The following is a 242,009-nucleotide window of genomic DNA, read 5'->3' on the forward strand; positions in this document are numbered from 1 at the left end:
TTGGTGCTGCTGGGATCAGGACTTTGCAAACCACTTTTCTGTTTGCCAGCTGGCTCCAAGCTAGACTCTGCCAAGAGAGGTTGGTAGAGGGAGACTGCGAGGCTGGAGAAGAAAGAAGGAATTTTTTTCTGCTTCCTGTCAGTCTCACCCTAGTAATTCTTCTTCACCAGGCAGCAGCAATTAGTTTAGTCCCAGTACCAGCACTTGGTTCCAGTTGGCAGTTTTTCCAACACTTATAGGGGTAGCCTGATCATCATGCCTCCTTCAAGACACCAGTAGCAGCCAGTCCATCCCCACCATGTCCAGAGGTCCAGGTCCCAGCCCCACAGGGCCTTTCCTCTGAGCTCAGAGACACTAACACTCCAAGGTCTGAGCTTTAGCTCTGCAAGGTTCTTCTTCCAAACTTATAAGTGTTTTTGCTTTGTTTAAATATTGGTAAACATGTAACATGAAACTTACCACCTTCACCATTTTTAGTGTGCAGTTCAGTGGTGTTAAGTACACCCACATTATTGTGCAGCCAATACCCAGAACTCATTTCATCTTGCAAAACTGAAACTCTATACCCATCAAGTAATGACTCCCCATTTCCTCTTCCCCCCCGTATTAATCCATTTTTGCACTGCTGTAAAGAACTGCTTGAGACTGGGTAATTTATAAATAAAAGAGGTTTAATTTACCTACAGTTCTGCATGGCGGAGGAGGCTTCAGGAAACTTACAATCGTGGTGGAGGAGGAAGGAGGCACATCTTACATGGCAGCAGGCGAGAAAAGAGCAGGGGAAACTGCCACTTATAAAACCATCAGATCTTGTGATAACTCACTCACTATCACAAGAACAGCATGGGGGAGACTGCCTTCATAATCCAATCACCTCCCACCAGGTCCCTCCTCCACACGTGGGGATTACAGTTAGAAATGAGATTTGGGTGGGGACACAGAGCCAAACCATATCACTCCCACAGGCCCCTGGCAACCACCATTTCTGTTTTCTGTTTCTGTGATTTTGACTACTCTAAGTACCTCACATAAGTTGAGTCATACAATATTTGTCTATTTGTCCCTGGCTTATTTCATTTAGCATAATATCCTCAAGCTTCATCCACATTATAGCATGTGTCAGAATTTACTCTCTTTTTGGAGTTGAACAATATTTCATTGTAGGTAATTAAAACGTTTATCCATGCATTCACTGATGGACACTTGGGTTACTTCCATCTTTTGGCTCTTGCAAATAGTGCCTCTATGAACATGGGTGACATAGTTTGGCTCTGTGTCCCCACCCAAATCTCATGTTGAATTGCAATTTTCGCTTGTCAGGAGAGGGGCCTGGTGGGAGGTGATTGGATCATGGGTGTGGATTTCCCCCTTGCTGTTCTCATCATAGTGAGTGTGTTCTCACAAAATCAAAAAATTTTAAAACACAAAATAGTTTAAAAGTATGGCACTTCCCCCTTCTCTCTCTCTCTCCTACCACCATGTGAAGACCTGTCTTGGTTCCATTCTGCCTTCTGCCATGATTGCAAGTTTCCTGAGGCCTCCCCAGCCATGAGGAACTGTGAGTCAATTAAACCTCTTTTCTTCATAAATTACCCAGTCTCAGGTAGTTCTTCATAGCAGTGTGAGAATACAATATGTGTACAAATATCTCTGAGTCTCTGCTTACAGTTCTTTGGAATATATATCTAGCAGTGGAATTGCTATATCCTAGGTAATTCTATTATATATTTTTTGAGAAACTGCCATACTGCTCCATACTTCCAAGTTTTAATAAGTCCATATTCTTCTATTAGTTTCCTAAGCTCTAGGGAACAAAGCTTCTCCCTGAAGCTGCTTCCTTTCTGATACCTTAGTTATTTTTAGTTCTTTAATACCTATTTAATAGTTAGTTGTATTAAGTTGCTGCTCTTAAAATAACAGTTGTGGTTAGTCTTTGCTGGAGATTAATTTCGTGGGAGGTAAACTTTACAAATTAATATTTAGTTATAAAGTATTCAGATTGCATTATGACTGGATTTGAGGAACAATTAATAGTATTCTGATTGGATTCAGATAGCTGTGTCCACTATTATGTGACAAATCAAGGACAGGCCCTTCAGCACATCCTCCGAGGGCTTCTCATGCACTGGGCCACTCCCACTTGGCCCCAGATCAGCTTTCCAGCCATGTTCTTCATTCACCCTACCTTCCGCTCCAATGAGACCTCTTCCCATTCTCCCCACAAAGTCTTCAGCCTGCTCACCCTATTTCCTCCTCTTACATAGGAACAGCAGAACAGATGACTGGGTGCACCTGTTAGGTGCTGGACACTGCGGTAAGTGCTCTCATGCATGTCATTTCATTTTTTACTCAGAGCAACCTTGTGTCTTAGTATGTTCGGTCTATTATAACAAATACCATAAACTAGGTGGCTTATAAACAGAAATTTATTTCTTGCAGTTCCAGAGACTAGAAGTCCAAGATCAAGGTGCCAGTAGATTTGGTGTCTGGTGAGGATCTGCTTTCTGGTTCATAGTACAGAACCTCCTGACTGTGTCATGATGAAAGGGGCAAGGAAGCTTCCTTGGGCCTCTATTGTAAGGGCATTAATCCCATTCATGAGGGCTCTGCCCCAGTGACTCATCACCTCCCCAAAAGCTCCACCTCCTAATATTATCACCTTGGGGATTGGGATTTCAACATACAAATTTATCAGGGGACAGAAACATTCAGATGATAGCACCTTGTGTCATCATTTTCCTAATTTTAGTCATAAGAGAATTAAAACTCAGAGAGGTTAAGTGACTTTCCTATAGTCACACAGCTTATTAGTTTGACAGCCAAGATTCCAGCAGCCTTAATATCTTTTTCCAGTGCTATCTATTTGTCAAAACCCTATCTACTTTTCAACACTCTGGGAACATTCCACCTGCTCCATTAAGCCTTTGCCAGTCCTTCTATGTGGAATAAAATCTTCATTTTTCCGTTCACCAATAGCACTGTGTCTGAACCATTTTTAGAGGTGTTACAACATCATCTTACTTAGATGGAGTTTGTTTACTATATTTTTGTCTCCTTGAGGGCAGGCATCATGCCTTCTTCATCTTCACACTCCCACCACTGGCACTGAGCAGAGTGCCTTGTATATTATAGTACCCAATAAATGTTGATGAGCTTGAACCTCTAGGGATTACTTAGGGAGATTTGCACCACCAGGATTCATCTCTTTGGAAAATGGCTAGTTGGTTACCCTGTGACCCAGTGTTTGACTCTTCGGGTTTTATAGGAGTCCGTATCAGTACAGTCAGACATTCCTTTTTCAGTGCTACAAACATATGCTGTTCACAAAGCTCACTGGAGGATCTCACATCTGGAATAACCTCCCTCAGCTGTGGGGCCACACCCGGGGTTTGGCTGCCTTGAAGTGGGAGGCGTAAGGCAAATAATAGTGTTTAAGTCATTTGTTTTGTGTGGTTTCTATGTTTATTGGGATTCACTTGACCAGCCAACGTGGAACATTATATGTATAACATACATTATAATGACTATTGTTTATCTCCTTATGTGCAGCTACGGAGGACTTTGAAGGGATGTGAAAAAAGTGCTTAGATACTGTTTCAGGGGCATCCAGGACAAAGCCATGATTAATATCAAAGCATCATGCCCTCTACAAGGGCGTCCTGATGAGGACGGCAAGCAGAGCACACCTGGCCTCCACACACCAGGCCATGTGCCCATGGGTGGTATCCTTCCGACGGGGTGCCTTTTTCTCATTCATACAGAGGCACTGAAGGGTCTGGTGGAAGGGCCCTATGACCACTCCATCTGATGAAGCTTTCCCCTAATTGCCAATGGTTCCTAAAGTTTAGTCCTTGGTCCACGCGCATCGGAATTCCCTGAGTCACTTACATCAAGAGATCCCTGGACCTTCTTGATGAAAACCTCTTAGGGAGACCAGGAATTTGTATTTTCAGCAAGTCCCCTTGGATGATTCCAATGCATAGTCAGACCTGTGGATGCAGGTGTGTTGGCCATCTCTTACCCAGTTTTTTGTACTGCTATTTGGCCCTTTGTGCATTTTAGACTTGCCTCCCTATTGAGAGCATAACTCCTGGAGGGTGGATATTCCACCATGTAGTACATAGCCACTGAGCACCTCACATGAAACAGGGTGTCAAGGAATGCATAAACTACGAGGGGCCCAATTCCTCAACAACAGGAGTTCATGCAACATGTAGATGTCCATTTGATAAATACTGCTTGAACGCTTACTATGGGCTGGTGCTGTGCCAGGGACTGAGGAGACATAGCTCTACCCACATGGTCTCTACCGTCTGGGCTACAGACAAATAAACGGGCAATTACAATAGATTGTGGCAGCGTAGAAAGGAGAAGGGATGAGTGATGGGAGCCAGGGGAGAAGCAGCTTAGGCTTCGGAGGCCAGAGGTGCTCAGAGAATGCATCATGGGGGACCCTGGGAGTGAAAGGGTAGAAATTGTCATCTGGGCAGAAGAAACATGAGCGACAGCCTAGAGGTCAAAGAGAACTTCATTTGTTAAGGGAGGCTGGAGAGTAGGTTTTAAGGAGGGGATAAGGTTGGAGAGATAAACAGAAGCCAGCTCATGAAGGGCCTTGCATGCCACGGTAGGTAGAGTGGAGGTGGCCTTGGCATTAAGTGCAAATGTCCCTCCAGCATAGCAGACCTTTTATGTAGGAGCAAGTTTGGAACCAATGTCCTACAGCTTGAAGATTCCTGGCTCATCTGCTCAGGGGTAAAGGAAGAACATTGCTTTCCCCAGGAGGACTTCCAGACTGGCAATCGCCTCTCTCTGTTATGTCAGTCATGTTCCTTCCACCCCTCAGTGCTGGTGGGGGGTTAGGGGGCAGAATATTAATGTACAGGCTTGGCTAGGAAACAGTCCCCTGCATAGGGTAAGGAAGATATATTGCAGATTTAAGGGAATTGTTCAGTCTAGGAATTGGAAGAGCTGAGGAATGCAGTCTTGGCCCAGGACCAAGAATACCAGGTGCTGAAACAATAGGGAAAGTTAGATTAGGCTCTGCATGAGAAGACATTACTAAATCAATGTTAAATATTATGGTGATGTGGAAGATTACCTTTATTCTTAGGAGATAGTTGCTGAAGTATTTAGGGGAACATTGTCATGATATCTGCAACTGACACACACATACCCCCCCATATATATACACACATAGACACATATATCTATTAATATATCTATATACATGCACACATATATACATATATATATGAAAGCAAATGTGACAAAATGTTAACAATTGGTTAACTGAAATAGAAGGCACCTCTATAGATGTGTGTGCTAGAATACCTGTATGTGCTATTCTTTCAACTTTTGTGTAGGTTTGATATTTTTGAAAATAAAAAATTGGGGGAAGAAGAGAAGAAAAGACTGTCAAATATCTGGCACAATTCAGTTCTCAGACCTCAAGTTTCCTGTCTGTTTCTCTGAGATGATGGCAGTGCAAGATTTTCAATCCAGTGTATTGACGGCAGGCTTACTTCAGCACTTTGGAGCTTCCAGAGTACATAAGATCTTGAAGATTTTTTTCAAAGTTGCAAAAATCCTATTTCTTTCCTCCCTCAAAATCAAAACACACATGCTAAAAGACTTCAGAAATTGTTTTGCATGCTCTGCAAGATTCTGTTGCTTTTTGTGTTGGCAAAGGATTTACACAAACAACCTAGTCAGCATTCATTTTTAAAATACCACACACAAAATACAAAGAATGTATCATTGTTTACGTTATACCTTTCTTGGGATTTTGGTTTTAAACTACCAATTGAATTCTCATTTTAGGCACTCATGATCTGTGCTGCTTTAAGTAATTCAAGCACAAATGTATCATCTGTTCCCACTATATTCCTCACTCCAGAGATTTATAAAGTGTGTTTTTAGGTGATCGCATACGGACTTAAGAAATATAGCAAGGGGTTCTTTTGAGAGAAGAAGAAAATGACTTATAACTATTGAATGCAATAAATGACATGAGAATAGGTATAATTAGCAAAGGAAAGCTGTATGCTTGAACAGTTTTCTCTGAGCTTCAACAAGTGGCACATGATATGCAATCTTCAGGGAAGTGGTTTTTCAGGAAAACTCAATCTGATCAGAAATCTCTCAGTCCACTTATCTTTTACCATCTATTTGTTCTGTAAGCATGTTTGGCAATATTCCTAAAGAAACAGAGCGTGACCCGTTTTTCTAAGGAGATGTTATCACACATAATTCACTCCCCATATTTCCACTGGATGTAAACCATTGTACATTTCAGTGCAGTGAAATCGATCAGTCAGTGCTCTTCAAACTTTTTAACCTTTACCCAGAGAAAGAAATACATTTCCACAGAGACCCAGTACACACACACATCTATAAAATCAAAACAAAAATTTCATGGAACTACTTTACTACCTGCTTTCTGATACTTTCTTTTTTATTCCACTTCATTTTTTTAAAACAAATGGATGTTTGAGACTTATTTAATCAATTTCAAAACGTTTTGGTTCTGACCTTGAGGTTGAGGAACTCTGAAATAGAGGACTACCTTTTCAGACACATCTTTCCGATGGAGAAATAAAACACAGAAATGGAAAAGAATAGGACAATTGTAGGTTCTTCACTCCACAGAGGTTTGGACAAAGAGCTAATGTCTGATAATTCAACAAAGAAAGTTCTCAGTACTGTGCATTCTGCCTGGCACATGATAGGCACTTAACAAATGCTAATCAGTGTCTGCAGTAATAGCATTTCCTACTTGATGTTCAGAGCACAAATCCTGACAGTCTGCTTTTCTTTTATATCTTGTTTCTTAGCCTCTCCTCTGCATTGTCAGTGTTAGATACTACCATAGGCAGTAGTTTTGTTCTATTTTTTTTTCTTCACACAATCAAAGATCCTAGAACTGAGATTTAAAATATGAAAAAGGATCTGTTGGCTCATCAGCCAAAAGAGAAAGTCTTTCTTTACTTCTCAGAGAGAGGAAGGAATTATGATTCCCAAGTCCAATTTAATTCTCCACAGATACACTGGAAATTAGCGTCTAGCCAATAACACTAAAATTTACTGCCTTGTCTCCCTTCCTTCTGGAGACATATGGGGAATGCTGCCCAAGAACAGCCTTCACTGGATGGGGCATTTGGACACTGAAACCTCCTATTTTTGATACCCTGGAAAGACAGTCATGAGACCTCTAAGAAGGCAAAATGGCATCAAAGACTCATGCCCTATTCTTTCCTGACGCCAACCCTGTGGGTACTTCAGCAACACAATTAGATGGGAAATTGCTAAGCATATTCCAGCAGGACTCCAGATTGCTTAGTCCACCTCCACTAGGTTTCCAAGATTTCACCCGCTCTTCCCTATTCCAACTAACCCCACCACTGCTGAGGGCCCCAAGGAAAACAGGAAACTCTGTGGCTAGAGACTCCTGTCCCACTTTGTTTTGCCAATCCCAGTTCCAGGGAACTGGAAACTCTTACTGCTGGTCTCCACCGTGCTTTGGATAGATAAGATTCCGCTCTCCACTGGGCATTGTCACCGTCTCTGCTCATCACTCCCAGAGCTGTGATCATCAAGTTATCCAAGTCAGACTGAGTTTTGGTTACTTTCTTCAAAAAACCTTGTAGAATCAAATCATTTTTATATGTTGCAGTATTTTGATATATTTCCCCATCATGTTCCTTAGTATTTCTCTCTTGAATGACTCATTATAATTATAAATGTTATATAACAAAAAAATGAAAAACTGTATAATGGTCAAAATCACTGTAACCATCAACGTTCACCTAAGTGATACCTGACACAGAGTAAGCATGTGTGCACACATTCATCTAAGTTAAACATCTGTGGATGCTCCTGTGACTGCTTAAAGGCACTCAAGCTATTCTCTTTCAAAAAAATGAGAAAGTGTTCCCTCTTCCTCAGTTTTTTTGGAAGAATGTGAGAAGGATTGGCATGAATTATTTAAGCGTTTGATAGATTGCCACCATGAAACCATCTGGTCCAAGGCTTTTCCTTGTTGGGAGATTTTCTGATTCAATCTCCTTACTCATTATTGGTCAGTTCAGATTTTCCATTTCTTTATGATTCAGTCTTGGTAGACTGCATATTTTTAGGAATTTGTTCATTTCTTCTAAGTTATCTAATTTGTTGATGTATAATTGTTTATAGTGGTCTCCTATGATCCTTTGTATTTTTGTGGTTTCAGTTATAATGCCTTGTCTTTCATTGATAATTACATTTATTTCAGTATTTTTTTTTCTTGGTTAGTCTAGCTAAAGATTTGTCAATTTTTTTTTCCATCTTTTTAAAAAACCAACTCTTAGTTTCATTGATAATTTGTATTGTCTTTCTATTCTCTATTTTATTTCTTTCTTTTTCTTTTTTTTTTTTTTTTTTGTAGGAGTCTCACTCCATCACCCAGGGTGGAAGTGCAGTGGTATGATCTCGGCTCACTGCAACCTCCGCCTCCTGGGTTCAAGCAATTCTCATGCCTCAGCCTCCCAAGTAGCTGGGACTACAGGTGCATGCCACCACTTCTGGCTAATTTTTGTATTTACAGTAGAGATGGGGTTTCGCCATGTTGGGCATGCTGGTCTTGAATTCCTGACCTCAGGTGATCCGCCTGTCTCGGCCTCCCAAAGTGCTGAGATTACAGATATGAGCCACCGTGCCCGGACTATTTCATTTATTTCCGCTCTAATATTTATTTCCTTCCTTCTGCTGACTTGAGCTTAGTTTGTTTTTCCAGTTCCTTGAGGTGTGAAGTTAGGTTATTTACTTGGTGTCTGTCTTTTTCCTTAATGTAGGCATTTATCACCATAGATTTTCCTCTTAGCACCGCTTTTGCCCCATCCCATAAGTTTTGGTATGTTGTGTTCAATTTTCATTTGTTTCTAGACACTTTTTGAGTTTCTTTTGATTTCTTCTTTGATCCATTGGTTGTTCAGGAGTGTGTTGTTTAATTTTATGTATTTATGAATTTTCTAAAATTCTTCCTATTGTCAATTTTTAGTTTTGTAACATTTTGATCAGAAAAGATACTTGATATGATTTCAATCTTCTTAGATTTAAGACTGGTTTTGTGGCCCAACGTGTGATCTACCCTGGAGTAGGTACTGTGTGCTCCTGAGAAGAATGTGTGTTTGCTTCTGTTGAATGGATTGTTCTGTCTATGTTTGGTAGGTTGATTTGTCTATAGTTTTATTCACATCTGCTATTTCATTACTAATCTTCTCTCTAGATGATCTATCCATTGTTGAATGTGGGTAATTGAAGTCCCTTATTATTATTGCATTGCTATCTGTTTCTCTTTCTAGTTCTGTTAATATTTGCTTTACATATTTAGGTGCTCCAATGTTAGGTGCATATGTATTTACAATTGTTATACCCTCCTGATGAATTGACCTCTTATCATCATATTGTGATCTTCTTTGTCTTTTGTGACAGATTTTGTTTATTTTTTATTTATTTGTTTTTTTCAAGATAACGTCTGGCTCTGTTGCCAAGGCTGGAGTGCAGTGGCATAATCTTGGTTCACTGCAACCTCTGCCTCCTGGGCTTAAGCCATCCTCCCACCTCAGCCTCTCAAGTAGTTGGGACTACAGGCACACACCAACATGCCTGGCTAATTTTTGTATTTTTTGTAGAGATGGAGTTTTGCCATGTTTCTCAGGCTGGTCTTGAACTCATGTGCTCGAGTGAACCGCTCACCTAAGCCTCCCAAAGTGCTAGCATTCAAGGCATGAGCCACAGCACCTGGCCTCTTGTGACAGATTTTGACTAAAAGTCTAGTTTGTTTAATATAAATATAGCTACCCCTGCTCTCTTTTGGTTTCCGTTTGCATGGAGTATCTCTTTCCACCCCTACACTTTCAGTCTGTGTGCCCTTGAGACTAAAATGAATCTCTTGTAGTTAGCATATTATTGGATCTTGTTTATTAATCCATTCGGCCTCTCTGTGTCTTTTGATTAGCAAATGTAATCCATTTATATTTAGAGTAATTATTAATAAGTAAGGACATACTGTTGCCATTTTGTTAATTGTTTTCTGACTGTTTTGGATATGTCAACGAAAGCACTAGCGACAAAAGCAAAAATAAACATATGGGACTATATCAAACTGAAAAGTTACTGAACAGCAAATGAAATAATCAACACAATGAAAATGCAACCTGTGAAATGGGAGAAAACATATGCAAACTATATATCTGATAAAGGGTTAATATCAAAATGTACAACAAACTCCACAGCAAAAAAATAAGTAACCCAATTAAAAAATGGGCAAAAGACCTAAATAGGCATTTTTCCAAAGATGACATACAGATTGCCAACAGATATATAAAGAAGTGCTCAAAATCACTAATCACCAGAGAATTCTAATTAAAACCACAATGAGATATCACCTCACATCTCTTAGGATGGCTATTATCAAAAAGAAAAAAGATAACAAGTGTTGACAAGGGCATGAAGAAAAGGGAACCTTGCATACTGTTGGTGGAAATACCAATTGGTACAACTATTATGGAAAACAGTATGGAGGTTCCTCAAAAAATTAAAAATAGAACTACCATATGATCAAGCAATCCCACTTCTGGGTATATATCCAAATGAAATGAAATCAGTATCTTGAAGAGATATCTATATCCCCATATTCGTTGCAGCATTATTCACGATGGCCAAGATACGGAAACAACCTAAGTGCCCATTGACAGATGAATGAGTAAATAAAATGTGTTAGATACAATGAAAGATTATTCAGCCATAAAAAAGAAAAAAATCTTGTCATTTGTGACAGCATTGATAAACCTAAAGGATATTATTCTAAGTGAAATAAGCTGGACACAGAAAGACAAATACTGTATGACCTCACTTGTATGTGGAATCTCAAAAAGTTGAACTCAGGGGCAGAAAGTAGAATGGTGGTTGCTAGGAGTTCGGAGTGGAAAAAATGGGGAGATGATGGTCAAAGAGTACAAACTTTCAGTTTTAAGATGATAAAGTTCTGGGGATCCAATGTATAGCATAGGTGGTAATAGATGGGTTAATTTGATTGTGCATATCACAATGTATATGCATATGCCTCATCACATTGTACACCTTGAGTATATACAATATTTGTCAATTAAATATTTTAAAATAAAAGAAAAAAGAAAAATCATAATTTATTTTAGAACTATATCTCAGTATTTAAATTAGTATCCTCGTATATTTTTTATCGTTCCTACTAAATAGAAAATCATAGCCTGGCGTGGTGGCTCACACCTGTAATCCCAGCAGTTTGGGAGTCTGAGGTGGGTGGATCACTTGAGGTCAGGAGTTTGAGACCAGCCTGGTCAACATGGTGTAACCCTGTCTCTACTAAAAATACAAAAATTAGCCGGGCGTGGTGGCATGAACCTGTAGTCCCAACTACTCAGGAGGCTGAGGCACAAGAATCGCTTGAACCCGGGAGGAGGAGGTTGCAGTGAGCCAAGATAGCACCACTGCACTCCAGCGTGGGCGACACAGCGAGACTCTGTTAAAAAAAAATCAGTAATCACGTGGTAAATAATAATTATTATTATTATTATAAAAGAACAGGGAAATTCTTTAGTCTCCTTTTGTTTGTTTCCTTTTACTCCTCTCCTCTGCCAAAATTTACAATCTGTTATCTATTCTTTCATGCTTCATTTGTATTCATATAATCACGTATACACTATATATAATAGGCTTTTCTTTTCTAATTCATGTGTATTTTACAAAAATGGGATCGTATTATCTGTATTCCTTTGTGTCTAGTTTTTTTTACTTTTTTTTTTTTTTCTCTTGATACATTATGGAATTTCCCTCAGTGGTATACATCCAACTCATTCTTTTTTTTTTTTGAGACGGGTTTTCCCTGTCACCCAGGCTGGAGTGCAGTGGTGCAATCACGGCTCACTGCAGCCTTGACCTCCTAGGCTCAAGCAATCCTCCTATCTTAGCCTCCTGAGCCACCACACCTGGCTAATTTTTAAATTTTTTTGTAGGTACGGGATCTCCTTATGTGGTCCAGGCTGGTCTCAAACTCCTGGGCTCAAGCAATCCTACTGCCTTGGCCTCCCAAAGTGCTGGGATTACAGGAGTGAGCCATCATGCCTTGCTGCAACTTATTCTTTTCAATAATTAACTTATATTCCATGGCCTAATTGTATCACAGTTTCTTCCACCATATTGAAAGGCATTTACTCAGTTTCTAATTTTTTGCTGCAACAAACAATGCTATGGTAAACATCTTTGCATGTATATTTTTACATATTGGAATTTCACTTATAGCAGATAGATTTCCAGAAGGATTTCTCCATCAGAGTATGTAAATTGTAAAATTTAAAATATATATCTGGATTGCTTTCCATAAAAGCTGTAACAATCCAAATTTCCCCTGGCAATATATGCACAGAATAGGTTTTTTTCACATTTTCATCAATAGTAAGTTTTTATTGTCTGCTAATTTGGTAGATAAGTTGAGACATCTCATTGTTACTTTAATTTGCATTTTCTCCACATTAGAAAATATTTTCATTGGTTTATTGACCATTTGCATTTCTCTTCTATAAATTGACTTTTTATATTTATTTGTCTCTATTTCTGTATTCTGTTGATAGTCAATTTATAGGAGCCTTCTGACTGATATGCATATTCATTTTATGTGTGAGTTATTTTTGTGGCACATACTTTTTATCAATCTTTTTGTCTTGTGATTTTGTTTTTATTTTGCCATATAACATTTTATATTTTATGTTATTGAATATATTTATTTTATATTTTATTGCCTCTAGGCTCTTGTCTTGATTAAAAAGGTTTCTCTCTCCAAACCCTAGCTTACACATATATTCTTTTAAAATTGTTCTATAGTTTTTGTTTACATATAGAGTTTAAGTTTTTCTGGAAATTTATTTTTGTATACGGTGTGAAGCAGGGATCCCAATTTTATTCTTCTCTAGGCCAGCTGTGTCATAATCAATTTAAAATAAACCATTGTTTTCCCATTAACTTGAAATAGCACTTTTGGCATACAGCCATGCATTGCTTAACAATGGGAATACGTTCTGAGAAATGCATCATTAGGTGATTCTGCCTTTGAGTAAACATCATAGAGTGCCCTTACATAAACATGGATGATAGAGCCTACCGCACATCTAGGCTATATGGTATAGCCCATTGCTCCTAGGCTACAAACCTGTACAGCATGTTACTGTACTGATATTGTAGGCAGTTGTAACACTGTGGTAAGTATTTGTGTATATAAACATAGGAAAGGTATGGCAAAAATATAGTATTATAATCTTATGGGACCACTGTCATATATGCAGTCCATTGTTGACCAAAATGTAGTTATATAGTGCCTGACTATATATTCAGTTATCATATATATATACTGACATCTATTTCTGGACATTTTTTTCTCTTCTACTTTTCTTTTTGCCTATTACGATACCAATATCATAAGGTTAATACAAAGGCCAAGAAGGAGACAATGGAAGAATACTTTTTCTATTGTCCATGCCCTAGGTGTGTGGTAGGCTATACAATTTAGGTTTGTGTAAGTACACTCTGTGATGTTTGCACAATGACAAAATCACCTAACGATGCATTTCTCAGAACATATCCTCACTGTTAAGCAACATCTGACTGTATGCCAAAAGTGCTATTTGAAGTCAATGGGAAAACAATGGTTTATTTTATATTGGTTAGGACACAAGTGGCCTGGAGGAAAATAAAGTTAGACCCCTATTTCACACCATATACAAAAATCAATTTCCAAAAAAACTTAAAATCTGTATGTAAACAAAAACTATAGAACAATTTTAAGAGAATACATGTATAAGCTTGGGTTTGAAAAGAACTTTTTAACCAAGATAGACCTAGAGGCAATAATAGATAAAAACTATTCTCTTTGATGTATTGTTGATAGAAGTAAGCTTCTTATATCACATGTGAAGTGGTATAATATCACTTGAATGTAGACTGTGATATGTTAAAGATGCACACTATAAGGCAACCAGTAAATTAACATTAAGAACAAAGAGTTATAGCTAATAGGCCAATAAAGGAGATAAAGTCATACTTAATCCAAAAGAAGGAAGGGTAAGAGGAAAAAGAGAACAAAAAACCCAGATAAAACACATAAAAAAAAACCACAAATAGAACCCCAACCATATTAACAAGTATGTTAAATGTAAATGGTCTATACACCCCAACTGAAAGACAAACATTGTCAGACTGGTTGAAAAGTAAGACCCAGCTATATGTTGTCCACAAGAAACCCACTTTAAATATAGACACATGTAAGCTAAAGGTAAAACAGTGAAAAAAAAAGTCATCTTATGCAAACCCTAATCGAAAGAAAGCTAGAGTGGCTATATTAATACAGACAAAGTAGACATCTGAGTGAGAAATATTACTAGGGATAAAGAGGGTCAATCACAATGATAATGAGCAACTACCATAAAATTTTAGTACTAGATCTTAAAATATGTTTTAATATCTGGAAAGGGAAGTATCTCTCGGTATTCTTCTTTTTCACAATTTTTAAAAAGTCTTTAACGTTTAGTCTTCTATAAAAGCTTTAAGATCATTTTATCTCATTAAAGAATATAATAGTGGCCAGGTGCATTGGTTCTTGCCTGGAATCCTAGCACTTTGGGAGGCTGAGGCAGGAGGATTGCTTGAGGCCAGGAGCTCAAGACTAACCTGGCTAACATAACATGACCCCATCTCTGAAGAAAAAAGAATAGAAAAGTGAATCTTATTGAAATATATTGTATATGCCTATTAATATTTGGAAGATTATATTGTCTTCCTAACTAAAAGCATAGTTTTTTATTGGTTCTTTTTTGATCCAGGATTTATTTAGAAGGACACTTTTTAATTTTCAAGTAAAAAAAATACAATTACCATCCTTTAGTTATTTATATTTAATGTAATTGGTATTTGATTAAAGAATTTTGCCTGAAAAAATATCTACTTTAAAATTTTTATTAACAACCTTTATGGTCAAGGTAATACCAACTTTGGAAAATGCTTCACAAACAATAAAATAGTTCTCCATTTATAGGACATAAAACTTTGGACTTTTGCATTATTCAGTCTTTATATGTCTTATATTTTTTACTACTGTATCTATTGATCTGAAAGACATGAGTTAAAATCTCTCAGAGTAATTGTATATTTTTTATCAAGGTTTCATATTTTAATTACCTTTGGCTTCATATATAATGCAAAGCTGTTTAGTATATACATAATTATTACACATCTTCTTTGTAGATTGTGTCTTTTATTGTTATATAATATTCTCCTTTATCCTGTTTCAAGCTTCTAAACTTACATTCCACCTAGTTGCCATTCCTGATTTCTTTTTGTTTGCATTTGGTCTAGTGTTATTTGTCCATCCTTTTATTGTTAATCTTTGTCACCTTAAGAGTGATATGTTGATATATCTGATATTTATAATCAAATATACTTATTTTTGGTTTTTACTGTATCAAAAAGTTTCTATGTCTCAAATGGATAAAAGTATCCTCTTCATACATAGTAAAATAACCGATGTGCTTCTTTTCATCACTTCCATCTTTATTTTTATTAGGTACTTTGATTTGTGGTTTTTCTTTTCCCTTTTCATTGTTTTTGGTGGTGTAACAAAATTCCTATATAATTCTTGTGGGGTTTTTTTGTTTTTGTTTTGTTTAAGTTTTGGTTTTTTGGGAGACAGGGTCTCACTCTGTCATTCAGGCTGGAGTGTGGTGGCACAATCATGGCTCACCGCAGCCTCAACCTCCTGGGCTCAAGTGATCCTCCCACCTCAGCCTCCCGAGTAGCTGGGACTGTAGGCATGTACTACCACGCCTGGCTAATTTTTGTATTTTTTGTAGAGACTGGGTTTTTCCATGTTGCCCAGGCTGGTCTCAAAATCCTGGGCTCAAGCAATCTGCTCGCCTTGGCCACCCAAAGTACTGGGATTACAGACATGAGCCACCGCACCTAGCCTTTTCACCTTGTTAATTTGAAATTTTTACCATATTTTCCCATTTCTGATAGCTATCTTCTCTTCTCTGACATTTATAATCAAATATATTTCTTGACTATTTCATCAAAAAAGATGCCACCTGCCCCCAGGTGCTCTACTTACCACTGGTGTCCCTCCCTAAGAATATGAAACCCTTAGAATGTTATGTCCATTGTCCATATCTGTTCCCCTGCCCCAAAATAAGATGAGACCCAAGAGTTGGTTTACTTCCCTTCTTTCTCTTTCCTCTATCCCTAGGTTTTGCTGAGATAATCTGGTACTTGTAATTTTAACTTTGTAGTAAATTTTCTCTTGCAGAAAATATTTTCTATTTCAAAAATTCAAATTCTGCCTATATAATCCCACTCTACCATTATCTATTTAAATTTTAGTACATATTGCAAGGCTCATTTCTCATCATTGTTTTCATCTCTTTTCTTCTTCTCTCTTGAAATCTCTGTTTTGATTTTTTTCTTATTTGGCTGGCGTTCTTTCTCAAATATTTTCTTCAGATGAGATACATGAGTGGTTTATTATCTAATAACTTTCATTCCCCTGTCAGGTGGTATCTTTGAAGCAGTAATGATGTTTAAATACTAAATCAGAGACTGGCCAGTCAATAAGAAAGGTGTGCCAGGCATTAACTCCTTAGTTGCTGAATCCTGTAGAACAGGGTAGGAGTAGAAAGGGCTGGTGGGGAGATGATCAGGGACAAAGCTATTTCATAGACAGTGTGAAAATATTTTAATATTTTTTTTTTGAGACAGAATCTCGCTCTGTCGCCCAGGTTGGAGTGTAGTGGCGTGATCTTGGCTCACTGCAACCTCTGCCTCCTGAGTTCAAGCAATTCTTCTGCCTCAGCCTCCCAAGTAGCTGTGACTACAGGTGCAAGCCACCACACCTGGCTAATTTATTTATTTTTAGTAGAGACAGGGTTTCGCCATGTTGGCCAGGCTGGTCTGGAACTCCTGGCCTCAGGTGATCCGCCTGACTCGGCCTCCCAAAGTGCTGGGATTACAGGCGTGAGCCATCACAAATGGTCAATATTTTAATATTTTAACAATAGGTGTGGCAAAACCACTGAGTTCTGGCTATGTAGTAGTCCTAGGTATCAGTTCTCTTTTTTTCCCAGGAAACTGGATGTTATTTTATTATTTTCTAGTTTCTAGTGCAACAGATGAAAATCCAATGACAATCTAATTTCTTTTTATTTGTAAATAATGTTTATATTTGATGTCTTGTAAGTCATTTATTTAACCAGTGTATATCTAGGTACACATCTTTTTTATCATAAATTCTATGTAATACTTATTGAACTCTTGAAATTTGCAGCCTCAAGTGTTTCTTTAGGTCAGGGAAATTTTCCTGTTGTTTAATTATTGTCTTTTTCCCACCCTTTTTGTACTCCTATTTTTATTAATATACTTTATTTTTAGAGCGGTTTTATGTGCACTGCAAAACTGAGTTGTAAGGTACAAAAATTTCCCATAGACCTCCTGCCCCAACAGGTGCACAACCTCCCCCATCGTGCACCCCTACAGAGTGGGGCATTTGTTGTAATCAATGAGACTACATGGTCACATCATTATCACCCAAAGTCCCTATCTTAGGACACACTCTTGGTGTACTTTCTTTGGGTTTGGACAAGTGTGTAGTGACATGTATCTACCATTATAGTATCATACAGGGTAGTTTTCCCATCCTAAAAATGCTATATATTCCCCTATTTATCCATCTTTCCCACTACTATTTTTCACATGTAAGATCTTTTGGATTTGTCATTCCAATCTTTTATTTTTATTATTTTATTTTCTTCTATTTTTTTGAGACAGAATCTTGTTCTGTTGCACAGGCTGGAGTGCAGTGGCACAATCTCAGCTCACGGCAACCTCTGCCTCCTGAGTTCAAGCAATTCTCATAACAGCCTTCCAAGAAGCTGGGATGACAGGTGTGAGCCACCACACTCAACTAATTTGTGTATTTTTAGTAGAGACGGGGTTTTGCCATGTTGGCCAGGCTGGTCTCAAACTTCTGGCCTCAGGCAATCCATCTGTTTTTGTTTTCTGTACCACATTTCCTTCTCTATATTTTTTGCCCTGGGCTTTGAGATACTGCTTCAATTTGAGCTTTTGGGGAACTAATTAGTGTTTCAACAGTGAGTATCTTTTCCCTTCAATTTATCTACTAAATTTTGAATATAAGAGTTCTTCTTTTTAGTTCTAGAAAGTACTTTGCTGTAATTTTTTGTTCAAGTGCTATTTCCTAGAAGTTGCCTGTTCTGTGTATTCTGCTTGTTGTTTCTATCTGGCTGTTAGTCTTCGTGAGTGCAGCGTTATATAACTTTGCCTTCACATGGCTTTATTCACCCTTGGGACCCAGGTCTACTTCCTTAGTGTGCTTTCAGCAGCAGCCATTCGGTGAGCAATAAGGAGACACATACACGGCTGGGTGCGCTGGCTCATGCCTGTAATCACAGCGCTTTAAGAGGCCAAGGCAGGTGGATCACTTGAGGTCAGGAGTTCGAGACCAGCCTGGCCAACATGGTGAAACCCCCATCTTAATATAGAAAAATTAGCCAGGTGTGGTGATGTGTGCCTGTAATCCCAGCTACTCAGAAGGCTGAGGCAGGAGAATCTCTTGAGCCCAGGAGGCGGAGACTGCAATGAGCCCAGATTGCACCACTGCACTCCAGCCTGGGCAACAGAACGAGACTCTGAATTAATTTAAAAAAAGAAAAAAAAAGAAGGAAAGAAAGAAAAGAGAGAGAGAGAAGAAGAAGACACATACAGCTGGCAAGTTGTCAGTTGCTTGTGAAGAAACCCTTTAACTTCCAGTCTCCTCAGCTATAGAGTGTGCTCTGCCAGCCTCAGGAGTAGGAAGGACCCAGCCTGCTTCTCCAGTTCCCTCCATGGTCCCCACCTAGGGGCCAGGGAAACCAGATGATCCTCGATCACTGCCCCCCACCCCGCCCCCCGCCCCCCGCCCCCCGCACAACACTTACACAGGCTGTGGCTCCCCTTCCTCTAAGAAAACCCATAATTCACACACTCTAATCTCTGCCCCAGAGCTTTGCTGTAGATCTTCAACATCTGGTAGGATCCAGAGGGGAATAAAGTTCTTTCAAGACTTTCTATGCCCCTGCTGTGGCAGAGCCCCAGGCCTTGTTCATATCCTCCAAAATGTACTTGCCTGCTGCCCTCTCAGATCATCCACTCAGGACAGGTGGTTGGTAGCTGGAGCGGAGCAGAAGGAGGGTATCAGGGCCTTACATTCAGTCTCCTGCACTCCTGTAAAAAATATTTAAATGCTTGTTTTCTTGGTTGCTGTTTAAAATTATATTATTTTTCAACAATGTAATACATGCAGTTTTTTTAAATAGTAAGAGAACCAAAAAGACATAATCAATTCCTAGCCATATACCCATATGGCAGCCAAAAAGATGTGCTGCTCCTAAATCCTTTTAAGAGAGATGCTGCCACGGGGAATGCAACTAACTGACGGCCTTCAGCTGTGGGTGACTCTAGGCTCTGCCTCGGCTTTCTCTTTTTTTGTTCTTTTCTTTTTTTGAAACAGGGTTTCACTCTTGTCACCTAGGCTGGAGTCAGTGGCATGATCTTGGCTCACTGCAACATGATCTTGGTCAAGAGAACTGTCACTTTTTGCCAAAAAGGGACTCTTTCGTGGGCAATCTTTGTTCTATAGCTTGAACCTCCCAGGTTCAAGGAATTTTCCTGCCTCAGCCTCCTGAGTAGCTGGGACTACAGGCACTGGCCACTACACCCACCACCATGCCCACCACCACAAAAATTGGCTAAATTTTGTGGGTTTTCTTTTTTTTTTTTTTTTTTTTGAGACAGAGGCTTGCTCAGTCTCCCAGGCTGGAGTACAGTGGTATGATCTCGGCTCACTGCAATCTCCACCTCCCAGGTTGAAGTGATTCTCCTGCCTCAGCCTCCTGAGTACCTGGGATTACAGGTGCCCGCTACCAAGCCCAGCTAATTTTTGTATTTTTACTAGAGACAGGGTTTCACCATGTTGGTCAGGCTGGTCTCAAACTCCTGACCTCAGGAGATCCGCCCACCTTGGCCTTCCAAAATGCTGGGATTACCGGCATGAGCCACTGCACCTGGCCCATTTTTTTGTGTTTTTAGTAGAGACAGGGTTTTGCTATGTTGGCCAGGCTGGTTGTGAACTCTTGACCTCAAGCCATCTGTCCACCTTGGCCTCTCAAAGTGCTGGGATTACAGGCGTGAGCCACCGTGCCCAGCCTGCCCCAGCTTTCAAGCTGAGGCTATGAGCTTCCTGGGCAGTCCCCAGCCAAAAACTGGTCAAGAGAACTGTCACTTTTTGCCAAAAAGGGACTCTTCCACGGGCAATCTTTGTTCTAGAGCTTCTCATTGGGCTGGCTAAGACTTTCTTAGAACTGCACTGCAGAAATATCTGAGGCTCTTCCTACTCAATCTCTTTCCTAGCTCCTCTCTTTTCACAAGTGAGACCAGCACCATTGTCTGAAGGTTCTCCCTGCCTTCCCACTCCCTATGCCCCTTATCTTTCACAGATGTTACCCCCAAGAAATCTCTTGGGCTTCTAACTCTGTGTTAGTGTTGGCTTCCTAAGACCAACTGACACCATCCAAGAGAAATTCTTACATATGAACATCACGAAACATGTACAAGAATGGTTTTGGCAATACTGTTCATAAGAGAAAAACCTGGAAGCCACACGACTTCTCCAACTTTCACAGTGACAAAGAGGTACCATGAGTCATTTATTTACTTAATTAAAGACAAAGAATCTTAGAGTTAAAATGGGGCTTTAGTCCAAAGATTTCAAACTGGCAGCCTTTGGGGACAAACCCAGCCTACAGAAGTGTTTTGCTTGGCAGGCACAGTGTTATTCAAAAATTTAATGCAAATGGCTCTAACTAGATTTAGTGTTTCTAGTTTTCCATGGTCTCTCCCACATAATATTTTTACACTGGCCTAATTAACATATTTATGTTACAAACTTGGACCATGTGGACATTTGAACTAACACCCTGTTAGTCCTGGAAATTGAGGCCAAGAGGTGAAGTGACTCACCCAAGTTCATATTCCTTAGTCCATGCATACCTTTCCTGATCTGCATGGCATGAAATCCATGCCACTTGTATAGCTATCATTTTTTTTTAAAGCATATTCAACAGGAGTGATATTCCCCCCAAGGAAGCAAAAATTGGTTCAAAGTTGGGGGCAGGAGTCTTGCTCTTTTCTCGTATAAAGTACAGATATACAAACAGTACATAAATATGTATATAAAGTATATGTACAGTATTAAAATTTCACAGTGGGAGACAATTCAGAAAAGATGTCTGAAAAGGCTCCTTCGGGGACAATGATATATAAAGGTTGAGAAACACTGAACCATACACTCAATAAATGTTTATGAATTTTTTCTTTATGTAGGCACAGCAGAGACAGCATTGCACAAAGCAAAACTGCTCCCTAATCTCAGGTGAGAGAGAGAGACTGAATTCACATGCCTGGGTTTGAATCTTAGATCTGCCACTTGCTGGCTCTATGACATTGGACAGTTTAATTTTTATATTCCTTGGTTGTGTCATATGTAAAATGGTGGTAGAATAGTACTTTTTAAAGACTCGTGTGGATTAAACAATTGACATAAAGTAGTTAACATGATGCCTGGCACATGAAAAATGATCAATGAACATTAGCTACTAAGTAATATATGAATATATAATTTCAAATTGTTGCAACCATGCTGATTATCAATTGCCTCTCATTTCCATATTCACCCTTCCTTGTCTGCTCTATGAAGACGGATCTGGGCCCTTTAATTTTTACCTTTTTGTTAGTTGGCAGTAACCTTTGTCAGTAGAGGGAGCTAGAGAGACATCGAAGAAGGAGGATGTTTTCCTTCCTGATTCTGACATGATCTCTCCAGAGGCTCCTGCAGCATACACGTGGCTTCACTACCACCTTGCTCCTGCAGCACAGGCAGCTTCTCCAGCACCAGGCCTCTGATGTGCACCCAGCAGACAGCAATGTCCCCAACATCCCTTCCCCCAGGTGGTTTTGTAACAGAATGCCTCCACTGAGACACCTCTCCATGAACAGCTTTTCCCAGCACCCTAAGGGGCAATTCTCCAGCAATTTCAGAGAGCAAGTTTCCAGCAAGTTCCACCAACATTAACCATAGTGATTTCTCTGCCACTCAGTGAGCCAGGGCCTTGCCTTCTCCAATAAGGTTTGGATCTAAGCCCTGAATTATGAGGGCTCTTCCTTTATACACTCTATGTCAGTCCAAGGGAAATTAGTGAATGCTGCTTCTATCTGCTATTTTTATATTCTTTAGAGTTCTCTGTACTTCTTACTAGCCAATCCCATGTTATAGTAATAATTCTTTATCGTAAACATTCCCTGTTCAAATTACCATATGGTTTCTCTCTCCTTTTTGGACCCAAGCTAATACAGCAGTCCTGAGGCCAAAGAGTTCAAGAACCACTGCCTTAGAACACTAGTTCTGTGGGATATGAATAGCTGTTAATTGGTGGTCAAAGTTTAAGACACTCTGAGTTAAGCAAAGTGAAATAGGATTCTCTACTGCAGGACATCTCAGAGGTAAAAAACATATTGTAAATCTGCAAGAAGGGATTGTGATATGTAGCATTTCCCAATTTTATTTGACCTGGTGGTGGTGGTGGGGTGTGTGTGTGTGTGTGTGTGTATGTGTGTGTGTGTGTTTTAATGGGGCATTTTGTGGGACTGGTATTCTAAGGATCACACTATAGGAAATGCTGAGTTAGTAGTTGTATCTAATTTGGAAACCACTTATTTGGCTGTTTCTTGGAAGTTGCTCACCTTTTTTAAAATCTACTTTTTTGTCCTTTTATACACTACCTTATTGTTTATTCTCTAATTTATGGCTCCCCAGTCTAAGTTTTTTAATCTTTGTTTCTACAGTGGCAAATGAAAGATTTTCTTTTTCTTTTTCTTTTTTCCCCTACTCTGGGGCACATTTCCAGATGTTCACCACAGGAGTCAGTCTACAGCAGCTTCCAGTGAAATGGAGTGTAATATTTTTGTAGGTTGAGTCCTAGGCAAAGACAAACATTATAACATACTTTTTAAGTGGACTGGGGAGAGTAGTAATGGTCTAACCATTGAAAATGGCTTGCTCCATTAAGTTTCATATACAGATTAGTGCGTTGTTTTTTCCTTTGGAGTAATATGGGCAATTTTAAATTTCTTCCTCCAGAAATATCAACTCAGAACAATGCTTTTTTTCAGCTCTGTTGGAAACTAGGAAAGACTGTATAAAAAACTGCCAACTTCACATAGTAATTAAAGTCAGCTCACTAAATGTCACTACTGGATAACTTCTGAATTGTTATGCCTTCAAAAATATGTGACATAGGAAAATATAGCTACAGATGACACAGAATTGACTTACAGTAGTACATTCAGGGCCATGGAGAAATGTCAAAATTTTCATTTGCTCTTTAGATTAGGTGAAAAATAGACACCACCCACCTTTCACCTCTAATCTTGACCTTATCTTTTTAATTAAATTCATTGTTGTGCCTTCCATACGCATAGGTCCTATGCTAGGTGTTATGGATACTACAAATGTACAGAACAGAATGGCCTTCCAGAGCCTTAGTGGGAGAGAAAGGGGCAGAAAGCAGATACAGACATAGCCACATATGTATTGTCCTCGTATTTGCATTTTAAAGTGGTAAAGGTGTCAGGAGATGTGAGAAGAGGGCAGGGGAAAGGAGAAATGAAAGGCAAGAAGGGGGAATTGAGCAAATCCTACTTCCATTTAGAAACCGGGGAGTAGAAATAAGCTGCCAAAAACCTGGAGCCTGGTTAACCACTTCCTACCCAAGTTCTCCTACCCTCTTTTCATCCCCAACCTAGGTACTGTCTTTCCTCTGGTATTAGAGCTCCTGAGATGAAAGGTACACCACAATGTGGTCGTGCTTTTAACGCCCTTTCGCTTGCTGGGTATAAATGATGTGCCCAAGCTGCTATGATGGCCCTGCTGGAGGAGGCTGTCACACCATCACTTAGATCATTTTGTTTACAAACCAAGGAGGGATCCCAGAGGGTGCTTAACAATCCCATTGTTGTAGGGTTTATTTTTATTTTTATTCTAGAGCCCATTTGGTAGGCATAGAAATTCATTCCTTGTGGTAGGAGATCACACCAGGGGTTCATATAAAACTTACTAGGAGTGCTTTTACAGACACAAATATCCAGGTTCCCATTCCAAGCCTCTTGAAATCAAGATCCCCAAGGGTGTCTCTGTGATATGTGAGTTGGAGGAGATTCTTTTTTTTTTTTAGACAAGGTCTCTTGTTCTCTTGCTCAGGCTGGAATGCTGGAGTGCAGTGGTGCAATCACAGCTCACTGCAGCCTCCACTTCCTGGGATCAAGTGATCCTCCCACCTCAGCCCACGCCCACTTTCAAGTAACTGGGCACTAATTAAAAAACTTTTTTTTTTTTTTTTTGTAGAGACGAGGTCTCACTATGTTGCCCCGGCTGGTTGCAAACTCCTGGGCTCAAGTGATCCTCCCGCCTCAGCCTCCCAAAGTGCTGGGATTACAGGCGTGAGCCACCATATTCAGCTAGAGATTCTTATATGCACCTATGATTAGGAACTGCTGCCACACAGGATCCCAGGTGCTCTATCTTACACTAGGACTTAGAAAGATGCACAGTTTCTGTAAGAGAGCACCCAACAGGTATCAGCAATTTGGGACCATCGTGTATCCTTTCCGCCCCCAAATTTTATAAAGAAATACAGCCAAGTTCAAAGACTATGATAGTGAATACCCTTATATTCATAGCATCTTGATTCTATCATTAATATTTTACTGTCAGTTGAGATCACACCACTGCACTCCAGCCTGGGCAACAGAGCAAGACTCTGTCTCAAAAAAAGATTTTTTTATACTATACTTGCTTTATGATATATCTATCCATCTATTCATCCTCCTATCCATCCATGAATCCATCTTATTTTTGATCCATTTGAAAGTAAATTTCAGACATCAGTATATTTCCTTCTAAATACTTGAGCATACAGATTTTTGTATTATTATTATTATACTTTAAGTTCTAGGGTATATGTTTACAACATGCAGGTTTGTTACATAGGTATACATGTGTCATGTAGGTTTGCTGCACCCATTAACTCGTCATTTACGTTAGGTATTTCTCCTAATTCTATGCCTCCCCCCTGTGATATTCTCTACCCTGTGTCCAAGTATTCTCATTGTTCAATTCCCACCTATGAGTGAGAACATGTGGTGTTTGGTTTTCTGTGCTTGTGATAGTTTGATCAGAATGATGGTTTCCAGCTTCATCCATGTCCCTGCAAAGGACAGTAACTCATCCTTTTTTATGGCTGCATAGTATTCCATGGTGTATATGTGCCACATTTTCTTAATCCATCTATCATTGATGGACATTTGGGTTGGTTCTAAGTCTTTGCTATTGTGAATAGTGCTGCATTAAACATATGTGTGCATGTGTCTTTATAGCAGCATGTTTTATAATCCCTTGGATATATACCCAGTAATGGGATGGCTGGGTCAAATGGTATTTCTAGTTCTAGTTCCTTGAGGAATCGCCACACTGTCTTCCACAATGGTTGAATGAGTTTACACTCCCACCAACAGTGTAAAAGCGTTCCTATTTCTCCACATCCTCTCCAGCACCTGTTGTTTCCTGACTTTTTAATGATCGCCATTCTAACTGGTGTGAGATGGTATCTCATTGTGGTTTTGATTTGCATTTCTCTGATGACCAGTGATGATGAGCATTTTTTCATGTGTCTGTTGGCTGCATAAATGTCTTCTTTTGAGACATGTCCGTTCATATCTTTTGCCCACTTTTTGATGGGGTTGTTTGTTTTTCTTCTTGTAAATTTGTTTGAGTTCTTCGTAGATTCTGGATATTAGCCCTTTGTCAGATGGGTGGATTGCAAAAATTTTCTCCCATTTAGTAGGTTGCCTGTTCACTCTGATGGTAGTTTCTTTTGCTGTGCAGAAGCTCTTTAGTTTAATTAGATCCCATTTGTCTATTTTGACTTTTGTTGCCATTGCTTTTGGTGTTTTAGTCAGGAAGTCCTTGCCCATGCCTATGTCCTGAATGGTATTGCCTAGGTTTTCTTCTAGGGTTTTTATGGTTTTGGGTCTAACATTTAAGTCTTTAATTCATCTTGAATTAATTTTTGTATAAGATGTAAGGAAGGGATCCAGTTTCAGCTTTCTACATATGGCTAGCCAGTTTTCCCAGCACCATTTATTAAATAGGGAATCATTTCCCCATTTCTTGTTTTTGTCAGGTTTGTCAAAGATCAGATGATTGTAGATGTGTGGTGTTATTTCTGAGGCCTGTGGTCTGTTGCATTGGTCTATCTCTCTGTTTTGGTACCAGTACCATGCTGTTTTGGTTACTGTAGCCTTGCAATATAGTTTGAAATCAGGTAGTGTGATGCCTCCAGCTTTGTTCTTTGCTTAGTATTGTCTTGGCAATGCAGGTTTTTTTTTTGGTTCCATATGAACTTTAAAGTAGTTTTTTCCAATTCTGTGAAGAAAGTCATTGGTAGCTTCTTGGGGATGGCATTGAATCTATAAATTACCTGGGGCAGTATGGCCATTTTCACAATATTGATTCTTCCTATTCATGAGCGTGGAATGTTCTTCCATTTGTTTGTGTCCTCTTTTATTTTGTTGAGCAGTGGTTTGTTGTTCTCCTTGAAGAAGTCCTTCACATCCCTTGTAAGTTGGATTCCTAGGTATTTTATTCTCGTTGAAGCAATTGTGAATGGGAGTTCAATCATGATTTGACTCTCTGTTTGTCTGTTATTGGTGTATAGGAATGCTTGTGATTTTTGCACATTGATTTTGTATCCTGAGGCTTTGCTGAAGTTGCTTATCAGCTTAAGGAGATTTTGGGCTGAGATGATGGGGTTTTCTAAATATGCAATCATGTCATCCGCAAACAGAGACAATTTGACTGCCTCTTTTCCTAATTGAATACTCTTTATTTCTTTCTCTTGCCTGATTGCCCTGGCCAGAGCTTCCAATACTATGTTGAATAGCAGTGGTGAGAGAGGGCAACCTTGTCTTGTGCCAGGTTTCAAAGGGAATGCTTCCAGTTTTTGCCCATTCAGTATGATTTTGGCTGTGGGTTTGTCATAGATAGCTCTTATTATTTTGAGATACGTTCCATCAATACCTAGTTTATTGAGAGTTTTTAGCATGAAGTGCTGTTGAATTTTGTCAAAGGCCTTTTCTGCATCTATTGAGATAATCATGTGGTTTTTGTCTTTGCTTCTGTTTATGTGATGTATTAGGTTTATTGATGTGCATATGTTGAACCAGCCTTGCATCCCAGGGATGAAGCCCACTTGATCATGGTGGATAAGCTTTTTGATGTGCTGCTGGATTTGGTTTGCCAGTATTTTATTGAGGATTTTCACATCGATATTCATCAGGGAAATTGGTCTAAAATTCTCTTTTTTTGTTGTGTCTCTGCCAGGCTTTAGTGTCAGGATGACAGCACACAGATTATTAACTGGAGTTTAATACTTCTTACAAATTTCATTTGGGGTAAAATTTGTATTAAACAAAATGCACAAATCTTAAGTATGCACTGTGTGACCCAATGTACAGATCTTTGTAATATAAACTGCTAACAAGATAGAACATTACCGTGACCCCAGAGAGTTCCTTCATGCCACTACCCAATCAATCCCCTCTCCTACTTCCCACAAGAAATCACTGTTTTAATTTTTTTCAATCATAGATTAGTTTTGCCTATTCTAGTTTTTGAGATTTAGTCTTGTTGCATGTATACATATTCGTAGCTCATTCTTTTTTGTTGTTGGGTTGTATTCCATTTTATGAATATACCAGTTTGTCTTCCATTTTAATTATTATAACATCATGTATTCTTGAGTAAATAATCATTAGCATCAGACTGTATTTGTGAGAGATATTGCTACCCTATACTGGGATCTACCTTGCAGAAAACAAATACACAACACACAGTTACTTTCTCTAGGATTTTAAGTCTTAAGATATTAATGGGGCCAGGTGTGGTGGCTCACGCCTGTAATCCCAGCACTTTGATAGGGTGAGGCGGGCAGATCACTTGAGTTCAGGAGCTCCAGACCAGCCTGGCCAACATGGTGAAACCCCATCTCTACTAAAATACACAAATTAGCTGGGCATGGTGGCACGTGCCTATAATCCCAGCTACTCAAGAGGCCGAGGCAGAAGAATTGCTTGAACCCAGGAAGCGGAGGTTGCAGTGAGCTGAGATTGTACCACTGCGCTCCAGCCTGGGTGGCAGAGTGAGACTCCATCTCAATAAATAAATAAATAAATAAATAAATAAATAAATAGGAGTGATTTGTGGAATACGAACTCTAGAGACAACTGAAAGAACAGATGAGATAGAATACTTTTTAAAATTTTTTATTATTACACTTTAAGTTCTAGGGTACATGTGCAGAACGTGCAGGTTTGTTACATATGTATACATGTTCCATGTTGGTGTGCTGTACCCGTTAATTTGTCATTTACATTAGGTATATCTCCTAATGCTATCCCTCCCCCCTCCCCTCACCCCACAACAGGCCCCGGTGTGTGATGTTCCCCACCCTGTGTCCAAGTGTTCTTGTTGTTTAATTCCCACCTATGAGTGAGAACATGTGGTGTTTGGTTTTCTGTCCTTGCGATAGTTTGCTCAGAATGTTGGTTTTGAGCTTCATCCATGTCCCTACAAAGGACATGAACTCATCCTTTTTTATGGCTGCATAGTATTCCATTGTGTATGTGCCACAATTTCTTAATCCAGTCTGAGATAGAATACTTTCAGTAGTGCTTTGAGCTTGTTTTTCAAGTAAACCTCTTCCCGTGCCATGCGTCCTATTGTAATGATTGCTAATGATTCTAACATTGCTGTAACCATATTTTACCATAATTAACATGGTAGATATTTGCCTACCCAATTAGCTGGAGGCTCCTTGATGGCAGAGACTGCCTCCTTGGTATCCCCAGCACACAGCACAGAACCTGGCACATAGTAAGTATTTAGTAAATGTTTCATGAAGTATTGAATGAATGATTAAAAAGCATTCATTGAATGACTTCTTTACTCAAACTTCTGCTTCAGTCCTTCTCTACATAATTTAGGCAATATTTTCTTACACCCGCTTATTTCTGGCTGTGGAATATCAAATGTCTTTCCAGTCATGTGTGCTTTGGTTTCTCACTAGACTAAAAACTAAAGGCAGGGTCAGGGATGTATCTTCTGTATCCCTCAACAGAGAAGTGGTGTGAAGTTAATATCACCTAAATGCTGGTTCTAAAAAAGTTTATATTTAGAATGATAGAACTCCCAGAAGGTGCCAAGACCGTAGAGTCCCAGCCCCTGGTTCTTCAAAAAGACCAGGAACATCGAGAGGACAAAAAATGTCCTATGTATTTGGGTCTTCAGGACCCAGTACATTGCCTGGCAGTAGTTGGCATTCAATAAATATTTAGCAGAAGAAACGAAAGAAGGAGGAAAGGAAGGAAGGAGGGGAGAAGAAGCTGGGAACTGAAGCTTAGAGTCATAAAATGATTTCCCCAAAACTTACATCAGAACCCAGACCTCTTCTTCCTAGTCCAGCTCTGCTTCTCTGGATTGTTTGAATTTTTAGCATTACTAATGTCAAAAATGGCATCTCTTTCCTTTTACTGATGGCAATTTAATCATGAAAGCAGTTGCTTTGCTTCATTGCAGCTGTTGCCTCCACGTACCTGAAATGCCAGTGCTCCAGCTGTCTTGATTGAGAGGCCTAGTTTGCAAGAAAACAAGACAAAATACTTTGCTGCCTTAATTCCAGTGGGAATTTAATTTAATTAGCATCTGATTTACACAATGCACTTCTGACAGCTGTGTTTGTGGAGTCTCTGTGGAAGCAAGAAATTACCATCCATTGAAATCATCATCAAAGCTTATTTATCATCCTGCCATGTCTTTCCAGCCTTCAGCCTTGGGAACTTCTGTGTGTTTATTGCACATTCATGAAGGTTACAGTAAATAATACTCAAGTAAGTGCATCAGGATTTGTGGAGGGTTTGGTGCAGGCTTGTTCCAGAGCCTTAATAGGATGAATCTGAAAATGAGGCTTTGGAGATTTGATCAAAGGACAGGTGTCTTTTAATGTTGAGTTTTTAAGAAACATTAAGGATCTCAAATGAGAGAACACTTAGCACCTGGACTAAAAGGACATTCAACAGTGGCATTTGGGGCTTGTGCAGTTACTGTTTGAACAGAGTAACTATGAACTGTGAACTGGCTCAAGAAGGATGTGAGTGATTTGGGATGGACCTGCGATGGGGCCTCTCCTGAAGGAGAGGACTAGGAACCGGACTAGGGCAACCAAGGGATTGATGGTAAGGTCTTAACCATGTTTATGTTCCCCAGTACCTAGCACATAATAAATAGTTGTTGAATGACTGATTGAATGAATGAGATCAGAGATGATTGAACTGGCTGCAGTTTTTGTGCCTAGTCCAGTCATTCCCTATGCCCCTGTGTTCAATAAATTTATTATCTGAAGAATGATTAGCATGACTTTATAGATCATCATAATACCAGGAGGGGGCATATTAGATGAGATAGGTACTAGCCAAGTACAGAGAGGGGAGAGCTCACATCTAAATAAGGGTGCAAGGGAAGGTTTCAAAGAAGAGGTCGCATTAGAGCTGGGTCTTGAGTGATACAAATGTTTTATTGGAGACAAGTGTTTTAATAAAAGATAAGGGGGAGGAATCTCAAGGACAGAAAATTATGTGAAAAGAGATGAAAAAGCATGAAATAAGATATCTTTAAGGAGCAGGGAGCTTGGCTTATAGAGATAAGAAAGGAAAGTTAGGCCTAGACATTGACTGACTTTGAAGAATTTAAAATTTTATTCTGTGACACTGTAGGACGTTTGAAAATATTTGAGAAGAGGAGTAATCTGATTGGATTCATGGTTTGCAAGAAAAACCTCTGGTGTGAAGGTAAAGAATAGACCGGCAGAGAGAAGGAGACTTTTCCTGTCTTTGCTAGAGAAATTTTCAGTGTTTCCACCAGCAAAACAACAATCAAAACACAGGTCCATCAGTAAAGCCCGGAAACAGGATTAGTAACATAGAAATGAGTTTCAGAGACACCATAAAGGATGAATTGTCAGGATTTAGCAACGGACAGATTGATGGCCAAGAGTCAAAGTGGCCCCTAAAGTACTGAAGTTTCCAGCTTGGCTGACAGCAAGAATAGTGACGCCATTAAAAGAGGAGAAAGTTTAAAGGAGATGCTGGTAAAATAAAAACTATTTTCTACTCTAGCGCGTCATTCATACAACTGGCAAATGTCCACTTTCTTGGCACCATCCCAGCTTTATAGAATAAGAACATTAGAATTAAAAGGCACTTTATAGATTTTCTAGGTTAATGTTTCTCAAAGTAAGTTCCTCAGACTGCTACTTCTGGAAATCCTCCATGCACAAGTGATTTTATGACCAAATACATTGGGAAATATTGTATACTGTGTATTTTTGTTTTGTTTTGTTTTTTGAGACAGGGCTTCCCTTTGCCACCCAGGCTGGAGTGCAGTGGCAGGAACATGGCTCACGGAAGCCTGGAACTCCAGGGCTCAAGTGATTTTCCCACCTCGGCCTCCCAAGTAGCTGCGACTATCTGCCTTTTGGAGCTTAATGAGGCACATTAGTTTATTAATACCCTGAAAAACTCTGTGGCAATGATACTTTTTTGTTTTGTTTAACCAAATTCCTCCAAAAAATTAAGTTTCTCAGATCCTCCTTTTTAATATAAAACTTATTTGGCTGCTGCAGTGGCTCACGCCTGTAATCCCAGCACTTTGGGAGGCCAAGTCAAGTGGATCACTTGAGCCCAGGAGTTCAAGACCAGCCTGGGCAACATGGCAAAATCTTTTCTCAAAAAAAAAATTAGAGGGGCATGGTGGCATGCACCTGTAGTCCCAACTACTTGGGAAGCTGAGGTGGGAGGATGGCTTAAGCCTAGGAGCTTGAGGCTGCAGTGAGCCATTTTTGTGCCACTGCCCTCCAGGCTGGGCAACAAAGCGAGGCCCTGTCTCAAAAAAACAAAACAAAACAAAACAAAAAAATTATTAATATTCAGAAGAACATACTTTAGGTAAAGCTAATTTAGTCCAAACTGCCTCATTTCATAAATTAGAAAACCAAACCCATGGACAGTAAATTTTTCTAACGTCGTGTAACTTTTTAGTAGCAGAGTCAGGACTAGAATCTAATTTTCATGACTCATTATCCAGAGTTCTTCCCACCTCTCTAGGTTTCTAATTGCTATGAAGATGATGATCGGTGTCTCTTTCCTAAACTACTATCAGCTGAAGGGTTTAAGACTCCATTTGGAGACCGGACTTTGCACCCAAGACTGTGTGGTAGATAGAGCTCCCTCTCCCCTCTCCCCTCTCCCCTCTCCCCTCCCCCCCTCCCCTCTCCCCTCTCCCCTCTCCCCTCTCCCCTCTCCCCTCTTTCCACGGTCTCCCTCTGATGCCGAGCCGAAGCTGGACGGTACTGCTGCCATCTCAGCTCACTGCAACCTCCCTGCCCGATTCTCCTGCCTCAGCCTGCCGAGTGCCTGCGATTGCAGGCGCGCGCCACCACGCCTGACTGGTTTTCGTATTTTTTTGGTGGAGACGGGGTTTCGATGCGTCGGCTGGGCTGGTCTCCAGCTCCTAACCGCGAGTGATCCGCCAGCCTCGGCCTCCCGAGGTGCCGGGATTGCAGACGGAGTCTCGTTAACTCAGTGCTCAATGGCGCCCAGGCTGGAGTGCAGTGGCGTGATCTCGGCTCGCTACAACCACCTCCCAGCCGCCTGCCTTGGCCTCCCTAAGTGCCGAGATTGCAGCCTCTGCCTGGCAGCCACCCCGTCTGGGAAGTGAGGAGCGTCTCCGCCTGACCGCCCATCGTCTGGGATGTGAGGAGCCCCTCTGCCTGGCTGCCCAGTCTGGAAAGTGAGGAGCGTCTCTGCCCGGCCGCCATCCCATCTAGGAAGTGAGGAGCGCCTCTTCCCGGCCGCCATCACATCTGGGAAGTGAGGAGCGTCTCTGCCCGGCCGCCCATCGTCTGAGATGTGGGGAGCACCTCTGCCCTGCCGCCCCGTCCGGGATGTGAGGAGCGTCTCTGCCCGGCCGCCCTGTCTGAGAAGTGAGGAGACCCTCTGCCTGGCAACCGCCCCGTCTGAGAAGTGAGGAGCCCCTCCGCCCGGCAGCCACCCCGTCTGAGAAGTGAGGAGCGTCCTCCCTCCTCGTCCGGGAGGGAGGTGGGGGGGTCAGCCCCCCGCCCGGCCAGCCGCCCCATCCGGGAGGTGAGGGGCGCCTCTGCCCGGCCGCCCCTACCGGGAAGTGAGGAGCCCCTCTGCCCGGCCAGCCGCCTCGTCCGGGAGGGAGGTGGGGGGGTCAGCCCCCCGCCTGGCCAGCCGCCCCGTCCGGGAGGTGAGGGGCGCCTCTGCCCGGCCGCCCCTACCGGGAAGTGAGGAGCCCCTCTGCCCGGCCAGCCGCCTCGTCCGGGAGGGAGGTGGGGGGGTCAGCCCCCCGCCTGGCCAGCCGCCCCATCTGGGAGGCGTGGGGTGCCTCTGCCCGGCCGCCCCTACTGGGAAGTGAGGAGCCCCTCTGCCCGGCCAGCCGCCCCGTCCGGGAGGGAGGTGGGGGGGTCAGCCCCCCCCCCGGCCAGCCGCCCCGTCCGGGAGGGAGGTGGGGGGGATCAGCCCCCCACCTGGCCAACCGCCCCGTCCAGGAGGGAGGTGGGGGGATCAGCCCCCCGCCCGGCCAGCCGCCCTGTCCAGGAGGTGGGGGGCGCCTCTGCCCGGCCGCCCCTACTGGGAAGTGAGGAGCCCCTCTGCCCGGCCAGCCGCCCCGTCCGGGAGGGAGGTGGGGGGGTCAGCCCCCCGCCCGGCCAGCCGCCCCGTCCGGGAGGGAGGTGGGGGGGTCAGCCCCCCGCCCGGCTAGCCGCCCCGTCCGGGAGGGAGGTGGGGGGGTCAGGCCCCCGCCCGGCCAGCCGCCCCGTCCGGGAGGGAGGTGGGGGGGGTCAGCCCCCTGCCCGGCCAGCCGCCCCGTCCGGGAGGGAGGTGGGGGGATCAGCCCCCCGCCCGGCCAGCCACCCTGTCCGGGAGGTGAGGGGCACCTCTGCCCGGCCGCCCCTACCGGGAAGTGAGGAGCCCCTCTGCCCGGCCAGCCGCCCTGTCCAGGAGGGAGGTGGGGGGTCAGCCCCCCGCCCGGCCAGCCGCCCCGTCCGGGAGGTGAGGGGCGCTTCTGCCCGGCCGCCCCTACTGAGAAGTGAGGAGCTCCTCTGCCCGGCCACCACCCCATCTGGGAGGTGTACTCAACAGCTCATTGAGAACGGGCCATGAAGACAATGGCGGTTTTGTGGAATAGAAAGGGGGGAAAGGTGGGGAAAAGATTGAGAAATCCGATGGTTGCCGTGTCTGTGTAGAAAGAGGTAGACATGGGAGACTTTTCATTTTGTTCTGTACTAAGAAAAATTCTTCTGCCTTGGGATCCTGTTGATCTGTGACCTTACCCCCAACCCTGTGCTCTCTGAAACATGTGCTGTATCCACTCGGGGTTGAATGGATTAAGGGCGGTGCAAGATGTGCTTTGTTAAACAGATGCTTGAAGGCAGCATGTTCGTTAAGAGTCATCACCACTCCCTAATCTCAAGTACCCAGGGTCACAAACACTGTGGAAGGCCGCAGGGTCCTCTGCCTAGGAAAACCAGAGAACTTTGTTCACTTGTTTATCTGCTGACCTTCCCTCCACTATTGTCCTGTGACCCTGCCAAATCCCCCTCTGTGAGAAACACCCAAGAATGATCAATAAAAAAGAAAAAAAAAAAAAAAAAAAGAAGTTTAATGCTTCCAGATAAACAAAAGGCTTTCAAATAAATTTACATGGATATTAACTGAAAAAAAAAAAAAAAAAAAAAGACTCCATTTGCCCCATCCTGCCCTCTTCCCTCACTTCCACCCCAGACAAGAAGCTCTCTCAAACCCCGAAAGTTGGTGAAGAGCTTATTATATGGTGGAGTATATTATTATATATGTTTCCCACACAATGACATGTTTCTCCATAGATAGGGACTAAATTGAACCATTATAACTGTATAAACATGGGGTGGAGGGAGTGAATATAACATATTTTGTTTTCCATCAAATCACACCTCCTATGGGAATTAATGCAGAGAAGGGCATAGAAATAAGCTTTGGCACATGTTCTCATTGTCCAGTTTTCTATTTCTGGATATTATTGATAGGGGTTGAAGAGACCAAAGGAGATAAGGTAACACTGATGTGCCATTGGTATAGAGCTTTGATTAATGCTTTCACATACAGGATCTCAATTAATTCTCACCTTTTGTAGGGATGCTGGCTTTTATTATCCTCATTTTGAGGACAAGTCTGAAACTTGGCCTGAGTATGGCCCCCCAGCTAATGACTAGAGACCCTGGAGTTAAAATCTAGGTTTCCTGGCTCTTGAATACTCACTTTTCCTTTAATCTCCAAGTTCCCTTCTCAGATTCCAGGCATTCACGTTCTGCGTCTGGTGGGAACTGCTGGGCCTGTCTTTTATCCACTCGCTGTCCCACAGCCAGCTGGATGGAAAGGTTTTAGTTCTCAGTTACGCAGTTCTATGTGATTGCCATTAATCTGTAGAAAGAGTGAACACAGGCCCAGGTACTTCTTCGTAAATATTAAGATGTTAAAAGTCATTTGAAAGGTTTTTGCGCAAGAATGTGAGAGTGTAAGTATGTTTAAATCTGGACTGTGTGAACTAAGATGAAGCAGAGAAGACAGCTGTCCTGCACACCGCATGATGGTAATATTGGCCAACTGGCCCACGTAATAGTTAACTAAATATGGTAGTCGTAACTTACTAAATGCATGTTGGGTAACGGCTTTATCAGTCAGAGTTCTCTAGAGAAACAGAATTAAAGAGATTTATTTCAAGGGATAGGCTTACATCCTTATGGGGGCTGGCAAGTCTGAAATCTGTAGGGCAGGCCAGCAGGCTGGAAACTCATGTAAGACTTGAAGCTGTAGGGGTTCTTTTTGGTTTGTTTTTGTTTTTGTTGAGACAGGGTTTCGTTCTGTCACCCTGGCTGAAATGCAGTGGCACCATCATGGCTCACTGCAGCCTGAATCTCTTGGGCTCCAGTAATCCTCCCGCCTCAGCCTCCCGAGTAGCTGGGACTAACAGATTCATGCCACCATGCCAGGCTAATTTCTGACGGTAGAGATGGGGTCTCTCCGTGTTGTGCAGGCTAGTCTCGAACTCCTGGGCTCAACCAATCCTCCTGCCTTGACTTCCCAAAGTACTGAGATTACAGGCGTGAACTATCATGCCCGGCTGATGCTATAGTCTTGATGCAGAATTTCTTTCTCTTCAGGGTTTTGCTCTTAAAGGCCTTCAACTACCTGGATGGGACCCCACCCATATTATCTAGCATCATCTCCTTTACTTAAAGTCAACTGATTGTAGATGTTAACTATGAAATACCTCTATAGCAACACCTAGCTTAATATTTCATTAAGTAACTGGGTACTAGAGCCTAGCCAAGTTGACATATGAAACTAGCCATCACATCAGCCAATGAGGAAAAGTTGATATTTTGATCAGTTCCTTAAAATTGGCATTAATAATTTTATATACAAAGTTTCAAGAACTACCTTCTTACAATTTGAAGAGAAAGAAGTAGGTTTTCCCACCATCACCACATTCTTGGGAGCTGTCTTGCTCTTGGGGTCATCTTACTCTTGGGGTCATCTTGCTCTGTCACTGAAACAAATTTTTTCCCCAAGACACCAAAGACCATCATAAAATGCTTACCTTAGGACACATTTTCTACAGAAATTCACTCAATTCTGAAGAGAATTTTGTTTCTGCCACTTTGTCCTGATTTATACAGCCAGTCAAGCCTGAGGGCAGGCTTGAAGATGACAGATTAAGTAAATGTTCCAGGAAAATAATATCCACTTCCTTTTGAGTAATTTGTTGGGGGCCCTTCATTTTCTTTTTCCCAGTAAAAATACTTCCCACCCAAATTAAACTCAGATTGATAGAACCATGCCACTCCCCTCTGGTTCCCAACTTAAATGAAAACTTACAGAGAAGATTTTCCCTAAAGAGCTTTCAACACTTTTGCCTAAAAAGCTGACCACTGTGTTTCCTGGCTCTTGGCAAACCTATATAAGGTACCTGAGAATGAAAATGATTCAAGGTGTACTTGGTTTCATTTTGCTGTAGGTAGAGGAAATAATTATATCTTGCATTTGGAAGTGGTGTAATTTGGCAGAGGATAGAAACATTTACAGATAATTGAAGGACCACCTCACCAACAAAGATGAAAAAGACCCAAACAATTCTTGGCAGGACTGTCCAGTCAGGGAAAGACATTTGAATTTTGTATGTATGAAGATAAAGGGGGGTAAGATTGTCTGTGTGCATTTGCTAAAGAGCTTCTTTGATCACTTGAGAGTCCCTGAATTTCCACTCTGAAGGTAAAGGTTTATATGAATCCATCATTAGAAAGAGAAATAATAAAATTAACTTTCATTTACCTGCATTACACACAATGAAGTATGGTCATAATAAATAACTAAAAACATCAAGAACCAGATAATTATTCAAATTTGGTTGATTAATTCAAAGACTTTCTGCTACATAATTTGTTTAATCGGGGATATTTTTGGCCTGGCAGGAGTCTAGGGCTTACATGTTGCTGGAAGGGGAAGTGAGTTACTCCTTTCCCAATATATCATTGAATCTTGGAAGCTGCCAGATAGAGCAGGGCAATATGTTTTCTCCACATTTTGTTTAGCATCCATAAATTTACAAAGGGCAGAAATGCCTCCTGGGAGGAAAAGGACTAGGACTGCAACATCTTCTCTCAGGTTCAAGGAGAGAAAAATGAGTTAAGATGGGCTGGGATGACACTGACCAAGACCAGACGGCATGGAAAGATAATAAAGGCTCAAGAGGAAACCTACTATAAAAGAGGGAGAGTCTGGACCCCTGACAAGTACTATACCAGTGTCCGGATTGTAGGTGAAGAGCATTGGTTCTGATTATAGAGTATGGCCAATGGTGGAACCCCTTCTGGTATGGTTGTCCGCACCCAAATCTCATGTTCAGTTGTAATCCCCAATGTTGGAGATGTGGCCTGGTGGGAGGTGATTGGATCATGCAGGAGGTTTCTGGTGGTTTAGCACCATCCCCTTAGTGCTATTTTTATGACAGAGTTCTTATGGGATCTCGTTGTTTAAAAGTGTGTAGCACCTTCCCCCTCTCTCTTCCTTCTGCTCCTGCCATGTGAAGTGCCAGCTTCCCTTTTGCCTTCCACCATGATTGACGCCAAGCAGATGCTGCCATGCTTTCTGTACAGCCTATGGAACCATGAGCCAATTAAACCTCTTTTCTTTATAAATTAACCAGTCTCAGGTATTTCTTAATAGCAGTGCGAGAATGAACTAATATACCTTCCTACTGAGTCAACTTGACATTATGATTGTGCTTTGAGGAAAATGGTTATGGATATCTGAGTAAAATATTTTATCGCTAAAAAGCTGTGCTTTCTGGGAACCTAAACTTTTTCACTTTGGGATGCTCATGACTAATATTTCATAGAAGTGTTTTTCCTGGTACAATGAAAATCCCTTTGGGTGACTCAGCAGGTGGCAAATATGGGAATTGGCAGTGATGGCAAATAAAACAGCCAGATTCAACTTGCAGGCAATGGTTGCCTAGTTAGGCCCCCACACAGCGCAGTAAGGCTGGAAGCTTATCTGATACAGCTCAGTGAGTTCCATCTAGCCTTGAGGGAGTAAGGTAAAATTCCTGTACTCCTTCTGGGTGCATTATAGTCCTTGGATGAGTTTATCCTCAGAAGTCCTTAGGAATATTTAGGAATAAAAAATGAAGTAGTTATCCATTCCACTATAAGAAATTACCATAACATTTAGTAGCTTAAAACAATAAACATTTATCTCATATTCTCAATGAGTCAGGAATCCAGGAGTGGCTTAGCTGGGAGGTTCTGGCTCGGCATCTCTCATGAGGTTGCACGCAAGCTGTTGCCTGGAGCTGCAATCCTCTGCAGGCTGGAGGAAGGCGGTCTTCCAAGCACACTCACGTGGTTGTAGGCAGGCCTCAAGTTCCTCAAAGGTTGTTCGCTGGAGATGAAAGTTTCTTAGCACAATGAGCTCTCCAAGTCTTAATCAGTTCAGGCTGCCATAACAGAATACTGTAGACTAGGTAGTTTGTAAACAACAGAAATTTATTTGTCACGGCTCTGGAGACTGGAAATCTGAGATGAGGACGTCAGCATCGTCAGGTTCTGGTGAGGGCACACTTCTGGGATGCAGACTGCTGACTTCTCATCGTATCCTCACATGCTGAAAGAGAGCCAGTTAGCTCTCTGGCCATTTTTTTTTTTTTTTTTTTGAGACAGAGTCTTGCTCTGTCGCCCAGGCTGGAGTGCAGTGGTGTGATCTTGGCTTACTGCAAGCTCAGCCTCCTGGGTTCACGCCATTCTCCTGCCTCAGCCTCCCGAGTAGCTGGGACTACAGGCACCCGCCACCATGCCCGGCTAATTTTTTGTATTTTTAGTAGAGACGGGGTTTCACCGTATTAGCCAGGATGGTCTCAATCTCCTGACCTCATGATCTGCCCACCTCGCCCTCCCAAAGTGCTGAGATTACAGGCATGAGCCACCGCACCAGGCCATTCTGAGAGGGTACTAATCTCATTCATGAGGGCTGCACCCTCATGACCTAATTACCTCCCAAAAGCCCCACCTCCAAAATCATCACACTGGGATTAGGGTTTCAACATATGAATTTGTGGGGGAACATATTCAGTCTGCTGCACTGGCTGAGTGTCCTCATAACATGGCAGATGGCTTCCTTTAGAATGAATGATCCAAGAGAAAAGTAGTGAGAAAGATCAAGACAGAAGCCAAAGTATCTTTTATAACAATCTCTGGAATGGCATATCATTAATTCTGCCATATTCTCTTGGTTACATAAATCACCCTGGTGCAGTGTGAGAAGGAACTACACAAGGTATGAATAGCAGGAGGTAGAGATCGTTGAGGACCATCTGAGAGGCTGACCATACAAAGACTGAATGTCCTAATCATTTAGCTGTTGGGAATTCAAGGCTAACAGGAAAGTAGAGATTTCTGTCTTCTTTGTTAATAGTACCTAAAACAAACAAACAAACAAAAAAACTGGCACATAGTAGATGTCCAATTAATATTAAATAAATGAATTAATTTTAATATTAAAGAAACTGTGGACTTATCCTGCAGGAATAGGCTGATAAGATCTGGGTATTTGGTTCCATTTGTCTTCTTTATTATAGTTTGCTCAAGATTCAATTGATTTGCATATGGTCACTGACCATAAGAGAATCTTTTCTTTTAGTGAAAAAGAAAATTAAATTGAGAGTATAACATTTGCTAGATAAAAATCCACTTCTTCAATTCAAATATCACACTTTGTTTTGCCTAGTTCTTTTTTTTTTTTTTTTTTTGAGTTTAGGAGCAGAGGTTTAATGGGCAAAAGAAAGAGAAAGGAGAGCAGCCCTCTTTCTCTTGTGAGAGAGAGGGGTGTCTGAAAGGGAAAAGCCCACCTAGTTCCTTAGAATCATCAATAAGTGGATATTCAAGAAGTGAATAATTTTTTAGAAAATGGAAAAGTCAAAAACAGTCCATTCCTAGGGCTATTCTGAAGCAAAATAGTAAGTAAATCAGGTATAGATTGTTAGTATGATCAGACACCTAAGACTGAAGTAACCGATGCTTAACTGATAGACCTGGTCACTTCTGCAATATGATAAAACCTTCAGATTTACTTCACCTTGAAACTGGACTAACAGAACATGTCAGATGAAGACCTAAGACTGACTCTTCAGTGGGGACAAGCCGTTCAGAATCCATGAAACCGGGATTCTCATTCAATATTATAATAGTCAGGGTTCTCCAGTGAAACAGAACCAATAGCATAGATTTATAGAGACATAGGTAGATAGACAGATAATTGGATAGATAGATACAATGAGATTTATTATGAGGAACTGAATTTATTATGATTATGGTGGTTGAGAAGTCCCACAATCTGCCATTCACCAACTGGAGACCCAGGAAAGCCAGTGATGTAAATCAGTTTGAGTTCAAAGACCTAAGAATGAGAGAAGCCAAGGTAGTAAATCCCAGTCCATGGGCAGGAGAAGATGAAATGAGATGAGATATCCAAGCTCAAGCAATGAGGCAGAAAAAAGGAGCAAATTCTTCCTTCCTTGGACTTTTGTTTCATTCAAGCCCTCAGTGGATTGGATGGTGCTCATCCACATTGGGAAGGCAATCCATTTACTGAGTCCAACAATTCAAATGCTAATGTCATCCAGAAATATCCTCACAGATACACCCAGAAGTAATGTTTAATTTGGGCATCCTGTGGCCCAGTCAAGTTGACACATAGAATTAACCATCATAAATATTAATAATTGTAATTGATACTATGACTTAAGCACCTTATTAGAGCCACAGCTTTACGTGCTTTTCCTCCATTTTAACATGAAACAGTCATGGGATACCTACCTAGCTCACTGCAATTTCCTTTTCCTGAGAACCATCCTAACCCAGAAATAGGTCCCATAACCATGTTGCTACTACAAGGCTCCATCTCCCTGGCCACAATTAATTGAATTAGAGAGTGATACTTGACAGATTCTATCCCCACTATGCTTTGAAATGGGGACGAAAGACTAGTATATCAGTCACTTGAACAGAAGAATTATGAAGAGCTATAGAGTGGGCATCTTCCTCATGGGCAAGAAAGATGAGAGATGGACAGACAGTACCTGTTGGGTGCTTGCTTGTCACACTGTTCAGATCCTATTGAGACTAATCTCCCTTTGGTGTCCATTTGATAACTCAGTGTACTTTCCACAAAATTCTTTTTTGTTGCATAAAGCTGGTTCAAATTATATTTGCTTCCTGTCTCAAACCTGTTTTATAGATGAGAACATTGAGAAGTTGAGTAATTTGCACAGGGCTACTGGGTTACAAAGAGGCAGGAGAGCTGAGATTAAATCAATATCATATTGATCTTTGAGCCTACCATTTATCTCCTATGCCATTAGAAGAAAGTGTTTCCTTTTCTCAGCTATCTTAGGAGGCTCAGACACCCATAAAATTAATTATAGCCATGTGATTTTCTTTGGTGAATGAAACATACACAGAGGTGACATGATTCATTTTTAGTGGAGATATTGATTGCCACTGCTTAACTCTCCATGCTGTTCCTTTTCCAGCAACCCCGAGAGCACATCACAGTATGGAGGAAACATAAGATCAAAGAAGCATGCAACACTGAGCTATCACACGGAGAACACCTGTCTGGGAAGCCACCTAAACTGACAGTGGACTTCTCAAGAGAAAGAAAGAAACTTTCTTGTTTTAGGACACTGAGATTTTGGAGGTGTCTGTGCAGCATAATCTATCCTATCCTACTATATTCAACTCACAACTCCTTATGCTCCAGGCCTACTTCTGTCTTTGATTTCATATTAAATTAATTCCAACTTCCTCTTCTCTTAGAGCTATAATTTCAGTTATATATGGCTGCATAACAAACCACTCCAAAGCTTAAAACAACAATAAATTATTATTTCTCATAATTCTGTATAACAATAACAAGCAAAGTCAAGTCACCCATATTTTACAAAGTAGACTGGAGCTCAGAAATCTAGACATCTCAAATCACACAACTAGTAAATGGGAGAAGTGAAACTGGAACTCATGTCTTACTACTGCAGGCCCTGTGTTTTTCTTTTTTTTTTTTTGGTTTGTTTTTTGCTATTAATGTATCACAGTTACTTTGGCCAGCACACCCTGTGTTATCTAACAATGATTTCCATGTTCGATCTTTCCAGGTTTTGAAAATTTCTTGACAAATAAATAAGAAAATAATCCATTAAAATTTTTTTTTCTAGAGCTTATATTATTTATCAATTGTTTTAATTTGGAGGGATGTACCTAATTCTTAAAGATCTTGATAATGATCTTGTAACACAGTTATTAGCAATGTTTACTTATTGTAAAACAATCCCCAACTAAGCCAGGATGGTTGTTGGAAGTACACACTATATCAAACCCTGAAAGGGGATTTATTTAGACTTTGCGGTGCCCAAATTTTCTTCTGAGGAATAGAGCTTCTTTACTGTACCCTCGTCCCATGACAGAGGATTTCAGCCAAAAACTCCCAGTCCCAAAGTTCCTTAAGGCATTTATGCTACTGTGCAAATGTCAGTACTCATGGGACTTGTATCACAGGGGTGAAGTTGAGGTGGGGTGGCTTGAATATAGAAATTATTCTGAGAAAGTGTCCAAAATTACTCTCATTATTGCTTGTAATTCCTGGATGCTTGAGACTAAGTCACACGGAGATTAGGATCAGATCTGGCTCAGAAGTGCTACCTCTGGTGTTGTTGCCATGGTAATCAATGGCCAAGGAACAGATCCAGGGAAACTGCAGTCTTCGCTGCCATCATGAGCTAGGATCTGCCACCAGACCCTCCCTGGATGAGGTGCTTCACTGAGGAATGGCCTCTGTCGCATCCTGTTGTATGGTTCCATACTCTCGGACCCCAGCCTCCAAGTGACACTTTTCATTAGGAACCTCAGCTGCCTGGGCCTTTGATCCTCTCCTTTCACTTTTGTTGTCACTTTTCTGTTTTGGAGAGAAATAAGGAAATGTTTAACTGTACAAACAAAGACCTCTGAACTCCCCCTCTTGTATATAATGCCCATGTAAGAAGCTTCTACTTTAAGCAATCTGAGCCTTCTCACCCAACTACCTTCTTCTACAACACAGCTCATGACATCCTAACTTCGCAGGAGTGAGGCAAATGTGAAGAAGTGTCCCTGGGTGAACAGAACTAGAAAAATAAGTCAGTCTGACTATGGGAGCTTGGTGAAATTATAGTACATATGACCAGGTGGGAAAAATACTTCTCTATACTGGCCTAAATTTGGAGCAACCAATATTCCCATCTCAGGCCCCTTGTTTCCATCAGAGTGTCACATACCTTGTTTTGTATCCTATAGAACTCGTTTAACACATACTGATATTTGGGTTGAGTAAGACCGAAGAAGACAGCAAATCTTCCACCAAGGAATTCACATGCTAAAAGAAAGAACGAGCACTTGCGTAAACTGAATTACTAACTAAAGCTTCGCATCAGTTGAGATGCCCAGAGTTTAAACTACTCTGATAGTATAGTAATAGTGGTCTATTACTATACTTAACTTCAAGGCCGACAAAACATTTCAATTGCCTTGGCCTCTCAAAAATTCTAGGATTCAAAGGAAATTTGTCAAATCTTCTATCTTTATATGGGATTATATATAAACTATTTTTTCCAGATGTATATATCAGGAGAGATTTTCAATATACTTTAACAACAGGTATAGCATGGGTCCTGAGCAATCAGAACAGGTATTGTTCATTATCCCCATGCATACCGGCTAAACATCTGCTCCAAGTATATTTCAAATTAAACCCAAACTCAATCCAGTGTTACCAAGACCCACATCAGGAATTCTTCCATGCATCCAGACAGACTTCTCAGAAGTTGTTTAAGGCCTTCCTTTTCTGCCTTCAGTAGCAAGGTGGCCTGCAGGCTCAGCAATGGGATTGTTAGAGTCAGGGATAAAGGCATAGCATGAATAATGAGTGGTTTCCTAAAGAAGTCTCCTAGAAAAGTTTTCCTTTACAATTAGAGGATTTCCGACAGCCTTCTCTTACCCCTCAATTATAGGACTTTCTGATTCCTCTGACTCATTCTACCTCTTGGGATATTGCTCATATAGGGCATCAAGATGATGCTGTTTTTAAATATGTTTTATCTTTTCATTAATATGCTATCTCTTTGTCCTGTTTATTTGCTGCACTGCCTAGTACATGTGTAGAAGATAACTTTTTAAAAAAATATTAAAATAAATCTTAGGAAGCTTTCCTGTTTATGACCTACTAGAATTTTAAATTGAAAAAATTAATTACCTGTGTCATCTGAGTTCCAACTCCATTCAAACAAAATCTCTGTGTAGACAGACCACAGCACTGACTGCTAGCATCTTTATGCCTCCACTACAATCTTGAAGCCCCAGTCAGGAGCATTTTACCACTGCAGTTCTGTTTGGCACTCACAAGGAAGCTAGGCTCACCATACATCCTATCCCTGCAATCTTAAATCAAAACCCAACATGCAAATCATTCTTCTTCTCCATACTCTCAATCCCATATTGAGTTTTGCTTCTTTTACCTGACCTAATCTTCTCCAATTCCCTCCCTCTAAAACATATCTTTTCAAACCCTTTTGCCTTAACCGAAGTGTAGAGAGCTTTCTGGAAGACAGCATTTTTTTTTTTCTGTTAACTTATTGTGGTCAGGGTAGGGTTGGTATTCACGGGATTTTCAATGTAACTTCCAAATCACTAACCCTCTGCACTTGTGTAAAAGCACTTATTTCTTGAAGGTTCATACCATCTGCCTAAATCACCCCATCTTTACTTTTTACTGTAATCTAAAGATTCCCTGGTCACTTTCATGGTCCTCAAGCTAGCCTTAGCCAGCCACACTTTCATAGCTCTCTTAAGGGGTCTCCCCCACATGTCAGCATGCCCGAGTCTTCCAGGTCAGAGCCCCTATACACTTTCTACCCTGGCAATTGTGACAACAAATTATAATTACGAGCATGTTTGCTGGTCTATACGACTCACTGAATATTGAGTCCCTTGAAAGCAGAGACTTGTCATTCATCTTTGTGTCCCAGGGTCCAGCACAGTGCTGAGCATATAGTAGACACTTACTAATGTTTTTTAAATGAATGAATGAAGATCAATTTCTAAGAGCTATTAATACAATTTCTATTTTCTCAGACTCTTAAAGTAGTTTGCCTTCCTATCATATTCACAAGATGTGCAAGTTAGAAGGAAATGAGTAATTAGATGTTGTCAACTATGTCTTAAAAAAATTGGTGAAAGTCAAGCAAAATAAGATTTAGTATTTTAGTTGTTATAAGTATTCACTTAGCCCATTCATTATGCCCCCAGGAGGGATCGATAAAGTTCATGTTTATAATAAAGCAGTTATGATGAGGGAAGTTAGAAACTTAGAACTGTGTCATACAACAATCATTGTTTTTTTAACTTGGAAGTTTATTCAGAAGAAGAGTCAACTCAGGGAGGACTGATTATTGCCCTCAAATATTGCCCTCTGTCCTATGAAAGAGGCATCTATAGCAGTTTTGTATGGTTCTAAGAAAGATAAGTAGGAACTTTAGAAGTAGATAAAATTTGGGCCGAGATAAGAATTTCCTGATGAGAGTTGGTAAAAGATGAAGGGTCTGCCTGAGGATGCGAAGTTCTGTGCCTTTGGGAATGAAAGCTTAGCCCAGATCTCACTTATTCAGGATGCGATGGAATGGCTTACACAATTGGAAGTCCCACATACTCTGAGGGCCTATCGATATATATATTTGTTTAGGATAGAAAAAAATAACCTTAGCAGTACTTACTAGAAAATGAGGTGCTTGCTATTCGTCCTGCCCAAAATCGTAGGTAGGGCCCCCAGGAAAGTTTAGACTGAAAAAAGGAGAAATTGAGATAGAGTAGTTAATAAGAGGAATGGTGACTGCAGATTTGTTTTAATGTAGAGATTTCAAAATGCTCTATATAATATGTTCCATTTTCTCTCTCACAGATGAAGAGACCAAGATGATTAAAATTGTAAGTTGCCTATGCATGGATTTAGAAAGCAAAAAAGGAGACCAAGGACTTAGCTTAAAGCTATTCTTTCTATAAACCTTGTCTGGCTCAATCTCGTGTTCATTCACCGCCTCCCCCACCACGTTCCCTAATATTGATATACTAAGCTTACAGGGTCAAGTGTTGAATTTGTGCTCTGCTCCTCTTTTTCCTCTTCCTCCTCCTCCTCTGTGCTATATTCTTCCATGATGTCTCCGTCAACAAAATGGATAATCCTTTTAGGAGTAGTCTTTTTGGAAGGTACACTCTTCTCTAGGTCTAATTGCTGGAAACCGTCAATCTCCATAATGAAACAAAACAACTAGAAAATTAAAAACAGGGCACCTTAGGGCAAGTTACCCAGAGCTGAGAGTTATCTAGTTATTTTCAATGGATAGTAAAGACAGAGAATTCAGAGGTAATCACACCTGTGACCTCATCGATTCTTCAAATCCAAAAAAGGACTGTTCTATTCTGTACCAAAATGGAAGAGATTTGATAAATAGCGAAAACGTGAACTTTCAGTCTTCAAACAAAAGTGTCAACAGGGTTTTCTTACCTTTTGTTAACGTTAAAACACACAATTGCTAGTAGGAAGGGGTCACTATCCTGCAGACGTTTCTCAATTATTTCAATAAATATTGAGAAGCAATGTAGGAAATGGTTAAGAGTACAGACTTCACACAGACAGGAGAAAACATGTGCAAAGTATATATTTGGTAAAGGACTTATTTTCAGAACATGTAAAGAGCGATTACAATTCAATAGGTAAAAGGCAAATAACTCAATTAAAATATGGGCAAAATATTTGAGTAGAGATTTTACCAAAGATATACAGATGACGAATGTCATTAGTCATTTGGGAAATGCAAATTAAAATCATAATGAGATATCATAACATACCCACTGTAATGGCTAATTTTCTTTCTTTTTTTTGAAACAGACTTTTTTGCTCTTGTTGCCCAGGCTGGAGTGCAATGGCGTGATCTCGGCTCACTGCAACCTCTGCCTCCTGGGTTCAAGTGATTCTCTTGCCTCTGCCTCCTGAGTAGCTGGGATTACAGGCACCGCCTGGATAATTTTTTGTATTTTTAGTAGAGACAGGGTTTCACCATGTTGGTCAGGTTGGTCTCAAACTCCTGATGTCGAGTAATCCACCCACCTTGGCCTTCCAAAGTGCTGGGATTATAGGCATGAGCCACTGTGCCCAGCCTAAAATTTTTTGGGGGGGCTGCAGAGACAGAGTCTTGCTCTGTCACCCAGGCTGGAGTGCAGTGGTGCAATCATGGCTCACTGCAGCCCTTACCTCCCAGGCTTAAGCAATCTTCCTGCCTCAACCACCTGAGTAGCTGGCACCACAGGTGCATGCCACCAAGCCTGGCTAATTAAAAAAAATTTTTTTTTATAGAGATGGGGTCTCACTATGTTACCTAGGCTGGTCTCGAACTCCTGAGCTCAAAAGATCCTCCCACCTTGGCCTCCCAAAGTGCTGAGATTACAGATGTGAGCCACTATGCCTGGTCTCTTAAAAGTTAAACATAAAATCTTGTAATTTCACACCTAGATGTTTATCCAAGAGAAATGAAAGCGTATGTCTCCCTAAAGATTTGTATGGGAATATTCGTAGCAGTTTTATTTGTGAACACTCCAAACTGGAGTCAACTCAATGTCCATCCACTGACGATGGATAAACAAAATGTGGTCCATATATTTAATAGAATACTCCTCAGCAATTAAAAGTAATAAACAATGAATATTTGCAACACTGTGACTCTCAAATGTATTATGCTAAGCAAAAGAAGCCAGACACTGCATCGTATATAATTCCATTTATGTAGAAATTTAGAAAAGGCAAAATTATAGTAGAAAACAGATCACTGTTTGCTAGAGGAGAGTGGGTAGGGGTTAAGATTAACTATAAAGTGACAAAGGGAGCTTTTTGGGGTGATGGAAGTGTTCTAATAGATATCATGATCATAATGTCGGTTACTTGACTGTATAATTTGTCAAAATGAATCAAATTCTACACTTAAAATTAGTTCATTTTATTGTATTTAAGGTATATCTTAATAAAGCTGGAAAGCTTTGGAGATAGACTTCCTGGATTTAAAATCCTATTATTTAATATCCCAGTGTCTTGGTTTTCTCATTTATAAAATAATAGTATGAAATGATATAGTGCCAACCTTATAAAATTGTTATGAAGAGTAAATGAGTAAAGACACATAAAGAAGTTAGAACAATTCTTAGCAAATGGTAAGTGTTTAATAAAAGCTGGCTATTATTAAGTACCTATAATTTACTTAGCAGTGTATATGTCAGGCAGTATTCCAATGTTGTAAGGATACGTACACATGTATTTTTGCCTTTTTTTTTTTTTTTTTTTTTGAGACGGAGTTTCACTCTTGTTACCCAGGCTGAAGTGCAACGGCACGATCTCGGCTCACTGCAACCTCTGTCTCCCAGATTCAAGCGATTCTCCTGCCTCAGCCTCCTGAATAGCTGGGACTACAGGCACCCACCACCACCCCCAGCTAACTTTTTGTATTTTTACTAGAGACGGGGTTTCACCATGTTGGCCAGGCTGATCTCGAACTCCTTATCTCAGGTGATCCACCCGCCTCGGCCTCCCAAAGTGCTGGGATTACAGGCGTGAGCCACCATGCCCGGCCTCATATTGTTTTAATTAATATTTAAGATACTTTAAAATTATATCAACAAATATGGCTGAACTGATGTAGAATAATTCTTCCTATTCCAGACACACAGAAATGCTGGATGAAATTAAATGAAAACATTAAATCATAAGTACACTAACGAAGCAGAAAAAAGAGAGAGACCTAGGGATAGAGATGAGAGAGAGAGGGGCAGGGGGTTGAAAGCAAGTCAGCCAGCCTAGATGTCAGAATAAGAGAAAGAACAAAACTATAAGTATGAGCTGAAGCCGAGATGGTTGCTGGGGGGTTCAGAACCAGATATAGGCCTTGGAGCTGGAGTTTTATTACCAACAGAGAGAAGAGAGTCCAAATCTCAGATCCCATGAGTGTGGAGAGCTGAAATGAAGCCACCTGCATAAAACTAAGGTAATAAAATACTATCTTATCTATAAAATATGGACAGGAAAATCTACCCCCAGCTTGCAAAAGTAGCAAAGTAATTTGCTATCTCCTAGCAACAAGGGTAGAAATAGTCACCTAAAAAATATTGGAAACCCCCGCCAGTACCACATGCTGGTGTATGGCCCAAATTCATAGTCCTCATATGCTGTGAAGACCTAAGATGAAGCTGAGTGAAATAAAGGCAGTGTAATCCACTGAACTCTGTCAGACGCCAAGTACAAAGTCACCTTGGAGGAATAATTCAACAAGACAGGGTATACTGAATCTCCACTAAAAATAATTCATGGCCGGGCGTGGTGGCTCACGCCTGTAATCCCAGAACTTTGGGAGGGCAAGGCGGGTGGATCGCATGAGGTCAGGAGTTCCAGACCAGCCTGGCCAACATGGTGAAACCCTGTCTCCACAAAAAAAAAAAAAACACAAAAATTAGCCAGGCATGGTGTCAAGAGCCTATAATTCCAGCTACTTGGGAAGCTGAGGCACTAGAATTGTTTGATCCCAGGAGGTGGAGGTTGCAGTGAGCCGAGATCATGCCATTGCACTCCAGCCTGGGCGGTAGAGTGAGACACTGTCTCAAAAAACAAAAACAAAACCAACAAATGCCTGCTGAGGATGTGCTTATTGTAAAAACTTACAAACTACATGAAGAAATTAGCCATCTGGAGGAAGGTTCAGCTGATGAGAAAACTGGGAGAGTCCTCACCTGAGAATTAGGAATGATAGGACAACAGGAAACATTAAAATTAGTGTGCTTAACATTAGGTTGGTGCAAAAGGAATTCCATTTTTTGCCATTAAAAGTCATGGAAAAACCACAATTACTTTTGCACCAACCTAATATATTCAAAAAGATAAAAGAAGCAAAATACAATATCCCTAAAGAAGACTGACTTGGAAAAGAACAAATTGCAGAAAAAAAAATATCGTCGCATAGTTGTAGGTTGGATATTGATTAAGCATACGAGGAAATCTGAGAAAAGCTCTCACAATATAGTATAATTTTTTTTCTTTTGATGGTTGACAGATTCTTTTATTAACAGTCAAAAACTTCACACAATTGGAAAATAAATGTTTCTTCAATGAATAATCAAACAAAAATTATCCAGGACCTTATAGGTTTTTCAGTATGTACCAGGCTTGATGCACATCTTAGAAGACAGGACATTATCTTGCTGGGATCATTAGGGTATGACTGAAAATGAGAAACAGTAATTTTTAAAACATTTACCTAATAATAGCTTTCCCAAACAGTAGTTCCCCTGAAATTAAAATAGGAAATACAATTTATGTTTATGTGTGGTTTTAGATATGACTCAATGTACATCAATTTTAACTTTATGGTTTGGTATTACTTTTTAAAAGGCGGTCAATAGAAATTCAAATCTCACTTTAAGACCGTGAATTTCAAGTTGCAATGAAGTGTACAATAAAGTTGTAATTTCTCAACATCAAAGTTTAATTATTACGAAATAGTTCAAGCAACAGACAATACAGTATAATTTATGTTGGAGTGTGGGGTGAGAAAAAAAGAGATATATATTTAATATGAAAGAAAAGTTAGGTGATATAAAGGATAGATGAGAAAGTTCAGTACGTCTAATAGTAGTTTCAGAAGTGAATACAGGCCGGGCGCTGTGGCTCACACCTATAATCCTAGCAGTTACAGAGGCTGAGGTGAGAGGCTGACTTGAGGCCATGAGTTTTAAACCAGCCTGGGGAACATTGTGAGACCTTGTCTCTATGAAAGAAGAAAAGAAAGAAAGAAGGAAGGAAGGAAGGAAGGAAGGAAGGAAGGAAAGAAAGAAAGAAAGAAAGAAAGAAAGAAAGAAAGAAAGAAAGAAAGAAAGAAAAGAAAGAAAGAAAGAAAGAGGGAGGGAGGGAAGGAAGGAAAGAGAAAGAAAGAAAGAAAGGAGGGAGGGAGGGAGGGAAGGAAGGAAAGAGAAAGAAAGAAAGGAGGGAGGGAAGGAAGGAAGGAAGAAAGAAAGAAGAAAGGAAGGAAGGAAAAAAGAAAGAAAGAAAAAGAAAGAAAGAAAGGAGGGAGGGAGGGAAGGAAGGAAGGAAAAGAGAGAGTTGAGCAAGGTGGTGCATGCCTGTTGTTCCAGCTACTTGGGAGACTGAGGTGACAGACTTGCTTGAGTCTGGGAGTTTGAGGTGAGGCTGCAATGAGCAGCGATTGTGCCACTGCACTCTAGCCTGGGCGACAGAGAAGATGCCATCTCAAAAAAAAAAAAAATTAGAGAATTCAATATCCAGCTAAACAATAAGTGGGAGTAATGTAATGATATATTCAGACCTACAAAAACTGAGCATTAACCATTCCTGCATCTTTACTGAAAGATTAATAATAGGAAATTCTATGTCAAGAAGAAGAAAACTAAACCCAGAGGTAAGAAAAAGTAAGATGTCCCAGGCATGGTGGCTCATGCCTATAATCCCAGCACTTTGGGAGGGCAAGGCTGGTGGATCACTTGAGGCCAGGAGTTCAATATCATCCTGGCCAACATGGCGAAAACCCGTCTATACTAAAAAAAATACAAAAAAATTAGCCGGACTTGGTGGCATGTGCCTGTAGTCGCAGCTACTCAGAAGTCCGAGGTGGGAAGATCGCTTGAACCCAGGAGGTGGAGGTTGCAGTGAGTTGAGATTGCACCACTGCCCTCCAGCCTGGGTGACAGATTAAGACTGTCTCAAAAAAAAAAAAAAAAAAAAAAAAAGAAAACAAAAAGTAAGATGCAATAAATATAAGTAAAAACATTAGTAAACAGGATAACAAACCCGGGCGCGGTGGCTCACACCTGTAATCCCTGCACTTTGGGAGACTGAGACGGGCAGATCGCGAGATCAGGAGATCAAGACCATCCTGGCTAACACGGTGAAACCCCGTCCTTACTAAATATACAAAAAATTAGCTGGGCATGGTGGTGGGCGCCTGTAGTCCCAGCTACTCGGGAGGCTGAGGCGGGAGAATGGCGTGAACCCGGGAGGCCGAGCTTGCAGTGAGCTGAGATCGTGCCACTGCACTCCAGCCTGGGTGACAGAGTGAGACTCCGTCTCAAGAAACAAAACAAAACAAAAAAAAAACCAAAAACACTATTTTGGTGGGGACAGTATAAAGACAAAACAGTATTAAGTATTAGATAATAACAAAAAATATGAGCTGACAGAATTCTAAGTATTGTTTTGGGATAGGCTGGATAAGATACGTTGTGAAGTATGCATATTAACAATTGAAAGGTAACTAGACAAATAATGGAATTAGAATGTATAGCTTCAAAACCAGCAGAAGAAAATAAAAAAGAAAAGAAACACTGTGAAAGAAGGCAAGAGAGAGGAAACAGTAAGGAAAAATCATGATCAAAAGAAACACTAAACAAAATATTAGCATTAATTCCAAGTTAAGTCAATAATCATAATAAATGCAAATGGACTGTCAGTCATCCATTAAAATGAAGACTAGAAGATCGAATTTAAAAAATATTTTATGGGCAATGCAAACATGATTGAATATACACACATATATATTCATATATGCATATGCTTATATATATAAAAATAAATCACCAAATCTTATTGCTACAATGCTGAGTTTAATGCCTTTGTCAAAGGTCAGAGTTGCAAAAGATCTGCCAAAGGTTACATTTGACATCCACAGCAAGGTGATGTGGTATCTGCCCTGTTTGGGGACCTCTGAATGGTACACATGGTTTCCCCTGACTTAGTAATGGTGTATCACAGAAAAGCCTCAGTAAGAAGTAGGAAGAGGTATTATCATTTAGTTTCTGATGCTAAATAGCAGCAAAAAATACCCATTTTAATTTGGTATGTAAGACCAACAATATGTTAAGCATAATACTCTTGCACAAATAAATACTATCAGTGCCATAGGAAACAAAACACATTCTGCAACAACAAGCAAAATAAAACATTTTCAAAAAGAAACTTACATAATTCCTCTGTATTTTTCTTTCATTAATTAGTGATGTTTGGTGTTGAAAGTAGTACAAATTTTGATGTTAGAAATTGTTCAATAGATGATACATTTAAGAGTTAAGGGTTCTGTAGGCTGAGGCCATACAGTGCACTTGGATATGCTGACGTGGAAGTGTTCTTTTGTGTGTCTTACAGGGTGGAACATGTTTGAGTTGTGGGAAGGTCTATATTTATACATCCAATATTAGCTAAGCCCAGTGGCTCTCAAAATTATTTTGTTATGAGAATCATCTGGGGGTCTTTTAAATAATTTCAAAGACAGGCCACACCTAAGACCACTTAAATCACAATCTCTGTGGGTAGAACTCAGGCACTAGTATATTTTGAAGCTGCCCAGGTCATCCCAATGTTCAGGCAAGTTTGGGGACCAGTGCCCTAAAGAGAGTGAGAAAAGAGGAAACTTTGAAACTGAAACAGAGACTTGTGATTTAGGGATTTGGTGTATTGCAGAAAGCTTAAACATCAGGCTAGTTGTAAGACATCTTGTCTATTTTTTTTCCAAGAGGCTTTCTTGCTTTCTACTTTCTAAACACTTCTTCACACTGCCCCAAGCTAAAAAGCTTAAATATCAAAAGTTTAAAAATAAGGCCTAATAGTCTCATTATAGTCAATTTACTCCTCTTAAGACTGTCCAAATTCATACATTTCCAAACCAAATGAAACATACGCACACTCTCATCCCCTGTACACCTGGCTTGCCTCTATTATCTTACAGACTGATGATATCTGTTGGCTCTCTGAAGAAAATACCAGTCTTCGTTCTTTATGATTATGGTGTTGTGCATTAATAGCCATACACATCTTTAAGTTCAGAGGGCTCTTTGGGAGGTTGGAGGGGAGTGGAGAGAGACCGTGAATGAGCACAAGAGTGAGCACTAGCTAGCTCACAGTTGGTTTACTGAATGTTTTTCTGCCACCTAATGGGCATTTTAGAATATGCTATGCAAAATTCATCTTTGTAATCGGTACATGTCACACAGAGGGGTCTCAATAGTGAACAGTTTGGAATCAACTTATTTACAAAAACCTTGGGAACATTGCCAGCTTCACACCTAGATGTGGGTATTTTGTAAGTGATCTTCTTTTGGCTTTGGTTTAATTTTTTTTTTCTTTTTTTTGAGACACGGTCTTGCTTTTGCCCAGGCTGGAGTGGTGCAGTGGTGCAACCTCGACCTCCCACAGGCATGTGTCACACGCCCAGCCTTTTTTTTTTTTTTTTTTTTTTTTTGCTGTTTTTGTAGAGACGGAGTCTCCCTATATTGCCCAGGCTGGTCTTGAACTTCTGGACTCAAGCGATCCTCCTGCCTCAGCCTCCCAAAGTGCTGGGATTACAGGCATGAGCCACTGCGCCCGGCTCAGTTTAATTCTTGGGAGCACCTCTACCTTTTGTTTCTTAAAAACCCCAAATACAGACTATGAAGGATAGTTCCTAAGTATATAATGTAATTAACAGGCCATATAATCTCTCTGACCTTTTAAATATTGTATTACCCCAGGGCTCAGTGATTGGACCTCTTCTCTTTCCTATCTGCTTTCTTGATGATCTCCTTTGGCCCTGTGGCTTTCAATACTATCCACACACAGATGATTGTAACATTTATATTCTCCAGGTCAGACTTTTTCCCTGAGTCTCACAGATCCAACTACCTGCTTGACATCTCTTCTTTGTTGTCTAATGGACATCTCAATCCTAATTTGTCTAAATCTTTGCTCATGCTTTCAGTGCAACTCTCCCTCCATCCCCCCAACACACACATACTCACACATTTACCTCTACTCTTCTGGCAGCCTTCTCATCTCAATAAATGGCAACTCTGTTCTTCCAGTTGCTCAGGCCAACAACACTAAAGTCATCCTTGGTTCTTCTTTAATCACACCTCACATCAAATCTGCCAGGAAATTGTCTTGGATATTTCTGGAATCATACTTTTCATTACTCCACTGCTACCACCCTGGTCTATCATCTCTCACCCTTGCCGTCGTCTCTCACCTATATTATTGCAGCAGCCTCCTAATTGGCCCCCTCCAGTCTACGCTCGAAAAGGGGCCAGAATTGTTAAATCCGAAGTGAGACCATGTCATGTCTTTGCTTAAAACTCTCCAGTGGGTTCCCGTCTCACCTAGAGTAAAAGCCAAACTCCTCACAATGGCCTACAAGGCTGTATACCTAACCCCTACGAGCTTTCTGACGCCATCTTGTACTACTCTCCCACCACTGACATCACTCTAACCCCACGGACCTTCTTCCTGCAATTCCCTGACCACACAGGTCCGCCCTCTCTCTCTGCAGAGAGCTCTGTGCTGGCTGCTCTGTTAGTCTTTCTTTCCTTAGACTGTTTCCTTGCTCATTTCCAGTCTTTAACTCAAATGGAGACTACACTGAGCTCTGCTTTCAAGGCAACCTCCCATTGCCTTCACCACCACCCTCTGCATCTTACCTCCTGTTTCATTTTTTCTCCTTAGCACTTACCAACACTGAACACTCCATATTCCACCTGTCTCTGTCTTCCCTTTCCTCCCTGTCCCGCCCCTTGGCAGAGGGGGAGGGTTTTACCTGTTATGTTCACTGCTGTATCTTCTGCCCCTACGATGCCTTACACGTAGCTGGAACTCAGTATTTGTTTAACAAATGAATCATACATTTAGTTAAGGTTAATGGGTGGGAGGAGTTATATAACAGATTGGAAAAATAAGAACAGACTTGTAACTGTCTTTATTTCCTGCTTTAGAAATTACTATCTTCATTTAATATTTTTCTGATTACATCTATCTACTAATCATTTCAATTAGCTCCTTCACTGAAACACAGCATTGTAATCTGTACCAAGAAAATAACACACTAGTTCTACATCTTGGCATTTAACTTCAATAAGTAAATATACTATTTTAAGTATGTAACACTTAACCGTTTATTTTCTAGAGCTCTTTCCATTTTCATTTATCTAGAAAATGTTTTCAAATGGACTGTTAAAATTCAGCTAAGAAGTGATGTTGGGTCATTACGCTGGAGCTAATTACGCTGGAGCTAATTAGCGTTGCTTGCCTGGAGCTGCTGGTCCCCCTTCCTGCTTCCACCTTTCCTTTTTTCTGAGGTGGTTGAAAGGTCAAACTCCTGGTGAGAGGAGAGAACCAAAGCCCCACTGCGTGCCTCAGATGCAGAGTTTCACAGCGCGGTATTCACTGGGTATTCACCGACATTTCTCTAGGCCCCTTCACCTGAAGGAACTGGCCTGCTCCAATCAGTGACTTGCAGTGTGTGTGTCAGGGGCAAGGATAGAGTGAGGAAAAATGTGAAATAACAAATCACTGCCGCTCCTTGAGAATTACAGGAGCATCACCTGGCAGGATTTTTGTATCCTTATTTTCAGTATTAAACCACATACATGCACCCCACTGCCTGCATGCCTGTCCATGCCTGTCCCACTGTGGTGTTTCACAACATTTTTTACATCATGGCAGATAGAGAAAATTATTTGTTTGGAATTCTGGAGGCGACCAGCCTGGGAGCTCCAGCCACCTTAAGTGCTGCCCAGCTAGACACCCAGAAGGCTTCGATCAATAGCTTGAGACAAACTACTTGAGAAGCTCTGCATTAGAGAAGCAAATTCAAGTCTTGACATTTTCTCAGGGGAGTGCTCTGAAAGTGACTATATAAGCTTCTACCGACCTCAAGCAAATCACAGGCATTAGATACATTAAATTGCTGAAGTGATAGCTCTGGCTTTTTGGATATGCACAATCAAATATAGTTTTCTGTTTTATAATTTGTCAACTCCCCTTCCAGATTAACTATTTTGATCCCTTTATTACTATAACATTCTTAAATAAAAATTTAAATTTTAAGCAAATTATTCAAATGTCAAATAAAATCTTTAGATACAAACTTATGGAAACCCAAAGTGACATTCCAAGTTTATTTTACACACATTAAGAGATAAGAAACGCAGTATTTTCTAAAGCATGAGTACTCTAATTCTGAAAGAATTCTGAATATGGTATTATTTCTGCATGCATTTATACAACGCTAAAAGTGCTGCCTCAAGTTTGCAAGGAATAGAGTTTTCTACAGATTATTGTACAGCGATAATGATAAACTCTTTAGCTTAGCGTACCATAGTACAAATACTGTATCATGTTGGCTATTACTAAGCACGAGACATAAACAGGCCAATCAAAATCCTTTGAGATTAAGAAGTGATAGGTGCCAATAAACATAAGTGGAAACTGAACAAGTCAAGGAGCGTTGAATATTTAATGAACCCATGAAGCATAAAACAATTGATGCAAATGTTTGTCATTTTATTTTTTTTGAGACAGGGCCTCACTGTGTCGCCTAGGCTGGAGTGCAGTGGCATGACTGTGGTTCACTGCACGTGCCACCATACCCAGCTAATTTTTTATTTTTTACAGAGACAGGGTTTCACCACATTGTCCAGGCTGGTCTCAACTCCTGGGCTCAAGCAATCTTCCTGCCCCAGCCTCCTAAAATGCTAGGATTATAGGCGTAAGCCACCATGCCTGGTTATCTGTCATTTTAAAACATTACTGTGAAGAATAATTTTGCACTGTTTTAACTGCTACTGGCTTAGTAAGTATAAAAATATTTGTCGAAAAACAAAAGATCTCAATGAAATTGTAAGTAAAATTACTTTTATTTTCATAAATAAAAAGACAACCCATTATACACTTTTAGTTGAAGTAACATGTTAGTTGTCACTGCCTAGTATGAAATCCATGTAATAGTTAACAAACAGTTACACCTCTCTATAACCTTCATGCAACTTCTATACATTTGATAATTCCCCAAAATTTCCAACATTTCAAAAAACATTATATATAATGGGATACTTCAGTCACAAAGTGTCACCTTTGCTGAGTCAACAAAATATTTATATGCTCATGTCAAAGATGCCTACTGATGTAAAGTAATACCAGTATTGCTGCATTTTACAGAAGCACTGAGCATATTACATTTTCCATTTCATATATGGTAGTATCATCCCCAAAAATGTCAATGTGAAAATTTAGTAAGTAGATTAATAAGCACAAGTACCTAAAAGAAATAGGTCCCACAGCCACAGAGTAAAGAGCTGGCATCAAGTACTGTTTAAAGTTTTGTCAGTAAGTGGCACACAACAAACAGACAAGTGATTCTGTAATAAAGACAACATAAAATACAGGGAGATTTAATAAGTGTTTTTTCCATAGATATTGAAATAAAATTAAATGTCTGTTTAGTTATTACTCCACTTATTCTGGAAACTGCAGCTTCCAATATCAATATTATACTGCAAGCAGTACTTAGTACTTCTGTATGTTAAGAAAAAAACCTCACTGAATTTATGTACCTTTTTTTAAGGAGTGTAAACTATGATATATGATTTAAGTAATCACTTATTTGAATGCAATATTGATTCAGATAGGCATAATCTATTCATTTTTCATAATGAAATGTATATTCCTATTTCAACACTTTATGCAGATTTTACTTATTTCTTACAGGGCTGCTGTGTGGATTCAATGGCTTATCTATGTAAGTGTCCAGCACAGTATCTGGCACATAGTAAGCTTTTAGTGTATGCTACTTATTTATATTAAGTGAGTCAATCTGTCACTTATAATAGAAAAACTATCTAATGCTTCAGGAGAATAATCAAAAGATAAACCTACAGATGTGTGACTTCTGTTAAAGTATTATGCATCCACTATTTCCCAAATTACTAAACTAATTGTTTAAAATGTTACAATCTATTTTTAAGATCATATTTGTTCTCTATGTTTTTGCTATGGCCTTTGGCCTAAACCAATACAATTCTGACAGGACATTATCAGAAAACCACATAAAAACAATGTACACTGAAATCAGGTAACAAAGGCATCTTACTATAACTTCTTTAATAAAGAAGTAGAGAGTTACCAGTGTAATTCAGGACAACCTACTCATTTAAGTTTAAAGTTTTTTCTTTACATCATGCAATATTTGACTTCAAAAAACATTTTCCATTCTGTCTTCTCTTATATATAAACATTAAGAGCTATTACAAAGTTCTTTCCTCTAAGTAAAAAACCCACTAGAAAAAGATATTTGTAAAAATCATTGCAGGGTTACTGATACTGAATGAAGCACAGGGGTACTGGAACAGGGATAAGTTCTTGGATAAGGTGCCAACATACCTATAAAAACTGATTTTTGAGTAAATTATTGATTCTAACATATGTAATGGATTTGGTGTGATAATTTTCTGATCTTTAACTATAAGTGACTTTTTATTCTCCACCAGAAAAGATAAATGACTGAGAATGTAAGTCTGCGCTCTGATTAACACAATGGAGAAACGGAAAAACTATCTCTGTTAAAAACTGATTCCTGTCATTCTTCTGATATCAAATAAGAGGAAGGAAAATAAACTTTTTGTGTGTAGATAGAAAAACATACCTGAGGCCAGGTGCAGTGGCTCACGCCTGTAATCCCAGCACTTTGGGAGGCCAAGGCGGGCAGATCAGCTGAGGTCAGGAGTTCAAGACCAGCCTGGCCAACATGGTGAAATCACGTCTCTACTAAAAATACAAAAATTATCTGGGTGTAGTGGTGCGTGCCTGTAATCCCAGCTACTCGGGAGGCTGAGGCAGGAGAATCACTTTAATTCAGGAGGTGGAGGGTTGCAGTGAGCCAAGATCATGCCACTGCACTCCAGCCTGGGCAACAGAGGGAGACTCTGCCTCAAAAAAAAAAAAAAAAAAAAAAAAAAAGAAAAAGAAAAAAGAAAAACATACCTGAAACCACATGATTCGGGCCTATACTGACCTGAAACTTATTACTATCCAGAGTTTAACAAAAAGACCCAACCCCCAAATATACCCTTTAGAGGCACAATAAAATCTTTCAAATGTTGTCCTGATTAAAAAGGAGAGTCTGAAAACAAAGCAAGAAACATCTCCGCTGTATTAAAAATTAAGAACAAGTAAGCTGAAGGCAGATAACCCTCTGAATATAATAGTTATTCTACAAGCTTCAGAGAAATCATTTTGAGAAACAAGAACTGATATTCTGTGGTTTATCTTATCTACTGCTAGAGAAATTCTAAGTGCAAATTGTATTTTAGGAGTATTTTAGGAGATGTAGCACCCAGTGTCCTTTTGAGGTTTGATGTCTGGTTCTTTCACAGGTTTCACTTCTTCTTCTGGTTTGGGTTTAGTCTAGGGAGAAAAAAACCACAGTTTAAGTACATAAACTAAGATTGAGAAAACAAACACTAAATCTTTTCCACTTCAGACTTTTAAAAGATGCTATATTAAATTACATAACATGGATACTGACAAAGCTATTTCCAGAAACTACAGACCAATTCATTTTAAGATATAATCAGAAAACAACATTTCAGTAGAGACGAAAACCTAGTTTGGTAGGCAAAAACCAAGCTAATGGTACTCCTACTCCATACTTTTTTCTAAGTGATCTATCTATACATGATAGCTTTAGGAGATATACCTAATGCTAAATGACAAGTTAATGGGTGCAGCACACCAGCATGGCACATGTATACATATGTAACTAACCTGCACATTGTGCACATGTACCCTAAAACTTAAAGTATAATAATTAAAAAAAGAACCCTAAAGCTTAGACATAACTTATGACAGCAATAGGCTATCTCTTAGGGCATTATTTTATAGCTGAACAGCATATAAAGATAGTTATTTTAAGGAATACATTTTAATATGGAAAGGAAATTATATAAACACAACTCAATCTCAAGAAAGGAGCAATGGCTGTAAAATAATTCTTATTCATTTGTCACAGATCCCTAGTCTTTTGGTAGTTAGACCTCAAAATTTCCACTTAATTTACTATTTGATTTAGAACACCAAGATGTACTTAGATACCAATAAATAAAAGCATTCTTATTTTACACCTGGATTCACAGAATACTGAAATTAGGCCAAATCTGCAAATGCTCTGCAATTTGCTAAAACAAAAACAGAGTATTGCTATAGCAGTATAAACATGGATGATCTTTTCTCCCACATTCTTCTTAAAGGAGGCACTGACAAGTTGTAAGGAGGCAAGATAATGTGTTGAAAAGAATGTCATTATGTAGAAAATCAGAAGACATTTAAGGCCTAGAGGTCTTATCTCTGAGAATGTTCTACCACAGATTACATTAAGCACTATATAACTAGCTAACTTAACATTTAGACAAAGATATGTATGTATTTAGAGAAAAATATCAAAATGCTAACTCTGAATTTTCTTTTAAACTTTTGTGAATGAGAGGGAAAAAAAAAATCTCATACACTGTCATCCTTGGGTCTTTTGGTGAGATCAAATGCAGCCAATGTTTCTGGTGTCCACTGAACGCTTGTAGGAGGAAATTCGAAAGGTATAGGCTCTACGAGACCATAATTTGCTTTGAGTTCCAGCTGTGGGGCTTCTGTTGGAATTTTTTGAAAGTAACTGCAAAAAATAATTTAAATAGCAATTCATTCATGTGTTCATTATTTGAGTGCCTAATATGTTCAAGGTCCTGTTTGGGACAATGACAATTTAATGATGGATAAGAGGTTTTTCTGCCTTATGTAGGAAAGTGAAAAAGTCAAGAAACTTTTGTCAATTACAATGCAATGTAATTGGAGCTACCATGGATGTAGAGTGCCATGAGAATGCAGACAAGGGGAATTAACCCAGAATTAAGTTCAGTGACTCTTTCCGAAGGAAGTGATTAAAGGTGAACTAGGCATGCTTAAGGAAGTGAAAAGCTCATTATGACTAGATGAAGAATATAAGGGGAAGAATGTAAGGACATAAAAGGAGGAAGGAGATTGAGTCTACCCACCTACACAGATGGTGATCTACAGTTTGAACAGCAGTGATTTAATAATGGAAAACCTCTTGAAAAAAAAACAAGAAAAACTGGAGAGAAAATTTATTTTCCTTCTTTATAGGTAGCTGAAACCAGAGTGAGACGAATATGCAAAGGAGGTTGAGAAGATGTATTTAAAACATATGGAGGAAGAATGGCAGGGAAACAGAGTTAAGAGAAAATGAGGACACTGTGAGTGTCCTAATGAAGTTAACTCTACGTTAATAACTCATGTTTTAATTTTAAAGTCTGCTTTTATATATTATCATCCTAAGTAGAATAAAAGGCCCTACACAACTGAAATTTATCACGAATTTAAAGAGAAAATTAACGTGAAATATAAATACTATATATATTTGAGACAGTGTCTCACTCTTGCCCAGGCGGGAGTGCAGTGACTTAATCATGGCTCAGTGCAGCCTTGACTTCCCAGCTTCAGATGATTCTCCCACCTCATCCTCCTGAGTAGCTTGGATTTACAGGCGTGTGCCACCATGCCCAGCTAATTTATTTGTATTTTCTGTAGAGACAGGTTTTTGCCATGTTGCCCAGGCTGATCTCAAACTCCTGGGCTTAAGGGATTCACCCTCCTTGACCTCCCAGAGTGCTGGGATTACAGTTGTGAGCCACCACGCCTAGCCCATGAGTGAGTGCTATTCAACATAAAACTTTTGGGAATAGAGACTAACAGAAATGATATTACTAAAATATTAATATTTTAATATAATCATAAATCAACATAATATTATTACTAAAGTAATATTAAGCTGTACTCACATAAATCCATTTTCTCTCTGACATTTTTCTAGGGTGTTCTTCACAAGGTTTCCAAGTTTCCTAAAGAACAGATGTCCTGAAGGTTTGACTGTTGGTCCAGGTCCTTTGGTTTCTCCATATTCTTTACACAGTGCTTCTGCCTTTGCATACACTGCATGTGAAAGAGATATAAAGTCTTTTGATTATAATTAACACTGCCTATTTATCCCTACAAGGCTTTAAACTGGAGGTGATAAGACATTTACTGCTCTTTACCTAATATAATAGCAATACCAATAATAATACTGTAAGTAGAAGGTGTGTATTTTCTACAGGTTCTAGGTTTCTGAAACATTTTTTTCTTTTCTCCAATTATGTCACCCATTCCCATTTCCCTTTCATGAACTCAGACAAAATCTCTTTAAGCACATATTCCCTTTCATGATAAAGTCATTTGTTTTTTAAAGGGGAGTTAATATTCTGGCAGGAAAACTTACATTTTTCTGCTTCTTGGAGAGACCTGATTGCTTCACCGCATTTATCACTAGCCAATAAAGTCTCACCATGGTAACAGTAAGCCTGATGAAATAAACAAATTTTTTATTCATTCTCTCCCTTCAAGATGCTTTCCCCTATTATTGTTTTATGTATCTATCAGATAAATTAGTACCTTCATACACTTAAGTATCAATGCAATCCCTTACATTTTAGCTCTTCCCCAACCTTTGTTCATAGAAAAGGTGGAAATATGTCAAGTCTTGAGCCCAAACAGCCTTCTAACCATGTACTGAGAAAAAGTTATTTGCTGAAATCTGTATTTAAAATTAGGAAATAGTAGATAAAGGAGGAAATTATTGTGCTAATGCATAGGAAGAAGGAGGTATAAGAAATATTATCTACTCAGACCTGAAAAAGGTTTCTGATGATCTCTCATATGATATTCTAATTAACAAAACAATTAAGTTTGGTGGGTATAACAGACTGATACGTAACTTCCAAAATGATGTTTATTGATGGTTCTTCACTAAGCTAGGTGATATATTGTGTGATATGCCTTAATATTAGAATTAGTAAATATGTTTCTCAATGCACAGGATGAAACAATTGAAAGAATTTCATTAAGTATGCTGCAAGTGGGTTTTCAATCAAACAATAATTCTATTGCTATAATCCACTTCTACAATCCTACATCATCTCTTTCCACCCACTTTAGTTCACAATGGTTGCACTGACTCTCAGTGAACATTTACTGAGAGTTAGCTGTCCATTATTTGTAAAATGCTAATGAAAGACTCTGGTGAGATGAGAGACCTGGCACTCCAAGGGCTGGAGAAACAATAATTTACATTGTTTTTAGCGTTGTGAATACTTACATAAGCTGTGTAGAAACACATCTTCAAGTGAAGATATTTTCTCCATTTGGCAGAATATGCAGGCTCCAAACTGGATAAAGTATGATCTAAAGTTACATTTTAAAAAGCAAAATATAATTTCGCCCTGATTCACTAGAAGACTTTTAGTTCATGTGTTCTGATGATAAAAGCAGAAAGAATGCCATTCAAGTCTAAAACTCAAGAATTTAATTTTTTTTTAAAAACACCTTTACTTGATTTTACCAAATCTATACTTTAAGTTACATAAGATTGGTTAAATACTATGGCAGCTCTTTGATTTGATGGTTAATACAACTTTAAGTTAAAGATAATGATAAAAACAGATTGTGACCAAGAACTTCAAAGTGAATACTGTTTATACCGTTATATTAACTAATTTAAAAAACTTATATAATATAGCAAAACAAATAGTAGTCTAGTCACTCAAATCAGAAATAGGATACTCTCCTCTCTACCCCCATCACTGAATTTTATGTGAAACACACACACATTCACTCACATATCCTTCTACCAAACATCTCTCAAATCTATTTTTTCCTATTCGCTACTTTGCTGTATTTGCCAAAGCTTTCATCATTTCCTTCATAAACTTTAAGAATTTCTTAAGTGCTAAGTTAAGTTAGCCTATTACTCCTTCATGTAGCAAGCCTATCTCTAATACTGCAACTATAGGGACCTTTCTTAAATTCAAATCCAATCAAGTCAGGCTTTTAATGTAGATACATTCCCAAGTATCTACAGAATGGCTTACAAACCACTGTTTGATTCCAAGCATGCATACTTTTTCAAACTTTTCTCCTACCACTCATCCTGTGTTTCAGGTCACTGTCTGAAGTTTCCAGAATGTGCTAAGTTCTTTCTTATGTCTGTACTTACTATAGAATTCTACACCCAAACTCTAAAGCTTCCTAGGGAACATAAGACTTTTATTTACACTTCACAATAAGGCTAAAGCATCTTCTTCTAGAGTCCTTCTTTAGCATGCCCAGCTTGTTAAGGTTCCTAATTCGCCACTGTGATGTCTTACTTCAGGATATAATAACGGGGTTACATGTTTGTCTTCTTCCCTAAACTGCAGATCTTTTCTATTTACCTCTCCTTAGCAACAAAAACAGTAACTATCCCATAAATAAAAACACATGCTTGTTTCCTAAATAAGTAAATGAAGAGTAATAGGCTTATCACAGGAGCTGTGTTCTACGCCCAATCTCCCACTTTCTAGCAGTTGAATTATGGGTCATGTTAACTCTCTGGATTTTGGATTCTTGTCTAAAGCATAGTAACTATAAGGTTGTTATAAAGACTAAAAAAAATTTTTAAGCAAAAAAGCTGTATAATTTTATGAGACATCACTGGTTTTCCCCTCCATTAGAAGTTATGCAGCATACTAAACACGAACAGCTCTATTTTAAATGCAATAAATAAAATATTACTCCAGTTTTGCAAATAATGACAGAATCTGAGAACCCTTTTGTTTTGTTCCCTATTCAAGATCAAATAAATCTGAAAATCTAAAGACTAAAAATGTAACGACAGAATTAGAAGCTTACCAGCTTTTTGATAGAAATTGGCTGTTTCATACGCCAGTGCAGCAATTAGTCCAGGAGCATGTTTTAGTTCAATTGCTCGAGCAATTGTTACTGTAACCAAACACAATAAAGTGAATCTATAATTAAGCTCACTTTATTCATCCTAAATTCAATTATAATAGCAAAAGACAGTCTGATAATCTCTCTGGGATTTTAATACAGTTTGTTAAACGTTTTAACGTGCAAAGTTATAGAAAATGCAAACATTAACAAAAAAACACTGAGTTTGTTGGTTCCAATGCCATTTCTTTAAATAAATCATCAGCGAATTACCAGCTAATCATAGAGAATCACTATTACAAAACAGCATGACCTAACAGCAAATTCTTTTTTTCTGAGACAGGGTCTTGCTGTCACCCAGGATGGAGTGCAGTGGCTTGATCATGGCTTACTGCAGCCTCAAACTCTCAGGCTCAAGTGATCCTGCTGCCTCAGTCTCCTGAGTGGCTGAGACTACACATGCATGCCATGGCACCTGGCTAATTTCTTTTTTTTTTTTTGAGATGGAGTTTTACTCTTGTTGACCACGGTAGAGTGCAATGGCATGATCTCGGCTCACCACAACCTCCGCCTCCCAGGTTCAAGCGATTCTCCTGCCTCAGCCTCCCGAGTAGCTGGGATTGCAGGCATACGCCACCATGCCCAGCTAATTTTGTATGTTTTAGTGGAGATGGGGTTTCTCCATGTTGGTCAGGCTGGTCTCGAACTCCCAACCTCAGGTGATCTGCCTGCCTCGGCCACCCAAAGTGCTGAGATTACAGGCGTGAGCCACCACCACACCCAGCCAACTGGCTAATTTTTTAAATAACTTTTTGTAGAGATGGAGGTCTTGCCATACTGCCCAGGCTGGTCTCAAACTCCTGGGCTCAAGCAATTCTCCTGCCTCGGCCTCCCAAATTGCTGGGATTACAGGCATAAGCCACCAGCCCAGCCATTTTCAGAGGAAGACTAGAGTTTGAAATAAAGAAAAACGAAAGCCTACAAAGTTTCTTAATTGTTTCACGTTGAGTGTCATTATTACTTGCCATTGAAAGGTGAAGACATTAAGGTAAGCCAATGAGTGAAAGAGAAAAAAGAATGAGCACAGTAGAGAGAAAAGATGAATTAAAGAATTAATGTTGTACTATCAGAAATAACACAAAATAAAAATCCTCTTAAAAAGAGCCATTAAACTGTAAGGCCTTTCCTGCTAACTAAGAGTGAAGGCAAATGCTAAAGGTAAACTTATTCCTCATTCTAAAATTTCTCAAAATCTAAAGCCTGATTCTGGCTAATTCTGATTTTTATTTTAATTAATTAATGGTTTTGAGACAGGGTCTCACACTGTTGCTCAGGGTGAAGTGCAGTGGCACAGTCTTGCCTTACTACAGGTTTGACCTCCCAGGCTCCAGCGATCCTTCCCATCTCAGCCTTGTGGGAAGCCGGGACTACAGGAATGTGCCACCATGCCCAGCTAATTTTTGTATTTTCTGTAGAGCTGGGGTTTTGCCACGTTGCCCAGGCTGTTCTTGAACTCCTGGGCTCAAGTGAGCTGCCCACCTAGACCTCCCAAAGTGCTGGGACTACATGCATAAGCCACAGTGCCCAACTTCTGATTTTTAAAGAGGAATTAAATGACAATATAGACTTTCATTTAAAAAAATCTTACAATATTTAGGATACCTTCTTGAGCTTCAGCCTGACATTGAATAACATATGCTTCTATGAGTCGTGACTCTAAATCTCTTCCTTTTTCTGCAGGTGTAATGAGTTTTGGGATATGACTTTCCTGAGAACAACAACAAAAAAGACAAAAAACAAAGCAGCCAAATTTTATTTTAATCCAGTTGTTAGAGATGAAGAAAATGAAAGTTATGAGACATTCAACTGGGAGGCTTAGCAGAAATTCAGAGTATAAACAAAAACTATAAAAACTAACAACAGTAAGCTTATAAATAAAAGTTCCTGTATACTAAAACTCAGCTTTTATAAGAACAAGAAATTCAAGAGCAAAATTTAAGTCATGATAGACTGCTGAGATACGCAAGTCACACTATCATCTTGAAAAATGTTAACTGAAATAGTAACCAAAATTCCTTTTGCGGGATAGCCTGAATTGTTCATTCACATTAATAATTAAAGATATAAAGAGGCTGGGTGCAGTGGCTCACACCTGTAATCCCAGCACTTTGGGAGGCCGAGGCAGGTGAATCACGAGGTCAGGAGTTTGAGACCAGCCTGGCCAACATGGTGAAATCCCGTCTCTACTAAAAATACAAAAAATTAGCTGGGCGTGGTGGCAGGCACCTATAATCCCAGCTACTCGGGAGGCTGAGGCAGGAGAATCACTTGAACCGGGAGGCAGAGGTTGCAGTGAGCCAAGATCGCGTCACTGCACTCCAGCCCGGGCGACAGTGCAAGACTCTGTCTCAAAGAAAAAAAACCCCACTACAATTCTACATCTAATTCAGGATCAGAGCTTTCTAATCACTATAAAAGCATCTTATATTTTAATATGAAAAAACTCAACACTGGCCTCTAGGAGGCCTTCAATAAAGTGATTTAATTAGAATGACGTAGGGGGACATTGTTTAAAAGACACAATATTCTTTCTTCTAATTCCCATCACATCTCCTGGCAATTTAATACAATTAGAGTGCACTGATTGTCACTCTAAAGTTTTTAGTGAGATACAGAGCATACACTCAGAAGTTCAGTTTTGCAGAATCAGGACTGCTCCTGGTAACTTCTGTGGAGAGCAATGAGGTAGGTAAGAACCATCAATACTTCTACTTTCTTTTCTCCTGTCTTTTCAAAGACACAGAAAAATAAGCAGAGCACTAAAACTTAAGTTTTCTAATTGTAAAAGTCACTGGTGATTTTAAAACAAAAATGGAGACATTTAATATTTAGTAACTGGCTGCACTCATCAATAACATACTTAACATAAGGAAAACAGAACACATAGTACCTTTTTTAATATAATGAAACAATTCTTTCCCCATATCCTCCCAAAAGAAAAATTATTCAAGAATTAAAGCATTAAGAACAAATAATGGTTTTTGTTTGTTTTACCTTTAAATGTTTAAAAATCCCAGCTGCAATCTTTAGGCTTCGATGAACTTCTTTTGCTTCATCTTCTGTTATACTTAAAGATAGGGGTTACATTAGTTAGAGGATGAATTCCATTTCTGGTATTAAAACACAACAACCAATACATTATTATACATCCAAAGTAGTCATTTATGTTTCTCACGGCTAATTTTCTTCCTTTTAAAAATAAATCTAATTTTGAGGCCAGGCCTGTAATCCTAGCACTTTGGGAGGCCGAGACGGGCAGGTTGCTTGAGGCCAGAAGTTTGAGACCATCCTGGCCAGCATGGCAAAACCCTAATTAGCTGGGTATGGTGGCAGGCACCTGTAATCCCAGCTACTCGGGAGGCTGAGGCACAAAAATCACTTGAACCCAGGAGGTGGCAGTTGCAGCGAGCCGAGATCGTGCCACTGCACTCCAGCCTGGCCTGGCGACAGAGTGGCACTCCATCCCCCCGCCACCAAAAAAATTTAATTTTGACACCTAGAAAAGGAGCAAATGCACATGAAATGTACATTTATAGGAAATTAGTAAAAACTGTAAAGGATTTTGAATGCTAAGCCAATCAGCATCCCACAAAAAGGTCTTGAAAACAAGTATATGACATAAAGGTAACATTAAGATGGCAAAAGCATGTCAATATGTCTCCAAAAAGAAGATACTACAAATGAAAAAAAAGAGACCCTAACTAGGCGTAAAATCTGCAGCCAGGCATGGTGGATCATGCCTGTAATCCCAGTACTTTGGGAAGCCAAGGCAGGAGAATCACCTGAAGCCAGGAGTTCAAGACCAGCCCAGGAAACATAGTGAGAACTCAACTTTACAAAAAACAAAACAAAATAAAATCCAGACAAAGCCTTATTTTTCCTTACAGACATTTGTATATAAACAAGACAAAATATTACACACTTAATGCATATACATGCTTAAGAAACACATAGATACACAATGGTAGCTATAATCATTACTCTGCTTTTATTTTAATCACCTAATTTACTTTAGAGATAATTTTACATCAGCACATACAATTTGACATCATTTTCAAGTGGTTGCATATTATTCCCATGTATGGATGAACCATAAATTGACAGTTTCCTATTGCTGTATCCACTATAGCTATTATAAAAATTGTATCACCTTTTATAATTATTTAATCCTGCAAAACATCTTTTCACATACTGCTAGCCTTCTGTACTTGTTTTCTGTGAATTGCCTGTTCATGTCCTTTGCTTTTCAATTGATTTGACGGTCTTTCCTTTGCTGATTTATAAGAGTATACGTTATAAAAACAAACAATTTATCATATGAATTGCAATGTTTTTGACCAATCTTGTCATTTGTTTTTTAACTTTGTTTATGGTCCTTTGATGTAGTTAAATAGTCATGCTTTTACTTTATGGGTTCTTGATTTGGGGTCTTACTTATAGCAAGACCTTCCATATGACAAGACTATTAAAATTTATTTTACCTCTTAATGCTAGGTGCCATAATTCTGACACTCAAAATACTAACATTACAAGGCAATCCTTCAAACGTCCAAAGTGGTACTTTTTAAAATAGATTTTTAAAATAATGAAGCGCCACATACTTGAAAAATAACACAGATGTACACAATCCTCTCCTATTAACTTACTTTTCTTTTCCAGCCAGTCTTGAAGCATATTTGGTATACCATAAAGCTACATTAAATCCCATGGAAATTATTTCAAAAACAGCATCCTGCTGGGCACTGGAATTATAAACATGATCATTAAGTTCTGTCAATTATCCAGACATCACACCATGAAGCCTACTGGATATCCGACTCAAAATTACAAAGAAGTATATGCTAACTGGTATGTATGAGGAAAATGGTTGTGTTTAATATAGATGGGGAGATAAGATGTACAGGTAATTAACTACAAATGGCTAAGTATAATGGTCCAGAAGGTACTATGTACTTAATAATAAGCATGGGAATAGGAGCTCCCAAAGTTTACTGCACATAGAGCAGCTTTTAAAATACAGATTTCTGGGCCTTAATCCCAGAGTCGGAAAGCCTGGGATGGGGCTTAGAATCGTATTTTTAACAAGTACTCAGTCGATTCTCAAAGGTGTGGCTCTTATACAACATTTTAGAAAAATCAAATTCAGAGGAGAGATTGTTTCAGGCTAGAATAATTAAGAAGGTTTAATGGTATATATAAAATCTGAACTGTCCCTGGAAAGATGACTAGAAGGGAAGCAAAAGGACATCCCAGGTGAGGAAACAATGCCATCAAAGCCCAAGAGGAGTATAAAAAATTTTCTGGTAGAAGTGACCCAGTGAGCTTGACTGGAGCAGAAGGTATGTAAAAAAGAAATCAAGGAAAAGAAGGGCAAAAAGCAAGCTGAAGGCAAACTGTATAAGATTCTGAATGCCTAGCCAATCAGTATTCCAGAAAAAGGTCCTGAACACAAGTATATTTTATACCTTGTTTCCTTCAGATTCTATTATGAAGTATGAAATAAAGATGGCAAAAGCATATCAAGCAAATAAGATATTCATAACAATATATATTCACTATTGTTCTTAGAAGAACCTGAAAAATTTTTACACATGATCTCATTTATCTCAACTGATGAAAAAAGCAGAATATCCTTATTTTACACATGTAATACTAAGACACAGAAAAGCTACCCAAAAAGAAGAAACCAGAATTATCATTCTACTTTTTATTTTTTAGTTACTTGTTGCCCCTGTCTTAAGATAAATGGAGATATGGCAACTTTTTAAATGAAAAAAAAAAAAAAAAAGTGTTATAAAATATGTAGTAATTAAAAAATAATTTCTAAACTGTCTTTAGTATAGATTATAACATCCAAAAATGACAGTTATGAACAAACTTCTCAAAACAGTTTTATCCTCCTGAAAAAAATTTAATACATAGTTTAATAGCTTATTATTTTCTGCACTGAAACTATCAAATGAATTACATCTGGAGATCTAGTGGACATGTCTAATTTATAACTTTTAAATAATATAACAGTTTGGCTAATTTATGTGAAGTCTCATGAATAACTCTTTTCCTTTATAATCCTTCATTTAACATGCCTTGTTTCCAAACACTCCATTTCTATGACACCACATAAAAGTAGTAGTCATAGTAACTATAATGGAAAAAATATTTTTCAGAACAGATAAACTCACAACACGATTTCCACTGAGTAAGCAGCAATCAAGAATAAAGTAACTTAGAAGTCTCACTTGTGCTGAATATTTAGTATTAAAGTCTTCATCACATAATTCTTCACTATCTCATAAAACTGCTGAAAAAAGGTTAAATAGTAGCTCACTTTTGAATTTTTTTATTTTTTTGAGATGGACTCTCGGTGTGTCGCCCAGGCTGGAGTGCAGTGGCTTTATCTCAGCTCACTGCAACCTTGGCTTCCTGGGTTCAAGCAATTCTCCTGTCTCAGCCTCCCAAGTAGCTGGGATTATAGGTACCTTCCACCACACGTAGCTAATTTTTGTATTTTTTAGTAGAGACAGTGTTTTACCACGTTGGCCAGGCTGGTCTCAAACTCCTGAACTCAAGTGATCTGCCTGCCTTGGTCTCCCAAAGTGTTGGGATTACAGGCGTGAGCCACTGCGCCCGGCTTTAGCTCACTATTACACAGAATCAAAATGTTGCATGGTCGGAAAAATGCCAAATTTATGAAATGCACATATTATAGAATCTGTCAAAATAATGACAGAGGTTTGATTCTTTAAAAAAGTCTTTTTAATTAAAAAAATTCCTTAATTTTGGATTAAAAACAAATGGGTCACATTAAAAAACAGAAAACAAGGTCTTAGAAAATCTGAGTATCCCAGAATATTATGAATTCGACATAAAATATTGCCAAGGAAGGAAGAAAGGAAATGAACATTTAATGAATGTCTTATAAGCCTAGTACTGTTGTCAGTCACTTCACAAAAATTTTCTTATTTTGCTTCTCACAAAGTACTGTATCTGTAGCCCCAAGATATAGTTGAAGAAGCAGATGTTCATGCAGTAGAAAACCTGGACTTGCATCTAAATATGTACAAACCCAATGTTCATACTCTTTTCGTTGTAATGTACAGTCTGCTCTGGTCTTTCAGCAACCTCCACTCCTTCCTTTCTGTCTTTATAAAATAGTAATTCTAAAGCAAATTGGGATTAAAATATACGGGCATTTCAACAACAAAATGGTGTTGAAAAACAGTAGGTAAGTAAAAAATTAACACCATTGTGATCTGTTTCCTGTTATAATTAGATCTATTACAAATAGTTTCAAGTGAGTGATAAGAAAGCTCTGAAGAGAAGTTTTTAAAAAGAGTAGAAATAGGGAAGAGAGATAATGAAGAAAATATACTGTGAATCAAGAGTATGGAGTTGGAGAGAAAGAATGAGACAGAGAAAGACTAATGGAAGACATGAAGTATCCATCAGCAAAAGTAAAGTAAGGGAAAAACTTAAATTCTGCTCAGCTTGAATGTAGGCACATACGGAATGTCAGTTTGGGTTCTAAATCCTCAAATCATCCTTTGTGTGTTATTAAAGGTCAAGGCTGTTCAACTGTAGTTAACATCTGTATTGATTAACTCAAAAATAGATTTGGTTGGGAGAAACAAATTATATTTTTATTATGTACTAGGATTGAGGTAAAATGCTTTTAATTAATTTCCTGGTAAGAGAAAACGCTGAGCAGACCTGTATTTTTCTTCTCCAAATACAAAGGCTATGAGTTAACCACTGGCTACATAGTTACAAAAACTGACTCCAATTTAGTATTACTTTAGTGTTGCTTACCTTGGAACCTGTCCTTGCAATGTATCAGTCCACTTGAAATTTTGAATATATCGTAACTTGCTTTCTTGGGTAGATTCATCCAAAGAATTTATGAAACCTATAGAAAAGTACAAGACATTTTAGTTTTAGAAGAATTAGAAGAAATATTGAGTGTTCTGTTTGGAAAAATTTTCAGATTACTTTTCCAGGTGTCTGAATGAAACTTCTTGCTCTTTTCCAAAGAATACAGTCTGGAAGAGTAAACTAATCAAATTTGAAAAGTCAAAGAATTAAATGTAAACTTCTAGACAGTTTTTAAAAAAACCTCAAGTTCATATAAATAACTAACCTTGTAAAAGTGAGAAATATGAATCTGCTGCATTCTTCATCATTTCTGGATTACAGCTCAAATCAGTGAACAGTTCAAGGAGTCGTGCCCTGGATGACCTCAAGTCACTTATAAGAGATAGAAAAAGACAGTAAAGTTAGCTGTACTGCAATCAATCTACATAAAAGTGGCTTCCAGGTTTCAATGTAAAAGCTTTAAAACACACACACATACACACACGCACCAGGTTTCAATGTAAAAGCTTTAAAACACACACACGCATGCACATGCCTACCTCCTCTAAGGGATTACCAAATGAATTTAATCAGGACTAAATCTAGAGAAAAAATTTCTAATAACTGTTTTAAAAGTTGTAGTAAAATAAACTCAGACCAATTAAAGGGGCAAATAATGAATTCAATTACATAATAAAAATATATGTCAAGTTTTAATTAAAAACAATCAAACAAATGCATGCACTTAAGATGTGGGGAAAGAAGAATAAAAAACTAAGCAGTTCACAATAAGTTTCTTGAAAAATGAAAATTTATCTGTGTATCATTTTAATATCTCCTTGAAGTTTCTAAATCTGACATAAAACACAAAAATGTGAAAATATACTGCATAAAAATATTTTAAAAATGAAATTACATTACATATCCTTGACATGTAATTCAACATATACATCAAGAATATGTAAAACGTGGCCATCAGTTGTTTTAAAACCGCTCCCTAATCTACATTCTCCTTTACTTCTCTATAGCAATAAATGTTGTAGATCCACCTTTTCCTTCTTGAAATTATTTTCTCCTTTGATTCCAATAACACTAAATTTTCCAGGTGCTCCCCTTGTCTCTTTTAAGTTCCTTTTATATTTTTTTCTGTGTCTCCTTTTCATTCCCAACTCCAGAAATGTTCAGTCTTTGGCTTTCTGGTTTTCTCTCTTTTGAGATCTCACCTATTAGTATAGCTTCAACTATATCAATTCCTAGATCTCCATCATTAGCTTTCACTTGGTTCTATTCCAGTTCCAAATCGAATCCAGAAGGCAATTAGCTTAGTGAGGCTTCTGAAATTACAATACATGGGTATGACCAAAGACCCCTGAAATATGTGTAAACCATTAAAGAAAGACTAAATTTAAATGGTAAGCACCAAGAGAGTAGAGGCTGTATATCCAGAATTTGGTAGGTGCCTAGGATAAAGCACATATTCAAAATTACTTGTTGAGTGGAAAAAGAATAACTTTTCAAATATTTTCTTTTGAGATTTAGACTATAAGGTAGCAGTGATGTTTAGAAGAGAGCACAGACTTAATCCTGAATGGTATATCCCTTGAGTCTTATTGATTAGTACTAACTCTAAGGAGGCTTATTCCAAGAAAGTATGTATGTATTGCCAATTACAAACAGCTGACTGAAAATGTGACTGGCTATCTTATGAATTAATCATTGTTTGAGATATTTCTCTAGAAGCTGGAAAGTGATTCAATTCCTGGACTAGGCAGAAATTTGAATCCTTAAAGCCTATTCTGCACTCAAATAGTTGGCTAGCTATTTCCATACTGATGCTTGATCATCACCTACAGCTCAACTTGTAAAGTTATATTCATCTTAAATTACAGAATTTGAGAAAAATGTACCTCAGATATATTTAATTTAGGCTGTTCATTTTATAGATTAGGAATTAGGCCCAAAGAAGTTAAGGGACTTGCCCAATGGTACAGATAAAACAGCTAAGTCGGGACTTGCCTCCAGGAGTCTAGATCAGAGCTTGACAAACTACAAACTGTAACCGGTTTTTGTATACCCCGCAGCTTATTTTCATTCAGCCCTCAAACTAAGAATGGTTTTCGTATTTTTAAAAGGGTTGTAAAAATGAACGAAGAATAATATGCAACAGTGACTGTATGTGACCACAAAGCCTAAAATAAATACTATGTAGCTTTTAAAAAGTTTGATGACCATTGGTTTAGATTAATATGCCAATTATCCTATCTTTTGTTGTCATCGCTTCTTCCCATAAAAGCGGCAACTCTTCAGATTTTCCTTTATTGGTACCACCAATGTCTTAATCATCTAGATTCTGTATCTCACATAGACTGAATCCTTTTCAGCCTCCCAAGGCAAATTAGTCAATCAGGTCCATTGACTCCTCCTTCAAAACATCTTTTGCATTTATCTCTTTTGTTTCAGCCAAACTGCTCTACTCACTATCACTAGCACAAAGGTTTTCCTGACAGAAATAACGTTCTCCTTTCCCCTCTGACAATCTAAATCAAGAATACTCAAATTTTTTTTGGAAAGTGCCAAATAATAAACATCTCAGGCTTTTCTGGTAATAAGGTATCCACTGGGACTATTCAATTCTGGTGTTGTAGAGGAAAGCAGCCAGAGGCAGCCATACACAGTATGTCAATAAATGTGGGGCTGGCTGTGTTCCAATAAAACTTTATTTATAAAAACAAGCAATGGTCCAAATCCATAGGACACAGTTCGCCAACCCCTGATCTAAGCCATACAATTCATTCAAGGCCTATCTCAAGTACTTTTTCCTGTGTGAACACTTTGAAGGCCATTTCAGGTCATAGGGATCTCTCCTTACTCTGAAGTCAAGAAGTTTAATATGTGGCCAATTTAAAATGTCCCTATACAGCTGGGCATGGTGGCTCACGCCTGTAATCCCAGCACTTTGGGAGGCCAAGGTAGGCGGATCACTTGAGGTCAGGAGTTTGAGACCTGCCTGGCCAACATGGTGAAAACCCGTCTCTACTAAAAATACAAAAATGACCAGGGCGTGGTGGCAGGTGCCTGTAATCCCAGCTACTCGGGAGGCTGAGGCAAAAGAATTGCTTGAACCCAGGAGGCGGAGGTTGCAGTGAGCCGAGATTAAGCCATTGCACTCCAGCCTGGGCGACAAGAGTGAAACTCCATCTCAAAAAATAAAAATAAAAATAAAAATAAATAAAAAATAAAAATGTCCATACACTACTTTGTAGAGTCCCTTGTACTGTTGTAATATACAGATTAACTGTTTTACTGTGATTGCTTTAGCCTCTCTGGGACTCATTTACTGATCTAAAATTAAGGATCCAGGCGTAGAAGACTGCCAAATTTAAATAATCTATGATTTAACTCTTAAATGTCATTTATAAATTTATAACAAACTTAGAAACAGTGTGTTACATATTTCTGTATTGCCATGGAACCAAAAAAAGTACCCTGCATCTAAGAGTGGTTCAATCAATAAACTTACTTGCATATTTTTGAAGCAGAAGGGCCAGTGACTACACCATAGTAATTAAAAGACACAGGAGCTGTGGCTTTTAATGGGTTCCTATGAAACCAATGGGTCATTTTCTCCAGATGTTTTCTATAGACAGAAAAGTAAAAAATATACAAAAATTAAATATAAAATATTTAATAAACAAGGTAAATAGCATAACAATTTATTTCAATAGTATAAAAATTTAATTCGAAAATTAGCCTGGCTAAATTTTGTTATTTTTTTAGTAGAGACAGGGTTTCACCATGTTGGCCAGGCTGGTCTCAAACTCTTGACCTCAAGTGATCCACCCGCCTTGGCCTCCCAAAGTGTTGGGATTACAGGCGTGAGCCACCGCGCCCGGCCTCAGGTTATGTTTTAATTGTCTATTTATGGTGGTCTATGTTCAGATCAGGCCTATAAAAAAAAGCAGAAGAGCATTTGAAAATCTGCCCACAATAACTTCAATGTTAACATACATATATAGGAGCAGTAATGTTTAAACTCTAATATACATAAAAATCACCTGGGGGTGGGTAGTTTTGTCCAATGCAGGCTCTAATTCAATAGCCTGGGGCAGGACCTAAGATGCTGATGCTGCTGGTCCCCAGACACTTTTGAATAGCAAAGTACTAGATTTTGGTTGGACAACTGCAAGTAAAAAGGGCACAGGACCAGATGAATGTAATTTCCAAAACGGGTTCAAATGGTAACCCTGATTATATCGCTAAGGCTACTTGTAATACGTTTTAAGTTAACTACTGTATTTCCGACATATTGCTGACAACAGTGGATTGGTTATAGCATGTGTTCTACAATAAAATGTACTTTCCAAAAAATACCTAAAGAATATTTTTAAAATAAAAATGTAATACAATACTTGACCAATAAATTCTATTATAAAATGAAAACATTGGGCTGGGCGTGGTGGCTCACGCCTGTAATCTCAGCAGTTTGGAAGGCCGAGGTGGGTGGATCGCTTGAGCTCAGGAATTTGAGACTAGCCTGGGCAACATGGTGAGACCCGGTCTCTACAAAAATTAGCCGGGGATGGTAGCCACGCCTGTGGTTCTAGCTACTGGGAAGACTGAGGAGGGAGGATCCCCTGAGTCCAGGAGACGTAGGCTGCAGTGAGCCCTGATCTCCCCATGGCACTCCAGCCTGGGCGACAGGGCAAGATCCTATCTCAAAAAAGGAAAAAGGAAAAAAAAAAAAAACAAAAAAAAAAACGTTGAAACACCACCTAAGTGAGATGCCAACTTAAAAAAAAAATTAAGTTCCATGCCTTCTACTTAAAAAAAAAACGCGCGGTGGCTCACGCCTGTAATCCCAGCACTTTGGGAGGCCGAGGCGGGCAGATCACAAGGTCAGGAGATCGAGACCATCCTGGCTAACACGGTGACTCTACTAAAAGTACAAAAAAAAAATTAGCCGGGCATGGTGGCGGTCGCCTGTAGTCCCAGCTACTTGGGAGGCTGAGGCAGGAGAACCCAGGAGGCGGAGCTTGCAGTGAGCCGAGATGGCACCACTGCACTCCAGCCTGGGCGACAGAGGGAGACTCCGTCTCAAAAAAAAAAAAAAAAAAAAGCAGCATGTCTTGTCTAAATGTCCTTGGGTAGGTAGTGCAGCAGATAATAAGGAGAAAGCCCAGGCGAAGACCTAAACATGGCAATTAGATTCCAGGAAGTAACTGAGAAGAAATTCTGATAAGGTTCATTTAATTTGAAGGCACTAAAAAATTCTGACAATCGACTTTTCCTATTATTAGAAAATAATGGTGGCTGTACAGTGTATGAAATGCCTACATTAAGTGCTTCCTTTATGCTATTTATTCATGACAAAGCTGGTTTTGAGGAGCACCACATACTTAATGAATAGAGAATACAGTGTGTACCCAACGAAAAACTGAGCAGGTTTATTTAGGACTCAAAACATTTAACGAGTTATTTCAGAAAATATCATCTTCTACACATCTTCCATATAAATTCCGATAGCCTAATACAGCATCTATGTGCCTACAAATAAACTTAGAGCTAATATCACACTCAGCACTCGAGGCTGCGAAATCTTCCACAAATACTTCTTTTAATGCGGCCTCCTACTTCCTGGATGAAAATGTCTGAAGTTTTGCGTATCTTTACTTCAGGAAAGAAGAGGGTTTCTGCCCCTGCCCCATCTTCTCCCCTTCTGCGACCCGGCGGTCTTCAGTTTTCGGGAGTTCCTAGGGTGGGATAGAAGAACGACACACCCACCCGCAGGGACAAGGGTGCCTTTAGAGCCACCAATACAACATTCGGATCGAAGCTGTAAGCTAACACACTTCCACAAGAGGACTCCCGCTCCTAACAAGGGACCCCCACCCCGGAAGCCCCGAGTCCCCAGAGGAACCTACCTGAGCGCCGCCCCCGAGCTGTGAGCGCCCACTTCCTGTTTACCACCCAGCCTCTTCCTCCCGTGCCCAGTCCGGTTCGAGGCAGCGGGCGGCGACCGTGCGCACGCGCCAACACTTGAGTTCCCCTCTTTCCAAACAGGCATTTTTGTGGAAAGCCGATACTGTCAACCCGGGAGAGGTGGCCAGACAACGGCCGAACGAACCCCAGTTTAGCTTGTATTATAAGCTCTCCAATGACCAATGGAGATGCGGGGCAAGGGGATTCAGCGGATCTAGCTGTTAATGCCACTGATTTGTGGTGACCAATATGGATTTTCTTTCTGTCGTTTGTTTCAAGGCACTAGAAGGAGACTTTTGGTCCACTGTCCAGGGGTCTATGGAGACTAATGTAAAAGGGGGTGATCCTATTGCTTGAGACTCCGGGGAAGTAGCGGGGGATATTACTGAGAAACACCCATCCTCTGACATACTTACCAAATTTCTCAGAGTCGGTTCAGCAGTTCTTCTAAGGGAAGAAGGGCAATATATCGGAGTCCACAAGCGAGAAAAAGAGGGAGTCGGAGAACCGAGACTACAGAACCAGGGTGACGGAAAACCAGGACGGCGCCAAGCCGGAGTCACGTGGCCCGGCGGCCATGACAGCTACCGAGGCGGTAGTGCGCGCAGCTCAGGGGCGGGTATTGCCGCGGCGTTGCAGTCCCCTCAAAACGCTTCGTTCATCATCCCTTTCTAACTTCTCCCTCGGCCTTCCTTTTGAGCTATGGTCTTTTTCCCAGACAGGAAGAGAAGAGTTGCCCCTACCTCCGGAGCCGAGGGAGAATGCCGCAATAGCGATGGCGGCCCTCGGCGCAGTGGGGCGGCCTCAACCTAACCCGGGGCGGGGCCTCGGGGGCGGGGTCTCGGCGGGGCGGTCGCTTTGGAGCCGCAAAGTTTGGCTGTGGCGGCAAATGGGCTTGGGCGGCTCCTCGGCGGGTGGCGGTGGTGGCCGTAGCGGTTCCTCCTGGCCCTGTTAATGTCGGGGCCAGGCCGGGGGAGGATGGCGCCCTAGAACCCGGCCTTGCTGGGGTAGGGGCGGGAGGGGACGGGGTGGGGACCGGCCATGTCGGAGGTGACCCGGAGTCTGCTGCAGCGCTGGGGCGCCAGTTTTAGGAGAGGCGCCGACTTCGACTCTTGGGGCCAGCTGGTGGAGGCGATAGACGAGTATCAGATGTGAGTGACTAACCGCGGGAGCGGGCCAGACCGGCTCCAGTCGTGCGCCTCTCCCTTGTTTCTGTCGGTGTCTCTCATCACTGTATCTGCAGCCAAGGCTTCTCAGGGTGGGGCTCCGCAGGCACTGGGGCTGAGATCCCTCGCCACCAGCCCCAGCGAGGCTGCTCTAGGGACAACGGCTCCGCTCTCTGGGGTGACTCGCCTTCTTCCCTCTCCGCCTCCGCAGGGACAGTTCCATTCAACAGGTAGCCCTTCTTTCCTGGGGCGCAGGCCCCAGCAGGCTATCTGCTTAGTTCCTTTCCACCGTCTCGCGGGTCCCCCACTTGGCAGTCAGTTTCCTTTCCTCCGCCTCTCCCAGGTTGCTTTTCCTCGATTTCCTTTTGAAATTCTCTGAGGAATACTTGTGTGTTCTCCGCCCACGTTCCAAGGATGAGTGGCCTTGCTCTGTGTGTGTCTTCCTTCTTCCATGTGTAGGAAAGGAGGGAACTGTTTGCGATTGAGGGGATGGGGGGGCAGCCCAGGAAGCAACGAGGGCCAGGGATACCTCTTCTGCCAAAAGAAGGGTCTCCTCTCGCGCTCCTTCTCCACCCCTCTTTCTGGTGAGCCGTGTTTTCAGAATTCCACCTCGATTTCGTTTCGGTTTCTGGGACTGTTATTTGGTAGGCTGTGAGTCCCACCCACCCCCTCGCTCGGTTGCCTTGGGTGGAGTCCGCGCAGGATGTGAACCGAAGAGAGCAAAATGTGAATTAATGGACCACGCACAGGAGCTCCACGCCCTCCTTGGATCCCTCCTCCTTTTCCTGTATGTAATGTATAGCCGCAGGGTACAAGTGAGTACCAGTTTCCTTGAGCAGCCTAAGACCAATTTCTTGCCTTTCTGGTTTCCACAGAAAACTTCAGGATTGTCTTAAAAAATAAAAGACAAGATTTATATACACATAAAACCTTGCTTAGGTTTTTGCACATTTTACTGAACTTAAGAACTATCTGCCAAAATGCTATTGTTTGCAAACTCGCCATTAATTATTCTCTGTTTAAAGCAAGTTATTGTTTGAGATTTCACTGAGTATGAAACCACGTATGAGTAGAATACCCCCGGCCTCCCCCACCCCCCATCCGCCCCCGACACACAACGATTTCTGGCAAGAATATACGCTTGGTACTTTGAAGATCTAAACTCTTATCGTCTCCCCGCAATAGTTATTTGTTTGTATCTATTAAGATAATTTAAATGTGTAGGTACTGACTTTGAATCGCCTGTAGTTTCAAAAAGCTCTGACAAAAACCCGTGCTCTGAGCCATTTTGCGATGTGTAACAACTACTAGCATTTGTTTTGCACTTTCACATGATTTCATTTGCTCTTGCAATAACCCAGTGAGAATATAATTATTCTCATTTTACGAAATGAGGAAAACTGAAGCTCAGGTTAAACAGATTACTCAGGTCACAAGCTGATACCACTGAAATCTGGGATTTAAAAAAGAAAATCCAAATCCTGTCTCTACTACAGAGTGCTTAAGATGTACTGAGAGAGTAATTCTGTAAGTGAATTAGACAAATGATAAGATTTTCTTTATTACTGGAGAACACACCCTTCCATACTGTAGCCAATTAGTAAGCACCTATGTATACCCATTCTGTATATTAACTAATATTGCATAGTTTGAAATAGAAAGCCATCTCTTACTTGTGAGGTGGTGAGACCTAGCAGCTGTTGACACTGGGCAGCCGACTTCACAATGGAAAGTGAAGAATACCATGTCCAATTGAAATTACAAAGGAAAATTGAATATGCAAGCTGTTTAGTTTGAATTTCTAGGAACATGAAGGTGAGGGTGATAGGCACGTGCAAATCCATTGTTGGACCTCAGTACTAACCATTGAACTTCATGATTCTAGTAGTCCTCAAATTATAAAAACTGCCAGGGTCAAATTTCAGTGAAAACATGTAATGATTGGCTTAAATTCTGTAAACATGTAGGCTACATATAAAATGAGGTCAAGAGTTTAAAATTACCTAATATATCCAGAAATGAATGCAAATTATCTTTTTCATTTGAAATATCTGGGAGGAAAGGCTGCAGCAAAATAGACCAATTGGGGGCCACTATAATGATGTAAACAAGAATTGACAGGATTTAGTTACTGACTGGATATCGAGGGTATAGAAGGAGGAAGAGTCTAGGATCGTTGGGATTTCTAATTGGGTAGGCAGCAATCTTATCGCCATACAACACACAGGAGCTGATTTATGGGAGGGATGTAGGGGGAGAGATAGTGCATATCTGTATTATCATAATGTAATAATACTGTAGCTTAAACAATTTCATGACTCGACAACTAAGGGTTAGGGATACAAAGATGAATAAAATTTGATTTCTGCCCTCAAAGCACTGAGAATCCAGTGGAAGATTTTAGAGTAACTGGGTGTTGCAATTACGGAAGTATGAAAAGAGTAAGTGCTCCCACATTCTTTGCTATTTCCTGGAACATAGTTCTGCCTTAGGGCTCTTGTATTTTTTTTCTGGGGCACTTTTCCCCCCATTATCTGTTTGGGTCACTTTGTCACCTCCTTCAGGTCTTTGTTCAAATATCCTCAATGAGGCTGTCTCTGGCCACCCTGTTTAAAATTGCAAAGTCTCTTGTCCACCCCCACTGCCTCTATCTCAGTTTCACACCTCCTGCTCCCCATCCTGCTTCATTTTTTTCATTTTTTTCCATGGTACTTACCACAATCGAAAATATATTTTCTTTTTTTGTTTGTTTTGTTTTTTCTGAGACAGTCTTGCTCTGTCGCCCAGGCTGGAGTGCAGTGGCGCGATCTCGGCTCACTGCAACCTGTGCCTCCCGGGTTCAAGCAATTCTCCTGCCTCAGCCTCCTGAGTAGCTGAGATTACAGGCGCGCACCACCACGTCCAACTAATTTTTGTATTTTTAGTAGAGACCAGGTTTCACCATCTTGGCCAGGCTGGTCTTGAACTCTTGACCTCGTGATCCACACCCACCTCAGCCTCCCAGAGTGCTGAGATTACCGGCATGAGCCACCGTGCCTGGCTACAGTTGAAAATACATTTTCTGTATTTGTTTTGTTTTGTTTACTGTCTTTCCCCACTGTAATGTAAGCTCTTTGAGGGTAAAGTATGGGCGTATGTTGCAGGGTGTTGGGGCGGTGTCTGTTTTGTTCTCTACTGTATACTTAGTGTCCAGAGTAGTACTAGGCTATCCACACATCATTGTTTGTTTAGATATTATGTGATTATTCTATTGAATGGATGAATTTAGGAGTATGCTATGGGAGCATTAAGGAGTTGATGCCAAAATACTATTGGAAGATTTAAATGAATTCTATCAAGACTAAAATAGGCATCTAAAGTATTAGATGATCAATTAAAAATAACTGCATTTAGCTATCTGGGGATATGTGGCCCCTAACTTATGGTAGAGTGGCACAGAAACTGTTGCTCAGAATCAGACATTTCACAGGATCAATCCTGAGATATTTATCTAGCACATGGATACTCAATAAATATCTGCTAACTGGTTGGGTGTGGTGGCTCACGCCTGTCATCCTAGCACTGGGAGGCTGAGGCGGGCAGATCACTTGAGGTCAGGAGTTCAAGACCATCCCGGCCAACATGACGAAACCCCCTCTCTACTAAAAATACAAAAACATTAGCCGGGCGTGGTGGCGTGTGCCTGTAGTCCCAGCTGCTCGGGAGGCTGAGGCACAAGAATCGCTCGAACCCAGGAAGTGGAGGTTGCAGTGAGGGGAGATCGTGCCACTGCACTCCAGCCTGGGTGACGGAGCGAGACTCGTCTTAAAAAAACCAATAAATATCTGCTAAGTGAATCAATGAGTCTGAAGACTGGATAATGGCCACTTGTCATTTTTTTTTGAGATGGATTCTCACTCTGTCGCCCAGGCTGGAGTGCAGTGGTGCGATTTCGGCTCACTGCAACCTCCACTTCCCAGGTTCAAGTGATTCTCCTGCCTCAGCCTCCTGAGTAGCTGGGACTACAGGTGCGTGCCACCACACCTGGCTAATTTTTTTTTTATTTTTAGTAGAGACGGGGTTTCACCATGTTGGCCAGGCTGGTCTCGAACTCCTGACCTCAAGTGATCCGCCTGCCTTGGCCTCCCAAAGTGCTGGGATTACAGGCATGAGCCACCAGGCCCGGCCCCACTTGTCATTTTTGCTGTGCTTTATGTCTCTGCTACTTAAAGTGTGGTCCACAGATTGGTGATGGTCTGTAAACTGTTACTGCTGTGCAGTAAGATAAGGAAAGAAATTGAGAGCATGTGGAAACTTTATAGCAATTTGACATCCTCATGATATTTTTGAAATTGTATTTCACAAAAGTATTAGTCTAGAACAAATTTAGGGAAAAAGTGATGCTTTGCTACAGATGGTTTGAGAAGCACGAATTTCTATGTCACAGAATGCTGTGGGGTTTCCAGGAGTTACTTGTGTATGTGCTTAAGGTATGTTTAAAACTCTCCCTTGAGAATAGTCCCGTTTTACTTGTAGGTACCTTTGTAGGGTGAGATGAGTCCCTAGAGAAGAATATTTGACAGGTTTATTTCACTTTTCCTAATAGAATGTCAACTTTTATTTGCTCATCTAATATTCAGAACGTGTAGATTTCCCTCAGTGGACAAAATCAGGTGTCACTTTGTCTTAAAATGGTATACTTATTTGTGGATATAGAAAATTAATTTTTCATGTCGGCTTAAAAAGTTCTTTTTATGGCTGGGTGCGGTGGCTCATGCCTGTAATCCCAGCACTTTGGGAGGCCTTAGATGGGTAGAATGCTTGAGCTCAGGAGTTCAAGACCAGCCTTGGCAACATGGCAAAACCCAGTCTCTACAAAACACACAAAAATTAGCCTGGTGTGGTGGTACACGCCTGTGGTCTCAGCTACTCAGGAGGCTGAGGTGGGAGGATTGCTTGAGCCCGGGAGACAGAGGTTGCAGTGAGCCAAGATCATGCCACTGCACTCCAGCCTGCGCAAGGTTTTTTTTTTTTCCTCCTGTCTCAAAAAAAAAGTTATTTTACAGACAACTTTATTGAGGTATAATTTATGTACATGAAATTCATCTATTTTACATGTACAATTTAATGATTTTTTAGTGAAATTTACCAAGATGTGCAACCATCGTTACAGATTTTAGAAAATTTCCATCACCCCCACAAGACACCTAGTGTTCATTTGCAGTCACTCCATATCATATTCCCACTCTAGCAACAGACTACCACTGATCTACATTTTGTCTCTATAGATTTGTCTTTTCCAGACATTTCACGAAATTTGAATCATGCAGTATGTGATTTTTTTTTTTTTTTTTTTGAGGCGCAGTCTCACTCTGTTACCCTGGGCGGAGTGCAGGGGGATGATCTAGGCTCACTGCAACCTCCATGATTTTTGTGCCTCAGCCTCCCGAGTAGCTGGGATTACAGGTGCACATCACCACGCCTGGCTAATTTTTGTATTTTTTTGTAGAGACAGGGTTTCACCATGTTGGCCAGGCTGGTCTCGAACTCCTCACCTCAAGTGATCCACCTGCCTCAGCCTCCCAAAGTGCTGGGATTACAGGCATGAGCCACCACATGCCGGGTGTGATCTTTTGCATCTGACTTCTTTCATTTAGCGTAATTAATGTTTTTAAGTTTCATCTATGTTGTAGCATGTGTCATTGCTTTTTTTTTTTTAATTGGTGTGTAATACTACCTTTTATGGATATACCATATTTGGTGTATCCTTTCACTAGTTGGTGGACATTTGGATTGTTTCTACTTTTGGACTGTTATTAGTAATACTGCCCTGAACATTCAAATGCAAGTCTTTGCATGGACATATATTTTCATTTTTCTTGGGTAGATGCCTAGGAGTGGAATTACTGGATCATATGATAAATTTATGTGTAACTTTATAAAGAAACTGCCAAATAATTCTCCAAACTGGGTGTATCATTTTATATTTGTACCAGCAGTGCAGGAGGGTTCCAGTCTCTTCATATCACCAGCATTTGTTATTGTCTTTTGGATTATAGCCATTCTAGCGGGTGTATAATACATACCTCACTGTGGTTTTAATCTGCATTTCCTTAGTGACTAATAAAGTTGAGTGTCTTTTTGTATGCTTCCTTTCCTTCTGTAAATTTTTTTAACTATCTTTTCAAATCTTTTACGCATTTTAAAATTGAGTTTCCTGTCTTTTATCTATTGAATTCTAAGTGATCTTTATATATTCTGGATACAGTCTTTTATCAGATATATGATTTGCAAATATTTCCTCCGATTCTTTTGTGCATTTTTTTTTGTTGGAGTTTTGGTCTTGTTACTCAGGCTGGAGTGCAGTGGTGCGATCTTGGCTCACTGCACCCTTTGCCTCCCGGGTTCAAGCGATTCTCCTGCCTCAGCCTCCACAGTAGCTGGGATTACAGGTGCCAGCCACCACGCCCTGCTAATTTTCATATTTTTAGTAGAGACAGGGGTTTCACCATGTTGGCTAGGCTGGTCTCGAACTCCTCACCTCAGGTGATCCACCCACTTGGCCTCCCAAAGTGCTGGGATTACAGGTGTGAGCCACTCTGCCTGGCCTTGCATAACTTTTATGCAAGATTCCTTTTGAATCAAGCATCCTTCCTTTCCCTATTGCCAATTAGCGTTTGAACAGGAGTGTAGAATTACACCCTTCTGACAGTGATTCTGCTTAGGTTGATGGCCACCACTGCAAATTATGTGTAGAATTACTCAAAGAAACTCATTCCACACTGTAACTTCCCTGAGTTCAGGGATGTATAGTTGATGTTGTTAAGGATACAGTGTATAGATTCCTCGGGAGTACTCCATGTAGGTGGTAGGCCAGTAAGAGTTAGAAAAGAAACCAAGTACAGAACAAAGACAATGGCTATGTTGTTTCTATTTGTACCTTCTCCTGTATAGAATCCACAAAAAGTGAGTCTATGAATGACATTTTAGGGAAAATATTATGAGGCTTCCAGCTTTGGGAGAAAAGAAATAAATGAATAGAAGCAGTTCAACTAAGTAACACAGTGGGGCTATCTTGCAAATATTAAGTTTTTTTGAAGCTAATTCTTGCCTTATGTTAAGGAGGATGCAAACCTTTCATAAATTGGATAGAGGCCATCAAGAATAAGGTACTTTATGCCTTATCTTTAAAGACATGATTGCATAGAACTCCCATCTAGTACATTTTATTTGGAAACATAAACTATTTCCTGCAGTTGGCTTGGTAGAAAATCTAGCACTTGCTACCCTTTGTATTCCTGTTCCTATTGCCCACCCAGAATAATACATAGTATGCTTGGGAGTTTAATTTTCAAATTCTTATGCCAGTTTTTTCTCGTATATTTTTTTAAAATTGAGATAAATATCACATCACATGAAACTTACCAGTTTAAAGCGTACAATTCCATGGTTTTTAGTGTATTCACAGTGTTGTACAACCATTTCCACTGTCTAATTCCTGAACATTCCCATCACTCCCGAAAGAAACTCCATACTTGGTATCAGTTACTCCCAGTTCCCTCATCTCCTGGCAACCACTAATCTGCTTTTTGTCTCTGTGGATTGATCTAGTCTGGACATTTCATATAAATGGAATCATATAACGTATAATCTTTTGCATCTGGCTTTTTTCATTTAGCATAATGTTTTTGAAGTTCATCTGTGTTACACATGTTAGTAGTACTTCATTCCTCTTTTTGACTGAATAATTTTCCATTGAATGGATATACCACATTTTGTTTAGCCATTCATCAGTTGATGGACATTTTGGTAGTTTTCACTTTTTGGCTGTACATTTGTGTTCAGTTTTTTTTTGTGTAAACATGTGGTTTTCAGTTCTCTTGGATATATACCTAGGATTTTGAAATTGCTGGGTCATACAGTAAGTCTATATTTAACTTTTTGAGGAATGGCCAAATTGTTTTCCACAGTGGCTGGTGCCATTTTACATTCCCACCAGCAATATCTGAGGGTTCCAGTTTTTCACATCCTGTCAGTACCTGTTGTCTTCTCTCTCTTTCCCCCATAAGGATGCAGTTCCATTTTTTAAAAAATTGTACTCATTCTAGTGGGTATGAAGTGATAGCTCATTGTGATTTTGATCTGTGTTTTCATAATGACTAGTAATGTTGATCATCTTTTCATGTGCTTATTGACCATTTTATTATGTCTTCTTTGGAGAACTATCTATTCAAATCCTTTGTCCAAAATTGGTCTTTTTATAGTTGAAACCATAGTTTTATAGTTTAGTTTGTAAGAGGGTTGACTTTTACAAACTAAACTATACAAGTTTTTTGCTGTCTCAGAAATAACTTTGGGTCCTTATTGTTGAGCTTGGACTAATAATATAGATCCATCCACTAAAAACTCATGCAAGGCCTAGCTGTTATTTTTAAGTATAATGATAATTGGACAATGATTTCTGTTGCTGATTGGTGGAGAATTTGCTTTATTTTCCATGAAAACATGTTTTCAAAAGTATATATTGATAGTAGGATGGATTATTACCACTTTGTCATTGCTGTAATTTGGATTAGGACTAATTTTACTACCAAATTAATGACAGACTGATAAAGTATCTCTGGTTGGTATAATCACTGGTGCTCCCTGGAAGTGTTTAAGCAGAATCTGGACAACTACTTATTGGCTTATTATAGAAGAAAGTCATGCATACTAAAGAAAGTTGGATTAGATGCCCTTTGAGATTCTTTCCAGCTCTGTTTTTACTGCCTAGAGCTGAAGTTTGTCCCAGTGAAATGGTATGAAAAGTATTGTATCTTATTTTCATCATCATTGTATAAAGAGTTTTTTTTTTTTTGAGAAGAATTTGGTTCTCAATGTAGATTTGTATTTTAAAAACAGGACAATAATCGTACTTCACATGTTAAAAAGCTTTAAATTGTTACACTTTGTTGCAGTAGTTCGCTTTTCTTCCATTCTAAAGAATATGTTTTCTTCTTACAGATTAGCAAGACATCTACAAAAGGAGGCCCAAGCTCAACACAATAATTCTGAATTCACAGAAGAACAAAAGGTACCATAAAATAATCTCTAGATATATCAGATTCCAAACAAAAAGTGTTTTGTCTTTTGAGTTCATTAAGCAAAACAAAAAACAACAAAACAAAAACAAAAATTGTTATACTTAAGTAAAAAGAATGATATTGATTATGCTTTGCCTAACATTAAGTGATTATTTAGAGATACCATATGACTTATCAATTTAAAACAATACAATTGTTGTACTCAGCCATTTAGGCTTTGCTTAACTTTGCTTAACTTTAGTGGAGACCATTCATGCTTTCGCTGAAGACGGGGAGAACCCAGTCCACACTTTGGTGAAGACTGGGGAAACCCAGAGACTGGAGTGTGTCTAGAGTCCTTGGGAAAATAGAAAGATTGTGGGTAATTGCATTCCACCCCAACACTTACTTGATTCTGAACTTTCCTAACTCCTGTCTACCTTCTCTCAGAACAAATACACACAAAAAACAGAAGACCAAGACAAACCAAAACACCTCTCCACTGAAAAAAATTAGTTCAAGTCAAGAATTTGGCATAAAAATCCATCTGCACAATAAATGCGTAAGGTTGCAAAATGTTTCAATCGTGCCTTTTCTCCTTGAATTAAATTTTTTGTGTGTCAAGTTGAGTTTCTAAACTGTTAGTGATTATGAAAAATGGGCGACTGAAGCTTTAAAAGAGTGAGAAGGAATGGGAGGAAACAACTCCCATTTTCTCTTGGCTCAGAGTATCTAGTGTTAAGTCAATGTTTAATCTTGTAGATAATGAAAAAAAAAAGTGTCAGTCTATCCCCCATCTCTTAAGAAAAGACAGTGTGAAAACTATGGCAACATAATTTGCTCTTATTCTTTACAAAGGGAATGTACAAAGGGAGTGGTAATGATTTTTCCACACTTTTACGGTAAGCCTAACAACATCCATTTTAGTCTATTCATCTACGTTCATTTGACTCTTATTTATAGGAGTTTGGGAAGAAGAAGCCCCTAAAGATTAGGGTTAGCCACATTTCTTACACAAGTTTGTATATTTGCATTTTAAAAATATTTAGGATCTACTTTATCTAATGTACTTTTTTATTTTGTATTTAAAAAACAAAAATCACTACAATTTAAAAGAATTTTTTTTTTTTTTGGCTGGGTGTGGTAGCTTACGCCTGTAATCCCAGCACTTTGGGAGGCCGAGGCGGGCAGATCACTTGAGGTCAGGAGTTCGAGACCAGCCTGGCCAATATGGTAAAACCCCGTCTCTACTAAAAATACAAAAATTAGCCGAGTGTAGTGGTGTGTGCCTGTAATCCCAGCTACAAGGGAGGCTGAGGCAAGAGAATCACTTGAACCTGGGAGGCAGAGGTTGCAGTGAGCTGAGATAGCACCACTGCACTCCAGCCTGCGCGACAGCCAGAGCAAGACTCTTGTCTTGAAAATAAATAAATTTTTAAAAAAAGAAAATTTGTTTTCTTAGTAGCTCCTAATATACACAATAGATATTAGGAGTCTTAGGATTTTAGCCCTGGAAAATAATGACCACAGCGGAAATTACTGATTTGCTTAAGGAAAGGAGCCTCTGTAAAATCTGAAATTTCTCTAGGAATTGATTAGGAAATGATCAGCTGGCATCACAGAATTGGGAGTTACAGTACCTAAATTTTGATAAACAGAATCACAGATAGCCACATATATAAATTAATAGCTATCAGAATGTGTTATGAATATGGAAACAGAATGAAAACTTAAGGAATTAAAAAATGTTTAATCTTTAATCACCTGTTTGAGTTACTTGCATCCTGTTTCCAACATATATTGCTGAGGTATAGGACTTCTGAGCCAAATGACCTCAAATATAAAGTGATTTGACCTAAAACACACCAAAAATTATATTTAAAGAAAAATACCACTGGGCATGGTGCCACATGCCTGTAATCTTAGCACTTTGGGAGGTCGAGTTGGGAAGATTGTTTCAGCCCAGGAGTTCAAGACCAGCCTGGGCAACATGGTGAAACCCCATCTCTACTGAAAATACAAAAATTAGGTAGGCGTGGTGGTGTAAGCCTGTAGTTCCAGCTACTTGGGAGGCTGAGGTGGGAGGATCACCTGAACTTGGGAGGCGGAGATTGCAGTGAGCTGAGATCATGCCACTGCGCTCCAGCCTGGGCGACACAGTGAGACCCTGTCCCCCCCCACCCCCCAAAAAAAAATCAAGAAATGAGCCTATCGTATAATGATTAGACTGATGAGAAAAAATTAACTTTTTCTTAATTTTCTTCAACTTTCTAAGGCTGAAGCTGGTGTTTGATAAAGCTATTTAGTTTAAAATTTATAGCTATTCCTTAGCAGCCACATGGCCACTGTCTTTTTTCAGCTTATCTTTGGTTGCAAAGACCCACAGATCTTTTTTTTTTTTTGAGACGGAGTCTTGCTCTGTCACCCAGGCCAGAGTGCAGTGGTGCTATCTCGGCTCACTGCAAGCTCCGCCTCCCGGGTTCACGCCATTCTCCTGCCTCAGCCTCCCGAGTAGCTGAGACTAAGACGCCCGCCACCGCGCCCAGCTAATTTTTTGTATTTTTAGTAGAGATGGGGTTTCACGTGTTACCCAGGATGGTCTCGATCTCCTGACCTCGTGATCCGCCCATCTCGGCCTCCCAGAGTGCTGGGATTACAGGCGTGAGCCACCGCGCCCGGCCCGACCCACAGATCTTGTACCCCAAAAGGACCAGGAGGCAGCATGACCTAGACGAGAGAGCTGAGATTTGGAGTCAGAAGATTGGGAGTCTTGCTCTTGCTCTGGCTGTGGCCTTACTTTTCTTATGTATGAAATGAGGGACTAGAAAACTCTAAATGATCTTCAGAGTATCCCTGAATCTTCTCATGTCCTCTACTTTGAAGTGTTCTGCCCTTCCTTCTTTACTGGAGGCCTGATTTCTGAGGCATTTATTATTTATAATACCTGCCTAGGAGGCATTTGTGGCTGCCAGTTGAGACTACAGAGAGAGCTTGTGCCTGCCTGCCTATTCTTTGGACTTGGATAAGGAACCCCAAATCACCGTATACTACATTGTGAATATAAGGCTATTTGTATGCCTTTAAAAGTTTAATTTTCTTAGCCGGACGCGGTGGCTCACGCCTGTAATCCTAGCACTTTGGGAGGCCGAGGTGGGCAGATCACGAGGTCAGGAGATCGAATTCACGGTGAAACCCCGTCTCTACTAAAAATACAAAAAATTAGCCAGCATGGTGGCGGGCACCTGTAGTCCCAGCTACTCGGGAGGCTGAGGCAGGAGAATGGCATGAACCCGGGAGGCGGAGCTTGCAGTGAGCAGAGATCGCACCACTGCACTCCAGCCTGGGCGACAGAGCGAGACTCGTCTCAAAAAAAAAAAAAAAAAAAAAAAAAAGTTTAATTTTATTTAAAAATGCAAGCAAAACATTCACAGCGGGCCAAAAAAAGTCATACTGACATGTAGGCCTTATTGCAATGTCACATAGGGAATAAGTTATCAGAGGCTCTAAGTTAATAAATGATTAGAAAACAGATCTTCCAGGTGTATTCTGGGGAACATTGGTTCTGAAAAATTAATAGATGTTATTTGAACAGATAGAGTTTGTGACTTCTCGGGACCTTTAGTATGCACATGTGTACGTTTAATATTTTAAAGAGTTTGGGCATGTAGTATTTTAAAATTTATTTGCTTTTGGAAGTCTCCGTCTCCCTTCAAAGAACATTTCATTGAGTCCAGTGTTCTGAAACATATTATGGGAAATTTTGATATAAACTGTTGGATCTGCAAAATTAATTAAATGCCTAGCATGCAAGCCAAAGGAGAAAAAACTCAATTGTGTTTTCTTCAAAAGAGGAAAATGGAAAATGTTCTTTACATTATGCTAAGCAAAATTGTTGTTTATACTTTTTATTTTTAATTGGAATTTTTATGCTTTTACTATTTTTAGTGTTTTTGTAGCAATGGCAAATCTTAGAATTATGCCAACCGTTCAATAGTTTGCACAACTTTGAAAGAAAATTTAAAAAACAAAACAAAACATACTTTGGCCAGACGGGGTGTCTCACGCCTGTAATCGCAGCACTTTGGGAGGCCGAGTGAGGCAGATCATGAGGTCAGGAGATCGAGACTGTCCTGGCTAACACGGTGAAACCCCGTCTCTAGTGAAAATACAAAAAATTAGCCAGGCGTGGTGGCGGGCACCTGTAGTCCCAGCTACTCGGGAGGCTGAGGCAGAACAATGGCATGAACCTGGGAGGCGGAGCTTGCAGTGAACCAAGATCCTGCCACTGTACTCCACCCTGGGCGACAGAGCTAGACTCTGTCTCAAAACAAACAAACACAAAACATATTTTTAAAGTGCTTTCTTTATGAAACTTGTTACTATCTAGCGCACAGTGAGCCCTTAAAAATATTTGATGGGCCAGGCGTGGTGGCTCATGCCTGTAATCCCAGCACTTTGGGAGGCTGAGGCGGGCGGATCACCTGAGGTCTGGAATTCGAGACCAGCCTGCCCAACACGGAGAAACCCCGTCTCTACTAAAAATACAAAATTAGCTGGGCGTGGTCAGACATGCTTGTAATCCCAGCTACTTGGGAGGTTTAGGCAGGAGAATCGCTTGAATCTGGGAGGCAGAGGTTGCAGTGAGCCGAAATCACACCACTGCACCCCGGCCTGGGCAACAAGAGTGAAACTGCGTCTCAAAAGAAAAAAAAAAATTGATGAATAAATGCTATTCTGTGTCTTAGGTTGTTGATATTTATTCACATATGATTGTTATTTAAGACGATTAATTCTGTTTTTTAGATAAATTCTCATTTTTGAGAGAGTAACTTACATTCATTTTCACGATATTTATTTTAAGTCTAACAAGCTCTAAAGCAGAACTACTGATCTCTAAACTTTATTAATTGGTGATAAATAGTATGAAAACTTCATTTTTTAAATTCTTAATATTCTCAGCGATTTCTGGTGTAAAATAAAGTTCATGATACTTATTTGGTCTTCTTTTATGATTAGTTCACTTAGCTTTCATTTCAGTTCCTGATAGTGTTGTCATTATAACAACTGGGTTTGGTAACCAATGAATAGCTGCCAAAAGCTTTCATTCCACTGAATTCCTGACTTTGGTGTAGTAGATTTTCTCAAGTAAGTTTCTGGACAGAATAGAATATCCTGTCTCATGATGCTTAGAAAGCATTTCCCTGTCTTGAGTCAAATTTGGTGGTAATGAGAATTCCAGCACTATATGCTTGTTTTATATTTTATAATGCTCTCCTTTCCACCCTTACCCTCATCTCTTCCCCCTCAGTTCTACCCCCACCACCTCCAGCTCCCAGCTGGACAGTAGATTACTGGCTGTTTGAATCTAAAAAATTAAGTCTGGATTAAGTGAGAATATTCTACTTTATGTGTATTTTTTAAACCTATTTTTTCTTACATAGATTGAATACGTTTTAGCAAAATTAACTTAGCTCTTTAATTGTCCATTTCTATTCCATCTTTTCCTTTAACTGATCTTTTGAGCTGTCAATTTTCCTAGCAATGACAATTAATAGCCAATATTTTGAAAATGAAAGCATTTTCCAATTTATACCATATTGGATATGAGCAGTTAATTTGAGTGCTAATAATTCAAGTCTTAATTGTCAGTACATATACTCTGACACATGTGAACTTGTGCTTCTTAATCATTTTTCTGAGTCATCTGTTTCTAAGAAAAGTGAAACAATTACAGTAGCAAGCGCTTGATTTTGATATCAATACATTCTAAATGTTTTAGAAGTTAATGCTATAGCTGAAATGAGTGTTCCACTCCTTTTTTAATACTGAGGTTGGGTGTGGTTCCTTAAAATAGTTATGAATAATGCCTATGGAGGTATTTTGCCATAGTTCAGTCGATTTCTGTATTAAAAACTGTTGCAGCCAGGCACAGTGGCTCATGCCTGTAATCCCACTACTTTGGGAGGATGAGGCAGGTGGATCACCTGAGGTCAGGAGTTCGAGACCAGCCTGGCCAACATGGTGAAACCCTGTCTCTAATAAAAATACAGAAATTAGCCAGGCGCGGTGGTGGATGCCTGTAATCCCAGCTACTCGAGAGGCTGAGGCAGGAGAATCGCTTGAGCCTGGGAGGCGGAGGTTGCAGTAAGCTGAGACTGTGCCACTGCACACCAGCCTGGGCAACAGAGTGAGACTCCGTATATTAAAAAAAAAACAAAAACAAACAAAAAACACCTATTGCTTCTGCTTCAAGAAATGTTTAAATTTAAAATAGTTTATTGGTGGACTCATAGTTGTTAAACTACAACATTTTACCTTAAATGTTAAAAGCATGAAATCACATGGATTTTACAGTAAAGAAAGGAAAAGAAAGTAATGCTTTAAAAGACTTAGTAATTGACATATCTCACTTAATACAGACAAAATTCTTTTTAAAAATCTGTTTTCAAAGAACATAAAAGTATAGCTAAATGGTATTGATATAAAAATATTGCTTTATTATATATATTGCTATATTGCATAGAAGGCATTGCTGGTCTGCCACCATACCACCCTGAATGCTCCCAATCTTGTATGATCTCAGAAGCTAAGCAGGGTTGGCCCTGATTAATACTTGGATGGGAGAAGGCATTGATGCCTAGGGCAAGTTACTTAACCTCTCTGTGCTTCAGTTTTCACACTTTTAAAATGGTTGTATCTAACTCATAGAGTTATAGTGAGGATTAAAAGAATTACTGTTTGTAAATCACTTAGGAGAGCCTGTCACTTAGTAAGTGCTCAGTAGTTGTTAGCCATTACTATTACTATTATATTTATGTTTAGAATTATTTACTAGTTTTGTTAGAATTGAGTGGCGTGTTTGAATAACAATAATTTGAGGATATTGGATTCTACGTAGAAAAGACTATTTGCTGGTTTCTATGCAACAGTTGTTTGAGAGAGTGAATAAATCTGTGAATATCGTGAAATCTTTTGCAGTTGCCACATATAAATGTAATTTTCAAATGTAATCTTTAAATGTAAGTTTTCAGAATAAAATTGGACATCTTCTAAACTCTTGTATTGGGATTAAAACTAATTTTTAGAGATTGTGGAAATGGTTCAATATTGTCACTTGTTCTTCGGCATCGAGTCGTATCTTGCTCAGTAGTGGTTTATTTTGTGAGTTGTTGTATCGCCGTTTATTGTAGATGTGGTAGTTGTATAGTGCCCACTTGCATAAGTGCTAGGGGCCAGGATGGCACTTGTTACTCCAATTTGCTCCTTATTCACCTTCCAAAGAAAATTGATAAAAGAGAAAACCACTGAGTCCAATTTACTAAACTTTTGCAAGTTATCAATACATTTAGAAAAACATGCTTTTTTCCTTCCCAGAATATTTCATTGTGCAGGCATTGCAGACATTGTGCATAAATACTTTTATGATCTGGATTTATTCCTAATAAAAACTTAAGAAGTATCTCTTTTGGAAGGACTTAAAAGCCTTGATGGGCATAATTAGCTGCCTGCCCTGATATATGTTTCTTATATGAATCTCCCTTTAATTTCTACCCTAGTTATTCATATTTTTGTTCTGATTACTATTTACCTGGACAATTGAAATAACCTGATTGATGTTGCCTTTAGTCTTTGCCCTTTCCTACTTCAACCTATGTATACTTTTATCACAATAGTCTTCTCTTTTTTTGAGATGGAGTCTCACTCTGTTACCCAGGCTGGAGTGCAGTGGCATGATTTCAGCTCACTGCAACCTCCGCCTCCCAGGTTTAAGCGATTCTCCCGCCTCAGCCTTCCCAGTAGCTGGGACTACAGGCATGCACAACCATACCTGGCTAATTTTTGTATTTTTAGTAGAGACAGAGTTTCGCCATGTTGGCCAGGCTGGTCTTGAACCCCCAACCTCAAGTGATCCGCCTGCCTTGTACTCCCAAAGTGCTGGGATTACAGGCGTGAGCTACCACGCCCGGCCACAATGGTCTTCTTAAAGGGCAGATCTGAAAGAGGTAGAGAAAACCAAAACACAAAAAAATCCCTTCTGTGTAATTACTGCTAAAGTAATCACAGATTCCTCAGCTGTTTATTGAAGGTCCACCTCAGAATGACAGCCCCCTTCTCTCAACTTTACTTTTCCTTCTGCTTTCAGTTTGAGACTTTAGACAATTGAACCATGACAATTTTCTAAACCCTTTAATTTTAGAAATCCTCCTGGTCGTTGGGGCTTGATTCCTAATACAGATCTTGTTCTGTTTCTTTAGGTCATATAATGGCATACCTTGCTAAAGTTCATACAATCAAATGTCTGCTTTATTTTATAGTGATTCTGTATGTGTCTTATCTCTCCTAATGCAACATGAGCTTATTAAAGGCAAACACTATCTATGCCCTATCATTAATATCCATTTTATAGCTCATGTTGTATGAAACAGATCCAACTATAAAATTTACCACCGTTTATCACAAATACCAGTTTTGCTTAGTGTTGCCTATATATTAAACAAGTTGGTGTTGGACTTAAGTCAGAATTAAATTAATTATACCATTGTGCTAACTTTCAGATATTTTTAAGCCTTTTAAAAGGTGAATTTTAGGCTTATGGAGAAGAAAAGGTGAAGCTTGGAACAGAAGATACCAGGCAGCCCTTTAAATCATATCTACAGCTGTCATCAAAGCAAACTTGATTTAGAATTAGTTGTGGCACATTAGGTCAGGGGAGAATATATACTCACCTTCTCTCCCTCATCCCAACCCTTTGCCTCTTATTTCTTTTCTCTAAAGTCTGAAAGATGCTAGAAAGAAATAAAATTTAACTTACTTAAGAGAATTATGGATCTTTTATTAATAAAAATTAACTTGATGATTTGAACTAACAGTTATGATAATTCTGGTATTTATAGCTTTTTTTATTCCCCTGCAGAAAACCATAGGCAAAATTGCAACATGCTTGGAATTGCGAAGTGCAGCTTTACAGGTAAGGAGTTTTTCTCTTCTGTAATACAAGGAAAATAAATTATTCTGCATTATTGTGATAAAACATTAGACATTTATGTCAAAAGCAGTATTGTCTCAGAAGTGTTTTATAACAACATCTATTAAATTCATACTTTTTTAGTTCATATTTCGTAAATTGTAAAATAAAAGATATGACTTCAATTTTTTCTGTTATTTTTGGCCTGAGTGTTGCAAAAATAAACAAAAACCAGTTTGGGACTTTTCATTTTCTACCTTGAAAGCAAGAAATAGAATCCTTTTGAATATTTGGTTCTTGCCACTTAAAAGACAGGGTGCAGTGAAATCCTTGTAGTGAAAAGATGTAATATGCTTATTTTAAATTTAGTCCACACAGTCTCAAGAAGAATTTAAACTGGAGGACCTGAAGAAGCTAGAACCAAGTAAGTTTAAGTTTATATTTTTTTGTGATACTCCTTTGGAAAATTAATCTATTGTAGATGTTAAGGCTATTTAACAAAGATTATGATTTGATTTATTTCTGTTAATATCTAGTCCTATGTGATTTTTTGGGTGCTTTTGTTACTTCTGTAACATTTGTAGTAATTATTTTTCGGATTTTACCTTCGTTGTAGAATATATGAGGTTGTACCTCATCTAAATATGTATTAGCCTTTATTTTGTCTTACTCACTTTAATAAAACCACAATTACTTTGGTAAACATTTGCAGCAGCATCTAGTGGAGAATATAAAGCTTTAGTCATTGATTCCCATTTACACTACATGTCATTGAAAACTACAGTCCAGCTGTTGGAGCTGCTCTGCAAAATATTTTTTTTGTTGTCTTCATTTTCCTTTCTCTTTAAAACTCTTTTGAAGTAAATAATTTCTTCAAATGTTTTGATGGTTAGTATGCTGCCAAATAAAGCTTTTTTGCTGGTTTAGGTGAATGTTCTTTGCAATATGGGCAAATGCACAAGAGTTGAATATAAAACTAAATGAATATAAATCAATATTCTCATTTTTCATTGAGACAAGACTGCACATCTTAACATTATTATGTTTATAGAGTCTATTTATCCATCTAAGTCAAATATCTAAGTAGGGAATCATAAAATCATAGCATTTTAGAACAGAAAGGAGTTTTAAGAGTCATATAGTTGAGTTCTCTCACTTTATAGTTGAACAAAGCTGAAACGATTTGCTCTGTTTCACTTCAGCCCTTAGTAGCCACTTCTAAGGAAAATTAATGACTGTAACTTGCAGTATGTTGGACTAGGTTGGTTGTTTTGCTGATGTATTCTTCACTTTTAAAAAATCTCTTCAAAATCATGTCTGAAATTCATACTGATGGTGAAAATACATTTAATTTGCTTATAATAATCCTCAGTCACATACTACTTCTTACTCAAACATATCTCTTCATGACCCTGTAAAATTCCCTTCCATAAATTCATCCTTCAAAGTCCCTCAGATGTCCCATCTTTCTCTGTTCCCCTAGCCATATTAAACTCGGCTTCCTATCTTTTATAGTAACACTTTTTATATCCATCTTCATTGTTTGCCCTGTATTCGTTTCACTCCTCAAAGAGATTTGTGAATAACCTTTGTATTTTTCCCACAGAGCCTGATTCAGTGCTTTGTATGTAATATGGGCATGGCAAATTTTGTTACATTGAATAGAATTGAATGTCTTCAGGGAAACTTCTCATAATTAAAAAATAATCTTTCAGATGGGAACAGTTACCCATTTTGCCTACCACAAAAATGAAACAAGTCAGTGGCAAAGAGAACACATGTTGATATTTGTGTGTGTGTCATTTCTAGAGTGTAAGCTTCAGGAGGGTGGCAGGTCTGTGCTCCGTGAGAGCAGGCTAGGAGTGCAGAGTTTTTACTAGTAGGGTACATCCCCACGTCTGCCATTCAGAGGTCCTCAGTGTGTAGAGTCTACTGAATGAGCCAGTGAGTCCCCAACCCATGATGTACTTTGTGTTCATTTAATACCTTCTGTGAAATTATAAACTCACCTCTCCCCTTCTCCGCATCCTCCTAAAGTATAATTAGTAGTACTAGTGGAAGAAAAACCCTATGTAAAGTTTAAGGTAAATCCTGTTTTTAAAGAACATTGGAATCCCTGTTATTCTATAGTTGGTGAAAATGGAAACCTATCCTACAGAAAATAAGAAAGGATTGTTTTTCCTTCCTACATTATCCACATAAATTAAATATTTGATACACTCTACATTTGTAAAAACAAAATAATGAAAGGTTATTATGCCAAAACAAACATTTCCTTTTCAAAACATTGATACCTAAGAAAATACTGTTTAATTCTTCTATTACAATACAAAGGGAAGATACTCCTAGTAACTGATACAGTTTTCAGCTTTTTTGTTGATGTTTTATACAAATGTAAAGGTTGATTTTTCCCCCATTTTATTATTAAAATATTACTATATGTTTTTGTTTCTGATATGACTGACACATGGTCTTTTTTGTCACCTGTTCCCCTTTCCCATTCTTAGTATCTAATACAATATTATGTTAGTGATTAATTGATATTTATTGAGTTGAATTAACCATTTACTAACAATGAGCTCTCATGTACGAAGTTTAGAAAGGATGTTCTTATAATTTTTTTTTAAAAATAGTGCTTTTTAGTGAGATCTGAAATGCAAGGATTCTAGTCGGCTAAATAGTGGTAGAGAATGAGTTATATAATAATGTAGGTTTATACTTGTACTTTAAATTTTTCTATGTAATTTCGTGATTTTAATTCTGACAACAGACTCTGAAGGAAATGTTCTCATTGTAGAATTGAGGAAACTGAGATTCAGAGTGGCTATGTGAATGTTCAAGTCTTGGCATAATTCTTGGGCTAGGATTTGATTTCAAACCTTCTAACTTTCATCTTCTGCCACTTCTGCCTTGCTTATCAAACTTCTGCTATACAGTTGATTTATTCCTTGAATAAGCCTGACTAGTTTCTGCCTCAGAGCCTTTGTTGTTGCTCCAGGCTGTTCGCTAATCCCTGGAAAGCCCTTTCCCTACAGCTGCCTGCAGATGGTTCCTCTCATCCTAGGTCATGGCTCAAATGTCTTCTAATAATTTGGTTTTGAAAGGCTTACCCTGTCTACCTTAGCTAAAGTTTTTCCCTCTTCTCTACTTAATCCATTTACACACTCATCCTGTTTGTGTCCTTTATAACACTAATCACAGTTACATTCTTACTTGTTGGCTTATTGCTTTTTCTGATGAGAGTCTGAGATCCATATATGAGGGCAAAGACTCTCTGTCTTGATCACTGTTCTCTTCAGCACCTAAATCAGTGACTGGAACATTATAGGCACTCAATCCATATTTGTTGAGAAGAAGAAAGAAAGAGAATGAATGAGAATCTAGACACCAGCCTCAGAGTTCTTTCTCACAGGAGGGTTTGGTATAGATTACATACATAAGAATGAATATACTGTGGATTATGTATATAAGATTATATATATAAGAAGGTATAGATTATATGTATGAAGAGTATAGATTATAAGATTATATACATATAAACGTATAGATTATAATATAAGAATAAGATGAAGGAATGTTGGAGTAAGTCACGGAATTGCAACATGCAGTCTCTGGATTTCCTCCTTTGGGATGCCAATATGCCACACCCATTTTAGCTCTAAACTGCAGGACTCCAAAATTAAAGATTGAGTAAATTGAGTACAAAATCATGGAAGCCTTTTAGGTCTTCCAGTTAATGTCATGAATTCAGTTTAATGTAATCACGAGTAGTTACTGGGCACCCATAAGGCCAGAAATGAAACTGAATTACATACATACCCTTCAGAGGTAGCTAGAATTGTAAGATGCCTCTCTTTAAGTTTACATGCCAGAATGTAATCATTGAAATATAGATTGGTCACAGCCAGAACACAGGAGGTGGTCCCATATTGTTTGAAGTCTTCTCTTCAGGATAAATCCCTCTTTGTGAATGTGTGTATATAAATATGGAAGTACATGCATATATATACAATCATTTGTCACTTAATGACAGGGATGCACTCAAGGAAATACATCCTTAGGTGATTTTGTTGTGTGAGCATCATAGAGTGCACTTACACAAACCTAGATGGTATAGCCTATTGCTCCTAGGCTACAAACCTCTACAACCTGTTACTGTACTGAATACTGTAGGCAATTGTAACACAGTGGTAAGTTTTTATGTATGTAACCTATCTGAACATAGTAGAAAAAGGATAGTAAAAGTACATATAAAAGATAATAAAATGGTATGCCTTTATAGGGTACTTACTATGAATGGAGCTTGCAGGACTGAAAGTTGCTCTGGGTGAGTCAGTGAGTGAGTGGTAAGTGGATATGAAGGCCTAGGACATTATTGTACACTACCGTAGACTTTATAAACACTGTACAATTAGGCTAAACTAAATTTATTGTAAAAATTATCCTGTCTTTAATAACAAATTAACCTTAGCTTACTGTATATGAACTTTATTAACTTTAACTTTTTAAAACTTTTGACTCTTTTGTAATATCATTTAGCTTAAAATACACTTTGTACAGCTGTACAAATATATATACGTGTGTGTGTGTGCGTATATATATGTGTGTATATATATACACATATTTTTTTTTTTCTTGAGACAGCTTTTGAGACAGTCTGGCTCTGTTGACCAGGCTGGAGTGCAGTGGCGTGATCTCCGCTCACTGCAACCTCCATCTCCTGGGTTCAAGCAATTCTCATGACTCAGCCTCTGGAGTAGCTGGAATTACAGGCGTGTGCCACCAGGCCTGGCTAATTTTTTTGTATTTTTAGTAGAGATGGGGTTTCACTGTGTTGGCCAGGCTGGTCTCAAACTGCTGTCTGCCAGGGATCCATCTGCCTCAGCCTCCCAAAGTGCTGGGATTACAGGTGTGAACCAATGCGCCAGCCACAATAATATTTTTTCTTTATGTCCTTATTCTATAAGTGTTTTCTATTTTAATTTTTGTTTGTTTTTACTCTTTAAACTTTTTTTTAACAACTAAGAAACACACACACACACATTAGCTTAGGCCTACACGGGGTCAGGATCATCAATATCACTGTCTTCCACCTCCACATCTTGTCCCACTGGAAGGTCTTCCAGGGCAGTAACACACATGGAGCTGTCATCTCCTATAACAGTGCCTTCTTCTGATACCTCCTGAAGGACCTGCCTGAGGCTGTTTTATAATTAACTTTTTCTGGGGGGAGGCTGAGGCAGGCAATCACCTGAGGTCAGGAGTTCGAGACCAGCCTGGCCAACATGGCAAAACTCCGTCTCTATAAAAATACAAAAATTAGCCAGGTTTGTTGGCTCATGCCTGTAATCCTAGCTACTCGGGAAGCTGAGGCAGGAGAATCGCTTGAACCTGAGAGGCAGAGGTTGCAGTGAGCTGAGATCATGCCATTGCACTCTAGCCTGGGCAACGGAGTGAGACTCTGTCTCAAAAAAAAAAAAAAATTAACTTTTTTTTAGTAAGTAGAAGAAGTACACTCTAAAATAATGACAAAAAATGTAGTAAGTACAGTAAGTTCTATGTAAACAATATACTATAAAAAGTATAGTTTATACTAGGCAGTTGGAATTTTTCAGTTCCATTATAATCTTATGGGACCACTGTCATGTATGTGGTCTGTCGCTGACTGAAACATTATTATGTGGTGCATGACTGATTATAATAATTTTTTAAGACTCAGAATGCCAGGACTCAGTATAATAAATTTTATCATAAAAGAAATATGAGAATTATAACCTTGCTGCTACAAACTACCAGTTTGATGGCATTGAGAGGAAATCTCAGGACAGAGAATAAAATGTACTCATGTATCTCTAACTGGGCATCTTTTATACAACTTTTTTTTGAAACACAGTATCATTCTTGCAATGGCGCGATCATGGCTCACTGCAGCCTTGATCTCCCAGGCTCAGGTGATTCTCCTACCTCAGCCTCCTGAGTAGCTGGGACCACAGGCCTGTGCCACCATGCCTGGCTAATTTTTATTTTTATTTTGTAGAGATAGGAGTCTCCCTGTGTTGCCCAGGCTCAAATCTTTTAATTAAAATACTATAGGGAGGAGGCATTCTCTTTTTCTGGTACCCCATGTCTCACCTAGGAACTTGTAGATAGGATTCAGTTTTCATGAGGGCTCTGAGACTCTGGAACTTACTCTTCTTGGAGATCTGACATTACTCTGAAGATACTGGTACCTAGAGTATATCATGGATATTTTAATTTTGCTAAGACTTCAGTGGACAAATGTACTGTGTAGCTCTCAAATGGTGGTAAGGCTGGGAATTTAAATATATATATTAATATGTACAATAAAATTGATTAAAAATTAATCATTTAAGATATAATTTTTGATTTTGCTTCATGGAAGAATTCATGTTTCTTTATCTTCTTATTCTAGTCCTAAAGAATATTCTTACATATAATAAAGAATTCCCATTTGATGTTCAGCCTGTCCCATTAAGGTAAAAGAAACATTTATATTTGTTTTCTTATTTTATTTTATACCTCTCTTTCAGATATTTCTGGGTTTTCTTAAATATCAACTTTGGTATTATTGATATCATTGACATCAACAATGATAACAGTATATCAGCATTTTATTTTATTTTAGTATTATTCTTTTTTTGAGATGGAGTCTTGCTTTGTCACCCAGGCTGGCGTGCAATGGCGCTGTCTCAGCTCACTGCAACCTCCACCTCCTGGGTTCAAGCAATTCTCCTGCCTCAGCCTCCCAAGTAACTGGGATTACAGGTGCACGGTGCCACGCCCAGCTAATTTTTTTGTATTTTAGTAGAGACGGGATTTCACCGTGTTGCCCAGGCTGGTCTCGAACTCCTGAGCTCAGGCAGTCTACCCGCCTCGGCCTCCAAAAGTGCTAGGATTACAAGCATGAGCCACCACACCCGGCCTATCAGCATTTTTTCATATCAGCATCTTGCCTGGGAAACGAGTGTCTGTGAGGCTTCACTAGTATATTTAGTTTTGCAGTTCGTTGTTTTTTCTGCCCTTTTTTTGTGTAGAAGAATTTTGGCACCTGGTGAAGAAGAGAATTTGGAATTTGAAGAAGATGAAGAAGAGGGTGGTGCTGGAGCAGTGTCTCCTGATTCTTTTCCTGCTAGAGTTCCTGGTAGGTATCACTTATTAAAAATAAACATTACTTAACTGCAACCAAAGTCAGGGTGTTTGAAACTTCCTTTGGTATTTGCTAGTGGGGCAGTACAACCACTCTAAAGCTCATGCCAATCTTAGGCAAATTTTATTGGCAGTAGCTATTTCATAATTATGGTGTGAAGTTATCTTACTATCTGTGTCAGGGGTCCTCAGGACCATTCCCATGTTCAGTGATTCACTAGGACGACTCACAAGGCTCACTATGTAGTTGTATTCATAGCTAGGATTCATTACAAGAGAACACAAGAACAAAATCAGCAAACAGAAAAGGCATATGTGCAAAGTCTGGAGGAAACCAGATGCAAGCTTTCAAGAATCCCCTTTCAGTAGAGTCACATAAGATGTGCTTAATTTCCCGTGCAACAAGTTGTGACAACATATGTGAAATGCACAATGTTGTCTACTAGAGAAGCTCTTTAGAGTCAGTGCCCAAAGCTTTTATTGGGGACTGATTATGTGGGTACCTTCTGCCTGGCACAGACCACAATTCCAGACTACAGAAGAAACAAGATGTTTAGCACAAACCATATTGTTTACACAGTTTAGGCACAGTGACCATTCTTATCAGGGAATGGTAGGAATCCTCCCCAAATCCAAGATCCCAGATGCCAGCCATGGGCTGACCTGGCAAGGAGGTTTTCTAAGAATAACATTCTTAGGCCTGCTACGTTAATTCTTTTCTGTAGACTGTCATAAATACTTCTTTTGTTTTGTTTTATTTTCTTTTGAGACAGAGTCTCGTTCTGTCACCCAAGCTGGAGTGCAGTGGCACCATCTCGGCTCACTGCAAACTCCGCCTCCCAGGTTTCAAGCAATTCTCGTATCTCAGCCTCCCAAGTAGCTGGGATTATAGGTGCATGCCACCATACCCGGCTAATTTTTGTATTGTTAGTAGAGACAGGGTTTCGCCATGTTGGCCAGGCTGGTCTTGAACTCCTGACCTCAGGTGATCCACCTGCCTCAGCCTCTCATAGTGCTGGGATTACAGGCATGAGCCATTGCACCCGTCCATAAGTACTTCTTTAATTAATCAAATTGTGGTGGTTAAAAGTGGACCCATGGGAGTGGATATTGAACAATTGCCCTTTCTTCCCCATCTTGTTTTAGGGAAGCAAAGAATATACGGAAACTTTTTTATTTCTGGAAGCTCTCCATGAGTATCTTCCCTCCCTGTAAATAACCTTGGCAAGCACCCTGGGTAAATTTCTTGCCTCTCCCAATTACTGCTTTACTCTGTTCTGTTCTTATAAAGTACAGTTTTTATTTCTGATAAACTAGTTTACTTTAGGAAGTATAGCAATCTGCTATAATATTGTGATGCATTTTAGAAGAGATTCTAGAAGCTTTCCATTAGAGTTAAATACAATCTGTGTGCTGTTCAGATAGCTTTCTTCATAATTAATATTCCAGTATTTTGAATACTCCTTGAAGAGCAGTCATTTGGAGTAGGAACAATATAGGCTTGGACCAACAGATAACTGGGCTTTTGAGTCTGGGCTCTGCCAATCACTAGTTGAGTGACTTTGCACCTGTGTCCTAAACCAATCTGAACTTCTGTTTCTTTATAAAATGGGATAATGATAGTGCCTAACTCATAAGGTTACTGTGAAGATTAACAAGATACTAAGTATAAACCATTTAGCATTGTATTTTTCATATGCTGAACATTAGTAGTGGCTGTTACGCTTATCATCATCTCTACGTGGGGATAACAGTACCTACACTGCAGGGTTATTGGAAACATTGCAGGCACTATCAATGGTAGCTCTTATTGTTAATAATGTTTCTTCGGTACAAGGGCATTATTTCCAGTTTACTTTGCTTTATGAAGATAGAGCTATATTTTTCTTGCTTTTATAGGGTATTTCAAGATTGCCAAGATGGTGAGATATTTTGCTGTTTCACTGACTCAATAATTTTTATTGCCTTTTCAAACCACATACTGTAATTGGTATAGCTTCCAGTTCTATAAATTTCTATCTGATTTGGTTGTTTTCCTGCTTACTGTACTTCTGTAGCAAACAAGAAGCAGATGATGTAAATCATGAAGTGGGCAGATTAAGGTCTTTATGGGGTTCAGGTTGCTAAGTTGAAAAGGAACTTCTAGCATAAATTAAATCCATTTGCTATGTAAGATTAAGCCCAAACTGAATTTGTATTCTGATATAGCATTGTGATATTTCATTTCAGAGATACAGATGCCTTACTGAACCCTTCTAGTCCCTGAATTTTTTCCCCCTAAAAGAAAGAGTATGTATGGTTTAATTAGCTATATTTGGTTTGGGATCATATTGTTCAGGGCCTGTGTTATTGAAAAATAACTTGTAAAATTATATTCATTGAAAATGTCATTGAAATAGCAAGATGATACTTAACTTTTAATTATAGAGCAAGAAAAAGTTTCTTGTTACCCAAAGGGAACCCAAAATTTAAAATCAGTTTTACTAGGATATTTACATATATGAAATTCACTTGGCTGGGCGCAGTGGCTCATGCCTGTAATTCCAAGACTTTGGGAGGCCAAGGCAGGTGAATCACCTGAGGTCAGGAGTTTGAGACCAGCCTGGCCAACATGGTGAAACCCCATCTCTACTAAAAATACACAAATCAGCCAGGCATGGTGGTGGGCACCTGTAATCTCAGCTACTTGGGAAGCTGAGGCAGGAGAATTGCTGGAACCTGGGAGGCGGAGGTGCCATGAGCTAAGGTTGTGCCATTGTACTCCAACCCAGGCTAACAACAGCCAGACTCTGTCTCAAAAAAAAAAAAAAGAAATTCATTCTTTTTAATATGTACCTTTAATGAGTTTTGGCCAACTCATATACTAACCACTACCACCGTTAAGATAATGAGGTGTGAGGGTATGATGTATGGTATGTAGATAGGGTATGACCAAGAATAGTTTTTTTCTGATTTAAAATTTAACATTAAAAACTTTTTAGCCAGGCTTTCATGAAAATAAAAAAAAAGATAGTCAAGCTTACTTACCTTTCTTGATATTAATCTCCTTCCTTCCTTTTCAAAATTTTTAAATTTTATAAGACAAACATATTTATGTTATATAATTGGCTTAGCCAAAATGGGAGTTAACTTTTCTAAAGATAGTCTTGGTAGATTTCATTTAAATAGAAAGTATAAGTTTATAGCCTATTATTTATAACCTAAAAATTTACCGATAGTCTTGAATAGTAAAGCTATAAAATGATAAACCAAAGCAATATAACTTTAAAAATAGCCAAGACACAACTTTACACAAGACTTTTAAAAACATTTTCTTACTAAGTAACATGATCCAAGCTCAAATAGTCCTAGCAGTTTCAGAATTATTATACATAGGTACTGGTTCTTCATCTCTTACGTAGGCTTATGTATGCATAAAACATTATTTTTGAAACTCAAAATAAAGAATGAAATTTACCTATTTAATGTCAAACCTGTATTTGTTTTCTGCTGCATAACTATTCAGTTCTGAGTTGAACTTGAAAGATAAGAAAACATGGATTTTATTTTCCACTGAAATGAAGCAGTTTCTTTTCTTGCTAACACACATGTAAGAAAGTCAAAAACTGCAGCAAATGTTCATTGCTTTCCTGTGACTATCAGGGCATTCCTTTTTTGTGGAAATCCAGAACATGTTTAGGGGCCAAGCAGTTAATATCATCTGAAGTGTATGGTTATGTTTACAAACAACTTTAATCAGGTATAGTTTTAATTCAACAGACCTACATACAATATTATTTCAATGATAATGGCCCCTAAGATTTTGTCAAACTTTTAAAATAATTTCAAAATGAACAAACTTATAATTTCAAAGCCTTTCTCTTAAAAGCTTGAGGAACCCATGTTTCTCAACTGCTTATCAATTGCTAGCTAAAATAAATTGCATATGTATTTTAATATTTTACAATGATTTCTATCTCTAAATGTAACTCAGCAATTCAAACAAATAAGTGGTATCACCATGACCTGTTATCTATGTGCAATGCAAATTGCAAAGATTTTCTATTGCCAGATTTTCAAGACACATTTCATGTGTTATCTTCCATCTACCAAATATTGTAGCCAGTTTGAGCAGTATCTTTATCTTAAATTGTGTTAAAAATTATCTCAAAATAATGCAAAGCATTATCAAGTATGTATATTTTTATTATGTTTTGGCAGCACAAAGAAATATATACTCAAAAAAAAATTTGGATGACTGAGAAAATCAGATACGTACCAGATATGCAAATTGAATTACAAGTATGATAAGTTAAAAATGGTGGAAACTAGCAATGCATATATTATCATGGGTATATATATTATCATATGTATATATTATGATATGATAATGTTGAGTTTGCATTTTAGACACCTGATTGAATTCTGTCCTAAAAGTGTGGATAAAAAATTATATACTCTTTGTTCATGACATTTAATTTTCAAAGCACCAAGGCAACATAAGGACTGACCTCTCATTGAAGTACCAGTGCCTGTGACAAGCATCTATAAAATATCATATAAAAATCAAATAAACTTAATAAGCAAATTCAAATCACAATGTTTTCAGAAGATACAATCCTTAGTAATTTTCTGAGAAGGCATTGCCTCTTTAACGTTCTGGTCTAGGTGGTGATATACTACTATTTTAGAACAAAGACCATCATGCCATTTGCCCTTCTGGACCAAAAGAAAAATTTTCCTTTGGTGGTGGTATATGATGTAAACAATAGCAATTTTTTTAAAAGCAGAAATAATAAGACAAAAAAGGAAATGGCAACCTTCCTCTTCTCTGTGTGAAGACAGGGTCTTAAAGGATTTCACTGACTTCAAGTCCCTTCCATGTAACCCCAGACTCCTCATCCATTCATAGTCTGGTTCTCCGTAATCTCCATTGTCCAGAGTGCCTTTGGCTACACGCAGAGCTAGTCAATGTGAGAAGATCCTACTCCTTGCTGGGATCTCCATTTTTATCAGCTTCCTCTTGGAACAGAGAAGTTGTAAGTGAGGGGCCTCAGATGTTCCTCCGCTTTTCTCTGTACCAGCTGTAGGAGGGAGAGTGGTACTGATTGCTGGACACCTTGGTGGTCATCTGGGGATTCACATGGCCAGCATGGACAGAGGACTTGCTTGCACAGTCCACATCCCCTCCCCATGGTGGCAGTGGCTATAACACACTCTTCTGAGAGCCTGCCCTGTTGCTAGGTTAGACACTTGTACAGTTTTCAAAACATTCTTTTTTTTTTCTTTTTTTTGAGACAAAGTCTCGCTCTGTCGCCCAGGCTGGAGTGCAATAGTACAATTTCAGCTCACTGCAACCTCTGCCTCCTGGGTTCAAGCGATTCTCCTGCGTCAGCCTCCCAAGTAGCTTGGATTACAGTCATGCACTACCACACCGGCTCATTTTTGTATTTTTAGTGCAGGCAGAGTTTCACCATGTTGGCCAGGCTGATCTCAAACTCCTGACCTCAGGTAATCCACCCACCTTGGCCTCCCAAAGTGCTGGGATTACAGGTGTAAGCCACCGTGCCTGGCCAAGTTTCAAAACATTCTTGAGTGAACTGGTCTTTGTTGAATAAACTTAGCCATTTCTCTGATACCTAGAACCACTTTTCATTTTATTTGTGAGAATTTTGACAGCAGCACCTCGGTGAAGAAAGCCATGAGTTGACAGTGTCAGCGTTTTCTGTTTGACACCACAGTGTACAGCCCAGGGCAGTTCCTCAGAGGTACACGTGAGGACAGGGCGTGAAATCCAGCTTGGCCTTTGCTTGTTTGGGGACTTCACAGCAGAAACAGTTTTCTTGAGTTCACTATTCTTTATAGACCTTACAAATGCTATAGCATGTCATTTATTGGTAAAATTTTTAGACTCAATAGAGAAGCTATTTTTTTTATAGTTTATCACAAAACCTCTTCAGGATATGAAAAGTCATCTCTTGTGTCCACTTATTGCGCGGTTTGGGAATGGAGCCTTTTAAATTTCTTATACTATATCTTGTGCTAAAAACGTCTTGTAATTTCACATGCAGGCATTATGAGATCCTTGCCCACTGTGTGACTTTTCTTCCTCTGGGCATTAAGCTCTGCTACTAAGTAATTTCCTTTTTGAGCCTTTTTTAAGTGAACATTACTTTAGAAAAAAAAAGCTTTACTCTATTTTAAATGGCCATTAGGATATCAAAATAATCGGTGTCTTATCAACGGTTGTGACTTGTAGTTGCAATTTCTCGATTTTGTTGGATCCATCGCTGCATTGATAAAGTGTTTTTCACAGATGATGCAACTTGGAAATTATCCATCCAGGTACAACCATATTAATAAGTAGGTCTCATCATTAAATGGACTTTTTTGTTTTTCCCAGTGCACTAGTGCAGTGAAATGATTCAGAAGCTTGAAATTCATTGTTTTTACTTAGGGAGAATTGTCTCTATGCTTAGGCTTAGAACCTTCCTCTCCTAGCTCATACCTCTTCTTTAGAAATCGCATTGAATTGAAAAATTTCCTCCAGTTTTCTTTGCTACAAGTAGAGCATGTTTGCTTCAGCTGTTGGTGCATAAGGGAAGGTTGGGGCAGGTAAAGCTGAAGAGGCTGACGTCAGACTGCTGTGTAGAGCTCATCAGCTACCAGTGGCTTCCCCTGTCTCCTGAAAAAAAAAATACTAAATGGACCAAGTCAAGTGAACATAATCTTAACTGCTTACTGCCATATGAGGCTCAAAGACCTATAATAAAATTGCTATAGGGGCTGCATAGTCTCTTTCCATCACTGTGAACCTGCATTGCTCAGTGTACAAAGCCCATTGCAGGGGCTGCAGATGGTGTAGTATTATCCTAGTATTTTATTGTCTTTAGTGCATATTTAAAGGCAGTACATTGATAGAAATCACTCTCTTGCGTGGAGCTCCTAGCGAGTTCAGGGACACCCTGGGATTCCACAGAACCCAGGTTGAGAAATCTTGATTTAGACAGTTGTAGCCATACAGAGCTTTTCATATTTAGAAGTGTGACGCAGAAATAATGCATCCCTTCCCAAAGATGTCCACATCCTAATCCTCAGAATCTGTGCATATGTTTCTTACGTTACACGGCAACAGAGACTTTGCAGATGTGATTATGTGAAGGACCTTGAGATGGGGAGGTCATCTCGCAGCTCCTGTGTAGGCTCTATGGACAATGAAGAAATGGCCAAATGGGGTGTGGTGGTTACAAGCATGGAATCCCGTGCCAAACTGCTATATGATTGTGGGCAGATTACTTAACTTTTCTGTCTTAGTTTTCACTTCTGAAAAAATGGGACACCTTGTTATAGGGTGCTATAGCACCTGTGTTATAGGGTTGTTGGGAGGATTAAATGAGTTAGTACATGTAAAGGATTAGAACAGTGCCTGGCACACCCTGACATGTTCTGTAAAAGTTGGCTGTTTATTATTTATGGAGCTTTTCCACATGGAAGAACATTTATTATTTCTGATCCTCACTTTAGATCTAACAGCAAATGATCTAGCTGGAAACACGCAGTTTTTCATGGCTCATGTATGATTTCTTTTCTTACTTCAGTTACAGTCTTCAAGTTTTATAAATGTAGTTACTTATTCTCATATTACTCTATACAGTTGAATGTGTTCATTCTTCTTTTAGAAATCTTGCTTTTAGTACATTGCCTTGATTTTTAATTATTGTATGTTTTTATCTTTGATACACAAATATGTTAACTTTTTCATCTAACCGTGGAATGGTGTGGTATTCTAGTATTTTATCTTCTTTCATGCATATTATATAAGGCAGTACATTGATATATGTTTTCAGGCCACATGTTTATAGAGCATAATAACCTCTAGAACTGTAAAATTCATTTATCATTCAACAAAATATTTCTAAAACAAAGATCTCTTTATTACTAGTGAAAACAATACAAAAATGAACAGTTACTCATCCCGTCTTTCAGGATGCTCACCATGTAAGACAGAGCCAAAAAAAGTACATCATCATGGTTAGAGGTGGACACAGTATATTATGAGTGAACGAAAAAAGGACTGACAGAGTTTAGCAAAGGTAATCTAGCCAGAACTGAGACTCAAAGGGAGGAGTGTAGGAGTTGACTAGGCAGGGAGAGAGCACATTAGAAACCACTGAGAAATACACCTTTCTCTATTACCTGTCGTCTTAATCACATAGCTTCAGCTGTTCCTTAGTAAAGATAAAACTACTGAACCTTCATGGTGGAGATGAAATGTTTTATGTTCTACCTTAAATTAGGGAAGAACTGAATAAATTAAGTATCTTTCCAGCTTGGAATCACTGCCTCCATATTACATTGTTAGAAATATATTTAGTAGTTAGATTAAACCTTATTATATTCTCAGGCACAAAAAAAGTTTGTTGGTAAGGAAGAAAGAAACGTCAGCCTCATTATTTCAACTAAAAGATCTAGACAATTACAGGTTATGAAACTGATTCACCTAAAGGTAGAAGAATTTTTAATGTTTACTTGGGAGAAAATAGTCTATCATAAAAAGAACTTGTCTCTTTTGTCTGTCAGAAAACACCATAATCAAAATCAAAATGACAAACGACTAATATTCTTAATATATAAAGAAAATTTTAAGTTGTGACAACAAAGACCCCAAACACATTAGAAAATTGGGCAAAAGACATGAACAGATAGTACACACACACACACACACACACCCCAAGATATACAAATAGCTCTTAAATGTATTAGAAGATACTCAACTTCACATATGATAAAAGACATGCAGATGCCTCATATGGCAGTTCCCTGTTGCTGAGACAACAGGGAAATGGGCTCATTTATCACTGGTGGGAATAGAAAGTGGTAATAGTCCCTTTAAAGGAGAGTTCAGCAATAGCTCAGCAACAACAAAAATATACAATTTTTCTTAGTTTAGCAATCCTGTTCCTAGGAATTTACTCTGAAGATACACCTCCAATAATGTGTAAAAAAATTTTTTTAAATACTTACATATACACCAGGTTCTCTATTGAGGTGTTTTTGGTAATAGTAATATATTAGAAACAACCTAACTGCCATACGAAGATTGGCTGAATAAATAGCCAATACATGGACTATTACAGAAAATAATTAGGAAAATCTCCATGAACTATTGAGTGATTTTTTTTTCAGAATATATTGTTAAATCAGCAAGATACATATATCAAGGTAATTCACATTAGCAGATTAAGGAGAAGAATCTCATGATCTCAAGAGATGCAGAAAAATTTTTCAATTACATTCTAATTTCTTTCATGATTTTAAAAATTTCTTAGCAGACCAAGAACAGAACATTCTTAATCTGATAAAAGGTAGCTGTAATGACATTTAGCGCCTCAGTCATATTTAATGATAAAATGGAAAGCTTTCCTTTTCAGATCAGGAACAAAACAAGGGTGCCTACTGTTAACTATTTTCCTCAACAGTGCTTTAGAAGTTCTGGCCAGTGTACTAGTATAAGAAAAAGAAATAAAATATAAAAATTAGAGGGGGGAAACCTGTCCCTTTATTTGCAGATGTTATGAATATGTATTTAGAACATGAAAGAGAACCTATGGATAAGTCATTAGTATTAATAAGAGAGTAGGGTTCCTGAGTGTACAATCTGTACATAAAAATCAGTTCTTCCTGCCAGCAGAGGTATTATTAAAAAATCGATCCTCTCTCTTTAAATAAGCAATAAGTGCTCAGAAAATGAAATATTATAACGTCTATAATAGTATCAGAAAATATCAAGTATCTTATAATAAACCCAACAAAAGAAGTATAAGACTTTTGTGAAGAAAAGAAAAAAATTCTATTGAGAAAATTAAGAAGTCTTTAAAAAGTTGAGAGATATCAGTTGATGGATTGGAAGAAGCAATTTCTAAAGATGTGGTTCTTTCTAAAATTGATCTAAACTTCATTGCAATTTCAACGGATGGGTTTTTTTTGTTTGTTTTTTTGTGGTTTTTTTGCTTCAATGTTCATAAGGAAAAGAATGGGAAATTAGACTGTAAAATTATTCCATTAAATACACAATTATTAAGTTGTAAATTATTTCCTTTATCAATAGTAACTAGTGGCAAATACCTGTAGTCCCTGGTACTCGGGAGGCTGAGGTGGGAGGATCGCTTGAACCTGGGAGGTCGAGGCTGCAGTGAGCTGTGATTGTGCCACTGCACTCCAGCCTGGGTGACAGAGTGAGACACTGTGTCAAAAAAAAAAGTAAAGCATTTGTTGATCAACTCTGGTATTATATTTCTCAAATGTTAGGATAATATAACAAATATTTTTAAAGTTTTTTCTTCTACCACTTCATATTGAGATGCGAAGTATATTATATAAATGAGCATATACAAAGTATATGTATGTGAGTTTATTATTAATTATGTGGTAATTTATAATTGGGCTTCCTGGAGTGACTTAAATTTCTGCCAGACTTGAATAATTTCTGCTTTAGTGGTGACTATGAGACATGGAAGTGCAGATTTCTCTTACGTATAATTAAACATTTGGAAAAATAATGCCAAGCGTTTGGGAGTTTCGGGAACCAAAATAATGCCTGGCTAGTTACTAAGTCAGTTGCAAGCAAGGCTGTATCTTCTCTGTGTTCATTAAAATGTTTACTGTGAAATGACATGGAGCTTTTATTGCTTTTTCTCTGTCGCCAGGTACTTTATTACCAAGGTTGCCATCGGAACCAGGAATGACATTACTCACTATCAGAATTGAGAAAATTGGTTTGAAAGATGCTGGGCAGTGCATCGATCCCTATATTACAGTTAGTGTAAAGGGTAAGTGACTGTTTACTTTTTTTTCCTCAGGTGAATTTTATAATGTTGCTTCTCATTTGGGACAGTTTTATTTTGGTGGTGGGGCGGGGAGTCTTACGTATGTGACAACTCATTTTAGTTCATTCTATTATGAGGCAAAGTCCCTGGAAGAGATCATCACTTCTTCACAGAACACTTCTGAGAGATTTACTTATTTTCTTATTTATAACTTACATTGTTTTGCTTTTGAGTTTTTCTTTGTGTATATCTTTTTATTCTTAAAATCCCATCTGGGGTGCTGGCTACACATCTTTAACAGCAGATACATCCTTTAGGACACAGGTTAACAGAATGTCCCTCACCTTCCAAAGATGTGTAGGTTTGTTTGCAAAGCCCAGTGTTCTGTTTCCTGATTCCTCCTGCATTAGGCCTTCCTCCTGTCCAAGAGAGAGGTCTACATTGGAGAGTCCTACAAAGGTGGATGAGAATCAGGCCTTAAGTGAATCATCAGTGAGGACAGGAAGCAAGGATAGATCCATAGCATGCATGCTCTGAATGTAATCCTATGGAGCATTCAACAAGTGAAGTATTTCTTATTCTTAAGTATGTTACTGTGGTTAGGAAGCATGATTATTCTTAGGATTTGGTTTTTTTCTCCTATCCAGTGTGGCAGTTCATTTATTCCTTAAAAACAACATTTTCAGTCTTTCAAAGGGAAACCACATTGGTTGAATTCTTTTATTGTTGCCAAACATTTTATACAGTACTTTATTTATAAAGTAGTTGACAGTATTTTAAAAATAATTATAGGGCGATTGAGAATGAAGTTGTCATACTCCTATCCAGAAACAACTGCACAGCTAATCCAAGTGGTTTACTTTAATCTGTAATTTGAGGCAAGTCAGAGAAACAGGGGCTGAAATCAAATGAAGAGAACTTTTGTCAGTCATAGAAATAAATTCAGATTCAAAAGTTCATTAGTACCAATTAAAATAAAAAGGAATTCTGCCACAGAGAGGGATTATTTGGAGACCGTGATCCACAGCACTAATGCTGTGAAACTTTAACTTCTGATGTTATCAGGTATCAAATATATGGCCTACTGGAAAGTATATATACTCTACATTATAGTTTGATAGGTCATTTACAGAACTGCATAACTCATGCAGGAATGTACACTAAAACAAAAAGATGTTTAATGATAGTGTAGTAGCTGTTAAGTTACCTTTGCATACATGTTGAACTAAAACATGTTTTTGTAAATATCTTTAAGAACTGAAACAATCAATGTACTATATCGTTTTAAGTTCTCTAAGACAAATCTGTTGAATAATACATAAACACTTGAGTAGTCATTAAATGAGTCCATGTTGAATTTGATTAAACTGGAAGATTCCTGGATCCAGGAAATTAAAACCATACACAATAACTTAGTGTTCTGTCTAGTTGGTATAAAACAGGTTGTTACAACAAATATAATGAGAATTTAGATAATATTTGTAAAAACGTATTCATTGATGGAAGGGTTTCATTGGCAATTTTCATGTGCATTTTTGGTCATTTGACTTGAATACGGCAGGGGATTCTGATAATGTTAGATTTAAAAGGTCTTTCCAAATCATACACTTGATCAAGTTTGGAAATTAGGGGTAAGGTCCCATTGAGGCATATTATTTACATTCTAAGTTTTTATTGCAGACAAAAATATAGTGGCCTATTTCCTAAGGAAAACAAAAAGTTCTTTTCACTTCTTCCCTATAAAGATGAAATTTTGTGTTCTACAAGCTTTCTTTTGTACCTGATTGAGACAGGTTTCCTCCTTCCCACCGCGAAATCTCCCATCCCCTCACTCAGCCCCCTCCACATGCCTCTGTGGTCACCTGCAACTCTTCAGGTACCTGCTCACGCCAAATGGGAATTTCTGTTAGCCCAAGAATTTCCTCTTACCTTTCTGCAAGCATCCTTATGAAATATACGCCCTGTAGTTGACAGGGTTTTTTTGTTTGTTTTTTGTTTTTTTGACACAGAGTTTCACTCTTACTGCCCAGGCTGGAGTGCAGTGGCGCGATCTTGGCTCACTGCAACCTCTGCCTCCCGGATTCAAGAGATTCTCCTGCCTCAGCCTCCCAAGTAGCTGGGATTACAGGTGTGCACCACCACGCCTGGCTAATTTTTTGTATTTTTAGTAGAGATGGGGTTTCACCATATTGGTCAGGCTAGTCTTGAACTCCTGACCTTAAGTGATCCACCCGCCTTAGCCTCCCAAAGTTCTGGGGTTACAGGTGTGAGCCACCATGCCCTACCTAGTTTGCAGTTTTTTTTTTTTTTTTTTTGAGATGGAGTCTAGCTCTTTTGCCCAGGCTGGAGTGCAGTGGTGCGATCTCGGCTCACTGTAAGCTCCGCCTCCTGGGTTCATGCCATTCTCCTGCCTGAGCCTCCCGAGTAGCTGGGACTATAGGCGCCCGCCACCACACCCGGCTAATTTTTTTTGTATTTTTAGTAGAGACGGGGTTTCACCATGTTAGCCAGGATGTTCTTGATCTCCTGACCTTGTCATCTGCCCGCCTCGGCCTCCCAAAGTGCTAGGATTACAGGCGTGAGCCACCGCGCCTGGCCTGCAGTTTTTAAGTCTGTATATTTGAATGTTCCTAAAGAGAAACTTCTTTTCTCTTTAGATCTGAATGGCATAGACTTAACTCCTGTGCAAGATACTCCTGTGGCTTCAAGAAAAGAAGATACATATGTTCATTTTAATGTGGACATTGAGCTCCAGAAGCATGTTGAAAAATTAACTAAAGGTTTGTAATCCTAAATAATACTTGGCTTCTTATGGACAGAATTCTCATCTTATTTGTGTTTGTACATATGGTGGACCTAGCATAGTTAGTATCTGGCAGAAGTAAATGTAACATAGTGTTTATTGATTTGAATTGTGTTATCTACTTGTCTAATAGCACTGTTATATAGTAAAACAATCTTTGATAATAAAATTTTATTGACCTTACCAACAAAACAAAGTTTTTCACACACTAAAGGGCCGGGAGAAGCAGGAGTGCGTGAAGGTTCCCTAACGATTCAGTTTTCTTCTTCAAATTAAGAACCAGGGTTTTCTCCCAGTATTTCTAGTTTGGTAGAACGATAACTTAACTTGCAGTTAATTGTTAGGAAATAGGAAAGGACAAAAGCAAATTTTTGAAATAGTGAGGCTACATTTCCAAGTACGATTCTTAGTATTAAATACTTCCCCATGCTTTTCACCCAGTGGAAATTTCAGTGTTCTCCAAAAAGGTGACTTCAGAATCCCTTTATCACCTGAGGGTTCAATTGCAGTTTCTGAAATGTTCAAGCTCTGTAGGATATTCAAGTGCCTTTTGAAGTGATTGCCTCGGCATCTGAAATATTCGATATTTCACTTCTCAAGTCTGGTGCTGCTGCCTCCTCTGTTCCTCCACTAAAAGACCTTTCAGTGCTTCTGTTAGAACAGTGGTTCTCAGAGTATGATTCCTGGAACAGGAGCAGCAGCTGGAGCCTTCTTAGGTGGCAACCCCAGATATCCTGAATCCGAAACCATGGGGATGGGCCTAGCGGTCTGTTTTAGGAAGCCCTCTAGGTGATTCTGACATACACCAAAGCTCCAGAGTTGCTGTGTTAGAAGACTATGTATGTAGGAGGTGCTTAATAAATAACGTTGAAGAAATTTCAGTTACAAAGTATGTCTTCTGAACAAAACTATTGATTTGTTTCATTTCTTTAACTCCATTGCCTTAGGAAATGTTTGTGATGTGGAGGGGAGAAGGTGGAGTGTTTCATGGGCTAACTTTTTTATTTTATTACACTGTGTTCTTTCTTAATGGCTCGACTCACCAGATAATAAAAGTAGAACTAGATTCAAAATTTGACTCTATTAATTTTTTCCAGCTTCAAACTTACTGTTTACTGTTACTGTAGTTTTAACTGATATTAGTGTTAATGACTATACTTTCATGTTTACAAACATTTTAACTTAATCTTCCCAGGATATTCCTGTTTCACATTTTGTTCTTTCTTATAAAAAGCATGATGAAAGATGCAGGAAATATATTATTTACAGGTGATACAGATTAATAATTTGTTTAACTTCTTCAAAATGATGGTAACATATTTGAACTTTAGTATTGTTTTCAAACGTGACTTTATCATTCACATTTATTCAGACCTCAAGACATGATCATGAGGAGGAGATGGGTTTCCTAGCAGAAAAGACTCTGCTGTCTTTAAAATCTTTGGTTTTCTAATGACAAAATGCCTCTGAGTGCTGTGGGAGGGAGAAGAGAAGCCACCATTTGTGGACAAGGTCACACACCTAGGGAAGAGATGTTACCAGTAACCTAACTATTGTAATCCTTTTGAGCGTGTTGGGAGTGGATGGCCAAATATGCCCATCTCTCCCTCACCCACATCCCATTGTCTCCTGAGCAATTGGTTTTTCTTTCCTCCCTTGCCATGTGATGTGGTCCATTTGGACCCAAGTGCCAGTGCTGTGCACACATTTCTGAACATTGCTAAACTTCTAGTGACTTGTGAGTTTTGTCATCAGCGGCAGTATTAAATGTATGTTGTCTTTGCAAGCCAAGCTCCTGGACTGCTCTGGTTAAGGCAGTATTTAGAAATAGCCGGTGAAGAGTGAGACACTGACTTCCTTCACTTTCCATGCCTTCTTTAGAAATTCATTTTTCTTGGCCACATTGATGAGGCAACTTATTTCTCCATTTTTAGCTTTTTTCTGCAGGATTGGGGGAAGAGTTTATCTGTTGGACTTTGGGGACATAGGACCGTCTAAATTTCTTATTTTTTTCTTTTTTTGAGACAGAGTCTCACTTTGTCACACAGGCTGGGGCACAGTGGCATGATCATGGCTCACTGCAGCCTCAATCTCCCCGGGCTCAGGCAGTCCTTCCAACTCAGCCTCCCGAGTAGCTGGGAGTACAGGCACGTGCCACCAAGCCTGGCTATTTAAAAAAATTTTTTTATAGAGGTGGGGTCTTACCACCCCCTTGTTGCCCAGGCTGGTCTCAAACTCCTGGGCTCAAGTGATCTGCCCATCTCTGCCTCCCAAAGTGCTGGGATTACAGGCATGAGCCACCGCACCCGGCCAGAACTGTCTAAATTTCTCATTATCACTTGCTCATTGGAGGAGAGTGGCAGAATAAATAGATTTGCTCTTTGAACCTTTGTCTTCTACAGCACTGTCTTGACACAAACATGCAATTCCAGGAAAAACATCACAGCAGTGCTTTGAATACTGAAAAAGGTGTTGAGGAAACAGATACCATTTTCCAGCTGAGCCAGCATGTGATTTATGTTGCTTGAATTCCAAAATACCCCCAAGATTGAATTTTTGAGTTTTTGTTTTGGGGTAAGGGAAACAATTCAAGCTTAAATTTTTTTAGGAACTCTTTTAAATGCATTTTCTACCTAATGAGTCTCTATGTGTATTGAAGTATCTTCTCTGTTCTTCTGTGGCATTTCATATTTTATAGCAGCTTATGATTCTACCTGTGTACATAACTGTTATACATTCTTGAGGCAGTCTAGCTCAAGAAGCTTTGCTATAGTTTGTAGAATTGGATGATAAGGAGAAACGTCACTCTACTCAGATACAGAAGAGTTTGGGGTGACAACCATAGTAAGTTACTGCCAAATCACTGAGACTGGCACAAGTTGTTTTGTCAAATTATGCCAGCTGTAGCTGGTCATATGCTTCTGGTGATCAAAGAAAATTAATTGACACACAAGAAATGTGCTATCTGTGGTTTATGTGGCTTGTTTTAATTCCTTAGGTGCAGCTATCTTCTTTGAATTCAAACACTACAAGCCTAAAAAAAGGTTTACCAGCACCAAGTGTTTTGCTTTCATGGAGATGGATGAAATTAAACCTGGGCCAATTGTAATAGAACTGTAAGTGATGTGCATATAGAATTAGTACTAATTTGATGGTGACTAGTATATCTTTCTTCTGAATCCCCCATACCCAGTATTTAACCTTGGAAGAGTTCAGTTATCAATGTATTTTAAACAATGGTCTTTCTGTTGTGATTACAGATACAAGAAACCCACTGACTTTAAAAGAAAGAAATTGCAATTATTGACCAAGAAACCACTTTATCTTCATCTACATCAAACTTTGCACAAGGAATGATCCTGACATGATGAACCTGGAACTTCTGTGAATTTTACCACTCAGTAGAAACCATCATAGCTCTGTGTAGCATATTCACCCTTCAACAGGCAGGAAGCAAGCCGTACCCAGACCAGTAGGCCGGAGGGAGTCCAATGCAAAGCTGTACCACAGAATTCAGAGTCCAGCACATCACTGACGTATAGGACTCCTTGGGATACAGGTTTATTGTAGATTTTGAAACATGTTTTTACTTTTCTATTAATTGTGCAATTAATAGTCTATTTTCTAATTTACCACTACTCCTACCCTGCTTCCTGGAACAATACTGTCGTGGGTAGGATGTGCTCATCTTCAGACTTAATACAGCAATAAGAATGTGCTAGAGTTTACACATCTGTTCACTTTTGCTCCAATATGCTCTTTTGACTTAACGTCAAGCTTTGGGTTGATGTGGGTAGGGTAGTGTCAAACTGCTTTGAGAGGAATGGGACCAGTTCTGCTGCCTAAGAAGGTCTGTCTGGATGTTTATAGGCAGCACCTCTGAAGTGGCCTAAATTCACCCTGATCTGATAGTTTTCCTGCTTAGAAAGTGTGCCTTGGCCAGATCAGTATCCCACATGGGAGTGTTCCCTAGGTTGAAGCTGTGATTGTTTCCAGATGACCAGATTGTTTTTCTGAAAATGAGCATATTTTTAGTCATGTCGATTAGCTGTTCTTCTACATCACATTGTTACTCTTTCTGATGATGATTCTAGGGTTAACATTGGAACCATCTCAAAATAATTACAAAGTTTTAGATGGGTTTACAATGTCTTCTAAACAATGTAATCTAAAAATAATTGAGTCAGATGCTAATGAGATACTGCAGGCATAACTGCTGTTTTTCTGACAACTGATTGTGAAACCTTAAAACCTGCATACCTCTTCTTACAGTGAGGAGTATGCAAAATCTGGAAAGATACTCTATTTTTTTTATATAGGTAGATAGGATCGCCATTTATTTCCTATTTAGATATACTGACATTCATCCATATGAAAATATGCAGGTCATTAGCTTACTATAATTTACTTTTGACTTAATGGGGCATAAATAAAACTTTCATAGTACACATGAGGTGGATATTTGATACACAGAACATTTGTGGTGGGCTTTCTGTGGGTTAGATGTAAAGCCCACATATTTTAATATTCACTATTTTAAATGAGCAATGCATGAGGGGAATGCAGTGTCAGTACCTGGCCTATTTTTAAACTAGTGTAATCACCCTAGTCATACCATTCAGTATGTTTGCTTTTTAAAATAAGTAACCACAATTAAGTTGTTTTAGCCCTTGCACTTCAAGAGATCTAGTCTTTACTTTCAGTTGTCTGTTAGGTCCATTCCGTTTACTAGACGGATGTTAATAAAAACTATGTGAGGCTGAATGAATTCTCGGCCAAATTTAGTCTTGTCTCTCATCTTGATTGGATTAATTCCAAATTCTAAAATGATTCAGTCCACAATAGCTCTAGGGGATGAAGAATTTGCCTTACTTTGCTCAGTTCCTAAGACTGTGAGTTGTCAAATCCCTAGATTGTAAGCTCTTCAAGGAGCAAGAAGCGCATTTTCTCCGTGTCATGTAATTTTTCTAAGGTGCTTGGCAGCACTCTGTACCCTGTGGAGTACTCAGTACCTTTTGTTTGATGTTGCTGACAAGACCTGAAAAAAAATCCCTTAAAAAAAAAAAAAACCCATTAAAGTGTAGCAAAACCGATGTATTATTTTTTCTCTTTTCTCATAAACCATAAGATATGTATATCAAAGTGATAATTTATATGAAGCATCTGCTATCCTTCACATAAGTATGGTTTATATGAACTACAAATACCTTTCATCAACATTAAAGAAGCTTAAATTGAACACTGTGTGATTAACTTAACTTTAATTCAGACCTGAATATAACGAGAAAATGAGTGATTGTCTTGAAGTTGACACAGAATATACCACATCCCACGAATTACTTAAATTTACTTTCCAATGAAAAAAATCAGCCATTGGCGATGTAACTACAACTATAGCAGAAATGCTTTCAGGCTGAATATTGCTGCTTCATAAATAGGACAATTTTAGCAACTACATCCAGACACAATTAGTTGGAGATGACTTCCAAAATAGATGAAACTTTAGAGATGGAAAAGTGATTTGGCTGAGGGATGATACTCCCTATGCCATCTGCATATTGGCACCCTGCTTTGTTTGGGGTTTGCTGCAGAAATGGTGCAATCAGATGGATGTGAGAGGAAGCAGTTATGGACTGGCTCACAACTTCTCAGAGAAGCTACACTGGAATCTTTACAGCTTACCAGTTTCTCAATTATGTCAGATACAGAATAATCACCAAAAAAGGCTTTAGAGGGGAAAAATACTCTAATATTTTGAATTTTAAAAATAGATTTAATTTACCTTTCCTATTTACCTTCCTAGATGGCATAATCTACACTTAAATGACATTTAAAATTAGAAATTATATTAACTTCAGCATTGTTTTGTGTCCTAAAGAGATACTGACAGGTAAACTCAAAAGTTGTATTTGTGACTTAATCTTATTTTTACATGGCTAAAAGTGGCCTATGCTCTTCTGTGGAGTTTTCCTCTTAATTTCTTCTATTCTTGATATTAAACGGGAGGACATATAGATTGAATTCTCTTTTCCTGAAGAATTTTTATATTCCTTATGAACTTTGACAGAGTTGTCTTCTTTCAAAGGTCCTTATCTTTCTAAACTATCTTCAGTTTAGTATAAAGAGAGAAAATTGTTTCACATTGAAGCTTTTGCTCCTTTTTACAAGGTATTCTTGATTAAATATCACAACAGTGCCAAGACATACACTAGGTTTCAAAAATATTACATCATAGCACTTCAAAGAATGGAAGAATATAGCCTAGCAGCAAAGAAAAGTATCAGCCTTTTATGATTTTAGTTTTAGTGTGGATCTGAAACTCCTTAAAAGGAGTGCTATTATTACTGTAATTAAAATGTCTGAAGTTCGTTCTTAGAAACGTTGTAGAGTATTTAAAGAAACATTGTTTTAAAGACAGACAGTGTAGTAATGGATAAGACTTTAAGTATGGTGCAATTCCAGATGGTTAGTTACTGATTTTTAAATAAAAACACCAATGTTTAAATATTAATTAATATTAATTTTGGAATAATATCTGTCGCCCCCCCCCCCCCCGATTCCCCCCTAAAACAGAACTGATTTCAACCCTTGGTTGCTGACCTAGGGCATGTTATAACGCTCACAGTCCTAAGTCATTCTTTCTCATGGCATTATACTCTTCCAATCTTTTTATTATATTCCTCAAAAGTCAGTGGCAAGGAATGGTAAAGATAGATAAGGGACTGTACATTTTAAAATTTTTAAAGATTTCTGTAATTTATGGCCATGACACATCATTTTCATTTTTCTGTTATGCACCCTTTTTCTACAGGAATGGTAAAAACAATGGAACATCAGGTCAAACAACTCTTGCTACTATTGTAAACTCACTCTCAGAAAACCATTCTCAAATAGACAATGAGGATCGTAAAGAAAGCATGTAAATGCTATACAAGTGGGAAATAAACTTCTTTGAAATAAAAAGAAGACATCACTTGTAGAGTTGACAGGTGACGGAGGAGCAGCCGGAAGTGTGCCACCAGCCACCATCTTCAGTTCTGGGAGCCTGAGTTTACATGTTCCCCAAATGGCACAAGCCTCATAACAGTCCAATGAGTCAACAGACACTCGGGAAATATTAATAAACAAATTTTTATGAGCTATTACTACAAAGAACTTCAGCAAGAGGGGAGATAGTTTAGTGATCTTTTAGTAAACATTTTTAGCGTAACAGTCTTTGTGACCAGATAGTTTAAAAAAAAACGCTTATAAACACCGTTGCTCCGTATTCAGCTGGTGTACACTAAAAATAGGATAATGGAAATACATGTTCTTAAAGCATTTCCACAGGAAATGTTCATATTTTTCATGACATTCTAAATCATTTTGCAATTACATATGCTACATTAGCTAAAACACAGGTATTCTTTATTGCACATTTCAAAGTTGTAAGGACGCTCTAGCTTAAAAGGTGATTTTTATTTAGGGAAGAAATGACATTTTTGAATTGTTTGGCTCAAAAATACACACTGCCAAGGCAGCTTAGTTCTAACAACAAACCTTTTAAAATAAACTTTTGGATTTTGAAGCCAATGACATCCTTTACTGTAATGAATAATGCACAGTACACTTTCTCTCCAATGAAACCTCAGAGGTCATAGTTTTATGGGCTCTGTTTTAAAGCCTGTGAACAGTCCTGGCTAGTGCTCTGAGAGGCAGGTGGAGGCTCATCTCTAGAGCCTGACGGCAATAAGTCTCTTACAGCAGGTGGTGGTGGGTATTCCTGGGGACCATGGGTTGGGGGTGGTAATCGGGTACCAGGAATAAAGTACTCTCTTGGGCCAAGTGAACCTAAAGGTCTAAATGGTGCGTGTCCAGGTAAAAATTCCCGAGGGTGGAGAGGCAGGTCCCGTCTTCCTGGTGGAATGCCTGGTGCAAATTCTCTTAAGCCTAGTGGTGGATGCATACCAGGGCCTGGAAAACAAAAATTATTTCAAGTAAATTCCTAGGAACGTATTTAAATTAAGATAATGCCAGGTATGTTAATATAGTCTGTCATCCTTTTTTTTTTTTTTTTTGGCGGCAAGGTCTTGCCTGTCACACGGGCTGGAGTGTAATGAGTGATCATGGCTCACTGCAGCCTCAATCTCCTGGACTCAATCAATCCTCCCACCTCAGACTCCCCAGAAGCTGGGACTACAGGTGCACGCCACCACTCCCAGCTAATTTTTGTATTTTTTGTAGAGATGGGGGTTTCACCATGTTGCCCAGGCTGGTCTCAAACTCCTAGGCTCAAGGGATCCACCTGCCTCAGCCTCATCTAATGAATGCTGGGATTCATAAAGTGCTGGGATTACAGGCGTGAGCCACTGTGCCTGGCCTGTCATCTTCATCTGAAAAAAAGAGACAGATTTGTACTTGGAAGTACTATATACCATACCAAGAAGACAGACTAAATATGGCTTCATTGCAATAAAAATTTTGATAAATTCCATTAACTACTGTGTATCAGTTAAAAATTTATGCAGTAGCTCAAGATGTACCTAATAAATGCCATAAAAATTAAGGTGCTTGCCCTGCTGGAAAAGGCTTTCCAGCTCCATCTAATTAAATTCAGCAGCATTCATTAGATAGCTGTTAAATTCTACCTTCTCTTTCATATCTCCCTTCTTTGTATTCCCAAGGTGAGGGTTGAGGGTTTTGTCTTTCCTTAATATTCTGTGACCTACTGCTTATGCTTCCATTATGGGTGATTAGAAGCTTTATGTTGTAGAATGTGTATATTTGTGACCTACAGGACATCTTAGTTAGGGGATGTATTTTATCTACCTTGCTATCCATTGCAGAGCCTAGTACACAGCCACAGATGTTCAATGTGATGAATATTTCTGGCTTTTTATAAATAGCCCCTTTCCTTGTTCTATTAGAGACAACTATTGCCCATCTAATCACAGGAGATTATGCAGCACCCTTTGTGTCTGAAGAAACTTGGGGAAAAGTTACAGTGTACTCAATCAGCTTCATCGCTGCATTGCAAAGCCCCGCAATTGCAGTTGTTTTAGCAAGGGATAGAGGGAGAAGATGAATGTGCTTTACAAGTCAATTACTACTGTTCAGATCATCTTACCAAAGGGTGGAGGAAGTGGCCGAGGCCCAAAAGGTCCGCAGAGCTGAGGTGGTGGTCCATATCGAATGGGTGGTGGTACAGGGCCTCCCATGGGGGTGCTCATGAGAGGGACTCCTGGGAAAGGAGGGGGCCCTTTTGGAGCCATATTAACCTGCAGAGTAGAAACAATTGAAGTTTTGAAATACTATGGTATGACAGACAAAAGCACCAACACCAGTAAAAACTAAAACCCAATGAAGCAGATGTCAGGCACTTGTCCAGAGCAGAATTAGTGCAAAAAACTCTACCCCTCTCATTTGTTCCCACTGACAAGCTTAGAAAGGTTAAAAGTATGCCACAGGAGTGAACACTTGCTGTATCATATTATTGCTTACATCTGCAAATGGAAGGGAAAGCACAGGTTATAAATGGAGGTCATTCCTGACTAATGATATAAGTTATGCCATTCATACATCTATTTCTAAGGCAGTCACTCCCTCTGCACATCCCTCCCATCAGAGTAATTTCCATATTAAGAATGCAGAGAATGAAAGGGAATGAAAAATCCATTCTCTACCATGTAACAGCGATTATTCAGAGTACCTTCTGTAGGCCTTACATATATTAACACGAATTCTCACATCTCTAAATCTCTAATAGGACCATCTTGTTCTAAATATGCAGGAACACAGGCCCAGAGAGTATTAGATTTGCTGACGGTCACACAGCATGTAAGAGGCTGGCTGGAATTCCATGCCAGGTTTGACTCCAAGGCCACGTTCTTTCCACCTCTGCTTCTCCTTTCTAACAAAGTAGTCTCTACACTCTTTGAAGTCTCCTACTTCAAAGGGGTCTCGGGTCTTATCCAAGCTGCCCTTGGATAAAAACATTTCTCAAGAAATGTGTATTCCTGGAGTCCTGTGCTGGAACTTGGAAGTATTTTCCAAGAGAAACAATCTTATGTACACAAATTATACAGGCACAGCTCTATTCACCTTCATTCACTAGTAATACTGTCTACTATGAGATACTGATTAATCACTTCCTATGGGAAAGTGGGTTGGAAACTCTCTCAATCATTAAAATTATTTTAATTTCAATGTCGAGAATCACAGTGAGGTATGATCAGAGGACTTACCAGCCATAACAGCTATACAAGTTACAAGAGAATACACTTATGTGGACACTGTTTAAGGACACTGCTGGGAACTGGCTCAATGGGTAATTATAGACTTCCACTATTCAGTATTTCACTTCCAGCAAACATTCTTCTGTTATCAATCTGTAATTTCAGATCATTCAAAATAGGGTTTGCCTAGTATACAACTGTAGGTATTCTTAAACAGCACACTTCCAAATGAAGACATAATAATGAATTACACAATTTACAATGAATTTACTTTGCCTAAGAGCGTTAAACACTGAGACACACAAGAGTGGGGACTTTTCACTTTTGTTTAAGTTAATTACAGTTACAGCAGATGCTCTACACAGGTTAAATGTCTAACCAAACAGGAGAGAGGAGAAAAGGCCAATGAATCCATCAGATTTCACCAACACTCCCAAGTCAAGGATAAAAGTAAGATCAATATTGCCATGCAACTTATAGCCCAGTTCAGTCCACACTTCTAAGTACTTACTGCTACTGGACGCTCAGCCAAAGATGTAATGCTGGGAACTGAGGGGACTTCAGGCTCTTGGAGAACAGTTTGCTTTTTTAAAAAATAAATGAGATAGTACAGATAGAACACACAAATAGGAGATGAGGCAAAGAGAGAGTTGTAGGAAGAGCTAAATGTTCCTGAAATAACTAATTATTCAAAATGGGTGCATTTACCTTGCCTTCATCGAGTACCCTGGTAGGGGAAGAGCCTCTTGAGCTGCTGTTCATCATGGTAGCTGTACCAGATCCTGGATCTGTTAAAGACCAGAGAACTGATTTAGACTTATTCTGACTTGTGTACTCTGTGAGGAGGATTAAAAAAAAAAAATCCTCTCCCCACTTCCTGCATGGTTTTAGACTCTTTGAACACTCTTGCTCCCTTACCAGAAGGAGAGGGTTTCCCAGATGCCTCAGCTGACCATCGAGGATGAGGTAGAGGCCCGTCCACTGATCCTTGAGAAAGAAAGAACAGAGTCCTTATATGTATTTTTTGGAAGAAATAATAAATTGTGGACAGATCAGGGTTCAAGTCTTATCTGGAAAGCAACATTAAAAATAGGTCTCCCAATACTTATGAAGGGAAATCACTTACAATTTATGCATGGACTTAAAGAATTAAAATAAGAACTGCCTTGCACTGAAAGAACAATAAACCCTGCACATTAATGGCTCTGGTTCTATACTTCAAGCTACAGACTTACATGTACAGTATTCTACATGGTGATTTTTGTTCAGTGTATATGTAATCTGACTTCCGTATCTTACTGAGTATTATAGACATATTTAGGATTCAAAATAGACTCAACAGCGTTTCATACTATAGTAATGAGAAGTGGAAACATGTATGCTGCATAAACGGTAAAGTTATTGAGGCTACTTTTATAATACAGTTGACTCGAACAATGCAGGGGTTAGGTGTGCTGATCCCCTGCGCAGTCAAAAATCCACGTGTAACTTTTGACTCCCCAAAACCTACATACTAATAAATAGCCTACTATTGACCAGAAGCCTTACCAATAACATAAACAGTTAACACATATTCTGTATATATATTGTATACTGTATTCTTACTTTAATAAAGTAAGCTAAATAAAATGTTATTGAAATCATAAGGAAGAGGAAATGTATTTATAACACTGTATTGTATTTGTACAGTACGTGTACATGGTCTGTTTACAAGATGAATCGTCTGACTGAAATGACTGCTGCTGCACACTCCAAACTATGGTATATATCAAAGCAATTCAACTTTTCTAGTAGTGTCATGACTTTGCTTCTTGAGAATACTTCCAGCATCACTAGTGGCATTTTATATGGGTCCCATGGTGTTATTCAAGGTTTATGTTATTGCACTAAACATGAAAAATACACAAGAACCATGAGAGATTATGTTTACTGTGATACACAATTTACTGGAAAGATGAGCTGACCACATGCAGATTAACATCACACGGTGTTTTAAACAGATACTCACAACACTTGAGCTCACTGCAATAGCAACGGGAGGTGGTTATGAAATTATTGTAGTACTACAGTATGTACTACAGCTAATCTTATGCATTTATGATTTAAAACTGCATCTTTACATGTGTTTACTTTTTCCCAATTGTGAATGCTGTCATGTACATCTGTGCTTGTGCAAGTTTTGATAAATTTTAACTTTTTAAAATAGATCTTTGTATATTTTCCAATAGTTTATAACACAGACTAGTATCTACATATATTTTATGCATTCACGACATACATAAATTCTTCTTAATTTTTTTATATTTCTAGGCTATGTGGTTCATCTGCAAGTTCTTTCAAATTATTGCAAAGCTCCAAAAAATTTCCCAAAATATTTTTTGAAAAAAATCTGCATAGAAGTGGACCTGCACAGACCAAACTTGTGTTGTTCAAGGGTCGGCTGTATTTGGGAGAGGAATCCCACAGAACTTTAATTTTGAAAGATAAGGGCTTACACTTCAGAGTAAAAAATTAAAGAGAAACAAAATAATAAAGGAAAATAATAAATGCCTTCTGTTCTAAAGCAAATCTTGCAGTTGAATACTTGCAGTTGAATCCACCAAGACAAATTAAGAAATTTTCTTTTCTATACTGGACAGACCCGAATTCTAAAGTGTTTGCATTAGAATTCTCAAATAAAAGGGAAAAAGCCACCCAAAAGAGTATTGCAAGGAAACATGTGAATGCTCACCAAATTCACTTCTAGGCATATCTCTTCGATTGAGAGTAGCAGAGAGAGGTCTCACGGGTGGCTCCACTGTCAATGGAGGGGAGCATTCTCCACCACTCACAGGGGATGGGCCAAAAGAGCCATTCTGGCTCAGAGGACCTAAAGATGACAGCATCTTGTTAGCATTTTAAGACAGCCTTTTTTTCTTTATTCAGTTCTTGGGATTATTCCTAGGGTACCATAACCATTACACACAGAAATAAAAAGTCACTTATATACATTTTACATCAAAAAACAGATTGTTGCCCTTTACAAGGTGCTCCCTTACCTCTCCGTGGAGGGTTTTGTGTATTTGGTTTTCCTGGCATTGGTTTTACAATCACAGGTTCTTCTTGCAGCATTGCCATCTTTTGTGTTAATTCTAATAATCTTGAATATAGAGAAAGAATATTTAAGAAAGAGTTAAATATGAAATAGAAACCAATTCCTTAAGAGAACACACACTGAAAATATAGGCATCAAAATCCACATACTTGTGTCTCAAGTTGGCAGCTTCCCTTTTCTCTTCAGCTATAGCTCTTTCTGCAGCACGAGCTTTGAGCTATTGAAGAAAAATATCCAAATTCAGTTGTGGGAGACTATGCACAAAATAAGGGAAAGAAAAAAAGAAATCTTACCCAGTTTTCATGAGCTTTCTTCTCATGGGTAGCGATCTGAAAAAGATAATACATCACAAAATATGCTTACAGATTCATTATAATAGCCTCTATTAGTTATCAAAGAATTCCGGGCACTATATAGTAGGGCACTAGAATTATTACCTGGTTTTTAAATGACCGCTCTGTCTTCTGTAATTCATCCTCCATTTCTTCAATTCTCCGCCTAAGAATTACACTTGGCTTTATCATTTAAAGCACAACTGAATAAAAACCCAAACAATCTGACTATGTTAACCGTTACCCTAACGACTGTACCCTAATAGAGCTTATCCAGAAATATAAAGCATATTTTACATGGTTGGTTATAACAAAAGTACAATATGATGAAAACTAATGATACATAATTTCCTTTAACAGCTGGAGATTGAGTTGATATATTACAATTCCTTTAACTGTTCCTAAATATGTTCTCAAATAATCCTATTATTAATATCTTCCACTATAAACCTTTTTTCATCCTTTAATTACATCACAAAAATTTTCCCAAAGTTAGGACTACTGGGTCTATCAAATGGCAAAATCACTTTAATGGCTTTTGATACATCATATAACAAACTGCTCCCACCCCCTCCAACCCCCAGAACTGTTTGCACAAATCAAGTTCCCTTACAGTTTTGCCAACACTGGGTATTTGTTAATATTTTTCCATTTGTTAACTTAAAATTTAGTTTTTCTTTTGTGTGAATTGATGTATTCATGTCCTCTAACCATTTATTTATGCTTTTGTGCTAATAAAAAAAGCCAACACTAGTTTCATTAGCCACTGATACCCTCTTTAGGAGGTGAACTTACTTGTAAGTTTTTACTTCCTCTGCAGCCGAAACTGCCTTTTCATCTGCAGCTGACAGCCTGTGCTCTCTTTCTTGCCGTTCATACTCTTCTTGACTCAGTTTCCTAAGATAAAACTGGTTGTCAATGAAAGTGTTTCTCTTTTCCTCCTGGCATTCTGTCTGAATACTCCAATAAAATCTCACTTCCTATCCTATTCTTAAAAATGCATAGATTATACAAAGTCATAGGAAGGAAATAAAACTGTTCTTTAGGATAAAAATCCAACTGTGGCCTGTTGATACATCACCTGCATTTTCTAACGTCTCATAATTCTCTCCTCACTAGTAAATGAAACAAATGTGAAAAAACACTATGTGTCAAAGACTGTTGGGTTGAAATGATGCTCACTTTTCTTCAATGTAGAAAGCCAGGACTGATCAACCTAACACAGTTAAGCTTATTAGGATGATGCAGGAGATAATTCTCTTATTTCTAACCATGGAAAGACCACTAATTAATTTTCTTATGGGCTGTTTCTCAATCCAAGGCTGGTACCATGATAAAGACAGCCAATGAAAGAGCTTTTTAGAACATGTCCTTAACTGTACAATTAACCCCAGAACATTTTCACACTTCAGATATGGAGCTCCCCTACCTATTTCAATGGAACCGTGATAAAGCAGCGAGACAAATCCGAGTACTGGCAATGTCTGTTGAACAGAAAAAGAATCCAAACTGTCCCGTAATCAGGGTGTTATGTACTGGAAATTGGTTTTAACCTGATAACCTTCAAGCTCAAGAGGTCAGCCAACTATAACACAGATTGTAAAGGCAGCAACATTTAATCGTTTAAAAGTGCTACTTGTAGTTACCCTTGTACTTCTTTACTCATAGTTCTGATGCAAAAGATACTTGAAAATTTTCTATAAATTGGAAACAAAAATAGAGGAGCTATAGTAAAAAGGGTTATTAACACCAAAGAGAAAAAAGTTTATGTATTCTTTTACAACTGCTCATTCAATAAATACTTCAGCAAATATTTTATGAGTGGTTATAACATACTAATTACCTTGTAAGAGGCTAAGATAAAGGTATGGGTATGGTAAGTACCACCTCTGCACTAATGGAGCTCACAGCTGAATGTGTAAAAGGTGCATATAAGAACAGAACAATCCCTCTCTGACTCTGGCTTAGGAAGGGATGTGGAAAAAACAAGTCTTGAAGAAGGATTCAAGAGAATTTTGTTTCCAATAATGGATGAGTTAGTCTGCAAACACTGAAAATAAGAACATAGGGACAAAAATAGAAAGAATGTGCTCGAAGGCATCAGAAAGCTAATAAGGCAGTGAAGAAAATCCAGTAGGAAAAAACACAGAATTATAAGTAAGCCCGGCATTTTAAGCCATTTCCCCCCAGGTTCATCCATGCATTGAAGACAATGCAGATACATAAGAAGGTTGAAAAGAACTTTCAACACATCCCTGGGTTGAGAGAAACAAGAAGCGGAGGGAGTTCAGGGCTGCCAATGAGAAGGACCCCTAGTAAAAGCTCTAGGCTTTGGGTTGAGACCAGAAAAGAGCTGCACACTTGGAGTATTGAACAGGCAATAAATACAATGTCCTTTAAAGGAACTAAGCCATTTTTGAATGATTTTAATTGCTAACTGGAATAAAGTAATGACCACCTGCTAGAGGTAATCTCATATCTTTTATGTAGGACGATAACATCATCTTAGACCTCAAATTTCCCCTACAATTTTCAAAAACAATGTTCGCCACTCCATCAAAACCAACTAGGCATTCCACAAGACAAGACAATGTAATCACAATCTAGAAGACCAGAGAAACACACTCATAAGGGATCCACATAATAGGATTACCACATAGATTTTAAAGCAATTGTGCCTTACAAATTGGAGGAAGTACAAGTCAGGATTACACATTTCAGCAGAGGATTAGAAACTATAAAAGTGAAAAATAGTGAAACCAAAAAGAACTCAATGATTTTAACAGATTAGACAACTGAGGTGAGATTTTTAGCACATTGGAAGATAGGTCAGAAGAAAACATCCAGAATGAAGCATATTCAGAATGTAGGAGGCATTGGGCGAGGGGTAGGGGTGGGAGATCCTAGTATGTCGAATTGGATTCTCAGGACAAGTGAGAATGAGATAGAATTAATATGTGAAAAAAGAGGCTCCAAGCTCAAGAGATGTTTATAACCTCAAGCAGTATAAATGCAAAAGAAAAAGCAGGAGGGTAGGGTGGAGGGGTGATGACAAAACCCTACATGTAGGCACCTCCCAAGAAAACTGCTGAAAAACCAAAAAGAAAAATGACTAAAGGCAGCTAGGGCAGGTATAAAACATTTGAAAAAAGAGAAAACAGAAAATAAGAATGATAATAGATTCCTCAAAGAAACTTTAAAACTAGAGGATAACTGGTTATCTTTAAAGTGCTGACATTAAACAACTATCGAAATTCCAGAACCAGCAGAAAGATCCTTTTAAAATGGAGTCAAACTAAAGACATTTTCATACAAAAGTAAACTGAACCTGCATTAAAGTATATTCTTCGGCCAGGCGCGGTGGCTCACACCTGTAATCCCAGCACTTTGGGAGGCCGAGGCGGGTGGATCACGAGGTCAGGAGATCGAGACCATCCTGGCTAACATAGGTGAAACCCCATCTCTACTAAAAATACAAAAAAAATTAGCCGGGCATGGTGGCCGGCGCGTGTAGTCCCAGCTACTCGGGAGACTGAGGCAGGAGAATGGCATGAACCTGGGGGGCGGAGCTTGCAGTGAGCTGAGACCACGCCACTGCACTCCAGCCTGGGCAGCAGAGTGAGACTCTGTCTCAAAAAAAAAAAAAAAAAAAAAGGAAAGAAAGACAGTCTGGAGATACGTGATTAGCTAGGGGACTGGCATAAAAGATGACAAGGGCCTGAACTAACACAGTGACTTTAGGGGTGGACAGCAGAGTACAAACCACACATGGAGACTGAATGAATTTTGGGGAAGTTGAATAAAACACTGCCACATCAATGGGTTAACTGTATCATGAAGAAAAACAGTTGCCATTTAAGTAATTCACATTACTATTGGAGGCAGAGAAGTGCTATTTTTTAAAAAGTAATGAAATGAGGAATGTCTCTCTGAAGCAGGACAGGCATTTATTTAGAGCTGGCCTGAACAAAACCTGGAAAATCTAAACTGGCTGCTTGGTGAGCAAAGAATTAGAGAAAAAGTTAATGGTATGGTTTCAATATTTAATGGCATACAGCAGTAGCAGTCTAAGCATTTAAAAAAGTTAAATTTGCTTAGCAAGAGAGGCCTTCTCATACACTGCCATATACACCAAAGAGTAAAACATAAGAGCAAACACAAATAGCAACTGCCACAGATAAACTATTTTTAGAGAATTCAGATGTTTTTGTGGACAAAAAACTTGAACTATAAAAATATACGTCTCAAAAGGTACCTCGCTCGAAATTTGAGATATGTATTTCAGAGGATTAATATCTAAATATACACACCAAATAGTTCTACATTCAAAACTCCTAATATCTTTGCCACAATTATGTTTAGTTTGAATATTTGACTCTGTGAAGTCCAAAACTAAATGTACCTTCAATAAGTAAATTTTCCTTTTTTGAAGTTTTTTTCTACTAAAACACGTGTCATACAAATCCCTCAGACTGTTTAAAGGAAATTACATAATTGACCACAAAGAAAGGAAAGTGAAACAAGTGGCGGAGCCACAGACAAGGCATGGCCAGATCTTCAAAAGAGAAGCACTCCCACAGCAGCGACCGTCAGTACCAGTACACTGCTCCCCCTTAAGTGAGTTACAGGCAACAGTTTTTGACTACTGGTTAGAAAGGAAAGAAAAATGCAGCTTATGAGAAACAAAGCAGAAAAAAAGAAAGACAAATTTATACTAATTACAGATGCAAAAGAGTAGAAATAATCCTGAAAAACGATAACATTATCTATATTAGTACACATTTATTTAGTGACATGACACTACAGTTAACAGTAAATGATGATAATCTTACTTTTGCAAAGCCATCTCCTTCTGCTGATAGAGCTCATTCAGAATCTCCACTTTCTGCCTCAAGGTTTTGCATTCATCTTCCAGTCCAGCTTTGGCAGCTTGTAGTGAGTTGCGGTCATCTTCCAATTTCTTTACCTGGTCTGTAAAGGATAAAACATTTGAGTTCCATATGTGTGCACAAGAACTTGAGAACTTGGTTGGGGGCTGGTGCTGAGAGAAATGAGAAGTATGAAAGCAGGAAGCCGCTCTTTATCTTTCTAATGCAATTTTGTATCTTTCCAATATATAGCAATTTCTTCTCAAGAAGCAACCTACCTTCCAGGTTACATTTAGTGGACACGGAGGCTCTTAGCTTAAGCTGTAAAAGCTTTAGGTCCTCTTCAACTACCGATATTGCAGTCTGTGTCTAAAAATTGCAGAAGAGACAAGTATTCATAAAAGTGAGGCATAGTAAAAGTATTCACTGGCAATTATGGGACTCTAAAAAGGATTATACCCGAGAGACATCCATCATCTGCTTAATTTGATTTTTCATCTTCTCATTCCGGTCACCTAAAAAACAAAAGGCTTTCTTTCATTGCTTTTTCTTCCCTTGCTTTTTAAATCTATATTTTCTTGATTTACCCAAAACTAAACAATTGTCATGTTCAAACATTTAAAGAACAAACAAAAACAGAAAAGGATTAAACTGACTTTTAAGAGAACTGCAAACTTAAGACTGAAAAAGTGAATTCCCATTTGTACAATAAACATGTTATACATGCCATTATTGAGCAAGAAGAAACATGTGAGATAAAGCTCTTTCTTCCATCTGGGCTTAGTGTCTTATTCAGAAAGATTCCCTCCTATTCTCCTCCAGAATCTACTACCAGGTGTGGTTTAAAACACCTACTACACAAGCAATATCCAACTTGAGAGAGGGCATCTAGAAACATTTTCCTCATCAGTAAACACTGCAACACTATAGCCTCCACTCTCATGGCCTTAGTTTATGGATCCAACCACCTCAGTACTCTCAAAACCAGTTGTGGTTTTCTTTCATGGCCTTAGTCAGTTTATGCCTCCAACCACCTCAGTACTCTTAAAACCAGTTGTGGGCCTTAAAACCACACAGCTACTGAGATGACAAGTTTTAAAATGTTATCTCCATGAAACTGAAAAACAAGTTTCTACTACTGTATGTGTTCAATACTTAGAGGTGTAAGACATGACCAGTGCAGCTCCCGTGCACCCTTCTAGTCTCAATGTAAAAACAAAGTCAGTGTTCATTGCATGCTTATTGCTACACCACATCCTAGCAATCCACCTCTGCCCAATGCAAACAGACATACATTCAAATCCAATGTATTTATAACTCGAAAGCTTAAGAGGAAATTCAGCCAGCTGAAAAGTAGCACTGGTGCACTTAAAGACAGGAAGGCAAAAGGGGTCCATCCTCCTTGAGGCTGATCTTACCTCCCACTTCTCTATTTGCTAATTCATCTGAATCATTTCCACCTTTATTTTGACCCTCAGATTCAGATTCACACTCTAACAGATTCAACTGTGTAATGCAGTTAGTCAAAGCCTAGAAAAGAAGTAAAAGGGCATTAAGAGTCTTTCCATTTAATTCAACAGATTTCATAATTCACAAGAATTAAGCTTGTATTCATGAACGCACTTACATTAATATTATCATCCTTGTGAGTAAGAGCTACTTCCAAATCTTTCTGAGACTTCTCAAATGATTTGATTTGCTCACTGAGCTCAGCATGTAATTTACTCCAGTCTTCGATTTCCTGCTGCAACTGAAAAGTTAAAATACATGATTCCCACAGGTTAGGGCTTTTGCACTGGAGACATTAGGACCACATGAATGAGACAGGGAAATAAGGAACCATGCCTCTCCTTGGCCTATCACTATGGGCTAAGACCTTGGTTAAGTGGGAGGAGACAGTGGCCCCAACCCTCAGAGCTGTAGTGAGAACATCAGAGCTATCAAGGAAATTGATCTTGTTTATTGCATCCTTCAGAAAATTGTAGCCAATTCAAATAATTCACTTCCAGAAGGAACAGAAGGGCTCATCCTACTATCTCCCAAGTCCACACTCCTGATCATGTAACCTTCCCTTGGCTAGTGAAGCAGTAACTACTCAAAGGAGGGTTATAAAATATCTAACTCTTAGGTCTAAAAAGCCAATCTACTACCCACTCAAGGCTACTCAAGTTAATAGCAATTGGTGTTTGACAAAACAAGACTACACACTCTGATAGCCAAAATAAATTGTACAGAACAGAAAATCCAGAACAGATGGAGAATGTATACCTACACTCAATTTTGGAAGCATAGTTTAAACTTTGCATATCTAAGAACAGAATCCTGCACATATATTACCTTAAAAATAGAGCTGAGTAAAGGCATTCATGAGGTATGATACTGGGTTCTCTATTTTACATGACCTAGGACACGCACTTTCCTTTACCTGCTCTTTTTTCTTCTTAAGCCTAGCATTTTCTTCTTGAACCCGATGGCATTCAGACTTCACCTTCTCTTCACTAAGCTTAGCTTCATTAAGTGCAATCTGAACCTAATGCAAAACACTCCTGTTAGTGAATTAATTCCAAAGAAAACCAGAAAAAGTTACTTTTCCAACCCAACATCATGTAGTTTTCATTTTTTGCACATTTTAGCATACATCAAATTTTTGCTCTGCAATCAAACTATGATATAGTATTAATATCCTGCAGGAATTATAGTCAGCTTTACCTCTGAAAATTCTGAGGCATTCATTGAAATAACATCCTTTAACTTCTCTATAGATTTCTTGTTTTCTGATATCTGCCATGTAAAAACAGAACACAAAATGCATATTAGGATTTTAGTAGAAACACTGGGATACATACTAAGAAGAAGAAACATCAACAAAGTATGTCCCAGAGCCATCCCCTATGTTTCAGGTAAAAGCAGGTGTTTCAGTTTTGCCCTCGGGAAAAATCAAGAACTTAAAGAGGTAAGGGAAAATAATCAAAGGCATAAATATTTCACAGCATACACAACCTTCCTGGTTAGAATAAAATGTGGTAGATGACCAGACTAAAAGGTGAAAGAAAAGAAATTGAAAAATCTTTTAAGTAAACCAGTTCAAATCAATGTGACTTTTTTTCTTCTTGTGGCAAGAGAAAAAAATAATCCCCAAGGTACTTTAAAAATTCTCTTGCCTAAATTAAAAATGGTAGGATTGGAGTGAGAATAGACAGATCACCCATATAGAATTCTAGATAATTTATGAAGATTCTGGCTCCTCAAGAGGATGGAGCATAACCCTTCACTTTTTAACTGTGGGCTGTGTTAGTAACTTCCTTCCAAAGAGTACAATAATGCAAAAAGTTTAAAAAAAAAAAGTAATTTTACAGTGAAGAAACCTGGCAATACTACCTCAACGAGGTCATCAAGATTAATAGGGTGTGGGATTTATGGAACCCTCTCTACTATCTTTGCAACTTTTAGGTCATTCTAAAACTATTCTATTAATAAAATAAAATGTTTATAGCAAAAAAAAAAAAAAAACTTTGCAAAACAAAACAAAACAAAACAAAACACAAGGACTGTTCAACTGGGTTTCTTAGTTGTTCCACATGTTTCAGAGGGCAGAGCCAAGCAATATGACAATTACCTAGGGTTGAGAACCAAAATACTTCCTAGGCCTGTAAGAATAATTTCTTGTGTAAGTACTTAAAATTCCACAAAAATGGACAGAAGTAGGTTCAACTTCCCTGACTCGCACTCTTACTTCACATAACAGCATGGAAAATAAAGAGTTCAACTCAATCTACAAAAGAGTTCAAAACCCAAATTATTAGTAATACTTAGCAGCAAAACTCTTACCAAGTCCTGATTCTTGACATTCTGTTCTCTCTCAGATTCTAGCATAACACGAAGATTTTTAGCTGTGTCATCCAGAATTTCCTGATTTTTTTCAAGTGTCTTGATTTTATCCTACAAAAAAGATATTAAGGTTAGTTATACTCATTACTTTTACTTTTGTTTTAAAATGTAATCCCCAAAAGAAGTTTTTACCTTAAATTTAATTGCTTCATCAGAGAGAATCATATTTTGTTTCCTGGTTTCCTGAACATGTTTCTTTGATTCCTTGATCTATATAAAATAAAGCATTCAGAATCCAGAAATATAAAGTATAGTGCTACCAGAACTTATTTTCAAGTGACTGACCTCTTACAGAAGAAAACAGTACTTTACACATATGACTGCTTAAGATCTGGATGGTTTATAGGAATTAATGTAATAATAAATACTATTTAAAAATACCATAGTAACTGAACTATAAGATAGGTGACAAATAATTCAAGCTGGGACTATGAAAAAAAAAAACAAAGAATAATTATACCTTCTGTTCATAATTTGACAATTTTTGTACAAGTTCTGTATTTTCTTTCATGATAGTCTTCAACTTCTCAGAAATTTGCTGTTCCGTGACTGAAAAAAGAAAAAAATAATAAGGTTATTATGATCACTAAATGAAATTGAATTACCCAATGTATCAGCAGCAAAGACATATTATCTTGCACTATGAGGAAAAAGAACTTCTCAGCATAACTATTATGGTTTTAAAAAGTGATATGGTTTGGTTCTGAGTCTCCATCAAATCTCATAACAAATTATAGTACCCAGTGTTCAGGTGGGGCCTGGTGGAAGGTGATTGGATCATAAGGGTAGATTTCTCATGAGTGGTTTATCACCATCCCTGTGGTGCTACTCTGTGATGGTGACTGAGTTCTTGTGGAATCTGGTTTTAAAAGTGTGCAGCACCTCCCCGCTCACTCTCTCTTGCTCCTGCTCCCACCATGTAAGATGGCCTGCTCTCGCTTTGCCTTCTGCTGTGAGTAAAAGCTCCCTGAGGCCTCCTCAGAAGCAGATGCCGCTATACTTCCTATAGCCTGCAAAAACATGAGCTAATTAAACTTCTTATAAATTACCCAGTATCAGGTATTTCTTTTTTTGAGACAGGGTCTTGCTCTGTTGTCCAGCCTGGAGTTTAGTGGTGCAATCTCAGCTCACTGCAAACTCCGCCTCCCAAGCTCAAGCAATCCTCCTGCCTCAGCCTCCTGAGTAGCTGGGACTACAGGTGTGTGCCACCACACCCAGCTAACTTTTATATTTTTTTTATAGAGATGGGGTTTCTCCATGTTGCCCAGGCTGGTCTCGAACTCCTGAGCTCAAGCAATCCTCCGCTTTGGCCTCCCAAAGTGTTGGGATTACAGGCATGAGCCACCACACCAGGACTTGGGTATTTCTTTATAGCAGTGTGAGAACAGATTAATACAAAAAGCAATCTGCTAACAAGAATAAGGATGTAAAAATACTGTTAGGATTTAAGAAAAATTAATAAGAACCTTTATTTCAATGAGAGTTTAATTTATTTCCAAGATGGGATATACAGTAAAATGTTATAGCTCAATATTCCTCCCTGCATGAAGCATCTTTCTTCTCAGAAAATGGCATCACTTCAAATATGTCATTTGCAAAGAGAAACAGAAAATGCAGGCATGCTGATTTATATTTCTAGTTCTCAAATTATCTACTTAAATAAATATTTAATGTACTGACTAAATCATTAGCACAGGGACACTGGTCACATGTAATAAATTGGTACTACATCAACATTTATGGTCAATCTGCCCCAAATTAATGATCTTCTCCCTACTCCCACAATTCGTTCCTCCTCATCTCCCATCTCAGTTGGTAGCATCACCATTTACTCTATCATACAACCTGGCAACCTAGGAACAGTAAAGTTTTCAGAAGCTATAAGTCAGTCAGACATCAGAAGTTACTAAAACTACTTATATATAAAATCCATATCAAACACCAATACAGAGGGACTAGTACAAATAACAAAATAAGCCTAAAGATTTACCTTGATATACTCTATCCTTCACCTAGAAAAGAGAAATAAAATTAAATTTGATGTCAAACATTTTATTAATAGATGTATATAGTTTCTAATACAACTGTCAGAATTGTAACCAAATGAGAATTTAATAAAACTTTGGTTTAGCATAATGAATCCTCAAGATGAAAAAACTTAAAAAGGTTAAAAAGCATTTCAAATTTAACCAGTAGTGATATGTTGTGGTCTGACAGATAAAGCACTGAGGTAAATATCTTACTTTGCACAGCTAAAGATATGTTTATATATCTAAATGAGCACCAGTCTTACAAAATGAGCACTTAACTTGAATAACAGAAATGGCTAATATTTTTGATAATAAATATATTAACGTTTTATTTACTCAAAGTCACTTATTTGACAACTCCAAATAGCCAGAAAGAAATCTAAAAACAATGACTACTCAAAAAGACTCTGAGAAAACATAATTAAAGGTATGATCTTCGTACTAAGATACACACCTCTTTTGCTCTCCAGAAAACATCTCAGAAATCCTACTCAAAGTTGACTGCTGGCTGAATTTTAAAATAATGCTATAAATACTAAGCTAGATTATGTGATTTTCCTAGACCACTAAAAACAGTGCTCATAAACCTGACAGGGAAGAGAAGACTACTAGAGGAAAATGCATAAGCAACAAGAGAAATGACAACTATCATCTTCCTGAAAGGGCACCCAAATCATCCCCCAAAGACAGCACTAAATTATAGGACAAGAAAATCTAAGCAGTAACTAATATTGTAAAAAGAATATTACTAAATTTCTTTGCAACCCAGAACATATTTTCCCTTTCAAATGTTATGTTGATGAGATACTAACACCAGTCCACAAATCATCCATAAGCTCAGTAAATATACTGTTTACATAATATACTGTAATACAATAATTCATATACTGTATACATAATAATTCCAGTATCTAAATCTCACTTATAATACCATTGTTATAGGAATATGCATTCAGAAAATTCCAACATGGAAAGAAATTACTATCTCCCTAATGTCATGGCCTTGCTAATTCCTCTGCTCCATTTCACCCAAACTAACAGGCAAGCAGAGACCAAGGTTCCAAAAGTCAAGTGCTGAGGCTGAGGAACAGCAGTTAGGACACAGAGCCTATATAACTTTCTGAAAAACGAAAAAGGCGTTAGAATTTTTTTATTAACAAATAGGAGAAACAAGAGTGGGAAATGTAAAATGTTTTCAACTTTTCCCCTTCCATTTACCCTTTGATTCTCCCTTTTTATCTGAAGAAAAGCACCAGGAGGTTAGAGAAGGCCTCACAGGAAAAAAGACCCTTCTTTTTAAGTAATTTTACAATCAATTGTGAAAGCAGAGAAAATTTATTAATGATGATATATGTGATATAATTACGAAATCAGAAAAAGAGTACTCAGTTTTAGAAAGATTTGCATCCAATAATTTTGGCCATTTTAACTGTGAAGTTTCAATACAAAGCTTTTCATCTGCAAAGCTCATTTACACAAATAATCTTCTCCCAATTATGTTAAATAACTATGAAGCTGAATGCTATATAGTATAATCATAAGGATGTACAAGTATGAGTATACACACTTATACATACATATGTTTAAGTCTGAAAGGCAAATTCTGCACAGAAGATAAAAAAATTAACAGTGTGTCTTTACACATGATATAATTTGCATTTCGAAATAAAAAGATACTTTCTGAGTAAAATAGTACATGATCAAATCAGAAAATCTGGAAAATACACATTTTTTAAAAACTGAAAACTTACCTCATCTCCTAGATATAAGAATTTTTATCATTTTATTGTATTTCCTTGCAGCATTTATTTTCTGTGTGTATGTTTATGTAATATACAGTTTATCTATACCTTAAAGTCTTGGTTTCTACTTTTTTTCTACTTCATGTTAAATTGCGAGTATTTGTTGTGCTCCTATGTCTTTGAATTACATAAAGCAGCCTAATATCCCATTATATGAACATACAATAATTTAACAATTTTCCCACTGTGAATCACAGTAGGTTGTGTCAAAGTTTTCACTCTAATAAATACTGTTCTACTGAATGCTCTCATGTAAGATATTTAAAACTTTTTTTTTTGAGACAGAGTCTCACTTTGTCGCCTAGGCTGGAGTGCAGTGGCATGATCTGCCTCCCCAGTTCAAGCGATTCTCCTGCCTCAGCCTCCCAAGTAGCTGGGATTACAGGCTCCTGCCACCACCCCCAGCTAAGTTTTGTATTTTTAGTAGAGATGGGGTTTTGTCTTGTTGGTCAGGCTGGTCTCAAACTCCTGGCCTTACATGATCCACCCGCCTCCGCCTCCCAAAGTGCTGGTATTGCAGGTGTGAGCCACCACGCCCGGCCATGTAAGATATTTAATGCACGATTGGTTATTTCTTTCTTTCTTTTTTTTTTTTTTTTGAGATGGAGTCTCACTCTGTCACCCAGGCTGGAGTGCAGTGGCACATCTCAGCTCACTGCAGCCTCCGCCTCCCAGGTTCAAGCGATTCTCTGCCTCAGCATCCCGAGTAGCTGGGATTACAGGCATGTGCCACAACACCTGGCTAATTTTCGTATTTTTAGAAGAGATGGGGTTTCATCATGTTGGCTAGGCTGGTCTCGAACTCCTGGCCTCAAGTGATCCACCTGCCTCGGACTCTCAAAGTGCTGGGATTACAGGTGTGAGCCACTGTGCCTGGCTGACTGGTTATTTCTTTAGGATCGATTACTAGACATGACATTAATACAATATAAAAGGATATAACCATTTTTAAGGCTTATCATACACATCATGAAACTATTTTTCAGGATGGCTCTAAGAATTCCTAGTTCTACTAACAGTGTACATATGACCTATCTGATTCTTTCTTTTTATCCTTTGTGAGTTGAAATAAAGACCCACCTAATTCTTAAAATTTAGATTTTGATATAAGACACATATAAACTGTAGTTTTCCCATTGAGATTATACATGTTGTCTTATTCACTTAAGAATTTACCAACACAAAAATTATACTATTTTACAAGGTTAGCTTGAATTAAAAGCATTAATTTCTGTTCATATTAGAAACTGAAAAAGAAACAAAAGGACTGTGATTATAAAACCATACTTGAATTTATGAGTTAAAGTATGCATTAATTTACTCACAACAAGGACAGTTCTCCATAAGAAAACGGCAAACGAAGCAATTCCCAAGAAGGCAGTGATAAGTACAGGTTTCCATGGCAGTCCATAAAAATCAGGCCCAGGCTGAACATCATCAGGCAATGTAGCAACTAGCTGAATGTTAGAAATAATGAGAAACCTTAAAGAAGCTTACCATAAAGCAGTCACAAAGACTCATTCACAGAAATTCTAAACCAACTCTATCAGATACCTATCCCCTCAAAAATCTTCAGTAGCTCTCACTGCTTTAAGAAAAACAGGATACTGGGAGTCTCATACTTATTGTTCGGCCTGTGGTGTTTTGAAGTACTATGACTCTAAATGTCTTTAGGTTGGGCATATATTTCTAGTTTCAATAGGCCCTGATACAATATGTTATCTAAAACGTGGCTGGAATCTCTCTGCATCATACTTTTGTCTTGAATAAATTGGTTTTTATTGCTTAAAAAACCACATAAGACAAAAAACCTTTTATATACAAGTAACTAACTTTTTATGGCTGCAAATAAAACCAATATGATGATAATGAATATCACAAATAACGTTTTATTCCTCTAAGATTTAAAATCTTAAATCGACTTACATAAACAAAGAACAAATGCTGACTAAGTTCGGATAGCTCCTGATAACTGATCTAGATAAACCGCTTTGAATTTAGTGCCTTAATTCTAAATGTTTCCTTGAAAACAGTGCATTAAACACCTGTCTGCTCTATGCTGTTTCCACAGCCCTCTACAAGTACACTATCACACTGGTCCCATCCCACAACAGAGCCGGGGGTTATGCAGAAAAGACCTGTAGGTTCTCTGTGTTTTGATCATGACTTCACACCAGAACATAAAGTGTTGTCACTTCGTAAGTACTCAATTAAAAAAAAAAAGAGTGACGAAACCTTCTCAAACACACTCCCACCTGCCTCCCTAAACAGCATAGAAACGTCTTGCTTTCCTCGGATCTGACACACTCCATTTCTCCTTTGCACAATCAGTGCACCCAATCTGCTTAGAACTCATCCACCCGCCTGTGACAGCTTGGGTCCCTCCCCGGGAATCGGGACTGTCACCTCCAGCAGCTTGGCTATGAAGGCTGCGTAGAGCACAGACAGGGGTCCCACAAGTTCCGGGTCCCCCGGGGTAGCGGTGATAGAAGGCACAGTGGCAGGTACTGAGTCCATTGTGTAGAACAGCTGAACGCAAGCGACAATTCCCTGCGGAATGGCACTGGGCCCCCTGTTTTTCAGAGCTTCCTCCTCCGGAAAGGCCCCAGTTCAGGGGGCGGACTCTGGGATTGAACTTCGCCTTCCACTGCTGCCTGCACTTTCGCTTTATGCCGCCTATAAAACACGTCATCAGCCACTGCCCCTGGCGCACCTCAAGGCACCAAAGGAGCCGGCCGGCGAGGGCGGGGCCAGAGCGGACGGAACCAACTATCGAGGTGACGGGGGAGAAGAGCGAATAGGGCTAGAGCGGAAGAATCCCAGTAAAGGGAGGCGGGAGTGACTGGCGCTTCCGCCAGGAACCGGCGACTTAAAGAGCTCCGGAGTAAGCAGGCCAGGGATCTACCTGGAGGAGGATTGTGGGCGGCAGCTGGGGAAAAGGAGAAAAGCAGGTCTCTCGTGCCGGCCCGGAGCTGGCCCTTCCTGTCACAGCGTGGAAGGACCACCGCTCAGATGGGGCGCCGCTGCAGTGCGCGGCCTTTCTTCCCTGCCCACTCAGTCCTCTGCTTACTGTTCCGCCTCCAGACCTCCATTGCGCTCGCTGTCTCACATTCTTGCCGACACTCTATTAAAAAGTCTTACCCAGGAGTCATGTCATCGTGTCACCCCCATGCACATGGGTTGAGTTATGGGTCCCACTTTTTTTTTTAGATGGTGGCTGCGGGGAAGGGGAGGGAGTCTCCCTATGTTGCCCAGGCTGGACTCGAACTCCGGGGCTCAAGCCATCTAAGAAGCTGGGACTACAAGTGTCCGGCCACATCTTAAGGTTACATGACTTGTGGAAAAGGACAAGGATAATGAATAGTATGGAAATCACGTTCCAAAAGTTGAAGAAACCGGGGACATTTAATCTGTGGGGAAAAAATGGTATCTGTAGATAAAAAATACCATTTTTAGACCTTTAAAGGTCTCTCTTCGAGTTGAATATAAAGTCAACTCAGAGGAACAATCAAGCAAGAACAAGCAGGAAAACCCTGAGAAAGAAGAGCAGTGAAGGGTGTGGTACAAGAGGAGGGCAGGATCTGTAATAACAGTATGGTACTGGCCCAAGGATGCAGACCGACCACGGGGCAGAATAAAAAATCCAGAAATAGACCCAACTGCACCGGAAATTTGCGATACAGCAAGGCAGCTGGTTAACAGACTTTTTAATAAGTGGTATTACATATCTAGATAACAATATGGAAAATGATAAAACTGGATCTTTTTCTCATTGTTCATAAATTCCAAGTTAATCAGAAACCTGAATGTAAAAAATGAAAACAAACAAGTAGTTGAAAAAATTGAGTGACTGTCTCTATGTATTATGTGAGTGGGCAAGACCTTCCTAATTATGTATCAAAATCCAAAAGCAACAAAGGAAAATATTTGTAAATTTGATTACTGGAAAACCAAAAAAACTTGCCCAACCCCATCCAAAAAAATTGCAAAATAATCAAAGTTTGGCAATGGTAACCTAAGAAAAAATATTTGTAACATATTATGAAGGATTAATATTCCTAAAATATAAAGTGCTTTACAAATAAGAAGATAGCCGCCAGCAAACCTATAGAAAAATGGGCTGAGGTAATGAACAGATCCCAGGAAAAGAAATGCAAATAATTTAAAAACATATGGAAACATGCTCTGCCTCACTCATGATACAAGAAATACAAAATGAACCTACAATGAAATATGATTTCTCACTTATCTTGGCAAGATCCAAACATTTGACAACACACTCTGTAGGTGAGAGAATGTGGAGGAAGCAGGCACTCTCATGCTATGCTGATCTTTATATAAAATCATACAACCCCTATGATTTGGCAACGTCTCCCGAAATAACTTGTGTATTTACCTACTGACTCAACAATCCTACTTCTAAAGATCTATCTCAAAGATACTGGGGATATAACAACAAATGCTGAAAAAATATATGCACAAAACGATATTATTCCAGCATTACTTATGACAAAAGACTAGAAACAACCAAAATGGCCATGAATGAAAGACATATTAAATACAACAAAGTATACTGTGAAGCTATAAAAGAAAATAATTTTATATACTGCTAGGGTATGCTGTCAGAATACATTTTTTTAAAAGGTAGAGAAAAGTAGAGACTACTACTTTTATCTAAGAAAGTTAGGATTTTTTTTCTTTACAGCTTTGAGGGAAATATGACATTCAATAAGTTATATGTATTTAAAGTGCACAGTTTGATCAGTTTTGCATATGAATACGCCTGTGAAACCATCATCACAACCAACATAGTCAACCTCCCAAAGTCTCCTTATTCCCTTGGTAATCTCCTGCCCCTTTTCATCCCTCCCTGCCCCTGAAGCAGAATGTCTGTCATAATAGATTAGTTTGCATTTCCTAAAGTTTTATATGTATGTAATAATGCATGATTATATTTTCTCTGGCTTCTCTCATTCAGCATAATTTGAAATTCACCCACATTGCTGCACATATCTATAATGGTTCTTTTTTTAATTGCTGAGTAGCATTTCATTGTATGGGTATGCCATAATCTGTTTATCTGTCATCTATAGATGGATATTTGATTTTTTCCAGTTTTAGGCTTTTATAAATAAAACTTCCAAGACTATCACGGAGATGAATCTGCCGCAGCTAGAAATGCTCAAGAACCAGCTGGACCAGGAAATGGAGTTCTTGTCCACCTCCATTGCCCAGCTCAAAGTGGTACAGACCAAGTATGTAGAAGCCAAGGACTGTCTGAACATGCTGAGTAAGAATAATGAGGGAAGAGAATTACTCCTCCCACTGACGAGTTTAATATATGTCCCTGAGAAGCTGCATGATGTGGAACATGTGCTCATTGATGTAGGAACTGGGTACTATGTAGATAAGATAGCTGAGGATGTCAAGGACTTCTTGAAGAGGAAGACAGACTTCCTAACCAAGCAGATAGAGAAAATCCACCAGCTCTCCAGGAGCACACCATGACACCGGCTGTCATGGAAATGATGAGCCAGACGATTCAGCAGCCCAGAGCCCTGGGGGCAGCTCAGGCTGCTGCTAAGACCTGAAGAGTTTGTTGCAGAAATGGGGCAGAGGGATACCCCTTGGGCATGGCTTCCTGGTGCCAGGGAAGGGAAGGGTCTTATATTTAATGCCAGTAAATGTGCCAGCTGGGCAGAAAAAATAAACTGTCAAAAACATTGACCTACAAGTCTTTCTATGCATGTATAATTTATTTTCACTTGGGTAAATGTGTCTCAGGTAAATGTTTAGGAGAAGAATGGCTGGATCATATGACCAGTGTAGGTTTACCTTCTTAAGAAACTGACAAGCTGTTTTTCAAGACAGCTGTACCACTTCACATCCCCATCAGCAGTGTATGATACTTCCATTTCCTCCACATCTTCTCCAACACATGGTAAAATCAGTTTTTGAAATTTTAGCCATTATAGTAAGTGTGTAGTGGTAACTCATTCTGCTTTAAATTGGCATTTCCCTGATAATTATGGTGAACATTTTTAAATGTGCTTACTTGCAATTGGTATATCTTCCTTGGTAAAGTGTAATTTTACTGCATTACATTTTTTTAGATGAATTTTGAGAGTTCTTTATGTATTCTGAATACAAATATTTTATCAGATAGATGCTTTGCAGTGACTCTTTCCCAGTCTGTAGTTTGTATAACAGTGTGTTTTGAAGAGATGTTTTTATTTTGATTAAATCCAAATAATCAAATTTCTCCTTTATGAATCATACTTTTGATGTCAACTGTAAGAAATCTTTGCCAATCCAAGTTCAACAAAATTTTTCTCTTAATTTTTCCTAGAAGTTTTATGGTTTTAGGGTTTACATTTAAGTCTATGATCTGCTTTGAGTTAATTTATGTACATCATGTGAGGTATGGATCAATTTTTTGCATATAAATATCTAATAGTTTTGGTACCATTTGTTGAAAAGACTTTCCTTTTTACATTTAATTGTCTTTCCACCTTTGTCAGAAGTCCACTGTCATACATGTATATTTCCAGATTTTCTATTTTGTTCCAATGGTCTATTCATCTGCTGTCTTAATTACTAGAGCTTTATAGTAAGTCTTGAAATTACATGATGCTTGGGCTATTCTAGGTCCTCTGCAGTTTCCATATGAATTGTAGAATCAGCTTGTCATTTAAAAAAAAATCCTTCTGAGATTTTAATTGGGGCTATGTTAATGCAAGTGATCAAATTGGGGAGCTTAACAATATAGTCTTCTGACTCATAAACAAGGTCTATCTCTCCATCTATTTAGGTCTTCTTTAATTTCTATCAGCAATATTTTATAGTTTTTAATGCATATGTCTTACACACTTTTTGCCACATTTATCCATAAGTACTCCATATTTTTGATACTATTGTACATGGAATTTAACTTCAATTTCCAATTGCTCATTGCTACGATATATAAATACAATTGCTTTTAGATGTAAATCTTTATCTAGCAACCTTACTAAACTAGATTTTTTTCTACATCCCACCAGATTTTATGCATGTTGTCTGCAAAAAAAGACAATTTTACTTATTTCCCAATCTGGATGCATTTTATTTCTTTTTCTTGCCTTAGTGCACTGGCTATTGCCTTATAACACTGAACAGATGTAACGAGAGTTTGTTTCACTTCTGGATCTTGGGGGAAAAACATTCAATCATTCACTATTAAGTATGATGTTTAAGTCTTTCATAAAAGTGATTTAAGTTCCCTTCCATTCCTAGTTTGTTGATATATTGTTTTTTAAATTACATAGTAATCAATTTTAGATTTTTTTCAAAGTGGTTTTCTGTGTTTGTTGAACTGAACATATGGATTGTCTTTTTAAAGTTTGTCATTATGGTTAATTACACTGATTTTCAAATGTTAAACAAACTTTGTATTCTTGGTGTTAACCCTATTTGGTCATAGAGTATTTTCCTTTTTATATATTGCTGGATTTGATTTGCTAAAATTTTTGTTTAGAATTTTTGTACCAATGTTTATGAGAGATACTGGTCTGTGGTTTTCTTTCTTACTTGTCTTTGTCTTTGCCTTGTTTTGATATCCTGGTAACATCAGCTTCATACAATGAGCTGGGAAGTATTTTCTCCTCTTCAGTTTAATAGACAAGTTTGTGTAGAATTTGTATTATTTCTTCCTCTTAAGTTTAATAGAATTCAGCAGTGAAGCCATCTAGGTTTTCTTTGTGGAAAGGTTTTTAGCTGTAAATCCAATTTACTTAATAGTCATAAGGTTATCTGTTTCTTCCTGAATGAGCTTTTGCAGTCTGTGTCTTAGATAGAATTTCTTCATCTAAATTGTCAAATTAGTTGACATAAATTGCTTATAATATTCCCTTATTATAATTCTAACATCTGAAGAATATGTGGTGATGTCTCTCTGATTGCTGCTATTGGTAATCTGTATTCCCTCTCTTCTTTCCCTGTTCACTTTGGCTATAGGTTAATCAGTTTTATTAATCTCAAAGAACCAGGTTTTGGTTACATTGATTTTCTCTCTTTTCCTTTTGTTTTCTATTTCACTGAATTATGCTCTTATCTTCATTATTTCTTTTCTCCTGTTTACTTGAGGATTAATTTGCTTTTCTTTTTCTAGTCTCTGTTGGTGGAAAATAAAGTCACTTATTTGAGACCTCTCCTTTTTTTTCTAATATAGGTAGTGCTATACATTTCCCACTCGTTCTTTGGCGACATTGTACACACTTGATATATTTGTTTTCATTTTCTTGTCTTTATTTTTTTTCTTTTCTTGAGACAAGGTCTCATTCTGCCACCCAGGCTGGAGTGCAGTGGTACAATCTCTGCTCACTGCAGCCTCGACCTCCTGGGCTCAAGCAACCTTCCCGCTTCAGCCTCCTGAGTAGCTGGGACTACAGACACGTGCCACCATGCCCAGCTGTGTGTGTGTGTGTGTGTGTGTGTGTGTGTGTGTGTGTGTGTGTGTGTGTGTTTTGTAGAAACAGCATTTCACCATGTTTAGGCTGGTCTTGAAGTTCTGGGCTCAAGTGATCCTCCTGCCTCCGCCTTCCAAAGTGCTGGGATGCCACTGCGCCTGGCCTGTTTTCATTTTCATTCATCTCAAAATACTAATTTCTCCTTTTCCTTTTAAACTCATAAGATGTTCAGAAAGAAGTGTGTCACCTAGTTTCCAAATATTTGGGGATTTTCCAGATATTTCCATTATTCATTTCTAACTTAATTATATTGTGAAGAGAACAGACTTTGTACTACTTGAATCATTTTATATTCATTAGACTTGTTTTATGGCTGATAATATAGTTTATTTTGGTAAACGCTTCATGTGCACTAAAAAGTATATAATATGTATTCTGCTCTTCTTGGGTGGAATGTTCCATAAACCTCAATAATGTCAAGTTGGTTAATGATGATGTTCATAACTTCTAGATCCTTATTGACTTCCTATTCTATCAGTTATTGAGAAGGGATACTGAAATCTCCAATTATAATTGTAAATTGATCATCAATAAGAATAACCGGCCAGGCATGGTGGCTCATGTCTGTAATCCCAACACTTAGGGAGGCTGAGGCAGGCAAATTACTTGAGCCCAGGATTTTGAGACCAGACTGGGAAACATGGCAAAACCCCGTCTCTACAAAAAATATAAAAAATGGTAGCGCACACCTGTAGTCCCAGCTACTCAGGAGGCTGAGGTAGGAGGATCACCTGAGCCCAGAGAGGTCGAGGCTGCAGTGAGCCATGATCACACCACTGCACTCCAGCCTGGGAAACAGGGTGAGACCCTATCTTAACCAAAAAAAAAAAAAAAATATATATATATATATATATATATATATTCTTGATTGGATTGAAACACACCAAATATTTTTAAATCCATGACAGCATAATGATTATTAGAAAGAGTCAGAAAAAAACAAAACCCTTTGGGCATCATTTGATAATGCCACGAATGAGTTGTCTCACTCGTTATTTTGAAAACTGTTTAAATAAACAAAAAGAATCAAATATTTACCCTGCCTTAACTATACAAGCCAAATCTCAGTGTAAAGAATACTTGATCATAAGTTTCTCTTTGTAGAAATACCCCAGCCTTTAAATGAAGGAGGAACAATATAAAGAGAATTTTAAAAAAAGAGGGACACCCAGATGTTAAATGCCTCCTGATGGAAGTACATAACATCTCCTATTAAGTATTCTTGACAAACAAAATTGAATCTGAATTTGACTACTGATGCAACTATCAATTCCCAGGAAATATAAAGAACCAGAGAAACATGCTAAAATACACCAGGGGGATGTAGTCAGCAAAATCTAGACCATCATATACCTTAGAAGCCAAACAAAACTGTTTCTTCAATGAATGCACTGCAATAATAACAGAAAGAACTCCATAGACAGTAACTGGTATGAGACTCACCCTCCCACTGAAAGCAACAAGCAAACTAAACAAAAGATATTTTAAAAACTGTTTTTCATATAGAGAACAACAGGCAGCACACAATTGTGACCCCTGACTTCAGTGCAGGGATAGGGAACCCAAGCAGAGTACACCAATCTTGCAGAGGAGGCAGAGATTAAAGCTCGGGGAGACTGAAGCATCTGAAATATGCAGGAAAAGGTACCAGAAAGATGGATACTATGGGCTGGGCACAGTGGCTCACACCTGTAATCCCAGCACTTTGGAAGGCCGAGGCCGGTGGATCACGAGGTCAGGAGTTCGAGACCAGCCTGGCCAAGATGATGAAACCCCGTCTCTACTGAAAAATACAAAAATTAGCCGGGTGTGGTGGCAGGTGCCTGTAATCCCAGCTACTTGGGAGGCTGAGGCAGGAGAATCGCTTGAACCCGGGAGGTGGAGGTTGCAATGAGCCAAGATGGCACCACAGCACTCTAGCCTGGGCAACAGAGCAAGACTCTGTCTCAAAAAAAAAAAAAAAAAAAAAAAAGATGGACACTAGGAACAAGTAGAGTTCCAGAAATATGCAAGGAGGTCTCCCCTTCAGCCTCAGCCTGAATTCTAAACAGCACCTGTGTAGGGTAAGATTCCTTGAGGATGGGCAAAGAATAACTAAAGGAAAAAAGAACAACTGTAAGCTAAACAATTCCCAGAGTTGTCACAGGGCTGCAAGACATTTAAATTCCAGCTAGTCAGAGTGAACTGACACACAAAAAAGTATGGCCAATAAGCAGTGAAAAAGTGCTCAATATCATTAATCATCAGGAATTACAATTAAAACCAGAAAGACATACCCACTACAATGGCTAAAATTTAAGACTGATAATACCAAGTGTTAGGGAAGGTGTGGTCAAATGGAAGTTTCATTAACTGCTGATGGAAGTATAAAATGGTACAGTCACTTTTGGGAATTATTGGGTGATGGTCCCATGGATTCTCTGCTTTTGTATATTTGAAATTTTCCAGGATAAAATGCTAAAATAAATTAAAGTATAACTTCAAATATTTAAAGGATTACTATGTAAAAAGAAAACTAGATTCTATAGAGGAAATCATCTGGAGGAAAATTTGGAGTCAGTATAAGAATGAAATAGGCAACAAAGGAATGTATAGCCTTGCAAGGTAGGCGGCTTACACTAGGAACCGGTGATGCACAGGTCCCAAAATGGCAGGGTTAGAGTACAGGGAATTGCTATGACTACTGAGAAGTTGGACTAGTAGCTTCTAAGGTCTCTTCCAACCCTAAGATTCCACTAACTATTCATCAATTATTGATCTATGAGTCTGACCTCTGGTATAGTTTTCCCAATAAAGTCAGCACCCCATTACTCCACAACCCTATGAAACAATTATCTATATGAACTACTTGATACTTTGCGTAAACTATTTCCTATATTCTCCACTTTCTCCAATTTTCACATGTATTTGGTAAACCTTTTTTGAAGCCTTTCAAAAGTCAGAATTACACTTTATACCTCTTGGAATCTTGTATTCCGAGCACAATTTCTGGTACATATTTAGCCATCAAAATGCTCTTTTGACAACCCTCTCAAGTCGGCATCTTATAACACTGCACCCTTATATCTTGCCATTCATGTCTGTCATTCCCTGTTATCCCCTGATCACAGATCGTATCCTACACCACTCCTATATGCCCCAACCCAGGCCTAGAAGAGGGCTCTGTGCGTATCTAGAAATACAATGAATAAAGAATTCCTTCTACAACTGGGGCTGTTAAATTTTTCAAGTGATAATTTCACTCTGAAAACCAAATTCTGAATTCTGAGACTGTCTTAATCCCTGAAAACTTCATTATTCCAACTGCAAAGATAATACACACCTTCACCCAGGTGGCTATCACCAGAACAAACATGAATAATACTGAAAAATGGTTTGGTTTTCCTACTTGTTTTCCATCCTGGTGGTCTTTCTCCTGAAACCCCCAGGTATTCAATGTCTTTATATGCCCTCTGACCATCCAAATGAGAATTAGGTGAGGGATGAGATCTTACAAAATGCCAGTTGCTACACCAGACATTTTACATTATCATGTCATTTAATTCTTACCAACAATTGGAGTATGTGTTATCTAAATTTTTCAGATGAGAAAGTTGAGGTTCAAAGTTTAGTAATTTGCCCTAAACTTCTAATCGATAGCTTTGGGATTTGAAATAAAATCATCTTGGCTTGAAACCCATCGATTTTAACAGAAAAACAACAAGAACGCTCTTTCCTATTGGAGTCTTGAAATAACAGAACCTAAAGGAAATGGCTTTGGTGAGAAGCATACTTTCTCTGTAGCCCTAAGGGCAACCTGGCCTCCAACTTCAAGAGCTTGCTTAGTCCTCTAATTTACCAAGAAAAAAAGTCCAGTTCCACCGAGTACCACAAGGGGGAGCTAAGTCCTAAAAAGCCTAGATAAGCTTCTAGACATTAAATGTCTCATTTGGAGCATGGCTCCCTTTAGAAAGATCTGAATAAATATTCTGCCATAAGTGACTCTTTCTAAGAAACAGACCTGACAATCCCTTTCCTGCTTAAAATCTTCCAAGGATCTCTGCCAACAATGGTCTGACCACTCACTATGGTGTACAATTTCCTTTCTGACTTTCCCTGAGTCCCTCCAACAGACCTTCTCCCTCCTAACTCCATACTTTTTTATTTTTATTTTTTCTGAGGCAGGGTCTTGCTCTGTTGCTCAGGCTGGAATGCAGTGGCAAGATCTCAGCTAATTGCAACCTTTGCCTCCCGGGCTCAAGCTATTCTCCTGCCTCAGCCTCCCAAGTAGATGGGATTACAGGTGTGCACCACCCTGCCCAGCTAATTTTAACTCCACACTTTAACAACACCAACTGGCCGGGAATGGTGGCTCACATCTGTAATCCCAGCACTTTGGGAGGCCAAGGTGGGCAGCTCCCATGGGCTCAGGAGTTCGAGACCAACCTGGGCAACATCACAAAACCCCACCTCTACAAAAAATAGCCAGGCATGGTGGTGCACACTTGTGATCCCAGCTACTCAGGGGACTGAAGCAGGAGGATCGCCTGAGCCCAGGAGGCAGAGGTTGCAGTGAGCTGAGATCACGCCAATGCACTCCTGCCTGGGCAACAGAGCAAGACCCTGTCTCAATTTAAAAAAAAAAGAAAAAGAAAAAACACCAACTACCCACGCTTCCCTGGCTTCCCCAAATAACCTTTTCTTCATGCCTCCACTTCTCTGAATGTGTTATTTCTTCTGCCTGACTGCATGCTGCCCGCCCCCCTGCCCATATCCTTCCCCTAGCCCTTCTATTTGACAACTCCAAGTCAAGCTCCCATCTGTCTTTCGAATCTGCTTAAAGCATATTTCAGCGAATTTCTGGCCTTTCCTATCACTCTCCCTCCACGACGAACCAATTTATGCCACAGATTGTTCTACCATCAGGTAAATACTTCTCTTCCTGCCCATTATCATATTACATTTCAAGTGACTGTCTTTCTCTCCTGGCTAAACTGAAAGGTCCCTGAAAGGAAGAACCACGTTTGACAGGTGTGCTTGTGCCCAGCTCCAGCATGCAGCAAAGCCTCCTCATGTGCTGAACTAAGAGCCCATTAAAGCCACACACCTGTGGCTCATTTCAGGGTCTCTCTTCAAAGGATCAGGAGTCAGGTTCATAAAGACATTTTAAGTTCTTCACCTCATGCTCAAAATCAACTTAAAAACTGTAATAATCAACATTTTAGTTAAAAAAAAAAACTATGTTAAACTTACCGACTTAGTTAAATAAAACATGAATGAATATATTAGAAGGATTGCGTTTTCCAAAGGTGTGACACTTGCCGGCTCTTCGGCGGCTGTCTCTAGTTGCTTGTTTGCATCAATAGCATCCATAGGAGTGTCTTCTGTTGTAACTGGCCCTGGAATTGGGAGGAAAGATAGACATTTTGTGCTTTAGAATAAGAATTCTCTTTAAAAAATACTTATTGAGTATCCACTAAATATTAGGCAGTGCCTGGAAAGTAAACGTTCTCATCTCTCACTGGATGTTTACTGTGCACTGTGGTGAAATACTCTTTGTGTCGGTCTATCCTGGACTATTACACACTACAGTGTTCTGTACCGTCTCCTATGAGCTTATGCTATAAACATACTTGGACCCCTTCACTGTATTTTAAGAAGTTTTACTTACCATGTCCACATAGCAAATCAAAAAAAAGAACTGCATTGCATTGTATTTTATTTGGAAAGAGAGGGGTAAAGTAGAGGAAAAACAGAATTTGTGAGTTTTAGAGCAGTGGTTCTCCAACTGTAATTTGCATCAGGTCAGTCTTTCCTGGAGGGCTTGTTAAACACAGATTGCTGGTTCCACCCCCAGAGTTTCTGATGCTGCTGGTCTGGTTGAAAACTACTGTTTTAGAGCATAAGGCCTTTTAAGAATAATATTTTAGATTGAAATAATTTACACAAGATAGTGACAGCCAAACATTGGTTTGTAGGTTAGTTATAGTCTCTGGTGTCTTTCCTATTTTTGATCTCCATCTGTCTTGACGCCTGCTTTTCTCTCAATTAGCTCTGGGATCCTTTTTTCCTTTGAATTTAACAAGTCTCTAGCTCCTGCCTTTGACAATGAATCTCCTAGAAGGCCTTCTTTATGATTTCTCCACTTTGTAGAAAAAAATTAGCAGGCTTTACCTGGGTCCAGGTCTTTCTCAGTATTTGGCTTCTGTGACACTTCTGAGGCATGAGTGTCCCCAATCACACGTTGGTCCAAGTGGGTGGGTTCTTCAGGAACCTGCACATTAAGTTCTGCTGTCTTCTCTCGTGAGAAATTATCTTCATGCAGTGGTTGCATCTCTAGGGTGAGAAGAATACACTGGGCTAGCACAGCTTGATGACACTACCTGTTAGGCTAATCCCACTGACCACACCAGGGCACCTCAACATTGACCTCCATGCATGGGCATCCCATGGAGCACAACTGGGCAGGGAAATAAGAGTTTCAGTTTCTTTTATTCCATTTAAAGGATGACTAATCTACATAATAAAATCTGCAGAGGAGTATTTCATAAATAAATACATTTATGGTAGGGACTTCAGTAACATCTTTCCTTGGCAAATCAGCCTACACCCACACAAATAAATGTGCAAATGAGAATTCCACTCAAGAGCAGAAATGTGAAACATCTATTCTGCAGAGAAGTAACATGAACTCTTGCATACCCTAGCATGCCTTTCTCACAGAACTAGTACAGACAGTTCAAGCTGCCACGCCAAGGCAGCTTGCTGAGATGTCTTTCGAATACTTTCAAAGTACCTCTAAGAGTCAAACAAAGTGAAGCCATCTCCTCTCCTAAGAGGCTTGGGGGACAGTCCAATGTGATCCACAGCAAAGGTGAATTTCCTTGTAGCCTCATATTTTACCCTGAAAATTCATCTGAATATTGCCTTCTTATCCAAAATATATGTTTTAATTAAATGCAAAAAAGTTCTCCTCCCCCATTTCTTAGGAAAAATTAGCACTCTGGAGTAATATGTTTTCCTGTGGCTTCCTGTCCCCTTGGTACTCTCGATTCAGATACATCTGTCTGAAAAGCCTGGATATACCAGGTGCGGTAGCTCACACCTGTAATCCCAGTACTTTGGGAGGCCAAAGTAGGAGGGCCACTTGAGGCCAAGAGTTCAAGATCAACCTGGGCAACATACCAAGACCCTGTCTCTACAATAAATAAAAATTATTTGGGCACAGTGATGCATGCCTGTAGTCCTAGCCACTTAAGAGGCTGAGATGGGAGGTTCGCTTGGGCCTAGGAGTTGGAGGCTGCAATGAGCTATGATCATGCCACTATACTCCAGCCTGGGTGACAGGGTGAGAGCCTGTCTTAAGAAAAAAAAAAAGAAAAGAAAAAAAGAAAGAGGAAGGAAGGAAGGAAGGAAGGGCAGGTGGGCAAAGGGAAAGAAAAGAAAAGAAAGAGAAAAGCCTGGATGCAGAGAATAGAACAAGGAACTAGGAATCAGAATGCTTATGTCAGGATATTGGCTCGGGGTTAATTCAACTGAATGGCTTCCACGCATCAAGCACTGCATTAGAAGGCATCCCTGTCCCAATCTTGATTAATCTGCATGCAAGAACCTTAAGGCCCAGGAGGGTTTAACTGGAGTAAGTGCTCCCAAGAAACAGGAAGAACAAGCCATCCACAAAAGATAAAATTGGGGAGAACGTAGGAATTTAGCCAAGGCATTGATCTAAAAGTTATACCAGTCAATCCATGGTTACAGAGCAGTTATCTGACGACTGAAAAATTGTGTTCAATAAAACCCTTTCATAATTTTACATGACATTGGTATTTTGTATATTACTTTCTGGTTTATATCTTTCTCTTTAGCTTTTTACAAAGTTTCCTTTTGAAAATGCTAACCAGTCTCAACTATTCTAAGGGAAACAGCAAGAAATTCTTCTCCATGCTCCAGCCTAAAAGAAAGATGGCAGGAAGGAACATGTGGACCTCCCTGTGTTGTCCCTCTCCTTTAGGCACATTGGAAACTGAACAGATCTTCACAAGATAGGAGGCACCTCAGCGACCCACCCACCTGCTTCTCCAGCCCTGTTCTACAAGGCCATAGGCATCTCACCTTCCATTGCTCCACCCAAGCCTTCCTCTAGAGGTGGTGCCATCACCAGTGTGGCTGTCTCCTCTGCTGTGGAGTGCTTGTACCTGACAAAATAGATGAGGTCTTGAATGTCATCAAGCACTGCAGCCTCTTCAAATATGTTATTTTCGTTCATTCCCAGATCTCTATTTTCAGCCACACGAGTATCAAGCATTTTTTCTGCTATGCTCAGAATTTGTGACTCAGAAGCACGGAAGACCTTATCTAGGACTTTTTCCATATTATAGGGCAGGCTCTCCTGCTGCGCTGACTTCAGTTTTGATGACATTTCTTGTAGCAAGGCTTCCAGCTCATGGACATTAAAGTACTTCTGGAGCCGCTGCAAAGACTGTTGTTCTTTAAAGAAGCTGCTTATGATAAGTAAGTCCTCCCTCTTGTCACTATGCTCTGGCTCTACACTTGTATGTGGAGTCCAGTGGAACGAGTCATCTTCAGGGTCTGCAGCAGCAGACCCCCGGCTTTCTGTGCCCATGTATTTCTCTGTGTTCTCATGGTCCTCTTTTGAGAGTTCTCCCTCAGGCTCCCCTGCAAGCCCTGAGGTCTTCAGATGTTCCTCAGGGTTGTCGTTCTTCAGATAATCAGAATCTTTATCCTGAAACACTTCACCTAATTCTGGAGTCTGAGTTTTTATGCTGTCAGAAAAGTCACTTCGTTCAAATGGTCTCTGTGCTTTCTTATCTGCCAGAGGGCGTTCTTTTTCCACCATTGTATTTGGTTCCCTGCCTCCTGTGTTGACCCCTTTGGCAGCAGTCTCACTTGTTTTTTCACTATCCAAAATCATACTAGTTTCTTGCTTGCTTTCTTCAATTTCTGGATCTGGATGAATGGTCCCTAAAACTGCTCTGTCAGGGACTTGCAGATTAACATCAAACTGCCTGCCCTGATTCCCAGGGTTTTTTTCTTTAGACCGTTTTGCATTTATAGCGTTTTCATCCTCTAGTAGTTCTTCAGAGGGATAATCATCCTCTTCTACTTTAGAAAGGAAAGCTGGTCCCCCTGTGCTCTCAGTTTGGTCTGTCTGTCCTACCTCTGTGCCCTGCATTGCCTTGTGATGAAAAAACTCTTCATCCAAGGAGTCGTCTTTGGCTTCTCCCTCAGAGAGCCTTATCTTCTCACTCATTTGCTTACTGGCTGTGGCAGCCACATCTCTTTCTTGTTGCCAGGGAAGATTTCTTCCCAGAATGGGAACCTCGTCTTCCAGTTCTCTGGGCAAATCAATCTCATCTGGAGAGGAGAATCTAGGTTGGTTTTGAGTTTTAAGAACTAATTCCTCTTTCAATTCCTCACGTTGATGCTCCACTGAAAGCGTGTGCAGTTTGGCCCCATTTACCAAAGCGTCTCCCTCCACACTGTCTCTGGATGCGTTAGGGTGGTCATCTCCCATGAGTGGTGCACTACCCAAGGATTCCTGTTGAATCTTTCTGTCATTCATTTGATTCCCTGCAGCTTTCTGTGCAGATTCACTCTCTGAGCCACCTTCCAAAATCTGCTCTCCAGGCTTTTCTTCGTGGAGCATTCCTTTTGAGATATGAATAGCTGCTCCTTTTAGGTCATTTTCTGTATCATCATAAGCTGATTTTAATGTGTCTTTACCCTTTTCAGCAGCTGGCATAGAGTTGAGGTTATTGCTGTGAACAGAACTGTGCACAATCATGCCTTCTTGATTTTCATCCTCTAATTCTGTCTCATCTTGTACCAGGCCCCTCTTGGATTCCTGAACTCCCCTCCCTTTTCCTTTAATGTGATGTTCTGTGTTTACTTCTTTGTCATTATTTGTTTTAGGAATGTCTACAATAAAAAGACCATCATCTACATTGTCAGGGTCACTATAATCTGTTGCTGACTGTGGTTTCCCCTGTTTGCTGTCTGGGACTAATGCATCATCATCATCTTCTTTTTCTTCCTCTGAACTAGAGCTCTCTAAATCTATCGTATCTCTTGTTTCTTCACCTCCTGTGACAATAGAGAAGATAGTGTCCCCCCAGGTTGTTAGTATATTTTTATCATCATTTTTGATGCCAGGGGGCACAGTTAGCTGAACCTTGTCCTCTTCATTTGAATTCTGCTCTTTATCTGTTGGATATTTCTCAACGCCAGACTTTGCTGGAGTTTTCATATCTTCCCCATCTGTAAAGGTAAGTAATGGCAACTCATCAAAGTCTTCTTGGTTCTCATCTTCCTTTCCAACTGCATAATACTCAGTATCCAATTCCTCATCAAAATCATCTTCTAATGAAGTAACGAGTCTGGTTGTCTCATCATCAGATACAAGTGCATCAGCTGTTGAGCCAAATTTGGTTTTCAAGTCTAGAGTCATTTCTTTTTTCAAAAGTTTATAGGCATCAATCTTATCCTGTTCATTTGAGACCTGAGAACTATTGCTGGTTTTGTTGTTTTCACTTTCTGGCACTTTTAGTTTATCTTGCAGCATTTCTTCAAAAGATTCAAATGAAGCCTGCTCTCCCTGAGCATGATTTGCTTGGCTGTTTGCATGGGAGTGGTGCTTCTGAGTTGTAAACTGTTCCTGAAGATCCTCAGTGTTTTCTGAGAATACACTATCACTTTCCTCTGAGTTGGCTTCTACTGGTTCAGGTTCAGGTTCCCTTTCCTTAGATAATTCAGGGTTTTTTTCCATATCCTGTGAAGTTTTTTCTACAGCTTTCTCAGAATCTGTAGCTGCAGAATTGTACAGTTCCAAAAACCCTAAAAGTTCTTCTACATTATAATTATGAAAATCATCTCTTCCTCCATCAAAACAAACAAAATCCGTCTCCTGTAAGAAAAAGAAAAACATTAGTCTGTCAATAGCCAAGTGTCACCAGAGCAAAGTCTTATCCACATTAATGATTGAGATAATCTCGAATTCACGTTTGGCTCTAGAGGAGCTTTTGCATCAACACTGGGCACTGACTGTTCTTGGGCAGTGGGTGGATAGGAGGCTGGAACCCACTTTCCCATCTGAGTAATACTCCTGGCTTCCCTTCATTCTCTCTTCCCCAGGGGAAGAATGATTCATGTGGCTGGTGAGTTTGCTCAGTCCCAATCCTGTTTTCTGTTTGGGACCTGCTGGAGAGGAAACACATATTCTGTTCCTCCATGCTGTCCGTTTTACAGGGACAGTCCCACCTGGGGAGACCCCTATTGGGTAGCTCTGTCTGTGACTGGATAAGTCCATCTTAGTTTAGACTGCAATGTTAGAAAGCCCATTATTTCTGCATACTCCAAACAGCTTTATCAGTAAATAATGGGGTCATTTTGATCTCCTATTTGCCCAACTCCTGGGTCTCTCAATTTGTTTTGAGCACAGGTGGGGAAAAGTAAGGTGTCATTTATTGGGTTCCCCAACTCCCATCATCTATGCCTGATGTTCTGGGAATTCACCTTATAACCCATCCAGGAGGAGCTGAAAGACCATCAGCTTCTCTACATTGTGCCCTCTATGTCATACTTCTCTGCTCACCCAGTCAGAAACAGGCAGAATCACCTGGCTGTCAGGCTCTCAGTCTACATGGATTTGGGGCTCATATTTTCCTTGGACGGGGAAAGAAATTAGCTTCAGAAGGAACTTACTGAGATACAGGTGCATGAGATATAAAAATGTAAGAGAACAAAGAATGGTGTAAAGGAGGCTCCCCATTTTCATACTGCCACAAGAACAACTTGAAAACAAGACTCAGTAAGGTAGGTACCTAACTCCAAATAAGGATTCTAGCCAGTCACTAAGATCTGCTTTCAGGACTGTCAAGTAAATCTGTATTTTTCCTTTCCTCCACCAGTAAGCAAATTGACATACAAGGAGCCATAAAATGATGGAAAAGTTAAAAAACCAACAAAGATAACTTTCTTCCCCTAACTAAACATTCACAATCTTCTGGTGAGAACTGTCCTGTGTACTGGAGATGAATGACTTCCCTCTTTCCATCATGCACACTTCTGAGCCAATTTTTTTAATATCAGAGGAATCATGCAGTGGGAACTACAATTAGTATACAGAATCCAAAACAGGTCAGGTCTCTGTGACCAATGAATTGCTGTCTCACACTCAAATCCCGGGCAGTCTCTTCATCAGGAGTGAAGCCAAACAGGCAATAGGATTGACTATATAACCCCTGAGAGCGTCGAGAAATTTTAAGCATAGCAATAGCTCTGTGACTTCACTCTGCCAATCTCTTCTAAGAACTGCCCTAGCCCAGCAGCTTGCACGCTCTGCAGCAACTCCAAAGAGCTACTCAAAGACTTTTGAATGAAAGCAGACATCAATCACTATAAATTCTAAAACTCACAAAACAATCAGATGGGGGGGCTGGGCATGGTGTTTTATATATTTATATTATATATATATATTATATATATTATATATATATATAAAATATATATATATATGTATATATGAAATGCAGCCTGTAATCCTAGCACTTTGGAAGGCCAAGGCAGATGGATCACTTGAGGTCAGGAGTTTGAGACCAGCCTGGCCAACACGGTGAAACCTCGTTCCTACTAAAAACACAAAAAAATTGGCTGGGTGTGGTGGCAGGTGCCTGTAATCCCAGCTACTCCAGAGGCTGAGGCAGGAGAATTGCTTGAACCTGGGAGGCGGAGGCTGCAGTGAGCTGGTATCGCACCACTGCACTCCAGCCTGGGCGGCAGAGAGAGACTCCGTCTCAAAAAAATAATAATCAGATGGAATGCAGATTCTAGAACACAAAATCCTTCTAGTCACGAAGCCATTGTGCACTATAGATAAATGCTCTACAGAATGTGTAGTTAGCGCCTTACAGATATGAGACTGGACCTTACCTGAAACTCTCTGGTTCCCTTTTCCAAATCTATAACTATAATCGCTTAAATCACTACAGAGTCAATAATAAGAAAACCTTTGTAAGTTTGCATTTCTGGCTCAGTATAAAATTAGAGCATAATTAATTTAACCTGATTTCTATATCCTTAAAATGTCTAACAGCTATCCAATAAGTAGTTTTCAAATTTCTCCTTTTGCTTGTGAAATGAAATTTTTTGCCTTCTAACATTAATAAGTAAATATAAAACTACTGAACTCTTTATTTTTCACATATAAAGCAGCAAAGAAAAGCCTTGTATAAGAGTACACGGCCTTGGCCGGGCGCAGTGGCTCACGCATGTAATCCCAGCACTTTGGGAGGCTGAGGCGGGCGGATCATGAGGTCAGGAGATCGAGACCATCCTAACACAATGAAACCCCATCTCTACTAAAAATACAAAAAATTAGGTGGGCGCCTGTAGTCCCAGCTACTTGGGAGGCTGAGGCAGGAGAATGGTGTGAACCCAGGAAGCAGAGTGTGCAGTGAGCCGAGATCACGCCACTCCACTCCAGCCTGGGTGACAGAGCGAGACTACGACTCAAAAAAAAAAAAAGAGTACATAGCCTTATATAAGAACATCTATTTCCATATATTAGATAACTATCAGATTATGATAAAATCTCATTTAAATTCTTTTGAAATTTTTCTTTTTTTCTAGGTAGTCACTTATAAGCCAACTTATAACTGAGAACAAGACAGAAATCCACAACTTACATCTGTTGGAACTTGTAGCTCTTCTTTGGTATATTCATGGACTACCTGGATTAAATCTTTTGGAAAATATCCAAAAATGCGTCCAACCTATACAAAAGAATGGGCAAAAGGGACACATATCAATCAAATTCTGTATGAGAAATATGAACGAGAGAGCTGCAAACCTCAATCTACAGCACATATCAAGCAATCAACTTTTTCTTGTAATGTCATTACTTTTCTCCGCTATTGGAGACAACTTCCAACATCACTAGTGACACTTTGTATGGGTCCCAGAGTGTTATTCAAGGTTTACAGTATTGCACTAAACACAAAAAATACATGAGAACCACAAGAGATCACTTTTTACGCACTATACAATTTACTGGAGAGATGAACTGCTCACGTGGAAATGATTAGCGTCACATGGCATTTTAAGTGGATACTCACAATACTTGAGCTCACTAGAATAGCAAGAGGAGGTGGCTATGAACTATTATAGTACAGTAGGTAGCACAATTAATTTATGCAATTATGATTTAATATTTTATCTTTACGTTTGTTTATATTTCTCTCAACTGCAAAAGGTGCCATGTAAGATCTGAGTTTGTGTGTGTACGTTTTGATAAACTGTAACTTTTTATACAGATTTGTGTATGTTTTATGGTAGTAAAGAATAAAATACACTAGGATCTACATATGGTTTACATATCAATAACATACCTTTTTCTTAATTTTTTCAGTATTTCTAGGCTATGCGGTCTGAGAGTTTTTAACAAATTAATGCAAACCTCCACAAAATTTTACAATATATTTATTGAAAGAAATCTGCATTATAAGTGGACCCACACAGTTCAAACCTGTGTTGCCCAAGGATCAACTGTATTTGCGCATATGATGTGCTATACTGCCGTTTTCCAAAACGATATTACAGGTAACTGGAGACAAAACAAAATTACAGTGTAATACACACTAATCTGCACACCAAGCTTTCATTTCATGCAAACCAAAATCTCTACAGAAAATAATTCCATTCATTTTCAGCACTAGTAAAATGTGCCCTCTTGAGAAACACACAGTCTTTTACTAGCTACTGTCTGAAAGGAGAGGTAGATCTCCCAATCATTAAAGGAGGAGGCTGGCATGTAAATCAAATGCACAAAAAGAAAAAAAGGCCATCTTATCACTAATTCATAAAACATCTCCATTCATGAGTGCTCTTGATCTGAAAACTATCTGAAAGCCAGTATTAGTAGTAAAATACTGCCATGGAGATTAGATAAGGGCAATTAAACTCTGTGTTATTGGCAGATCAAGTCTAAAATGCTAAGAAACCAAAAAAAGACTGCAGAATGAAAACTAAGAAACAAATGAGAATCATTTTGAAAGCTGAAGACAGAGTTTTTAATTTCCTAAGAATAAGGTTCATCAAATTAGAGGGGAGACTATTTTAAGGGAGCACCTGGAAAAAGGAAACAAATCAGAGGTAGAGGTACATAGGGAAAGGGAAGTACTATACATTTACCTTCCTTAATCTTTGTCAGTTGGGACCACAGGGGGCATCTCATTTCTTATGATTTGACCAAAAAAAAAAAACAACAAAAAAAAACATAGGCTCACATGACAAGAAAAAATCTTTATGTCTAATTTTGCTTTCATACATCATTTCTGCCAAGGTACTGTTGATTTCATTTGGGCGGGGGGTAGGGGGGAAAGTAGAGTATTGCCTTAAGAGAACAAATTCTGCATAAGATAATATCAGGACAAATATAAATAAATGCCACTGCCTCGTAAGGAAATACTGAAAAAGAAGACAGATAAGGCATGAGCCTTTCCATTAAAGAGTCTTTCACTTTACGTGAGCTAAGACAGTACACAAATTAACTGCCATACAAAGCAGTAAAGCAAATGCCACATGAACAGTGCAAACAAAGTGCCACCTAAACAATCATCAGGCAGCAAAGATCCCTTCTGGCTGGGTGCTGAAGGCAGCGTTCCTTAAGAAGGCAGGATGAGAGGTGTGACCCAGAAAGACTGACAGGACATCCAGAGGTGAATACGTGAATGAGCAAAACTGCAGTGGGAGGAAAATGTTAAGTCAAGTTCATTCATCCAAATGCTCAAAGATGAGGAGTGGAAAAAAAAACTTAACTTTTCTATGAAAAACGCAGCCTAGGTACATGGAAAAACATTTCCAAGAGTAAAGATTATCAACAAATCTCATTAGGTAGACTTGAAAGAAATAGAATAGATTTGTTTTGGTATGGAGCGAGTCACTTGGGATGCTCTCTAAATAGGAGAGCTGAACCTGACCAGTTGTTGTTTCCCAAGATTACTCCCTAGGAACCTGGAATGCCAACAAAATCAGTCTATTTTCCCCAAGGGGATTTCTCAAGCCTTATTTTCTCTTTGTTTGTTTGGTGTTTTATTGACAGTGAAAACTTTCATAGTTGGGATGGGTATTTCTCTAAGTTGGGACAATCCTAAAGATATCGAGGACCCTTACTACTTGAAGTAAAGACACAGTCCACATATCACGCTTTCTAAAAAGGAAAGGACAATAACTCATAAGACAGGCCTCTCAATCAGGTCACTCCCAGTGAATCTCCTCATTAAAAATACCAAAGCATGATGCAGTCATTGATTGCCAGGTCTGACAGCAGGGTACCCATAAAATCAGCTGGGAATCAATCCCCTGGGGTAACCTCCAGACACAAGTGTCTGAAAAGCAGGACAAGGATGACCCCAAGGCTGCAAACAAAAATACAAACAAGAGGCCGGTTGCAGTGGCTCACGCCTGTAATCCCAGCACTTTGGGAGGCCAAGGTGGGTGGATCACAAGGTCAGGAGATCGAGACCTAGCTAACACAGTGAAACCCCGTCTCTACTAAAAAAATACAAAAAATTAGCCGGGCGTGGTGGCGGGCACCTGCAGCCCCCGCTACTCGGGAGGCTGAGGCAGGAGAATGGCGTGAACCCGGGAGGCGGAGCTTGCCGTGAGCCGAGATCGCGCCACTGCACTCCAGCCTGGGCGACAAAGCAAGACTCCGCCTCAAAAAAAAAAAAAAAAAAAAAACAAACAAACAAGAAAGGACACAGGAAACAACATTTTGCTTTTTTACAGACTTATAATAGCACAGATGATTAGGGAACTGTTCCCAAGACTGCCACTTTTTCATAAATAATAATATAAACAAAGAAATACACATAAAATCAACTTTAAGCTTACATGCCTGAAACACTCTCTCACATATAGTTTACAGGAGTAAGTCTAATTCCTATGAATCCTTCCTTTTTAAAGCAATGAAGTATTTTTCAGCTCTTACCATTTCAACCTCTAATACGTATGCAGCATCCTAGAGGTTGACGCTGAGGGGAACTTGCCAGAATCAGTTCTATTTCAGAAGGCTCTGCTGAGCCCCTACTCTGTGCAGACCCAAGGCCTGCTGGGGACACAGGGCCATCTTTTTTCACAGTCAGGCAGAGAGGACAAGTTAACTCCATCAAAGGTCCCAAGAAAATGCAGTCATTTAACTCTACAGTGCTAAAGAAGCCAATAAAAATTAAGCAAATAAAGTATGTCGAAATTTTACTTACACTTCCAGCCCAAACTTCAGGCCATCCTCTTGCCAGTTTATAGTAAACATATACAGGATCACCTTTTTTAAAATTCACAAAACGACAATCCGGGCCTGTGAAATCTTCAAGAGCCTCACCGCGGTACATTAACACTGTATATAAAGAGAGAGAGAAAAAATAGCCAGATATCAGGATTCAGTGTTCACAGTGCATATTGATTTATCAGGAAATATAAGAATCCCACTATAAACAACAACCAAGTTTTTCCAGTACTCTCTGGAATTTCTTTCATATGCTCAAAGTATCTCAAATCCTTTGAGCTTTACTGCTATAAATCGTACCTTCTGCAAGCAGACAAGGGAAAGGAAAACCTTCTCTATTTTTCTCTATGGATAATACTGAGAAACAAAAAGCAATGTGTCAACTACTACACATGGCTTTTCTCACCCAAGTGAAACTCTCGATTCCCTCTCTAACCTTCTAGTCCTCAATCTTTTCTGTTTCATATTCATAAAAAGCTTCCTTTTGCAAATGGGTAAATTCAAGCCCAGATGATGATTAGCTTAAGCATAGCTACATGAACGGGTAATAGGGAACTAGAGTACCCAGGAACCCCCAAGAGGTCAATTAACTTGAACTAACCACTAAAAGGGTCTATCTTCAAGTGACTGTAACCAGTACTATGTAGCAGTAAACACTGTCAATTTCATTTGCAGCCAAGTTGTTCCCTCAGTACAGTGTCTGGATAAATTAATGGGAAAGGATATCTATCACACCCTACTATAGATTCGATTACATCACAAGGCAATATTTTCTGAAAGTAAATAATGTTGACTGTATCCAACATTAAGTTTCAAAACAAAGGAAAGAATACCCTTATGTATATTTTTCTATAAACAAAATCAAAAGTCAACATCTCATTTGGCTGGGACTAAGCAAAACTATGAGAATAGGTCAGTAATTCAATCACGCTTGATCTAGAAACTGGTTGAAGCAGTACTTTTATTTTTGTTGACCACATACACAGTTTCCCATGTAAGATGAAATGGACAATAAATACATCTAAATAGCAGAGACAAAGAAGGACGAATAGAAATAAGATTTTTTCCAAAAGCCAATTTGCAATAAAATACATTAAAAACGTGCCTTTAAATGGCTATACAGGCATATAGATTTAGAAGGGGCTACTTGTTTTTTGAAGCTAAACTCTGATTACTTTCCAACATGTCAGCTTTGTAGCTCAGATATAATTGAGTGTGAGGCCAGGTTTAAGATGATGGACAATTTAAGGTTGGGAATAAGATCAGAATTGAAAATGGCAATGTTTCTTTTGCTCCCCCTTACAATAGATCATAGAGGATTTATAATAATATTTGAGATGCCAACAAAATGCGCCCTGTGGAACAGCTATTTGAAAACCACACAAGGGCACCGTACATACTCACATTACTAAACACTTTCTACAACACAACACAGACCCATCTAGACCTTGCTCCTGTTGATGCCTATTGTATTTGGTTTCCTCTGAACACGTACCATTTCTCAAGTTATGTTACAACCGTGAGCTCTTCTAACATCACGCCTCAGTACTGAAGAAGCATCAGTGATGTGATGATTCTCCAGGTAACCTGTTTTGAGGAACCCAGGCAGGGCAATGCTTGCAAGCAAAGAATACCAACTATCTTGCCATTGCCAATGGCAAATGGGTAACAGCGTGGCTTTGACCCAAGAAAACTAAAGGGAAAAATCATGGCAGTTGTACCGCCTTTGTAGTGTTTATTTACATCAACCACAGGGTTATCTCTAGGAATGGCTTCACACTCATTAGAGATCTCTTTTCTTGATTAGTGTTGTAGAGATACAAACAGTTAATATTATGAAATTCGGTTTTGATAACATCAATTTGAATATAAATAGCTAAACCGTAGAGTTCTTGGCCTTCTTAAAATGAATACGTTTCTATAGGCATTGCTTAACAGTGTATGAAAAACCGTTTCTGCAGTGGCTATCAGTAAGTTACAAGGTTGAGACGGTCTGGGAGGCCCTAAAATGATCCTGGTCCGGCGAACATAGAGGGAAGAGGTTTCAACACACAAGCGGCTAAGGCTAAACCAAGCTTGGCTTATGAGACCCTTGGAGTATTTACTGTCATTCCTGTAATAACCTTCTTCATCTGAGCCTGAAGATCTGTGCCCTCTCCACCGCCCACCTCCAATCCCAGACTGGAGAGCAATTCCGCTTCCTGCGCACAGAAGAGGAGGCTGCCGGTCCCAGGTGGCCGGTGCAGATCCTCGGTCTCTGCAGAGCGAAAGATTTTGGTCTTCCTGCAGTCCTGCCTAGCAGTCTGCAAGGCGGCTTCCAAGCACAGAAACGACAGGATTAATCAAAGTCGGGGCAGAGACCTCGGAATACAATGAGTACTTGGACTCCGGACTCGTCCCAAACCTAAACTCCCAATTCCTGTTCAAAAGGCGGTACAAGCCCAAATCCCAATAAAGCAGAAGGGCAAAGGAGCAGCGGCAGGGAGCCTTTCCAAACAAACCCCACCATCAACCTGCCACTGGGAAAACGCCCACCGAGCCCTTAGCGCATCTGCCGGGGTGATGCACCCACCGAGGTCCCCGCAGCGCGGGCAGGAAAGCTTTGGTTGCGGCGTGGGGAGCCCAGACGCGCGGCGCGCAACCACATCTACCCTCCGAGCCCAGGCGGATTGGGGGGGGGGGGTGGGAAGGGGACGCTGTGAGCCACTATTGGGGAAGCCGGGGACCACCGCAAGCAACCCCCCGCCTCAGCAGAGGAAAAATAAAACGCTGGCAACAAGTGGGAGGTGCAGCCCCCCATGGTCAGGCCCGAGGGGCCGGGCGCAGGCAGAGCGGGAGAAGGCAGACACAGGGACCCGGAGCGCGCCCACCGCCGCGTTCAGCCCATCCCGCCTGCGACCCCCGGGCCGGCCAGGGGCTGCGGAACTCCCGTTCCCGCACAGCCCAGGCGGCGCCGCCGCGGAGACCCCCGGGGCCGGCGGAGACCCCGAGGCCAGCCGCCCCGAGGCCAGCCGCCCCTCCAGCGCACTCACTGCTGCATTCGTCGTCCGCGCAGAGTTTGTGCTCCGAGAACCGCCGGCCAGTGCTGGGGTCCAGCTGGCCCGCCACCCGCCAGGGCAGCCGGAGCACGAGCAGCCAGACGAGCAGCCCAGGCGCCGCAGCCATGTTGTGGTCACCTCGGGGAGCCGGTGACGCGGAGGAGGAGGCCGGGGCGGGCGCAGAGGGGCGGGACGGGGGCGGGGACGGGGCGGGGACGGGGGGGCTGGGGCGGGGACTGGGGCGGGGACGGGGCGGGGACTGGGGCGGGGACTGGGGCGGGGACTGGGGCGGGGACGGGGCGGGGACGGGGGCAGGGACGGGGGCAGGGACGGGGGCAGGGACGCGGGCAGGGACCAGGCGGAGCGCCGGGGGCATGTGGGAAGACAAGCGCAGAGGGGCGGCGCCCGCGAAGGTCTGAGCAGTTTCCGACTGACACGTCAGCAGAGGCTCTAGGAGGGATGCGGGAGACCTCCAGGAGGAGGACTGACAGCAGCCTCCTCCTCTCCTCGAAGCCTTCTCCTCTGGTCGCTGCCGTGGCAACCAGGACTCCCTCGCCCAATCACCTGCCTTTGCCCCAGTCCCTCGCAGCACCTCCGCGTGACTCCATTCTTAGTTCACCCCTCCCCGCGCGCTTGGGTCCCCCAACCCTGCGCCATCTCAACAGGTCCCTTCTGGCGCCTTCTCGCAGTTTCTGGTTTGTGGCCTGTCCCGAACCAGCCCCCCACTTCACCCCGCTACTTCACCCCGCTATTTCACCCCGCTACTTCACCCCGCTACCCCCACTCTTGGCATGGTACCTCCTTTTCTGAACTGCCAAATCCCACCCGCGATTTGCCACTGTTAGTCTCTGGTTTCAGGCTCCCTCCTTTTCAGCCTCCCAGGGCTTCCTTGGGGGCACCATCCCGTGGTGCTCTTTGATTAAGAAAGGGGGAGGTGAGTGGAATAGGGGGCTGAGGATATAAATCAGAGCCCGTGGCCTGCTTGGTCGTTAATAGAAATGGGTAATGGTCCTTGGGCTGAGATCTTGAGATTCCTAGATCTATATCCATAGGAAAAAAGTAAATTAATTTAATAACAGTGTGATGAGCTTCCATTGTATACTTATTTCATGCCAGAATTAAGATTAATCTTCACAACAATCGCACCTTAGAGTAGTAGGTCCTATTATGATCCCCATTTCAGAGATGACTACCTTAAGGCATTCAAACACCTAGTGAGTGATGGAGCTAAGATTCAAACCCAGGTAGTATGCTCCTTTTTAATCACAACTCTGTAAAGCCTCCATCAAGCAACAAGCAATTTTTGTACTTTCTTTCTGAGCAGGGAAGCAAAATCTTATTTAAATCATACTATAACTGGATGATTTATATGTGCAATTAAAAAAGCGGGGGACTGCATGAGCAGGTCAGCCCAGAGAAGAGTGGCTACAATGCTCTCCAGCCCTGGTTGAAGAACTTGGCATCCGTCTGTGACCAGCAGCTTCTCATTGCAATCTCTAAGGTTACTCATCAACCTTGAACAACAAACCCAGCAGCTGGTTTCCCAAACAAATCGTATTACTTAAAAGCAAGAAGAAAGAATGTGGCTTGTCTGTGCAATCCATTATATTGAATAAGGAAAAAACGGTAAACAGATGCTCACAAATTTTTGTCTGTAGGAGCCGTGAGAGATCCTACTGGGCCAATGTAATTCCAATGCTGTCTTGAGAAAATATACATTTGGTAAGGTCACGGACAAGCACTTTCTATCCAAGTAGTAGTTGCGTTCATTCTTCATTTCTTTTCTACTGTGTATTTATTTGTTTTAATATCTTAGATGTGTCTAATAGGCATCTCTAACAATATGCTGAAAACCAAACTCTTTATCTTTTTCTCTCAAACTCTGCTCCTTTCAGTCTTCCCTATTTGAGGAATAGGAATGACAATTTAATTCCTATCTTCTAGGTGCTTAAGCCAAAAACATACAAACCATCCTTGACCTCTTTTTTCTCACACCCAAGTCCAATCCATCAGACAATCCCATGTCTTTTTTAATAGCTTTGTTGAAGTATAATTAACCTACAATAAATTGCACATGTTTAAAGTGTACAATGATAATTTTTGACATATGTCTACACCCATGAGACCATTACCACAATGAAGTTAATTAACATATTCATCACCATCACCTCTGAAAGAGTTCTCATGATCCTTTATAATCCCTCCCTCCCTTCTCCCAGCTGTCTTCAGACAACCTTCTGTCACTGCAGATTGGTTTGCATTTTCTAGAATTTGATATAAATGGAATAATACAGTATACATTCTTTTTTTGTCTGACTCTTTCACTCAGCATAAACATTTGAAATACATTCAGAATCTGACCACTTCTCCCCATCTCCAGTGCCAGCAGTGCAGGCCAGGCCACCCATCTCTCACCCGAATAACTGCAATAGCCTTGTCATGTTCTTGCTTCTGCTCTTGCCCTTCCAAAGTCATAGTCTCAATAGTAGCTAAAGCAATTGTTTTATGAAATAAATGTGGTCATGCCTCTCCCCTGCTCATAACCTTCCCGTGGCTTCCCATTTCCAAGTAAAATGCAATTACTTTTTTATGGAGTACACTGTCTTATTTAATTTTACTCCTCTGCCCTTTTACCCTCATTTCCTAACACTCCTCCCTTGCTCTGTTGGTTCCACTCAGATACACCAAGCCTAATCCTGCATTCGTGTATCTGCACTTGCAATTTTCCTTCAGCCTGGAATAATTTCCCAAATAGTCTGCCTGGCTAACTAGTTTCCTCACTTCATCGTGTCTCTGTAACAGTGCCATATCTTACAAGTGAGGCCTTCCCTGATACCCCTACATAAAACAGAACTCCTTCTCATGACTAGCTGGCTCATCACCATGCTTTATTTTTCTTTAGAGCGTTTACCACCTGCCTTATGTTTATCTACTTTACTGCTACCCAACCTCCAATATAAGCTCCATGGAAGCAGCGGATTTGTCTGTTTTGTTCACTGCTGTAATATCAGTGCCTAGAACAATGTCTGGAATATATAAGGTACTCAACAAATGATTTGTTGAATAAACCCACGGATCTTCACACATTATAAATATATTATGCTATTAACCTAAATAAAGCCTCCATAAAATGAATAGTACCAAAAGGGAATATACCATGAAAACAAGGCATTTGGTGTCTTCCCCTCAGTAGCATCCTTACCGCCAAGGACAGAACCTGAAATGTATTTACTGTTGAATGAGGGTGTATTTGTTGCAGAGGGAGTGGATGAAATAGCATGTATTTTTTCCCAATATACTACCAGAATATTAAAGCAGATTTAAAACATGATTTTATCTTATTTCTCCTTAGATTAGAATTAATAACAATTCATTGATGAAAAAAACAAGACTCCAACATGATCTAATTGAATATTATTACTTTACAAAGTGAATAATATTCACTTTGACTAATATTTACAAAAGCTTTTACATGAAAGGTCAGAGCTCTCTGTTACTGAAGAACTAGCTACTTAAGTGTGTAGATTTTATAGGGTTTTGATTTATCTACATTTTTGAAAAAATTATTTTCTTAAAAAGATATTGACAAGCCTGGTGGATAATTAGAAGACAGTTCTCAGCTGACCACAGTGAAGGTAGGGGTGGTGGTTCTTCCTCCTAGCATATATAAAATTAGGGGATGAATCAGCATTCATTTTCACTCATAGCGTTTGAATACGTGGCATTGATGTTTAACATAAACTCTAATCCTACATGTATTATTTGGTAACACTTCAAATGGAATTTTCAAATGGGTAAAGATTAAGTAAGAGTTAAAAATAAATTTGCCTAGTTTTGGGTGGAAGATACATAGAAATGTAACATTGGAGGGTTTCTGACCTCAGGGAATTTGCAGTCTAAATGAGAAAACAAGAGATAACTGAAACAAATAGGAGACATCGCAATAACATATATCATTGTAAACTTGCCATGGTGCCTAGCCATGAACATCCAGAAGGTCTAACACTGAAGTTACCAGTAAGAACCTAGAATCTATTGCCAATGATAAAATCTATTGCCAATGATAGAATCTATTGCCAATGATAAAATCTATTGCCAATGATAGAATCTATTGCCAATGATAAAATCACTCAGTGTTTAGAGAATGGAGTCAAACATTTATTGAGGACTATAGCTTCCATCCAAGATGGAGTAACAGGGACAGGATTTACCCTTTCACATTAAACATCTAAAAATCTGGACAAAATATATGAAATACTGTCAGACATTGGACAATAAGCAATATAGAACAGTAATCCCTAAGATAAACTTGACAGATGAGATGAGTGCTATGATTGCCCTTGCTTACTGCCTGGAGAGTTTCCAGGACACAGCTAGGGAAGGGAAACTCAAATAGGAAATCTTCTTGAGTTAAAGAGACAGATTTGAGAGTTTGAGGAAGCCAATGTAGCTAGAGTTCACAGGGCAAAGTCCAAGAGAGGAAAAAAAAATGCTACACGGAGAAGAGAAAATTGTACAGAGAGAACTCCAGAGATCTACAGAGGATTTCCTTCAAGTCTTCAGCTGAGTAACAATAAGCATATGTGTGTGAGGAGCTAGCTGATGCCAGGAAAAGAACACCAGGGAGGAATGGAAGAGACAATTGTTAGAGTGCAGAACAGTTTGTATTATCACCAGCCAGAGTAGAAAAATCTGTAATAAACAGGGCATCAAGTATAATATTCAGTAAGAGGGAAAAATTAGCCCAAGATTAGAGGCTACCCTGGTCCTGCCTAGCAAAACTGAAAAGCAAGCCTTGAAAAGATCAAAATGCTTCCAAGTAAATTAACTGCATTCCAGAATAAACTTCTAGCATATTTAAAAGAATACAAAAATATCTAACACTCAACAAGGTAAATTCATGATGTCTGGAATGCAGTGAAAAATTATAAGGTATGCAAAGAAGTAAGAAAATGCAACTCATAATGAAGAGAAATCGATCAATAGAAATGATCAAAAATGACATTAATGATGGAATTATTACACAAGGGTATGAACACAGTTATAGTCCATATGTTCAAAATGCTATAGGAAAGCATATGTATATAAAAGAGAAACAAGATATAAAAACAATCGAATTCAAACTTAGGTGAAAAAAAACAATGCCTGAGATAAAAAATACACTGGATAGGATTAACAAAAGATTGTATACTACAGAAGACAATATTAGTGAGCTTGAAGATGTAGCAATATAAACTCTTCACAATGAAACCCATAGGTATGAGCTGACAGATGTACAAAGCAAAAAAAGAAAAACAAAAATTTTTAAAAAGACAAAAAAATCAAACAATGAAACACAAAGAGTAAAGAGATGGAAAGAAATGAATAGACCATCAGTGTGCACAACTTCAACCAGTCCAATGTATGTGTAATTGGGGTCTCTGAAGGAGATGAAGAGACAGAAAATATTTTTGAATAAATAATGAGTGAAGGTATTCCAAATTTGATGAAAACTCACAGATTCAAGAAGCCCAACAAATCCCAAGCACAGGAAACATCAAGAAAACAACACCAATGCACATCAAATTGGCTAAAACCAGTGGTAAGGAAAAAACCTTGAAAAGGATCTACAGAAAATATACATAATATATAGAAAGGAGCAAAGATAAAATGACTGTATACTTCTTGTCAGAGCCATGTCAGCCAGAACATTTTTAAAGTTCTGAAAGAAAAGAGAGGCGACATTCTGGAATTATATACCAAAGATGAGGTAGTCTGTCTTCAAAGATGAGGTAAAGTCTTTTCAATGAATGATGCTAAGACAACTGAATATCCATGTGCAAAAGAATTAAGTTGAACCCTACCTCCTACCACATATAAAAATTAACTCAAAATGGATCACAGACCTAAATGTCATAGCTAAAACTGTAAGACTCTTAGAAAAAAACATAGGGGTAAATCCTGGAATAGGCAATGGTTTCTCATCTATGACACCAAAAGCACAAGGAACAAAGAAAAGAACAGATAAATTAGACTTTATCAAATATAAAACTTCTATGCTTCAAAGGTTACCATCAAGAAAATGAAGAGACATTATATCAAAACAAAATTTAAAAAAAGAAAAATGAAAAGGCAGTCACAAAGAACAGAAGAAAATATTTGAAATTAATATATCTGATAAAGGACTTGTACCTAGAATATATAAGGAACTCTTACAACTCAATAACAAAAAGATAAATAAATAACCCAATTTGAATATGGGCAAAGGGGCCAGGTGCGGTGGCTCACGCCTGTAATCCTAGCACTTTGGGAGACAGAGGCAGGTGGATTGCCTGAGCTCAGGAGTTCTAGACCAGCCTGGGCAACACAGTGAAACCCTATCTCTACTAAAATACAAAAAAATCAGCTGGGCATGGCGGCGTGCTCCTGTAATCCCAGCTACTAGGGAGGTCGAGGCAGGAGAATCACTTGAACCTGGGAGGAGGAGGTTGCAGTAAGCCGAGATCACACCACTGCCCTTCAGCCTGGGTGACAGAGCTAGACTCTGTCTCAAAACAAAATGAAACAAAAAACAGAACAAAATGGGCAAAGGATTGGAATAGACATTTCTCCAAAGAAAATATTCAATGGCCCATAAGCAAATGAAAGGACAGATACTCAACATCATTAGCTAGTAGAAGAGTGTAAATCAAAACCACAATGAGACACTACTTCATACCTAATAGGTTGGCTATAATATAAAAGAGAATAATAGATGTTGTCAAGAATGTGGAGAAATGGGAACACACATACGTTGCTGGTAGGAATATCAAGTGGTACAGGCACTTTGGAAAATAGTCTAGCAGTTCCTCAAGAAGATAAACATAGAATTACCATATGACCCAATAAATCTACCCCTAGTTATATAACCAAGAGCAATAAAAACTTATATCCACACAAAACCTTGTCCACCAATGCTCATAATAGCATTATTCATGAAAGTAAAAAATGGAAACAACCCACGTGTTCATTCAACTGATGAATTAATGGTAGGTATAAAATATGGTAGGTATATCAATACAATGACAATTAAAAAGGAATGAAATAATGATACATACTACAACATAAGTGACCCTTGAATGGATTATTCTAAATGAAAGAACTTAGCCACAAAAAGCCACATACTGTATGGTTCCATTTAGATGACATTTTCAGAGTAGAAAAATCTATAGACACAGAAAGTAGGATGCCCAGGGCTGGAAGAGGTGGGAGCTCAATGATTGACAGATGAAGTGTACAAAGTTTCTCTTTGCAGTGATGGAAATGTTCTAAAATTGATTGTGGTGAAGGCTACACATCTCCATACTAACAACCATAGAACTGTACACTTCAAGTGGGTGGATTGTATGGTATGCGAGTTATAGGTCAATAAAGCTGTACCCCTCCAAAAGACTCTCATGTCAAAAAGTAAATTTCTAAATATGCAAAATAAAGCAAGACAAAATATGGTAAAATACATTTTCACATGCACAAATGCTGAAAGAATTCATCACTACAAGATCTACAATTCAAGAAATGTTGAAGCCCTTTAGGCAGAAAAAAATAACAGATGGAAATCTGGATATACAAAAAAGAATAAAGAATGCCAGAAATGTATATATGTGGGCAAATATAAAATATTTTTCTATTTAAAATATACAAAACACGTTTCTTATTTTAAAAATCTCTTTAAAAGATAATTAACTGTTTAAAGCAAACTAATAACAATATATCATGAAATATACACTATATGTACATTAAAATGAATGACAACAAAAGTATAAAACCAGGAGAGGAGAAATAGAAATAAAGATCTTAAACTATAGATGAAGTGATAAAATATTCCATGAAGGTATAGTATAATAAATTAAAGATATATACTATAAACCCTGAGGCAACACCAAAAAAAAGCACAGAGTTATAGCTGTAAGCTCACAAAGGACATAACCTGTGGTTAATTCAGAAGTAGATGATAAAAGAGTAAAAGGGGAAAAAAACAGATGGGACAAATGGAAAGGAAATAACAAGACCCTGGATTTTATCAATCATATCAATAATCACATTAAATGTAAATGGTCAGAGGCAGGATTGTTAGATACAATTCAAAAGCAATACCCTACTAGATGCTGTCTACAAGAAAACACAATTGAAATATAATGACACAAATACATTAAATGTAAAAAAAGATAAACCATGCTAACACTAATCAAAATAAGCTAGAGTAGCCATATTAATATCAGACAAAATAGAATTAAGAGCAAAGAATATTACCAGAGATAGCTATTTCATAATGTTAAAAAAGACAACTCATCAAGATGATACAACAATTTTAAATGTATATACATTTAATAATAGAGCTTTAAAATTCATGAAGCAAAAAGTGGTAAAACCTAATAGGAGAACTGCACAAATAGTTGGAGATTTCACCACCTTTCTCTCAATAATTGATTGAACAAGAACCCAGATAATCAGTAAGGATATAGAAGGCTTAACACCATCAATTAACTTGTCCTAATTGATATCTGTAGAACACTCCACCCGACGACAACAGAATACATATTCTTTTTAAGTTTTTGTGGAATAGTTACAACAATGTCATGGGCCACAGAACAATGTTTTCAAAAATTCAAATTATGCAAAATATGTTCTCTGACCACATGGAATTAAATTAGAAATCAATAACAAAAAGGTATCTGGAAGATGTCCAAGTTTTAGAAACTGAATAGTATGGTTTGGCTCTGTGTCCCCACCCAAATCTCATCTTGCAGCTCCCATAATTCCTACGTGTTGTGGGAGGGACCTGGTGAGAGATTATTGAATCATGGAGTGGGTCTTTCCCATGCTGTTCTCATGATAGTGAATAGGTCTCACAAAATATGATGGTTTTTAAAACGGGAGTCTCCCTGTACAAGCTCTCTTTTTGTCTGTTGCCATCCATGTAAGACGTGGCTTGCTGCTCCTTGCCTTCTGCCATAATTGTGAGGCCTCCCCAGCCATGTGGAACTGTGAGTCCAATAAACCTCTTTCTTTTGTAAATTGCCCAGTCTCAGATATGTCTTTGTCAGCAGCATGAAAACAAACTAATACAGTAAGTTGGTACCAGTAGAGTGGGGCATTGCTGAAAAGATACCCAAAAATGTGGAAGCAACTTTGGAACTGGGTAACAGGCAGAGCTTGGAACAATTCGGAAGGCTCAGAAGAAGACAGGAAAATGTGGGAAAATCTGGAACTTCCTTGAGACTTGTTGAATGGCTTTGACAAAAATGCTGATGGTGATATGGACAATAAGGTCCAGGAGGAGGTGGTCTCAGAGGCATATAAGGAACTTGTTGGGAACTGGAGCAAAGGTGACTCTTGCTATGTTTTAGCAAAGAGACTGGCAGCATTTTGCCCCTGTCCTAGAGGTTTGTGGAACTTTGAACTTGAGAGAGATGATTTAGGGTATCTTGCAGAAGAAATTTCTAAAAGAAAGCATTCAAGAGGTGACTTGGGTGCTGTTAAAGGCATTCAGCTTCAAAAGGGAAATGGAGCATAAAAGTTTGGAAAATTTGGGTGGGCACAGTGGCTCACACCTGTAATCCCAGCACTTTGGGAGGCTGAGGTGGGTGGATCACGAGCTCAAGAGATCAAGACCATCCTGGCCAACATGGTGAAACCCCATCTCTACTAAAAATACAAAAATTAGCTGGGCATGGTGGTGTACACCTGTAGTCCCAGCTACTTGGGAGGCTGAGGCAGGAGAATCACTTGAACTTGGGAGGCGGAGGTTGCAGTGAGCCAAGGTCGCGCCATCACATTCCAGCCTGGTGACAGAGCAAGAATCTGTCACACACACACAAAAAAAGAAAGTTTGGAAAATTTGCAGCCTGACAATGTGATAGAAAAGAAAATCCCATTTTCTGGGGAGAAATTCAAGCTGGCTGCAGAAATTTGCATAAGTAACAATGAGCCAAGACAATGGGGAAAATGTCTCCAGGGCATGTCAGAGACCTTTGTGGCAGCCCCTCCCATCACAGGCCTAGAGGTTTAAGAGGAAAAAGTGGTTTTGTGTGCCTGGCCCAGGGTCCCTCTGCTGTATGCAGTCTAGGGACTTGGTGCCCTGTATCCCACCTGCTTCAGCTGTGGCTGAAAGGGGCCAGTGTAGAGCTTGGGCCATGGATTTAGAGGGTGCAAGCCTCAAGCCTTGGCAGCTTTCATGTGATGTTGAGCCTGCAAGTGCACAAAAGTCAAGAATTGAGGTTTAAGAACCTCCACCTAGATTTCAGAAGATGCAAGGAAAGGCCTGGATGCTCAGGCAAAAGTTTGCTGCAGGAGCGGAGCCCTCATGGAGAACCTCTGCTAGGGCACCACAGAAGGGAAATTTAGAATGGGAGCCCCCATGCAGAGTCCCTACTGGGGCACTGCCTAGTGGAGCTGTGAGAAAGAGCCACCATCCTCCAGACCCCAGAATGGTAGATCCACTGACAGCTTGCACCGTGCACCTGGAAAAGCCGCAGACACTCAGTGCCAGCCTGTGAAGGCAGCTGGGAGGGAGGCTGTACTCTGCAAAGCCAGAGGGGTGGAGCTGCCCAATACTATGGGAACCCACCTACTCCATCGGCATGACCTGTGAGACGTGCGGTCAAAGGAGATCGTTTTGGAGCTTTAAGATTTGACTGCCCCACTGGATTAAGGACTTGTATAGAGCTTCTAGCCCCTTTGTTTTGGCCAATTCCTCCCATTTGGAATGGCTCTATTTATCCAGTGCCTGCACCCCCATTGTATCTAGGAAGTAACTAACTTGCTTTTGATTTTACAGGCTCATAGGTGGAAGGGACTTGCCTTGTCTCAGATAAGACTTTGGACTGTGGACTTTTTTTTTTTTTGAGATAGAATCTCACTCTGTTGCCCAGGCTGGAGTGCAGTGGCACAATCTTAGCTCACTGCAACCTCCACCTCCTAGGCTTAAGTGATTCTCCTGCCTCAGCCTCCCAAGTAGCTGGGATTACAGGCATGTGCTAGCACAGCCGGCTAATTTTCATATTTTTAGTAGAGATGTGGTTTCGCCGTTATCAGCCAGGCTTGTCTCAAACTCCTGACCTCAGGTGATCTGCCCACCTCAGCCTCCCAAAGTGCTGGGATTACAGGTGTGAGCCACCATGCCCAGCTGACTGCGGACTTTTGAGTTAATGTTGGAATGAGTTGAGACTTTGGGGAACTTTTGGAGAGGCATGATTCGCTTTGAAATGTGAAGATACCAGATTTGGCAGAGGCCAGGGGTAGAATAATATGGTTTGGCTCTGTGTCTCCACCCTAATCTCATCTTGTAGCTCCCATAATTCTTGCATGTTGTGGGAGGGACCCGGTGACAGATGATTGAATCACAGGGGCAGGACTTTCCTGTGCTGTTCTCATGATAGTGAATGGGTCTCATGAGATCTGATGGTTTCTAAAACAGGAGTCTCCCTGTACAAGCCCTCTTTTTGCCTGCTGCCATTCATGTAAGATGTGACTTGCTTCTCCTTGCCTTCCACCATGATTGTGAGGCCTCCCCAGCAATGCGGAACAGTGAGTCCAATAAACCTCTTTCTTTTGTATATTGCCCAGACTCGGGTATGTCTTTATCAGCAGCATAAAAACAGACTAATACACTAAATAACAAACTTTTAAATAATGCATGAGGCAAAGAAGAAATCCAATGGGAAATAAGAAAGTGTTTAACAGTGATTGAAAATGAAAAGAAAACATATAAAAATTTGTGAGATGCCACTAAAATCCTGCTTAGAGGTAAAGTTATTGCCCTAATTTGCCTCTATTAGAAAAACCAGAAAGGTCTCAAATTAATATCCTCAGCTTCTACCTTAAAAAACTAGAAAAGGAAAAGAAAATTAAAACCCTAGTGAGCAGGAGAAAGGAAGTAATAAAGATAAGATTTTTTAAAACCAAGAAAATGAAAAACAAAAAGAAAATAGAGAAAATCAATGAAACTAAAAGTTGATTCTTTAAGAATATCAATAAAATTCATAAACTTCTAGTCAGACTGATCCGGCGGTTAAAAAGAGAGAAGATACTAAATACCAATATTAGAAATGAGAGAGAGGACATCACTACAAATTCCAGACATTAGAAGAAGAAATAAGTTAGATAACTTAGATAAAATATTTAGCCTCTGAAAGACACAGACTACCAAAGTTCATTCAGTTAAAAACAAGGTAACCTGAAAAGCCCTATATTTATTATAGAAATTAATTGGTGGCTAGAAAAAACAACCTTCCAGGCAAGGCAGTGGCTCACGCCTGTAATCCCAGCACTTTGGGAGGCTGAGGTGGGTGGATCACCCAAGGTCAAGAGTTGGAGACCAGCCTGGCCAACATGGTGAAACCCCGTCTCTACTAAAAATACAAAAATTAGCCAGGCGTGGTGGCACACACCTGTAGTCCCAGCTACTTGGGAGGCCGAGGCAGGAGAATAGCTTGAACCCAGGAGACAGAGGTTGCAGTGAGCCAAGACCGCACCACACAACTGCAATTCAGACTGGGTGACAGAGCAAGACTCCATCTAAAAAAAAAAAAAAGCAAGAAAAAGAAAAAGAAAAAACAACCTTCCAACAAAGAAAACTCCAGACCCAGATAAATTCAATGGTGATTTGTACTACACATTTAAGGCAGAAATAATACCAACTGTCTACAAACTCAAAAAATTCAAGAGAATGAAATATGTCCATATTAATTCTATAACACCAGTACTACTTTGATATCCAAACCGGAAAACAACCTTATAATAATGACATTACAGAAGACTTCATGAACACAGATGCAGTAATCCTTAACAAAATTTTAGCAAGTTGAACCTATCAGTATATAATGATGGTAATGCATCACCACCAAGCAGATTTTATCATAGCAATGCAAGGTAGTTTTATCATTCAAAAGCCAATCGATGTAATTTATCATATTAATAGATTAAACAATAAAATCTATATGATCATTCCAATAGATGCCACAAAACATTTGACAAATTCTCTTCCTTCTACCTTTTTTTTTTTTTTTTAGACCAAGTATTCATGCTTGTCGCCCAGGCTGGAGTGCAATGGTGCAGTCTCGGCTGACTGCAACCTCTGCCTCCTAGCTTCAAGCAGTTCTCCTCCTCGGCCTCCTGAGTAGCTGGGATCACAGGCATGTGCCACTACGCCCAGCTAAATTTTGTATTTTTAGTAGAGATGGGGTTTCACTGTGTTGGCCAGGCTGGTCTCAAACTCCTGACCTCAGGTGATCCGCCTGCCTCAGTCTCCCAAAGTGCCAGGATTACAGGTGTGAGCCACGGTGCCTGGCCCCCACATTTATTCCTAATAAAAACTTGGCTAGGCGCAGTGGCTCACACTTATAATCCCGGCACTTTGGGAGGCAGAGACAGGTGGATCGCTTGAGGCCAGGAGTTCGAGACCAGACTGGCCAACATGGCGAAACCCCGCCTCTACTAAAATAATAAAAATTAGCCAAGCGTGGTGGAGCATGCCTGTAGTCCTAGCTGCTTGTAAGGCTGAGGCATGAGAATTGTTTGAACCTGGGAGGCAGAGGTTGCAGTTAGCTGTGATCATGTCACTGCACTCCAGCCTGGGCCACAGAACAAAACTCTGTCTCAAAACAAAAACAAAAACCAAAACAAAAACAAAAAACTCCCAGCACACTGAGAATAGAAGGAAACTTTCCCAAATTGATAAAGAGCTTTCACAAAAAATCTACTGCTAGTGTCAGTCATGTTGGTGGTGATTGACAGAAAACTTTCCTTCAAAGAAGGAAAAAGTCACAGAGGTCTGCTTTTACCACCTCTACTTAACAATGTAATAGAGGTTCTAACCAGTGAAATAAGGCAAGAAAAACATAAAATGCCTACAAATTGGAAACAAAGAAGTAAAATTTGCAGACAAAATGATTGGCACTGTAGAATATCCTAAAGAATCTAAAAACCACTAAATTAAAAAGTGAGTTTAGCAAAGTTGCAGAATAAAAGATCAATATGCAAAAATTAATTGTGTTATTACACACTCACAATAAACAATCATGACTTGAAATTAAGAGTAATGCTATTTGTAACAGCATCAAAAAATGATATACTTTGGAATAAATCTGACAACAGATGTGAAAAAACTGAGCACTGAAGAATACAAATAATTGCTGATAAAAAGTAAGGAATAATTAAATGGAAAGCTATGCCATCTTCACAGACTGGGAGACTTAAATGTGTAATGATGTCCATTTTCCCCTAATTACTTGATGGATTTAATACAAGCCCAATCAAAATTCAGCAGGCTTCTTTGTAGAAATTGACAAGCTAATTTTAAGATTTACATGGAAATCATATAATAAGGACAGAGAATAGCCAAAATATCTTTGAAAAGAACAACAAAGTTGGAGGAGTTACATTGCCTTTACCAAGATTTATTATTAAGTTATATTAATTAGAACAATGTGGTATTGTTGTAAACACAGACATACAGGTCAATGGAACAGAATTGAGGGTCTAAAAATTGACCCACACATATACAGACAACTGATTTTCAACAAACATGGCAAGAGAATTCAACTGGAGAAAGGTAATCTTTATAATAAATGGTGCTGAAACAATTGCATAGCCATAACTAAAAAATAAATAAATAACTTCAATCCTTGCCACATATGATATAAAAAATTAACTCAAAATAGATCATAGACCTAAATGTCAGAACTAAAGGTATAAAACTTCTAGAATAAAACATAGGCAAAGATTTTAAAATACATACAAAAAAGCACAATCTCTAAAAGAAGTAAATTAATCTATTGGGCTTAATAAAACTAAACACTTTTGGCTGGGCATGGTGGCTCACACCTGTAATCTCACTCTTTGGGAGGCCAAGATAGGAGGATTGCTTGAGCCCAGGAGTTTGAGATCAGTCCTGGCAACACAGAGAGACCCCACCCCCCAACTCTTCCCCCCAAATTTAAAAAATTAGCTGGGCATGGTGGCACATACCTGTGCTCCCAGCTACTCAGGAGGCTGAGGTAGGAAGGATCACTAGGGCCTGGGAGGTTGAGGCTGTAGTGAGCCATGGTTGTGCCACTGCACTCCAGCCTGGGCAACAGAAGGAGACCCTGTCTGAAACAACAACAAAAAACTTTTGCTGTCTTTACATTCACTGTTATGAAAATGGAAAGGTAAGCCATAGACTAGGAGAAAGTATTTGCAAAACATCTACTCAAAAAAAGAATGGTATTTACAGCATATAAATAATTCTTACAACTTATCAATAAGAAAACAATCCAGGCAGGGCGTGGTGGCTCACGCCTGTAATCCCAGCGCTTTGGGAGGCTGAGGCGGGTGGATCACGAGGTCAGGAGATCGAGACCATCCTGGCTAACACGGTGAAACCCCGTCTCTACTAAAAAATACAAAAAATTAGCCTGGCATGGTAGCAGGTGCCTGTAGTCCCAGCTACTCGGGAGGCTGAGGCAGGAGAATGGAATGGCATGAACCTGGGAGGCAGAGCTTGCAGTGAGCCGAGATCGGGCCACTGCACTCCAGCCTGGGCGACAGAGCGAAACTCTGTCTTAAAAGAAAAAAAAAAAGGAAAAAGAAAAGAGAACAATCCAATTGGGGAAAATTGGCAAAAGATTTGAACAGACATTTCGCCAAAGTAGATCTGCATATGGCAAACATATACATGAAAAGACACTCAAAATCATTAGCCATTAGTGAAATGCAAATCAAAGCCACAATATTATTATTACACATCCACTAGAATGGCTAAAATTGGAAAGGCTGATCATAACAAAGATTGACAAGCATAAGGGCAATTGATATAACATTGCTAGCTAGAATTTAAATGGTACAATCAGTTTGGCATTTTCTTTAAAAGTGAAACCACATCTATCATACGAACCCAGTCTTTCCACCCCTTGGTATTTATTCCAGAGAAATAAAAGTATTTGTCCACACTAAGACTTGTACACACAAATGTTCACAGTAGCTCCATTTGTAATAGTTAAGAACCCCAGATGCCCATCATCAAGTAAATAGATCATAAATTTTAGAACACTACTGGGCAATAATAAGGAACAATCAATACTAGCAATAGGGAGGTTGAGTGAAATAAACCAGACAAAAACAATACATCCTACATAATTCCATTTATGTAGAATACTAGAAAATTCAAACTAATTTATAATGACAGAACACAGGTCAGTTGCTGCCTGGTGAAGGGGCAAGGAGGCAAGATAAGGAAGAGATGGACACAAAGAAATGTGGGTGTCCTCCCCATCTTGATCATGGTGATGGCTTCAGGTGTATATGCATGTGTCAAAACTCATAACAGTACAATTTAAATACTTAAATATCCTTTATACTGAAGTAGACTTGTCAAAAAAACTTATGTAGTGAAAATTTTTAAGTTAGACAGAAAGAGATAAAATTCAACTATCCTTAAAGGTAACTTAAGAGTTACAAACCAAGTAAATCCTGGTAAAGTCCTTAGTAAAAATAAAAACACTATGATTGGTCACAATACAGTGAGTCAGAAAAATGATAACAAACATACATTTCTTTATTCTATCAGGTCAGCCTGCAAAATCTCATTTCCTGCTGGGCGTCATGATGTCTCTTTCCTTTCTTCCCTCTTCTGTGAGTTCTCGCTTTTTGTGTGTGTTTGGCCAGTGTCTAGAAGATGGGTCCACCTTTATGCCTGTACCCAGGGAGCCCTAAATTTGGCTCCATCCCCGAGGGTGGAGGATGACTCTGAATCCTCATCCATATTCTTCAGAGTGGGAACTCCTAAAAGATAAACAAGCCTCTCTTGCTAATACCAGTTACTTCTCTCAGTAAGAATAAGTGGGTGGGGCATCAAAGAACCCTGTCCTGCCACACAATAAGTGCTCAGATGTGTTTTACTACAAATTCTAAGCACTAACGAGTTAAAAGAAGGAGGAAAGTAAGTGATGGTGTGGAATTTGAACTGAGCCTTAGTGAATACATAGAATTTAGATTCTAAACAGAGAGGACAGGGCAAATGAAGAAAACAAGATAGGAAAAGACACAGCAGTAGCAGAAAGCAATTTGTTTAAAGGACGGTACAGAGACCTAAACTTACTAGAGTGAAAGAGTTCTATTAGAAAAGTGGCAGACAGGCTGGGTGTGGTGGCTCACACCTGTAATCCCAACACTTTGGGAGGCCGAGGCGGGTGGATCACCTGAGATCAGGAGTTCAAGACCAGCCTGGCCAACACGGTGAAACCCAGTCTCTACCAAAAATACAAAAAATTAGCCCAGGTGGTGGCTGAGGCAGGAGAATCGCTTGAACCCAGGAGACAGAGGTTACAGTGAGCCGAGATCGCGCCACTACATTCCAGCCTGAGTGACAGAGTGAGGCTCCATCTCAAAAAAAAAAAAAAGAAAAAGAAAAAGAAAAAAAAAAGTGGAGACAAGTTTGTGTGGCTAGGATGGGTCAGATTATTGAGAGCTCTTGAAAATCAAGCATGAGGATTTAGATTTAATAGAATAAAATACAGAAAGCTATCAGATTTTAAGTAAAGGGAGCATATAACTGCAGGGAAATTTATGCAATATCTTGTTCTGAAAGCCAGTAAGAACAGAAGTTTGTGTTGGGCATGGTTAATAGGGAAAAATCCCTCCCAACAACTAAAAAGCCATGTCAAAGGGTATGATCTATTGGGAATGAGTCATCTATAATATAAGGTCTATCAGCCTGTACTATTTGTCTAGTCATGGCAAATATTCCAATTTCTATTGTACAAAGAAAGAAACTCAAACATTTCAAATTGCTATGAATATACAGACATATATGCAAGTTCCTGTTTCCGGTTCCACCTAATTTACCTTGGCACCATTTCCACAGAAGTCAAATATTTGGTGCTTTGAAACAAATGTACAACAGATTCCAGGGTGTGGCCTGTACAACTCAATTTCCACAGTTTGGCTTTTCCATGTAATTTTCAGATATAAATTACTTCCCTACCAGGGCAACAGTGGAGGCAGGGAATAGAGTCAAAAGCATTGGCTAGGAATCAGAAGTCTAATTGTGTGACTATAGGCAAGCCATTAGCTTTTCTGAGTCTCAGATCTCTCTTCTAGAAAATTGGGGCTAAAGTCAAAACTTTATAGTGTTTCTTTGAGAAGGCAATCAGATACTATATAAAAAGATTGTCCACTTATGTTATATAAATAATTACATAGCAAAATTGCAAGCTGCTACAGTCAAGAGATGTTTGATGATGCAAGAAGAATTGTTTGATGGCAAACCACTTCTACACAAAGGAGACATTTTTAGATAGTACCTTCACTGGAAACTGTTTTCTTCTTACTAAAAGTCAGCAAGACTGGAACAGCCTCCCAAGCTGTGGTTGGAAGATTGAAACTGCATTCTAGAGGAGACACTGGGAACTGAGAAGGAGAAAATAGATTTCTGAGAATATCATACAATCACAGCTGATTAGTTATAGATCATACATTGAGACAAACCTCCTGAATCTTCAGCGTTTTAATTGATACATGTAGGATAAAATTAGAAACAGGAACATAAGTACCATTATGAAAACTATACTCAAGTGTGGATACTGATCAACTGACACAGAAAAAATAAGAGTACTCTGTAATTGGTATGGAAGTTCACTGCTATCTAAATCCATGCGGAATGTGAAATGGTGTGGAATACATAAGAGGATCAGTGAATGACATCCAACCAGAATGATTAAATACAGCATCTAAACATGACCTGCTTTTGCTTATTTCTCACTGATTCCCTAGAATAATGCTGTCCAATAGAAATGTGTTAGCTACATATGCAATTTGAATTTTCTAGAAGTCACATTTAAAAAAGTAAAACAAAATAGGTGATCTTAATTTTAATAATATGAAATCTATGCAAATTATCATTTCAACTCATTATCAATATAAAAATTATGAGATCTTTTACAGTCTTTATTTCACATGGAGTCTTTGAAATCTGAAGTGTATTTTACATTTACTGCACATTTCAATGCAGACTAGGCACATTTAAAGACAGCCACAGCTCTAGAAAGTAGGGATTGGAAATTAACACCAAATTCACACTATATATTTGTACATTATTTTCTATACACTATTTTTAAAGAAAAGCAAAGCTTCAACTTGCATTTAGTATTTAAAATATTTCTGGCCAAGCTCTCTTGGAACTTCTGCAGAAGAGAGAAAGAATGATGATGGCTATCTGAAAAACCTTAGTTTTTGGTTTGCAATCAGAGGTTGAGATATTTTTTGGGACATTTGAGGATTTTATCATCATTTCAGATGAATGTGAAGTCTTCCATTAAAAAGTATAAGCTAGAAGCCATCATTAAGCTCCTATACTAGTCATGCTTTTATCACTTCTCATAATTATCTTGAATACATTTACTATTCATGACACACAAAATAATTAAACATTGCATTTAAATGGATAAGAAAATAATGTGACTTCAGGAAAGCCCTTATCCCTTTAGACAGAACTGTAGGAAAACACAGTTACAGTTAGGTAAAGGACCAGAGCATGTTATTTGTGCAAATGTGTAACATCCATGCCCTGGCCATGAACTTTTTGTAGCATCCCTAGTCATGGTAGCAAAATAAAAATTGCTCCCATGCATTTCCAGACCCCCCTTGGTGGGAATGATACCACCCTCCCAGTATGAGATGCACTGCTTGAGACTTTTCTTAAAATTTGATCAGTTAACAAAGCACCCGTGGTTGTAAATATTCTGTTTTCTGTAGTTTCTTTTACCAGCAAAAAGGAAAAGATTATAACATCAATGTAAAAACAAAAACAATAAAACCCAAAGAAACTCAAAAGTCTTTCTAGATTCAAGTGACTTTGCTTCACAATTTTTTTTTTCATTTAAAGCTAACATCACCTTAAAGGATGTCTCACACTTCTGAATTTATATTTCCTGACCTCCAAAAGGGATCCTATCTATTATTAAAAAGTCAAAAAATAACAGATGCTGGTGAGGTCGCAGAGAAAAGGGAATACTTATACAATGGTAGGGTGGATAAGAAAATGGAATACCATGGAAGACCACGGAATACTATGCAGCCATAAGAAAGAATGAGATCATGTTCTTTGCAGCTACATGGATAGAGCTGGAGGCCATTACCCTAAGCTAACTAATGCAGAAACAGAAAACCAATTACTGTATGTTCTCACTCATAAATGGCAGCTAAACATTGAGTACACATGGGCACAAATTAAGAACACCAGGGGCTACTTGAGGGTGGAGGGTGGAAGTAGAATGAGGATTGAAAAATTACCTATCAGGTACTATGCTTATTTATTAGTTGGGTGTTGAAATAATCTGTGCACCAAACCTCTGGGACACACAATTTACCTATATAACAAACCTGCGCATGTACCCACTGAAACGAAAATAAAAGTTAAAAAAAGAACACAAAAGGGGTCTTATATTGTTCTACTTCCATATTCCCACATTTATTCCCTCTTCTGCACTATCTTACCTCAAATTTACATCTTAATGAGTTCTATTGTTAGTGTGTGTGTGTGCGTTAATAGTTGAACCATGGATACAATTTGACCTATTTGGAATGGATGTGAAGGACTTTTTCTTTAATTAAAGCACATGTTTCTCAATTAGGACCTAGGGAATATAGGTTGAGACGTAGTACATAGTCATTAGAATGACAATTGAAATTGAAATTAAATAAATATGTATCAATTCATGATGGTTGATCTCATTTACCCTATTATAATCAGTGCCCTTCACTACAGAACAGCAAACTCACTTCTAGCATTGACATCTACTAATTGTATGTTAGAGATTGCAGAAGAAGCAATGTAGAGTTAATGACTGTCATAATGATGGAGATGCATGATGACATCAGTAATTTTTTTAGTGAATCTCTTTTTGGACACAAAAATCACCACCAATATGGCTATGTATCTTTAAAATTATATTTATGTATATATGTATATATATACATATTTAGATATATAGCACAACCAAACCTCTATTGTGAGCATACACATTTATAGGTACTCCAGAGCAATGGTTAGCAAACTATGGCCCACGAGCTAAATCCAGCCTCACATCTGTTTTTGTAAACAAAGTTTCAATAGAACACAGACATGCTCATTCATTTACATATTGTCTGTGGCTATTTTAATGCTATATAACAGCAGAGTGGTTATGACAAAGACTGTATGACAGGTAAATCTAAAATATTTATTCTCTGTATCTACAGAAAATGTTTGCTGACTCCTGATATAGATTGTAAATAAAATGTCAGCAGAATACATGTGCATTTTTTCTTTTTTTATTGCTAGAATGGGTTGTATGAAATGGGATCAAGGAGCTGCTAATTGTTGGGACCAACGTCTCCTCCATACAGGGCTAGAAATCTTGGCACGGTGTCACGTCAAAGGTGAAAAACAACGAATGAAGTTCATTTTGTTGAGGTTTAAGAAATGTCTTTTCTAGGGCATTTTAAGGTGTATCTAATCTTTGGGTTGTAGAAAATGACAATGGTTTTCAAAATAGTTGGAAAGAATGCTTTAATCTGTTATGTTCACTAGTATTTTATAATAATTTCAGAACTATCATCTAATATATTAAAGTATCATAAAAGACTGTATATTGAATTGCAGTAAAAAGTTTTGAGTCCATCTATTAACGTTTATTTTTCTAGTTATTGTGGATTTCATGCTCATAAAACTACTGGTAAAACATATGATCATTTAAGTCACATTACCTCACAAATTTTGGCCAGCTTATTTTTCATAGACCCATGTTGGGTTTACTCCTTCACCTGATTTTGGTTTCCATGGACATTAAAAGAGACACTACAGAGTTTCTCTATAATTCGCCCTGTTTAATGAGTGTCTCCATCACGAATGATGGAAAAGTGTATAAGGAAGTTAGTACGTTCACTTTGAACCATGACTGAGTTACCTGGTACTGGACTTGCCTTCCTGTCACAAAAGAGTAAGAAACTAGAAAAACTACTTAAAGCAACTGTTTTCAGGCATTGATAAACAGGCAGCACATGACTGACCCATGAGAGCAAAACACACAGGTGAACTCCATAATCAGGAAGGAGAAACTTAAGTAAAGGGGTGGCCTTGCTGAGTTGAGGAGGAAATTATCAGAGTTCAAGCTTGTTGGAATGGCTGAAATTTTGTAGGCTAGAATATCTGAGTTCTCTCTCTCTCTGTGTATGTGTGTGTGTGCGTGTGTGTGTGTCTGTGTGTGCGAGAGAGAGAGAGACCGAGAGACAGACAGAGAGGAGAGCGAAAGAGACAGAGGAGAAAGGCGGGGGGAGGGAGCGAGAGAGAGAGAGAGAGAGAGAGAGAGAGAGAGAAGGGGGTAATACTAAAAGCCTGTATGGAAATTCACTGGGGATACAGACGTGCCAAGCGAGACCTTGCAAGACTTAGCAGAGCTTGCCTGCTGTAGGTGGAAGGCTGAAGAGTGATACTAAAGGTCATGCAGTGCTGGAAGACATTAGATTTCCAGCCCAGCAGTGCAGCAACTTCACTAATACCTTGAGCACTTAACTGAGAATCCAGAACCAAGTCTTAGGAGAAAGAATCACACAAAAGAGTAAGGGGAATATGCTAGGACTAAATTTAAAACCAAATAAGACTCATACTGAAAATGAATAATACCAAATTTGACATGACCCAAAGAATCCACCACTAATTAAGCTGCATGCCACACAAAACCTAATATCGTTTAAACAAGCCAACATAATCCAGATTCCCTATAATTATCACCTACAAATGTCCAGCATACAATTAAATTTTATCAGATATCCACAGAGACAGATGTGAATCATAACAGAACACGCAGTCTATTAAAAAAAATGTCTGTGAGATGATCCACATGTTGGGATTAGCAGAAAAAAATTTAATCTAGCTTTTATAAATACTTTCAAGGACTTAAAGGAATAGAGTCATAATAAACAGGGGATATCAGCATATAAATGAAAACCTTTTTTTAAAAAAGACGTATTTCAAGAACTAAGAAGTATAGAATTTGAATTTAAAAATTCACGATATGGGCTTATCAGTAGATTGGACACTGCAAAAACAACAAAAAGTTAACTTGATGATATAAAAGTATTCAGTCTAAAGCTCAGGTAAAAAATTAATCGAGTCTTGGTACATAGCAATATGCAGTGGTCTTACATACATATAATTGGAGTACCAGAAGGGGAGCAGAAGCATAATTGCACAGAAAAAAATATTTAAGACAATAATGGCTGAAAATATCTCAAATTATCATAAAAGAAATGGACAAATCTAGGAAACTCAGTGAATGCCAAATAGTCTAATTACAGAGAAAATCACACCTAGACACATTATGGTCAAACTGCAAATAACCAAGTACTGGGAAAGAAAAGTTTTGCAGGCAGTCTGAGAAACATAATACATTACACATGGACAAAAATAATAAAGTGATAGCTGACTTCTCATCAAAAAGAAGAAGTTAACATCATCAGAGGGCTTAAAGTGCTGATGGACAAAAACTGCCAATCCAGAATCCTATATCTAAAGAATCCTTCAAAACTGAAGGCAGAATAGACATTTTCAGATAAATAAAAACAGAAAATTCTACACCAATAGACCTCCACTGTAAGCAATGCTAAAAAAAATTCTTCAGGATGAAAGACGATGACATACCAGATGGAAACTGAAATCTGTAATGTTTTAGTTATTCTTTTGATGTAATATATTTAGTAATTTAAAATAATAATCATTTATTATTTCTCCCTATTCTATAGCTTTGCTTACCTGGATGATTCTCCTGCTCTGGATATTATTGGCTGGGGTCACTCAGGTGGCTGCATTCAGCTGGATGCTTAGCCAGGGCTGGAACTTCCAAACTAGCTTCATTCATATGTCTGGTAGTTCAGCTGTGTGGCTGAAATGGTTGGGATGGTTGGCTGAAATGTTTTTCATTCTTTAGTAATCTACCCTAAACTTACTTATTTGTTGGCTAGCTTTCTAGAGGATAAAAGTAAAGGTGTATGGCTTCTTAGGGGCTAGGCCTAGAATTGGTATGACATCATTTTCACCATGTTTTGTTCATCAAAGTTAAAAGACCAGCCCAGATTCAAGGGGTGGGAACACAGACTTTATTTCTTATTTCTTTTTTTTTTTTTTTTTTTGAGACAGAGTCTCGCTCTGTCACCCAGGCTGGAGTGCAATGGCACAATCTTGGCTCCCTGCAACCTCCGCTTCTCAAGTTCCAGTGATTCTCCTGCCTCAGCCTCCTGAGTAGCTGGGATTACAGGTATGTGCCACCACGCCCAGCTAAATTTTTTTTTTTTTTTTTTTTTTGTATTTTCAGTAGAGACAGGGTTTCACCATGTTGTCCAGGTTGGTCTTGAACTCCTGACCTTGTGATCCATCCGCCTTGACCTCCCAAATTGCTGGGATTACAGACGTGAGCCACCATGCCCAGCTGATTCTATTTCTTAAAGGGAGAAGCAACATGCACATACAAGAATGTGAATACTTTTTGACAGCTATTTTTAAAGATAATTCACCACAAACAGGAAGGAATGAAAAGAACTGGAAATAGCAAAATGTAGGTAAATACACAAAAGGTAATATATACTTTTCTTCTCTTAATTTCTTTGAGATACATATGACTAAGGCAAAAATAACAATGTGCATAGATATGATATATATGACAACAAAGCACAAAGGACTTGGGGAGGTGGTAAGTAGAACTTTACTATTGCAAGGCTCTTTTATTTTACATGAAGTATCATAATTTTAACTCTAAGGCTGTGATAAGTTAAGAATGTATATCATAATTCTCAGAAACACTGTAAAGCAATAATGCAAAAAGATACAGTTAAAGCCAACAGAGGAATTAAGATGAAATACAAAAACATAATTAACCCAAAAGAAAGCAGGAAGTAAAGAACAAAGGAACACAAAACTAAATGGGGCAAATAGAAAACAAATAGCAAAATGATAGACAAAGTCAACTATCTGTTGTCTATAAGAGAAGCACATTAAATTAAAAAACACAGGTTGAAAGTAAAAAGATGGATAAAGATATACCAGTAAACAGTAAGCTAGGAAGGCTGCAGTGGCTATACTAATATCGGATGAATTAGACTTCAAGATAAGGAGTATTATCAGCAATAAAGACATTTCATAATGATAAAATGGTCAATTCATCAGGAAGACACACGAACCATAAATGTTTATATGCCCAATAACAGAGCTTCAAAAATGCAAAAGAAAAGCTGACAAAACTAAAGTAAGTGGCAAATTCACAGCCATAGTTTAAGTTTTACACTCCTGTATCAATAATTAATAGCAACACTACACATAAAACAATCAATACAATATAGAAGATCTGAAGACAACTATTAACCACCTTAATCACGTTGACATTGATGGACACAATGCTCAATAACTACAGAATACATATTCTTGTCTAGTGCTCACAGAACATTCACCAAGATAGACTATATTCTGGGCACAGTAAGTCTCAAAAAAATTTTAAAGTATCAAAATTTCAGAGTTTGTTTTCTAACCATGGCAGAAATAAACTGGTAATTTCCAATAAGACTAGTCATAAAACAGATAGAAGATGCAAATTATCAATGTTTGTGTTTCATTTATCTATTCCTATGTAAGAAATCACTGCAAACTTCAGTGGCTTAAAATAACAACCATTTTATTGCTCACAGTGTTGTGAGTCAGGAATTTGTGTAGGACTCACTGAGAACAGCTCATGTCTGCTCCATGTGTTGTCAACTGGTCTCACTCATGTAGTTGGATTCAGCAAGTGCCTGATTTAGGATACACAGTCTGAGATGAATTTCTTCACGTGTCTGAAACCAAGATGCTGACTGTTGGTTCCATGTGGCCTCTCTTTCCATGTGGTCTTTCATACTGCAAGAGCTCTTTCTTCACATGGCCACTGTCTCCAGCAGGATAGACTGGTCTTTTTGTAGCTGCTCAGAGTACTGAAACATGAAAAGAAAAAAAAAAGAAAAAGGAAGAAAAACCTGTGTCTTTGAGGATACAGTCCCTGGGGTGGAATTCTAGCCCATGTATTTTGGTTTTCTCTATATTATTATCTGAGATGTTTTTATTTTTATGCTTTCATGCCACATTCCTTTTTTATTCTCGTTAGCTGTGATATAGGATAGTCTATTTATGATGAGGTCTCTTCAACTGTTTGGCTGTGTGAAGTTTGTTCTTTAATAGATTGCACAGGAAGCGTTCATGGAAATAATATTCCTTAAATGACAGTTTGCAACTTTAAAAACAACATAATTCATCACCATATTAAGTTGCTCTGTAGCACAAAGTAATTATAAGAACATGTTTTTCTTAGGACATGTTTTCTTATAGATTGAAATCTAGAAAAGTCTTTGCATGCTTTATGTTTTCATATTTGTCATGCCTTTTTTTTTTTTTTTTTTTTTGAGACATGGTCTTGCTATGTTGCCCAGGATGGAATTGAACATTTGAGCTCAGCGATCTTCCTGCCTCAGCCTCTGGAGTAGCTGGGACTACAGATGCCTGCCACGGCAACCTTCCCTCCTTCTTGTTTATGCTATTGGATGTGATCTAGTTGATTTTTTTTATCTCTTCTCTCCAACACATTTTCTGTCAGAATTGCAGCATGGGAAAGAAAAAGCATAGGTAGGGCACGTTTCCTACTGCTCCTTAGAGGTGTTTGAGAACTTCAAGGAAAATCTGAAAGCTCTTCCTCATTTTCGGGAGAACATAAACTTTTAGCCATGTAAAATCATTTCTGGGCTGGTTTTGGTGAATTTACACCTCAAGCCAATGGGAGAAAAGTAGCCAGACTAAGCCTCTAGACAAGAAAGTAATGATTATGTATGTTATTTTGTGTGTGGTCTCCTGGACTACGCATAATTTATGTTAGCCCTGCCTGTAGAGTTAGAGCACAAGCTTGAGTGAGGACTCAAGAACTAATGACAGAGAGAGCAGCAGAAAGAACTTTTCTTGCAAGTCCTTAACTACTGCATATTGTTTTATGCAGAAGACAACATAGAATCAACTATTTGTAGCATTTTAAGGAATCCATGTACAAAATTTTTTTTTGACAGGGTCTCATTCTGTCGCCCAGGCTGGAGTGCAGTAGCGTGATCACAGCTCACTGCAGCCTCGACCTCCCTGGGCTCAGGTGATCCTCCCACCTCATCCTCCCGAGTAGCTGGGACTACAGGCATGCATCATCACCCCAGCTTATTTTTTTTTTATTTTTATTTTGTAGGGACGGGGTTTCATCATGTTGACTAAGCTGGTTTCGAACTCCTGAGCTCAAACTTTCCGCCTGCCTCGGCCTCCCAAAGGGCTGGGATTACAGGCATGAGCCACCGCGCCCGGCCTCAAACTCTTACCAGACCCTTTAATTTCGTCTCCGATACTCCGATTCTACTCAAACTGTTCACCTACACAGAGGAAACTCAGTGATTCCTGGGGGAGCCTATGCTATATTTGTGCATCCTCATTTGTGGACAAAATTCTTTCTTGCTGTGACTTGAAAGCAGCCTCCCTTTACCTTTCACTTATTAGTCCTAGTTCTGTTCTCTGCTGCTAAGAAAAAGGGTCTGATCCTTCTTTCACGGATCAGCCCTCCAAATATTGGAGAAGCACACTGCGTTTCCATGGGCCTGCAGTCCTTTTCCGGGATCATCTTCCCTAGAACCCCTCAACTGTCTCTCATTTCACACGGTTTAACCATCTTACCTTTGACCCATATTTCATTTGTTTGTCTCAATGTCCCTCATGAAAGTTGACCCAGACGGGTCCGCAGAACAACTTTTGCTGAGAAGGCAAAGGAAATTCTCGCCCAAATTGTGGAGAAGGCAGTCGAACCAATTAAACCTAAAGCTAAAACTGTAATAGAAAAGAACTTTCAAGCTCGCAATGAAAAGGCTATGCATGGATTTATCTCATCACAGCCACTAGCCACGCCTCCACTCGTGCAGTGCGCCTGCGAGCCGAGCAGAAACCAATGGCCCATCGTAGTGAATTTCTCGGGTAAAGTGACATTCTCCGCTTTTGAACGCTCCCTTCGCCCAGCCGCCAACCCCTCGCCCCAATTTCCATTTTAAATGAAAGTCTCCCACTTCCTAGCTGAGACAGACAAAAATAAAACTCGGGCAAAACCAATCGCAGAGAGGCAGCTCACTGTCACTTCCTGGGTCACTTCCAGAAGTCACTTCCGGGGTCGAGGCGAGGCCAACAATACGCCTGCTGCCGCAGGAGGAGTTACGAGCCGGGCCGCGCGCTGCCTGAATACCTAAACCAGGTTTAGTCTGCTCATATAAAGCTCTCCTAACTCGTCTTCCGGTGGGAATTTCTTCACGTGGGCCGGAGTCGGAGACTGAGTTTAGCTTTACTGAGGAGCTCTAAATTTAGGCGGGTAAGTGCCGCAGATATCGCCCGTGGTTCCTGCGTTTAAATGGAACGGGAAGGGGTGTGTCAGGATTCATCCATGTTCTGCCGATATTTCCTCCTAATACCTGAAACGCTTGGGGTCTGAAAACGAGAGAAGGGGATAGAGAAGCTTTGGTTGCCGTGGCAACTGCGGGTCACCAATTTGGGTTTTTGAGGATTTGGAAAGGGAGGATTTGCGTAACTACTCCTGAAAACACGTGATGGGTCGGATTCAAATTCAGTTGTTACTTATAATTCATACTCCTAGCCACATGCTTTGATTTTAGAAGGTTTACTCTGGGTGTAACGCAGAGATGCAAAATCTGAGCCAGGGTAATTGTTTAGAAAGCGAATGCAGTAATCTAGGCACTGTTTGAAGGGGTCTTGAACTAGAGTAGTGCTGTAGGATTGAAGAGGGGAAATAGGGGAAATTTGGAGGTAGTATCAGGGGCACTAATACTCGATTTCATATGGGGAATGAGGAAGGGGCCCTGAGCATCTTTAGGAGTAAGTCCAAACTCACCTTGGCTTACGATGATTTTTCTGGGTTCGTTTCTCACTTTCCGCACCCCTCCTCCACACACACCTCGAATTCTAGTCATGCCAAGTAGTTTGGTGTTCTATTTCCTAGAATATCGTCCTCACCTTTTTTTGTGATGTTAGGCAGGTTCCATCATTTCACTAAGCCCCTCAGTTTTTTCAACCTTAACATGGAAGAAAGGAATAGTACCAACCTCAGGATTGCTGTGGGGATTAAATTAGATAATTTATACTTCTAGTGCATAGTAAGGGCCTAATAAATATTAGCTGCTACTACTATTCTTATTGTACTTTTCATATTGTTTTGTTATACGTTTTGCTGTTTCTTCGTCTAGACTTGAGATTTTTTAAATTAGAGGGGCAGTATCTTATTTATCTTTACATGGACTTGAAACATCAGTGGTTCGGTCTTTAATGGATCATTCATTTTGGCTGTTGCTGACATAGTTAAATTCATTTTTTACTTTAAAAGAGCTGACAGGTATAATGCATTTTGCTAATCAAATTATATTTATTAGATAAAAAGATAGCCATTTTTCTGTACAACTCAGAAGACTGTGGATTAAGATGTACAGAAAGTAACTGATATCTCATCTTGTAATAGGTATGAGTGATTTCAGTGAAGAATTAAAAGGGCCTGTGACAGATGATGAAGAAGTGGAAACATCTGTGCTCAGTGGTGCAGGAATGCATTTTCCTTGGCTTCAAACATACGTAGAAACTGTGGGTAAGTAAAATAATAACATTGAGCCATTTTAACTTTAAGGAGGTGGTAAGATTCAATAGGGATACAAAATGAATAACCAGGCTGGTTTAATTTTCAAGAGGAATATGTGGAGGGTTTTTTGGCTAAAAGCCAAAAAAAAATCTTTTTTCTTTTAGAATCCTTTGCCCTTGGATTAATAATAGATAGTCTCTATTATGCTAGATACACATTTTTTCCAGTAATACTTACTGAGCACTTTTATCTCTGGCATTGATTAAATATTGGGGAGTCATAGATGAAGATATGGTCTCTGCCATTGAGGAAAACATGCCTAGGAAGTGTTCAAGAAGTTGCTGTTGAATTGCATTGAAATTATTTCGAATAGAATTGATCGTGTAATAGATTTTTTTTTTTTTTTGAGACAGAGTCTTGCTCTATTGCCCACGCTGGAGTGCAGTGGCTAGATCTTGGCTCACTGCAACCTCTGCCTCCCAGGTTCAAGTGATTCTACTCAGCCTCCCGAGTAACTGAGATTACAGGTACCAGCCACCACGCCTGGCTAGTTTTTGTATTTTTAATAGAGACAGGGTTTCACCATGTTGGGCAGGCTGTTCTTGAACTCTTGACTTCAAGTGACCTGCCCACCTCAGCCTCCCAAAGTGGTGGGATTACAGGCATGAGCCACTGCACCCGGCCTAGATAAAAGAGCATTTTCCCCCATTTTTATCTAATGTAAATGCAAGCATGATTTTCTATGGGATAAAATTTCCCCCATTTTTATCTAATATAAATGCAAGTATGTTTTTCTATGGGATAAATTCCCTATAAGAATATATTTAATATAAGTATAAATAAAAGAAGCTATTATCTGTATGCTGGCATATTGAGTGGTATAGTCCTGGGATGACATTTGAACCAGCATTTTACTTACTGACCTTAAATATGTGTTTTTTTGCCCAGCCTTTTCTCCCCTTGACAGAGATTCCTTGGCTCCTAAAATTTCGCTTCCATTTTTTTCTTTTGATCTAAGTATCATCCCATTTAATGATCTCAGTAAATTCTCAATAAATTTTTGTGCTAGGCAGTTTAGGTAGGATGAAACTGAATCTCAAAGACATTAAACTCTTAAGTGGTATCAGGAGTCAAATCCAGGTTTGTCTGATCTCAAAGCTTACACTTTTAACGACTGAGATGCATTTTTTAAAATGAGACAATATATGTAAAGTACCTAGCATAGTATCTCATGCATAATGAGTGTTGAAAAATAATAGTGCCTTTCCTCTCCTCATTTTATTTTTGCTAGATTAATGCACATGGCTTAAGGCAGATTTGAATGAATGATACTTCAAAGGTAGTGCTACCGCATCCCTGGTAGGGAACAAACTAGTAATTTAAATTTCCTATAGTTAAGTCATACTTGGGTATGTTTCTGTTACCAGTGTTCTATAGAAAGTCTGAGTCAGTCTGCAAGCAGATAGGTTTAAGACCAAAGACCAAAATTTACATGCTTAGGAATATTTTATATGTCATGGATAGCCTGTTAAACCGAAAATACTTTTGGTCTGCAATGAGAAAATACTTGCAATTAATATTGACATTGTGCTGGTAATTAACCATAATAGGAAAACAAAATTGCCTAACAATTGTTCTATTTATTTTTTATGCTGGTGGATATCTTTTGGGTTTTTGAAGGGCATGCCCAGCAACCCCCTTAAAATAAAAACTTTGAAGACAGGGCCAGTCTGGATTGAAGCTGTATGATGAGTACCTGCGATAGTGCTTGGGACACAGTGGTGCCTAAAAAATACTTGTTGACAGATTGATAAGTTTCCAGATTCTTTGAGTAGCATATTAGAAGTTAGGTTGATGACACTAGTTCTTTATTGTACATCTCTATTCCATGTAAAAATGTGTTTTCCTTGACAATTTTTTTTTCTTAAAGTCATCAGGATGAAGTAAGACTATCTTTTGCTCATTAAAGAATGAAATGAGAGGAGAACTTTTCCTGAGGTAGCTAGGCTAGGTTGGAAGACAAAAGTATTTTCCAAGCATTTAGGTATAGTTATCTAAAGTCGATTTATAACCTCAGTTGTGAAAGCTTGAGCGATAGAAGGGAGCTTAGCCTGAGAACAGTTCTCTCCTTTAGGTAAATAAGGGATGTTTTAAGGACGAGGTGTTTTGTCAGTTTCCTAGGCTAGCTGGCTGGTATTGCCACTGATGCTGAGCAGCTTTGGTGTAGATCTCATAAAATGCAGCTTCTGATTGAGAGAGCTGGGCATAGTACTCTGTAGTTGTAATGAGATTCCAGGTGATACTTCTGCTGCATGCCAGGACCACATTGAGTAGCAAGGGCAGGTCCCCAGGTGATTTGTATGTACATTCAAAAGTCTGAGAACACTAGTCTAGCACAGTAGTCTTCAAACTTTTCACTTTTGTATCCCCTACTTTTTTCTGAAAAATTGAGTACTACCTTGCATAGTTTTAAGGAATCATCTGAAAAAATTTTATCGTATGTTTAATATTTGCAAGAAATATAATTTCCAGCATGCTGGTATTTTTAAATGACTATATATTATTTTATATGTGATGGAGTCCAAATAGCACAGGAATGGCATAGGGTTTTAATACCTTGCATTATTCATTTAAAAAAAAATTATGAACAAGCTTTTAATAGATGGACATTTTATGTTCCTTTTTGTTGTACTTCTTGCAATAAAAGTATGTATCAATATTTATACTTTTTTTGTTTATATCCTGTAAGTTTTAAGAATTAAAACTTTTTCTAGGTTGAGACATTGCTATCATTAATAGTTGTACACAGCTGATCAATATAACGTGTATTAAAAGTGTTGTTGGCCAGGTGTGGTGGCTCATGCTCATAATCCCAGCACTTTGGGAGGCCAAAAGGAAGGATCACTTGAACCCAGGAGGTCGAGGCTATGGTGAGCTATGATTGTGCTAGTGCGGTCCAGCCTGGGTGACAGAGCAAGACTCTTTTTTTTTAATAAAGTTATCTAAAACTTTTCCCCAATTTTTTATGTATTTGTGGGTGACTTTTATGTATTTCTAGAATGAGAAAACATTTAGCATTGATTCTGCTATATTTTTTTAATTGACATAAATTCTGAGAAACCTTAGTCACATAAGTAAGTAGATGGCAGTGAATGGAGTTTAATTATAGCCGTGTATCAGGTCCTTGAATTTTTTCTAAATTATTGATGAAAAATTGCATAATGATTTATTGTAAAAAATTACGTTGTTCTGCAGTTTTGATGAGCAAAGAATTGGGAATTGCCTAACTTGCAAAAGGAGATGTTAGAGTTATTTACTTTTTCAACACCTGTGTTTTCACCTTCAGATAGTGTGTAATGATTTTGATTGTGAAGCTTTGACTATGTAGGCACAGCTGTCTAGGAGATTAACTTGTGGAAAGAGTATGTAAGGAAATCAAATATCTGCAAGTTAATTGTTTTAAAAGTATCTTTGTAAAGTACCTGTTGGTCTTTGTGTACTTACTGGGGTACAATTACCCAGCTGGACTAGAGGGGTCTCATAGTTACGTGGGAAGATAAGAAGATGTAGCAATGTAACTAGTCATTCATATAATAGCACTGTATCTAAGCCCAAATGTTCTTAACATTGGGATTGCCAATACTTTAGAGATATACATGCTAATTTTTGCAACTGTTTTAATCTCATTTGTATATAATATCATTGAGTTACTAGGAATTTGGTCCTTAAAAAATAAAAGCCCACTTGGAGTTTGCAGAACATGGGTAGGTAATAAAGACCATGTTTGCCTAGAATGACCCTGGCATTTTACCCATTCTAAATACCTGGGACTGTGCTTTTGGGGGCCTGTTTGAGAGATTCTCCGCAAATTATTTAGTACAAGGATGAAAGGATGATTGAATCAGATTTAAAGGATCTGGTGACTCTAGTATAGCCCCAAAACATCAAATTAGAAATGTTTTTATCTGCTAAAAATAATTAATATAATGTAGAACGGTTTGTTTCAAGTGAAGCTGGCTTTGGTACTGGGAATGGGCCGGGTCAAGTAATGCCTACTGTTTACTTGTTAAAACTTCTTATCAGAAGTAAGTTTTTTGAATAGTTGAACTGGAGCCACTTGGATAAAAACTCTTTTCTTTTTCGTTTTTATAGCCATTGGAGGGAAAAGGAGGAAGGATTTTGCTCAGACAACAAGTGCTTGTTTAAGTTTTATCCAAGAAGCTCTGCTGAAGCACCAATGGCAGCAAGCTGCAGAATACATGTACAGTTATTTTCAGACCTTGGAAGATTCAGATAGCTACAAAAGGCAGGCTGCACCTGAGGTAAATAAAATTTGAGTTTGCTGGAAGAAATGATAGATTCCCAGAAGTTTATGCCTACAGCTTCACCTACAGTAGCTTTTACAGAATCTCAGTGATTTTGCTAAAAGCTACTAAAACTACTTTTGAGTGGAGAGTTTGTATTGGGACCTTTTTTGCACACTTCTTTTTACCTCTTATTTTAAAGGAGACTAAAATGTTCATTCCAATAATTCTTCCTTTTCCCCCCTCTTTATGGATGTTTCCCATCATCATGTAAAAATTTTGTTATTCTATCTTTTTTTTTTTTTTTTTGAGACGGAGTCTTGCTCTGTCGCCAGGCTGGAGTGAAGTAGCGCGATCTCGGCTCACTGCAATCTCTTACCTCCTGGGTTCAAGTGATTCCCCTGCCTCAGCCTCCTGAGTAGCTGGGACTACAGGCGTGTACCACCACGCCCGGCTAATTTTTTGTATTTTGGTAGAGACGGGGTTTCACCAGGTTGGCCAGGACGGTCTCAATCTCTTGACCTCGTGATCCGCCTGCCTCGGCCTCCCAAAGTGCTGGGATTACAGGTGTGAGCCACCACGCCCAGCCTATTCTATCTTAAAATCATCTCTTGAACCAAACTTCCCCCATAGACTATGCTTCATTGTTTTACTGTCTTTCAGCAAAACTTCTTGAAAGAGTTGTTCTCTTTTTCCAACTAGAGTGATCCTTTTTTTTTCGTTTTATCAAGACGTTGTTTATGCGCCATCACCCACTTAAATTGTACAATTCAATGTATTTTCATACATTTACAGAGTTGTGCAACCAACCATTACCACACTCTAAATTTAGAACCTTTTTTTTCTCCCATGAAACCAAAACCCTGTACCCACTTGCAGTCCTTCCCCATTCCTCCTCACAGCTGCCGGACACTGGCAGCCACTAATCTATTACTTTCTTTTTCTTTTTTTGTTTTCTTTTGAAACAGAGTCTTGCTCTGTCGCCCAGGCTGGAGTGCAGTGGCATGATCTCTGCTCACTGCAACCTCCAGCTCCTGTGTTCAAGTGATTCTTGTACCTCAGCCTCTTGGGTGGCTGGGATTGCAGGCATGCACCACCACACCTATCTAGTTTTTTGTATTTTTAGTGGAGACTGGGTTTCACTCTGTTGGCCAGGCAGGTCTTGAACTCCTGGCCTCAAGTGATCTGTCCACCTCGGCCTCCCCAAAGTGCTGGTATTGCAAGCGTGAGCCACTATGCCCAGCCTAATCTATTTTCTATTCTGGACATTTCATATAAGTGGTTTTGTACAATATGTGGCCTTTTGTAAATGGTTTCTTTCACTTGGCATAATGTTTTCATGGTTTATCCATGTTGTAGCATGTATAAGTACTTCATTACTTTTATTGCCAAATAATCTGTCATATGGAAATACCATGTTTTATTTGTCCATTTATCAGTTGTTAGACACTTAGGTTGTTTTTGCTTTTCGGTTATTGGAAATAATGCTTCTGCGAACATTTGTGTACGGGTTTTTGTGTGGACGTTTGTTTTAATTTCTCCTGGGTCTACACCTGGGAGTGGAATTGCTGGTCATATGGTAACACTATGTTTAGCCTCTTGAGGAACTGCCAGACTGTTTTCCAAAGTGGCCATACCATTTATATTCTCACCAGCAATATCTGAGGCTTCTAATTTCTCTAATCCTTGCCAATATTTTGTTATTGTCCTGTCTTACTGATAATAGTCATCCTTGTGGTTGTGAAGTGGCATCATCCTGGTTATGATTTGCATTTCTCTAATGACTAATGATTCAGAGTGAGCTTTTTAAAACATATCAGATCATGTCACTCCTCTGCCGAAAACACTGTAATAGCTTTCCATTTCATTCAGTAAAAGCCAAAGTCATAATTGCCTATAAATTCCTATGTGATGTGCTCACTTCCTTTCCTTGTTTGACCTCTCTGACTTCATCTCCTGAAACAAGTGGAGCATTCCGAATTCAAAAATGTGAAAACCAGAATGCCTCAAAGCTTTTTCATTACTGACATGAGATAGTGACACCTTTGCTTTCTAATGGTTCAATGTATACAAATTTTGTTTCATGCACAAAATTTTAAGAATATTATATAAAATTACCTTCAGGCTATGTGTATAGGTGTATATGAAACATAAGTGAATTTCATGTTTAGCCTTTGGTCCTATCCCCAGTCTCATTATGTATATACAAATATTTAAAAAGCGGAAAAAATTTCAAGTCTGAAACATTTCTGGTCCCAGCGATTTCAGATAAGGGATACTCAACCTGTATTATCCTGCTTGTTTTTTCTTTTCCATCCTCACTGGTCTCCTTGTTCTTACTTGAATGGGCCAGGCATATTCCTGACTGATTGCCTTTGCCTTAACCAGTTCTTGGAAAGCTCTTTCTTCAGCTATCACTGCAGCTACCCTCCTTCAAGGCCCCTTTTCATTGAGGCCTACTTTGACTATTTAAAATTGCAGTTGCCTTACTCCAACTGCAACCTGCACTTTCTGAATGGCACTCCTGATCTCCTTGTCCTGCTGCATTCTTTTCCTCTAACACTTGACAATTTAATTATATTTCTTGGTTATTGTTTGTCTCTCTACATAGAATGTAAATTTCACAGGGCAGGGTTAAAACAGTGCCTGGCATATACTGCTAAATTTCTTCGGTAAAAGACAGTTTACCCACAAATAACTTGACATGAGTGTCTCATAGGTTTTACTAACACAGTCACCATTGCATCAATTAGTTATCTTCTAGAGAAAAAAAAAAAAAAAAAGCTGAAAAAAAAGTTTAACCATTCATTGAAAATTTAATTTATGGACTTAAGTTACATACACCTGTAAAACATTGAACATGTTACAGCCTCTTGTTGTCCAGATTTTGTTTTGTAAAATGAAGGAATTGGATCAGTGGTTTTTGAGCACTTCTTTGGCTCTCTTTGGATCACCTAGGGCTTTCATTCAAAGTATAAATTCCTTTACTCCACCCCTGTCTATTGAGTCAGAGTATCTTTTATTTGTATTTTTTAATTTTTTGAGATGGAGTCTCACTCACTTTGTCACCCAGGCTGGAGTGCAGTGGCATGATCTTGGCTCGCTGCAAGCTCCGCCTCCCGCCACGACGCCTGGCTAATTTTTTGTATTTTTAGTAGAGACGGGGTTTCACCGTGTTAGCCAGGATGGTCTCAATCTCCTGACCTCGTGATCCACCCATCTCGGCCTCCCAAAATCCTGGGATTACAGGTGTAAGCCACCGCGCCTGGCCCAGAATATCTATTTTTAACAGGTGTCCCATGTAATTATTGTGTACACTGGTGGTGAGAATAGCTATAATAATCTCAAAGTTTTCTTTTTTTTTTTTCCTGCTTTTCTTCCCCCCCTGCATTTACCCATCCCTGGTGGTAGGTGATCCAAGACCCAGGTTTTCTTTAAGCTCCCAAATACTACAGTGTGATATTCTACAAATGAAATCTTGATATCTCTGAGTTGGGAAGATGAGGATCCTTATATCAAATGATAATATGTGTATCATATATAACTATAGCAGTGATAGTGTGTGTATCCACATATAACCAATATGTATGTTCATAGAAATAATTGATTTACAGTTCAGTTTAATTTACTTTGAAGTTGGTATTATTGATTACTTTAAATTGAGGTTAGCGAAATAGAGATTTGCTCTCATGAAAAAAGAGCTCCAAGTTCTGCCGCCAAAGTTTTGGTGATCTGAGGATAAAATATTTTTTTATTAAGATTTGTCCATAGCTAATCAAAATTCTTAAATTGGCATTCTAAATATAGAATAAATGTAGTCAATAGTTGTAGAATTTGATGGGCTCTCAGGAAATGTGTAGTTTGTTGCCCTCATTTTGCAGATGATGAAGAAGAGGCTGAGACCAATGAAGAAGCCAATATTATTAGAACCCAAATTTTCTGACTTTAATATTCTTCCTTCCATACCAATTAAACATTTTATATTAAATATGTATCTTAACTGCCTACTTTCTTTAAACTACTAAATTAATAATGATGCTATTATACTATCTGATATTTTAATAGAAATTTGAAAGGTTAAAACTATTTTATCACATAAGGAAGTAGTATTAATTTTACATGGCAAAGTAGAGTAAAATGTTGACGGTAGTGGTCTCTGGAAAAGGAATCACAGGTTATTAATGTTGTAATCAGGAAAACAATATCTTAGACAGAAATTGGTTAAGGCAAAAATTTTACATTTTGGCAGTAATTTCTGCTTTGACAGATTATTTGGAAGCTCGGAAGTGAAATTCTATTTTATCATCCCAAAAGCAACATGGAGAGTTTCAGTACTTTTGCTGACCGGATGAAAAATATTGGCGTCATGAATTATTTAAAGGTGAGAATATGGGCTTTGTGAATTTACACTTGCAGTATTCTTTTTTTTTTTTTAATTGCTTGTGTCAGTGATAAGGTAGTTAACCTAAAAAATGTGGGACAAGGATAAGACATTCTGGATAAATAAGAGAAACTGAAAGAAAAGAGCATTATGAGAACCATTTACTTCTTGATTTTCAGGCGCCTCCTGTGTTCTCTGACTAAAAATTCCTTTTCTTTGTATATTTCTTCTGGCTGCCAAAACCAGTTACTCAGATTGCAGTGGTATGATGATGGGCCAGATTCTAAAATGTTTGCTGAAGTCACTTGAGCTTAGAGTTGGTGTTTAGAAAAGGAAAGAGCTAAACAAGTTGGGAATTTAAATATGTGAAAATATTTTAATACTCCTAATGTTTAGGTGGAATCTTCACCTCCAAGTTCATATATCCTTTTGTAAAAGTCTTATCCAAAAAGATTGAGACATTTTCAAAATATTGTATCTCCCTCTCTATGTTTTTGTCTCAAAGAGCACTTTTTCAATACAGGTTTGTAAATGCTTTGCTTTAAAAAAATGTTTTGAGTGTCTATTTATGTGCCAGATGCTCTTATGATTTTGTTCTCTGGTAGACCAGGTATACTGTGAGTGGAAATTAAATGGGGGCAGTTTATGGTTCTACTTAAGAAAAAGCTTTCTAACTAAACAATTGGAAATGGGAATGGCCTACCCTGATGTGTGCTCTGCGTCTCTTTTTTCAGGTCTAAACTGGATAGCCATTTGATTGGGGAGGGAGTGTGAAGATTAAACTGTTGGTTAGGTCCCTTTTGGCTGATAGAATCTACTCAGTTGAAGTAAAGAAACTGAAAGGGAACCTCATTTCTCAATAAGAGTCTGAGAGTGATAATTAGGATAGATAATAAAACATTTTTTTGTTGTTAATAATTTTAAAAACACTTATTGCCGCTTACCAGGCAATGTGCTAGACATGGTTCTTATAGTAGAGGAAGATCATGTAAATGGAATGAAGTGTTATGGGTACCATAGTAGAAATGTAACAAATGGTGAGAAGATAAAGGAGAAAATGGGCAGTTCTCTGGAACTAGAGAGAGTTGGGATTTAATGGGTAGGGGAATCAGGAAAAGAATGAAAGTGATACTTGAGATAAGTTTGCAAAAGCAATTGGCCATTCACTAGGCAGATTAGGGGAAAGGGCAGCCCTGCATGGCGGGGGTTATAAAGAGTTTAAAAGCCCTACATCCAATAATTTAGTTACTCTAAAAATCACTTGGGTAGAAGTTGAGGGAAGTAGGCTGGGCCCTGTGTGCCATACCCAAGGAACTTGGATTTTAATTCTGTAGTCAGTGGGAGCCATTGAAGGAGTTTATGCAAATGACTAACAAGATGAGATTTCTTTGGTAGCCACTTGAAAGATGGATTGTAGGGAGGCAGGAATGGAGAGGCCAGTTGACAAATTATTGCAGTACTTTGGCTCTACCCATATGATTAATTGTAGTTCTCATTATTCTCCTCTTTAATGTCTTCCCTTTTTGTAATACTCATTCTTTGTATAATTTTTCTTCCTGCTTCTCCTGTATCAGGGATACACTTTCCTCTCCATCTGAACTGAAGCCATTCTTCAGCATCCCTTATTAAGATATTTTCTCTAGGCTGATATAACATGTATAAAATAGTAATATTTGTTGAATGTCTGCTATGAGCCAAACTATTAGGTGATTTGCAAGTATTATCTCATTTAATCTTGAAAACACCCTTCTGAAGGGGCAGTAATGTTCCGTAAAACAAATGAGACTCACAAAGAGTGAATAATTTACGCAGGTTTATTTAGTTTTTAAGTGGTGTATGAACCAAGACACTCCATCTTCAAATCCTTTTTTTTCCCCACTATATCACACTGTCTTTTGTTTGTAAGTTTACATAATTTAGCTCATATTTACATAATGTTGTTTCCTATGTCTTACTTCTTTGCCAGATTGTACCCAACATCAAAATTTTCCATGTCAAGTTATTTGTATCCTACCAAGGTCTTTGCCCAGCATGTATTATGTATTTACTGAGCTTTTTGACTAATGGTTATCTAATGGCTTAAATGGTGGTGTGCCCTTATTATTTTTGCAGATCTCCTTACAACATGCATTATACCTTCTGCATCATGGAATGCTTAAAGATGCTAAGAGAAATCTGAGTGAGGCAGAGACATGGAGACATGGTGAAAATACGTCTTCCCGGGAAATATTAATCAACCTTATTCAGGCCTATAAAGGGCTTTTACAGTATTATACCTGGTCTGAAAAGAAGATGGAATTGTCAAAGCTTGGTAAGTGAATACAGGTAAACTTTTTCTTATGATGAGACTGAGGGGCAGAGGGATCTTAAGGAGTAATCTAGTAATTTCCCTATTGACTTCATCCAGATATTACGGAGAACGGACTTTTTATGGATTTAAAATTCTTGATCCTTTATAATATTTCTGATATATAAAAAGCTTCAGTCATAAATTAGATGGTTCATAATTAAGTTTATGATCATTTTAGGTTCATTGCTGTTTTGAATGTGATTTAGTCCAGGATAAACACAGCCAGACATTAGAGCAGTGGAGACAGGTTTGATTCAGTAACTACTGACAGGAGGAAGAGCTAAACTCCATTCCAGTTTCTATGGAGGTGACTTGGGGTTGTAAAGGGTGGGGGTGGGGAGCTTAAAAAGCAGAAGGCAGAACCACCAGTAAATTCTTCTGGAGTTTTCCCAGGCAAACATTTCAAGAGGGGCTGGGGTCATCCTGGGGATGTGGCCTTGAGCTGTTAGAAACTATGTTAGTGTTCTAGAAACTATGTTCAAGTATTTATTGGCCAAGTTTGAGGCCTAGTCCAGAAGAGAGCTCAGAGGAGCCTGGCTGGAGTTTGGTCAAGAAGAAAGTCTTTGCCAATTTCTAAGAAAGGCTACAGATTTTCTTCAGCAGTCATTATTACATATAATAAACATTTCTTCCTGTGTGCCTAGAATGGAGTTTAATTTACTTTGTAATGTTATTTCTCGGAATAATATGTTTAAAGAATAGGTCAAGATGGTCATTTCATTTTTGTGTAAAGGTTATAATGGACAATTTTCTTGATTTATTGACTATACCAGAAATTGACCATTCAGTTCTCAAACTGATTCCCCTTCTCTTAACCTTCAATGGTGTTATCATCTTCATTTATGCCCAGATTTGCATTCACTGGAACTGTATGATTCTTTGCAATTCGCTTGCCTTGTATAGTTTCTCCGTAGGGGATAATCCTCGAGATTAACCTAATCTCTATGATTAACCCCTTTCTGTTTTCATCCTCCTCCATATCTTAGTCCTAGTATTTATCACTTCTTATGTGGTAAGCAGTATTTCCTTATTATCCTTATGTGATAAGTGGTATTTCCTTGGTCTCTGGGCATGTAGTTTCACTAATTTCGATTCCCTTCCCTCTTCTTTCAAGATACTCTGAAATGCTCTCTTCATCATGATAATCTTGTGAGGCCTTTGTAGAGTCTCCTCTTCTAGAATGCTCTCTACTCTTCAAGACACATTGGATCGCTGTCCCAACCCCTCATTCTTACACCTTAAACTTAATATATCAGCTGCATGTTCAGCCTGAATCATTTGGCTATTCATCTCTTGCTTTCTAATTGTGCTAAGTTTTTTCATGTGTATTTTATTAGTCCAGATATCTTCCCGTTTAGACTAATCAATGTGTGATGTAATATTCCTCTATTTCTTTTGTTAGTCTTGTCATATTTTCTGGTGTAATATTTCTTTTTCAAAACTTACTCATTGATTAGGTTAGTTTTAAAGTCAGTATTTACTTTTCTTCTTATACATGGTTAGGTAAAACTCAAGCAAATATCTGATGATTAAAGCTGTTGGAACATCGCATTTGTAATGTTACTCTTGTGGATAGATGATTCAGTACCTTTCCGTAGCTGACAGTTCTGTAGCAACAATAGATGATGATGGGATAATATGTAGAGCTCTTAGATGATCATTCACCTCAAGTGTCTATTTAACGAGAAAAAAAGTTAGGACTAGTTCTTTATAACCAAACTCATGGGCACTTACCATGTGAACTTGTACTTGGAGTCAGCTTGGGACTTTCTTGCTGCTATGTGGCTCTGTCTTGGTTGGGATTGATGCACTTGGTGACTAGGAACCTCCTTCTATAATAAATTCAAACCCAATTTATACTCAGGGATCTGTCTCTTTCTCTTTGAGACAGAGTCTTGCTGTCTCAGTCTGGAGTCTCTTGCTGTCAGGCTGGAGTGCAGTGGTGTGATCACGGCTCATTGCAGCCTCGACCTCCTGGGCTCAAGTGATCCTCCCACCTCAGCCTCCCAAGGACCTGGGACTACAGGTGTGCACCATCAAATTTTTTTTTTGTGAAGATGGGGTCTTACTGTGTTGCTCAGGCTGGTCTTGAACCCCTGGGCTCAAGCAATCCTCCTGCCTCGGCCTTCCAAACTGCTAGGATTACAGGCGTGAACCATCATGCCCAGCCCTTTTTTAAAAAAAATTTTTTTCCATATCATGTCTTACCTACTTTCCTATCACCTCATTTCTAAGTTCATATTGATATGTATTTAACTGATCCACTGGGAAAAAGATACCAGTGCCTCTGTTTGGTTTGCAGTATCTTGTGCTTCTAATAGCTATTTTTGAAAGACTTGAGTAACTTTCTTTGTAAACCTTTAAGATTGAGAAATAGATACAGAAAAAGCATATAAAACAAATGTGAGATATAATGAATAAATTTAAAATGGACATTCACATAACCACCACCCAGATTAAGAAACACAAAATACTGTCACCCTAACCTAAAATTCTCCCTGTGTGCCTTCCTGACCGCATTTCCTCCCATTCTCTCTCAAGAAAATCCCTGTCCTGACTTATGGTAATCACTCACTGGTTTTTCTTTATACTCTTTCCACTCATGTATACATTTGTAAACAATGTGATTTAGTTTTGCCTATATCTGAATGCTATATTTGGAGTCATACTGTATATATTCTTTTAGGCCTTGCATATTTTGTTCAAAATCAGTTTTAAGATAATACATGTTATTGGATGTAGCTCTAATTTATTCATTTTTTTATGGTTATAAAATATTTTATTTTATGATAGTCACACTATTCCTTCTATTACTGATGGCCATTTAGGTTACTATTTTGGGCTATTATAAATAATTCTGCTTTGAAATGAACCCCTATTAGTTTCTGTATACCGGTGCACATAAGTATGCATTTCTAGGAGTAGAATTGTCATAGAATATGTTTTGTGCGTCTTTAACTTTGGTACATGATATACTAAACTCTTTCCAAAGAGGTTACCCCACCAATTTGTACTTTACTGACAATCTGATTAGAGTTTTCTTTTGTTTGTATTCTCCTCAACATTTGTTATTGTCAAAGTTTTCATATCAGCCAATTTGTTGGGTGTAGTGATCTCTCATGGTTTTTTTTCTTTATAGCTTTATTGAGAATTAAGATATAATTCACATACCATACAAATTCACCCACTTAAAATATACAACTCAGTGGTTTTTAGTATATTCATAGAGTTGTAACCATCAGTACAATATTAGAATATTTTCATGACCCTAAAAAGAAACCCTGTGCTCTCCCATTTCTCCCCACCCCTCCAGTCCTAGGCAACCACTAATCTGCTTTCTGCCTCTAGAGATTTGCCTGTTCTGGACATTTCATACAAATGGAATCATACAGTATGTGGTCTTCTTTTACTTAGCATAATTTTTTTTTCCCTAACAGAAAATTTTGACAAAGAAAGCATAATGTTTTTAATGTTATAGCATGTAATGGTACTTCATTTCTATTACTGAATAGAATTCCATTGTTTGTATATACTATGTCTTAGGTATTCATTCATCAGTTGATGAACAATTAGATTGTTTCTACTTTTGCCTATTTTGAATAACATTGCTGTGAACATTTATGTACAAGTTTTTGTATGGACATGTGTTTTTATTTCTCTTGGGTATATACCTAAGAGAGAAATTGCTGGGTCATATAACTCTAAGTTTATCCTTTTTAAGAACCACTGGACTGTTTTCCAAAGCAATTGCACTATTTTACATTCCCAGTAGCGGTGTATGAGGGTACAAATTTCTCCACATCCTCACCAACACTTGCCATTATCTGTCTTTTCTATTATAGTCATCCTGATGGGTGTGAAATGGCATCTTGTAGTTTTGATTTGCATTTTCCTGGGTGTTAATGATGTTGAGCATCTTTTCATGTGCTTATGGGCCATTTGTATATCATTTTTGGAGAAATTTTCATTCAGATCTTTTGCTCATATTTTAATTACCTGCTTTTAGATTATTGAGTTGTTGTAAGAGTACTTTAGTTGTTCTAGACAGAATTCTCTTATCAGATATATCAGATTCATGACTTGGAAATATTTTCACCTTTTCTGTGTGTTTTCACTATCTTTTTATTTTATTTTACTATTATTATTTTTTGAGACGGAGTCTCACTCTGTCACCGAGGCAGGAGTGCAAGTGGCGCAATCTCAGCTCACTGCAACCTCTGGCTCCCAGGTTCAAGTGATTCTCCTGCCTCAGCCTCCCGAGTAGGTGGGATTAGAGGCGCCTGCCACCACGCCCAGCTAATTTTTGTGTTTTTAGTAGAGATGGGGTTTCACCATGTTGGCCAGGCTGGTCTCGAACTCCTGACCTCAAGTGATCTGCCCACCTCAGCCTCCCAAAGTGTTGGAATTACAGATGTGAGCCACTGTGCCTGGCCTTCTTTTCACTATCTTGATGGTGTCCTTTGAAGCATAAAAGTGTTTCATTTGATGAGGTTTAATTTAACTGTTTCTTCTTTTGTTGCTTGTGGTTTTGGTATCACATCTAAGAAGCTGTTGCCTACTGCAAGGTCACAAAGATTTTCACTTCTTCTGAGAGTTTTAAAGTTTTAGCTCTTACATTTTGGCCTTTGAGTTAATTTTTATGAAGTAGGTAGGGGCCCAACTTTATTATTTTGTATGTGGATATCCAGTTGTAGCATTTATTGAAAAGTCTATTATTTTCCCACTGAATTGTCTTGGCACCCTTACTGAAAATTAGTTAGCAGCCGGGAGCAGTGGCCATGCCTGTAATCCTAGCACTTTGGGAGGCCAAGACAGGTAGATCGCATGAGCCCTCAGGAGTTCGAAACCAACCCGGGCAACATGGTGAAACTGCATCTCTACAAAAAATACAAAAATTAGCTGAGTGTGGTAGCGTGTGCCTGTAGTCCTGGCTACTTGAGTGGCTGAGGTGAGAGGTTCACTTGAGCCCAGGAGGTAGAGTGAGGCTTCAGTAAGCTGAAATCATGCCACTGCAGTCCAGCCTGGGAGACAAAGTAAGGCCCTGTCTTACACACACACAAAAGAAAATTAGTTACCTATAAATGTAGAGGTTTACTTCTGGACTCTAAATCTTCCATTGATCTACATATGTCTCTCTTTCTGCCCATATCACACAGTCTTGATTACTACAGCTTTGTAGTACTTTTTTTTTTTTTTTTTTTTGAGACTGAGTCTTGCTGTGTTGTGTTGCCCATGCTGGAGTATAGTGGCAGGATCTCAGCTCACTGCAATCTGTGTCTTCCAGGTTCAAGCAATTCCTGTGCCTCAGCCTCCTGAGTAGCTGGGACTACAGGCGTGTGCCACCACGCCCAGCTAATTTTTTTGTACTTTTAGTAGAGACGGGGTTTCACCTTGTTGGTCAGGCTGGTCTCGAACTCCTGACCTCAGGTGATCCACCCACATCGGCCTCCCAAAGTGCTGGGATTATAGGCGTGAGCCACCATGCCTGGCTGTAGTCATAGAGTACATTATCCAACTTTGTCCTTTTTAAAGATTCTTTGTTCTTCTTTGGTCCCTTGCATTTTTGTATGAATCATAGAATCAGCCTGTCAACTTATGCAAAAAGGCCGAGTTTTTGATAGGAATTACATGTATCTGTAGATCAATTTGACAATAGTAAGTCTTTCAACTGAACACAGAGTGTCTTTTCATTCATTTAGGTCTTAAAAAATTTTTTTTCAACAGTATCACTTTTCAGAGTAAAATTTTGCATCTCTTTTGTAAAATTTATACCCATTTTGTTACTTTTGATGCTTTTGCAAATGGCATTGTTTTCCTAATTTTATCTTCTGCTTGTTCATTGCAAGTGTATAGACATACAGTTGATTATTGCGTATTGATCTTGTACTCTGCAACCTTTGTGAACTCATTTATTAGTTCAGTAAATTTTTAGTGGGTTCTTAGGATTTTTCTGTGTACAAGACCATGTCATCTGCAAATAGAGATAGTTTTACTTCTTCCTTTCCAATCTTGGATATCTTTTTGTTATGTTCTTGCTTAATTGTCCTGGCTGGAACCACCAATATAATGAACAAAAGTAGTGAGAAAAGACGTTTTTGTCTTATTACTGATTTTAGGGGGAAAGCATGCAGTCTTTTATCATTCAGTTCAATGTTAGCTATGAGTTTTTCATAGATGCCCTTTATCAGATTGAGGAAGTTCCTTCTGTTCCTACATTGTTGAGTCTTTTTATCATGAAGGGTTATTGTGTTTTTTCAGATGCTTTTTCTGTGTCTATTGTGATGATCATGAGGTTTTGGTCCTGTATTCTTTTGATTTGGTTTAGATCAATAGATCTCTATTTTATTATTTGCATTAATTGATTTTCAGATGTTAAGCCAACCTTGCATTCCTAGTATAGATCCGACTTGGACATGATGTATAATGCTTTTTATATGTTGCTGGACTCAGTTTGCTAGTATTTTTGTTAAAGATTTTTGCAGCTATATTCTTAAGAGATACTGATCTGTAGTTTTATTGTGTTGTCTTTGGTTTTGGTATCATGGTAATACTGGCTTAGAATAAGTTAGGAAGTATTCTTTTCTGTCCTTTTTTGGGAGAATTTGTGAAGAATTAGTATTTTCCTTTAAATATTTGTTGGAATTTACTGTTGTAGCTATCAGCAACTGAGTTTTTCTCGCAGATAGTTTTTTAAATTACTAATTTAACAGAGGTCCTCAATGTTTAATGAATGTTAAAAGATCTTGTATCTTTGGGCAGATAAGGATGATTATGCTTACAATGCAGTAGCCCAGGATGTGTTCAACCACAGCTGGAAGACATCTGCAAATATTTCTGCATTGATTAAAATTCCTGGAGTTTGGGACCCTTTTGTGAAGAGTTATGTAGAAGTAAGTAGAATTTTCATTAAATTTATTGGTTTTATTTTGTCAAAAGCCTATACAAAGACTGCATGCCTAATCTTTATTGATCAGAAAGAAACTAATGGAAAAAATTATTTAAAAGAAAGCAAAAATACGGTGTCTCTTTTTTGGTCTGAATTTGTTTATTTTCACCACTGTATAACCCGTCATGGCCAAGTATCTATAAAATAAATAGCAGTATAGTTGTAAATGTTAATTCAATCTTATTCTTGTTGAGCTTAAAAGAAATGCAGTAAGATACCTTATGATTTGGTGGGATATAGAAGGAAAGAGGACAAAAATCTGAAAAAATGGGTCATACTATATGAGGTGAAGAATGATGGCTTTTTGGAAGTTCATAAGAATGTCCTGTCATCCCAGAGTCATTGTAAAAGGACTGAGGGCCTTGGTGCTAGGCACTAGGAATAAATCTTCAAAATAATTTGCTTTGTGAAAGTTAATGAGTGGCAAGTTGATAATTGTGTTGTCAGAAGATAATCTCCAAAATCATAATCTGGAGATTCCTGTGTAAGGACGGGAACAGGATGAAAGGAATTACAATTCTCATGCACTCCTTTTGTGGCTGCAGTGATGTAGGGCACTGAGGTTAGCTGCATCACATTTTCAAGCATTAGTGTTCCCTGCTTTGAGGACTCTTATTTTTTATAGGAAGAGAATTTATGTTGAGGTTGCTGCATTGTTTATTAGTAGTAACAAAATACAGGGAAAAAAGGGGAACCCTGTCAGTTTTGTGATTTTTAAAAAATACCCATCAGTAAACTTATGTTGTGTATTATTTTTTGTATAGCTGTCTTACAGAATTCAGCTAAGATATTATGATTTATTTTATATAGATGCTGGAATTCTATGGGGATCGAGATGGAGCCCAAGAGGTACTCACCAATTATGCATATGATGAAAAGTTTCCATCAAATCCAAATGCCCATATCTACTTATACAACTTTCTAAAGAGACAGAAGGCACCAAGATCAAAATTGATAAGTGTGCTTAAGGTATAGAATTTTTATCTCGATGCTTGACCAGGGTTGGGAATCTACATTAAAACATTCTTAGGCCATTGCTTTCTAACTTTTATAGCATCTACAGAAAATTTCAATAATGTACAGTACACTGAGATAAACAGAGAAAGTTGGCTCCAGCTGCCATCTCCATGTATGTATCATCCACCCTATCCCCTGCTGCCCAGATGAGACTGAGGAGAGAGGATCAGAAGTCTTGTGCAACCCTGGTTGGAATACTCTGCACTGATATTTTTTGAAAATCAACTTTATTGAAATTTAGTTTTCAGAGAGTAAACACACTTATTTTAAGTATATGCTTGGATGCATTACATTCACGAACCACCATGGTAATCATGATATAGAACATTTCTGTCGCCCCCAGAATGCCTTTCATTTCCCTTTGCAGCCGGTCTGTCCCCACAGCCATGGCCCCAGATAATCACTGATCTGCTTATTGTCACTATAAATTTTTATCTCTTCTAGAATTTCATGTAAATGGACTCTTATGTAGTCATTTTAATCTGGCTTCTCTTGCTCAGCATAACATATTTGAGATTCATCCATGTTATTGTGTATATTAGTAATTTCCTTATTACTGCTGAATAGTATTTCATTTTTATACATTCACTTCTTGATGGACATTTGGGTAATTTTTACTTTTTGGCTATTGTGAATGATGCTGCTGAGAACATTCATGTACAAGATTCTGTATACACATATATTTTCATGTTTCTTGGGTAGCTACCTGAGAGAGGAGTTGCTGCCTAAGAGTAGTAAGGAAAGTATATGCTTAACTTCCTAAGAAACTGCCCAGCTGTTTTTTGAAGTGACTGTACCATTGACATTCACACAGCAATATGAAAATTCAGTTTCTCCACATCTGTGCCAACACTTGGTATTGGAGGTCTTTTGAATAATAGCCTCTTGTGGGTGTCCCATGTGGCATTAAATTGTATTTCCCTAATGACTAGTGATGTTGAGCATCTTTTAGTATGTCTATTGGCCATTCCTGTATCTTCTTTTGTCATGTGTCCAACTACTTAGTCTATTTTTGGGGGGATCAATTGTCTTCTTACTGATTTGGAAATTTTTATATAATCTGGATATAAGTCCTTTGTGAAGAATATTAATTATGAATATTTTCTCTCTGACTGTGCCTTGCCTTTTGGTTTCCTTAATAGTATCTTTCAAAGAGTAGAAACTTCTAGTTTTGATGTTCAGTTTGTACATTTTTTTTTCTTTTATGGTTGGTGCTTTTTGTCTAAGAAATATTTGCCTATCTCAAGATAATGAAGAGTTCTTTTTTTTTTTTTTCTAGATGTGTTATATAGTTTTATGTTTAGGTCATGGTAGATTTTTAGCTATTTTTTTGTGGGTAGTGTGTGGCAAAGGTCAAGGTTCATTTTTTCCCATGTGGTTGTTCCAGCATTATATTGAAGACTCTCCTTTCTCCATTTAGTACATTTGGAACTTTGTTGAAAACCAGAAGGCTGTATATGAAGTCTATTGTGTTCTAGTGATGTATATTTCCACCTCGATAGATGAAAATTCAGTTTCTCCACATCCTTGCCAATACTTCATATTGTAGGTCTTCTAAATGTGAGTTATTGCCATTCTAGTGGGTGTGTAGTAATATCTCATGTGGCCTTAATATGATTACTGTAGCTTTGTAGCAAGTCTTGGAATCATATCATGAAAGTCATACAAATTTGTTCTTTTTCAAAATTGCTTTTGGCTTTTCTAGGTTCTTTAACTTTCCATGTATATTGTATAATCAAGTTACCTGTTGCTACAAAAAGGTCTTGCTGAGATTTTGAATCTATAGATCAGTTTGAGAGAATTGACATCTCAACTGTATTGAGGTTTCCAAAGTGTAAACATGGCATCTCTCTCCATTTATTTAGGTTTTTAATTTCTCTCTGAACTGTTTTGTAGTTTTTAGTGTATGTATTTTGTTAAATTTGTCCCTAAGTGTTTCATGGGGTTGTTGTATATAATATTGCTTAACATTTTAAATTGTGGGAAAATATATACAAAAATAAATGTTACCATTTTGATCATTTTTAAAGCATATAATTTAGTGGCATTAAGTACATTCATTCACAGTTTTGTGCAACCACCATCACTGTCTATTTCCAGAATGTTTTCGTTATCCGAAGTAGAAACTATTCATTAAACAATAACTCCTCATTGCCTGCTCCTCCCAGCCCCTGAAAACCTCTGTGCTAATTTCCATCTTCGTGAATTTGATTATTCTAGGTACCTCATATAAGTGGAATCATATAACATTTGTCCTTTTGTGTCTTGCTAATTTCACGTAGCATAATGTTTTCAAGGTTCATCCATGTTGTAGCATATATCAGAACGGCCATTTTTATTTAAGGCTGAATAATATTCCATTTTATGTACCTACAACATTTTGCTTATCCATTTCTTGGTAGACATTTGGGTTGTGTTTGTTGTTTGGCTATTATAAGTAATGCTGCTCTAAAGATTAGTGTACAGGTATTTGTTTGAGTTCGCTGCTTTCACTTCTTTTGGGTGTATACTCAGGAGTGAAATTGCTGGATTATATGGTAATTCTTTTAACTTTTTGAGGAATTGTCAAACTGTTTTCTACAGCAACTACACTATTTTACATTCCTACCAACAATTCCACATCCTGGCTAACAGCTTCTATTCTCCATCCCCTTTTTTGATCATTGATATCCTAGTGCAGGGATCCCCAACCCCTGGGTCATGGACTGGTATCTGTTTGTGACCTGTTAGGAACCAGGCCACACAGCAGAAGGTGAGCATCAGGCAAGTGAGCATTACCTGAGGTCTGCCTCCTGTCAGATCAGCGGTGGCATTAGATTCTCATAGGAGCCCGGACCGTATTGTGAACTGCACATGGGAGGGATCTAGGTTGTGTGCTCCTTATGAGAATTTAATGCCTAATGATCTGTAACTGTCTCCCATCACCCCCAGATGGGATCATCCAGTTGCAGGAAAACAAGGGCTCTCACTGATTCTACATTATGGTGAGTTGTATAATTATTTCATTATATATTATAATGTAATAATATAAAGCGCACAATAAATGTAAAGTGCATAAATAATGCAATCCCGAAACCATCCTCGACCCTCACACTGGTCTGTGGAAAAATTGTCTTCCACGAAACCAGGACCTGGTGCCAAAAAAGTTGGGGACCGCTATCCTAGTGGGTGTGAAGTGGTATCTGTGTCTCAGTGTGGTTTTGGTTTGCATTTCCCTAATGTCTAGTGATGTGTATCTTTTCATGTGCTTATTGGCCATTTGTTTATCATCTTTGGCAAATGTCTATCAAGTCCTCTGCCCTTTTATGAATTGGGTTGTTTGGTTTTTGTTGTTAAATTACAGGAATTCTTTGTATATTTTGTGTTCAGTTTTTAATCATGGCATTTTAGAGGTGAAAGACAAAGGTCCTTTCAACCTAAAGAAATGATAGAGAAAAGTTCTTATCTCTGTTTTCTTTTAAAAGGCCAATTATCTTTATACTTTTGTGATCAAAATTGGCATTATCAAACCTTCAGATGTGGAAACTAAGTTTTATAAATTTTTCAACAGGCTTTGTTTTACTAAACAATCCTTTGCTGCTGTTGTTGTTTGAAACAGGGTCTCACTCTGTTGCCCAAGCTGGAGTGCAGTGGCATGATCACGTGAGGCTCCCTGTAGCCTCCACCTCCCTGGCTTAGGTGATCCTGCCACCTCAGCCTCCCGAGTAGCTGGGACTACAGGCACACGCCACCATGCCTGGCTAATTTTTTGTATTTTTGGAGAGACAGGGTTTTGCTATGTTGCCCAGGCTGGACTAAACAATACCTTTAAAGTTGCTATTTTTATTTTACTCTCTTAAGACAGCTTTTGGCTCATTTATATTACAAAATATTAAGGATTGTGTTTAAAACAAAAGCAAGACTGTGCTTTCAGGTTATCAATCACTAATGGTGTTTTTGAAAAGATTTTTTAAAATGCTACAGAAAATAACTGTTGAATACTTATCTCATATTTATATTCAAGACAAGATGGATTTAGAGAAATTCTGTTCTTCCTTTTGAAAAATAGGGTATTTGGAATTAAGATCTCAATACATGGGTTTAATAGCAGATTGAACATAGCAAAAGAGAGGATTAATGAACTGCATAGAAAATATCAGGCTAAACCATGGAGAACAAAAAGGATGAAAGGTGCAGAAACGAGCATACAAGTGAATTGGTGAAAAGATCTGACATACCTGTCATTGGAGTCCTAGGTGGAGGACCTCTGAATAGAACAGGGCAAAAGCAAGCAAACTAATTTTTTAAAAACCCTGGCATTTGAAGGGCTCATGACTAAGACTTTTTCAAAACAAATGGAGGATTTCTAGTGTTCTGGTGATGTGCTATTATTTGATCTGGGTGCTGGTTACCTGAGTGTTTAACTTTGTGAAAACTGACTGGTGTCATGATTTGTATGCACTTCTGCTACATGTTATATTTCAATAGAAAAATCTAAGTGAATTGAGCCATATACAGAATTCTATAAAATCATGAGACAAATGTGACTTTCATAGGAACTGAATTTCAATAATATTCTCTGATATTGGTGTATTGATCTTGATTGATCTTTTTAAAAATGATTAAGATAAATTAACAAAATTTACTTTTAATTTTGTTGGAAATTATTTCAATGTAAGGTCAAAGTACTTTAGTAAGCAGAATGAATTCACTTCTAGTATTAAATGTATTAAAATGAAAAATACAGCTTTACTTTAAATTCCATTTTTTGAATATTCATAAAAATAGTCCTTCCTATTTTTTAAAAGAAAAATCTTTAATTTTTTCATTGTGTGAAAGGTTGTTAAAATATTTACTCATATAACCTTAGTAAACTGTTCCTGAGCACAATCTGTGAAATTAACTCCCAGCCTTTTTAGCTTTTTTGCTTTATATAAATATTCTGTGATCTCTTCTGTTTAGTAAATAAGTATATTTTCTGTGTGATAATTGATTTTTTTCTTTTTTTCTTCAGTCCTGGCTTCTGAAAGAAATCGTTTTTAGTTGTTGAGCGTGGTAAACAGTATAGATATGTATAAGGAGCAAATAAAAAGTCCCTGCCTATTTTCCTCACTTCTCCTGACTATTTTGTTATCAGGGCCTTTTTTTTTTTTTTTTTTTTTTTAAGACAGCTTTACAGAGAATGCTTTTCTATACTTAGATTGAAACTAGATAAAGAGCCAGGGTATTTTTAAAATACTTAATAAATTTAAAGAGAGCATATTAGACAGTAAGAACTTTATTTTGAAAGTAAGCTGAAAGTTGAGAAATGCTTTTACAAGTATGTAAAGATTACAAGACTGTTCTTTCTTTCAGATTTTGTATCAGATTGTACCATCTCATAAATTGATGTTGGAATTCCATACATTACTTAGAAAATCAGGTAATAAATAAATGTTGTTTTATACCTTGTGTAGACAAGCTATAGACTAGGGACCAGCAAACTAGTTTAGCCCATCGGCTAAATCCACCCCTTTCCTGATTTTATAAATCAAGTTCTGTTGGAGTCCATCTGTTTATGTATTGTCTGCGGCTGCTTTTGCACTATAGTGACAGAGCTGTGTAGTTGTGACAGAGACTGTATGCCTTGCAAAGCTTAAAATATTTATTATCTGGGCCTTTATAGAAAAAGTTTGCCTACTCCTGTTACACAATGTGAAGGCAGTAGTTTGCAAAAGAGAAATGGCTCGATTTTATATAATTCACTCCATTTTAATCCCTGCTACATTTCAGCACACCATAGAAGAGAGCATGCTCCTTCATAGAAGAAAATCAGCTGGCTAAGCCCAAGCTGGTCCTAGGACTGCCTAGGTTCCTCTCTGAATATGAAAGAACATGTATAAAATGCCCAAACAGGGCAGGTACTTTAAATAATGTCCTCAGTAGAGGAGTGTAACCCATATTGAGATCAAATTCACCACCATTACCTCATTAGCAGGGATTTTTATTGAGTTTTTCAGATTCATTGCAGGAGTAAGAGCATAATGAATTTTTAAAAACTGTTAACCAGAAGGCTTATGATTCAGTATTTTATCAACAACATATATGTAAAGTATATATACAGTTGATAAAATGTATACATGTAAATTTTAGCTTTGTACACTTTAATACCTTATGTAAACTTGAACTGTTAAAACCATTGCAGAAAAAGAAGAACACCGTAAACTGGGGTTGGAGGTATTATTTGGAGTCTTAGATTTTGCCGGATGCACGAAGAATATAACTGCTTGGAAATACTTGGCAAAATATCTGAAAAATATCTTAATGGGGTAAGAAACATACAGTATTTATTACTAGGTCATCATAAATAATATTTCCCAATATTTTAGCTAATATCAATTTTTAAAGATCTTTGCTTATGTTTTATAATTTCTTGAACTGTGTCTTCAGCTGTTTTCTGAGTACATTTTCTTCTGAAGCAAAGAAATACAGAGTCATAAGGAGAACATACAAAAATTCTATCAATTTTTTTATGCCATCAAAATAAATCCTGTACTTAGCACTACTGCTTGCTAAGGAATACGTGTGTGTTTTCCATTTGGAAATAAAGACTAGCAGGGATCACTCTTTGCTAAAGACTCTTTGTGATTTGTGCGTCATTAACTTGTAAGATCACATGGGAAGCAGCTTTCCTCCTACCTGTGTTTGATCATTTTCAGTGAGTATTTTTAGGACCTCACAAGATCATCATACACTATTCATTTAACAAATACTCATTAAATCCATTTTGACCTGGGTATCTAAAAGTGTACCTCTGATCATAATATTGTTAGTGTCACATTTTGAGTAAAAGAAAATGAATTTCCTGTTATTTTTACTTAGTGTGTGAGAAGAAGGGATATTACAAAGTTGTTTCATATATTTATTATATCCAATTTAGTTGTTAGGCAATTCAGTGTCAGTTGGAAATTGTTTCAGGCTTCAGATCTGACTTGTCCCGATGGGACAGTGCTGTTTATAAAATGGTTTTGGTGTCATATGTTGACGCACTCACTGTAAACCATTTTCTAAATCTGAAGCCCTGAATAAACTCCTACTAGATCATAAGGTCCTTGAAAGCAAAGAGGTTCATTTTTTCGAACCTCTATTTGTTCTACCATAGGGGGCACATGGGTGCCAATAAGCATTTGCTCAATTAAATTATAGAGATCTAATGTGCAACGTAGACTGTAGTTAATATTGTATTGCATATAGGAAATTTACTATGAGTAGAGTTCAGGTGCTCCCACCACACAAAAAAGTTAACTATATGTATATGAAACATGTTGTATACCTTAAATATATACAATAAAAAAATTATTCACAGACACACAGAATTGCCTGCACTTAACAGTTTAACATATGTCTTAATGTATTTGTATAATAATGGTATCTCCATTTGGATAGTAATTCATGGCAGCATATAATTTTAAGTAAGGTTTTACGTAAGTAATAGTAATAGATAGTATTTATTGGACATTTACTATGTACCAGACACTATGCAAAGAGCTTTATATGAGACCTGCTGTACCCTACTACTAGAATAGTTTAATCTTAATAACATTCCTATGAGATCAGTACCACTAATGTCCTCAAGGGCACTGAAGCTCAGAGAGGTTCAGCAACTTGCCCAGGATCACATACATAGTAAATGGAAGAGCTGATATTTGAATCCAGGATTCTGGCTTCGAGTCTGTTCTGTAACCACTGTGCTAAACTGTCTGTTTAGTGAAATGGAAAATGGGATATGGAGATGGAAGAGAACAAAAAAGGATTTGCTTTCCTACTGTTGCCAATCATGTGTTATGCCTTGGCCATATTGAGAATTTAGCTTGGAAGCATCTTCCTTGTCATCTTTCTGTAGACTCTAATTAAGTCTAAATTCTGATAATATAGATTTGTTTCCATCATTGACCCTCTCTTTTGACATTTTTCTTTTCCAGAAACCACCTTGCGTGGGTTCAAGAAGAGTGGAACTCCAGGAAAAACTGGTGGCCAGGCTTTCATTTCAGCTACTTTTGGGCAAAAAGTGATTGGAAGGAAGATACAGCTTTGGCCTGTGAGAAAGCTTTTGTGGCTGGTTTACTGTTAGGAAAAGGTACAGTTTTTATTTTCGTTTTATCTAGACACAGCTTTGGCTGATTTTGAAATTATGAAGTATGGCCTTCATTTAGAGCTTACCTAACATGGTACCTAAAAATATTAGGTGCTTAAGACATAACTGCTCAATGGAAGAGTGAATCCTGAGTTGGGACCATGTGCTTAGATTAGAAGCAGTGATTTCATATTGATTGGGAATGGTTTTCATCTCCTGACTTGAGTGTTGTTAGGGGGCCGTTAAGATACATGATACAGAGTTTTCACAATAATTGACCATTTGGCCTTGTTTTATAGAAAGTTTACTGAGATTTTCAAGTGTCAAAATATTCTTTATTGACCTCACTGTTCTTTAATAGCTTCATATTATACTAATATTTACTTACCTGTTTCTGTAAGCGTGAAACATTTCCTCCACTTAAGAGAAAGAATACCTCCTACTAGCATATGAAAAAAATTCTCTTCAAAGAAAAGGGATATTGATTTTTTCTTCAAAGAAAAGAAATATTTTGGGTGGTAAAATTCTTACCTGCTTTCTGCCACTGAAATTATTAAAAGGTGGCCAGTACCGAAATGAAACTACCACAGAGTATGTCCAGAAATGAAGAAAATAAATCTTACGGTGACCACTAGTAAGCAGTCCATTGCTAGGGAGCTTAAGGTGTCCTGAAGAGATTCTCCAATTCACTTTTGAATATGGTTTCTACTATTTTGGAATTAGTAGTCTCAGTGAATGTAATACAATGTTGATTAAGAAGAAAATAAAAATCAATACACTGATGACAAGGAACAGAAAGGTGATTTGGATTGTCATTTTTCTACTTTATGAGTAGAGCGGCATCTAGCACAATTATCAAGAGGTCTCTTTGAGCAGAGTAGGAAGATCTGGGTTAATTTTCCAATTCACTCCCTTGCTATGTAACTTAGGTCAAGCAATTAACTTTTAGGAGCCTTTTCTATGAAGTGGGCATTGTAACACCCATCTTATTGTTGTAAGTATCATGTGAACATCGCATCAAAGTGCTTTGTAATTTCTAAAGTGCTCTACAAATATCAGGCATCAGTTACTCCCGCAAGAGCCACATCTCCTCTCAGGCTGTTAGTGTGGGGTTGAGTCAGTCTATTCATTAGTTAAGCTGGGTTTTCTTCTTGCTCTAGTTGCCAACCTTACTTTATAGGATTCAAATTCTGGGTGTGGTCTGCCTTTGCTTTGTGCTTTGAGTGGGGTATGGTGGCTCTCTTTCTTTCCATGCCCTGCTAAAAGCAAGCCAGGCCCATTTCTCCTTGGAGGGGTCTTTCCTTGTTGGGATTGAAGCTACTTGGTTACCCTGTGACTTCAGCTCTCATGGACTTGAGAGTTAGTTTATTAAGCTTTTTCTCTATGTTAGGGTGGGAACGAAATTCTTTCCAGCTTTCTATATAGGTACAGGCAAAAATCTGTGTGCAAAGTATTTTGTTTTTTACTAAGGTAGTATGATATGTTTAGAAATACAAATTATTTTAGTAACACTACAGACACCACTGCTTCCCAGCTAGTAAAACGTTACTAGCTGGGTGCGGTGGCATGCAGTGTGCCTGTAATCCTAGCTACTTGGGAGGCTGAGGTGGGAGGATTACTTGAGCCCAGGAGTTTGAAACCAGTTTGTGTCCCATAGTGAGACCCCATCTCAGGAAAAACAACAAAACAAAAATGTTAGCAATTCTGGCATACTAGTTTCAGGAATAATAAAAATGGTTACTATAGGTACAGTATATGTCCTTGCATTTTCTCAGAGAAGATGGATGCATACAAGCTGAAACTGTAATGAAATTAATTTTTCATATGTGAATTATGGTCTTATTCATTTACCAACTCTAAAAAACCTCAATATCCAGTTTACATTTTTCTTACAGAAATATGATTCATTTGTCTGAAATATTTGACAAATGCTTGACAGTCCTTTGTGTGTTGTAAGACTTATGAACAGCAGGTGGAACTTCTAATGAGCATGAGGCACCTCTGTGAGAGCTACATGGTCTCCACCTTGCTGCTCTCTACATGGCTAGAATGAATAGATAATGTTTGACCGTTTCTAACCTATGATTTGTTTATTCTAATCCTTCACATCCTAAGATTTTCTACAGAGAACTTTCTTACTGTTATGAATGTAACTTTGGCTGATTTACAAGCTAACATTGAGAAGGAAGCTATACGAATGTGCTTTTGGAGAAGGCTCATTTAATATGTGACTGTATATAATATGCCTGTCACCATCACTAGGGTGTAGGAGGAAGAGTAGAAAACAAGCTAAAGTCTATGCTTTAATTATGGTGGATTAGAAACATCTTTATATATAGGAAGAAATATGTTTCGTTGGGCACAGCTGAGAATATACTTATGCCATATTGGTAATACAAATAAATTTTGTATATAGGAACAAATGTATTTCATTGGGCACAGCTGAGAATATGCTTAGGACATATTGATAATACAAATAAATCTATTTTCATAATCATTAGTGTGCTAAACTTAAAGCAGAATTTTAAAAATGTAGAAATATACTTGAAAAATGTGATGAGTATTAAAACTTTTTATTTTGCTTAACTTTTTAGGTTGTAGATATTTCCGGTATATTTTAAAGCAAGATCACCAAGTCTTAGGGAAGAAAATTAAGCGGATGAAGAGATCTGTGAAAAAATACAGTATTGTAAATCCAAGACTCTGATACTGAATTTTAGTTATTTCACAGTTGTAGCTACACAGTAAGTAGCTCAGTAGATAGTTATTGAATGTATTTATGTAGTGCATTAAGAAGCTTATATTACTACAAAAAACTTTTATATATTTTTATATTTTTGTATTATTTGTAGCTAGAGAAACAATATTACTGCCTTTGCTCTTTGTAACTATGTCTGTTTTCTTTTTTGTAATGTTAAATGTTACATTTGTTAAGGAATAATTCTTCAAATGACAAACTAATTACAGAATATAGCTCTACAGCAGTTATTGTTTGAAAATACTTTGCCTCTGGCTATTGTGTAATAAACTGTAACTTGTAGTGCTGTGAAATGTATTTATATTCTACTTTTATATTCTAATTAATCCATTTTAGGTATACCACCATGAAGAAATATATTGGTGATGAGTTCTATTGAGGAATTTTGAAAAGAGAGAAGGATTTAGAAAAAAGACTCTTTCTCGGCCGGGCGCAGTGGCTCACACTTCTAATCCCAGCACTTGGGAGGCCGAGGTGGGTGGATCATGAGGTCAGGAGTTCGAGACCAGCCTGGCCAACACAGTGAAACCCTGTCTCTACTAAAAATACAAAAAGTAGCTGGGCGCAGTGGCGGGCATTTGTAATCCCAGCTACTCGGGAGGCTGAAGCAGGAGAATTGCTTGAACCCGGGAGGTGGAGGTTGCAGTGAGCCGAGATTGCACCACCGTACTCCTGCCTGGGCGACAGAACTAGACTCTGTCTCAAAAAAAAAAAAAAAAAAAAGACTCTTTCAGTATAAAGACATGACAGTTTGGGGCAAAATAACCTCCTGCTAGAGAGAGACCTTTGACTCTAGAGGACTAATTTGGGTCATAGCAGTAGAGTGGGCTGGCTGTTTTCAGCTGGCACTGGCCTAACTTTAAAGGGCTCGGCTTTTTTGGTGCCTGGCACAGCAGTCTAAGATCACAAGGTCAAGAGATTGAGACCATCCTGGCCAACATGGTGAAACCCTGTCTCTACTAAAAATACCAAAAAAAAATTAGCCGGGCTTGGTGGTGTGCGCTTGTAGTCCTAGCTATTTGGGAGGCTGAAGCAGGAGAATCGCTTGAAACTGGGAAGCGGAGGCTGCAGTGAGCTGAGATCGTGTCACTGCACTCCAGCCTGGTGACAGAGCGAGACTCTGTCTTGGAGAAAAAGAACTCACGCATCCCCTCTCTTTTTCTCTTGGAAACGAGGATGCAGCGGTATTTGGCTGGACACTGGAGGAAACTCACCAGTGGAATAGTGTCCCTGAGTCACACAGTAAACCCATGGGGAAAACCTGGCCAGAAGCCAACAGCAACTTTCCTGGAACATGAGCTGAGCTTTACAATATGTTGGAATAATTGGTAGAATAAGTGCTTCTTCAGAAATGTCTTGGCTTTTACATTTACTGCTGGAATAACTAGTAATTGAGTTCCATGAAGACTCACTAACTTCAGAGCAAGTCTAATATTTAGATGGCGAGACACACATTTCCCTTTGGCTTATATTCCTACTAATTCTAAACCATCTGCAAGAAGGTTAGGGGGCAAATTGTGCTTTGTCAATAGTTTATATTTCAATATTACTTAGTAAGAAAGGTCTATCAATAAAGAAGCACTTAGAAAGTACATGTAAAATGAGTAGGCGTTCCACAGAACCAAAATAAACCAAGTTAAAGCTTCCACATAAATAGGGAGTCCATAATTCGGTTGTGTAGGAGTTCTGTATAAGACCAATACTCTAGCAATGAAATTCCCAGACGATGTGGAAAAAATCTGAAAGCATAGGCCAAGATCTACTTCCTGAAACTTTTAGTCAAAAGCTATAAAATAGGACTATGATTTCTCTTGATCTCTAAGAAAATGGAGGTGAGAATAAAAGAAATGAGTAGTTTTGATTCTTGGTTTCCATACAAAGCTGTCTCAACATTTTTACATCAAATGTTCTTATCAAATGTTCAGTAAGAGTAGTGCAAGTCACCTGTGAAACTTTTTTTAGGTCCACTGATGTTTAAGCTGCTTCCATGAATAACAGTAATAGCTAAAATTGGGCTTTACCTTTCACTGTAAAACCACCACAGTCCTATGAATTATTCCTATTTTACCAATAAAGAAAATGAGGTCATTGGAGATGAAGTAACTTGCCAAGGTCACAGCTCATAGGTGTTGGCACCAGGATCCCAACCCAATCAATGTGGTTCCAAAGATCACACTCTCATGTATCTGTATGGCCTCCCAGTGCAGTCAGTGTTGACTACATGCAGAGAGCTGAGACAGGTGGTGGAGTGAGACAAAGCAGCAAAAAGAACCCAGGTCTGCTCATTTCTGCCTGCCAGCATCATTTCACAAAGCCCCTGACCCTGTGACGACATGCAACTCTCTGGAAAGATGCCTTGAAGACAAAACAGGGCACAGGGCACCCCCACATCGCTTGCCTGAGTCACTACATTCCTTAAATGACCCCAGTCCTTGCCTTTTCTTACACATGAGATGTCTGATGGGATTAGTGATTATGCTTCTGTAATCCATAACCAGATGTACTCTTACACCTAAACCTTGATGAGATTCTGCTTGAATGTAACTTTTGAGCAAGTTTGATGGGATTTTGCACTGTACTGAACCCTACCACCTGTATATAAGCAGTGAGCTGAAATACTGTGCTGGAACAGTCTGACAGGACTGCTTGCTTATATGGTTACTACTTATAACCATTCGTCACGACTATTTTAAGACACTTTAGCAATAACTAAAGATAATTTAAAGTCTTGTTTTCTCCTTGAAACCTCTGAATGTATATATTTAGGATGTACAGCCTGATGTTTTGATATACATTCTGAAATTATCACTATAATCAAGCTAATTAATATCTTCATTACCTCTACATAATTACCATTATGTATGTATTGTGTATGTATGTGTGATGAGAAGATATAAGATCTTTCTTAACAAATTACAAGTATGTAATACAGTACTGAACTGTCATCACCATGCTGGACATTGGATATCCAGAAATCGTTCATCTTGTATCACTGAAACTTTGTGCCATTTGACCAATATCCATCCATTTCCCCCTTCCCTCAGCCCCTGGCAACCATCTTACCCTCTGCTTCTATGAATTGGACTCAGATTTCACATACAAGTGAGATGATCGTGCAGTATTTCTTTCTGTGTCTTGCCTATTTTAATTTTGCTCAGCATAATGTCCTCCATGTTCTGAATGGCAGGATTTCTTCCTTTTATAAGGCTGAGCAGTATGTAATTGTAATTTTATAAACCCTATCTTAATTCATCAAAGGACGTTGAGTAATGCTGCAATGAACATAGGAGTGCAGATATCTCTTTGCAATCTTGATTTCAATTCTTTTGGGTATATACCCAGATATTTCTATTTTCAATTTTTTGGGGGAACCTCCATATTGTTTTCCATAATTTACATCCCCAACAGCAGCATACAAGTGCTTCCTCTTCTCTTCGTCCTCCCTAGCACTTATCTTTGACCTTTGATACTATTCATTCTACCAGGTGTGAGGCTGTATCTCTTGGTTTGATTAGCATTTCCGTCGTGACTGGAGATGTTGAGCACTTATTCATATACCTGTTAGCAATTTGAATTTCTTTTGAGACGTGTCTATGTAGGTCCTTTGCCCATTTTTAAAGTGGAATTATATTTTTGTTATTGAGTTGTATGAGTTCTTTCTATATTTTGGATTATTAGCCCCTAGCTGATTAATTATATGGAATGTGAATTACATCTCTGTAAAGCTGTCAACACCCCATTCCCTTCCCACCTCCCCTCATAAAAAGAAATAAAAGAATGTTCTATGGAGTCAGAAAGGTCTGGGTTCAAATTCCAGCATGACTGAAGCCCCCCACCTAGCCTGGGCCTCACCTTTATTCTGTAAAATGGGATGGTCTGGAAAGGTTGATGTAAAGTGCTGAGCATGGGTCCTGGTAAATGTTTTTTCTCAATAAATAGAAACATTGTTTTATGTTAACATTTTTGAAAAAGGAAAAGCAACAAAAATTAAAAAAACAGATAGGTGTGCCCTTTTGGACCCAGTTATTTACCTATATTTACAGCACAAGGGCTTTTTCTGCTGGATTGAATTAGAATCTTTGTATTTTAAATATTCCAAAAGGAAACAAGCAAGACCTTTGATGGATGGTCTACAAATAATATGACTAACATCTGAATAAGTCAATCCAAGATTCATGCTTCTAAACCAATCTGCCACCAAGTAAGAGTCGACTCAGTCCCATAAAAAATACGAAGCTGACTTCTATGTTGTTTTCATAGTTATGAAGGTAGCCTTTAGCTCAGTGAGTAGAGGCGGCTCTTTGTTTCCGCCCGTCAGTCCCATAGTGATACCACTGCCAGTTGTTTAATTACAACTCCCCTCATGCCTATACCAAGAACTCCCAGATAATCTTATCAATGGAACTGAATCTTCAGTCAATACAGTCTTCAGTAGGCTGCATCTGAGACAAATTTTTCCAAATAAAGAACAAATAAAAGTGATAACTGTACTTTCATTCTTTTTGGGTACATCATGATGGAATGAAAAAGATCTGGGCTGTAATTCAGAACACCTGAATTGTGTTGCCATCTCTATTCATCTAAAGTGGGGCCCTAAAATATTTCACTGAACCCCTCTTGGACTTCATTCATTCATATGCTCACTGGTAATATATCTACCTTGCTGACTTAATTGTCTTGAGAGAACTGAAGATCAAATGAAATGCAGTGTGGGGAAATACTTTGTAAACTGTAATGCTTCGTACAAGTGAGTTGTTATACTTTCTCTAGTCTGAGGTACAACCTGTTCATCTTTAGACTGTGACAGAGGGAGTCTGAAGGCAGATAGATAGTTACATCAGTAAACTATATGAGAAGCTACTGAGCTAGAACATTTCTTTTTATATTTTTTCTGTTGTGTTCCATGACCTGATTTAGGATAAACACCTGACTCTCAACATCACTTTTTAAAAGGCACTTGCACTGGGCATGGTGGCTCATGCCTATAATCCCGGCACTTTAGGAGGCCGAGGGGGATAGATCACTTGAGCCCAGGAGTTCAAGACCAGCCTGGGCAACATGGTGAAACCACCGTCTCTACAAAGAAAGAAAAAAAAAAAAGTAAAAATTAACTGAGCGTGGTAGCACACACCTGCAGTTCCAGCTACTGGCACTCCAGCCTGGGTGACACTGAGACCCTGTCTTGTGCGGGGCGGGGGGGGGGATGTTAAAAGGCACATGCTATATGAAACTGTGTGCGTGTGTGTGAATGTGTGTGTTACTGCTGTGGGCTGAATTGTGTCCCCTAAAAAAGAATGGTTGAAGTCCTACCCCCCAGTACCTCAGAATGTGACCTTATTTGGGGATAGTTTTTACAGAGACAATCGTGTTAAAATGAAGTCATTATGGTGGGCACTAATCCAGTATGACTGGTGTCCTTATAAAAGGGGAAATTTGGACACAAACGCACACAGGGAGAAGGAGCACCATGTGAACATGAAGACAGAGCTCGGGGTGATGCATCCACAATCGGAATGCAAGATTGCTGGCAGACCCCACGAAGCTAGGGATCAGGCATGGAGCCGTGTCCCTTGCGGCCTTCAGAAGGAACCAACCCTGCCAACATCTTAATCTCAGACTTCTGGGCTCCCGAGCTGTGAGACAATACATTTCTGTTGTTTAAGCCACCAAGTTTGTGGCTGTGTTAACAGCAGCCCAAGCTAATTTTTTAAAGGATTATGTTTGCTTCAGAAGTGGAAACTGAAGTGATTTCAGACACTCTGTCTGGTCCTAGCTTATAGTTTCAGAGTTATTTTATAAGCTCACCTAATGTTCAGTGAAAATGTCCTTTCTGTTCTTTTCCATCTATAACTTATCTAAAAGCTCCAGTCAACTTTCATTATGATATTCTTAATCCCCTGCAGCCGAATGTCATCTCTCCGTCCTTGGGATCCCTAATGGCAGTTTGTTCCTCCCTTACTGTTACCTTAATCTTATATCTGCCGGTATTATTTGGATACTTTCATCCTTTTTTCTCAGAGCATAAACTCCTTGAAAAAGTTTGTTTTCTATGTCAGTTTTCTGTTAAACATTTCTCTTCCAGCATAATACTTCGCACAAAATAGTATGTATTTACTGAATTGACACCAAGACATCTTTTGTAAAATTATTGCATGATTATTATATAATTACATATATATGTACATAGACAGAGCCTCGCTCTGTCACCCAGGCTGGAGTGCAATGGCGCAATCTCTGCTCACTGCAACCTCCGCCTCCTGAGTTCAAGTGATTCTCCTGCCTAAGCCTCCTGAGTGGCTGGGATTACAGGCACATGCCACCACGCCCAGCTAATTTTTTTTTTTTTTTTTTTTTAGTAGGGACAGGGTTTCACCTTGTTGGTCAGGCTGGTCTCGAACTCCTGAACTTGTGATCTGCCCACCTCGGCCTCCCAAAGTGCTGGGATTACAGGCATGAGCCACCATGCCTGGCCATAATTACATACACGATTATATCTAAAACGTAGTATCGTCTGAAATGTTACATATTTTAGTAATCAGAAACTCACGCTGTCACTGTCTGATCAGATTCTGCCCGCCCATCTTTCCCTGCTAATCTTGCAGTGACTCTGCTCAAAACAATAAGATCTCCATATTTTTCACGACAAAGGGAAAATGGATACATAAATGTCATGAGAAGATCAGAAAATACTCTCAGGTCCTACCTGGATGAGATAATGCACTCATTCTTCCATATCCCAGGGTTTGATGGTTCTGAGAAGGCAGTGGGGGTGAATTCACTGGCTGAAATTAGTCCATGTTACTCCTCCTGCTTAAGGCTTCCAGAAGCATGACATTCTGTGACATTTGAGCAAATAACCCAGAAGAAATAGCACAGTCAACAGTGAATCATGGATG

General features: G+C 38.8%; 5 protein-coding genes, 1 long non-coding RNA gene and 1 pseudogene across 22 annotated transcripts; 3 read left to right on the top strand and 4 right to left on the bottom strand.

Annotated features, from left to right (window-relative positions):
- Positions 1-40,477: 40,477 nt before the first annotated feature.
- On the bottom strand, positions 40,478-56,273 carry FAM177B (family with sequence similarity 177 member B). Of its 2 annotated transcripts, XR_008624335.2 has the most exons (6): positions 55,853-56,273; positions 47,107-47,295; positions 46,745-46,811; positions 44,255-44,352; positions 43,644-43,896; positions 40,478-42,172 (listed from the first exon to the last, which is right to left on the bottom strand). XR_008624335.2 is itself a non-coding variant. In XM_034947447.2 (5 exons), the coding sequence occupies exons 2-5, from the start codon at positions 47,278-47,280 to the stop codon at positions 43,759-43,761; spliced, it is 477 nt and encodes a 158-aa protein (XP_034803338.1). In that variant the 5' UTR covers positions 47,281-47,295; positions 55,853-56,273; the 3' UTR covers positions 42,813-43,758. The 2 variants fall into 2 exon arrangements, 1 of the variants encoding a protein (XP_034803338.1); XM_034947447.2 differs by lacking the exon at positions 40,478-42,172 and having other exon boundaries at positions 42,813-43,896.
- Positions 56,274-58,714: 2,441 nt separating this feature from the next.
- Positions 58,715-81,127, bottom strand: BROX (BRO1 domain and CAAX motif containing). 6 transcript variants are annotated; one of them, XM_055107802.2, is made up of 14 exons: positions 80,988-81,048; positions 78,648-80,342; positions 78,113-78,229; positions 74,879-74,985; positions 74,551-74,647; positions 71,388-71,483; positions 69,736-69,808; positions 68,344-68,449; positions 66,643-66,732; positions 65,072-65,157; positions 64,196-64,277; positions 63,720-63,870; positions 62,377-62,536; positions 58,715-61,278 (listed from the first exon to the last, which is right to left on the bottom strand). In XM_055107802.2, exons 3-14 carry the CDS (start codon positions 78,211-78,213, stop codon positions 61,192-61,194), a joined length of 1,236 nt encoding a protein of 411 aa, XP_054963777.2. In that variant the 5' UTR covers positions 78,214-78,229; positions 78,648-80,342; positions 80,988-81,048; the 3' UTR covers positions 58,715-61,191. The 6 variants fall into 6 exon arrangements, with proteins under 6 accessions (XP_054963777.2, XP_008966002.3, XP_003814933.3 ...); XM_008967754.5 differs by lacking the exon at positions 78,648-80,342 and having other exon boundaries at positions 80,988-81,125; XM_003814885.5 differs by lacking the exons at positions 78,648-80,342; positions 80,988-81,048 and adding an exon at positions 80,514-80,628.
- A 23-nt stretch (positions 81,128-81,150) lies between these two features.
- Positions 81,151-125,611, top strand: AIDA (axin interactor, dorsalization associated). The gene is made up of 10 exons (XM_003814887.5): positions 81,151-81,722; positions 90,720-90,789; positions 99,693-99,746; positions 100,113-100,167; positions 106,177-106,240; positions 106,799-106,905; positions 117,596-117,718; positions 120,373-120,495; positions 123,517-123,634; positions 123,779-125,611. Exons 1-10 carry the CDS (start codon positions 81,613-81,615, stop codon positions 123,873-123,875), a joined length of 921 nt encoding a protein of 306 aa, XP_003814935.2. The 5' UTR covers positions 81,151-81,612; the 3' UTR covers positions 123,876-125,611.
- A 2,022-nt stretch (positions 125,612-127,633) lies between these two features.
- MIA3 (MIA SH3 domain ER export factor 3) lies at positions 127,634-181,235 on the bottom strand. 4 transcript variants are annotated; one of them, XM_034947404.3, is made up of 29 exons: positions 175,564-181,235; positions 172,509-172,642; positions 168,933-169,019; positions 163,342-166,153; positions 161,404-161,565; positions 160,483-160,628; positions 148,072-148,203; positions 144,905-144,926; positions 143,375-143,463; positions 143,047-143,124; positions 142,855-142,965; positions 141,736-141,807; positions 141,452-141,556; positions 140,654-140,776; positions 140,445-140,556; positions 139,486-139,541; positions 139,305-139,395; positions 138,991-139,129; positions 134,954-135,055; positions 134,264-134,324; positions 134,120-134,155; positions 133,976-134,043; positions 133,771-133,871; positions 133,464-133,601; positions 131,651-131,719; positions 131,441-131,520; positions 131,244-131,315; positions 129,625-129,775; positions 127,634-128,471 (listed from the first exon to the last, which is right to left on the bottom strand). In XM_034947404.3, the coding sequence occupies exons 1-29, from the start codon at positions 175,943-175,945 to the stop codon at positions 128,161-128,163; spliced, it is 6,042 nt and encodes a 2,013-aa protein (XP_034803295.3). In that variant the 5' UTR covers positions 175,946-181,235; the 3' UTR covers positions 127,634-128,160. The 4 variants fall into 4 exon arrangements, with proteins under 4 accessions (XP_034803295.3, XP_034803279.3, XP_063453861.1 ...); XM_034947388.3 differs by lacking the exon at positions 131,244-131,315 and having other exon boundaries at positions 175,564-181,232; XM_063597791.1 differs by lacking the exons at positions 160,483-160,628; positions 161,404-161,565; positions 163,342-166,153; ... (1 more) ...; positions 172,509-172,642; positions 175,564-181,235 and adding an exon at positions 149,153-149,487.
- LOC106634204 (prefoldin subunit 5-like) lies at positions 149,304-160,459 on the top strand (annotated as a pseudogene).
- An 8,737-nt stretch (positions 181,236-189,972) lies between the features above and the next one.
- Positions 189,973-203,539, bottom strand: LOC106634203 (uncharacterized). Of its 2 annotated transcripts, XR_008624340.2 has the most exons (4): positions 203,315-203,539; positions 199,355-201,555; positions 193,869-193,974; positions 189,973-190,677 (listed from the first exon to the last, which is right to left on the bottom strand). It is a non-coding gene; the product is annotated as an uncharacterized LOC106634203 (long non-coding RNA). The 2 variants fall into 2 exon arrangements; XR_008624339.2 differs by having other exon boundaries at positions 189,973-193,974.
- A 35-nt stretch (positions 203,540-203,574) lies between these two features.
- On the top strand, positions 203,575-241,137 carry TAF1A (TATA-box binding protein associated factor, RNA polymerase I subunit A). 7 transcript variants are annotated; one of them, XM_003814882.8, is made up of 12 exons: positions 203,788-203,993; positions 205,152-205,274; positions 209,418-209,587; positions 213,837-213,950; positions 216,063-216,261; positions 223,060-223,190; positions 224,057-224,215; positions 229,598-229,664; positions 230,427-230,550; positions 232,204-232,358; positions 234,950-235,099; positions 235,450-241,137. In XM_003814882.8, exons 2-11 carry the CDS (start codon positions 205,154-205,156, stop codon positions 235,060-235,062), a joined length of 1,353 nt encoding a protein of 450 aa, XP_003814930.1. In that variant the 5' UTR covers positions 203,788-203,993; positions 205,152-205,153; the 3' UTR covers positions 235,063-235,099; positions 235,450-241,137. The 7 variants fall into 7 exon arrangements, with proteins under 7 accessions (XP_003814929.1, XP_003814930.1, XP_008965993.1 ...); XM_003814881.7 differs by lacking the exon at positions 235,450-241,137 and having other exon boundaries at positions 203,575-203,993; positions 234,950-235,406; XM_008967746.6 differs by lacking the exon at positions 235,450-241,137 and having other exon boundaries at positions 203,858-203,993; positions 224,057-224,095; positions 234,950-235,406.
- Positions 241,138-242,009: the final 872 nt, after the last annotated feature.

The sequence above is a fragment of the Pan paniscus genome, chromosome 1 (genome assembly GCF_029289425.2).
Source record: "Pan paniscus chromosome 1, NHGRI_mPanPan1-v2.0_pri, whole genome shotgun sequence".
Lineage (NCBI taxonomy): Eukaryota > Metazoa > Chordata > Mammalia > Primates > Hominidae > Pan > Pan paniscus.

Excerpts from the sequence above, each read along its gene's own strand:
- TAF1A (XM_003814881.7), top strand. The coding sequence starts at position 205,154 with ATGAGTGATTTCAGTGAAGAATTAAAAGGGCCTGTGACAGATGATGAA. Across the intron at positions 205,275-209,417 it reads AACATACGTAGAAACTGTGG|CCATTGGAGGGAAAAGGAGG; the intron begins GTAAGTAAAATA and ends TCGTTTTTATAG. Across the intron at positions 213,951-216,062 it reads GCGTCATGAATTATTTAAAG|ATCTCCTTACAACATGCATT; the intron begins GTGAGAATATGG and ends TTATTTTTGCAG.
- FAM177B (XM_034947447.2), bottom strand. The coding sequence starts at position 47,280 with ATGGAGATTGACGGTTTCCAGCAATTAGACCTAGAGAAGAGTGTACCT. Across the intron at positions 44,353-46,744 it reads AGCAAGCACCTCATTTTCTA|CATGTGAATTCCTTGGTGGA; the intron begins GTAAGTACTGCT and ends TCTTTCTTTTAG. Across the intron at positions 43,897-44,254 it reads TCTATAGGATACAAAACAAG|AAAAGTGACAACAAAAGTGA; the intron begins GTATGTGACACT and ends TCTCCAAAACAG.
- BROX (XM_055107797.2), bottom strand. The coding sequence starts at position 80,656 with ATGCCTGTTTGGAAAGAGGGGAACTCAAGTGTTGGCGCGTGCGCACGG. Across the intron at positions 69,809-71,387 it reads AGACTGGCTGGAAAAGAAAA|TATAACAGAAGATGAAGCAA; the intron begins GTAAGTTAATAG and ends CCTATCTTTAAG. Across the intron at positions 62,537-63,719 it reads CAGAGAGAAAATGGATTTAT|TTACTTTCAAAAAATTCCAA; the intron begins GTGAGTACAGCT and ends TATTTTTTGCAG.
- AIDA (XM_003814887.5), top strand. The coding sequence starts at position 81,613 with ATGTCGGAGGTGACCCGGAGTCTGCTGCAGCGCTGGGGCGCCAGTTTT. Across the intron at positions 99,747-100,112 it reads TGCGAAGTGCAGCTTTACAG|TCCACACAGTCTCAAGAAGA; the intron begins GTAAGGAGTTTT and ends TTTTAAATTTAG. Across the intron at positions 123,635-123,778 it reads GGGCCAATTGTAATAGAACT|ATACAAGAAACCCACTGACT; the intron begins GTAAGTGATGTG and ends TTGTGATTACAG.
- MIA3 (XM_034947404.3), bottom strand. The coding sequence starts at position 175,945 with ATGCCCCCGGCGCTCCGCCTGGTCCCTGCCCGCGTCCCTGCCCCCGTC. Across the intron at positions 161,566-163,341 it reads CTTGGGTGGAGCAATGGAAG|AGATGCAACCACTGCATGAA; the intron begins GTGAGATGCCTA and ends TTCTCACCCTAG. Across the intron at positions 133,602-133,770 it reads ACAAAACCCTCCACGGAGAG|GTCCTCTGAGCCAGAATGGC; the intron begins GTAAGGGAGCAC and ends TGTCATCTTTAG.